This window comes from Dipteris shenzhenensis, chromosome 15, assembly GCF_047967505.1.
Source record: "Dipteris shenzhenensis isolate YYH24624 ecotype China chromosome 15, Dip_SZ_1.0, whole genome shotgun sequence".
NCBI lineage: Eukaryota > Viridiplantae > Streptophyta > Polypodiopsida > Gleicheniales > Dipteridaceae > Dipteris > Dipteris shenzhenensis.
The window spans coordinates 47,156,202-47,403,670 of NC_141610.1; the positions used below are offsets into that span (position 1 = coordinate 47,156,202).

Sequence of the window (247,469 nt, forward strand, 5' to 3'; positions counted from 1 at the left end):
CTATTTCTTGTTCCACCTATTCCAATTAGCTCTCTACGGCAGTGGATATGGTACTGCTTCATATTTAGATGAACACTTCTTTCGAGGCCTGGATGACATTGAGGGATATGTGTTTGGTCAGAAGAGCAGTCAGGGTCCTTTATGAAGGTGATGGACAGTGACGAGTGCCTGTAGTCATCTGGGTGCTTGGCTGGTGTTGATGATCAAGAGGGAGATTCTTCGACAAGATTTGAAGCTCAGGGTCAGATAGGGGCTGTGACTTAGAGGGGGATAACAATACATAACCACAGTTGGAGCTTGACGGTCCAAGTTAACTAGTTTTGTTCCTGACCTAGCCAGACAGAGGGTTGGTTGAAACAGACCCTGAAAGCTTGGTGCCTCTAGGACTTGAGGCTGCTGTTCACCTATCTTGAGGGGGACAGTTGGAGGATGTTGGTACCTGGAGAGCTCGAGTTTAGAGGCAAGTTCGTGACTGAAGGTGGTGGTACCATTAGGTGCTGCCAAATATGGACTGTGTACCGGTCTGGTATGCGAAAGTGGAACTGAACCTGGTGGAGCAGGAGCCACTGGTTGAAAAGCCATTAGAAGACTGACGATGCCAAATTGTTCCAGAGGGCTACAACATGGGAGCTATTGGAGACGTCTTGGTGTTGGGCCTAGATGGGTTGGTGAGAGGGGGTGTTGGAAATATAGAGGTCACTGCCTTGTTTGTAAGCCGCCATATGAGGAGAGCGTTGGGGGGGTGAACCTAGGGTTTGAGAGAATGCCAAGTGGGCAGAGTTATGGCTGCCATGTGGGCTCAATTCAAACAACAAGAGAGAGAATTGTGGGGCTGCCACATGGGTAGCAAACAGGCTACCATGTGGGCCTCAGAGCATACATGGCTGTGTAGAGCAACAGGACAACAAGAGATAATGGTGTTGAGATTCCGCATCTCCAGGCGTGGCCAGCCAACCAGCCCCCATGCAGCAAGGGGGGCCAGAGGGGGTAGGCTGGCCGACCAGCTGGTCGGCCCAGTTGGCCTCACCGACCAGGCTGGTCGGTCCAGCCAGACTGGCCGACTACCCCCCCCTGGCCTGCCCTATAAAAGGGCCTCCTTCCCTTCATTTCCTCCATCACTTCTTGCAGCTCCTCAAGGCTCCAGCATACAGCCTGCTCCTGACCATCCCCTCAGAGCCCCCTCTCAGCTGCTCAATTGGCTGCCCACACTCCCGCAGCAGATCTTGCCTCTTCAGGGCCCTTGCCTCCCCGCTCCAGGCCTCTGCCTCTTCGTTTCAAGCTTCTCCTGCCTCCGTGCTCTCAGGCTTCAGCTTTCTTGTGTTCCCCCCTTTTTCTCTGCTTCAGTTCAGCCTCACCAGCTGCTCCTGTTTTCTATCTTATTCAAGATATCTTGTATTTCAGTTGCTGCCCTGGTTTAAGGGCTGATTTACAGCAGATCAGTGGTGGTACATTTTGTTATCTCTAGTGTTCTCTGTGTGGCTCTATAATTTCAGTTTGTTTGCATCTTCCGCTGCCATTTTAATATGGTATCAGAGCACCAGGTTACTCTCTGATCTGGGAACTTCTATATTGATGAAGTTGAAGAAGTTTGTCCTCCACTGACTACAGAGCTTTCTTCTCCCCTCCCTAATATATATATTTTTAATTTTTTCTTCCCGTACCCCGGGCTATCTGTACCCCGGGCTATCAATAGCAGCCTACTGCTTCATCAAGAGCCTCTCCCCCCCTTCCTTCATCGCGCATCGGGTCGGCTCCCATCTTCACCCGTACGACTTTATTCAGGGGTTTTTGGCAGAACTTATTGGCTCTTGATCTTTGGGTTCGATTGTTGAGATTGGCCCTGTTCTAGACCTTGATCTTTTCACCAGCCCCGTTCTCTTCAGCCCCTTGTTGCTGTCCATTCCATGTTTTCAGTTATGGCTGATGAAACAAAGGATTCTACTCCGGATCTTCGCGTATCCCCTATGTCCAGTTTCTTTCAAGAGTCTGACAAGCCTGTACGTATTCCCACTCTTCCTACATTTCCAGATGCTCGGCAGTTAGATGGGACCAATTATTCTCTTTGGAAAATTCAGATGGCGTCTGTATTGGAATCTTATGATCTTGCTGAGTTTGTTGATCCCGGGATCCCTCGTCCGTCACCTGAGGAGGAGCCACATGCTTCTCTTATCTGGGATAAATTGAATGCTCGTGTATGCTCGTTCATCTTTCTCAATTGTCAACCAGGGGTTCTCAATCATATCAAGCATCTTACTTCTGCACGTGCTATTTGGGAATTTCTTGATGGCATGTATCTTCGCGTCACTCCCATGAAACGTATTTCCTTGGAAGTTCAGCTTCGTCGCCTCGATCCAACTACTTCTCCTTCCATACGGGACCACATCAACAAAATGCAGAGCATGCATCAGGACATCCTCCATGCAGGCAAGGCTATCTCCTCCGAAGATATGGCTATTACTCTCTTATCTCATGTTATTACTGACAGTCGATATGCAGCATTCTATTCTTCTCTTATTACCTCTGGCCGCCTCAGCACCATCACTTGGGAGGAACTTGTCCCCATGATGATGGATCAGGAAGAACAGTTCACTAAAACCTCTGATGGTTCTTCTGAGGCTCTTGTGGCCCATCGTCCCAAATCACGATCCAAGAATGCCCCGTCCTCTGCCAATAACTCATCTCCTTCAGATCCCTCCAGTGACCGTCCTGCTCCCAAAGGTAATTGCAATCACTGTGGCACTCCTGGCCATTATTGGCGCAATTGTCCATACCGCAAACACAAACGAGCTGACGCACCTCTGGCCGCTGCGGCTGATGCTTCCCTTACCCCTACTCCTGCATTTGTTCACCTTGAGCTCTTGAATTCGATCCCCCTTCCTGCAGCAGAGTCATTGGCTCTCCATAGCTCCGATGCTCGTGAATGGATTGTTGATAGTGGGGCCTCTCGGCATATGACCCCCTCCTCCTCACTGCTCCAGGATCTCACTCCTCATTCTGGTCGTGTCTGCATCGGCGATAAGCACTCTATTCCTATTCATTCAGAGGGCTCTATAAAAGGCCCAGCCCCCCCTCATTGTGGGACATCTCCTAGAGTGCTGTCTTCTCCTCTGTTTAGGTTTTCCCCTGCTGTATATACAGTTTCCATTGCGTCTCTCTTGTTTGTCCTCTCACAAGCTTGTCTGCTTCTCGAACAGGCTAGCCATCTTGCTGTCCTTTGTTGGAGATATGATAGCCAAAGAGTGTGTTGGTGTGAAGTACTAGGTGATCTAGTACTAGTTTATGTGTGTGAGTCTTGTGTGAGTGCCACGTGTCATCATGGGACTTATCCCTTATGCACTAGGTGCTAGTGTGTGAGTGAGTAGCCTATATAAGGCTTGTACTTCACTTATCTTGTCATACTTGATGAATGAATGAAAGCCTTCTTTATGTCTTCATTCCTGATGGCAAAGGGGGTAAACACTCTTCTCGTGTTCTTTATGTTCCGTCTCTCGGCTTTCATCTCCTTTCGGTTCATCAGATTTGTCAAAACAATATGAAAGTTGAGTTTGAAGCAGCCTCTGTCACCATCCGCGATCGTGCCACCGGACAGCCGGTTTGGACCGGCCATTCTACTAATGGTATCTACAAGCTTGTTGCCCTTCCCTCCCTTACAGGAACCTCTCTTGGCGACCTTTGGCATTATCGGTTTGGTCATTTACACATTGATGCTCTTCATCGTGCTTTCCGTGATCAGCTTGTCCTCGGCCTCCCTAACGTCGGCACTCGCCAAGGTCTCTGTCCCTCTTGCATATTGGGCAAACAACATCGCGAGCCGTTCGCTCATCATGCCTCTCGCCGTGCCACTGTTCCGCTTGGTCTTGTTCACCTCGACCTATGTGGCCCTATGCAGATTATGTCCCTTGGGGGAGCCTCGTACTACATGCTCCTTGTTGATGATTTCAGTCGCTACTCTTGGATCTATTTTCTTTCCCACAAGGATCTGGCTTTCAGTCGTTTCCAGACCTGGCTAGCCATGGTGGAAAAAGAATCCAATCACTCCCTCAAAATTCTTCGTGCTGATAAAGGTGGTGAATTCACCTCTCTCGAGTTTGATCGGTTCTTGAGTAGTCATGGTGTCAAACGGGAATTTGCCAACACAGGTATCCCTTCTGATAATGGTGTGGTTGAACGTAAACATCGTACCGGTGTTGAAATGGCTCGGACCATGCTCACTCACAGTCAACTCCCTCAGTCTCTTTGGGCCGAGGCCATGATGACCGCCATCCATACTCTTAACCGCTCTCCGACATCAGCAATCCCAGCTCTTGTTCGTAGGCTACAACTCCGTCTCCACTGGCTATCGCCTCTATGATCCTCGCCGCCGCATTATCTCCGTGAGCAGGGATGTTCTTTTCGACGAGCAGGTCCTTCCGACATCCTCCGACTCTCCTCCTATTCTTGGAGATCCGTCCGATGCCCCGGAGCCCTCTCTCCCTCCACCTGCCTCGTCGCGGTACATCACCTCCTATTCTCTCTCCTCCGCCTCCTTCTCCGGCTCCACCCTCGTCTGCTCCTCCTTTGGAACCCCGCTCGGTACGTGTTCCGCGATGGCTCATTGATACTCTCCGCTCCTCCGGTCTTGAGGATCCCTACTCCGAACCACCCCCTGATGATGGGCCTCGTCGCTCTCATCGCCATCTCCCGCCGTCCTCTTCTGATCCCCTTCATGTCAATTATGCCCTTATGTCTCGCATCCTCGCCACTCGTGAGCCCACTACCGTTCCTCAGGCTCTGGCCCAGCCTCATTGGAAACAGGCTATGGAAGCGGAAATTCATGCTCTTCTTCGGAACCACACCTGGGACCTTGTCCCTCGTCCCTCACATCGTTCCGTCATTGGTGTCCGGTGGATTTTCAAAACAAAATACGCCTCTGATGGTTCTGTCGACAAGTATAAAGCTCGGCTGGTGGCTAAAGGCTATGCCCAACGACCCGGCATCGACTATGGGGAGACCTTTGCACCTACCGCCCGGATGAGCACCATCCGCACGATCCTCGCTCTTGCCGCCCACCATCAGTGGCCCATCTTTCAAATGGACGTCAAATCTGCATTTTTGAATGGTGATCTTCATGAAGAGGTATATGTGGATCAGCCGCCCGGCTTCATTGATTCTCGTTCTCCTTTCATGGTCTGTCGCCTTCGCAAGGCTCTCTACGGTCTCAAGCAAGCTCCTCGGGCCTGGAATCAGCGTATTGATACCTTCTTCTGCCGCCAAGGACTTCTTCGCTCTCTGGTTGATCCCAATCTTTATCTTTTTCATGAAGGACAGCTTCATACCTTCATCATTCTTTATGTGGATGATTTAATCCTCACCGAGAGTCATACCAATCATATCCTTGCCATTAAAGTTGCTCTTCAAACTGAATTTGAGATGACGGATATGGGCCTTCTCCATTTTTTCTTGGGTCTTGAGATTTGGCAGACTAAGAGGGGGTATTTTGTCTCTCAGCAACGCTATGTTCAAGAGCTCCTCGAAACTTTCCACATGGCTGACTGTCGGCCCATCACCTCTCCCATGGATCCCAACGCTAAACTCTCTGCTTCTGGGTCCACTGCTTATCCTGATGCCTCCCTCTACCGCCAGCTTGTTGGATCTCTTCTTTGGCTACTTAACACTCGACTGGATCTCGGCTTCTCTGTCGGCACCCTCAGTACCTTCATGCAAACCCCTTCGCTTTCTCATTGGCAAGCTGCTCGACGTCTCCTCCGCTATCTTCAGGGGACCTCTACTTTCGGGCTCTTTTATGCTGCAGGTGGTTCCTCTCCTTCCCCGCTCACTCTCCGAGGTTGGAGTGACTCCGATTGGGCTGGCGACCCCGATTCTCGCCGCTCTACCACGGGCTATGTTTTCTCCTTTGGCTCTGCGGCTATCTCCTGGTCTAGTAAACGCCAACCCACGGTCGCCCTATCTTCCACCGAGGCTGAGTATCGGGCTATGTGTAGTGCCACCTGTGAGGCTGTGTGGCTTCGGCGCCTTCTTCTCGATTGTGGTTTTCAGCAATCCACTTCTACCACACTTTTTTGTGACAATCAAAGCTGTATTGCCCTTGCTCGCAATCCGGTTTTTCATGCTCGGACAAAACACATTGAAATTCAGTACCACTACACGCGAGAGAAGGTTCTTGACGGTACCATTGTGCTCCTCTTCAGCACCACTTCCGACAACGTCGCCGACATATTTACCAAATCTGTTTCTCCTTCCAACGTCATACCAGCTCTCTGGGTCTTGTGCCACACCCTGGAGCTGAGAGGGGTTGTTGAGATTCCGCATCTCCAGGCGTGGCCAGCCGACCAGCCCCCATGCAGCAAGGGGGGCCAGAGGGGGTAGGCTGGCCGACCAGCTGGTCGGCCCAGTTGGCCTGACCGACCAGGCTGGTCGGTCCAACCAGACTGGCCGACTACCCCCCCCTGGCCTGCCCTATAAAAGGGCCTCCTTCCCTTCATTTCCTCCATCACTTCTTGCAGCTCCTCAAGGCTCCAGCATACAGCCTGCTCCTGACCATCCCCTCAGAGCCCCCTCTCAACTGCTCAGTTGGCTGCCCACACTCCCACAGCAGATCTTGCCTCTTCAGGGCCCTTGCCTCCCCGCTCCAGGCCTCTGCCTCTTCGTTTCAGGCTTCTCCTGCCTCCGTGCTCTCAGGCTTTAGCTTTCTTGTGTTCCCCCCTTTTTCTCTGCTTCAGTTCAGCCTCACCAGCAGCTCCTGTTTTCTATCTTATTCAAGATATCTTGTATTTCAGTTGCTGCCCTGGTTTAAGGGCTGATTTACAGCAGATCAGTGGTGGTACATTTTGTTATCTCTAGTGTTCTCTGTGTGGCTCTATAATTTCAGTTTGTTTGCATCTTCCGCTGCCATTTTAATAAGTGGCACAATGCCATGTGGCAGATCTGCAGATTGTGGGCTAACATCAACAACGTACGAATGGCATCAGTAGCAATACGGGCAGTACGGATCCCAGGCGATGGCTATGGGCAGGGTAATGGCCTAGAAAGAGGCTCCTATATGGAGCTGGCGGAGGGACCCTGGCAGCAGCACAAGAGGGGCAGAGAGAGCAGCAAGGGGGGCCTCGCCCCTTGCCCTTATATAGGGCTGGTTGGGCTGAGCCAACCAAGTCTGTTGGGCCAGCCAACCAACTTGGCCAACAGGAGACAGAAAAGTCGGCCCCTAGGGTTGGCCATTTGCCCTAGGTGGCCCGTCATTTTGGGGGCAGGTTTGCCCTATAAAAGGAGGGCCTATTGGCCCATAAACACATCAGCTGGAGCAGCCACTCGAGCAGATTGGAGCAGCTAGTCAAGCAGCCTTTGGGCCTACTTCCAAGAGAACAAAGGCAGGTTGAGGAGCAGGAGACAGCTCTCACAAGAAGCTGCCCACCTAGGCTGAGGTTCCGGACAGTAAGGTGGAGAGATCCTTTGGGCGGAGAGTCTACATACGCTTAGTCGAGCACGGGGGCTTAGAGATCTAGAGGTGCCAAGCATATAGTAGGAGAATCTTTTGGTGAGTTTGGGAATGTACCTGGATTCATCTAGGTATATATCTTGTCCAGTTTGTGGACGGACGGAAATATAAAGTGTTACTTCTATATTTGTCTCTGAGCACAGTCTATTTACTAGTCTGCACATACACATGAATGTTGTGAAGTACACACACTTGATGAATCTTGATACACTTCCGCATGTAATTCCTGGCTATCTATGTGGGATACCCTCTGGTGGGATTTCAGTTTTCTAACATGTGAATACCAACAACTTGTATCTCCATCGGTTGCTAGCTGCATAGAGGAAGAGAGGGCTCTGCATGGTAGCCATTGTTTGCTCGTCTCAGTCTTGCCATAGCCTGGACCTTGTCCAAGAATGTGATGATCATGATCGAGAGGTCTGTATGCTGTGTGGATCAGCCATTTGGGTCTTACTGCTTAGGTGGCATACTTGGCGGTGGACTTTGCCAAAGTGGCGATGGGCAAAAACAGGCCTCCGGAGCATGGTGCTTGGAATACTCTAGGTTTCTCACTGGTTATGAGGGGTGCAGCTGGATGATGGTTGCCACAGAAGTGCTCAAGATCACTGGATGGTTCGTGACTGAAGATGGTGGTGCCATGGACCTGTGGCATTGTCAAGATTGTACCTGTGTACAAGGTGGTCCGCTTGCACAGAACCAGACCTGGAGGAGCAAGAGGTGCGGGTTGAAAGACCAATGAAGAAGAATGACTCCGACTTGTTACTGAGGGCTTCACCATGGGAGCCGATGAAGCTTCTACATCGCATGTGGGGATTGGCCTACGATGGGTCAGCATGATGGGGTGTTGGAGTTATATAGGTCACCTTCTCATTTGTGAGCCCCAAATTGAGAAGAGCATGGGGGAGGTGCACCAAATAGGTATCAGAGATGCCACATGGGCAAAACTAAGAGGGTTTGCAGGGCTGCCAACTGGGCAGCATGTAGGCTGCCATGTGGGCAGCATATGGGGTATAACCAAGCTTCAGCTGGACAAGCCTTGACCAATGGGCAGAAGGGCCCATCATGGCAAACCATATGTGACCACGACCAGCAGCAAGGTCTGCTCAGAGATGGGCGGGTTGGGACCTGCAATAGAGGCGGCAACCTACAGCAAAGTACTGCGCATCATCCAAGCAGTGATTGGAGCCGCGGGAGGTGGTCAAGGATGTGCACAGGTGTCCTGGCAATGAATGCAAGAAGGAGATGGCTGAGCAGCAGTCAGCTATAGAGGGTGACTGTTCCAGAGGCTGTTTTGAGCTGCAGTGGCTGATATGGACGAGCAGTACAGAACCAAGGCGCTTGGAGGAGATCTGCCACATGGCACTATTGCGCCTGCAATGGACCAGAATTAGGCTGCTCAACAGGGTCAGCCAGTCTGCAGGTTGGTCAGGGTATTTGCCACGTCTAAAGCCCTATAACATAGCCCCCAAAGGGGGCATTCACTATTCTATCAATCAGGGTTCCTGGTTCATCAGTTTGGGTTGTCACCACTGCAGCAAGGAGGTCCAGAAGAGCAGCATAAGGCCTTCATCATTTACTGCCTACACAGCAGCAAGGATGGACGGAACCTTGTGCCTCACCATTGGGCTGCCTACACAGCAGCAAGAAGGTCAAGGACAAACGCTGCCTTACAATAAGCTGTCCAAGGAAGATACAGGAAGGTGTGTTTGCAGGGTACCATTACGAAGCCCACACAAGCTCTAGGAGAGCAACACGAGGAGGTAGGAGAACAGATTTTTTTGGGTGTCAGTGGTCACAGGGGTGAGAGAGGGTGGCACACTGTGCCACTATTTTGTATATGATTTGGTCGACATTGGACACATATATATAATATATGTTGCTGTTTCTACATTTCTGTCTAACTGTCTGTCTCTACACTAGTGCACATTACGGAAAGACGTTGGATTTGAAATTGACATTAAGTGATTCCTGGCTCTATCTTGTTTTATCTATCTTCTGCTGTGAGGAGCGTTGGCTGTCCCTGCCCCCCCCCTGCCCCTTCATAGAATGCGAGTACCCATAGTGGGGTACACATGGCCGTCCGGCACTGAAATGAGGGATTGGTCTATAGACACTTGTGCAGTGTGTGCCTAGAGGGAACAATTGTATGCACACAGCTCCAAGTACACATTCAGTATACGATACAAATGGTTACCTAGCAGACAGTAGATGGACATACACAAGACAAAAGAGTGGTTTAACCATTCTTCTCTTGGTGGCATACTCACATCCAGAGCCGTTTGGTGTACTTCATCTGCAGCTGAGGAAGTCACAACTCTGCTCTGTCTCAAACTCCTCATGGCAGTGCACTTTCGTTGTGGAAGCAATCTTTGAGGTGTCATGGAGCCAAACTCCTTATGTCTTTGTGTGTTTACATGTCATATGTGGTGGTTCATACTTTGACTCGAGTTCTTGTAACATCTGTCATTTGTTGGGAAAAAACTTATCATGGATATATGGTTAATCTCAGTTTTGCATGACTGCATTTTTTTCTATCATAGCATTGATGCTAGGCTTACATATACATGTGAGATATGGATTACAATCGGGCTGTTTTTTTAATCATAATGTTTTGAATGCTGCTACCCTGCAAGGTTTGCAATGTTGCAATAAAGAGTGAATCACTATGGCCAGCTCACTTGGTGTCTCGGCAACATAAGGAAGTGAGATTCTTAGACTCATGAGTGTTCTGCTTAATCATCTCCTAGAATGGCCTCATAGTCACGACTTTTCATGATCAGGAAGCAAGTCTCTTTGTGTGTGCAGTTTTTCTCTAACAAGTCAAAGCCAACAAACTTTCGGCATTTTGGAATATTGTTCTCCTGGCATTTCTGTATTGTAGAACATTCCTTGTTTATTTCCTCACTTGCTTAACATGGCCGTTGGTCCAGGATATCAGGTGTGCTTCAAACAGCTCCAATGTAATATACGGTGTTTCATATTTGTATTCATTGAGTTTCAGAACTTAATTATTGTTGGACTATGATCTTGCTGCACATCGGTCATCTCTTTCATGTCTCACACACAGCTACATACAGCTCTGGGTTTTCTCCCACTTGTTACACATAGAGATGGGCTGGCATTCAGGGAGCACTGGATTTGCTGACGTTGCCACTGGCATACGGCCTCCTCTATTTGGCTATGTAGCAGTCTGTTAGAGGGCTGGAGGGGGTCGGCCCTCTTGGAGCAGCTCTGTCAGGTATATGGTAGGGGTTCAACCCCTATAGACTGCATGGCATCCCTCTTATAGGCAAGTCGGCCCACTTAGGGGCAGAGAGGTAGCCCTTTATAGGGTTGTGTTGCAGCCCTTGTAGGCTAGAGGGTGGGGTCGGCCCACCTTGCTGAGCTGGTTGGCCCCTAGAGTAGGGGGTCTGGCCCCCTTGTTGCAGCTGACTAGGGCAGGGGAGGCTGCCTATATACAGGCCCCCTTCCCACTAGTTTTCATCTCATTGTGGAGCATTGGTGCCTATCTATAGCAGAGGTTTTCCCCACCATTCTTGGGGGTTTTGTCCTGAGATCCCTTGTAGTCTTGTGTGCTTTCTCCTTTCCTTCTTAATTGTTTGTGTGAGAGGTTTGCTCTCTCTCTCTCTCTCTCTCTCTCTCTCTCTCTCTCTCTCTCTCTCTCGCGATCCGATCCAATCCGCTGCACTTCTCACATGGTATCAGCGCCACAGTTAACTAGAGACCCGAGGAGTGGAGGGAGTGTGGAGCCAGCACACTGAGAGGAGTGCAAGGCCTGCTATTCAAAGGTGTTTGTGAGGAGGAGTGAGCGGAGGTGTGGACTCAACGAAGGCATGATTTTAAAGGGTGTTTTTAGATTCGAAAGGAGTAGCTCTTGAGGACCGAGATAGCAAAGGTGTGAAGGTACTTAGGCTCTCAACCCCTTCATCATCTTCTTGAGCCCTCTCCTCTCCTTTCTTCCATCATTCCCGTTCTCTACCTTCTTTCGGCATCCACTCTCTCTTCCAGTTCGATTTCCTCTTCACCTAGGCATGTCTACTCTGCCAAGATGGCGGAGAGCAAGGCAAAATTTCCGGTTTTTCCTTGATCCTTGTGAACTATTAGATGCCCAATGTTATTGGAGCATTGTAGAGAGAGAGGGCCTTGCTTGTGGGTGTGCCCACCCCAAGAGAGGCTAGTGTAGGCTGAGTGAGGGCCTGTGTTGGGTTGTGGGTGTGCCCGCCCCTTATGAGGGTAGAGTAGGGTAGGGCAGATCTTCCACTATAGATCCATCTAGGCTTCGTGGGTGCCCCTGCTGTGGTGCACTTTGCTGAGCAGTGTTTAGGGCTTGTGGCTGCCCCTGGAGCTACAGACCTACCCTGTTAGTTGGCCCATAGGCAAGGGGTTCAGCCCCCAGCCACCCAGAAACAAAGAGCTAGCCTCCAGCCCTAGGAGCCGACTAATTTCCAGGGCTGCCTGCCCTATAAAAGCCACCCTTTATTTCACTCATCCAAAGCTTGCTGCAGCCTTCCACTACAGGCAGCGCACCCAGAAGGAGTGGTAGAGAGAGTTCTCAGACCAATCTATACCAAGGAATGTAGTGAAAGGGTTGTGGAAACTGCTTCCTCCTCTACAACACGGCTGGAGGTGTCATTGGTACTCATGGTGTCTGAGAAGTTCATGGCTGTCCAAAGGACTGAGTACAACTGCAATAAATGGAGAAAATAGTACTATATGAAAGATGGTGATCCTTCCTAATGGAGAAAAGGGCCGCTCTTATGCTTCCCTACGGCTGCTATCAGGTGCTGGACCTGGACCTGTCTGAAGACCTATAGGTACCACAGGAGGGAAGCTAATTTGCTGTTGCCATACCCCATCCTGATCCTGCAAGGAATGCTGCTGCAAGCTCAAGGATAATCACCCTAATCCATCTCCAAAACATGATCTGAAAGGAGCCTCTAGGAGCTGTCTTCATGGAGTTGGAAAACTCCAAACCAGGTCAGGTTCCATAGACAGCATGCCATCGGCTGTATTTGCCCTTGACATCTGCTTCCTTTGTGTTTATTAGATGTTCAACATTGTAGCAACATTGTAGCCTGGTCCTCCTCCTATCAATGCTACAAACAGCTTGCTCAATCAAGCTGCTTATGATCCTACTATTGTAGGTCTCCCTCTTCCTTATTTGTGCATCTCGTTTCTAGATTCGTGAGCTCTTTGCTACTCCATCCTTAGCTGTGTACAGGCTCTCTAGGTTTGCTCGTCTGTGTTGAGCTACATTCCCACTTCTACTATAACCCATGGGCCTCTATTCATTGACTACATACACTCCCTTCACATCCATAGGGATTGCATTCAAATCATCACAAGATGCTCCCAAAACTTTCTATGTTCAGCTCCTACAAACGGGAGAGCTCATTGGCAACCCTCTATGGCAAACCACGAACTAAAAGAGAAAAAAAATAGTGTGTATTGTTTCTAGAAGGATCTTGGCCAATTACATTATGTGGAAAAACAACAGGATAGCTTGAGGAGGGATTGTAGCCCCAAAGTGCATGAGAACAGCCCCCAATTTAATGTGTGCCCACTTCCATTGAGCTCTCTTGAGGTTTCCTCACACAGACACTTTATCTGTCTATGTGTCATAGTGCTTTCTTGCCATGTCCAAAATGATATGGATAGGCTTCCCATAATCTTTGCTTAAAGGCTTGAGCTTTATGCCTCCCATGGCTTGGTCTCTAGCTACGTAGGCTGGATCTACCCACAAGCCTTGTCTCAGCTTATAGCCACTCATAGACTTCCCTCTTTGTCTCCATTATGGTTGCTCCTAGAGCATATAACATCTCACAAGCTATTCCATGAGACTTGCCAAACCTTTTGAAGGTTATGCACTCTCTTGTTTAATGCCCACAAGCTTGAGCCATGAGCTTCAGTCTGCAAGGTTCTACATCTTGCCTTCCTTGCTGTCCATAGAAGTGTTTAATCTTGAGATCTAAATGCCTGGCATCCAGTGCTTAAGATAAAGAAAGAAATGTGGCTTAAAACATAGTTGCAAGCAAACGTTTGCCATGGTTCAAACATTTAAAAACGTTTGCATCAGAAGGGTGGTTGAAATAAACACAATATGTTCTCTAATGGAATACTTGTTATTTTCCTAACTACTGATATTCTCCTGTTGTTGAATTCTTCAGAAATAAATCAGAACTTTTTAGGGGTTTTGAACAAAAGCAACAAATTTGCAGGCTCTAGAAAATTGAAGGTTTGCAAACCCATTTTTTACAAACGTTTGCCTCAGCATGCAAACGAGTATGTTGGCAACATGTGAAGCATTCCCAATCACAAGATGTACAACGCTCTACAATATGTGAAGCATTCCTGATTCACAATATGTACAAAGCTCTTGGCAAAATGATACATTAAACTCTTGCAAATGGATCTGAACCCAGCTCGATGGCAGTAGTCAAGTGCTAGACAAAAATTTGTTTCTTCAATTGAAATGCAGAATCATAGCCCAAGGGGGTTCAGGAGAAAGAGGCCAATACCAGAGCTGCCATTCGTTGCAGGCAGGTTGTAGGGAAACCAACACATCCAAGCACATCTTCTCAACAAAATATATTATTGTACATCCGTCCAAGCGTAACTCATAATTTGAACACTTACGAAAAGAAATATTACGAAGAACAGTGACTTTCAAATTATCTGTATCTTGCCAAAAGAAACATGTGTGTCTCAGGGCTACCTGGGTGGACCGGCCTAAGAACCAACCTGTGAAGCGTGCGATGCCATCTTGCGAGGAATGAGTACTTTGGAAAACGTGGCACAAGCTAGACATCAACGATCAGGTTGGGACTTTGTTGCAATAGGACACAGCCATGGAGAATTGATCATCGACTAGAGTGAAGCATGAACCATCTGTAGGCGAGTGGACAGCTGGGCACACAGGAGAAACCGATGGCAGGAGATTGGAAGGAATCAAGAGTAGGGCTCGTATAGGTGGATTGCTAGCTGGGCCGAAGGAGCAGGGAGTCTTCCTTTGGCGGGGAAACTTCTAATTTTTCTCCTCAAAAAATGAATTTTCCCCTCCTGCCTTTCAAAATTGACCTACTAATGTTCTTATGGGTCTACTAATGTTTAAAATTCACGTTCTCCCAATCTACTCATCGATTTGACCTCGAATTTTTTACATTGACACTCTAATTTTGTAATCTAAATGTCTAACAACTTTAAATTTAAATTGAACTTCAATACAAGATGAAAATTTTTAAAATAGTTTCAAAAAAAAAGACTTCCATTTGATATACATTATCTCTTACATAAGGTCTTTCAAGATAGTGTCTACATAAGCCAAAAAGGCTCAAAATGACAGATATAATAACTACATATGCTCACAAGATATGGACTCCCCTGCGTGTAGCATCAACGAGAGGCAAAAGAGGCGGTGGCCTTGGAATAGTAGAACTTGTAGAAAGGCTTTCATCAGGCGTATTGACAGATTCCTTCCCTGGGCGATGCTTTGGAGTATGTGGAGAACTCTCCACAGTAATAGGATTAGTAACTTCATTAAGACCCTCTGGAGACACATTTTCTTTGTCCGAACAGAACTTCTGAGTTGATCCAAAACTCTTGATGCTTTTTTCGATGGAGCTTTTGCTACACAGCAAAAAATCACCATCAAGTGCCTGATTTTTGTTAATTGTGACATTGAAATACCTTGGTCTGGCATCAAACACACCTTTGATATGCGAATCAAGATTTGGTTGGTTGACTTTAGTATCACTGCAGAAGAAAATGTTGCTCACGTCACTAGGTGTGATCGCATACGGGGAGACCATGGCCTTCCACAGGCACTCAGCTATGCTGCAATCCATCCCCTTTCCTTGATAGGGGATAACCCACGATGCTGACGGATAGTAGGTCGCACTTTGTAGCATTTTTAGAAGGCACTTAATGAGTGTCACAGGGTATCCACAATGCATCTTAAATTTCCAAAACATGAATGCATGATCGAATATATTCACGCTTGTTGTCAGACAAACACGATTCTTCACATCATCAGCACCATACCTGACGTATTACTCGATTCCTGCTTTCATAACATCCCGAGCGACGGCTTTGCACACGCTCTTGAAATGTGGCTGCCCAAGGTCCTTCATGCAGTATCCGATCATACCTTGATTGGATACTGTGGGTGCTTTCATACCTACTCTCAGGTGGTCAAGCTTGATTTACAAACATGTGGGCTAAAGGTGGCAAGGTTTTTGCTTCTCAATACATGTTGTCGATGGCGTTCTCTTCTTTGCTTGATGTAGTTTGATGCATGATGCTTTGTTCTACCATGTGCCTTAATGCTTTATGTGTGGATGCCATGTTCTGTGCTATGGTCATCTCATGCACTTGTGCTTTTTGCATTCATACGTTGCTTTACCATTCGATGCAAAGGTCTTACCATGAGCTTCGTTTTGCTTCAATGGCAGTGTCTAATTGCATATAATGATTCTAACTTGACAAGCGCATAGAGCTCGAAAAGACGATCACTTTTCCTTTTTGTGGAGCATGTCCAAATTCTTCTTGGATCACGAGTTATGGCTTGTCGAAGTTTTGATCAAGAGGAGGGGCGATCGATGATGTGGCAGAGGCTGTTCACATGTAGCTTGCAGGACTATGCTTGGGTGGCACTATGTGCTAGCTTGCCATGTGTCACTTTGTAGACTAACCCAAGTGTAGTTGACTAATCCAACCTTATATGAGTTAACCTCCTATCTGCCATGTGTTAATTGTAGGAAACCTTACAGTTTGGATTTCTGAGGTAATGTATGGCGACGTCTCTTCTCGGCTGAGGCACGTAAGGTCTGAGGCTAAACCGCACATGAAGTCAGCTTCTATGTGTTGGGTTATGGGTGGAGAGCAATCGCTTGCTGCTGTTGGTGACCATGACTCGGCTAGGTTGAGCGGGTCATTGAAGGAGCCGGTGCCCGTGAGTACGTGGTGGTCGTCTTGCACTGTCGTAGGAGCTGTCATTGCTAAGCGCCACTGAGAGCTACACATGGAGTTTGTTGTAGCTGTGGGTCGTTGTAGGTCGATTGAAAGGTTGGAGAATCATAGATGGCGCACTGGGCATTTGGAGAGGAACTCATTGCCTTGCTTGTGAGGTAGATGGTGTTGCCTGGCTATAGGAAGCTTTGGTTGGCCGTTTGGAGGCATTGATGAAGCATGGCCGAGGCTCATTTTTGAAGGCCCTTGTTGGAGATGGCGCGGCAACAAAAGTTGATGCAGGAGCCATCAGCCTGTAGGATCATAGAGTTGCCTGTTGCTATAGCTTAGGAGTTGCTTGGGGCTTGTGGAGGTCAAGTGGGCTTTTGATGCTTAGGTAGTTGGATACTAGGAGCTGGTTGTAGCACTAAAACTCTGCCCATGTAGGTGTAGGAGAGCCACCTTAGTAGTCGAGGTAGAAGCTAAAGCGTTGCCTCGACTGGCTGTAGATAGATTTGTAGAAACTCTTTTTGTCTCACACACAAGAAGACTCGTAGTAGGGATTCTTTGTGAATCAGGCTCTCACCAAATATCTAAGGCATGAACAAAAATCTCTTCTTCCTCTCAACAAAAAACTCTCAAAGAATGCTCTCAAATCTAAATGAACACTCAACTCATGAATCTCTCATGAAATGGATGGACGGAAAATTTCTCTTTCAAGTGACGGAAATTTTCTCTCGCACAATAAAGCAGAAGTTCTCTCAACGGAAGAGTACAATCGATCTCTCGATATCTTAATCACTCTATCTCACTCTCTCATACGGATCGCAATGCCTCAGCAGAAGGCAAGGGAGCTCTGATACCATGACAAAATGTGCCACTCTATCTCACTCTCTCATACGTATGTCAATGCTCATGCATGATGCATCGTGAAAAACTATGAAAAATCCATTCCAAGCCATGCAAATGATATCCAATGGTCATGAAACTTTGATAGGCCTTAAAATTCCCTACTTTAAGTCTTGTGAAAAGTATCATGCCCATAAAATACCATTTTCATGGCTAGAAGCATACCGATGCATGTTTTTCAACGCTCATTCATGATGCATGGTGAAAAACTAGGAACTATCCATTCCAAGCAATGCAAATGACATCAAATGGCCATGATACTTTGTACAGGACTTCAAATCTCCTATTTTAAGACTTCTAAAAAGTATCATGCCCATATAATACCATTTGCATGGCTGGATACACACTAATATAATGCACACCGATGCATGTTTCTCAATGCTCATGCATGAGAAATATCCATGCTAAGACAAGCAAATAACACTTAATGGACATGATACTTTGCAAAGGCTTGAACTTGCTAGTTTAAGGCTTGTGCAAAGTGTCATGACCTTTGGATGCCATTTTCATGGCTAGAAGCTAACAAATGCATATTTTTGAATGGGCATGCATAATGCACGGTGGAAAACTAGGAAATATATGATCCAAGCCATGCAAACCATATCCGATAGCCATGATACTTTGAATAGGACTTAAAATACACCATTTTAAGCTAGTAGAAAGTATCATGTCTTTTGAATACCATTTTCATGGCTAGAAGCACACTGATGCATGTATTTCAATGCTCATGCTGATGCATGGTGAATAACTAGGAAATATCAATTCCAAGCCATGCCATTGACATTAGATGGGCATGATACTTTGCATAGGCATTGAAATTACCTTGTTTAAGGCTTGTGCAAAGTATCATTCCCAGAAAATACCGTTTTTATGGTTAAAAGCACACCGATGCATGTTTTTCAATGCTCATGCATGATGAATGGTAAAAAACTAAAACTAGGAAATATCCATTCCAAGCCATGAAAATGACATGAGATGGTCATGATACTTTGCACAGACCATGAAATCACCTATTTTAAGGCTTTTACAAAGTTTCATGTCCATAAAATACCATTTTCATGGCTAGAAGCACATTAATGCATGCTTTTCAACACTCATGCATGCTGCATGGTGAAAAACTAGGAAATATCCATTCCAAGCCATGCAAATGACATCAGATGGCTATGATACTTTGCGCACGAATTAAAATTACTGAGTTTAGGGCTTGATCAAAGCATTTTGTCCATAAAATACCATTTTCAAGGCTACAAGCACACCGATGCATGTTTTTGAATACTGATGCATGATGCATGGTGAAAAACTAGGAAATATCCATTCCATGCCATGAAAATGACACCAAATGGCCATGATACTTTGCACAAGCCTTGAACTCACCCATTTTACTCCTTGCACAAAGTATGATGCTTATCAAATGTCATTTGCATGTCTAGAAGTTGACAGATGCATGTTTTTCAATGACCATGCATGATGCATGGTGCGAAACTAGGAAATATTCAATCCAATCCATGAAAATGCCATTGAATGGCCATGATTCTTTGCATAGGACTTGAAATCACCTGTTTTGAGGCTTTTGAAAAATATCATGAACATCTAATACCATATGCATGGCTAGAAGTACAATGATGTATGTTTTAAAAGGTGCAAGGTGTGGTAAAAAAGGAGATATGATAAAAAAAAGTCAACACACCCTAAAATAGGGCCTCCCAGGCTACAAGATTTTGTAATCCAATACAAGTCATCATTTATTAAATCTAGTAAGAAACTAGAAGTGAGAGAAGTACTAAAAGTTTTAGGAAATGCAAAAACAAAGGAAAACTATGTTTTCGTCGATATAGGTGCCGGTATATACCGATGCGTATACCGACTCAGATAAACTTTCAAAAAGCAAATCCAAATGCCTCTTTTTTTGCCACGCCTCTCTTGTTTGAGATCTTGCCAACTTTTTGCCTCTTCCTCATGACCTTTCCATGATACCCTCCCTTGCCATCCCTACACAACCCACACCACTATTGGCCCACTCCCCTCCACTCCAAGCTTGAAGAAGAAGATTTCTATTTTGGGAACTAAAGAAGTGGATGATATTTTGAGTGGTTTGTCTTCAAATTTCTTCTTCTAGGTAAGCTTCCATCTGCATTAGAATAATCTTTGGAATCTGCATTGTGTGTTTACACATTTCTTATGTCTTTGTGATTGCACAAAAGAAAAAAATGAGATTTTTCTACGGCCCAGGAGAGATGCTACAAAAATTTTCCAATTACTTGCTTGCTTGATATTTTTATTTTGAAGTCTAGGTCAACATGACCTTGGGTTAGGTCTATGGTAGGTTTTTGGGGGCGTGTCAGAATTACATTTACCATGGTTAAGTTTCTTTAGGTTTGGTTAAGTCAATTTGCTACCATGTGGCAAAGTGCCACCTAAGCACATAGTACCTTGCTAAGCACTGGTTTGTAAGCCACATGTGAATCCATGTGCCACATCATCAATCGCCCCTCTTCTTCATAAAACTTTGACAAGCCATAACTTGCAATCCAAGAAGAATTTACACACGCTCCAAAAACGAAAAAGTGATCGTCTTTTTGAGCTCTACACGGCTGTCAAGTCAGAATCATTGTTAGCAATTAGAAACTAACATTGAAGCAAAACTAAGCTCATGGTAAGACCTTTTGCAACAAATGAAAAAGCAACGCATGAATGTTCAACGCATGCCAAAAGCACGAGTGCATGAGATGACCATAGCACAAAGCATGGCATCCACACATAAAGCATTAAGGAACAAAGCATAATGCATCAAGCATTGAGAAGCAACAACCTTGCCACCTTTAGCTCACATGTTTGTAAATTAAGCCTGACCACTTGAGAGTAGCTATGAAAGCACCCACCAGGGGAGGATTTGATCTTGTAATACCCACACTTGATCACCTTAAGTAGCAGGTATGCACTAAGGGGAGGTGATGGAATGTAAACTCACATTTGACCACCTTGAAGTAGCCAATGCATTGATCATGACACCAAGGGGAGGTGCTAAGTGATATGGTGCCATGAGCACATATGTAAGGGCAAAGGTATGAGTAAAGGGCAAGTTGCCACATGGCATGGAGGAGATATCCCACATGTGAGCAAGCATATGGATGTATTTTGTCACTCATATGAAAGGGAGGTTCATTGGAAGCAATATCAATCAAGCACTTTTTCACTATCTCAAGATTCTCTTTATGAGTCCAAGCTAATCTATCTTGGAACCTAATTGACTTGAGTTACATGTCATGAGCACTCTCTTCATCATGTTTGCACTTAGGTTGCATCCATCCTAGATTTGCGTTACATTAGGATGCCCTCACATCACTAGGAGAACTCAATCCTGTGATTTTAACACGTTCGCATTGGCATCCATCCCAAACACGCGGAGGTACTCAAATACAAATGCTTGCATGCAAGGAATGCCTTCCCCTCTGTCACTCGATCCATGAAATCCCGACAAGTACATGGTGGGTTCTTGGCAACGTTGACATTATAACTTTCCCCCATCGCTGTAGAGTTTTCAGTCTCTATCTTGAAAACTTCATGTTTCAAGGCTTTCAATACTATGTGGTCCAAGTTTACTCTTGCTTCTAGAGCAAGAGCGAAATTGATCCTTGTAGCTGTAGCTTGCAAGACTCCCGGTTGATATCTTAGTACAGATCCATTCGAATGATACTCTATCGATGCCTTGTGTAGAAAAAATTCCCCCATCTCTAGGGAGTTTATCTCATCCTCAGTGAGATTTGCTCCACAAGCTACTGGCCATACTTTGCGAAACTCTGGCCGGGGAATTTTTGATTGAGGAGCATATATTCCAGGTATGGTCTGCGTTGTCATTGCAAAACCACATGTATTGCCTTCACGAGCACACTTGATTTCTTGGTTGCCCTTGCAAGGTGGACCACTCAATCATCCCCTAAAATGATGGAGCTAGCACTCGTACTACTATGTTCTTGATATTTTTCTTGCACTTCCCCTGTTGTGCCCCTAGCCATCCTTGACATTGCACTTTGTTCCATGGCAAAATCCTTCTAATTGCTCATACGGTATTGTGAACTTCAATCTCCACCACCTTCTCTAGAGATGTATTGATTGTCGCGGGCTCCATTTTCACTTGTTTCACTGCGCTTTGAAAGTTGAGTTGTCCTGCTCCTTTCTTATGAGGTTGGTTTGTTGCCACAAATTCTAGCCTGTGAGTGACATTTTCCTCCTCTATTGTCACCTTATTGATGCTTTTACACTTACGAGCCATTGTTATGTTGTCACCCCCAAATTTTGGCTCTTGATGCATAGGAGTGTTGCTTATGATGCCCTCCACCATCCTTAACGTTGCTGGAAGTGTTGGTCTTATTCCTTGCTGATCTTGCCTCACAAGGTTCGGTGCACTAAGGTTGGCACCATGGTACTTCCCTCCAATGAATGCGCATCTCTTGGTGCTTGGCAACAACGCATTGGCCAAGTCATTGACACACGCATCGTATAAAGTCCCCTTGAAGCCTTTAGTGACCAGCCAACTTGCATGTACAAGTTGAGTAAGATTGGTCATGGGCACGTGTGATATGTCCTCATGTCCTATCAAGAATGAAGTACAGTGAGTGGTTCATTTGCAAAATTTACAGGGATGTTCGAATCAGAAGCCTTCCTTATGGCCCACCAAGCCTGGATGTACCTTTGATGTGTGATTGCATCCTCCTCTATTGATGCACATCTCTACAATCAGCACAGGCATTTGTGCTCACCTTGGAAGCTACTATGCATGTACTGGGAGATGTGCATCTGTAGGCTTTTCTACCAATGGAAAAGGCAAGACCTTTCCCAGCCATGCATCACGTTCTTTGGTCCATTATTGAGACTGTTCATACTACTCTCTAGCCTCGTCTGCCACCATGAAGCCTTTAAAGTTCGGAGTGGGGTGCCCACACTTCTCCATGACATCATTTAGCTTCAACCAGAAAAGGATATGAGCCTCCGTGTCCTCCTCTTTCATCTCGCACATGGCAACAATCATCAACTCTTGGACGTTGCATCATACAACTAAAGTTAGGCATAAGCATCATCCTTTCGGTGCTAGAGGGAATGTAAGAACACTAGCATTTGCCTTACCTCGGATCATATACATGAGCAGCCATGGTTGTCCACCCGCATACATGCTACACATGGTCAAAACAGATCCAACTATTTTGTAGATCTCCACCACCAATGTAGTGCATGCGTTTCACCAGATCTACACCCGAAGTAGGCCCTGTTGTCGACATCTTGAAGATAGCGCATATTCTTTTGTCATCGACGTCTTAACCAAGGAAGAGGCTCCCATAGAAAAATCTATAAGCACATCTTTGCTTCAGCTTCAGGATTCTAGCCTCCATGCCTTCATCACTTTCAACGTGAGCACCACGTACCATATGCTTGAACTTGAGCTAGGTTGTCCATTCGACTATGCGTTATGTTGCTTCTAAGAATGTTTAGAAAACACATTTGCATGTACTTACCATTGGATTGGCCCTGTATGGTTTACCTATGCCTTTGGACAAGAGGCTTAAACTCCTCAAGCATTGCCATCAACTCATTATCCATAAGGGAGACGCTCGGGTCACAGATGAGGGCACTTGAGACTTTTTTTTTTGCAACAAACATTTGTGGGTGTTTGGGACCTACTGCACTAAAGTACTTCACCATCTCTTCGACCGTGCACTAAAGTCTTTTACGTGGTCTCTATAGGTACCTCTTTGCACCCCATGATTGTGCATGCCCACGTGGAAAAAGAGTCTTGTCATTTCAGGCCTTGCCATCACGTAGTACGCCACACATTTGCATTGCCTCAAATGAATGGGGGACCTTTTGCAAAAGAAATAGGCCAAGGTTCCCAAGCCAGTAGCAGACATTCCAATAGCGAGAATGTTGTTGTTCATTTTTCCTACGCTAGATGAGAGAAGATTATAATGTGCAATCAAAGAGACATAGTCAATGTTCTTTAACTCAATTTCTCGGCAATGGGTGTGCTATGGACCGACCTATCCATGTAGTGCGGTTCGGCAATCCATTAATCGACCTGTCGGAGCAAAAGGGGTTTGTACACTCTAGTTCCCCCACACACCTACTACAACGAACTTTGCTAGGAAATGTCATTGTTGTCGACCTTGGTTTCGTCCATCAATGGCCATCATACTTTTGCTCCATGCCATCAAATGTGTCAATCTATCAGCTAGTGGAGGCAATAACAAGAAACATATAACAACATCACATAACCAAGATGATCTAGATCAGCTTTGCCAATCACACATCCGGTTGTGAAGACTTGTATTGAGAGGAACCGACCAGCAAAAGCAGGCCATCATCTGGATAAAACCCGGCTCTACTGACACCTATGTACATAGATAGATATGATATATATAAGAAGATCGAAGCGGGGGGAACCGACTGGCAAATGCGAGCCATCACCCAACTATTACACACATCAATCGAGGCAAGGCGAATCTGATCGGCCGAAGTGGATCATCTCCTGGCCTGACTGAGACATAAACATGCATCTCTCCCTCTCTCTCTTTTACTCTCCCTCGAGTCCATTTTCCTCTCTCTCTTTTCCTCTCCCTCTCTTTCCTCTCTCTTTTACTCTCCCTCCCTCTCTTTCCTCTCTCTCTCTCTCTCTCTCTCTCTCTCTCTCTCTCTCTCTCTCTCTCTCTCTCTCTCTTTCTCTCTCTCTTTCACTCCCTCTCTTTCTCTCTCTCAAACAGCCTACTTACAGTCAGCTAGGTGAGGTGAATCCAACCGCGACCGAGGCGGGTCATCACTTGGCCTGACTGACCGACACTAAAGACTATAGAATCTCACCAAAAGGCTTTGGAGACAGATTGCAGAAGAAAGTGACAGAAAGCATCAGGTTTTGGTAGGGCGGTAGTGGCGGGAGCGGGGTCCTGTTATAGGATTTCTCACAGATGCCAACATTTGGGATTGCGTATCCTTTCGAATTGGATGATCCAGGGTGTCACATGTGTCGATATGACATGTACCGTGCGGTATAGGCAGGTTACCAGTGGTGTCTCATGGCTCCCTAAAATAAACCGTGCGGTGTAGATGTTGGACCGTGTGAGGTAAATGATACCGCTTGGTGTGGATAGATATTGCGTGGTAGTCAGGTCATGATACTATGCGGTAAGAGTAGAAACCGTGTAGTATGCTCTCGGTCACGTTAGGTTACGTTCTTTAATCGAAAAGTATGTATTTTTATTTTTAAAGAACGTACTTTTTAAATCCCTGCATGTGAGAATGTCAAACCAAAACTATGTTCTATGTTCTCATGGTAAGTGCAATACATATTTTTCCTACATGTACACAGTCGCACATACAAAATTGCAAATTTCAAATTTTGGATCTCTTTGAAGATTGGCCTCTAGAATTTGTAAAGTCTTTTATGTTAGTTCTATAAGTCATGAATAAATATACCCTCTTTTTCACACAAAAAAGAGAGAAAAAGCAAAATGTAGTGGTGTTTGATAGAATTGAATCATATCAAAGTGAGAGTTTATCTCATCTACATTATGGATGCTTACTTAGACAATTACTTAAATGCTTACTTTAATGCTTACGTGGTATAAAATTTTGCATGAGAATTTTGACACTTTTGTCGATGCCTATCATTTTTGAGAGAAGACATCGATACAACGCATAAAAAAGGCCTCGTATTGTAGTAGTGTTGTTATGTAGTGTGTTGTTCAATTAGTACCATGCCTCTTAGTTGTCCAATATTGTAATAAGCGTAATTGAGAAATGGTTCTCCTATTTTTTATCACATGGTATAGTGCAATACTTCCCTCTCATTTAGTATGGAGAAAGGGCATTGAGAAATTATCTTCAAGGTTATTGGAGGTTCACATATTGGATAGGATTGTGGAGACTTGGTTGCCTATTTCATAGGCGGGGCAGAGTGGTCAACTCCTCAAACTACTACATGCTTGGCCCATTCCAACCGCTACACCAATCAAAGGTTGGTGACATAAATTAACAACCCCAATGATCCTCAGGGTCGAGTTCTATTTGCTCCTCCATGGGCAGGCTGATGGTGTGAACCCACAGTAAGTGAAGTGATGAAGTGATAATCAAGTGAATCGTCAACCGACTTCGTGCTGAGATCAATTACAGGACTTTCTTCGCTCCTTTATCCTTCTCTTCATGGTGCTGCATGAATCCCTCCATCGACCACTGAAAGTTTACAAGACACGGATCCTTTCTTTTCTTCAGAGACAGCGGCGATCACCCTCATCGTCAGCCACTGAAAACTTACAAGAAGACGGTTCCTTGCTGATCGGCTCCCACGCGGATTATCACGAACGTCCTTTCAATGGCAACAAAAGAGAAACCTTTAATCGGCGCAAATAATCGATCTGATGCTCTTCTTCCAGAAACACTGATTTCTTCGAGCAACTCTGGGAACTCTGAGCTGGCGACCACATCAAGCGTGATTGAGGGCGTGATTGAGGAGGTTCTCCCCGTTCAGTCGTCGTCCCATCCACGCCGCCATGACATGGCAGTTGACGGGCGTCAATGCCAATCCGACCCTAAAATGTGGACGAAGGTCGTCAAGCAAATGAGGCAGGATATTATCAAGGCTCGGGATGCCCATCGAGTGGATCTAACGCATACGAACCCTGAGAAGAGAGCGCATGAATCAGTAGACGTTAATGCACAGTGCAACGGATGCAATACAGCGCCTCCAGCCAAAGCGGTCGCCGTGACTGCTTGCAATCATTACCTATGTTGGCCTTGTCTGTGCGAATGGCACAAAAAGGAAAGTATTGCTAAGAGCAAAAAGGAATGCCTTTGTTGCAAGGAAATTCTTACGAAAAAGCAAGTCACCTTCATTGGCGAGCGATCGGAGAATTTGCAAATCTCCGAAAGACCATCACCAATTCTTACGAGCAGGATACAAAGAGAGCGGTTGGTTTCAGCAGCGGCATTGCGAGCGACTACAAGCCCAGTATCGGCGAAGCGCACACATACCGGGAATGTGGAGGCTGAAGCGTCAGCTGGGTTGGATTCTGAATTCCCGCCGCCTGGGCAGTCTGCGTCCGGTGCATCAGAGGGGAGCCCTATGTCGGGTTACGTTTCAAGCCTCCCCCCTATGTCGGGTTATGTTTCAAGCTCCGTTTCTCAGGGTGATCAGAGTTCGAAGCTTCATAGTAATAACATTTCTGTTGCTTCAGAAGCACAGGGCTTTATCCTTGCACGCCCAGACGGTTCTGTTTCATCGTTGGGCAAAGAGGTCATCGCTGAATTAGAAAGGCTCGAAGGAACTCTGCTCGGAGGATGTGATCCAGTTTCGGCTGCTAATCGAACAGCGATCACTGAATATTTTGATTGGCTGCTTGATCTTCCAGGAGACCAAACGCCAGGTGACTCTGAAGTATCACGACCAAAACTGTCCCAGGAGACTATGGGCATTCACTTGGGTGCTGCACTGGAGCCCAACTCATCGGTTTGGCAAAAGATCTTGCTGGCTATGGAACGGCAACCACTGCCGTCTATGGAGCATCTTTTAGCAATCTTAGACGAGCCCGTTAACGTTCGTCCGTCGTCAGCCAAAACAAGGGACGGGGACTAATTATCTCAAGAGAAAAATGTTTGGAGCAAATCCATACCATCGGAGAATGTGAATGGCAATAATACGACCGAATGTAGAGCATGCGTAATGGAGGTGTCTTCACCTGGTGTAGATGGGTGTAGTCGAATGCCAACTTCTTTTGAAAGGAATGGATTTTTGGTTGATGCCGTAGAATCGGTATGCCTAAAAGATCGCCCTTATCCTCTTCAGTTGCTGCGGCGCCAAGCAGGAAATGCAGGATGCATGCTTCTGCAGATGGTGAAGCAAAATGATGTAAGCGAGTCTGTCATCAGACAGACCGCCAAGGTAGTTCATTAGCCGTTTTTGTTCACCTAAATAGATGTAAAAATGCTAGAGGAAGCTTCGTGCAAGTTGGCGCTCAGTTTTTGGCGCTCTGGATCGTTGGCGCGTATGATTCCAAGCACAGTACGTGGATCCTATATATTGTATGGCATTCTAGAATAATAAACACGAAATCTTTTGTCTGCATTTGCTCTAGTGAATCGTAGAATCCTAGCTATCGCCAACAATTCTGAGAACGGAAACGCAGCTCACGTAGGTGTAGTAAAGGTGAGCGACAATGGTGTGAATGGAGTGCTCAAGCAGTGTTTTGAGCACCACCAAGAGTCACTAGAACGCAAGTATGTGAAGGCTTTCGATGGGATTTATTTCCAAATGTGGAAATGGCATATGGAGATGCATCTTAGGGAGTCATGTGGCCTCTGGGAGGTAGCTACCGGGGAAGAGAGTGAACCTCTCACGAAACTATCCTTGATAGAGATGGCAAGGCCATGTCTATGCTGTGTAGAGCGCTTGAGGATGGGCCTGCTCGACAGATAAGGTCTTGCAAGACAGCCCAGGAGATATGGAACAAGCTTGTGTCCATATATGAGCGAAGGTCTCCAATGAATAGGAGACAACTGAAGATGAAGTTGATGAGTGCGAGGATGAAACTTGAAGATTCAGCACTCAAACACATTGAGAAATGAGAGGATATCTTGATGAATTAGCCGCGGTAGGAGCACCCATTGAACAAGACGATCAAATATCTGCTCTGCTCAACAGCCTCCCGCCAGAATACTAGACTCTAGTAATCACCATAGACAACGCTACTGAGAATCTCACTTTTGATGAGGTAAGTATAGAATTGGCGCAATGAATTCGTTGTTTTTGATTGATGAATACATTGTGATATAGGATCGTGCATGACGGTTTGGAAGAGACATACCTTCTCGAATCCGTGTGTGTGTGAATTAAGACTTTATCTTACTTCCAATACTCCCCTTTAAGACATCTACTCTATTCATTAAGGAGAGGTTTCAACGTCGAGCCATTCAGAGCTTCGCGGGAGGTTCGGAGGGTAGGCGGAGGTTTGGAGCACACGTGATGATGACACATGGCGATCATGGTGCGCTCGATCTATCATTGCAAGCATGTGCTGCTGTGGCATGCTGCGCATCATGGATGCAGACGTGGCTGTGTCTCGGACTGTGGAGGTTGTCCATCACTCGCCCTCCACGTGTCTCAGATTGCTTGAATTGCAAGTTCGCCCGCCATGTGGCTCGCGCTACGGCGCGATTTGGAAGACTGTGCACTATTGGCGTGCTGACATGCGGAGTAAATACTATTGTTGACACGTGTAGTAAATGCGGAGAGAGAGAGAGAGGAAGGAGAGAGAGAGAGGGGGAGGAGAGAGAAAATAGAGAGAGAGAGAGAGGATAGAAAGGGAGACAGGAGGAGATAGAGAGACAGAGAGGGAGGAGGAAAGAGAAAGAGAGATAAGAAAGAGAGAGAGAGAGAGAGAGAGAGAGAGAGAGAGAGAGATAATATATATATTATAATATCACACACACACACACATATGGAGAGAGAGAGAGAGAGAGAGATGTTCTATGCTCTCCGTTAGCTACAAAACGAACACTCCTCACATCATAGGAAGCTTTGCTATTTCTCCTTTGGTAAATTCAAACATGAGGATCGAATAGGCTAAGAATGCAAATATGTGAAAGCTTGGGGAATAGAAGTAAAACCGTTTTAAGAATGCATATATGTGAAAGCTAATTAACTGGGCCCTCCTCTCTACTCTTTGAATTCTAGAAATGGCCTTGGTAGTGCAAGATGAAGTCCGTAGGCCTTGACAAGACGCTAAGGATGCCATTCCAATCCACTGTCAATCATTAGGCACTCGGTATATGCATGTCTTTAAATCATACTTTAAATCATGTGGAACATTTAATAAAAGTTGCTAGGTAAGTCTTGAGGTTTTCACTCGCATCTTATATTACTTATATCACTTACTGCTAATTCGCTTCGAGCCACCACTTGAGTGATGCTCTCTACCATCGATCTTTGCCATAAAATAATGCTCTTTGAAGTTGCTTAAAATTACATTGCTCTAACAATGCATCTTATACTTTCTCTTCTCTCTCATGATGCAACATGCTTCAGTGGTCTTGAAGTGATGAGTCCAAATTTTAATTTTGGTGCTCAAGCGATCTTGATGAATTTTATGAGAAAGAGACAGTTTTCTTGCTATGGTCTACTATGGTCACAATGGGATTGGACATTGCAATAACGATTAACATGACAGAAATAAGAGTCGCCCATGCATGTAAACACATGCACAATTGTGCACACGCATTCACACACACATATGCACATACATAAACATAGACATGCACATGCATAGCGACGCATGTGTAGCAACACCACATGCTCACATACATAGAGATGTACTCACTCCATATGTTCAAATAAACAACACATATATCTCACATATACATGTTAAATACATTTTCCATTTGTGATCGCTTATCCCCCTTCCCTATCGATTTTCTATTCTTGCTCCCATTGGATGATGGGTTTGCCCGACATGATGAATTTCTTGCATCCAATAGCATAGAAAAGTAAGCTTGAAACCCATGATTACTACTTGAGGCATTCAAAAGTCTACTAATAACACATTAGTCTTCCAAGCATTTGAGAGGAATAAAGGTTGCAATAAGTACTTCAAATTTTTGCTTCCTCTATTTACAACACTCACAATTGATAAACTGAAGAGATGGAGGGGTCTTGAATCTTGAAATTTTATTTTTTTAAAATTAAAATCCACCTTGAGACCCAACGGAGCGGGTCTCTACCTGTCGTAGACGAGTCATGCTACTCGTAAAGTCTTATGAGTATGAAGATGAACGTGTGTGATTCTCCAGTTTTCACTTGGAGGTGAGTCTCCAATTATTACAAATATGTTGTGTAATTTATCTATCCAAAATCAAGAGTAGCTTGACTGATAAGAAGCATTATCAATTTGGTTTTCAGTTTCTTTTTTAAAATTCTTGGATGATACATCTGGACCATCTTCATTTCTCGAGCTTGTTGACCACAATTTCTCCCCCTCAAGCTAGAGAAAGAGAAGAAAGTTTTAGCTTCATCTCCATCCAGCTCTTCTTGTACTTTGTCATAGACAAGATCTAGTTGCGCATATGCTTGATTCGAATCAGCGCGCTTTGCATCCACAGAAGGAGTCAGAACAGTTAGCCGAATGCATGATTGCTTCAGAATCGTCTTGAACGTTATCTCCATCTGGTCCGTTTGGGGAATCGTTCCTAGCATGATCGCCTTGGTCTCCGTCTTTAGGATTCGTATGATCGCTACTGTTGGGTGAATTGGGAGGAGATTCTTCATCGTGATCGTTGTCTCCACGATCTGTATCTAAGTCAAAATCAGCGCCAGGATCTTGATCATTTATTTCTTGCTCAAAGGCTTCTTCGTGTGATTTTTGTTGGCTGTCTTCATCAGCGTCATCTTGGAGAATCACGTGTTCCTCAGGATCAAAGGGAGCGTCGATTGTGATGCAAAGAAGGAGAAAATTCTTCTTCTTGACTTTCGAAAGGGGTCTAGGCATCGTATGCAGCGCCAGTCGTCGCAGGACATTAAAAAGATGAGCAAATCTCATCGATGGAGTTAAACCCGCATTACCAAAATTTGCTCTCTTTTACATGTTGCACAGAAGATCGTTCGTCATTTGTGTGGGATTGGGGCAGATGTGTTTCCGCCTGCAGATTTTTATTTGCATGTCCTTGACTTGGTAGGAGTGGGCCTGCTCCAGGGGCTTGCAGGTCTTTGTGTGATGCTACTCCTTGCATTGGTAGGAGTGCTCCTTCGCTTGGGGCTTTTTGCCCGCCTTCACGTCTTTGCGGCAGGAGGAGGCCTTCATTTGTTTGTTGTCCTTCGTGTGAGGACTGCAGATCATTGTCTGCATGGCTTTGGCCATCCCCATCTTTCATGGACTTTCATTTGCCCAGACTGTCGTCACAGTCTTGCCCTTTCGTTGAGCGCTAGAGCAAAGAATTTTCTGCCGTCGCTCCTCCTTCAAGGAGTATGAGGAGACCATGTTGTTTTGCATAGCGTGGTTGGGTTGGACCCATGATACCATATAGAATTTATAGAGTCGCATTGGCACAATGAATTTGTTGTTTTTGATATGGGGGGAGTCACTTAAAAACATGTAACATAGCACGTTAGTGCATGGAGGGGTATTTTCTTAATAGGGGGACTTACATGCCGTTTACATACACGAGGGGGATTTATAAAATACGGACTTAGTGAAATTCATATGTGTATATTTGTGGAGGGGTGTCTAAAATTTAAGATGGAAAAATCTATACATGCAAGAGGGGGTTAATCAATTACATGAAAAAATGTAAAAATTAAACAATAGGGGTATTTTTAATACATGCTTGCTCGCACGTGCTATATGGGTTTTATGAAGAGTGACCCCCCCGAGTTTTTAATTGATGAATACATTGTGATATAGAATAGTACATGCCGGTTATGAAGAGACATACCTTCTTGAATCCATGTGTGTGTGAATTAAGACTTTATCTATCTTACTTCCAATAGTAAGTACACGACTCCTCAAAGAAGAAATGTAAAAAGGCAAACAAAAAGACGAAGAAGAGTTTGCATATTTCATCAGAGGCAATCAACGACCCAACAAGAAGTTCAACATTGGTGAACGAAAAATGCATGATCTGAGCACTATCAAGTGCTACAGTTGTACATTCGGGCACTATGCACAGAATTGCAACGCGAAGCCTCCTAAAGTTGACAGAAATCATAAAGGCATGAAGTACGAGCCTAACGTTAACCTTCATCGCCTTCTTTTTGTAGTTTCTTCTCACGCCTTCATTCACGGACGGTTAGACCCTACGTAATTCTGGAGTTGTTGACCAAGCGATCATCTCCATTTTTTGATGGAAAAAAGGGGCGATCAAGGCCATGTAGCCCATCACCCTCACCCTGTTTGTGGGCCGATACTGGTGGACCTCCTCTCCAATGCTGGTGGACCTCCAACACTCTCCATTCCATCCACTCCAAGACTCTCCTAGCACCTCTGCTCCTAAACTATCCCTCCACGGCCTCTCTTGAACTATCCCTGCACCGCCTCTCATAAAAATCTCTCCGAGAAAGTATTGTGCGACAATTGAGCCATGCTTACACCTTAAGCAAACGGCATTGCTGAAAATGTCAACAAGACTCTGGGGCAAATGATTCATTGCATGTTGTTCGATGCCCGTCTCCTTGCTAATTTTTGGGGAGAGGCTGTAGTCGACATCCTCAATTGACTTCCTACATGACCTTACCCACATCAAACCGCTGAAGCATGTTGGTATGAAAACAAGCCAATTGTTTCTAGGTTCAAGGTTTTGGGTGCAAGGTACTTGTTCATGTTCCTGATGAATCGTAGAAATCGAAATCACGAATCTGTTGCTAATGGGTCTTCAATCTCAATCAAAAGGATATCGCTTATATTGTCCTATCACTGGCAAGATCATCTGCATTCATGATGTACGTTTCCTTGAGGACTCCTAGATGGTGTCTTGCCCTCAACCTCTCTTACCTTTGATGTAGTTCCTGACAATTCTCTTCCCAATTAGTTCACCATCTCTCTGTCTCCTACCCTCCTTCTCCCCTTGAGCCATTCCTTCCCTTTGAGCTAGTCTGCATCCTCTCGATTCCACCTCTGCTGATGAACCACTCATGCCTCCTATTGATCCTATTACTCCTGCTTCATGGCCCGTTCGTGGCTGTTGCCTTCCAGCAAAATTCCACAACCATGTCCTTCCTTCTCGGCCCATAGAAAACGGTGTTCTGGTTGATGACTTTGAGCCCTTAGCTGTTTGTGCTACTCTAGGATGTCTTGATTCCTCTCATTGGTTGGCCGCCATGCATGCTGAGATGGACTCCATCTTGGCAAATCAAACGTGGGCCCTCACCTCCTTGCCATTTGGCACCATGCAATTCCCACAAAGTGGGCATTTAAAATCAAGAAGCATGAAGATGGTTCCGTTGCCCGATACAAAGCCCGCCTTGTCCCCAAGGGATTCACACAGCATGTTGGTGTCGACTTCTTCGACACTTTTTCTCCCGTGGCTCACATTACATCCATTCGGCTTCTTCTGGCTCTTTATGTCATTAATGGTTGGAAGGTTTATCATATGGAGGTGACCAAATGGCTACGTTTTTTTAAACATTTACCTCCAACAACCGGAACACTTTATTGTCCTTGGTAAGTCCCATCTTGTCTGTAAGTTGCACAAAGCTATTTATGGTCTGAAACAGTCTTCCCATTCATGGTACCAAAAATAAGACCAATTCTTCACCAATCATGGGTTCCATCCTCTCAATGCCATCCCAGCATTAATATGCTCAACCTCCATGGTCTTCTTTGCTTCTTTGCCGTGTACGTTGATGATCTCATGCTTCTCTTTTTATGAGATAACATGATCCTTGAGGTCAAACAAGCTCTTCAATGTGCACTAGCATGAAACCCGTGCTCCACACAAGAATGTAATCTGTTGAGCAAGTATGTGAGCAACCAACTGAAGCCCAGAAGATCCTAAAGGCATGTTTGACGGGTCATTAATTAGACCAAATTTTGGTAAGACCACTGAAATTTGAAATTTACAAACATCCCACCAGATTGATTATCTTGCCTTCCCTCTGAAAAGTCCCATCCAAATGCTAACATCGAGTTGCAAGCGTTTTGAGAGTAGCCTTGGTTGTTGATATTGGATCTTTGTGGTGATGATGGACTGTGGGAAGGCGGCTATCTTATATCTTCATTCTCTGCAGAGGGGAAAGGTAGGAGCAAAGATGAAGTTGCAGATGTAGGTAAGGCTATAAAGAGCATGCATCCTAAGAGCTAGCGTAAAGAATTCTGCTTTTGCATGAGTTTTTTCATACACATCCTTGTCAAATTCCAAAGTCTTCTGTAGCAATTCAGCACCAAGCTTCTAAGACCTCCGCTTTTGTCATCTCTTCCATGGGCTTCAGTGTGCCAGAGCTTCCCAGGGGAGGTATAGCATGAGTAGGGGTTTTCTTTAGCCTTAGCATGCCTTAATCTGCTTCTTTTGAATAAGCGCATCCCTTATTTGTTCTTTCCACAAAGAAAAGTTTGTCCCATCAAAGTTTTTAATGCTAAAAAACTCCTTTTCAGACATGGAAGAGGATGCCATGATGCAAATAAAACAAAATCTCAAATGCTAGTACCTCTGCAAGAGAGAAATCACACTACTAGTTGCACCCAATATGTTTGCCTTAATGAAAGATAGTGTCACCAAAACTCAAGGCTCAAAGCATCAAAAATGCATGTGACTCATATGCATATACTATGAATCCATATGAGCAAATCTGGCCTAAAAGAAAATGTCAACCCACAATGACAAAACAATGGCAAACCCAATGCCAATAAGAGCCAAATGCCTCAAGTATAAACACTGTCCATGGGCATAAGCATCAATAATGTCTCATCCAAAAGGGCATAGCACTATGAGTGCATCAATTGCAATGTGTCGAAGCTTTTCCTCAGCATAAAATAGCATCTGTGTGCTAAATGTCCATCAATAAAGCATCCCACAAGGAAATCTAGGCCTATCAGCGCATCCAACAAGGATCACAATGCATCCAAGTGGCATGTAAAGCATCCACTGCAACCCAATGCAAACAAAAAATGAGTGCACACACGGCTCAGAGACTACAACTAGAGTGATCTGCATAAGGTATATCCAAGAAATGATGGCCCCATGACAATGACCAGTAGTGAAAATAGAACTTGGGATGTCTCAAAACATGGGCATCATTGCATAATCGAACTCAACAAGACAATCTGCAAATATCTCTCTTCTGCCACATCTCCAAAATCTCACCCAAGGATGGTGGAGTAAGAGCCAGTCAACCCTTGTATTTACTTGCAAAAATGAACCTTAGGAAACTTAACCTTAGCCAAAATCCCACATGCTGAAACAGGCCCCATGAGCATGGTACCAGTGGATTGATGCCTACTTTCTGCAAAATGGGTTCAGAAGGAGCCCATCTGATGCAAATTTATATATCTTCAGAGAAGGAGGCAGGTGTATGATCGTGGTCCTTTATGTGGACGACCTTGTCATAACAGGGAACCATGAAGAGAAGATCTTGCAGACAAAGCATTTGCTAGGAAGAGAGTTTGAAATGACAGACCTTGGATTGATGCATTTCTGTTTTGGGATTGAAGTTTGGCAAGAGCCAAAACAGATCTTCATTTCATAGTTGAAGTATGCTGGAGAGATACTGAAGGCATTTGGCATGGCTGATTGCAAGACAATTGGCACCCCTATGGAGGTTGACGTGAAGCTCTCAAATGAGGATTCATCACCACTGGTGGATGAAGCGAAGTACAGAAGGCTTGTGGGTAGCTTGATTTACTTGTGCAACACGTGGCCGGACATCAGCTTTACGACTGGTGTACTAAGCACGTTTTCCAATAAGCCCTAGGAGAACCATTAGAGGGCAGGGATGCGGGTGCTGAAATACATCAAAGGCACACTTGATTATGGCATCACCTATACTAAGGGAAACATCTTGACCGAATTCTGTGACTCGGATTGGGCAGGAGACGTGGATAGCAAGAGATCAGTGATAGGTTACTGTTTCTTACTTGGATCTGGAGCTGTGTCATGGGTCAGCAAAAAGCAACCTACAGTTGCTCTTTCTTCTACCGAGGCTGAGTACAAATCAGCATGTTTTGCTTCTTGTAAGGCAGTGTGGTTGAGGAGGATTTTAGGGGACATGGGTGCAGTGCAAAACCCTACGCAGTTATCATGTGACAATCAGAGTTGCATGGCGATTGCAAAGAACCCTGTGTTCCACGCTCGCACAAAACACATTGAGATTCAATATCACTTTGTACGTGAGCTCATCATGGATGGAGAGGTCGACTTGGTGTGCTGTCCGACTATAGAGAATGCTACGGACATCTTCACGAAGGCTCTTAGAAGAGACTTGCGGGAGAGGCATCTTCATTGACTTGGCATTGGGCCAAAAAAGTCAGTTCACTTGCGGGTGGACATTGAGGAGGGGTGTTAGATATCAATGCTCCACTCTCATGTAACTACGTAGGAACCAGCTAACTCTACTTGTAAGCCCCCCATATGAGAAGAAGGCATTTGAGTAGCTCGATTATCCAGTAGGTCCTGGTTTGGACACCAGATGGGGGCCATGTGTGGCCTGATGGCTGGACGGCTTCAGATATAGTTGGCACACTACCAACTAGGCTACATGCAAGTGTGAGAAGGCATCCCATGACTGACCGCACTGAGGGTAGACAGAGCATTTCTCGGGGCAGCCCAACTCTCGGGTTGTGGGGCCCGTTTGGAGCCCCAAATGATCCCGGATTGCTGTGGGTCTATCGTGTGGTCGGTGGCCTATTTTGCGACCTCCAATCGACTGGTTTGGGCAGAATGGGTCGGTCTCCCAATTGAGTCTAACCGACTATGACTGGTGGCTATATAAGAGCAAGCCCATGAAGCCCATTATTATTACTAGCTATAGCAACCCTGATTCCTTAGCATCCAACCTCCGTCCTCTACTGTTTCTAGCATGCCATCGAAGCTTCTCACACAGGAGCACACGGCTGGGAGGCAGCACCATCTATTGTATCAATTTTACAGTAATCAAAATTTTGATTCTCCATACTATCTACTTTTCTCTCTTACATACAAGATCCTGTTATCTGTTGAGCACAGATGTTGTATTGTTTTCTTACAGTGATTACTCCCTAGTGGTGGTGGCTCTCACTAGCCACGTCTATCATGGCTAAGATTCCATTGGGCTGGCAGTTAATTACCAGCCATCGTAGTGGTGTGCTCACCCACCACTGAGCATCAACTTTATGAGTACTTGCAGCCGATCTGGAGTGGCACCTAAGATTCCACCATGGTGGCATGCAACTAATATGGATGGAACCCCGAGCTCTAGCCACCACGGTGGCTCAAACTTTATAATATCTAAGATCTGTGGCATTTGGCATTTTACTACGTTGCTCTCATCTGCCCCTGCTTTGCTACTTTCCTCCACACGCTCTGTTACTTTGTTCCACACACCCTCCTCTAGCTCTTTTTTGCCCCTACTCTACTTTGCTCCATGCTCCCTCCTCTAACTCTCGTCACTCATCTGCTCCCCTACTCATCTACGCTATTCTCACTCACTCATCTTCACCATGCCTACTACCACCCCGCACTGTGATCCCAATGTTATTTGCCTTCTCATATAAGGTGATTGCGTTGCACTCACCTAGAGTAGAAAGCTGGCACTAGTGGACACCCTTCGTTCCCATGGTCGATTCCCCCCATATCTTCATGTCACTATCTTAGATGACATGCTCACCTTTGGCCTCTTTATGGGGCTATGCTATATGGGTTTCCCCTAGACGTCAACAAAGGCCTTAGGATTTTCACAGCAAAGTACTCTTGACTTGTTGGTTGTAATCTGAGTCCTGGCAATGTGCATGGTCTTCGGTCTCTCCATCACCGCCTCCATTGGCTCCCTAAAAAGTTTTAATGCAACAAGTTGGGCTGGCGGAAATACTCAGTTGTACAAATTTCCTCTTGCTCAAAGAGGCTCACTCAGCAATGGCTGGATGTAATCTTTTGGCCTCTAAAGCTCTGAGTGATCTTTTGGCTCACTAGATGTAATGTTTTGGTCTCTAAGGCTCTCAACAATTGCGGAGTTTTTGTTACATTTATGTAATCTCTTTTTGTTCAAGTTGTGGCTCTCAGTACGCACTATTGTTAACTTTTATATTTGAATGCTTATGGTCACTTAATGTAATCTTTTGGCCTTTAAGGCTCTCAGCAATTGCGAAGTTTTTATAAATGTAAGATCCTTTGTTCAATTTTTGCTCAGTATAAGTTGTTAATTTTTATAAAACCTGTTATTGGATGTAGATGTACATTGTAATCTCTTTTTCTCAATTTTCACTCGATGAATTGTAGTTGATTATGTGGATGGCACCACCGGGCCTCCAATCACCACGGTGGCTTGAAATACTTTTGCCCTCATTTATATTTACTACAACAAGGACTAAAATACCAGTAAAGTAAGACTATAATTTCCTTGGTTTAAGACCAAAATAGTGCTAAAATAGCTCCAATGACCCACCATTTTGGTTGCATGGAGATACATCTAGAAAAATACAATTAAACTTTCGAAAGTTATTGAAATTGACAATATGGCCCTTGAGGGGTCCCCTCTAGGGGAAAGGGCCATATCAACATGCATTCTACAATATATAGGACACCACTAGGTAGATATGGCATGTCGATATGGCCCTTTCCCCTAAAGAAGACACCTCAAGGGCCATATCTGAGAGTGCTCTCAACGGAAGCAAGAACGAAAGAGGGAGAGAGAGAAACAGAGAGCCACACAAGTTTTGGTGGGTGCAAAACCACCCTAATCTTCTTTTTCATTCATTTATATATGTGTTTGAGTATTGTCCATAACCGGGGTAAAGGCACAGTGACCTTTAACCCCCACAACCTCCCACTTAAAGGACAATGTGCCTTTAAGGGAGAACAACTAGTGAGCATACTATTAAATGCCCATCAATACACGACAATACTCAAATCGCTGACTAGGTAGACTCTTCGTCAGCATATCTACATGGTTATCATCTATATGAACCTTGACAAGCTCTATGCGCTTGTCCTCAAGTACCTCCCTGATGAAATGGTACCTGACCTCAATGTGTTTGGTCTTTGCATGAAAGATCGGATTCCGTGCTAGCTGAATAGCACTCATGGAATCACTATGCAATGTCAGTACACCTGTATGAATCCCCAAATCTCCCACTAACCGATCAAGCCATATAGCCTCCTTGCAACCCTCTGTGGCTGCAACATACTCAGCCTCTGTGGTAAACAAAGCAACACACTTTTGTGCACGAGACATCCACGACACTGCACCACCTGCAAAGGTAAACACATAACCAGAAGTGGATCTCCTACTATCCACATGCCCTGCATAGTCTGAATCTGTGTATCCAAGTACACACATGTCTCCTCTACCAAAGCAGATGCACATCTCCTTCGTACCCTGTACCTCATGATGCACTTAACTACCTCCCAATGCCTTTTTCCTAGATTAGCCATATACCGGCTAATAACTCCCACTGCAAATGCAATGTCTGGTCTAGTAGCTATCATAGCATACATAAGACTCCCAATTGCTGATGCATAAGGAACCTTGGCCATCATGGCCCTTTCCTCATCTGATTTGGGACTATCTGTATGACTCAGTTTCACATATGGAGGCAATGGAGTACTCACTGCCTTCCCTCCCTCCATATTGAAATGCTGCAATACTTTTGTAACATACTCCTTTTGTGAAAGCCAAAGGAGTTTCCTACTCCAATCACGCGTGATGCGCATACCAAGAATATGACCTGCAAGTCCCAAATCCTTCATATCAAAGGCCTCATGCAACTTGGCCTTTAATGCATCTAGCTCATAAGTATTCTTGCTAGCCAATAGCATATCATCCACATATAGTGCCAGTATTATCAGGCTATTATCCTTAGCCCTTTTAGTGTAGAGGCAGTGATCAATTTCACTCCTTCTAAAACCCTGGGACCGAATGTAAGCATCAAACTTTTGATACCATTCTCTAGGCGCTCGCTTAAAACCATAGAGACTCCTCTTCAGCTTACAAACTAAATGCTCTTTGCCCTTTTCTTCAAAGCCTTTCGCCTGCACCATGTAAATTTCCTCATGCAGATCCCCATCCAAGAAAGCTGTCTTGACATCCATCTGCATAAACTCCATATGCTCTGATGCCACTAGTCCAAGCATGCATCTAAGTGTGGTCATCTTCACAACTGGAGAGAATATCTCATCAAAGTCCACACCCTTCTCTCGCTTGAACCCATTAGCGACCAAACGGTGCTTGTACCTAGGCACATCATCACCTGTGACCTTCATTTTGTAGACCCATTTACATGGCAATGCTTTCTTTCCATGTGGCAAAGAAACCAAGTCCTAAGTCTTATTCTTCATAAGTGAACTCATCTCTGATTGCATAGCATACTCCCACTTGCGTTGATCCTCGCGCATCATAGCCTCTCTGTAGCAAGAAGGCTCCCCGCAATCAGTAAGCATCACATAGTCTACCCCTGGAACAAACCTATCAGGCAATCTAGACACTCTAGATGATCTTCTCAAGGGCATTTCAGCTTTTTGTCCCACCTGCATATCAGCCACATTTGGCTCATCATTTCCACCAATAGATGATCCATCATCTACCCTTGATTGTATACCTGTGGGAGTACTTGGTGGTACCATTTCTTGCACATTTGGTGCATGGACAGCTTGCTGTCTATCAACATATGCAGGTGGATTCACATCCTGGAAAGTGATTCTCCTCATTTCCACATCCCTCATGGGTGCCTTATGCATCTTCTTCTCATTGAAGACTACATTATGGCTGCGTATGATCTTCTTTGCTTCTGGATCCCAGAGACGATAGCCCATCTCTCCACTTTCACCATAACCCAGAAAGATGCATTTCCTAGACTTAGGATCTAGCTTCTTTTGAAGCTTTTTCAGCACATGTGCATATGCCTCACACCCAAATATACGCAAATGAGAGTAAGAGGGCTGCTTGCCACTCCATGCCTCTTCAGGAATACCACCATCCAAACTCTTACTAGGTGATCTATTGATCACATGCACTGTAGTCTTCATTGTCTTAGCCCAAAAACCACCAGAAAGACTTGCATTGGAAAGCATGCATTGCAACCTTTCTTGAATGGTACGGTTCATCTTTTCTACAACTGGATTTTGCTCTGGAGTACGAGGGGATGTGAGCTCCCTCTTGATCCCACATGTATCACAGAAATGCTGAAAGTCATGAGAGAGATACTCTCTACCATTGTCAGTCCGTAGGCATTTAAGCGTTCTACCCGACTGATTCTCAACCAAGGCCAGCCATTTCTGAAATACCTAGAACACATCACTCTTCCGAGCTATAGCATAAGCCCACACTTTCCTAGTTGCATCATCAATGAATGTCACATAGTATTCAGCCCTGCCTAATGACCGTGTAGGCATGGGACCACATACGTCTGAATGCACCAAATCAAGCTTTTCAAACTCTTTCTTTCCCCTTCTTTTATGGGCTCATTTAGTCTGCTTCCCATAGAGACAGTGCTCACAAAATTCAAAATTAGAGAAACTCAAATGCGGTACATAATCCAAACGGCATAAGAGTTTCATCCCATTGGTTATTGCAACAACATGATCAAATACCCCTGATACATGTAAGGGATACAAAGTCCCACACTTGGCACCCCTAGCCAAAAGCATAGAGCCCTTTTGAATTTTCCAACTCTGAAAGCCAAAAGTGGTGTGAAAACCAGCATCATCTAGCTGACCCACTGAAATAAGACTCTTGGTCAACTTGGGCACATGTCTCACATGTTTCAAAATAAATGTAGACCCATTTGCAAAAGAAAACTTTATGTCACCTGCTCTGACTATGTCACATGCATAGTCATTTCCAAGATGCACATGACTTGTCTTTTCACTGTCATAAGTGGAGAACCATTCCCTATGGGGAGTAACATGGAATGAAGCACCAGAATCCAAAATCCAATCCTAGGAATATGCATCATCTGAAGTGGTAAGCAACTCTGCAGATATACTAGACATGAAGAGAATGTCATTGTCACTATCATGTGTGATTGCATTAATCTCCTCAATCTTACTTTTCCTTTGTCCTCCCTTGGACTTTCTTCCTTTTGATTTGCACCCTTATTTGCATTCTTTTTCTTATCCTTTTGCTCTCTTTTTAGCTTTTAGCTTGTAGCAATCCTTTTTCATATGGCCCTTCTTGCCACAGTGGTAACACTCAATGTTCCATGCCCTGGATTTGCTACGAGGCTTCCCTCTTTCTTGGGACTTCCCCCTGAATTGTGATCTGCCCCTTTGCACATTTAAGGCTGCATCCTACTTGTTGCCGTCCATAGACTTGTGTCTAATCTCCTCGGCCAACAAGCTACCCACAACATCATCAAATTTCAGTACTCCACCAGGTGCAGAGTTACTGACAGCTGTACGGAAGGTATCCCATGAGGATGGCAATGAACATAAGATAAATATTGCCTTAGTCTCCGCATCAAAATTCATCTTCTGAGCCTAAAGCTGGCTGAAAATAATATTGAATTCATTCAAGTGAGAAGCAATGGAGACCCCTTCCTTCATCTGCAGCTCAAACAACCTCTTCATGAGGTAAACTTTATTAGAGGCAGTTTCCTTCTCATAAGTGGCACACAGTTTCTTCCACAAATCTTCCGTAGTCTGCTCATTTACAACTGTGAAATAAACTGACTCTGCAAGATGAAGTCTAATAGTAGACTTTGCTAATGCATCCAACTCATTCCAATCATCCTCGGACATATTTGCAGGCTTAGCTTCAATCCCTACCAAGGGTTTAATATGCTTCTTTTGAATAAGCACATCCCTTATCTGTTCTTTCCACAAAGAAAAGTTTGTCCCATTAAACTTTTTAATGCTAAAAAACTCCTTTTCAGACATGAAAGAGGATGCCATGATGCAAATGAAGCAAAAAAACCCAAATGCTAGTGCCTACAAGAGAGAATCACACCAAATACCAGGTGCACCTAAATGTGTATGCCACAATAGACTGAAATATCACCAAAACTCAAAGCTCAAAGCATTAAAAAAAAAAGCAACTGACTCGTGCATGTACTATGCATCCATATGAGAAAATCTGGCCCAAAAGAAAATGCCAACTGCAATGGCAATCCAAAATGCCAATAGGTGTCCAATGGCTCAAGCATAAACACCGTCCACTAGCATATGCATCAATAATATATCATCCAAGAGAGCATAGCACTATCAGTGCATCACATGCAATGTGTCAAATCTATCCCTCAGCATAAAATAGCATCCATGTGCAAAGCACCCATAAAAATAGCATCCCACAAGGCAATTTGGGCCTATCAGTGCATCCAATAAGGACCGCAATGCATCCAAATGGCCTATAAATCATCCACTACAACCCAATGTACACCACAAATGAGCGCACATTGCTCAAACTGCAACCAGAGTGATCTGCATAAGGTATGCTTAAGAAATCATGGTCCCACGGTAATGACTGCTATTGAAAATAGAACCTGAGATGCCTCAAAACATGGGCGCCATTGCATAATCGGACTTAGCAAGAAAATCTACAAATATCTCTCTTCTGTCGAAACTCCAAGATCCCAATCGATGAGTGAGAAATGGGAGTCAACACTTATCCACTGCCATGTGGCATAAATCTAAGGTTTCAAAACCTTAGAATGAAAAATGCATGAGATGAAATCAAATACACAGAGATCTATAACTCTGAAAATACTCCACCGAATCGCACAAGAACTGACAGGTAGGGGTTTTTGGGCATCCGAAACGCAATGGGACAGACGGTTTTGGAAACCATGGTCTCAATCACTGGGTCCAACACACGGACTAAAAAACGGTTTTGGAAATAGAGCTATTTATAAACTCCACCAGAGTGCAAATGATGAGCAACATAGAAGTTTTAGGACCTCCTAAGTCCACCGGAACTGACAGATCTGCAAATGGTTGCTCCAAACTTGAGTTCCAACACCCAGGCAGAAAAATGCAGAAACTGACACAGTGAGCCAGAAATCCAATGAAATGATCCTAGATTCAAGAATGAAGTTGTTTCCATGCTCTTGAAGTGAAGTGGATACCAAAAGCAAGCAATAGTTGCCTCTATAAGTCAATACGGAGTCTCTGTCATCGAACGAAATAAGGAAAAGCTCAAAAAACGACTTTTTCTTTGAAAACACTTAACAGGCTCTCAAAGCCACTTCGCAAAACCAAAGTGACTTTTCCAAAGGTTCCTCCAAGGTCTCTACACACTCAGATGCAAGTAAAGTCACCCACAAAGCTTCCCACAGAGCTTCTCCTTCCTCTCACAGAGCTGCTGAGCTTCAAGCATTCACGCATGCTCAGCTAGATCACCCGGGCTCTGATACCAGTTGAGAGTGCTCTCAATGGAAGCAAGAACGGAAGAGGGAGAGAGAGAAACAGAGAGCCACACAAGTTTTGGTGGGTGCAAAACCACCCTAATCTTCTTTTTCATTCATTTATATATGTGTTTGAGTATTGTACATAACCGGGGTAAAGGCACAGTGACCTTGAACCCCCACAATATCATCAATTGCATTTTCCTCGGTACACAAATACACCTCAAGGGCCATATCGTCAATTGCATTTTCCTTGGTACTCTAGGGGAAAGGGCCATATCGACATGCATTCTACAATATATAGGACACCACTAGACAAATATGGCATGTCAATATGGCCCTTTCCCCTAAAGAAGACACCTCAAGGGCCATATCATCAATTGCATTTTCCTTGTTACACAAATATTTAACTTCAAGAACCAGCGCGGTGGCTATCATAGATCTCCTATAATACATAAAAATGAAGCTATAACTCCAAGAACCAGTGCGATGGTCACTCTAAGATAACCTTAAATTTTGGGCAATGACAGGTTGTTAAGCCAGAGACTACGCTGAGAGCCTGAGGCAATGCTTAGAATGATAGATTGTGTCTCATTATTATGCCAAAAACTAGCACAGTGGTCTCTCCAAGACGACCTATGATCTGCATGGGGCGAAGGTGGCAAAGCTGCAGCAAAAGGCTACATGATGAAAAGTGGTCAGGCCAGAGACTGCACTGCGGTGGTGTTCATAATGATAGATTGCATCTCATTATTATGCCAAGAACCAATGCGGTGGTCTCTCCAAGCTAAACTTGAATTTTAATGATTTGTATGGCCGCATTGCCTAGTGATAGGTGGCAATGGTGCAGCAAAAAGCTATGCGATGATAGGTGGTTAGGCCAGAGACTGCGCTATGCAAAGCAATGTAGAGATGCACAATGTAGTGCAGAGCTACAGTGTGTCGAGCTATGTGGTGTTTAGAATGATTAGATTGCGTCTCACTATTACACCAGTGGAACATCATGAGACGTTGACAAATTTTTTGGCGAGAGTGCGGGTTTGCACAAAATTCAAATTTCACCCAAGACTACATCATGTCGCAACCCCAAAATGGCCCCAAAAATAGTTTTACAATTGGATACATCCAAGCAAATGCTGACCCATTTTGCATAGCTAGGACAAATTCCCAGCCAGAGCATGCACATGGGCCATCACATTTGACACTTGTGCACAATCTTATGCCACAAATGAGATTTTTTAACACACTGATATGCCGCACTTGTCACTTTGCCATCGTTGCATAGTTTCACAATGCTTCCCTTGCTCCTTTGATACCATGTTGGAAAATGTGGCAACAATCGCCACATGTTTCCTAGGGATGCGCCTGATGCACGGGTCCCAACCCCACCCATATCCATGTAGTGCATCCCCACCTCCCAATATGAGTTGATCAGTCAATACTCCTCATTTCTTTAAGGACAAAGGTACTCCTTTTTTCTTTAAGGTTGATGGAGTCCAATGGACCCTATTGTTCACATTGAGATCATGCAACACTTTTCCCATAATCCAACAAATTTCTCATGCAATAACATGTGCCTTAACATCACAATTCTATGAACCCATACAACATACCTTCAAGAGACTCTCAAGTTGTCATGAATGCTTTTGTAATATTACATGGAGCGTATATGCTTATTTATACAAAACATAGTGGAAAAACACCTGCATCTTCTTTGCACAGGCCACCCATGCAACTCATCTCTCATGCTCCTTTTGCATGAAGGCTCATCTTACAAACATGTTTATGCACCTAAACGATCCCAAAAATTCTCTTAATCAGGTTTCTCCTAATACTAGCCACTTGATCAAATCCTCATGGCTTATTTTAGTATCACTATCCTAATGCTATCTAACCATCCCTTTTATTCAGTATTGTGTTTGTGAACTATTAACCACTCTCTCTCTTTGTACCTTTGATTTCTCAATTATTCTTTCATTACATGCAATGTATTTTTTGACTTTGTCATAACAGGGGCGTCGGAGCAAACTCAAAGATGGAGATTGCACCAACATTGACCAAGCTTGTAACATGTACTGGCTATAATTTTGCATTGTTGGTAGTTGGGAAACTATCTCCACCTTATTGAGAAAGCGATTTGGTCTGTAGTGGTGTCAGAGAGAAAAATCCATCTGACAAAGATGAAAAGGATGCCAAAAATATCAATTCAAGAAATGAGAAGGTGCTTATATTCCTAGGTCAAGTACTTGAGCCTCTCAAAGGATGTGTGGAAATTGGATAGTTGTGGAAACCTTGTTTGGGTTCCATGAGAACAATTTAAAAGTGATGCTGAAGCAATAATTTTTTAGCCTAAAAATTTGTGAGGATGTGTTGGGTGAACATCTAAACAAGATGTGTGCAATCTTGAGGCAATATGTGAATTGTGGAGCTTGTGTAGATGACAATGACACCAAGGCAATTCTCCTAGCATATGATGATATGATGAAGATGTTGTGAGTCAATAGTTATGTTAGCCTCATTGAGATATCAAACCTCCTTGATGAGGAGCATCGTTGTGATGTTTATCCACATGAGTAGCAAGCATATGCTATAAAGGTAGTGATTGGCAAACGCCAACTCCTCAAGATTCAAGAGAATCAAGCTAATCTCAAGGATACTATGGTAAACCCACCCAAAAATGATAATACTACTACAAAAAGCATGATCAAAGAAAAATAACAAGGAAGATAAAAATGACAAGAATGTTTCTCACATGGTTATAGATGGATATTATGTAAGACAGTGCGTTGAGGATATCAAATAATAGGACTATGCATTCTAAAGTAGCTTTGATATTCGGCAATTCAGGTTTGATATTATTAGTTTCTTTGTCAAAATTTTAGTTCTCATGAATTTAGACTTTGTACTAGTGATTATTAAAAGCTATAGCCTTTGTTTGTAATGCCTTCTTTTGTCTTTATGAATGAAATTTCGTTTAAAGCTCATATTCATGCAAGTCTAGCTTTGTAAAGTGAGGCTTTTGTTTTTTAGATTTCAATAATTTGTGGGGTGTTTTCATTCATCATTCTTGAGTATTTAGCCCCTCCTTTAGTTTGAGGGGGGTATTGGAGAGAGCAAGATATCAGTACAGTCAATAATAATTTAGGGGTCATGGACAAGTTAGTAGTTATATGAGATGCCACTCCATGTAATGCATGGAGAGAATGTTGTTTGATAGATCTCTTTAGTTTGTGATCCACTATTTGTGACTACATTATCTTAGATTATTGGTCATGTTTGTTCTTGGTCACTGCTGCTAGTATCACACACCTATGAGCCTCATGGGTTCTTTATCTTTGTAGTTTATGGCTCGATGCCAGGTTTAGTTAGTTCAGTAAACACATAATCTTCCAACAAGCCTGGTAGGGATGCAAAGGATTAGCTATGGATCTTTTGTAGTTTCTTCTCATGTGATATAGATTAGTAGTGTGTTTATGAACTATCTTTTGTAGCTTCTTCTCATGCAATGTAGATTACTATGTTTTATGAACTATCGATATATAGATTAATAGTGTGATATATATTAGTAGTGTGTTTACAAACTAGCAACCACTCTCTCTCTTTATAGCCTTGAGTCTCTTTGTTATTATTTCATAGGATGTTGTGAAGTTGTTGTCTTTTTCTTAAACAAAGAAATGAAACATTACATGATTATAAACAAAGTGACTTCATATTCAACTATGTTAATGCCTTGTATACTCTCACTTGAGAGCACTGTTTGAGAGATCTTGCTTGCTATCCATGCTTTAAATGGAACGTAGCCTATTACAGAGCAAGAAATGTAGCTTCCATGTAGCAGATGGGTTTTTCCCTTGTCCTGTACTAGGGCCCTAAAAGAGAGTTATGCCCATCTCTCATTCTATCATTGGACTTGTAATATTTTAATCACTACCTTAAACCTTTTGTAGAGATCTCAAGGGCCCTAATCTACTGTGTAGTCTCTGACGATGACTCATATGTCATACTTGGATGCCCTACTCTAAGATACTCTTGCAGGAGCTATGCAAGTGCAAAAAATCCACATGTATCACCCAAGTGGCTCCCAGAGTTGTTGCAATGGTGAATTTACAAGAGAGGAACAAGGGAGAAGGGATGGGAAGGAGAGGGGAAGAGGGAAAGGGGAGGGAATCAAGAGACAAGACAAGGAGAAGGGGGGTGAGTGGCAACCCTATGCTCTCCTTCTCTTCCTAATCCATCCTCCTATTGTCCCTAGTTTTTAAAATCGTCTTGGGTTGATACGGCTCCAAGGCAATTCCTAACAACATCCATCCAAGGCATGCCCCCATTATTGATGTTGATCCATCCTTGGATCAAGTATGGTTGAGCCATCCTGTAGACTGGGCGACCTGAACAAAGGAGTGTCAGTGAGTAGCCGCTATTGTGAGATTGTGCGGCTCCCAATAATTTTGGTCATAAATGTCTTCAAAGGCCTAGATTTGATGTGCATGCAAATTGTGTACTTGGAGGTATGTGGATCATCTGATCGTATGTTGGACCAATGTTGGGATCAAAAACTAGTTCAATTCATATATTCATATGTTAGCATTCTTTGATGGTGGGGGCATCACTTAGGAATGTTGCAGAGCAAAATGATGAGGAGCCAGAGAAATGTATTGAGTCTACTCTGACAGGGTCTGGCACCTTGACATATGTCTTGATATAGTGCTCCATCTAATAGATAAGTACATACTAGGTAGTTACCTTCAAGAATTTGAAACGAGGCATATTGTACATACTATTGGGGTCACTTGCCTATACAAATGCCGAAAGAAGGTCCATTTCCAATGTCAAGGGAGGGGCATGCATGTGGGATGCACCTTGTCGACACTATAGTACATATTCCAAAATAGGCCGCTTAAAAAATGGGATACACCAAGCTAGTTGGATACTAGTATCTACATTGGTTGTGGGCACAACTTGGGGATTTGGGTCTCTATTAGCCTCTTTATGTCTCCTTTTTTTTGGAATCTTGTTGAGGTGAGAAGGTCTGGTTGATGAATGTTGTTAGGGCAAAAACCCACTGCCTTCGAGTCAAAGATTTGGAGTTTGCCCTTCTGTAGACTTAAAACCATAATGTCTTCAAATGGGTGGCACTTGTGTCAAACTCGATACCATTGGGGATCTAATAGAGGAATACCTTTTGTTCATTGATCATCCCACTTAGTGGGAATATGTCCTGGTTCATTCAGAGGTTGTTGCTATGGAAGAGGCTCCACCAAAAATAGTGTTGGGAGTAAAAAAATTTGGATTTGCTCATCATCTAGTCCTATGGTAGTATTTGTTAGTAACCCTCATGGAGGGATGTGAAGTGGAAGGCTATATGGAGTTAGAAGAAGTGGGCAGGGTAGAGTGAATCGATGGGGCAGGGAGATTGAGATAGGTTTTTAGTGGAGAAGTAAGAGGGTGTTTAATGTTGAAGAAGGGATGTGGCAGATGGGCAATGTCAGAATGTGTAGTAGAATTAAATATAGAGATAGTGATATAAGATCATTTAGGTGTGTGGGATGAGTCCTCCTAAACAATGAGCGAGATCTTTTGAGTGAATAAGAAACCAAGCATAACCCACCAAAATGACATTACTACATAGAGGACAACTAAAATTAGTATACAAAGGGCATCTGGTTTAGGAAAAAAAATTTACCATGCTCATCATCATCGTTATCATAAAAAACTTGCCATTTCGTTTAGTGAAATCAAGTTTAACGATAGCAATGGTATTTGTGTAGTCTTAATCACATACGTACACCTCTTTTGGAGTAGAAGGTTTATGTAGTAAAGTATTGATTGTGGTATTAATAGATCCTTTTGAACCATTTTCATAGCTTCTCATTAAAAGAGTGATGTTAATGATGATGTAGTTTTGGGCAAATTTTTTTGCATAAATAATGCCATGCTAATGCATCTGGAGTGGCCCAAAATCCCCAAACATTTTCATGCACAATTTGGAGATTTGAACATCACCAATGGGTTCTAAGTGCCCCAAAACCCCTAAAACAACTTTTGAATCACCCAAATCAGACTTTAGACGAGGGAGAAATGACATTTTTGGGATCTAGGCAAAAAAGTTGCCAAAAAATGTCATTTCTCCCTCATCTGAAGTCCAATTTTGGTGATTCAAAAATCCTTTGGGGGGTTTTGGGCACTCCGGATGCATTGGTGATGTCAAAATATCCAAATTTTGCATTAATCTTTTACCACTTATGTTAGGAAAAAAATCAATAATAAGTCATGCTAAAACAATATGTTTTGGCCTGCAAAAAAACTTTCCTAGAAATTCTATGACATGCTACATGTTTTGGTGATGTTTAGGAGAAATTGAATGTATTTGCTTATAAATGGTAATATGAGAAGGGAAAAGTCTCAAGGAAACATTATGATCGATGATGATAGATAGATTAGTCTTTTGATGACCATTATAATGATCATGTAAATTATTTACATTGCATTTATGGAAAATTTGAATGAAAAGGCATGAAACAAATGAATGAGAGAAATAAATGAAAAGGCATGAAATAAATTAATAGTTAAAGCATGAGAGAAATGCACAAACTAATTCTCATTCAAATGGCTAGTTTTCATGCTTTGGCCCTCTCTTGTGCACTAACCCCTTGTTGCATGCTTTAGCCCTTTGTTCAAGCCAAGCAATTTTGCATTTTTTTGCACCCAAATGAGGAGACGAGCCCCAATGATAGAGGACGATGCACATCTTAAAGAACACACCTAAAAAGTCAATAATTTGGTTGTTTATGCTTTTGAAATATGCTTGCTTGCCAGATAAAAAACATAAGGGTAAAGGCCAACAAGAAACAACAATGGAGTTGACTGCTGGGGTTGTGGTCAAGGACCCCATCCTAGTCCAAGTATGTCCATCATTTTATGTGTGCTTTTTAATGTCATGTGTCCTTAAGGAGTGTGGGGCCTCTATTAGATGTGGATGCAAAGAATTGTTAAAATATGCTTAAGAAAGTAATTTTGGATGTTGGAGTACTGTCCAACAGGCAATATCGCTTTCTTGGGCACAAATCTAAAATTTGTTCTTTCTTAAGAAAATGTTTACATTTTTTATCATATACATTTAATGCCCTCATAAGATCTCTAGTTGTTGTTTAAGTGTTCTAGTTTCTCTTCCAAGGACATATTTTGCTCAAGTTCTCCTCCTTTTTTGGTTGGTCATGCCATTGAAATACTTTTTCTTTATTTGTTCTAACAGACAAGGGTAAGAGCTTCCAGAAGGAGGCCAAGATAACAACTTCTGATTTTAGCATCAAGGACCATCCTATTCCAGGTAGAATTTTTTTTGAGCCAATTTATTGAAGTGATGCTTCGTAATGTGCTCAACATGTTAAAATACCACTTGAGAGAATTTCTAAGAAATGTGCTGAACCAAGCAATTTAGCTTATTGAGCAAGCCTCCAACGTGCCAAATCGCTTTCTTGAGCACATTCTAAGCATTTCTTTAAATGTGCTTAAGAAAGCGATTTGGCCTATTGGAGGCTTGCTCGAGAGGCTAAATCTCTTTGTTAAGAACATTTCTTAGGAATTCTCTCAAGTGATATTTTAACATGTTGAGCACATTATAAAGCATCACTTCAATAAATTGGCTCAAAATGATGCCTCATATCAAGTTGAATTTCTATTTGTCTTAAGCACAATGTGTAAGTTTTCTCTCCTTTAAAATATGTTTGCTTTATCAGAACCACCAGATTAGGGCAAGGTTTCCTATAAGAGAACTATGAACTTCACTTCTGATGTTACCCTCATGGAGAATCCTAAACGTGGTAGACTCTCATTTTATGTATTTGGATTTTCTTGTGTTGATGTCTAGACAAAATTAGATATTGATGAAGAGTTTTAATTGATGTATGGAAAAGGAAAAGCGGTTTAGAAAGAGTATCAAGTACCCCCAAGGAAAGGACATCATCACATGCCCCAGAAGGTTCCAAGTCAAGAGAAGAAATAAAATCATGTGATGAAATGCTTTTTGACTTCATAAATACAATGCCCAGCATGATTTCCACATTTTCTGTGAAATGTTCAATAAGGAGATGGATTATTCCCATCTGGTTGACCAGCACATTGAATTTTTGGATGAACAATGCAACATCTTTCAAAGGCTCACAGGGGAGGGTAGGGTCTGTATTGGAAATAAGTATCACATCCACATCAAGTATTTCTTGACAGATAATAAGTTCAGGGCTTCCATTTATAAGAGATATGACCTTTTGTGAAAGCAAGTTAAGGCAAAGTGCAACATGCACAATAAAAAGTGCAAACTTCTGGAGGAATTTTTGGGGTTTGTAGTGTACTTAAACTATCATCAAGTTGACACTAAGGAAGGCTTGGAGATGCAAGAGGATGAGGAAGAAGATGAGAGGCCCTAGGATCAAGAGGAACTCCAAGAGGAGGGGGAAGCATCATAGAAGGAGGACAAAGAGGAGGTGATAGATGTAGTCAAGGAGAGAGATGAAGCTGCTTCACTTGACCTTGTGGCACTAAGGTCAAACACACTTAATGAGACAGTAAGTATTGAAGGCCTTGACATTGAAAGTTGTAGCCTTATTGAGCCATTGGTTCCCACTTTCCAAATTGAAGATATGGAGTATATTCTTCTAATTGACATTCAAGAAATATTTGGCATGAGGGAAGATTATGCACTAGCATTGATTGCCCAAGCCTGCCATATGGATTCTAAGATCATTGTGGAGGATAACCCTTTCCATGGCATGGAAGACGACTTCAAATCACAAGAATGTATGTCCATGTTCTTTGAGGAAGCTCAAAAATGTATGGGAGACTATGACATCGATGATGGTGACATTCGTGAAGATTCAAAGAGACTTTAAATTTGACAAGATCAAAAAATGGGAGGAGCAAAAAAGAGTACCAAAAAATATATCATAGAGAGAAGCATATTCCTTTGGAAGGACAAGGATCTAGAGGCAGATGAGAATATGAAGGTGAGTAAGCTCGTCTTTTGGTAACTCTGCTCTCATTTTCATTTGAGTGATCCTCTCTTTTGATATCTTTGTTCTCATGTTGCCTTTGGTTTGTGCAATTGTATGTTCAAGATGATTCCTTCCTTGTGAGGTGGTTTAGAGAGCCAACTTTAATGCATGAAGCCATTCAATCTAAAGAAGACAATCCAATTCAATAGCAACAGAGGTAGCAGGTGGAAGATGAAAAGACAAAGGTGCAAGGTAGTCCTGTTGATGAGATTTCAAAAGATGTTAACAATTAAAGTTGCAAAGAGGGTCCTTCACTCTTAGCTAGAGAAAATTTAGTTCTATACAGTGCATAAATTAAGCATCATATAGTCACTGTTTTGACTACAGTGTTTGTACAAACATTGTACTGTTAGTAAGTTTTCAAACTCTTGCGAAATGTAGCAACTGCTTTTGAATCATATTGTATTAATGACAGTAGTTGATATTGTATTAATGATAGTAGTTGTATTGAATTTCAAACCTTGCATCATATAGACTTCTTTACTCTAGGAACTTAGGTGTAGATGTATTGAATTTGCAAATTTTACATAATATAGTCACTACTTTGCTCTACTGTACAGTACAGTTTGTTACAAAGTTCCTAAGCTCTATCTGTCAATGTATGGTTCACAAAAGTCTTTGATGGTCTCCATTCCACATGTCTTTATACAACAATTGAGTTATCCAAGCTTTGCCTTCTTCTTTCTTTTTGGGCCATCTTGAATGCTAGTTTGACTTCTAATGTTACCACTTTTTTCTTACATTGCAACTTGTGTAGCATACATCTATAGAACCGTTGGAAAACTTTTTTGAGGTTGTTTGCCTTCTGTGCTCCTCCAAAATGTTATGTATGTCAAAAAAATGCATTTTGTGTTGTGTAATGAGACTTCTCCATTCCTTGAGTGGACTGGACCAAATTGTAGGGCATCCATATTTTTTTACAAAATATGGAAGATGGTTGTAGATAATATGCTGCATTTACAATAAACAAGAAGTCACATTGTGTTGTTAAGAGATCACATAAGGAAATTCTAGGAAGCAAAGAATGAAATTTTTATTACTATGTAATGTGTTTCTTTCATTGATTTTCCAAAAGTTTTCAGTTCCTCCTCCAAATCACAGCGGTGATCATTCTTGGTCAAAGTCTGTTTGTCAAAAAGTATGAAAAGCTTTTCTAAGGATTTCCATACTTCCGTTTTAACAATTTGTGCAATTCCATTTGCTTCATGATCCTTAATTGCATTGTGTATGCTCCAAATGCCATACTACACTCTTGAAACATAACATGATTGTTTGCTTGGTTTTCTCTTGACTTGTGGCTGTGATAAAAACCCTCTAGCTTTCACTTCACCAATAGATGGCTTGATGGGCAATTTTGATCCATTTTTTATTTTTTTCAAATCTGTTGTGATATGAACATCTCATCCATGTAGACCAATGTCTGACAATACTTTCTCAATTGCTTGAAGTGCCTCCTTCCTATGTTTTTTTGGACAAAGCTTCTAGGCAAAACCAATGTACAAATACACCAACTTCTCAATGATTTGACATGAGCATGTAATGTGCATATATGTACATTACATAATGGGATATCAAGAACAGATTTGAAATTTGGATCAACCTTATGTCTATTAGGTGCCTTCCTCCACCATTTGGGATCCATGACATATGATAATTTTGATAAGAATTCCTTGCAATAAAAGAGGCATACAATATGCTACATAGAATATTCATTGTTCTATATAGCATATTCCATGTGCTATACAACATGGGGCCATAGAGGACATATAGTATGCTATATAGCACATAGAATGTGCTATATGCATATTGTACTACATTGAATGTTTACATGAAATGTGCTACATACAATGCCTATATATAGCACATATAATGTGATAGATTCGATGTGCCATATGCATAATGTACTATATTCAATGTACTACACGCAATGTGCTATATGCACAATGGCACTTAGAGTGAGCTATATAGCATAGACATGTGCTATATAGCATATGGAGTTTGCTACATGCTACGTGTAGCTTGTTCAGAGAACATATAGGAGCTATATAGCACATACACGACATTTGGACAGCATGAATATAGCATTACAAAGTGGTGCATAACACACTCCAAATTGTATAAAGCACACACCATCTTCTATATAGCAAATAATCCAATGAGTGTTTGTCTCTAATCCTATGCTCTTTGGGCTACTTCATCTCCAGATCTAGATGTGGCTGAGACATTCTGTTAAGGTGTTTTTGTTTTCTCTTTAGGACTAGCAAATCCCTCTAATTTGCGCATTGTTATTTGTTTCCTTTGGGGATTCCTTGGCATGTCAACACTCTTCGGGAGGGGCGAGAAATGTCTTCATTCCCCATTTTTAGAGTTGAGGGACTATTGCACAAAGACGCACATTTCTAGCATGTCACAGTTGATAGAGAATGCAAACACAGCTTACTCACTCATGTAGGGCAGAGACTCAAGCTTTGAAAGCCATTTTAAAGAGGAGTACAAGAAACCACAGCAGGATGGAATATGATAATTTGGCACTTCAAGGGAAGATGAAAGGCTTTTTACATTGGGATAGGTAGGTTCTTTATTTGTAGGTGTTTGAGGCATTCTCTATCTTCTTCTATAGTAGGTTATAAGGGTTTTTACTATTCTTGATAGGTGAGGGATTGATTGTTTCTCCTTGCTTGTGCACATTTTTAATTTTCTTTTCAGAGGTTTTGGGATAACTCTCCCACCTTTGTTGTAATCGCCTTTTGACTATTTTGAATGGAATATAGTACAAGGTTTATGGTAACAGAAGTGGTGAGCTCATACTAGAGTTATGGTAACAGAAGTGGCCCATGCTCTAGCACTCCGAGTGCTCAAACAAATCTCACAAGGATTTGAGGATCCAAACGGCCACCGGAGGCGTTCCTGCCACTCGCACCTCTCCTCAATTTAACTCGTGTGAACTGCACACGTGGCAAATTTAGCATTTAGGTGCTTGCATTTGGCCAAGCCCTCGGTAGCTCATTTGTATGGGGTTTTTTCAAGCATTAATAGAAAGTCCTTTCCTTTGCCAAAAAAAAAAATATTTAGTACTCCCTCTCTTGAAGGCCTCTGTCATGGAAATTGGAATTAGTATTACGGTCTTAGCACATGGGAGGAAATACCATGGCAATGAGAAAAGTGGTCCCGAAGTTTAGGTGTAGCGAGGCTTCCTTGAGTTTTTGAAAGATCTCCTCACATTGACTAGTCCATTAAACAATTGTACCCTTCTTTAATTGATCAATCATAGGTCTTGCAATTAAATTCCTGTAAAAACTTTCTAACCCTAGGAATCCCTTGGTGTCTCTCTTATTACTTAATGTTAGCCAATTTCTCAAGGCCTCAACTTTTTGCAAGTCCATCCTTAACCCCATCTTTGGACACCATAAGGCCCAAATATTTTTATGTTTTTAGTGTAAGAAGAGCACTTGCATGGAGTTTATTCTTGCTTAAGACATCAAGAACTTTCCTTAGATGTTCGTCATTACCCTTGTCATTCTTGGAATACACTAGATTATCATCAACAAATACCAAAACAAATCATCTACATATTCCCAAAGTAAATCTTGCATTAAGCAATTGAATGTGGATGGTAGATTTGAAAATCCAAATGTCATAACGACCTTGAATTCAATCTAGGAAAATATCTATGCTCTATCACATAAAAATAGATAGTACCACAGGGAGTTGTGCAGGCAAAGAAGGATAGTAGAAGAATAGTGGAGACAAAGGTTATTGAGATAAGGAGAGACAGAAAGAGAAATAGGAGAATGAAGAACATGTGCCCATGCAGTGTATGGATCATGGAGAAACCAATGTCTTCCCATGTCATGATTACATGTAATAGTAAATCTTGAAGTCATTGATTGTTTTTTTAAAACCCATTTTAATCTTTGTTGTTGTGATTTTATAGCGTATGTCTATGATACTACTATTTTGGACACCTTACCATACTTTCACCCTAAGAACAATTTTACAATACTTAGAATGAGTTGATAGCAATCAAGAAACAAGTAGAATATATCAACCAATTATGAAAAAGAACTTGTGAAATTGATTGTAGAGATATGGAAGAACACAATAAATGAATTTGGATATAAAATTGGCTCCGCAGCTATGACATGATTCTCCAATCTTTTTTTTTTCAAATCGCCCAAAGTTCGATGCCTTTTTTTCACTTTTTCCCTCACCTCCTCTATCATGTCTTTAAAGTGTAGCCAAACTTGCAATTTGCAACCAAATCTCTTCAAACCAACCCTCCCTTCTTTCTTCCATCTCCCATCTTTCCCCTTCTCTCTCCCTCACTTTTTGGTTCCCTTCCATGTCCATCTCTCTAGAATCCCACTTTAAACCTCTTCTCTATTTCATGTGGGAACCTTCTTTCTTTGTCCCTCCACAAGTTTGAATGGGATTTTGCATCATAATTTCTCAATTTTTCATCTTTTCAGCTACTAGTTCCCTCCCTCTCCATCTTCATTCTTTTAAAAATTTGGAATTTTTTGAGCAAGATGTGACATGCTTGCTTTCCTCGTGTATCGTCTTCACAATCCAACCATTTCATCTATGTTTCCCTCTCCATTTCAAAATATGAGTCAAGATTCACAAGATCTTTGAGGGTCTTCCTCTAAGTTTGTTACACAATCAAATGACAATAAGAAACAATGATTCAATGTGCATCTACCTTGGAGGAGACATTTCAATGAGATTTCTTGGAAAATTATGGAAAGAGGATCGATCTTCAAGCATGGGGCTTATTAGAGCATGAGTTTTACCCTCCTTTCATCCATCTTTGGCTTTCATGGATATTTGTGTTGCTTCCACAGTTCCTATCTTTAGTTTGGTATTAACATTTGGTTTCATTGAGTTTCAAACACATTTTCTAGATTTTGCCTACTACAATCTTGCTTCATGGAGAGTAAAGTACTATAGTCTTTTGACTAGTAACTGAATTGGCGCTGAACACTTTTTTTGGATTAAACCAAATGGCACTGCATTGTTTGGCAAATCTATCGACAATAAATCTATTGGGAGTAACACATGATATGGTACATTTCATGTGAATGTGGCAAGTTGAGCAGAAGGTGGTTTTTTGCTATTATTTTCATGGCCAAGTTAAATAAAGTACTAATAGACTATATGTCTTGTTGGCCCCTTGCTATCATATCATAAATGATTACTTGTAGGCACATCTCCCAAGGGTCACAATCATATGGAAATATGCACTTTATTAATTCAATAGTGATACACAAATTAGCTCCAACCAAATGGCACTACATTATTTTGCAAATTTATGTGACAAATTTAGTATCAAATGAATGTATCCTGCACAAGTATTGTTTCTGGGCCAAATGGACACCTTACATAGCAAACCTAACCGTGGATCAATCTTACTAGCTAAATGAAAATATGACTACAAGTTATTGTTACAATGCAATTGGAATATAGCGTAGGTTACAGAAAGTCCTTAAGAGATTGTTGGTACTGTATATAAATGTGAATAGTTGATTGTTATATTGTGTCTCAATGGTTCGAGTCAAGGATTTATCTGTCAAGGTATTTGATGATGGCATCTCAGAAGCTAGAAGACACTTGGGACATCCATAAGAATTAATGCAAGTTAATTTTGTTAATGACGAGTCCAAGGGCAACTGTGTAGGGGCAAGAATGTGGCTAATAAGCTAGATGAGACTACGATTAATACATGCATTTGGAGGGGGGAGGGGGGGGAGATTAGTACCTAACAAGTTGCTAGGAATAGAAAAAGAGTCTTCTAGGGAAATTGGGTTATGTCTTGATCCAACTGCAAAGTGGAATGTGAATAGTCACGATTGAATATAGTCAACCCAAGCTCTAGCTCTTGGAATTTGATGGGACTTAAAGAGAAATCTTAAGGTAGATTGGCAGAAGCACATCTACAAATTTGAATTGAATGTTGTGCTTTATACTCTTTGAGGTGAGCATGATCTTCCTCAAGGTCTTTTTTATCTCGACCATGGATGTTTGAAAGACTCCACCTGAGCTTTTGTTTCTTTGTTGTGCATTTATTGAGCCATGCATGGACACACCAATAGGTTCTTCAGCAACCCAACCGAGGGTGTATCGACTATTGGTTGAAAAATATTATTGCTAAGCATGGCTATCTGATGGCAAGAAATGATGGTTTGTTGGATGCATTGCATGGCTCTATAACCTTTGCAATATAGATTTGAAATGTGCTTATCATCAGATTAAAATTCATGCTCAGAGTGTGCACAAACTTTCTTTTGGTCAACATGAGTTTTTGGTATTGTCATTTGGGCTTACAAATGCTCCAGATACATTTGTCATGCTCATGAAGGATTTACTAGGGCCCTACATTGGGAAGTTTATAGTACATTTTATTTATGATATATTGGTTTACAAAAAAAGTCTTGCTAAGCATAGGGACCATTTGAGAAAAGTGTTTGGTACCCGGATACAAGCAAATCTCTATGTGAATAAGAAGAAAATTATGCTATGCACGGTTAAGCTTGAATATCTTGGTTTCATTGTACCTCCTGATGGGGCTGCAATGGATCCAAAGAATGTGGCTGCAATTTTAGTGTGGCTAGTGCCTAAGTGTCACAACTTTGCAATCATTCTTAAGGTATGTTTGGTATCAAATAGCATTTTAATGTTGTTTCTCCATTGACTGAGTTGACCTCAGATAAAGTACCTTACATTTGGAAAAAGAATCAACAAAAAATATTTGACACAATAAAGAGAGCAATAGCCCAAGGACCTTTGTTAAAAATTGTTGATCCCAGAATACCATTTTTCCTAGAAACCAAAGCAAGTGGCATTGTGGTAAGAGTAGTTTTATTGCAAGAAGGGGGGCCAATCACATTCGAAAGAAAGAAACTTTCACCTTCTTTGAAGAATTGGCTAACTCATGACCAAGAGTTGTATGTTGTGATCCACACATTTAAAGCATCTAGACATTATTTATATGGTGTAGAGCTTTAGGTCATCATGATACTCCACATATTTTAGTAAACAGCTTGATTTAAGTGGCTGCCAAGCTAGGGAGATAGAACTCATGCAAGAATTCCATATGGAGATTCGACACTAAAGAGGCAAGATAATAAAGTTGCATGGTATGCTTTACAGAAATGACAAGATTATAGTACCTAAACAGAATCATCTCCGGCAAAAGATAATCCATTAGTGCCATGAGAACCCATGTGCTGAACAACGAGGTGCCGAAAAGACATGCAAGCTTGTGCACCAAGATTTCTTTTGGCCAAAGATAAAAAATCATAGTCTTGAATGGTCACACGATGTTTCTGGTGTCAAGTAAAACAGAACAAGTGAAGTCACTTGGCCTTTTATAGCCATTGGATATACCATCAAGTAGATCGGAGAGCATTTCATAGACTTTATAGTTGATCTGCCAATAGACACAAGGAGGGTATGCTCCTATCCTTGTAGTGATTGACTGTCGTACCAAGACGGCTCACTTGATTCCGACTAGACCGTCAGTAAGTGCCCCACAAGCAACACATTAGTTTTTACGCAAAGTATTTCGTTCACATGGATTACATAGATATGAGATTTACCAAGCATTTTTGGACTGCTCTAGTTAGCCCACTTAGAAGTAAGTTGGGAGTAGCTAGTGGGGATCATCTAGAGTGAACCAAGAAATACTAAGAGCATATGTTTCAGTAAGGCAATATTCTGAAAATAAGTGGTTGCCATTATTGGAATTTACCTTTAATGACAAAAAGCATTCATCCAGATAGATGAGTCCTTTTGAGCTGAATTATGGATTTAGACCAACTAATCCAGCTAAATTGGAGTTCCACAAAAAGTACCAAGTGCTTAAAATTACGTAATCTAGATGTAGAGTATGCTAGAGCTTCCCAAGTTAATAACCTCCGCCAAACATGGCAAACTTCAAATGAGAAAGACACTTCTAGAAAATTTGAAGACGAGAGTTTTTCAAAAGATCCCCTTGAACAGAGTGTCCTTTGCTACAAGACAATGCGTTAATACATCACCTCAATACTGTGGATTGTACTCGTTTTAAAGAGAATAGGAAAGGTTACATATCGATTAGAAGTACCACAAAATGCATGGTGCATCCACAGTCTCATGTGTCTTTGTTGAAAACGACTTTTCCAACCAAGTCATTTGTGAATTGATGGAATTGTTATATTAGAAAAGCTAGAAGAAAATGCAATAGGCAAGCCCACATGATGGTTCGAGACCGAAAGACACCTACACTATTGATTACTTGACATGGTCTTCATCTACTTAAGGCTACCTAGAAAACTGTCTACCAATAAGGAGAGCATTCCCAAATTTCATCATCAAGGACATTATTGCATAAAGAAGGAAGGAATGTTATGTTCCAAATGGAAAGTCCCAAAACCTTAGATCATCAGTAATAGAAAGTACATAGAGAGGCCTTGGTAATGTATGTAAACATAAATAGTCAGTTATATTGTGTTTAAATGTTCCAAATGGAAAGTAACAGAACCTCAGATCATCGGTAATAGAGAGTACACCTTGGTGATGTATAGAAACATAAATAGCCGGTTATATTGTGTTTAAATTTTTCGTCATGTGTCTAGGGGCAAGAATGTAAGTTAAGACAAAAAGGGACTAAGGTTTATAAATGCATGGGGAGGGATTAGTACCTAGCAAGTAGCTAGGAATAGAAACAGTCTTCGAGGGAATTAGGGTATATCTTGATCCACGTTGCGAAGGGAAATATTAGATTGTCACCATTGAATGTAGTCGACAATTATGAAGGCTCTGAAAAAAGCGTGTATGTAGGGTGTAGTTAGCTGGGAGGTGATTTTTTTCTGACACCTGCAGGTTGTTGCAAGTACAATTGGTTTGGATCTTAACACGTATCGTTACAAAAATTCGTGCTCATTTAAAAATGTAAGCTAATTCAGAGCCTCAAACACAATTAGTACAAATAATCATGTTTAAAAGCCTCACACAGCAAAGCCGGCTCTCAAAACAAAACAAAAAAATCAAGAAACAAAACCCATCAGAGATGAGGATTGCTCATTCATCTTAAGAAATGTTATCCATATGAATAAATTTTGACTATAATTTGAGAATGAAGCACTGTTTACAATTGCTTGCCAGTGTTCTGATCATTTTGTCAGATAATTAAGAATTGGGTGTGGATAAATTGCACTACCCATACCCTCTAGATTACATGTGTGGGAACTTATCTGTACAGCAATGAGAGAAGCCCTCTCCATACAATTCTCACAATTGTAGTGAGTTGACAAGACCCAATAATACCTGTTCCACTCTCACAGGGACTTACCGCAGAACTGGTAAGCAAACCTGCCTTGGTCACCTATCAGTTTGTTCAATTCCTCCCTATTTTTACCTTTCCCTGGGGTCTGCAAGAGTGACTGCTTGTGTAGTGAGCAATCCAATGTCTTAAGTAGCAGTGAAATGTCGTAGCTAATAGCCGAGCATGGTGAGATTCATTTTATGGAACTACCAGAACCTCCTGTCGTGCCTCACCAGCTACGTCGTCATCTGCCTTCCCTTTTATGAAAGGTTCAGTTTGCACTTTTGGTTTCCCCATGATACGTGAGAATCCATACCCAAGCGATGTTCCACTCAACTCAGAGAGCTGCAAGAATGTCACAAAATGCGGTTATTTGAGATTGCACGATTATACTTCACCATAACATAATTTTTTCATCTGCAACTATCCAGGAGGCAAATACTTGCTAAAAGTAAGAGTTGGATGCAACTATGTGCATACATGCATGCATGTGTATGTGTATGAATACTTTGTTTTAAGCAAAAGCAGAAATGAAATTCTTTCAATCAGTAATGTTTATGTTCGGAAATATTTTGGGCTTCTTCATATTCCTGAATCAGTTCTATGTTCTTTCTTCCCCTACTAATGCTGGTTGCAAGAAAATCCAGATGTGAAGAAACCTCTGTGAGTTCAGACAGATGTCTGGACCGAAACTCATCAACCGTTGCTGCAATCTCCGATGCTGGGAGTTTAACCTACGCAAAATAAATTATGCAAAAAGAAAGCACCAAAAACGTCAATAAGCCTAAAAACACAATCCAATCTGATGAGTCTCTAAATTGCTTTTGGTATGTAGCATTGGAAACCTTACTACAAGCGAGGTTAATATAAAATTTCAAGCTCTGTTTCCATAAAACGCCCTGAGTTGTTCCACACCATAACCTGCAATGCAGTGGACTGTTTCTTCTCTACCCACCCCATCTAAGGAGCAGAATCCCTATGGTTTTGGAATGGTATCTACCTGGGCCAGAACTGCTGCTGCCAATTGCAAGCTAGGCTCCAATGTCTCTGGAACAACCTGGCCAAATTGAAAAGCCCCAGTGTGCAGAAAATGTCAGTGCAGCCAACAAACTCTTGAGTGTTTCAGCTGCAAGCAGCAAACAACCATCAGAGAAATTTTAATCCCCCCTTCTTAAAGCAGATAAAGGCAGCCCTTTCTCTTCTTAATAGAAACACGCACAGTTCACAGCCTAGTGCAAATTCATGCCTTGTAAAACAAAAACGAACACTCTAGCCACTACTACTGAGAATTACAACAGAGAGGTCAAGAATGGAAGCCCGTGGCCAAATTACAGAAGCAGAAATAGTAAACACACGAAGTGTCAAGGTACTATTTGACATGAATTCAGCAAAGTACTTCAGTAAATTAATTTTTCATTGAAAGATCTTCCTGCTCAACAAAAACCAGGGGCTACAACAACTCAAAATTGCTCCAAGTGAGCACAACTATGGATACTTGCCACGCACAGCCAACGACTACAAGAACTCTAAACTTATCACCGAGAACCATAACGACTATGAATGACTTAACTGAATTCATGGGGAACGAATGTAGACTCGATGACTCAAAAACCACGACAACTAACTATCAGTCACCATACAGGAACACTTCCCACATATGAATGAAGCTTCCAGAGTATGCACAAGTTCAACCTCAATTCTTTGTATAGGCATAGTGTAAACGTTTCACATATTGAATTCAATTCAGTTTGGGAGTTCAAAAGTAGAAGGACAAAACCCATGCATAAGCCCAAGAAAACATACAGCTGTAGCGCCTGCTTTCTCAAGGTTGATTCCATGGTCAACATCATGTGCCCGAACAAATGTTTTCACCTTGGGGAAATGTTTACTAAGAGCCCATACGGTACGGTAATTAGCACCTGGAGTATCCAATGTTATTACAGCACACGATGCCCTCTCTGCACCAACCTTGTGCAGCACCTGAATTAACAGAGACAGGTTACTAACTAAACAGACAAAACATATCAGAGATTTGAAAATGCAGTAAGGCACACCAACACACCTCTTTACTGCCTGCATCCCCAAAATAGACAGGTAGATCAAGAGCACGTCCAACACTGACACGCTCACTGAACATATGAAGGCTCCAAAAAGTAAGTCCACAGTAGCAGGCAAATGAGTGTGCCACATGCTTGGAGTCCAAAGGTTTAATTGCCCCTACAGTAGCTCCTCTAGGAACTGGAAAGTAAGCATTCAACACTTCTTAAATAGGCATACCTTACCTTCTTACATCCAGGGCTACAAAGGGTATCAATCTTTCCGACAAAAGCTGGGCAATAATCTGTAGACAAACCAAAGATGTGAGGTGCAGTGAAATACAAGCTGGAGAAGACTCCACTAATTAAATCCACAGTGAGGCTTGAAACTTTTAACTTTACAGTAGAAATATTAACGAAAAACAAATTCACACCTGTCCCACACGACCGAATCCGCAGATGATAATGTGATCTTGTAAATCATCAGTCTACAAGGATGAACAGGTGTCATGGTATGTTATCGTGTGAAACATGCAACTACCTTGACATTGAGTAAAACAGGGATGGATCAATTGTATTCAAAAGGTACAATGATCTTATCAATTACCTCACTTTCTGCTGGAAGCAAGCTGCGTACATCCTGCTGCTCAAAGCGAGATGCAATGAATTGGCCAAGAGCTCCTAGCCAAGGTGTAGAAGCCATTGACAAACCCACAACTAGAAATAATAATGAAGACATTTGTGGAGTCATGATCCGCTGCATGCAACAAAATAAAATGGGGTTAATGATATGATTGTATTAAAGTCCGCTAAAGCTGACAAATACAATTTACCACCATTTGTGATTTTAGTTCTACTTTCTGCAAACATTAAGAATACCTCATACCTAGTTGGGGCCATTGAAGGGTGCTACATTCTTGTTTACCATGAAATATAAGATCAAGAAGGCACTAAGATTTTTCAACCATTGCCATCCAATTTAATGGTCACTAGTTGTTGTATTGATAAACTACAAACCACCTGATTGGGAGGGGTTCTCTTGTTTGATGAGGAGCTTGATGAGGGTCTAGCGACAACTTTCAATGGGTCTCATCGGTGCCAACCCTCAGTGCAGGGAGGAATAGAGAACCAGCCTTACTTGGCACGCAGAGGAGAGGCATGTGATCGGGATAGTCTCACGCTTGGGCACTGGACACATGTCAGCTGGGCATTATGGGATACTGGACTCGCTAGGTCCATGGGCAAATGAACCGGATATCGCATCGGCAAGGCAAGCATTGGCACATATACAAGGAGCAGCTCACAAGATTGAGGAGATTGATGCAGCCATTCCAAAGGCTTGGCAGGAGGGAATTTAACATTGGAGCATGGTGATGTGGGAATGGCATGTTCATCCTGCTATCAGAATTTGTCAATATTTGGTTTGATACTATCTATACCTTGCCCGCTCTGGGAGCAAGGTATTGATGGTTTCAAGAAGACCACCAAGAGATGGGTATATTCACAATTCGAGGAATCGGTTGGTTACTGTATAGTCCAGCACCCTAGTTAGCACCTTCTTCTGGGGCACCCTAGGCAATGAGCTGAGACCCAAGGAGACAGGTCGCAGTGCAAATAATCCTTCACGACACCTTACGAGTAGCTCATTCTTTGTATAATTTTCAATTGCTTTCTTTTCTTTTTCTTCGTAAAACAAAATACTTGAAATGAGAGACCACAATTCGGTTTGTCAATAGTGAAGGTCAAACTGCTGCATGACAGTTTTTTATTCAAGCCACCACCTCTCGATTGAGACAAACTTTCCATGTGTTTTTTTAATCCCTCCCATCAATTACCTCCTAAGAAAAGACACCGGAAAAACATAAACAGATGTCACATTGTAAAACAAAATTTCACCAGATAAAATTTGCATCTTCCTTTGTATGGCAAGAAATATGTTCTCTGAGAACAGTCACGTCGAAAGGAAAAGTGTAAAACAATTTTTACTGTTTATCATTTTCGCCACAAGCGTACAAACGAGCAAGATGTTGATGCATAGGCAGGGCTCCCTATTCTGGTGAAGTCTTCATGAATGTCCGAAGGGGAAGGGGGGTATTATTGTTGGAAATATTGTAATGTTTAAGGTAGTGGCTTTTTAACCCTTGTGGGGTCAACCTACGGTTTAAGAATTTTTTCCTGATGACAACCCCTTGTACTCACGTTTTTGCTCTCTCCACCATCTACATCCCTCACATCTGGTATCACAACCTGCATGTGTGCTTGCCATTGCACTCCCCCTTTATTCCCAGCCTGAGGGAGGAGTTGTCGCGTTAAACCTCTTCATATACCCTCAATCGGCAGGTTTTCCTGTAGCCGCCTCATTTAACCTGATGTACGGAGCTGTGCGCCTGTTCAAGTGCAGCCCTGCGACTACTTCAGGTGCTGTTTTTTAGGTTTTGCTGCTGTTTTCGAGGACGGTCCTGCAGATTTGAGGTATGGTCATTTGACACCAATTCTGGCACTGAAATCACTGCAAAAGCTGCTCTCCAACCTCTATCCCAACTTTGACGATTTTTTGGAGCTGCTTGATGTGTTTTCACTAAATTTTCTGCATTTTTAGGTGTGCACACTGTGCAGAGCTGTTCATACAATCCCTCATAAGTGCAATTGTACTAGTGGGGTTGTTACTGCCAAAGCATAGACAAGGAAAAATGTGTCTATTGATGTGCATGATGGGGATCAAGCCTTGTTGGCTAAAGGCAGAAACAAGCCTCACTTTGATGGCTCTCAGTCCAAGACTACTTCAGCCCAGCCATCAAAGAAATCAAAAGAAATGCACACGTCATCCCAAAAAGAAGGATAAATGCCATTATTGCAAGAAGCTTGGACACAACATCAATGAGTGCAGGAAGAGGTTGACCGTTGGAGAAAGAAAGGAAAAAGAAGGACATGGGAAAGAGGCTTACAATTCCAATGCATCACATGAACGAGGGTACTGGTTCACCAAACTTTGTGACTAAAGATTTGTCCTTTTTGGTATGCAATTATGGTGGCAAGTGTGATGCCAATCATGAGATTGCCTCACTCACTATGAGACGCTTCAGCTACAAATTCTTACTTTGATAGTGGTGCTTTGAAGCACATTGCTGCTAGGAAGTATTTATTGGTAGGATTTACAGCCTGCTCCAGTTCGCAAAGGAGTGTCTTGTGCCAACAATTCTTCATACCTTGTAAAGGGAGTTGGAAAGATTCTCTTGTCATGAGTTGATGGGACTGATTATGCCTTCTAGATGTCCTGTATGTGCTAGGGATTAAGAAGAATGAGCTGTCAGGGTCCTCTTTTGGAAAAAGAGGCCTTGCTGTGATTTTTGAAGATGATAAGAGCATTGTCAAGGATAGAGTAAAGGACTATCAGAAATGTCACTACATGCACTTCAAATCAGGTTTTGTACAAAGATGGACAAACATGACAGCAGTATGTCTAATGCACATGTCTGTATATTGGGAAGATATATAGGAATGCCTTTCCTATGCATATTGGGAAAGATGCAGAAGAATGAATTTCTTATTCATAGGAAGGGTGCATATTGGGAAAGATGCAGAGGAATGCCTTTCCTAGAGATGGACCTATTAGAGCTGGAAGGAAATTGCAGCTCATACACACTGACGCATGTGGTCCATGAGGACACCATCTTGGAATAGCATCTGTATTTTGTTATCTTCATAGATGATTTTTCCAGATTCTCATGGGAAATCCCCTACAAGAAAAATCAGATGTCTTTTAGTGCTAAGCAGTTTCTTGCAATGGCGGAGAATCAGTCTAAGCGCACAGAACAGACTTTGAGAACGAACAGAGGCGGGGAGTATATATCAGATGCTTTCAAAGATTTCTTGAAGGAGAGAAGGATTGACCAGATGCATGATCAAAGGGTGAAGGTTGCTGCACAAATTTTGGATGGAGGCACTAATGTGTGTAACACACATTTTGAATAGATGCCCAACCAAGACTTTGAAAACTGTGACTCCATTTGAGGCTTGGTATAATAGGAAACCCAAGGTGTTTGGCTGCAAAGCTTAGGCACATATGCCTAGTCAGCTAAGAAGCAAGCTAGATGATAAGGCCATTAACCCCAAGTTTGTTAGCCACAGCAATGACAGCAAAGCTTACAGTACCTCCAAACCTCAAACAAGAAGGATTTTTGTCAGCCGACGTGATTTTCGCAGAAAACTCAGATCAGTCCATGACTGAGTTTGATAGACAGTTGCATCCAGGTTCTCAAAATGTGCTTGAAGGGTTGCTCCCCTGGCAGTTGAAGGCACCTTAGAGCAGACAACAGAAGACAGAATATTCAACCTGCACATACTAATCCACAATACCTTTGGATGCTCCAAATAAGGTCATGATCAACCTATCACACATGAGGATGTACAAGAGATTGTCATAGAGGAGAGAGCTGCTTCACAGCAAGCTAGAACAGTCCCTAGATGGCTGCTACCAACCCTGAAGGAGAGCTGACTTTAAGCCGGTCTCTCCAGTAGGAGCAGAGCTGGTTCAAGAGGAACAGGGGGAGCAAACTTTGCTGATTCAGCTTGGACGAGTTCAATGTATGATACAGATGAACCCAACAGTTGTGAAGATGCTCAAGGCAGTGAGCATTGGATGAGGGCCATGAAGTCAGAATTGGACTCTATCATGAAGAACAATACATGAGAACTCCCATAGCAAAGAAAGGTATTGGGACCAAGTGGGTGTACAAAATCAATGGAAAATCTGATGGTAGCATTGACAAGTATAAGCAAAATTGGATGCCAAGGGCTATTCTCAGCAAACGGGATAGGTTGGGATAGGTTGCTGAAACCTGTGCCCCTCTCCAGGATGACCACCATCAGATGTGTTGTTTCATTTGCTGCTCATTTTCGGTGGAATGTACATCAGTTGGATATCAAAACAGACTTCTTAAAGGGGACTGGCAGGAAGAAGTCTATTGGTTTTCAGAGGCTTGGTCAGGAAGACAAAGTAAGCAAGTTGCACAAGGCACTTTATGGCTGAAACACGCGGGCTTGGTAATTTGATCTACTATCCTACACATCAATTATAGATCTGTTCACCAAGGCTCTATTTAGAGAAAAGTTTGAAGCTTTCCGCAAAAGCTTTGGGCGTACTTCCTTTTGGTGATTGAGATCAGACCTTGTACAACAAGACTTGTCACTGCATAACCACAACTAGTGATTGAGTTTAGGTTTGTGTGAGTTTTAACCCTTGTGTGCATTAACATAAGGTTTTAGGGCTTTGTCAACACTGACAGCCTGTACTCTCATTCCTGCAACTTCACTTTTTCAACAGAGCTCCGCATTTTTGTTCTCTCCACCATCTCCATCTCTCACAATTAATGAATCATCAGCTCATGGGAACGCCTGCAATCAAGAAGTAGGCTAGTACAAGGTCTCCAATCTCTTCATCACACCTACAATTGTCTTTTATCATTCTTCTGAGCAAAGAGGCCCACAGCAGCTGAAAGAGCCTACACATCATTAAGACTATAGAGACGTCACCATTTCTGCTGGCCACAGCTTGAGGCGATTCCCACAAAAAAGAAGTGAGTTTCTTAGTCATATGAAATATTGTCGTTAGTTGAAATTATAAAAATGAACAAGAAGAAAGAGGTGCAGGTGCATTGAGGAATTATCAAAAACTTCAAACCTATCTGAGAAAGCAGACAAAAATTTCTATGATCTTAATCCCAGAAAATCCCATCAGATAAAAAGAATCTCTTTATATTTTATCAACAATACGGAACTGGCTTTGTATTCATACAAGACAGCATTTGTTTGCCATTATTCAATAGGGTACGAGAGTTTAAAACTAGGTTGAACCATTCCTTAAGGAGCCCTGAACAGTCATGCTTATAACAAATGGAGGTTCTGCGTATTAAACCTGCCTGATTCACAGCTTCGCCAAAGGCAACAAAAGCAAATTCGCCACCTGGAGCAAGCAGCAGTCCAGCTCGAACAGCAGCAATAGTAGAAAGCCCAAAAAGCCGGCCTACTGAAGCCACAAGGAAAGTCTTGCCTAAAAGTAAAAGACTTAATGCTCCAAGAATCACAGAAAACTTTGCAGTGAATAGTTTGGGGTCTATTGACATGCCTACCTGAAACACAACAACAGCACTGTTAGCATATAAAAAATCAAACATTACATTTGGTTTGCTTACCCTCTCTTTGTTTATTTTCTGCTTCACAAAAAGAGAGGGGATAGGGTCATCTGAAAGAATAGCATTCAGTAGAACTGGACAAATCTACAATCATTGCTTTGCTGGGATGGAAACACCCTAATCACCCAGTGGTTCTATATAGTCTGCAATATTTATCTGACAGTACAAAACAGACTGAATTCCTGAAGGAGGGGATCTTGCGGTGACCAACTATCCGCAGCATTACATGATGCTCATCAAACTACCATCATTCTTCCGTATGTCACTCTTGCAGATTAACGACTTTCCTGGTTTTATAACACACACATCGTCCAATGCCTCTAGACAGTCTAGTACATTTATCTGAAAATGAGCCCAAAACAGAAAAAAATATTGAAGAAGGGCATCTTGAGTGACCCCACTATCTCAGTTTCAAAAGGCTCTTCGCCATATGTTACTTTGGCAAATTCACCATCTTATTACCCTGACAGATTCACCATTTTACAGTTTCTAAGAAGGCTAGGCTAACATGCACATCCTCAGTAATGTCTTTGTCCCTGATTTAGTTCTCCCTCTGGGTGTGTACTTTCAGAATTTGCCCACACATCCCCCAATTATAAGGCTGAATTCTTCAATTGCAGCTTAAGTCTGTGTGACGTGTAATTCTGGGCCTGCAACATCCAATGATTGCTTAAGTCTGCACCAAATACTCACACTGCAAGTCGTTAGTTATTTGTGGTGAGTGATGTTCCCTCATCCCGAGACCATGATGACATTGGATCCAATTTGCAAATGAAGCCCCCCCCCCCCCCCCACAAAAACACTAAAGAACAGCGTCTTGAGATGACCACACCATCCTTCAAGAGGCTCATACAGCAATGATCCTTCCATATATTATTCTGGCAGATTCATTGTTCTATTACTCTGGAAGATTCACTGTTTTACGATCCAGTTGTCCCTCTGAGTGTGTATTTTCACGATTTGCCCATACATCCGCACGAACCACAAAGGGGAAAGAAAAAGGAAAATACAACTACAGCCTTGCAGCTCTAGAGTCTTGCCTTCTTCACATACAAACTAAAGGACACGGACGAGTTTTCCATGTAGCCTATGTTGGAGATATCATAGTCAAAGAGTGTGTTAGTGTGTAGTACTAGGTGATCTAGTACTAGTTTATGTGTGAGTCTTGTGTGAGTGCCACGTGTCATCATGGGACTTATCCCATATGCACTAGGTGCTAGAGTGTGTGTGAGTAGCCTATATAAGGCTTGTACTTCACTTGTCTTGTCACACTTGATGAATGAATGAGCACCTTTCATTATGTCTTCATTTGAGCATTATTTCCTCACACCCTCTCTCTCTCTCTCTCTCTCTCTCTCTCTCTCTCTCTCTCTCTCTCCATGTTTCTAACATGGTATCAGAGCCAGGTTAGCCCTGCCATAGCCATAGCTGCCACGTCATCCTAGACCTAACCCTAATTCGAAACCCTAAATCTGCTTCAGCCTTTTCTACAGCCTGCTGCCGCCTAGGGTTTCTGCACCACAGCTCTCCATTGTCTCTCCTCTTGCAGCCACCTCTGTTATCATATCTTTCTGCCTGTTTTTCACCCTGTTTCGACTCCATTCCCTGCTGTTTGCAGCTGTTTAAAGCCTGTCCATGAGCCACCTCTGCCTTTTCCTGCCTGCTCAGCTAACTCTATTCCGCCTCCTTTTTCAGCCATTTGCTTCTGTTTTTTCCTCCATAGCCTGCCGCTCCTATCCACACTGTCTAGGAGCTGTCCTCGAGTTGCTCTAGGCAGGTTTGGCACCCTGTAAGCTAGCTGGTCGGCACTTCCTGCAAGAGGCGCCTGTACGTGTGGTTCCCCAAGGACAGTTTGGAGCTCTCCATCACCGAAATCAGCGTCTCTGGGCTGCTGCTGCATATCCGCCTTTGACAGAGTCCTATTTCCAGCGCTCCAGCATACAAATACCAGCCAACTTTCAGCTTGGTGATCTGCTGCAGCAATTCGGGGTGCCTTGCTGAGCAACCTTACAGATTTCCACACCTACCTTCACATTTGGAGCATCTACAGCTACCGCTTTGTTTATTTCGGACCTCTTAACTGCCCCAAAACCCTAAAAGTCAATTTTTGCAATATCTGCTCAGATCTTCCAAAATTTTTAGGGCTTTTATGATTTGAGGGCTCCTGAGTGTTACAAGAACACTCTCCTGCAAGAAAATTTGAAAAGCCCCAAAATTTTCCAAACCCTAATTTTCTGCTAAACCCTATTTTTCAAATTTTAGGGCATTTCTGTTTTTTGCATCCCCTGAGCTGTATTGAAGTCCCCTGCATGTAGACATTTGGGGATTCCTCAAAATTCATGTAATTTCATTACTATCTTGTACATTCATTTGGGCATTTTGCCTCCTTTAGGCATAATTGCTCGAATTTGAAGATCTTCGTAATATTCGGTGACTCTCCGATCGGCACATTGAGAGTCATGACATGATGTCCCTTGGTAGCTGCTCCTATGGCCTTCATCGACACATCATTCGAGGGCATAGTTCTTCACTGACATACCTCTTCTCATCAGAATGTGCACACTCTTGTGCGGTAGCTACTTCGGGATCATGGGCTCTCTGTCCTTGCTATGCATAAAATGAATGAAAATATTTCTATGTTTGAGTTAAAGGTTCTCTTCCTTGAGTAGTCCCTCTAAAATGAATGTTTGAAGAGTCAATAAGAGGTCCTTTGCCCTGGGTTGTCTCCCAAAAATGATTGTATTGTGTTTTACTTTGGTTGATGGTATTGACCACCCAGTTCAAAGTAAGGGGGGATGACGAGTGATGGTTTGCCCTTGCCGGTTGCAAGCTGACAGAGAAGTCACTATCACACGAGAGGTGTTGGATAGTTGGACTTGCTCTTTGCAGTATTGCAGTGGAGGGGGGATCGGTCTACTCTTGCGTGTTGGGTCTCACACATCTTTGCTCTGAAGGGGGGTGTTGGAAATATCATAGTCAAAGAGTGTGTTAGTGTATAGTACTAGGTGATCTAGTACTAGTTTATGTGTGAGTCTTATGTGAGTGCCACGTGTCATCATGGGACTTATCCCATATGCACTAGGTGCTAGAGTGTGTGTGAGTAGCCTACATAAGGCTTGTACTTCACTTATCTTGTCACACTTGATGAATGAATGAGAGCCTTTCATTATGTCTTCATTTGAGCATTATTTCCTCACACCCTAACTCTCTCTCTCTCTCTCTCTCTCTCTCTCTCTCTCTTCACCATGTTTCTAACAGCCTATACAGTTCTTTGACTCTATTGAGGACTTTTCATACCCAATAACCTTCTCTTGGCTTCGCCACATTGCCTCCATAACTCCGTACCCGTGCTCTCTTCATCCAAATTACAACTTGTCAAAGAAACTTTTTCACTCATGTCTCTCACAAACAAGCCAGAAAACAAATAGCATAGTATAATTATCACAATATACGGCTCAATATGGACACTATTCTACTAATTAAAAATAGCCCTCTAAGGGCTCTCATTCCAATTTCAAAGGTTTTGTCTAGTTGCTTAAAAGCCGTCCATAACTTTGTGAGATGAAGTCCCTTAAAGTTAGTAGGACTCCATATAATCCTTACAGCTATAGCAATTCAATCAAGACAACATCTAATTGCAACAATTTGTAAAAATAACATAACCTAGTAACTAACAGCTTCATGTGAAGAGTCAGCCTCTGTGTTTCTTTTCTTGCATGCCCTTTCTGTAAATTATGTACATCTTACAAGGATAATGTAGTCCTAGAGTTTTGATGTGTATGATGTGTATTTTTGGGTTTCTTTGAGTAGTCTATGACTCCACATGTTGCCTAGATTTTTAAATGATGGCATTACCATGATGGAGGCTTGGAGCTGCATTCATCTGTAGCAATACCAAAGTTCATGGCGATTTAGAGCCATATCTTGCAAGTGAAAATAAGATTCAATCCCATGGAGACTGGGGGGCTCTTTTAGTCGTGATAGACAAGTAGACAAAATGCAAAGCGTACAAGTAAATGTGTGATATACTAATTAGGTAACAATCAGAATTACCACTGCAATCAATGGTAGAATTCGGGTACACATTCAAGGTAAGTTTTATTTTAGTCCCAAATATGATGCAAGTGAAGGACTTGTAAGCCACATCCATAGGTTGAGATCTTGTATGCATCAATTAGCTAGCCTTTATGCATATTCACACGATGAAGATGAAATGGCAATAGCTTACAAATAAGGAAGAAGATCGTCCATCTCTTGCATTCATCATGTGCATTGATTTAGCAAGAGGATGCACGGTAGAAGGCAATATATGCCGAGTCAACTTTCTGCACTAAGCATGCAAAAAGAAATGGTGAATGTGAAAGCCAAAATTTTCAAAACCAATACGGATGACAAACCAAGGCAAAGAATGATGTTTGGACATGCATATATTGTTTCAAGTATGGCATTTGGTGTTTCACAAAGTACAATGCAATCGGTAAAAGGCCAAAGCAGCGCTTGGATCGAAGATGATGAATAAATTAAATAGTCACAAGCAATATATTTTATTGGATGTTTGAAGAAGCTACAATCGGACCTCCACAAGGCAAAGACTATGTATTTTGAGTACATGGTCTCAGCGCTAGAGTCCGAGTTGAGAATGTATGCTATGTGCAAAAAGGAAAAGCAAGTCACGTGGGAAGTACGCTTTGATGACTGTAATATGCAGCTCATTTTCTTTAAATATGCTGGGCACAACCATAATGGCAGGTTGTAAGCAATGAAAGATGAATGCCCTATATAAGAACAATACATCAACATTGTGTGATTTGCCAACAAACAAGAAAGCAATAGCAAAAACATAGGGTTGCAAAGCAAAATACAAAACAAATGTCAACATTGAAAGATACATAAATGCCTATGCAGATTGTACACTCAACCACAAAGTTCAAGGGGAATACGTCACTATTGCACTTGTATATGTACATACTTTGATACTCACAATCAGCAATAAAATCTTCATCACAAAGCTATAAAAAACCCATTTGCAGAGTTTTATATGAAATATCTTGACCATTTCCTTAGAATAGAATTCTCGAGAGAAGTAGCATCAACTTTGATGAATCAACACGAGTATATTAATAATCTACTGAACAATTTTCATATGCAAGATTGCCGCAATTCCAACAAACAAAAATTTGAAGCTAACAGAAGAGCCTTAGTCCATGAAAGGTACCATAAGATAGCTAATTGGGTCGTTGATAAATCTGACAATCACTAGATGAGATATTTGTTATGCTGTCAGTACATTGCCATGTGTATGTCACCCCAAACAATCACACTAGAATACAGCCAAAAGAGTTTTGAGATCCATCAGAGACACAAGGCAACTTGTTATAAAATACAAAGGAAGTCAGACAAGATTACATGGCTACTATATTAAGAGGGTGATTATGATAGCAGAAGACCCACACAAAGGTATGCGTTTTTCTTGGACAAGGTGCCCTTTCATGGCATTGGCAGAACTAGAATATAGAGCTCTAACCATAGGAGCATGTGAAATAACATGGCTGTGAAGATTGATGTCACAGACAAATCAATCTGACGAGACAAAGCCAACAAAAATATATTGTGATAATCAGTGAACACAAGCACTAGCAAAGACTCAAATTTATCAATTCAAAGCAAAGCATATCTATGTCAAAAAGCATGTCATGAAAGAGAGTGGTACTTAATGACATCATCCTGCAGCATTGTGAAGTTGTGACAACGAAGAAAGATGTTGCAAACATCATTACCAAAACCGCTTGCAGAAAAGAGTTTTTGTTTTTTTTAATTGGCAAGACCTTGCTTTGACAAGAGGAAGGGCCTTCCCATTAAGGGGAGCATTGGAACTCTCTAACTATGTCCTCTCTCCTCCTTCACTCTCACCTTTTTATTAGGGACGTGATTGAGAAAATCACGAGTGCATAGAATGTGGTTGTTGATGCTCTCAACAAGAAGGGTCTGGTATCTGTAATCTCCTATGTCCAGAAGACCACACTCTCCGACATGACCAATCCATAATATGAAGCAAATTAGTTCTAATTCATGTTGCCATCCATTATGCCATTCATAGCCAATGATTGTTCGACAAAGATAGACATTCGGTACACTCTCATTTCCCACCATCATTCTTATATGCAGCACATGATTTCATACTTGGCATACCAAGGAAACGATTGGGTTCATTTAAGCACCGTCAAGAAAAGAGCAGATTGGGAAGGAGGTCTCAAAGCTCTTGCATTAGAGAATTTTGCTCCCTTCCAATAATCAAGTCATCAAAGTGCCTCAATGAAGCTTTCCCTACCTAGTGTTCCATTTGTCTTGCCTTAGGCCATATGGGGGACCTGCTTTAGCCGCCATACTACATGCAGAGAGCCCCAAGACTATCAATGAGGAGGAGATGGCTAAAGAGGGACAGCAAATGCCATTGAAAGTACACCATTGAGAAAAGCATCAGGACTCAGATGAGGCACCAAGGGTGGCAAATAATTTTTTTACAGACTATTTATGACTCCTTACACCTTATCAAGGAATAAAACCTTCTCTAGCCTTTTTAAGCTTCAGCAGCATCTATAGCCCCATGAGCATCTGTTAGGGCATCCACAAACGCAGCCAACAGAAGCAACAGGTGAATAGGACAGTGAGCAAGCAGTCCTAGTAGGACTGCCACACCAGCAAGGCCAGACAGCAGCAGTCGGCAAAAACTGCAGCCAGCTGTTCCAGATCAGGTCACCCACCAGGGGTTGGCCCCTAACAGACCATCCGGCTGCTCTCTTGTGGTCATTCTAGGAGAGGGGACCAGCCTATAAAAGTGTTCCCACCTTCTCAGTCTATTCATCAGGTCAGCAGCCTCTTCAGTCTTCACTTCATCGGCACAAAGGATCCTCCAAGCTCAGCAGGGAGTAGGGGAGGAGGAGGAGTCTGCCTTGCCCGCTCCATCTTCAAGAAGGCTCAGCCTTCACCATTTCTAGAAATAGCACTCACCCTTCTCAGTCCCACTCAGTTCATGCATTTGTCAGCTCTTATGGCTTCCCTCTGTATTTCATTAGTCCATGCTTTCCACACCCAGTAAGTGAGCACAAGCAGGCTTCTGACAGAAAATCATAGCTCACATGTCTCTTACAATAGGCTTAATTTCTTCAAGAAGTGTCACATAAGTTTCAGCTTCTTGTGCATCCTGGTTTATCTAGTTTCTTGAGGTTCCTAAAGGAATTTTATATTCTCCAAAGTTTAACATTCACATCTACAAGACCAGACGGATTGGGGGCACATGTGATAAAGCTCGACACTCTTCTGCTAACCCTTACTATAGTGCTGATGCCAAGCCTATCTTTCCTTCATACTCTTAAGTAATCGAAACTCGGATTCCACAAGTCTTCTTTCCATGCAAGGTAAAGTCTCAAGTGAATTCCTTCTGTTGTGCTTGCAAGCACAGCTTGCCCGATGGTTGCAGTCAGCCCCAATAAATTTTCTAATTAGTTAACTTCATAAGAGTTCTCACAGGTTGTGAAAGTTGTTATTAGTGAGACTCTTTTCTGATTCCAAGCTGAGCTCTTCCTATTGATTAAATTTGCATACATACATATACTGTGTTTTTTAAAGCATGTGTGTATTATTCGTAGCCCAATACCTTATACATACATAACATTGTTTGAAGACACTGAACAGATGAACTTACTACATTAATGTACTTAAAACAAAGCAGGGTAAATTTTTTATACTTTGAGGAGCAGTAGAGAATACTTCACAGTAAGAGCAAAACTTACAGTCATAAAAAATAGACCAAGGAGAAGGCCACGATATGGAGCAATATCAGACTCCACTTGCAAAGCAAATTCCGTCTCAGCAAGCAGCAATCCAGCCAAAAACGCTCCTAGAGCCATAGAGAGACCCGCCTATAGAAGTTGGATGTATCCAACCAAAAGTTCCAGCTGTCAGTGTGTATCACTACATTGCTGAAGTCAGCATCAATTATTCTTTTGATTCAACTTTCAAGGCTGAGAAACCTTGACTCAAATTCAAACACAATGAATGGGAAACCTCAACTTAAACATTGCTGGCCAGCAGTCTATTAGACATATCAATGCCAGCCATGCACAGGGTATCCAGAAACACACTGTAGATACTCTGCACTAAAATGAAAAGCAGATGCCTCAATAGAATGAGCAAACACAGCATATGTGATATGCAGAAACACATGTTTCCAGAAATGGTGTAAGCCTTATATGCCTTACCCTAGCAGTCAGCACACTTGTCCCAAGCACCACAAATAGAGTATTGGCAGCAAATATCTCTGCATTATGATTCTCGGCCATGCGCTTGTATATAGGACGAAGAAGCTGCACATATCACACAAGGTGGGCAAAAATCAATGCATGAAAATCTACACATAGATAAGAATAAGCACAGATATTCAAGAAAGGTTGTTGAAGTCTTACCAACCGCCCACCAGCAATTATACCAGCTATTGCTACAACACCCTTAACGGCAGCAATTCCAAGAGCTTCAGCAATGGCTTGGAAGCCAATCTGGAAGGCCACGAGAAATGAAAGGGTTGAGTAGCAATGCAAAGAGGTTAAACTGGTGGCAACTTGCTGTTCTCATGCACACAGATCAACCATAACACTGTTATTCTTACAGAAACTTTCTTGTCAACAACTCAGAGAGCAAATATGGTAGCTTCATGCAAGTAATATTACTATTGTGTTTTCTGCCTGGAGTTCACCAATAAAGGCAATCCCATTAAATCCCATGCATATACCCTGCTAAGCTGACATCAATGACCCAAAATATTCATACCATACACAGTAAGTGGCCAAACTGGGGGCACATACACAGTAAATGGCCAAACTACAGGCCAACATCACCAGGAATTCAATAATTTATTATTCAAATGATTAACCACTGATATAAAACCATGGGGCATGCACTTTCATAATATAAATCAATAAATATGATGAGTATTCCAATACACACATTTCCAAATCAGAAGCATCGGCTTCAGGGTCAATTAGGATACCAGCAATGATCTAACATGCAAGATAAAATAAAGCTCAGCTCTAACACACAACTAACAAAGAAGCTTGGAATAATCTTGCCCACAATGTTTCCCATGCTCGTTACCTTCATCAAACCAGGGAGCGTACAACTTCAAACCTACCTTTGATATTATCAAACTTTCAACTGATGCCTGAAAAACTAGAACTATTTGAAAAATGGCTAAATCATAATGCCTACTATAATGATGGAAGGTTTGAAGATCTCATCGTCTACTGTTAATTAACAAAGAATGTCAGGCTTGATTCCCTAAGACTTAACAAAAAATGAAGAATACCATCGGATGTTTCTTTCAATTGAATCAAGTCCAGGACAGGAAAAAAAAAAAGTAGACTGTACACACAGTGACAGGTGAATTATAGCATCCCCATACAAAGATCAGGGTTAAAGCCTCACTAATATTCATTATGTAATGGCAGCCTCAAAGAGCAGAACCCAAGATCGTTTCGTACAGTTGTTCAGCTTCCAAACCAGTTCAGATCAGACCTCAAGAGCAACCAGGACATAAGACAGGCTTCTAGAGTGTACTTTTAATCACTAAAGGCTTCCAATTCACTTAATTCTTACATTCCCATAAGGTTAAGTACATACTAAAATACATACCCCTCCTTTTGAAGAGTTAGGTGAAATAAGAGGAATCAATATAAGCAAAACCACAACAGCGATGTCCTGCCAAAAATACACGAACAAAGTGAGATTAATCACAGTATACACACGTCGCTGTTTTAGCCATATGATTCCCTAAACACAAACAATGTTTAAATCCTTCCGCTTCATGACAATTATGTACACTGTCACTCCAGATAGACTCCCCACGATGTTGCTGTAAGCAATAACATCAGAAAAACGTCACCTGGAAAAGCAAAACTGAAAATGTAGCACGCCCATGTCGAGAGGTACTCTCTCCACGCTCTTGGAGAACCTGAAATCAGACTTTCAGAAATAGTCAGTTTCAAGCCAAGTGAGAAAAAACACCATGGCAAACCCTCCATAGTGCAATCCATCAGACTAAAAGAAGGCATCTATAGCATAAAGCATGCAGCCACTTAAGGTAAGAAGAAGCATTCCATCACATGTGCTCAAAATCACAAGGCAGAGACAGCACATTATGAGTATTAGAAACTTATTCGTAGTCTCTTCATGCAAATAAATCAAGAAACCAAAAAGAACATTATAACTTGCATGCTGGATTTAGAAAGAGTCCTAGGAAGCTTTTAAAGCTCAACTAGAGAAACAGTGCATGAGTGCTATGACTTTCTGCAAAGCCAATAGCTCCAAGAAGATGCCTCAGTGATCCTAGCCCTAGGCTAGGCTAACAAAGAGTGAAAACATAATCCACCTAACAAATAATGAAAACATAATCCAGAAGAAGACACAGTAATGATGAATTGCAAAGGTGCCACAGAGAAGCATATCAGAAGAACTATATTATACCCCACAGCATATTTTGACACTAGCTACAAACATACAAATTAACAAGTCTGACTTGTAATAAGACATGGTATAAGGTCACCTTTTGCGACATGAACCCAGTCCTCACTGCCATTTGTCAGCTGTTTACGCCTTGATAAGTCCCTGTTTATAAGATTCAGCTAGTGTGCATGGCTGCCCAATCCATCCTACCATAAGCCTTTTTGGAATCCAACATGAAGAAGACGAGATTCATGACCACCTCTCGTGCCCAATCAACTGCCTCCCAGAAAGCGCAAATGTTATCCAAGATGCTGCTCTCCTGAACAAAAATTTCTTGTGTGTTGTGCATGACATCGAGGAGGTATGGATGGAGCCTCAAGCTCAAGAACTTGGCTAAGATATTGTAGGAAATGTCCAATAAAGTGACCGGGCACCACTGAGGGACGCCGGCTCGATCCCTCCCTTCAAGATCAGGCAAATCCATCTTGCAGCTAGCGACTAGGGTGCCAGCCCCAAGCCGAGATCTCCTAAAAAGCCCACAGCAGGGGAACGCGAAAGTGCTCCCCAAAGCATTAGGAGACATTGCAAACAAGCCATCCTCACTTGAGCATTTCTACACTAGGAGACCCTTGAGGGCTCCTCATCGGTGAGGGGATGTCATGCTTAGAGGGACCATAGAGGGGATGTGGGCCCAAACCTCCTCCCGACCTATGAATTGTTCTCCTTTTGCGAAAAGAAATGTCAAAAGGAGATAGTCCTCTCCACCATGTCCTATGTATATGGGTTCATTTGGTACGATGCGGAGTGCAAGGCTTATCGCCGACAGCTCTGACTTGAAACCGGACGTCACCTCCCGAACACACCAGACACGGTATGCAAGTACCGACGTCTTGTACATCGGAAGAAGCAGACATTTCTTCGTCGAAATGAGAAGGAGCTGCTGAACATCTTGTACAGCAGCAACTCTAAGGATTTTTCGCGGAGATTCCTTGAGCGTAGGTCTCCATCATCCCTCACCGACACGAGAGTCTGACACACATACGCACACCATCTTTATGATGTCCCACACCAGCCCACTCCAGATCTCATACACACACCTCGCCCCACCACTTGCACGTTGTTCACCAGAGGGGGAGTCAAGGACGCGACATTGAAACTGCACAATGGCCGAGCTAAGGATCACAAGGGGCTATGCACTGAGTTTATCGCATATGGGATCGACACGTTAGCCCCGATCCTAGCAAAGCTATTCAATGACGATGTTTGCCTTGGCTTCCCCCGCACTTGGACACTCAACACCATCACCCCCATCCACAAGGCAAGGGATCCCATGGACCCGAGTAACTACAGGACTATCATGATAGGACATGTGATGTCCAAGATCTATGCAGCTATATTAGCCTATTCGCAGAGATGAGAGGGCTCAAAGTAGAGGGTCAAACTGGTTTCAGGCGAGAACATGGGACTATGGATCACATACTCACACTCAGGAGTGTCATTGAGGAGGCCAGATCACGGAAGGAGAGGGTATATTGCTGCTTTGTGGATTTCTGCAAAGCCTTTGACACATAACCTCGAGCTCGTCTCATCACACGCCTACAGACACTGGGATTTGATCAGGAGATCATCTAGGCAGTTATGGCACTTAATGAGAGAGTCTCACGTCGAGTTCGGACAGGCGCAGGTTGGACAAATGAGATCTTAAGTACCATAGGGGTCAAACAGGGTTGTCCCTTATCGCCAACCCTGTTTGGCCTCTACCTTGATGAGCTTGAGACTTTCATGGGGGCGTTCGGAGGGACCGGTTGCTCACTTGCTGGGATCATCATCAAGATTCTTCTTTATGCAAATGACGTGGCACTCTTGTCGTCCACACCCGAGGGGCTCCAGGGAGACCTGGATGCACTACAGGTTTTTTGTTTATCCCATGATTTGGTAGTCAACCTTGGCAAGACCAAGGTCATGATCTTTAACACCTCTCGAGCAAACATGCAACGGAAGCAGTTTACTTTTACTTTCCGTGGGTCACCAGTTGAGATCATATCCTCATACACTTACTTGGGGGTCATCTTCTCCAGCCCGATTTTCACGATGAGACCAACGATGCAGGCCAAACTAAGTAGGGGATATCTCGGACCAAGGCTCTTCTCTTCGACTCCTTCGTCCGACCAACCGGTATGTATGGCAGCCCCTGTTGGAGGCCTGACATGTCAGAGATAGAGTGGACACGGGTGGAGCGCCTGCAGATCCTCATGCTCTCACGGATGATCCGGGGGAAACCGTCTATACCACATCACATCATTCACGCCGAGTTTGGTGCTTCTCCACTCTAGCTAGATGCAGCCTTTCAGACCATCACATTCTACACCGGGTTAGATCATATGGGGACTGCACATCAGGGAGACAGAGGTTGCCATGGTTGGCTCTCGATTCCTCCATGAGGTTGGCAGCAGAGGGAGATGGACAGCTTCGGGTATCATCACACCGCCTCCGCATAGAGAGCGGCAGAGCAGAGGGGATTCCTAGGGAGCATCGCTTATGCATATTGTGCGACTGTCAGGAGATTGAGTCGGAGGAGCATTTTATTTTCAAGTGCCCATTGTACTACGAGATCCAAGGTCGCTACCATTGCCTCTTCAAAGACGGCTTCGGGCTCCTTTCCAGATTCCTCGCCTACCCAGATCAGAGATGCCTCGCAGCCTTCATTCACGAGGGGGTCTGACACAGAGAGTACTTACTCAGGCGACAGGCCTTGGCTACATCATCAAACACCTTTCAAAGCAGGATCACAGAGTTCTTCCCATCGAGTGACATTGATCGTCCAGTCTCTAGCCACAGACGTGATAGAGACCCCGACCCGACGACTGCAGCACGACACACGAGACATCGAGGGGACACACAGATCACTCTAGGGGACCTCCCGTCATTGTTTAGACCCGGGATACGTCCCACGAGAGTCACGGTGACTCTGGTCTTACGTCGAGCCTCGTTCAGGAGACCAAGACACACAGCACCCCTTGACCAGCACCAACGTCCCATCACCGGGTATGCACAAGCCAGGGCGACATGACATACGGAGGATTCCGCTCTGCTTCAGTCTTTTTCTTTTCATTATTACACTCAGATGTATTTGATTATGTATGATCAAACTTAGGATTCAGCACGAGTGATGATGCTCGTTTCAGTAGCTCCACCCTTACTGTGATTTGTATCAGGTTTTCTTCCAGTCTCATAGACCCATCGGTCTTCCGAAGACTCTAATAAAATTTCTTTCTTTCTTTCTTTCTCCCGCTAAAGCCCAACCTAAAGCCCCTAATCTAAAACAACTGGCGTGTCAACCTGTCCCCTGCAACACCCACCTCGCTCAAGAGGAATCCATCACCTGCAGGTTGAGTCCAGCACTCCTTTAGTTGTTAGCTAGCCACTGAGAGATTGGCTCGTGCTCGCTAAAGCTCTATGTGCTACCATTCTGAATGGCATCACTCATTCAATTGGCCCATCCGTCTTGTGGGAGGGCAACCTCTGCTTGCCATGGCCAGCCCTACATTAGACATAGTTTTACATACTAAGGGGGACATGTGGAGATTGTATACACATACACTTACTTAGGGACAATGTTTACCGAGCCCATATTCACGATGCTTCATGCAACTAGGGCACAATTCACATAGAGTCAAGGAGCTCCAATACGGCTACCAAGACAATGCTCATTGCTTTAAGCCACATATCCAAGGGAAGTGATCTTCTATGTCTATGTGTAAACATAGCATGGCTAGGGTTATGAAGGCCAGGTTAGCCTATGGTCATGTGTCCTAACCATGGGACAATTAGGGCACATGATACCTTTGGTATATTCCTGGATACCTTTGGTATCCAGGAACATTCCCAAAGTCATCCTCTAAAAACGAACCATAGTGCAGTTTCAATGTCATGATAGTCACTCATAAGGTTGAAAACCATAAACTCCATCACGCATAGCAGGGACTAGCTACTATGACATTCCCCACTGACGTCATCAGCGTCCAACAATGGGTATAGACCATAGTATAAAAAATATGCTCTCACACATACAAATCCACACACCCACATATACTTGAGCATCCATATATATAAAGTCTATAGATGCTAAACGAAGAGAGAGAGAGAGAGTGTGCAGTACAGGACGAGTCGAAGAAGTCACGCCAACTTAGATTCATAGATAAGATTCCTAAACACAAGTACAAAGTACTTGTATCTAGGCCTGGGACTAAGTGTCCTAGGTGTCACATAGGACTAAGTGTCCTATGTGTCACAGAAGGCACTAACACAATAAGTGCCTACACTTATGCCTACAAGGCACATACCATGGCCTATAGGGCATCACTAGAACCACCAAAAAGATGGCCTACAAACCCCCCTCCATGGGATGGGCTGAAGTACTCTGGAAACGTCTCAGAATACCTGGTAGTTTCTGGTCATGGTGGCACATGTTCATCCAAAAGGATATAGCCACCTATGAATGTACAAGGAATGTCAGATCATGTAACAAAGGGAACCAAGTGTAAAGCCTGTCGGAAGACTTCGAACTTGGGACGAGGAAGTGCCTTTGTAAACATATCTGCGATGTTGTCCTCTGTGGGAAGATAGGACAACTCTCTGTCGCCTGCTGACAACCGCTCCCGAACATAATGATAGTGAACTTCAATATGCTTGGTACGCGCATGAAACACTGGGTTACGCGCAATGGCCAAAGCACTCTGGCTGTCAGTGTAGACAATAGTGGAGGATGTCTGGCAAATACCAAGATCTTTAAGTAACTATCGAAGCCAAACACACTCTACTGTAGCGGTGAAGGCTGCCATGTACTCAGCCTCACAACTAGACGTGGCAACTGTCGGTTGCTTCTTGCTGAGCCAAGAAATACATGAATTGCCAAGCAAAAAACAATTGCCAGTATGTGACACTCTGATGTCGGAACATCTTGCCCAGTCACTATCCGTGTAAGCATGCATGGTAAGTGAACCTTGATCACCATAGAAGAGGGCTAAATCCTGAGTGCCTCTGAGATATCTGAAGACTCTCTTCACTGCCTGCCAATGCTGCCTGCCAATGCTGTGAACTGGGCATGTGCATGAATCTGCTGAGCTGAGATACTGCATACTGCAAGTCAGGTCTGGTGTGACAAATAAATAAGGCATCCAACAGCCTGCTGATAAAGAGTGATATCACATGGTGGGCTCCCATCATGAGCTGAGAATTTGAAGCCAGGGTCCACTGGAGTAGAGATTGGCTTGCAATCCTCAAACTGAAAACGATCAAGGAGCTGTCCAATATACTTGGACTGAGACATCATGATACCCCCCTCAACATGAGCAAACTGAATGCCCAAATAATAATGGAGCTGTCCCATGTCTGACATGTCAAAAATCTGCTGCAAATCAGCCTTGAAAGCTGCAATTTGCTGAGTATCTGGGCCCGTGATAAGCATATCATCCACATATAAAATCAGCACTAAAAAATCAGATCCACTCCCACGGAAATAAAGAGTGGGTTCTGTGGGACTATTCTGAAAACCAAGGGATAGTAAGTGTGCATGAATTTTGGCATACCATGCCCTGGGTGCCTGCTTCAAACCATAAAGGGCTTTTCTAAGCCGGCATACCTTATTTTCAGAATTAACAACCTCAAAACCAGGAGGTTGTGTGACATAGACTTCTTCCTGCAGATCCCCATGAAGAAAGGCAGTCTTGATGTCAAGTTGGTGCACTTGCCAATGATGATGGGCTGCAATGGCAATGACACATCGAATGGTAGTAATCCTGGATGTGGGAGCAAATGTCTCCTCAAAGTCAATGCCTTGTTGTTGGGCATACCCTTTTGCAACAAGACGAGCTTTGTATCGATCTATGCTGCCATCAGATTTCCTTTTTAATTTGTAGACCCATCGCGTTCCAATGGCATGCTTGCCAGGTGGGAGATCTACTAATTCCCAAGTGTCATTTTTGGCAATAGATTGTAACTCAGCTTTCATTGCATCCATCCACTCTTTGCTGTCAAAAGCATCTTTATGGCACAAAGGCTCTTCATTGCAAGCTGTAGCAAGGAGTGCAAACTCAAGAAAGTGACCATGCTGTCTATTCCCTGATCTTGTTCTGGCAGCAAAAGGCTGATCTTGTTTGCTGTCCCTCAATGTATCAAGAAGCCATCTGGGAACTTGCCTTTGCTGTCTATTAACAGCTCTTTCTTCAATGACTGCATCATGAGTAATGGGATCATTTTGTGCCAGAAGAGAAACCTGCAAATCAGCATGAGGTTGAGGCTGATTATTGCTTTGTGGAGGAGCTGCAGGAGGCGCATGTTGCTGCTCAAAATCCTCTTCTGATGATGGTAGAGGTAACCAAGATTCAAAGGCATCAAACATGTCAATATCTGGCTTTGCTTTGCAGTCCACAAGAGGAGAAGCTGAATGTTCAGCAAAGATCACATCTCTACTGACAATAATCTTCCTAGTATTTGGTTGATATAACCGATACCCTCTGCTCTCCTGGCTGTAACCAATGAATATGCATTTGATTGCCTTGTCATCAAGCTTATGTCTCAGCTGAGATGATACATGAACATATGCAAGAGACCCAAAAACTTTCATGTATGAAAGTGAAGGCTTCCTGCCTTTCCATGCTTCATAAGATAGTCTTTAATGCCCGTGTAGGTGATCTATTCAGCACATAGTTGGCACACATTACTGCATCAAGCCAAAATTTATTGGGCAAAGACTTGCCTTAAGCATGCATCTGGCCATCTCCATTGTGGACCTGTTTTTCCTTTCAGAAACAAGATTCTGCTGAGGAGTGTAAGGAGTAGTGCATGAGTGAAAAATGCCCCGTGAGGATAGAAATGCATCAAACTCCTTTGACATATACTCACCCCCCCTATCTGTGTTGAGGGTGACAAGCTTGCATCCTGATTCATTCTCAACCATATTCAGCCATCTCTGAAAGCATAAGAAAACTTCAGATTTGGCCTTTAAAGGATATACCCAGCAATACCTTGTGAAATCATCAATAAGAGTCATGAAATACTTGTATCCTCCAATGGCATTTGTCCTCATTGGGCCACACACATCACTGTGTACTAGCTGAATTTCCTTTGTGAGAGTTTTGGACAATTCTTTTGAAAAGGAAATCGATGCATCTTACCCAAAAGACAACCCTCACACACATGTTTAGTAACTGTGTGAGTCTGAGATACATCATTTGCCATCTTCTGTGAATGTAGCTTTGCAAGAGCTCTATAATTGAGATGGCCCATTCTCTCATGCCAAAGATGAGTTTCAGCAAGCTGTGAATCTGAAATGGCCAATGCTTCAATAGAAAGTGCAGCTGAATGATGATCAAGGTGATAAAGCCCTTTTTGCAAAGTGCTAGTGAGAACTATGGCATTGTCATCACGGAGATCATATACTAGGCATCTGTAGCCATCAAAAATTACTCTGAAACCTGAGGTAGCAATTGCTGAAATGAAATCAAGTTGACTTCAATGCCAAGCACAAAAAGAACATTTGTCAGAGTGACAGGATGGCTGGAAATGGATGTGAGTTGCACATCTCCAACTCCTTTTACAGCATATGAAGCATTATTGGCACATGTAACAGTCCCCCCTCGAGGTGCATCAGTTAGAGAATGAAACAACTGTCTGCAAGATGTGACATGCTTGGAAGCACCACTATCAAAGTACCAGGACTGAGCATTATTAGCAGTAAAGAGTGCATCAGCTTTGGAGGGATCAAATGAGCAATGGACAGCCCATGCCCAATCATCCTGAAGAGCATGTGCATGTGAAGCATCTGCTGGCTCATGGGATTCAATGGCATGTGAGGCATTAACTGTCAATCCTGCTTTCTTTTTCTCCGAAGCAATGCGCTTCCTGCATTCTGAAATGTCATGTCCAGGCTTGCGACAATAGTTGCATCTTTTCTTCTTTCCCTTATCTGCTGTATTTTTAGATGCATGAGAGGAATTGCAGCTGCTATGCGTAGAGGAATTGCAGCTGCTGTGGCTTGCCCATAGGCTTGGAAGCCTTGCCTCTTCCTGTTTGCTGTGAAGCAAATGCATGATCAGGAATAATGGCTTGTCTGTTAGCTCTACTTTGCTCTTCCTGCAAAAGCAAAGTGACTAGCTGATGAAAAGAATAGTGGTCCGGATTACCCATGGCCACTAATCGAACGGTTGTAGCAAACCCTTGATATGTATCTAGTAGTCCATTCAATGTAGTACTGACAAGCTGTGAATTTGGCACCAACTCATCAATGTTGGCAAGCTGTTCCATGAGGTCCTTGACCTTTGTCAAATATGCATCCATTGACTCACCTTCATTCATACTCACTTCCTGTAATTGCCTTCTCAAATATGCAACACGAGCTTCATTGCGAATTTGATATAGAGAAGCCAATTTATCCCGCAAGAACGGATGTGTGGAATAATGATTCTCTTGCATGATAAAGCAATGCATGAATGTGCATTTGCATCTCTTGCATCCCATCTAGACTGTTCTTGAGTTGGAAGAGCAGCAGCAAGAGTGCTAGAGGAAGAGGCATCAGGAGAAGTACCACCTGCAGAAGGTGCAGCAGTAGAAACAACCACTGAAGGATTGGCTGGCCTCAGATCAGCCCCAGAAACAATATTCCACAAATGCTTTGCAACAAGAATATGTTTCATGAGATAAGACCACATCAGATAGTTGGTGCCATCCAACTTATCATCTTCACGAAGAACTCCAAATAAATCTTGATTGTTCCCAGCCATAGCAACTATGATAATTTGTAAAAGACCTGAAAACCCAAAAGCCTCAAGGCTATCACTGCAATAAGCTGGCTGTCCCAAAAATGACAGCAAATATCTGCAAATTTCTGACCCAAATCAAAGGGCAAATGCAGATCTGACCCAAATGTGACTGTGACAGGCAATGTTCACTGCAAAAACAGCAAATTTGGCAAAAGCCCCAAATTTATTGAGGGCAAATAGGCCAAAAAGAGGGCAAATTCAGAAAATCCCCAAATTTTGCTGAAATTTTGCAAATGTGACCCAATGTATGCAAATCTGACTCAATGTCCTACAAATGTAACTGAATGTCCTGCAATCTGACTTAATGTACTGCAATTTCGAAATTGTACAAAACACTCGGAGCAGGTACAAGCTGTACAGTTAGCTGTTCTCAAAGTACACGTGTACGGAATGCATGTACAAGTTGTACGACGGCTGATCTGCAGGTGAACGTACGGAGCAGATGATCGTACGGAGCAGATGAACCTGTACAAAGCAGGTACGGTACGAGTACACTTGTACGGAGAAGAGCGTACGGCTGTCGCAGATACTTATTCCGTACGGCGCGAGTATTAAATACAGGTACAGAAGGTAGTATGGCAAAGTACAGCAAAGTACTTAACGCTTGTATGAAAGTACGATGGCGCACTGCAGGTACGGCGTACGGCGAACTACCACTGAAGGTAAGTGATGATGCAAAGTACGGAATACGTACGAAAGGTACGACGAAGCAAGAATGCAGTACAGCGATGCAACGCGCAGGTACAGCGCAGGTACCACTGAAGGTACGACGGAGCAAATAGCGATGAAGGGCCTCGAACCAGATCTGGGAGTGTATCGACCAGCAGGGCAAAAAACTCTCCAATGAGCAATGGAGTACTGGGGGCTGAGGAGAGCTGGAAGGCTAGAGCAATACCTGCTCTGATACCACTGTAGATGCTAAACGAAGAGAGAGAGAGAGTGTGCAGTACAGGACGAGTCGAAGAAGAAGTCACGTCAACTTAGATTGATAGATAAGATTCCTAAACACAAGTACAAAGTACTTGTATCTAGGCCTAGGACTAAGTGTCCTAGGTGTCACATAGGACTAAGTGTCCTATGTGTCATAGAAGGCACTAACACAATAAGTGCCTACACTTATGCCTACAAGGCACATACCATGGCCTATAGGGCATCACTAGAACCACCAAAAAGATGGCCTACAAAGTCTTCGTACTAAGTTTCCGTCGGCACTCCAGAGGTGAAGGGCAGACTCAACCACGACAAAGGCTAGCACTAAAGGAGAAGGCTAATCAAAAAGTAGTCCACAATCTTTTCATTCAAGCTACCATTGCTTGTGAAGTCTAAACGATTTCATTTTAGCCTCTCCCAGACGAGCATCTAAATCTAGCTGATAAGGCAACGCACCATTTAAGATAGAAAGAATTATCGCAATACCAACAGGCCGCAACATGGCCGAAAACATGATACCTTTGTTATACTAAGAGGATTCTTAGGCTCACTACATCTATATAAGTGAGAGTCATTGGTCATTCTTGAGAGTGGGGCCTCTCGAGAAGACCTAGCTAGGTTGAGAGCCCATCCAAGTCTCACTAATGACATTTGTGCACAAGTGGGCTGCATGGCAAGGGACATGTAGCCTTACTTGGGATGGGCTATAGTTGGAGATTGCCTGATCTCTAGCTCGGGGATGATCCTGAGGGATCTGGGGTTCGGTAGTGACACACTAGCCAACACCATATGTGTCACTGTGTTTGTATATTGATGATGGGCTATGCTTGCAGGTTAGCACGGAGATAGAGGAGATCCTACAATCCCAGCTTGGGGGTTACTTCATTTGGTATTAGGGCTAACTCTATCTTCTTGATTCTAGAGCTTCGGATGAGTTGTTTAATTACTCATGTGTGATTATGTGCCAAAGAAAGGAGATGAGAATTCATGGTGCTTGAATTTAGAGGTATTGCTTGGAGATATGGCTGCAGAATAGAATCAGAACTGTTTTGGCATCGTGTTTTGGATTATTCTTACTGTGTTTGAAAGTTTGCACACTTTGCAAGGGTAGAAGAAGGTCAAGATAGGCGCAACGAGTGAATTTGCAACAAGAAGAGGAAGATTTGTCTGATGACACTTGCTGGGAAGGTAGACAAATTGCCAGAACAGTTGTGGTGCAAGCTGAGGGAAGGAGCGGCACCTGGCGTGGGATTTCCTGCTGATTGGAACTGTTTGCACATCGTATAGAAGCCTAGGATAGTCGCAACACCATTCCAGGGCTGGCTGAGTTGACATTGCGACCTTGTTCTAGGATAGTGTGTTGCTGAAAAGAGGGAGCAAGACAGCTCATTTGGTGGCCTGGTAGTTTCTAGGCTATTCCTGGGACTCTACAGGTTGCATGGTTGGTTGCTTGGTAAAGAAATAAAGTGGAAATGTAGACATGCAGTCCAGTCCTACCTTTTAGGTAAAGGGAGGTGTGTGTGTGTCATGAACCATAAAGAAACAGCAACCAACAGATAGACATTGAGAGACAGATCCGGCACGCACGCGGACCGCACCTACTTTTTCGGGTTGCATGCCTTGGAAAGTAACTTTGGCTCTCCTAATTCTTAGAAATCTCTACTTTTCACCATGTCAACAAAGTCTCATGCAAGCCCTGTGTGTGCACACTAAGTAATCATGTACGCTAAGTACGCTAAGTAATCCTTGTCACATTGCACATCTTGATGTCTTTTCTTCTCATCTAAATTATGACAAATGGCATTTCAATATCGATGTGTTTCGACCCATATTTTAATCCACATGATAGGTTATGTCAATGGGCGAGTATATTGGTAAGCTCCTAGAATGGTTCAGATGTCAACATTGCAAGCCCATCTCTACTCCTATGGAAGCGTGGCTTAAGCTGTCCGTTCACTATGCCAATGAAACTTTTCATGCCTCTATATACAGCTAGGCTGTGGGATGCCTGATTTATTTATGCAATACAAGTCATGACATTCAATATGCAATGTCCCAGCCAAGCACGTTTATGCGCAACCCAAAGACTTTACATTGGCAAGCTGTGAAGCATGTGTTCCTTATATGCAGGGTACCCGATCTCTTGGTTTGCTCTCCCCAAGGTGGGTGACAGCAACTCATATTGGGCTGGTGATTTTGATACAGCAAGCCACTAGTGGTAACTCTTTCTTTCTTGGACACTCATGCATTTCTTGGTTAAGCAAGAAACAGTGTACTGTGGCTATCTCATCATGTGAGGCTGAGTATAGGGCAATCGAGTGTACTGGGCTGAGGCTTTTGCTAGGTGATATTCATGCATCATTGGAGGAGCCTACTCAAATTCTCACTAACAGTCAAAGTGCCATTGCAGTGGCGCAAAATCCTATGTTTCATGCTCGTACAAAACATATTGAAGTTCATTCTCACTATGTCAGAGAGCGTCTGCATGCACAGGACATCAGCTTTGCCCTACACAGCAGAATGTGCTAGAACTCTTTACCAAAGCATTACCTTGTCCAAAGTTCGACGCTTTTCGTAACACTTTAATCTTATATCTGTTTACCTTGTACATTGTGACATTGTCGCTACAAGGGGGGTGTTAGAAATGCTTCCATTTCCTAAGGCAGTGACCAAAGTTATGTAGTAAGGGGCTAGGGGCACTTTTTCCCTTTATTATAATTTATGTTAGGGTCTTTTTCCCCTAAGCTCAGTGAAAGATTGAGTTTGTGGGTGGGTTAATCACCACACGTCTTTTGATCCCAGTTAGGGTCCATCCTAGGGTTTTGTATCTATGACTACCCTAGCTTTTTGGTTCATTTGTTGCTGTAATTTCAATCCAGCTTGTGTCGGTTCCATTTTCAACACCAAATCTTTCCAGCAGTCACTACTACATGGTTCATCTCACGCATGGAGCTAAAAAATCTTGGGAAGAGATGGTTCCAAATGTTCGCATGGAGATTCAGGACTACTAAGAGAGTTTTGTATTTTCATGTTATGAGATTGATGTGGTTCTTTGCTAAGAACCCCTCTGTAAATATTTACTAAAAGAATCATGTAATTCAATTTCAAGTTAATGAAAAGTTCTTTACTCTTCAAGGGGATCTTCATGAACCTATGGTGAAGATGGCCTCTCAGCTTGATTTAAATTTGCATGTGTCCAATATAATCACTATTTCTGTCCTGCTTTGGAAACTTATCAATTGTTGCAATCTTTAGGACTGATGTTTTTTGGTGTCTAGAAAGGCCTGAATTGTATTTTGAAAAAGATTGGAGTTCTTTTTTTGCAAAATACACCTACGAAGTATGTCTCTCTTGCGATAATGATAATAAGTTTGCTGTCCCGGACAATAGCAAACAGGGTAAGGATACAGCCAGTTGTTTTGCTCATATTAATCCTTCTGCCATGGAGTTGGCTGCCCACATTGATGAGTCAATGATGGGTGAGCGCCCACTGCTCGGTATATTTTACGACGTAAAGCAGTCCGCTGAATCTCATACTTTAGTTGCTGAGGTAGCCGAAGTGATTGGTTGGAGCTTTTGGAGTGAGGATTCACCCAAGGCTCAACTCATACGTGACATTGTGTATGAGTATTCAAAAGTGTCTCCAAAGGAGCTTCCCATGGTCTACCTCCTATGAGGAATGTTGACCATAAGATCAAACTCGTGTCAGGTGCGGTAACTTGTTTTCATACAGCCACACAAGACAAGCTCGAAAGAGGAGTATGAAATTGCACGGCAACTTCAGGAACAGCTCCGGCTAGATCAAGGCAGACCTAGCAAGTCACCTTGGGGTGCACCAGTGCTACTGGTAAAGAAGAAAGACTCTAGTATGCATCTATGCATAGACTACAAGGCCCTTAATCGCTTGATGATTAAGAACAAATATCCGTTACCTCAGATGAACAATCTCATGGATCAGCTCTATGCAGAAAAAGTTTTCACTAGATCAATTTGAGAAAGGGCTATTACTAGATATGGATATTTGAGAAAGATGTCTTCAAGACCATGTTTCGCACGAGATTCGGCCATTATGAGTTCCCGGTGTTACCATTTGGACTCACTAAAGCACCAGCAACCTTTCAGCAGATGATGAACGATTTATTTCACCCATATCTGGGAAAGTTTGTAGTGGTCTTTCTTGATGACACCTTGATCTATAGCAAGACTCTCTTTCACCATGGACGCCATATGTGGATAGTGCAGTTCATACTTAGAAAAGAGAAGCTCTATGCTAAGGAAAGAAAATGTGAGTTCTTGAAGCAAGAACTCACATATCTTGGACATGTCACTTCGGTTAATGGTGTCTGTATTGACTAGAGAAAGTTGGAAAGATATGTGAGTGGCCCGTTCTAAGAACGATTACTGAGGTCAAATCCTTTTTAAGATTTGTGTTCTTCCAAACTCACATCTAGAATTATGATAAGGTAGCATTACTCCTCTCAGATTTGTCAAAAAGGGGTCGAGAAGGATAAATACAAAAAGTATAGGCCCGTTGTGTGGATAGAGAAGCTTGATGCTTGTTTCAAGCAGTTAAAACATGTTGTTACAACAACACCTATATTACAGATAGTCGATCCTAGTAGACCCATACGTGGCTGAAACTAGATGCTAGTGACTATGTTGTTGGAGAAGCTTTCTTCCAAGTAGGTAGACCAGTGGCTTTTGAGAGTAAAAAGGTAGCTGCGCCACAGAACAAGTGGCCAACACATTTAAAAGAGTTATGCGTTGAAAAACAAGAGACACTATTTGTACGGCTCTACTTTTGTGGGCTATGTTGATAACTCTTCTCTGAAGTATTGTGCAATTGTTCTGCTCTAAGGGGCAAGAAAGCCCGAGGATCGAAAGTATGCAGGAGTTTGACTACAAGATCCGTTATGAATTGGTTCTACCAACAAGGTGGCTCATGCCCTGAGCAGAATTGATAGTTTGAATCAAACTTTGCTTCACAAAGCTCCAGTCAAACTTGTATGGCTCTCTCACAGGCCTTATCCCGGATATCAATTCTTCCAAAGTGTTTGGGATAAAGTACAAGCTAGGAATGCCCCTCTTGGTAATAAACTACCAGATTACTCCATTCGAAATGGTCTGACTTTCCAAAAGAGCAAGGTATGTGTACTTCGGGTGGGAGATACGAGGCGTCATTATAGCATACCTACACCTTTCTACACAAAATATTTGGATCGTTATTGGATATCCTATTTTCATTTCTTCTGATCACGTATACCTAGATGAGTCCAGGAACATGCCCAACGTGTGAGTTTTCTCCACGCAAGTGAGTTTTCCTTGTGTGAGTTATTGTGACAGTACATCACACTCCCGTCGGTTATCTTCTACAAATCCTACATTCACAATTCAGATCTCTTAACATCACTGATCACCATGTATGCTATCTTCAGTATAGCCTATGTCACCTTCAACGTGACCACATTATGCACAATGCTAGCACATGACATCTTCTATGTGTCCGTGATACCTTCAGTATGTCTAAGTCACCTCTAGCATGACTCTATCACCTTCAAAGTGATCTATCATCTTAAGTGTAATTTGGCATCTTCAATATGACCGTACCATTTTCAGTATGGTTTACTTTTGTTGTTTCAGTAGGGTCTTGATTACACCATATTCAATATGGTGATGGATGCATATAGTCACATCCAATGACAAAATGTTGGAAGCTAAAGCATGAGGTGGACTTCACATCGGTGAAGTTACGAATCGTTTGACTATTTTCTACCGGATCACCCTCCACCTCATATTAAGTTATCGGTTGGTTTTGGGATGAGCCTTGGTGTGTTGGGCAAAAATGCTTAGCTAATGAGGGCAGATCAAGATCACATAGTGTTTAACAATGAGGCGGATGTGATCTTCAGATTCCGTAATGTTTGAGTGTTAGGTTTAGCACCTTGATTACTCACAGGAACATTAGATAGAGCACGTCGAGGTCTAAAGGATGGATTCAATTTAGGTAAATTCTGAGTTGTCTAGGTAAGTTATGAGCGTTACAAACCTAGGATGTGCATTTGTTCTAGGCCTAATAATTTTGTGCACGGATCAAGGGGTCATGGGGCAAATTTTTTTAAGAAACCTAATTAAAGAATTAAAATAACTCCTAAAAACTATTTTAGCCTAGAATATCCAATCAAGTACTACAATTAGCAAATAAGAGATTAAAAATCATTTTTCCGGCTTTTCATTGCTTTTTCAGCCTGCTTTTTGTGCTTTCTCAGCTTTCTATAGTTTTCGGCTTTCATTCAAGGTCTATAAGAGTTTGGGATCAATTCTAAGCAGTCAAATTGCTCTCTCTTGCAAATTTGCACCCTCTACTTGTTGTTCTCTTTACAAATTCGACCTGTCCAGGCCATCTTCCTTGCTGTCCACTTGCCTCTGGCACCTTTGCTTCACTCTTCTACCACTCCATGATCTCCTCCTAATGTCCAACTTGATGAATTGCTAGAATTTCTGCTTCAGCCTACATTTCTTCCTTTCCAATGCCCAAGACGAGAAGTATTCTTTGTGCACTTCACTTCTATCAATCACTACACTTTCTTTTACGTGCTGGTTTTCTCAAATTCAGTTCCGTTTTTTGTCTTCCAGGCTACCAGAAGTGATTTTCCAGAGTTCGTTTTTCACTCATAGGGTTTTCTAAAACTGATTTTCTTTATATTAAACATGTTCCCTTCGATTTCCGAAGGTTCTAACCTTGTTTATGTTGTGCACTATCAGTTTCACAGTCTAAGAGATAGGTTGGTAGTAGAATAACCTTTCCGAAAAACTTTTGCAGAAATTAGCAAGTATTGAGTCTCTTTTCGCCTGGCTTCACCAAGGGCTGCCACTGGTTACTTTTTCTACAGTTTCCTACAACTTTAGGTATTGGGTTCTCCCATTTTTCATCATCGAGGAGATTATTATACATGTTTTGACTATTTATTCATGTCGTAGGATTTCTAGGTTACCCGGGTTCTGTCCGTCGATGGTATGCGTTACTATCATAATTGAAGCTCAGCATCATTGTAATAAAGAAATATACTTGGGATTAGCCTAGGTAGGGGGTGCACCTTATTCACCCCCCATCGGGTGCCGAACTCTTTTCCCTTCTTTTCCCGTTCCTTTGTGTGAAATCTAAATGATATGTGTGTGGATGTTCACCTCAGAATAATGAGTATTTGAATTTCTAATGCACAAAGGCTTTAGATGGCTCCCAAGTCCATCCTGGACATACATTGGCTAGCATTTGGACAGACACGGTACATAGTTTGATGGCATTTGGGAGAGTATGTAGGCATCTTCACGAGTAGCCTCTATTAGGAGGGATGTCTTCTTCAAAGAATGGAGCGGCTCGCCACTCTTCTGGGAATCCCCCACAGGGTTGAGATGGCATTTCCATCCTTATGGATCTTCTCTTCCCCTCTTATGGGAGTTTGATTTTACCCTTTTTGGGTTATGTTTTTTCATGTTAGCATGATGCATTTTTCCCGAGAGCTCACTCAAAGAGTTTCATTCATACTTCATAGAAGTCTCTTTTTTGAAATAAATAAATATATAAATAAATAAAAAGTGAAGCACTTGAGACAAGGTGGATTGTTCCATCCTTTGGAAATACCTGAGAATAAATGGCAAAGTATTTCCATGGATTTTGTGGGACACTTACCACGAACCTCTCGTGAGCATGACACAATATGGGTAATCGTAACCCGCCTCACCAAATTGGAGCCACTCAACTTGCTCAGTTATTTGTTGAGAAGCTATTTAGCATGTATGGCTTACTGCGGCAGACATAGTTGGTGATAGAGATGCTAACTTTACTGAGCATTTTTGGCGGGTTGTATCCAAAAAGTAGATACTCAGCTCAACATGAGTTCAACACAACATCCTGTCTCGGATCGAGTTGGTCAACCAAACTTTGAAAGATCTGCTGAGAGCTTATGTCTCCCTAGGCAAACTGATTGGGAAAATTACCTTGCTTTGCTTGAATTTGCTTACAATAGTGCTAAGCATTCAACAACCCGAAACAGTCCATTCATGCTGCTCTATGGATAGCAATCTAGAGCCCGTTGGTAGTTCAAGGACAAGCTCTGGCCAAGTGGCCCATCTATCTATAGCAAAGGCACTTCCCTGTTAGGCTTGAAACCTTGACCCTCTACCTAAAGACAGCTCTCATAAGGTCTCCAGAAGTGTCTTCTCTAGAAGACTATCTGGTTATCCATGATCAAGCGACCTATGCGACACCGTCGTCAAAGAGGTTTGAGGTGCTAAGGTCAAGATCTCAAGAATAGTGCTGAAACAGATCCCAACCATTTACGAAATAAATTTTTACTCCTTAGGGAGACTTGTAAAGCGGAACGTAATGGGGTATCTTGATGCATGATGATTCATTTCCATGTCATCCACTATGGATCTATGGTGCCAAGGAATGAAGAAAACCAAATGGGGTCCAAGATAGACTAGGCTCTGCTTACCCTAGGGAGCTAAGATGGAAAAGAAACGTCCCTCTTCCATAAATGGTGATGACATGGATGTGGTCACTGTATAGGGCTAAGCTCATGTGGACCAAATCTTGAACCTATCATCGCGTAGGGTTAAGGCCAATAATGTGTCCCATCACTTTTCAAGCCTGAAGAGAATTCTACACCTATTGCTTATCCTCTAGGGAGAGGGCTGTGGAAGTTGAAGGCGCTGCCATGTGAGCCCCTCTCTCCACTTGAAGTGTTCACCTTCTAGATCCAACCCCCATTGTCAAATAAACACCATCACCTACTAGCTTGGAGGGTTAAAGGAAAAAGGAGGGGATGAAGGGGGGATGGAAAAAGAGAAAGCAGCAAAATGGAGCGATGGTAGGAGGAAAAAAACGGGTTAGGGTAGGGACAGGCTGTAGAGGACAAAGGAACAGCCCAAAAACAGGCTGAGCAAAGTTTGAACACAAGCTTAGGGTGGCATCAAAAAGGCAGGCAGCAGAAGGCTTCCTATCCCAAAAACGGGCTAGGTACAGGTCAAGAAAGAGCTCAGGGGGGACGAAACTGAGGGAGAGATGGCAGAAAGACACCTGGGAGAAGCTCAAAAAAGGAGCTGCAGAAGCGCCCTAAACAGCTGGTGGGAGCAGAAATAGAAGAGAGCGAACAGGAAGACAGTGGAAGGGCGGAGAAAGAAGGGCAGAACAGGGCAAAATGAGCAGCAGGGAGGCGGGTTCAGGTGGAGGTGGCAAATTTTTCACGACGAATGATCAGCAGCAAGTGACAATCAATAGCAAGCAACGATCAACCATGGCAAACGATTATCTGCATGGCACCCAATGTCCACACCATTTCACCTGGCATGCGCTCCATTTCCACTAGGCTATTGCCTTCATGATTGAGTAAGGACCATGGAATTTATAGGGGAGAAGGCAAGCCATGGCACCTCAAGAAACAAGTCCTATTACAGAATGTTATCGCCCAGCCTGATAAAGGAGTGTGGAACCTAGCTTACTACTAGAGTCGGGTAAGACCAAGGGGAGGGGAACTAACCCCTCCATCGCTAAGGGTCACTAAAACTGTCTAAAGACTGAGCTAGTAAAGACCCATAACAATTCATGTAGCCCTTGCTCTACAATGGCATGTGAATTGGTAGCAGCCATGTACAATCCATGCACACTAACCCACTCATGAGATACAGTTAATATGATCCTAACAATCTGGTCACAATTATACCTTCGATAATGTAGTCGGTACCCTCATCACGCAGTATTTTGTGAATTGAAAATATCTTCATGCTTATATAGTGTACACAATGCTTAGCCCCTTTATTGTGCATCATATTGCCTCCACACTCCTATTATTCAAACCTTCTACAATAATTTGTCCTTTTTTCTCTCTACCATTCTTTAAACATTTCATAGGGGTCCCTTCTCCCATTATTTAGTCATGTAGAATCCATGCACACTAACCCACTCATGAGATACAGTTAATATGATCCTAACAATCTGGTCACAATTATACCTTCGATAATGTAGTCGGTACCCTCATCACGCAGTATTTTGTGAATTGAAAATATCTTTGTGCTCATATAATGTACACAATGCTAAGCCCCTTTATTGTGCATCATATTGCCTCCACACTCCTATTATTTAAACCTTCCACAATAATTTGTCCTTTTTTCTCTCTACCATTCTTTAAACATTTCATAGGGGTCCTTCTCCCATTATTTAGTCATGAAACCACAATGACTTTTGAAATTTATATTTGAACTAGACAGAAGCCAGGAGACACAGGTTCTATTTTGGTAAACAGTCCATGCAGTAAACACATGATAGAGCTATTGTAGTAAACAGTTCATGTCATATAAAAAGGCATAAGATCTAAAAAGCAAACCTGGAGAACAACAGCTGTCGATGAAAGTGCAAGCCCGTTGCCTACAACAAGGGCAGCCGGTCCAGAGAAACCAAATACATAATGGGAGAACAACCCCACAACAAGTGCTGTGCTGCAAACCTGCAACATTGAAGGACATACAATTGGATGAATACAAACCATAACAAAAAGGTTCTATAAATATCCCCCCCCCCCCCCCAAAAAAAAACAAAAAATTAGGAATAAAACTAGAATACCCGACCATAAAATAAAGCATGCTGGTACGTTCAAACATACATTTGTATACCGATGATGGCTTATGGTGCAGAGACTGCCATACCCATAAAACAGCTCTTGATAGTGCAGATTTACTTATTTTGTAAAGAAAAGTACCTTCTAATAAGACTTTGATAAAACTACCAGGGCCAACTATCCATGAGGTGCTGACCCAGAAGGCTAGCTGCTGTGCACCTTCTCGAGGTCCCAGATCACTGCCTGATGTACCGTGGAAGTAGATGACAACAACAAGTGTGGACGACTATACAACCATCAGATTCCTCAATCCGTGAAAAGTGTTACAAATGCATGCCGGTCAAGCCTTGTAGAAACACTTCCACCTCTCAATGGTGTTCCTCGAACACTTTGTGCCCTATTGCCAGATGGCACGCAGGGTGAAGATAATGTCATACCCAATGTTGACAAGGCTATCCGCAGGTTGAACCTGCTGCCCCCCAGATGCAACCCAGATGTTCCAAGCGGGGATACTAGACATAGTCTCTCAGACAATGTCCTCCGTCCAAACCTCCGGGTGCCGTCAGGAAGGAGGTAACGAATACTGAATATCCTGACTGATGATGCTCTTCCCATCCACCAAGTAGGCTGAGACATCATATCTTTTGAGAATGTGCATCACTTAGCTAGGCCACCATACCCTCCATATATTGGCAACAATCATAAGGGGGCAATGCCAAATCCCCTGAGCAGCAAGGCGGCTCCAAGAGCAGTAGGCAATCGCTCGTGGTCCTCTACCTTGCAACAATCGCAAGGCCCATGGACAAGTCCAAAATCCAGTGAGGACCTAGGACATTGTGGCACCTACTACTCCAACTAGTGTCCCTCACGCGAGGCGTTCCAACAGTAGTTGTCTACCAATGCAAGTGTGTAGGTGAAAAAGGATACCCTCTCTATCCTCTTCCGCAGGCCTATGCCGGATGGCTAGAACCACTACCCTTGATCCAACTACAACTCTCTCGTGGTCGGCCATGCCAACCAAATCCTACCTCCCTCCCTCTCTCATTGATCGCCTAGGAGGGAATGGGTCCTCGCTTGCTAATCTGATGATACAGATACTATTGTACGCAGATGACATAGTCCTCGTATCCTCTTCAACGACACGCCTACAAAGACACCTAGAGGCCCTAACAGTCAACCTTGGCAAGACCAAGGTTATGATATTCAACACCTTATGGACAGTACTTCATCGACAGCGCTTCACTTACCGAGGAAAGTCGATGGAGATCGTGAAGTCATAAACTTATCTAGGGGCAGTCTTCACAAGGCCAGTTTCATGATGACTCGTATAGCCAGGGCACGACTTACACGAGCGTAGGAAGCTCTCACTGAACTAGAGCGAATGGCACACTTCCAGGGCCCTCCGATGAAGGGATGACTACTTGATACACTTGTGAGGCCAATAGCCATGTGAGCAACACCCTTCTCGGGGAGTGACCTATTGGCAACCAATAGGCAGAAATTCGAGAGGCTACAAGTGATTATGGCATCTAGGATGATCCAGAGTAAACCCTCAGTTTCTCATCAGATCATATAGCTAGAGTTTGCCATGACACCATTCCAAATTATCTTCCATACGGTGACATATCTTCACAGGGTTGGGCTTTGCCTAGCTGGAGACGTCCAAGGTTGGCACTAGATTCATTCAAACAACTAGCCAAGAGGGGCTAGCACGGCTTGGTATGCATGCTATATCCAGATGGTTTGCTAGTCAAGTTATTCAAATGGACCGCCTCCCCCCTTCCAGTCCAACTTGGATCCCCCTCGATTCCATGAGATAAGATAAATCGCATCATATGGTTGGATATACTCCAGCTATATACATCACCGACTTAGGGGGGGACCAGGAGTTTCCCACCAAGATCTAGTTATACCATGACCACTTCCTAAGAGTATAAGAGGATGGAGTGATTATCAGACCCTAGTACCTAGAGGACAGATGGATCTCATATGCATTGAGGATTGCCATCAGAAAGATGCGGGTCTCGTCCCATTAGTTGAGGATCGAGGCAAGGAGCGCCATAGGCACCATTGTAAGCCCAAAACACATTTTCGGATAGCCCGAAACGTACGACACGTTTCAAAAACATTTTGATTCTGAAACGCACGTTTTGGGACCCCCAAAAAACCCCCAATGTTCAAGACCCCAATTTGCCCCAATTATGGAAAGTTTGGTGTCGCGTTGCATTTTTGCCACTCGTACGTCTCAAATCACCACCTTGTTGGAATATGGAAGCAAGAACTAGAACTAGAAACTGGAAATGAAATAACAAGATTGAAAGACAAGAAATACCTTAAGAAGAGTGTAGACAAGACACAAGCTAGACAGATTGATTGCAATGATGTGACCCATGAATATATGGGCCAAAGTACAAGACATAAAGCAAGTGTGCTTATGGGATAATTGTAGAAGTGCCACATGGCACACACTCAAGACATAAAGACTAGACTTAGACTTAGACAAATGTAGACTAGGAAATAGTACACTTAGTGTGCACTTATCTCCAACACCCTCCTTAAGTCGACACTAGGAGTAAGACAGAAAGACAAGACTAGAAGACAGACATAAAGACTGATAGACTGAGAGACAAGATAGAAAACATGACAGACAAAAGATCCTGAGACACCCCTCCTCAAGTGATATCCTCATATGGGTCCACAAGGGTAGGGACAAGATGGATCTAAAACACAGTCAAATTGATAGACAAATAGACAGACAGACAAGACTAGATAGACAGAAGACTGACTGTAGACAAATAGAAAGACCAAGACACTAGAACCCCTTCACCTACATCATCGGTGGTCAAGGTGGTAGACAAGACATAGAAGTAATCAGAAAGCCCACTTCTCATCATGTGAGGAAGGAACAGGAGGATCAGCTGATGGAGATGTTGCAGCAACATGGGCTGAGGTAGATGCAGGGGCTGATGTAGAGGTTTTGGAGTAGCAGTCCCTCTCCCCGTGATTATCACGGCCACAAATGGTGCATGGATGAGCTTTGAAACAGTCCTTCTCCATATGATTAGTTTTGCCACAATGGGTGCAAGGCTTTCTTACCTTAGAACTTCCTTTCTTTGCTAAAAATGCAGTGTCAGTTACCTTTCGTTGTTGAGTTCTTTCTTCCTCTTGGAGAGCATTGATGATACCCTCAAGAGAAGGATTATTATGATACTTGAAGGTAGTGACAAGAGTAGCATAGGTGTCAGGTAAGCTTTTGAGAAGCACAGCAATAGCAATTTCTTCGAAGATGGGAGACTTGACTGACGCAAGCTGAACCATAAGACTGCGAAGATAATTGACATGAGAGGCTATAGTAGCTCCTTCCTACATATGTAGATCAAAGAATGAGATCATAAGTGCAATCTTAGAGTTTTTAGATCGGGCTCCAAAAAGGGTATCCAAAGTGATCCATGTTTGAGGAGCAGACTGTATGTCAGAGATGTGATGAATGTAATCATCTCCAAGGCCGAGCAATATGATAGCATAGGCAGGGCCACAGCTTTGGGCCACTCTCTCGGCCCACTGAATATAGAGATCACGAAGACCATGCCACCCACCACAGCGAAAGACAACCCAACCGACACAAATACAACATATCTTTGCAGTTCACAGGAGAGTCACAATGGGATCTGGCTATGTGTTTTGATTACTACTTTTTTTGTACTAATTTTCAGTTTGAGTTTAGCACTTAGCACGGGCACAAACGAGCCCTTTGCCTCAAAGCACACTAGCTTGTATGAGTTACCCTTGGATTGTAAATTGTATTCCGAAGACATAAATCCCTCCCTCTCTCTCTCTCTCTCTCTCTCTCTCTCTCTCTCTCTCACATGCGAGCAGCCTGGATGACCGAGAGAGGGATGCAGAGACCACCTACAGCACGGAGACTGACAAGAGCACACTCTATTGAGTGTCCGTCCTATCACAGTTTTCCTCATAGGAGACCACTCGAGGCCTGGGGTTACTATGAACATAGCCCTGCGGGTTCAGAGACCAAGGAGACCATATCCCCCTCCGCCACCACAGCCCGACAGACGCAGATCCGAGACATTTTCACCGCTCACAAGCGACCCACCATGGTGCCGGGTTTTGCCTTCTGAGCCTAAGTCTCAGATCTCAACATGCTACAGCTCTCAAACAGTTGCTAATCTCCAAGTTATATCTGATTTTGCTCGAGCTATTGAGCTCTGTAAAGTTATCAGTTTAGCAGTCTTAGCACTCAGCAAGGGCCTTAGTGCACCCTTTCCTCCAGCCCACTGGGGCTTGTATGAGATCATCCTTTTGGTGTACTTTCTACCTTGTCCCATAGGCCCGCGAGGTCTTCCGCCGACGTTAATACATCTCTCTCTCTCTCTCTCTCTCTCTCTCTCTCTCTCTCTCTCTCGCATGCGGGCATCCTTGAAGGGGACCAAAATCTACTTGGATGATGACCTCACCCTTCTACTGCAGGAACATTAAAGGGAAAGCATGACACAAGTAATGGCAGCCAGGGAAGCAAGGAAATGGGCTGCCTACAGGGATGGCATAGTGATTATCCGAGAAAGAGCTGACAGAGGGGATAAGGGAGAAGGGGAGAAGGAAGAGGGGCAACTATGACGGTGTCAGAGCCGGGATGGGAGTGCACAAAATAAGCTGAGTATGGCTGTATGGAATTGTAATGGTACCCTTTAGTCCAACCCAAGTGGCTTCTCGGAGACATACACAGACAAAGACATCATCTTCTACAGTGAGACACATCAGAGCCCAGAGAAAGGGCTGCCCACAGTGACAGGGTACATTTGGGAGTCAACTCATAGGAGAGAACTGAGGAGAGATAGTGGAGTATGAGGCTCTGGAGGCATAGCTGTTCTTTTCAAGACACACCCACTCATATATGTGGTACGAAGAGAGGAACATGCACGTGATATGTGGATACGAGTACAGCTGGTAGATGCCCGACCGATCTTCATTGCAGTATGCTACTTCCCTCCATCATATGCTCATGATGTCAATACAGAGGGACACAGCCCTTATGATATCATAGAGTTCTCCAGACAAGGAGACACCCTCCTTCTGGGGGATTTCAATGCAAGGACAAGGGATAGGCAAGTGGGCTTACTTGACTTCACATAGGAGAGACCCCCACATGATGCCGGAGTTAGATGCAACAGAGCTTGGGATTCAGAGACATTCTGAAGATACCTCGCAAGTGACAGCATATGGGCGACACCTGCTTGAACTGGGAGCTGTTCACGATCACATTATCTACAATGGCCTTCAAAGATGGCCATCATTTGGGGGATTCACATGTTTCCCACATGGAGGCGAGACTAGCACAGTGGACTACCTACTAGGCCCATTGGCTTTTGTCTCACGGATACATGACTTCACTGTTACCCCCCCTCCCCACTCGGAGCCGACCACTCATATCTAACCTTCGGTGTTCTTGCTACTACACCAATCATAGGGAGAGTTCCTACCGCAGCCCGTACCCTGATCAACTTTGACCATGCCCTTGATCCAGTGTATGTGTGTCACTTAGCCAGAGAGCTTCTGGCCCTACTAGAGGGTGATTTAGACCTCGCCCACGCTTCAGCCACCCTTGTCACAGTGATACAAGATGCTGCCACCAGATCCTTTCCTACAACCCGATCTTCACGGGTATCAGATGGGAAGATGCCTCAAAACCCCTAGTTTGATAATGAGTGCAGAGAGATGCGAGCTCACCTCACACGAGAGCGAGCCTTGGGTCAGTTGACGTGACATGAGGCACAGCGGACCTTTCAACAGCTGACACGCCGCAAGAGACGAGCCTTCCTCACACACAAGATGGATGAGATCATCAGATCATTTCGAGGAGGAGACTTGACCACTGGATGGGGACTTCTTGTGGAGGGGAAGCCACCCATCCCCATCATTGATCCGAAAGTGTGGCACACTTATGCATGCTCGCTATATGGTGTCCCGAGGCCACCAGACATGTCCTCTATGCCCAGGCCCACTACCTACCATCTATTCACTACGCAGAATGTGCAGGCTGCACTTCGCCGGCTCCACAACCGGAAAGCAGAGGATCATGAGGGCCTCAAGACAAAGCATTTCGCACATGGGCAGGAGGTTCCAACCCCAATTCTTGCACATACGTTTAACCTTGTAGTTTGTCAAGGTTTCCCACCGGCATGGAGCACCACCACTATCATACCGATACACAAAGCCGGAGACCTCATGACACTCAGAACTATCGCGCCCTCATGATTGGCCACACATTGGCCACGATCTATGGATCCGTACTAGAGAGGGAGATCAACACATACAGAGCCACAGGGGCTCTCTTTGGACTCTACATCAATGAGATCACATCTTTCATAGATCGTCTAAGGGGCGAGGGTTCATTACTCGGTGATCTCCTCATATAGATATTCTTATACGCTGATGATATAGTCCTAATATCCTCTTCGTCGGAGGGGCTGCAGAGAGATCTAGGGGCATTAGAGGTGTTCTACAAAGAGAGAGAGACCTGATGGTCAACCTTCGGAAAACTAGGGTTATGATCTTCAATACCTCACGAGCAGTGATTCACCGACTTAGTTTCACTTATCGTGGCGAGCCATTGGAGATAGTGTAGTCGTACACATATTTGGGAGTAGTCTTAATAGGACCCATCTTCACGATGACCCATGCAGCCAAGGCACGGCTCACACGAGGGCATAGTGCTTTGGCTAGACTAGAGCGACAGTGCTTCCAGGCACAATTCCAAGATCCACCGACGAAGGGCTGGCTTTTTGACACACTGGTGTGACCGACTACCATGTATGCAGCACCCTTCTGGGGATGCGATCTTCCAAGCTCCTAAGTCGATCCCACGAGATGAGATCAACCGTATCATACGGTTAGACGACCTCTAGCTTCATACATCCCGGACTTGGGGGGAGGACCAACAGCTCCCCACCAAGACCTAGTTCTACCGCAACCACTTCTTGAGAGTATCAGAGGAGGAATTCATCATCAGACCCCAGTATCTCGAGGACAGAGGAGTCTCCCATGCACTGAGGATTGCCATTGGTCAGATGCGGGTTTCATCCCATCAGCTACGGATCGAGGCAAGGAGAGCAGCGGCTATACCCAAAGTAGCGGGTTTGCATGCTATGTACGCTAGGGACGGTTGAGACAGAGGAGCATTTTCTTTGTGCTTGCCCAACCTACTATGAGATCCGGGCGCGCTACCGCTATCTCTATCTGGAGGGGAGTCGCTTCGGCCCTTTATCACAACTCATCTATTCCATGACCAGGCCTGTATCGGGCTTTAACTGATGGAAATGCGTCGGCAGAGGGAGACACTATTGCAACAAATCAAAGAGCAGCAGGGGATGACCAGACCACCACAAAACATAGAGGATGACCAGGCACAAAGACGCGTCACAGACTTCTATACATTTGAGTTAGTCCTAGGACACAGTGGAGTGGAGGAGGAGCTAGCCAACATAAGAGCAGTCTGGATTAGCAACCAACACGGTACCACTGAGAAAGGGACGCAGAGACCACATACGTGCCAGAGAGTCCCTAGAGTACACTCTATTGAGGTCCGACTTATCACAGCTTTCCTCACGGGGGACCAACAGAGATGAGGGGTCACTCTGGACATAGCTCAGAGAGTTCAGAGAGCAAGGAGACCGCGTCCCCCATCGCAGCACGAGACGGCTGGACAGACACAGATACGAGACATCTTCGCACCCACCAGAGAGCTATCACTATACTAGGCTTTGGTTTCTGAGTCTGTCTGAGTCCCAACGTCGAGACTGACTTGCAGGCTTCGGTTTCTGATTTTGTCTGAATCCCAACACCGAGACTGACTTGTTTCTTAGTTTGTACCTGTGATACCAGATAGATTGATCTGGTCCACTATGCAGTTGCATTTGACTATTTCTCATGATTATGATTTTGTTAGCATAGATTAGTACTCAGCAAGAGCCCTAGCATGCCCTTTGCTTCAGCCCACTGAGTCTTGTATTAGTTCGCTTTTATGTGTACTTTGTCCCATAGGCGTGAGGCCTCCCGTGGACTAACGTTAATACATCTCTCTCTCTCTCTCTCTCTCTCTCTCTCTCTCCAGAGGAGGTAGATGAGGATGCCTTTCATCATGACCTGCTGAATGCACTACACAGGAAATGGCAAACAGCTGAAAACAGAGATAAGTTTGAGTACTACCGTACATTTATCAACCCCGAATATTGAGCTACTTATACAGGAAGAGAAACAGCCACGCAGAAGTACATTTGCACACCTATGCAATACATAAGCGAAGAGCTTTGGCCTCACTTCGCACCCGATCACACCAGCTGCAGATTGAAATAGGAGGATGAAAGATATGCCAAAAGAGAGCAGAATATGCCAATTATGTGACCAGGGAATGGCAGAAACTGAAGAACACATGGTAATGATGTGCCCTTACTATACTCACATCCGGAAAGCATTTAGCTCTCTTCTCGAGGGACATAACAGACTGGCTGATATGCTACATAACGGGTCACCCCCAGCTTTAGGAACGTTTGTCTATAAGCTTTTCAAGCACAGGAACTCACCTAAGACATAAAGGTAGTTTCTCTTAATACCCTCCCCTCCAAGGGAGGAGTCTTTGTGTACGAGGATTTTGTATTGCTCAGGTCCCATAGGCCGATTTTTGGTCTTCAGAGGACGATAATATATTCTTCTTCTTCTTCTTCTTCTTCTTCTTCTTCTTCTCTCTCTCTCTCTCTCTCTCTCTCTCTCTCTCTCTCTCACACACACACACACACACACACAGTCCAGAGATGCTTGGCCGCTTTCATTCATGAGACGACCCAATATAGGGAGCCTCTCTCTCTCTCTCTCTCTCTCTCTCTCTCTCACACACACATACTGAGACCAGAGATCCTTGGTAGCTTTCATTCACGAGACGGTCCGATATAGGGAGCGTCTCATCAGATCACGGACACTGGAGCGGGGGGCCTTACCTGGTCCATTCCAAAGTATCATCACAGAGTTCTTCGAGTCCGAGCATGTTACCCCGCCACCGTCCACATATAGTAGGAGAGGCAGGGACCCCAAGATCAAGATGCGACACATAGATCACTCACCAACTTTTCTTCCATTTTTTACCTAGGGTATGGCCGACAGGGGTTACCGTGGCGCTCGTCAAGCGTTAGACAGCTCACGAGAGGGCACGACGGACCTATCATCCATATAGCAGACAACGATCTATCATAGGCTTCTTGCCTACACTATCTAGTCCATCATGACTCCTCTACAGGTTGATGCCATCTTTCACACAGTGACATTCATCCACAAAGTCTAGGACTGAGACTAATGAGGCTAGCCCTCGAGTCATCCAGGCAACTAGCAGAGAGTGAAGCAGACACCTGGTATGCACAAATATCCACATGGTTTGCCAGACACGGTATTCAAATGGAAAGGCTCCCCCCTTTTCACTACAGATGGACGCATCCCTTAAGTCGATCCCGCGAAACGAGATTAACCATATCATACGGCTAAATCTCCTTCAGCTCCATACATCTCAGACTTGGGGGGGGGGGGGGGGGGGGGGGAGGGGGGGACCAAGAGCTTCCCACTAAGTCCCAGTTCTATCGCGACCACTTCCTGAGAGTATTAGAGGAGGGATTCATCATCAGACCCCAGTATCTCGAGGATAGAGGAGTCTTGCATGCACTGAGAATCGCCATTGGACAGATGCGTGTTTCATCCCATCAGTTGAGGATTGAGACGGGGAGAGCAACAAGCATACCCAGAGAGCACTGGATCTATATGCTATGCACACTAGGAGTGGTTGAGACAGAGGAGTATTTTCTATGTACCTGCCCAGCATATTAGAGATCAAGGGACGATAACATTGACTCTATCAGAAGGGGAGCGGCTTCGGCCCACTGTCACGACTTATCCACTTCCATGACCAGGTCTGCATAGGCCTATATCTACTTGAGATATAGGCCAAGAGCATGATCAAATTGGATCTAGACACAAGTGGACATAGGGTGGGTTCTCTCTCTGGATGACATTGTAGCAAAAATGCAAAAGGCTAGGTATGAGTGGTCAACGTCAAGGGGGGAGGAGGTACAATGAGGTCATGTATCCGTGAAGCAAAGGCTAAGGGACCCAGCGGATAGTCCACTGTACTTGTCATCAGATCAGATCTCTGGAGGCCATTATATATAATCAGATCATGGACAACCCCCCAACTCTAGTAGATGTCGCCCATACCCTGTGACATGTGGTGCATCTGCTAAGTGTCTCACTAATCCAAGCTCTGTTGCATCTAGCTCCAGTACTATGAGGGAATCAAATGGAAGTCTAGCAAGCCCACCTATGTATCTCCTATGAGTGCATTGAAGCCACCAAGGAGCGTATTTTCATGCATCATCTCATATGGGTTCTGTCCCTCTATAGTGACCTCACATGCATAGCATGATGTATCTAAGGAAAAATAGGACACCGCTATGAAGATTGGCCCTGCATCTAGTAGCTCGACTCGTATCCACATATGACGTGCATGCTCCTCTCTCCATATATGTTGTTGTGCTGGGCGAGACCCTAGTCGTAACACATGTAACACTGCTTCTCTTGCTACCATCAAGCGCACCATTCCCTCCCTCTAGTGCTTGTTCTGTAAGAGAGTGAGGCTGTCTTCCAAATATATTCTGGTCCCTTTCAGATTTGCCCTCATGCTCATGAGGGTAAACCTTATATTTCAAGTGTAAGAAGATCTGTTGAAGATATGTTATCCTAAACTTCTTGATCCTTATCTTACATCCCGATTCCCTCTAGATGTTACGGCATTTTTTAATTCAAAACTTCTCTGAAAAATATTGGTGTTACATCCAATTGTACTGAAAGATAGTACATTCAGGTCCTGTAAGCAATTTAAACTCATCAAAATCGAGTTGTCCAACTCATTCCTCGAGTCTTACTTTCAGCCTACTGACACAAGAGTTGACAGGATATAAGCACCTAGGATATGAATCATGCAAGTCCTTGTCTGATTGGTTACAAACCAATCAAAGTAAAGACTTCATGGAACCTTACTTTCCAATTGTATATGGGCATCTCCACAGTACATCTTTTCTTCAAACACAACAAACAGCCACTACTAAAAGCTTAAAAGTTTAAAAATCAATTCGGCCATGCCCACCCCAAAAAGAAAAGTATAGCTAATGGGAAAGTTGCCTCTTCACAAAATAGTCTCCTACCGTCATGGCAGTGTGCATGAAAAGGATTGCTGATTCAGTACTGATCAGAGAAAATAAGTCAGGCCTTCTGCTTATCTTTGTCATTTTGTTACACCACAGACAGCAAGCTGAAGCGACCCTCCCCAAATTGCTACTTGTTAAATGATGGCCAAGGCATCAAAATACTTGCAAGTTGTGTGACTTTCTACAACTAGTTTGAGCCATCTACACATGTTAGACGTACAAAAGTGCTATATATTGTGATATTTTCCACTCACCCCTTTCACATTCGTGTACTGATATGAAGCCTCAGTTCTCAGTTACAACACAATTTTTATCCCAATAAAGCACCTGCAGCCATCTTAGCCCCTTTATCATTTTTCGGATCCATTACTCCTCTCTTTGCTCTCTCCCCTGAAGAAATGTATTATGCTCCTTTTATACTTTCTCATTTTACACGAATATACATGAATGTTCAACGTGGCAAAGTCTCCACAAAGTTTGATCACCCTGAGAAGATAGTGAAAGATTTCCTTCGCATTAGATGCATTTCATGTGTAGGAAACCACGAGGCTATCTCAAAATCCCTATGATGAAGGAAAAAAATATGAATGCTCCACCCAAAAAGGCCTCCTTCCAAAAAAACAAAGTAAAAGCAGAAATATCCTTGACCAAAAAAACTGTTCTAGTTGGAAACATCTTGTTCAGAAAATGTGTACAAGAGTAGTAGCATCCAGAAAATAGATAGCAATCCCCTCTCATATCGGGAAGTGAAACACTTTTTCAAGTACTTAAAATGTCCAAAAAAGTTTTTAAAGAAGAGGTTCCTTGTGAGAAATTTCAACTGTGGTATGCTGAGTTTGTAGTCCATGTGATTCACATAGCTGAAAATTTACGCATCTATTCCATGTTGCTCAACCAAGAAATGCAAGCATGTCCTAGAAAGAAACAATTCCCACTGGTGGACTGCCTCGTATCATAGTCTCCAGCCCAATCTGAGTCACTGTAAGCATGCATCTGCAAGTCACCCCCCCTGGGAAACATCAAGCCAAAAGACTTTGTACCTTGCAAGTAATGGAAGATGCGTTTTACAACCTGCCAATGCATAATCTTCGGGCTGTGCATATACCTGCTCACCTGAGAAACTGAAAACTGAATATCAGGTCATGTATTGCAGAGATAAATGAGGCATCCAACAGCCTGGCTATAGAGTGTGACATCAATTGATTCACCTGCATCATGCATTGTAAGCTTCAGCCCCGGCTCCATGGGAGTGGACATAGGCTTGCAATCATGCATGTTGAATCTATCCAAGAGCTTTTGAACATACTTGAACTTAGACATAACAATGCCACGTTTCTCTTGAATAAACTGGATCCCCAAAAAGAAATGTAACAAGCCCAAGTCTGACATATCAAATGTAGCTTTCAATTGGACTTTGAAATCCGCACTCTGCATCGCAGCAGTGGGAGTGCTAACTGATAATGCAAGATGGGATCTTTTTTCATATAAATCAAGCTGAAAAAGACCCCAATACAAAGTGCCAGACAACCTTAAAGCATCGTCATTTTCTTTGTCTCTGACTGCACACTTGTCATCATCAAAAACAACCTGAAATCCTCCTCTATTCAGTGAGGACACTGAAAGCAAATTCTTCTTTATACCTGGCACTTAGAGTACATCTGAAATGATGAAGTCTGTGCCATCAGTGGATGTGAGAATAATGTCTCCCACTCCACACTCTGAATAAGAAGAATTATTTACACAAGTTACCTTCTTCTTGGTGGGTGAAGAATGCAGAGTTACAAACAAATTTTTCTTGGAAGTGATGTGCTTTGAAGCACCACTATCAAAATAACAAGTATGTAGAGCCTCATCAACACTGAAAGAGCATTCATCCTTTAAAGGATCGTAACTGCAAGTCAAAAAAGCATATGGGTCATCATCATTAGTGGTTGTAGTATCTGAACTGCCCACTAAAAAATCTGAAGTGCAAGACAAAAAGGCATAGTGCTCTTCAACCAAGTTGGCTGCAACATCTCCTCCATCATGGCAATGTGGACCCGATGCATCTGATACAACCATACCAAAATCCCTTTTCTTTTCTTTGGCTATGCACTTCTTGCACTCTCTAATATAATGACCTGGCTTTTTGCAATAATGACAGATGCCCTTCTTTTTCTGCTTGTTTGTATCACCCTGTGCCTTATAAGAAGGCTATCCAGAATCAGCTTTATGCTGATGTGTGGGTTGATGGGCATGTGGCTTTTGCTGCCCCTTACCCTTGGGCTTGAACTTAGAGAGCATAGCATGCTCGCCAGCCCAGGTTGCCATATTTCTGCGTGTTTGTTCCTCCTACGACAGAAGTCCTACCAACTCGTGAAAGGAGAGAGGATTGCTGCCTCCCCTCAATGACAAATTCAACGAGGTGTGGAAACCGAGATAGGACTCAAGAAGAGAGTTCAGAGTGGTGGAGATCATCTCTGAATCCGGAATGACTTCATCAATGTTCAACACTTGTTCCCTGAGATCCTGAAGCTTTGTGAGGTGAGAATTCATGGAATCTCCCTTCTCCATATGTGTATGGGAAAGTTCTCGCTTCGGAAAGGAAACTCTGGCATCGTTCCTTGCTGCAAACATACTCTCAAGTATTACCCAAGCTGCCATAAATGTCTTGCATGACCGAATATGAGGTATAATGAACCTCTTGACAGAAATAGAAATTACTGAAAGAGCTTGTGCATCTCTAAAGTCCCATCTTTTCTGCTCTGCTGTGGGAGCTCCTGGAGCGGCTACTCCAATCACCTGTGCTATATTTGTACCTCTACCCTTGCCTCTAGCTGTAGGAGTGACAGGTATAGGCGTTGTATCTGGTCTTTCTTCATCTCCATTGACATAATCCCAAAGATTTCTGCCAACCAAGATATTACGAACCATGAAACTCCACAAGGAGTAGTTGGTGCCATCCAACTTATCCTCTTGTGTGAGAACCCCGAACACCTCATTTGAGTTGTTCTGAGCCATTTTCACCAGATAATCTCAGAAAAAATACAGCAGACGGACCAAGTGAAATCCCTTCCTGGGATATAAAATGCACAAGTAAAATCTGCAAAGAATAATATGCCCACAGTGACAAATACTATCACAGCCTGTCAACGCTCAAAATGCAGCACACTGCTCTGCTCAATGCCCAAAAATCTGCAAATAGAATCTGCAAAAAGTGGCAAAAGTCTGTAAATTGACTCACACTGAGTCCAAAACTGTTTGCAAACTTCCAAAATGCTCTTTTACCTGCAAAATTGCAACCCAAATGCAAAAGCCCCAATTTCTTGTGGGAAATTGCATACAAAAGAGGGCAGATGATCTAAAAGCCCCAAATGTTGCACAAATTGAACTCTGCTTGCAAAAGCCCCAAATTTCATTGCAAAATTGCAGTGTAATTGCGAAAGCCCCAATTTCTTGCCAGAAGTTGCAACCAAAACAATGGCTCATTGCACAAATGCACCTGTGTGCATATGCAAACAAAAGAGCCCCAAAATGTACTTATAGTATGGAGCTGCAACCTCAAAGAAGCACCTTGAAGTCGGGAACAAAAGTATACAGACAACTGCACGAAAAGCTGTACGGTCAACAATGTACGGATGCCAGTGCACGGACGACTGTGTACGGATTCCTGTGTACGGACGAAATGTGCGGATTCCTGTGTACGAACGTATGGTCCTCCTTCCTGTACGGATAATCGACGCGGATCTGTACAGAACATGTAGTACGACGCATGTACAGTGGATGTACTGCTGTACGGCGAACATACGACTGTACCGAATAGTCCATACGACTTGTACGAACATCAGCGCAGGAGCAACGTACGGACGACGAGCTGCGGTACGGAAGTCCATATGTTGTACGACGCAGGATAGTACGGTTGTACGGACGGGATCTGCGAGCAAGGGGCTTGGAGCAAGGAGAGCTTGCGGGCAAGGAGCAGGGAGCAAGGCAGGGAACTAGGAGCAAGGTCTTGCTGCTCTGAAGACTGATACTAAATGTTAGAAAAAAGAGAGTGTGAGAGCAAGAGAGCTGAACGTAACATTGCAATAGATGAAGTGAGTAGTACAAGAAGTGGGATAGGTTTTGTCTAAGTGACAAAACCTTATCCTTCACTAACCGTAGTTAGTGAACTAACTGTGGTTAGGGGGAAAAACCTCAAATGAGACAAAAGTGCCCCTAACATGCTTATTACATTACATTGGTCACTGCTAGAATATAATAATAATTCTAACATTCCAATGGCTCACATTAAAATTTCCTAACACCTGATATTTACATCGCTCAAAAATCTCAAAGATGTGCACATAACTGGATTTGAGTCACATTGAGACGTCAGGGTATTTCTAATGATACCACCTTCTTTTCTTTTGAGCCTGGTTCAAGTCAAGAAAAGTAAGCAACAGCATATACCTGTGCTGTCCCAAGTCCGAAAACATATTTCTTCATGGAGCTCAATCTTTCAACGGAAAGCTGCAAGATGGAAAGCACACACAAAACTAAATGTGAGGAAAGCTACGAGTAGAATCTGCAAAACAAGCTATCGATTTTAATAAAAACTATGTAACCCTTGCTTCCTTGTGTCCACTTGTACTTCTTCTCTTTTTGCTGTATTTTTTATCATGATGTATAGTCTAATGAAACCAAAAAAGAGAGTTAAAAACATGGAGAGCTTTCACTGAATTCCATATGACTTGCCAGCAATTAATGCCAGGACGCCTGAAGGCCCTATCCTTACAGAAAAAAATAGAAGATAAGGTAGCAAAAAGACAATATTATCTCTACTCATCCTCTAAAAGCAGAAAAATACGTAAGATTCCAAACCTTATGACAATCACCCACATTGTTAAAACCCATGAAATCCGTCAGCCATAGCAGGGGCTAGCTGTGAAGTTGTAGACAATCTCATAAACATATGCTCTAAACCATACATATCCATGCACCCACACACATTTGAGCATCCATGTATACAAAGGTCATTACACTGGCTTGTCTGTCATCACTCCAAAAGGTGAAGGGCAGAGAGGCTAATTTAAAAAAAGTTAGTCCATACTCTCTTCATTGGAGCTATAATAGCTTGAGAAGACTAGAGTATTACATTTTAGTCTCTCCCGAAAAGAGCATTCTGAGCAAAAGATCTTAGAAAAAGAGAGCGACAGGCAATGCACCACTGAAAATAGGAATTCCCTTATTCACGAAATGTTAGACTGAATTAGGAAGTCCCCAACTGGTTCATCAAGGCTCAAGGCCAGCGAACAAAAAGGCTTGTCGCTGCCATTGACATAGAGCATAGAGGATCAAATAAGCTCAAACGGAGCAGTTCAAGACCAGATATGACGCTGAAGGGCAAAGAGAGGAAAAAGGGAAGACCAAAAGATTTCAGACTCCATCTTGCATTAAGAATCTGGTGAATTCTGGCAAGAATTGGAAAGCACATTCCCACTGATCTCACTAAGGCAAAGAAGTCCAAGTTCAACAGTACAAGTCGTAATGGATATGTTCAGGAACCCACCACATAGTCCACAAAGAGATGCGAAAGCAATGATAGGATAAAACTTCAAAAATACATGGGACTGGAGATTGTGAATCCTCGATCCCATGTGCAAATTTTTTTGCAAATAAAGGCAATATACTGTGTCAATGCAAAGAAAGAGGACTTAATGTACTTTCCCATCCAATTCGTTGACAAAGCCATTGAGTGGTTTGATCAATATCTAGATTATCACTTCACCACATCGGTGAATTGAAGGAAGCCTTCTTAAGGAGGTTTCAACAAGAGTTCAACAAAGAGATGTCATGCTGAAGCTCAACAAATCGAACAAAAGCTAGGTGAGCCGGTATACAACCTTGCGGCATGAATGAAGGTGCTGACTAACCAGCTAAACAACCTCGCAAGACAAAACATCATTGAGTTCGAGGTTGTTGAGCTGCCTCACCAACGGCATGGATATCACCTACCCGACAAAGCCCTATGATGAATTGCTTCACAACGCAACTGCGGTCAAAAAGGGTCATGAAAAAACCCAAAAGCAAGAAAAAAGTCATATTTCATAAGCTGGACAGCAAAGAAGAGGAAATCGATGATCTTGTGGTAAAAAAGGACACCAAGATCAAGAAAGAGCAACTAAGAATGCTTTTGAAAGAAATGGAAATACGAGGTGTTTCTAAAAAAGGAGAAGTATGGTGCCACAAGTACAAGGTGTCCGAACGGCCGTATTACAAATGAATGTCGATCACGTAAGTATTGCAACATTTGCACTTGCTACAGGCCACACGACTGAAGAGTGCCGGTTCATTAAGCACAAGAGGACTGCATAGGTCCACCAAGTGGAAAGCAAGCTAGAAGGCCCTATCAAGGGAATAGACCAAAGAATGCCAACAAAACATGTTACTTCAGAGCAAGGAAGGTCACCACAAAAGCGAATGAAAATTGTGGAAGAAGTAATTACAAATCCTACAAAAAGTATGCCGTCAAGCGCACTAACAGCAGGAGTGGCAATGGCAAAATTGGAAGCCAAAGTGGTCACAAGATCATATGAGAAGGACCATATGAGTCCAAAGAAGCCAAATGAGCCAAGGATTTCCTAAAAGAAGAGAAGAAGATGGCAAAGGAGATCAGCCATGCCCTAAACTACTAGAACTCACTCCCCATTGCATGAAGTTCTTTCGATATCCCTCAATCAAAGAACTGACCTACAGTAGAGCCATTGACCACAAGAGTGCAATTGGCCAAAAAGGCAATTTGGGACGAAGAAGTACCCATAATGGACATCAAATTTCAGAATCACATGGTAAAGGGAATTCTCATCAATGGAGGCCGTGGCGTAAACATCATTTTTAGCAAGTCCCAAAGCGGCTAAGTTGAAAACTTGATTCCATCTCCTTTCCAATTCGCATGGTAGATCAAAGGTTAGTGATGCCAAATGGTACGCATACCATGCCCGCATCAAGAGATGAAGCGAAAAAGATGCTAACAATGGTGGGTATGGATTATGATACCATCCATGCTTGCCGCAATGATTGTATTCTCTTTCGTCGTGACCATGAAGATTTGGTTTATTGTCCGGAGTGTGGGGAACAATGATATATAGATGACTTGTAGGGTGAGCAGATTCCGGTAAAGGTCTTGAGACACTTTCCCATCATTGCAAGAATACAGCACATGTCCTGATGCAAATCCATAGCGGAGTTAATGACATGGCATGCATCTCATCGGTCCACTGATGACACATTGAGGATTCCCATAGATTGTGTAGCTTGGAAGCACATAGACAATTAGTGGCCGAAACAGTTGGCTGTTTGTTTGACAACCATGATATAGCACCTTGACCAAGGAAAAATGCATATCCCTGTGTCAATCTCTTGGTCTCATGATCTCCGGCATAGTCATTGTCATAGTATCCATGCAACCATGGATGACTTCCTCTGTATTCTATCCCAAACTGTCTTGTACCTCTGATGTGTCTCAAGACTCTTTTGGCTGCATTCCAGTGAGACTGTTTTTGATTTGCCATAAACTGTGCTAGTGAGCTTACTGCATAACAAATATCTAGCCGTGTGATTGTCAGATATATAAGAGATCCAATGAGCTGCCTGTAGTATCTGTCATTGACTATAGGCTTTTTTGAATCTTTAGTAAGCCATTGGAATTTACTAGAATTCTATTCATGTTGTGCTATTATCATCCATCATAGCGTTAGTCTGAGGATGAATGCATAAACATCAATGGAGCATTCTACACAGTCACATTTATCGTGGTAAAGATGGAGCATGAGCAAGGATACCCCATGTTGTTGGAAGACCATGGCTGAAGGGAGCCAAAATGGTGCATGATTAGTGTGGTGATACGCTCATAATCGCGCACAGATGTGCGAATACCAATGGCAAAGAGCACCATCCTCAAGGACTGTAAGCCCAATGCTTGGAACTGGAAGAAGCCTATGTCTCGGAAGTAGAAGATAAGCTCCGCACAGTCAATATTGTGCCAATAGCCACTATTGATGCAATCTAGCTAGCGATGGAAATGCCAGTGGAAGACGGAGAAGCCGAAGATGAACTTCCCAAGGAGATTCATTGAAGACGAAGAGGAATAAAGGGCAGTCCAAAAAGACCTGACCTATCGGATAACGGGGCGGCCAAATCATCAAAGGCTAAGCCATCAAAGAAGTCATGTGGGTTCACAAGAGAACGTCAACAACAGACTTCCCAGTAAATTTCCCACATGCACCAAAAGCTCTTTATAGAGTTTTAAGGATGTATTTGCATGGAAATAATCAAAGACCCATTCCTACTCAACAAAGTAACGAGGCATGAAACGTATTCGCTTATGGATGGATACAGTCAGTACAACCAAATGACGCTCGCCAAAGATCGAGAAAAGACAACCTTCATTACCGAATTGAAAGCATACTCGACCAAGGTAATGCCATCTGTGCTAAAGAATGTACCGGCCAAGTTCTAGTGCTTCATGGTGGAAACATTACACGAATACATCCATCCAAGCCTAGGCAATATTTCTAGATGATTTTCCATCTATAGTACAAAGCATGCACACTTGGAATGCTTGCAAAAGGTGTTTCAGTAAAAATGTCAGGACACGTGAATCTCCTTGTATCCATACGAATTTGTATACTATGTGTTGCACAGTTTTGTTGGGGCACATAATTTCATGTGAAGGCATCATGACCGAGATCCAAGATAGATGGCATACAAAAGATGAAAGAAACAAGCAACATCAAGCAAGTTTAGTAGTTCGCGATGTTCCTTAGCTTCAATAGGCATTTCATCATAAGATTTGTTGGCATAGCCGAACCCCTACGTCAACTCACAAGGTAGGATACGAACTTCGAATGGAATGCAAACCGAGCCGAATTGTTCTAGATCTTGAAAGAGAAGGCAAAGAAGGCGTCCATACTTACAAAGCCGCACTAGAACAAGATCTTTTATGTGCAAGTGGATGCATCTGCAATGACAACTAGGTCCATTCTTGCTCACCCAAACGAGAACATTAATTTCTCCATCTTCCACATGAACCAAATGTTCTCAAGAGGACATGGATTTCCCCATCTTGCACATGAGCCGAATGTTTTCAACAACAAAGATGAATTATTCGACCATCGAAAGGACAACACTACATATCATGTATAGCATTCAATGTTAGAATTATTATCATATTCTAGGCAGTGGCCAATGTATTGTAATAATTAGGGGCACTTTTTCCTCGTTGAGGTTTTTCCACCTAACCACAGTCCAATCTCTAACTACGGTTAGTGGATAGGATAGGGTTTTGTCACTTATACAAAATCCCTCACTGTTTCTTTGTACCCACTTCATTCCACTCTACTATTTGGTACACTTACGTTTTTCTCACTCTCACTCTTGCTCTCCATTTTTTTCACATTTGGTATCAGAGCGGGTTCTCCCTGCTCTTGCTCTTGCTACGCAATTGCCTCCAGCTCCCGTCCTCCAGCTCTAGCCCATCCCGTACAATCTGTAGGACTGTATAGATTCCATACTCGTACCGTCGTACGGTTTTGCACGTCGCATTCTGCATCAGCGCCGCCATCCATTAGCTACCCATCCATACAACAGTACGGTCAGTCGTACTGTTCTGCTCAGTTGACAGGGCATTCCGTACCAGACTGCGCCGGTCGTCGGTCGTGTGGACGTCCGTACAATGCAACACTCCGTACATCTGTGTCTTCCATACAAGTTGAAGGTGTTTGCAGGGTCCATTTGCAGGCATTTGTGCATTGAGCCATTGTTTGGCTATGGACTCTAGCAAGCATTTCTTTGTAGCACGTGCAAATTTGGGGCTTTTGTAGGAGACTTGAAATTTGAGTGACATTTGCTCAATTTCACCCCAAAATTTGGGGCTTTTGGTTTTGAACTGCAATTTCATGCATTTTTGGGGGTTTCAGATAATTTGCCCTCTTTTGGATGCAATTTCCCTGAAGAGATTAAGACTTTTGGCATTCAGATGCAATTTGGCAGTTGAAAGACCATTTGGGAGATTTGCAAGCAGTTTTGGACCCAGTGTGAGTCAATTTGCAGACTTTTGTCACTTTTTGCAGATTTCCTTTGCAGTTTTTTGGGCATTTGTAGAGCATTGTGGTGCATTTCAAGTCTTTGATAGGCTATGACAGTAATTGTCACTGTGAACAGATTTTCTTTGGCAGACTCTGGTTGTGCATTTTACATCCCAAGTTACTTGTTCAGTTTGCTGTGTTTTTGAGTTTATCTGGCAAAAATGGCTCAGAACAACCCCAATGAGGTGTTTAAAGTCCTCACACAGGAGGATAAGTTGGATGGCACCAACTACTCCTTGTGGAGTTTTATGGTATGCAACATCTTGGTTGGCACACATCTTTGGGATTATGTCAATGGAGATGAGGCAAGGCCAGATTCTGTGGCTACACCTGTCACTCCTATAGCTAGAGGCAGGGCTAGAGGTCAAAACACAGCACAAGCAATTGGAGCAGCTGCTGCTCCAATGGCTCCCACAGCAGAGCATAAAAGATGGGATTCTAGTGATGCACAAGCTCTATTTGTGATTTCTCTTTTTGTCAAGAGATTCATTATTCCTCACATTCGGTCATGCAAGACCTCAAAGGCAGCTTGGGAGATTTTGGAGAGTATGTTTGCAGCAACAAATGATGCCAGAGTTTCCTTCCTAAAGAGAGAGCTATCTCATACGCATATGGATGAAGAAGATTCCATGAATGCTCACCTTACAAAGCTTCAGGATTTGAGGGAGCAATTGCTGAATATTGATAGAGTTTCCAAATTCAGAGATGATTACCACCACTCTGAATTCTCTTCCTGAGTCTTATCTTTGGTTTCCACACCTCGCTGAATTTGTCATTGAGGGGGGCAGCAATCCTCTCTCTTTTCACAAGTTAGTAGGACTTCTGTTGCAAGAAGAGCATACCAAAAGAAATATGGCAACACGGGCTGGCAAGCATGCCATGCTTTCTAAGTTTAAGCCCAAGGGAAAAGGGCAGCAAAAGCAACATGCCAATCAGCCCGTACATCAGCATAAAGCTGATTTAGGGCAGCCTTCTTATAAGGCTAAGGGTGATGCAGATAAGCCTAAAAAGAAGGGCATTTGTCACTACTGCAAGAAGCCATGACATTATATTGGTGAATACAAGAAGCGCATAGCTAAAGAAAAGAGAAGGGATTCATTTATGGTGTGTCAGATGCATCAGCTCCTAATGCACATGATGGGGTAGATGTTACAACCAACTTTGTGGAAAAGAACCATGCATTTTTGTCTTGCATTTCAGATTCTTCAGTGGGTAGTTCAGATACTACAGCCACTATTGATGATGATCCATATGCTTTGTTACGACCCTTCAAAGAATGCATGCTCTCTCAGTTTCAAAGAGACACTGAATACTTGGTATTTTGATAGTGGTACTTCTAAGCACATCACGTCTAAGAAAAGCCTTTTTGCATCTCTGCATCCTCCATCTACTAAAAAGAAGGTGACTTGTATTCAGTGTGTGGAGTGGGGGATATCATCCTCACATCCACTGATGGCACAGATTTCAGAATTTCAAAAGTTCTTTATGTGCCAGGTATAAAGAAGAATTTGCTTTCAATGTCATCTCTCAATAGAGAAGGACTTCATGTTATATTCGATGATGCTAAGTGTGCAGTGAGAGACAGAGAATGACTATGCTTTGATGTTGCCTAGTACTTTGTTTCAGGGTCTTTTTCAGCTTGATATATATGAGAAAAGATCTGATCTTGCACTTTCAGTGAGCACTCCCACTACTGCGATGCAGAATGCGGAGTTATGGCATGCCAGGTATGGGCACATGAGCTATGGCAACTTAATGACACTTTAAAAGCATGCTATGGTTGATGCATTGCCTCCTTTGGAATCACCTCCTCCTCATGCATGTGAGAAGAAGAAGAAGAAGAATATATTATCGTCCTCTGAAGACCAAAACCGGCCTATGGGACCTGAGCAATACAATATCACAAGTACATGAAAGCTCCTCCCGAAGATGGGAGGGTGGAAAGAGAAACCACCTTCTAGGATTCAGGTGGATTCCTATGCTTGAAGAGCTTATACACAAATGTTCCTAAAGCTGAAGGTGACCCTTTATGCAGCAAATCAGCCAGTTTGTTATGTCCCTCAAGGAGGTGATTGAACTCTTCCCTAATGTGTGCATAGTGAGGGCATATCATTACCATGTGTTCTTCTGTTTCAACCATACCTTGATCACATAGTTGGCATATTCTACTCTCCCTTGGCATCTTTTTCCATCCCCCTGTTTCTAAGATGCATAGATTTCCTTTTAAGGATGGTGCAGTAAGAGCTACTCGAAAATTACAGCTCATACACAGTGATGTATGCGGTCCCATGAGGACACCTGCTTTTGGTGGTTATCTCTATTATGTTACATTCATAGATGACTTCACCAATTATACTTGGATCTATGGTCTTAAGGCAAAATCAGAAGTGTTTATGCATTTCAAACACTTTGTGGTTATGGTTGAGAAAGAGACAACGCTCAAGGTGTAGACACTTCGCACAGATAGAGGGTGGGAGTATATGTCTCATGAGTTTGAGGCATTTTTTCAGGAGAAAGGCATCACGCATCAGCTTACAGTAGGCTTACACCTCAACAAAATGGCAAAGCTGAGCGCAAGAATCGCACTCTTATGGAGATGGATAGATGCATGCTTACCAGTAAAAAGTTGCCTCACAGGTTTTGGCTCGAAGGCCTCATGTGTGCAAATTATGTTTTGAATCGGGCTCCCACAAAGGCTTTGAAGACAATCACTCCCTGTGAGGCATGGCATGGGAGAAAGCCTTCAATGGATCACTTCAGAGTTTTTGGTTGTGTTGCCTATGCCCACGTGCCTGTGGAGTTTCGACATAAGTTGTCAGATAAGGCACTTCATGCATTTTTGTTGGGTATGGTGCACAAAGCAAAGGCTATCATCTCTACAATCCTACTTCACGCAAGATTTTTGTGAGTAAAGATGTTACATTTTCATAGAATTCAGCACATACACATGCTGAATTTACTATTCCAGCTTCTTCAAATGATGTTTTTGAGGGGATGCTTCCTATAGCATTTGATTCCCCAGCTGAGGCTCATGCTGAAAATCAGAATTTACAGCAACCTCCTCTTGATCCACATGCCCTAATTCAGCCACCTGTTGATTGTGTACCTCCACAGGGTGTGGATGAAGCTGTCAGGCAAGAGATTCAACAGATACACGTAGCCAAAACAGTCCCGAATTGGTTGGTACAAACTCTCAGAGAGAGTAGGCTTGAGGCCCCATTGCCTTGTAGGACTCGTAGTGCAGTAAGGCACGCAGGGGGGGCTCTTTCAATTGAGATAGCTTGTGCAGGCACTCTTCTTGATGAAGAAGAACCTCACTCTTTTGAATAAGCAAAGGATAATGTGCATTGGATGCATGCCATGCACAATGAATTGCAATCCATTGAGAAAAATCAGACTTGGGATGTTGTGGATTTGCCACCAGGTAAGCATGCCATAGGTACCAAGTGGGTTTTCAAAGTGAAACGGAAGCCGGATGGGTCCATTGATAGGTACCAAGCAAGGCTGGTTGCTAAAGGCTATGAACAGAAGAAGGGCATAGATTATGAGGAGACTTTTTCTCCTACATCCCGGATGACCACCATAAGGTCAGTTATTGCCATGGCTGCAGATTTTGTTTGGAACGTCCATCAGTTGGACATAAAAATAGCTTTCCTTAATGGGGACTTGCAAAAAGAGGTTTATGTCAAACAACCTCCTAGATTTGAACTTTCTAGCAATGCACTTCAAGTTTGCAAGCTGAACAAAGCTTTATATGGGCTGAAATGAGCCCCACCTGCATGGTATGCCAACATTGATGCATTCCTAGCAAGTAAGGGGTTACATAATAGTCCCACGGAAAGCACCCTCCACATCAAGAAGGATGGGGGGGGATATTTTGGTCATCATTCTTTATGTAGATGACATGCTGCTCATAGGGTCTAATGAGGAAAAAATTGCAGATTTCAAAGCTGAGTTGAAAGCTGAACTTAGCATGACAGATTTAGGCATGTTAATTTTTTATTTGGGAATCCAGTTTATACAAGACAAGCATGGCGTCGTTATGTCTCATTCCAAGTATGTGCAGAAGCTCTTGGAGAGGTTCAACATGCATGATTGTAAGCCTATAGCCACTCCCATGGAGCCGGGGCTGAAGCTTACTATGTACGATACAGTGAATCAGTGGATGTCACACTTTATAGCCAAGCTATTGGATGCCGCATCTGTTTGTGCAATACTAGGCCTGATATTCAATATGCAGTATCTCAGGTGAGCAGGTATATGCACAGCCCAAAGACAACACATTGGCAAGCTGTAAAACGCATCTTCTGTTATTTGCAAGACACAAAGTCTTATGGCTTGATGTTTCCCAGGGGGGTGACTTACAAATGCATGCTTACATTGATTCAGATTGGGCCGGAGACTATAATACCAGGCAGTCCATTAGTGGTAATTGTTTCTTTTTTGGCAAAGCTTGCATTTCTTGGCTGAGCAAGAAGCAATCTACAGTGGCTACTTTCTCATGTGAAAGTACATGGCAGCTTTCACAGCGACAGTTGAATGTGTTTGGCTGCAACATTTGTTCGCTGATCTTCGTCTCTTATTGGAGGGTCCTTCTCCAATTCTCACTGATAGTTAGAGTGCTATAGCAATGGCAAAGAATCCTATGTTTCATGCTGAGGTTCATTATCATTATGTCAGAGAGAAGTTACATGCACGGGAGTGTCAACACACGACAATGTTACAGACATCTTCACCAAAGCACTTTCACGTGAGAAGTTTGAGGCATTTCGCACTGCCCTAAACTTATCTCCTTTTGGTGATTGATCACTATCTTGTATACCACATTGGCACTCTAAGGGATGTTAGAATCATAATCATATTCTAGGCAGTGGCCAATGTATTGTAATAAGTAGGATAGGGACACTTTTCCCTCATTGAGGTTTTCCCCCCTAACCACAGTCCAATCTCTAACTACGGTTAGTGGATAGGATAGGGTTTTGTCACTTAGACAAAACCCCTCACTATTACCCCTCATTGTTTCTTTGTACTCACTCTTGCTCTCCATTTTTCTTCTGGGCAACCTATTTGTGTTCTATGTGGACTACAAGCATTAATCTATTTTATCAACGAAACAATTGTGAAGCCAAGGTTGATCAGGTGGGATGCTATTGCAGAAGTCAACTTCAAGATCATCCACAAACCTAGTTCAAGTCAATTACTTAGTCTCACCAACCATAAGAACTCCGAAGGACGGATACATTATGGTCTCCTTGATGTAGGATTCATTTTGTCGATGTACGAGACAGAAGCACAAAGGGATCATGCAATACTTCTCTAAAGCAATGTTCCCGAAAGATGCAACCACAAACGAGCAGTGAATATCACTCACATATTGGAAGCACATAATGATCATGGCCCACCTATACAAAAAACGGGGAAAATATGATCCTTCAACCATGCGTCTTTCCCCACGAAAGAGAAATTGTCAAGAACGAAGCCCATCCAAGGGTGGAGGGTGGTCATTTTTCCACCGTCACAATAAGAAAAGTTATAAGTGCAGTACTATGGTGCAATACCATATACACCAGATGTCGCAAGGCACGGCAAGAATGCCAACAGGTAGGCCGACTATCCAAGATGAAATGCCATTGAGGCTGACTTGTCCTTCCAAAAATGGGGATTTCAGCTGTCCATTCAAAATCCCAACACATCAAGGCGAAAAAAAAGTACATTGAGCTAGTGACCCATTATATCGCCAAATGGGACCAAGCAAAAGCCTTGTCTAACAACACCCACAAGCACAAGAAGATTTTTGTATGAAAATATCATCTGCAGGCTTGTATGCCCCATTGAAATCATGTCAGATCAAAGGATCATGGCAAAGGCATTTTTTTGATCCAGCAAAAAAATCAACATACCCAAGGGCGAATGGTCGAGCCAAAGCAACGAATAAGATGCTCAAAACGATTCTCCACAAAAGGTGAACAAGAGCACCAAAATGGTTGGGACCATACGCTTGTAAGAAATCACAACAGATGGTATACACAACGGAAGACTGATATAGTGCCCAAGCACTCACACAGGAGTGTTTGTACAATGTGGAATCCAAAACTTCTTTACTGATAGTAAATGAGCGCATACACAAGAGATATGTAGAACCAACAAAATTATATTTCCATCCAATGTGGACTTAATACAAAATGTATGCCCATTGTCTCACCCTCTCGTAGTAGAGTGCTACCTAGATGTGGATTCCCTTGTGCACAATGAATAGTTATTCTTCTACCTCCGTGGCACTCCCACAACACTCGCCCTGTGTTCTCCTTGTAGCTTAGGTGGGCCTAGTTGCCATGCCCTACAAACACGCCTCCAAGCTATCCTTCCCAGACAGGTAAATGTGAGGCAGTAAATGACCTTGAAGACTTGAGCTCCTTGCTGCCCTGATGTGCAGCCAATGGTGAGGCCCAAGCTTCTCCTAATGATCCAACCTTGCTGCCCTGAATGTCAACCTAGGTGTGCAGCCTCCTGTGAGCTCTTTGTCTGCAGGTACCAGTCCCCCAATGGAAGTCCTTCAGGCTGGCTTTGTGCTGTCCAATCTGCTCTCCAGCTGCTGCTCTAGTGGATAAGTTATGAGCCCCAGAAGGGCTCCTTATACAGGGTCCAGGAGCCCCCAAATAAACCGACCAGTAAGGTCCTTATTGGCTGACCAGCAGCCTCCATAATCCAACTGGGGCCCAGCCCCCTGGTCTGTGGTAACAGGCTTGCCAGGGCCCTTTTCTTGAGGCGTTGCAGGCCCTGCCTGGCCATGTCGCATCCAACCACTGGCTGGCAGATCTGCCCCTTCCCCGACCTGTTCCAGGTGTTGGAGATAAGTGCACACTAAGTGTACTATTTCCTAGTCTACATTTGTCTAAGTCTAAGTCTAGTCTTTATGTCTTGAGTGTGTGCCATGTGGCACTTCTACAATTATCCCATTAGCACTCTTGCTTTATGTCTTGTACTTTGGCCCATATATTCATGGGTCACATCATTGCAATCTATCTGTCTAGCTTGTGTCTTGTCTACACTCTTCTCAAGGTATTTCTTGTCTTTCAATGTTGTTATTTCATTTCTAGTTTCTAGTTCTTGCTTCCATATTCCAACATGGTATCAGAGCTAGGTTGATCCCTCTTCTCTCCCCTCAGTCTGCCTCTTCTCAGATATCTCCCCCGCTGCAGATCTGCCCCTCTTCTCATATTTCTCCCTCTTCTCATTTCTCCCTCTTTCTGCCCCGCCATTGCGCGCCAGATCTGTATATTTCCGCGCCAGATCTGAGCGCCAGATCTGCGCAGTCCTGCTGTCACTCCTGCACCCGCTCCTGCATCAACGTACCTGCTGTCCATACAGATCAGCGCCGTCCGTACTCCGTACTCCATACATTGTCGTCCGTACGCCGTCCATACTCCGTACTCCGCTGTCCGTACAGTCCGTACGACTGTACGGAATCCGTACCTGCACAGGCCGACTTCTCCAGCTACTGTTCGAGATCTGCTTTATCTTCACGAAGATCTGCACCATCTGTTCAACCTCCTGGACTGCGCCCCTTTTTTGCACCTCTACCTCTGCCTAGGATTAAGGTGCTCCTAATCGAACTGTTTGGAATTCTGTGTGCTTTGCCTCTTTCAGTTTGCTGAGCAGTCTCTCTTTTTTGCTGGTTCCTCCTGCTTCGATGGGCTATCATATGCTATGGCCTTTACAAAGTGGTGAGAGAACCGGCTTCTTGGATCTCTTCTTTCATTTATTTCTGCAATATTGTAAGGGAATAGACACTGCCCTTGCATCCTAGCAAGAGGTAAGACCTTCCCACATGGCATCTTCCTCTCATTCTCTCATATCTATCGACAAATTCAATGGGTCCAACTTTCATACTTGGCAAATCAAAATCAAGTGCCATCTTATGAAAGAAGGTCTTTGGGACATTGTTCACCGTGTTGCTCCCGAAGGTCCCTCTGAGCAAGTTGTCACTGCCAAGAACGACAAAGCCTCTGCTATCATATTGCTCGGCCTTGGAGATGATTACATTCATCACATCTCTGACATACAGTCTGCTCCTCAAACATGGATCACTTTGGATACCCTTTTTGGAGCCCGATCTAAAAACTCTAAGATTGCACTTATGATCTCATTCTTTGATCTACATATGCAGGAAGGAGCTACTATAGCCTCTCATGTCAATTATCTTCGCAGTCTTATGGTTCAGCTTGCGTCAGTCAAGTCTCCCATCTCTGAAGAAATTGCTATTGCTGTGCTTCTCAAAAGCTTACCTGACACCTATGCTACTCTTGTCACTACCTTCAAGTATCATAATAATCCTTCTCTTGAGGGTATCATCAATGCTCTCCAAGAGGAAGAAAGAACTCAACAACGAAAGGTAACTGACACTGCATTTTTAGCAAAGAAAGGAAGTTCTAAGGTAAAAAAGCCTTGCACCCATTGTGGCAAAACTAATCATATGGAGAAGGACTGTTTCAAAGCTCATCCATGCACCATTTGTGGCCGTGATAATCACGGGGAGAGGGACTGCTACTCCAAAACCTCTACATCAGCCCCTGCATCTACCTCAGCCCATGTTGCTGCAACATCTCCATCAGCTGATCCTGCTATTCCTTCCTCACATGATGAGAAGTGGGCTTTCTAATACTTCTATTTCTTGTCTACCACTTTGACCACCGATGATGTAGGTCAAGGGATTCTAGTGTCTTGGTCTTTTTGTTTGTCTACAGTCAGTCTTCTGTCTATCTAGTCTTGTCTGTCTATCTATTTGTCTATCAATCTGACTGTGTTTTGTTTTAGATCCATCTTGTCCCTACCCTTGTGGACCCATATGACGATATCACTTGAGGAGGGGTGTCTCAGGATCTTTTGTCTGTCATGTTTTCTATCTTGTCTCTCGGTCTATCAATCTTTATGTCTGTCTTCTAGTCTTGTGTTTCTGTCTTACTCCTAGTGTCCACTTAAGGAGGGTGTTGGAGATAAGTGCACACTAAGTGTACTATTTCCTAGTCTACATTTGTCTAAGTCTAAGTCTAGTCTTTATCTCTTGAGTGTGTGCCATGTGGCACTTCTACAATTATCCCATAAGCACTCTTGCTTTATGTCTTGTACTTTGGCCCATATATTCATGGGTCACATCATTGCAATCTATCTGTCTAGCTTGTGTCTTGTCTACACTCTTCTCAAGGTATTTCTTGTCTTTCAATCTTGTTATTTCATTTCTAGTTTCTAGTTCTTGCTTCCATATTCCAACACCAGGCCCTTTTGCTGGCCCATATGCTTCTCCAAACAGGCACATCCATGGCCCTGCTTCTTCGCCTCTGTCCAGGCCACCTCCAGCCCCTGGAAACCCCCGGCCATAGATCCGAACAGTCTACTCCACAGTTCCGTACAGGTTTGTACTGCTGCTGATGTCGCCTGCCATCTGCAGATTTTCTTCTAGAGGCTCCCACGTGGCATTGCGCCACTGGTTGGTAGAGCTCTATGGTGTCCTGCTGCTCCAACTGTGCTCCAAACACTTTCAAACAGCCAAGTACACTTTTCTTCTATGCTGCCCACATGGCAGCCCATGTGCTGCCCATGTGGCAACCCCTATGCTTGTGTTTGTTTGCTTGTATGCTGCCCACATGGCAGCCACCTGAGCCCTAAGTACACCTCCCCCATTACAGATGGGGAGGTCACATTTCCAACAAAGCTCCCCATGGTACTATGGGGCCACTAACAGCATTCAAGGTCACGAACAAGCACACTCGTTCCAGCTGGCATTCCATATAGAATGCAGTGGTACTAGTGGAATTCTTGTGCCGAGTCTAAGGGTTGCTAGTAAGCATAGGAATGGCCAAGAAGAAGCCCTTCCACAAACGGTTGGGCGCATTGCGGCTACAGGCACCCTAGTCCCAAAGCGTAATCCAACATAGGAAAAAGCCATGGCGGCTATAGGCAGCCTAGTCCCAAATCGTAATCCAACATAGGAAAAAGCCATGGCGGGACTGCCACATCAAGACAAGGGCATTCAAAGAAGGCATGTTCGTACTACTATTGTACACCATCCTGAGCATTGAAATAAAACTTCCATCGTGTAGGGGTCGGATCATACCTAATCAAGAATGCTTTGACAATGGAATTGTCACCTTCAAAGACCTGCCAAGGGGACGAAATGCCAAAACGAATCAACGTGATGAAAATCAAGTTGCTTTCACCACAAGCACGATTTGTCGGGGTAGGATTCGTCAAGGTAGCCACGATGAGCAACCAAATGAACAAGGAGCACTTAACGAACACACTTGGGAAGAAACCCTAAGTACTAAATGAGCCTTTCAAAAAAAATCAACCTCTTTTTCTCATTCAAGCACTCTTGAAGCCCAGAAGCTCTCTTGCCTCCAAACTGCCTGTGCTACCTACCACAGAAATCTCCCAACAAACCGCAACACAAGCAAACGAATGGTGAGTGTTCCTCCAAAGCGAAAGGGCGCAAAGAAGACCGACACATTGGCCACAAAGAAGCCAAAGGGGATAGAAATCCAACCTCTCTCGGAACGAAATTGGCCACTGGCAGCGATTAATTGGCTACATACCATGGCCTGCAAGATTTTCACGAGCTACTGGGAGCCTCTCTTTGACCAAGTAGTGGCAGAGAATTCTCTTTTTTTATGAATTCCTTCAAAAGATGAGGAGCTCTAGGAGGCCCTCAAAGCACTCCGCCTTAGAAGTGCCCTAGGGACAATGGCTTGATGATGTCCTTCTTTCCATGTTTCTACGAGCATGTCCTCACCCCCCTTCAACTAGCTTTTCAAGAGATCTTGATTGAGGCTCTCTTCCTTAGTCCTTGAGTCGAGGCTAGATTTGTTTGATCCAAAGGGGGGGGGCATTCCTCAGTGGAGACGGATCACCTTGCGGAAACAGCTTACAAGATCTTAGTCAAGGTTTGAGTTTGTGGTTGAGGCCTCACCTCGTTGATATCATCCACGACAAACAAACAAGTTTACAGCGTCATGGGCATGAGGGTAGTCTCAACCTATCGTGATCCTTCTTCTAGATTTTGAGAAGGCCTACAACAGGGTGGCGTGAGGATGAGCTTCTCTGAGAGGTGGATTCGAGGGGCTCAGCTATGTATGCACAGAGCGCCAATCAAATGCTCATTGGTGGCCATAGGGAAGAGGCTTTTGCTCTTTCTTGCTCAACTTGCCAAGGCTGCCTCCTTCCTCAACAAATCTTGGAGAGTGTGTGTTAACAAATTTCTCCTTTGCTTTAATCTGCAGTTCCTGACTAGTATTGAACCTGCGCACTAACTTATCACGTTCACGGGCGATGGCAATATTTCGATCCTCCCAGCCAACTCTCAAGGGCATGATACGTATTTCTTTATTCCTTCATCAACATCACTACGTATTTCCTTCATGTTTATCCTTGAGACCCACATCTCCCTAGATAGTTCCTGGCCACATGTCTACATTTTAGGCCCTTACTTAGATGCATCCTTTTTCACCCCTCTCTTGGAGTTCCTTTAAAACAAATTGCCCCTTGGCAATTTTCACATTTAGATGCACCTAGGCCCAAGCCCTATTAGAACTATCTAGTCAATGCCATTACGCCCTCACCTAGGACCTTGGCAGTTACTTCTCTTGACCATTTAATTACGCACATTAATTATTACAAAAGTTGGTCACCTTAGAGAAAATGCCCACCGATCTATCCGAGGTCATGCTATCTCGGCTAGAGCATAACATTCCTTCCCTCTTCAAGCATCAGCGTCCTCGATGATGAAATCTGGGAATGCTCTCCGCAACTGGTATACGGATTTCCAGGTAGCTTCCGATAGAGGCTGACCATGCCATGCAACCAACACCGTGGGTATCTTCCGATTTCGTATCTGCATTGTTCCTCGGTCCAGGATTCTTGTTGGTTTGCGCCTTGCAATATCCTCTATCTCCTGAAACAAAACCACACCTTCGATTAGTGAGTCACCTGTATGCAAAAATTTCTTTAAGCGCGAAACATGAAAAACCGGGTGCACCTTACACCCCTGTGGCAATTCTAATTTATAGGCTACACTGCCTATTCTTTTCAGAATTAACCACGGCCCACAGTATCGAGGTGATAACTTAGCACACTCTCCTGAAGTCAACGACTTCGAGTGCGAAGGAATTCTGAGAAAAACTTTTTCTCCTTCTTCAAATACTCTTATAGACCGATTTTCATCCGCATACACCTTGGCTCTATCCATAGCCTGGCGGATGTTAGCTCTCGCAAGTGCTAGCATCTCCCGCATCTGAACTACAAAGTTCGCGGCACTAGGCACTTTCTGAGGTACTCCAACTATAGTCGGATTGGCTGGTCTATAACCATAGTTCAGCTCAAACGGACTAAACCCGGTAGATGAATGTTTTCGATCATTGTAGGCAAACTCCAACAATGGCAACCACTTGTCCCATGTATGTTGCCTCAATGACACATATGCTCTCAGCATATCCTCTAAAGTCTGGTTGACTCTCTCCGTCTGACCATCCGTCTCAGGATGATCCCCACTACTCATTCCCAACTCAGTCCTTAGTGTCTCAAATACCGCTGTCCAAAAATGACCGGTAAACCTGACATCTCTGTCTGACACTATGGATCTAGGCAATCCATGCAGACGAAATATATGTCTAATAAACAAATCCGCTACTTGCGGGGCACTAATAGACTCTCTAGTCGAAATGAAGTGAGCCATCTTGGTTAGACGATCAACCACCACAAGGATAGAATTATACCCTCCTTGTGTTGCAGGTAACCCTACAATAAAATCCATGGAAATGCTCTCCCACTTACTTAGTGGTATTTCCAAGGGCTGTAAAAGTCCGGGTGGCTTCACCCGCTCGGCCTTACTTACCTGACACGAGAAACACCGTGTCACATATTCATGAATATGCTTTTTCATCTTTGGCCAAAAGAAATCTCGCTTCACGAGATCATAGGTCTTCTCGACACCTGGATGTCCCGCACACGGGCTATCATGGCACTGTCGAATGACTCTCTGCCTGAGATCATTCTGACCAGGTACTACAACCTTGCCATTTCTAACTAGCATACCATCCCTTATGGTATATCTTGCATAAATTTGACCTTTTCTGGATGCCAGGTCATCCTTTTCATTTTCCCCGGGTTTTAACACATGAGCCTTAGGCCATAAGCTCTGGACAAGCTCGTCCACCTTCTGAGTTTCTCTGATCTCGGTCATTAGAGCACTCTCTAATACCGTGAAACTCAGGTTGTGCATAATGCGAGACAACGCATCAGCTACCTTATTGTCTTTTCCTCTTCGGTACCGAATCGTTAGATTAAACTCCTGCATGAGCTCTGTCCACCTAGCTTGGCGGCCCCTCAAGTCAGGCTGTTTACAGAAATGTTTCAGAGTATCATGATCTACATCCACATAAAACTCTGAACCATACAGATAATGCCTCCATGTTTTCAAAGCATGGATAACAGCATACAACTCCAATTCATGAGTTGGCCAATTCGTTTGAGAGGGAGAAAGCTTCTTGCTTTCAAAGGCTACTGGCCTTCCCTCTTGAAGGAGAACTGCTCAATGCCACTTGCATCGGTTTCTAGGAACAACGGTTTCTGGGGATCAACTATTTTTAACACCGGTCCTGAGACCACAGCTTGTTTTATGGTGTTAAAACTTTCCTGTTGATTCTGTCCCCAAAATAAAAGGTACTTTATCTGAGGTCAGATCAGTCAATGGCGATACTATTTCGGAATATCCTTTGATATGCCTTCTATAAAACTGGACAAATCCCAAGAATGATCGCAACGCGGTCAGACTCTGAGGGATTGGCCAAGTTAGTATCGCAGCCACTTTCTTCGGATCCATTTCTACCCCCTGTGGAGTAATTATGAACCCCAAATACTCAAGCCTAACCATACACAGTATAGTTTTCTTTTTATTCACGTAAAGACTGGCTTTCCTCAAAGTACTGAACACTATCCTTAAGTGTTCACGATGCTCAGTAATACTTTTACTGAATATCAAGATATCGTCAATAAAATGTACTACGAACTTTCCGATATACGGACGTAGTAAATCGTTCATAAGCATGACGAAGGTCGCTGGAGCATTGGTAAGTCCGAAGGGCATTACCAAAAACTCATAATGACCAAACCTGCTTCTAAAAGCGGTTTTATGCACATCCTCGGCTCTAATCCGGCCGCACTTAAGATCTATCTTGCTGAAAATCACGGCTCCATGTAATGCATCTAGCAAATCATCAATCCGAGCCATCGGATACCTGTGCTTAACAGTGATATTATTCAATGCTCTGTAATCTATACAGAGGCGAAACGTATCATCCTTTTTCCTCTTTAATATCACTGGCGAAGCAAAAGGTGAGAAACTTGGTTGAATCTGCCCCAACTTGAGGTATTCTTCCAGTTGCCTACGCACCTCCGCTTCTTCAGTAAAACTCATTCTATAGGGAGGTCTATTTATAGGCTCTGCCCCCGGGATCAGTTCAATCTTATGCTGAACTTTCCGCTCTGGAGGTAACCCATAAGGTAGTTCATCCCTAAAGCATTCAGAGAACTCCTCTGTTATAAGATTAGCCAGCTTGGCCATCTCACCACTTGCGTAACATCAGTGCTAGTCGAAGAATCATCCACCGACTCTACCGATGCTGTGCAAAGGTATAAAAACTCTACTTGAGCCTTTCTGATTTCCATCACGGAAACCAACGGTCCCTGAGGTATATCTTTTTCACCTCGCAAGACATAAAGCACATCATTCATCTTGAATTGATATACGTGCTTTTTCCAATCAATGGCTGGATTCTTACTAGAATGCCACGCCATTCCCAGGGCTATATCTGCATGAGCAAGCTTGGTCATTTCAAAATCAAGCTTCTCAGCATAGTCCTGAATCCGAAGCTCCAACTGGGTAACCCTTTGGTCCCATACTTCAGTTGAACTTCCGTCTGCCATCCTGACTGTGTACGCATAGTCAGATGGACTTGTCTTTAATTTCAGCCTCTTCACGAGCTTGGAGTTAATCACATTGTGAGTTGACGCTGAGTCAAACAACACAATGACATCATGACTGGCCACTTGCCCTTTCATTTTAATTAACTCCGTATCATTGAAGGCTGTATATCCCGTTGCTGCGGGCTTAGATAGGATGTTATCAGGTGCACTCGTCACTAACTTAGCAACAGATACACATAACAAACAAGGTACTAACCTCTGAGAAGGTCCCGCCCATATGTTCCGCACTGGGACTCTCCTGCATTTCTACGTCGCATTCAGATATTATCATATTAGCCGTGCGACGATCTTTGTTCAGTGGACAATCCTTCCACTGATGTCGCTGAAGGCAGCCGAAGCACAATCCTTCTTTCCTAGCTTTCTCTTTTTGTTCAGGGGTCAATGAGGACTTTGACCAAGCCCGGGCTGCCATTGGAGTTATTTTCCTTTTCACCCCAACGGTGGTACTTGTTTTTGTTGGTCCCTCAACCGGCTTCACCTGCTTGGTTTGGCCACTTGGCTGCGAGACACTTGTCTTTGAAACCCATTTCCTCTGAAATCCCCCTTTTCTCGGGTGCTCATACTGAGTCCCTGCCTGCACAAATCCACCAGATCTGCCTCTGGCATCCTCATAGTTCAGGGCTACTGCTATAGATTCATCTAGTGTAGTCACATATTTAGCCCGAACTTCCATTTTTATTTTGTCGTTCAGTCCATAGATATAGTCTTTTAACTGAACCGAAATAGGGAGAGGGTCTGTTATTTTCATAACACATTCCCTAAATTTGTCAGTGTACTCTGCCACTGACAAGCTCCTCTGACGAAGATTTCTATAAGCATCCCAAGCTCGGGATTCTTCATCAGGTGGGAGAAAGTGTTTCTTGAATTCAGCTTTGAACCCTTCCCAGGTGGTTGGAGCAACTTGATCCTTCTGTTGCTTTATCCACCATCTGTCCGCTGCCTCAATAAACAGGTGTGTGGCCTCGCGGATTTTCTTTAGATCGGATCTAATCTCACAAATGGCGAAGGCTTCTTCCCACTTGTGCAACCAAACCTCGATCACATCAAAGCTGCGCTCGGTCATCCGACCAGCGTACTTCTCCGGTCTATAATTAGCGATATTAGGCACTTTGACCCTTGCGCGCTCTAAGGAATGTACACTGGGCTCTGGCTCTGCTGGAGCTTTGCCCTTGTCAATCCTAGACGGTCTAGCCGACAAGGCTTGCACCATCTCCCTAATCTCATTTTGACCAGCATTCACCTGAAGCTGCTGGTTCATAATCTGCTGTAAAGCATCCTCTAATATTGAAATCCTACCAATCAATGTAGGTGCTGCGTGATGTGACATCTGTTGTGTAGATTGAGCTCTAGACTCGCTAGGATTCACCCTTGAACTCTGCCCTTCTGCTTCCATTTCGTTGAAAGGGAAAAAAAAAAAATTTTTAATTTTTTTTTCTTTTATTCTTTTCTCACTCTTACTTTTCTGCTTTTTTTTAAATAATATAAACTGCAAACAAAAAACTGGAAAGCGATATAAAAACTGTGCTCCCTGGGATTCTTCGGACTCGATGTGCTCTCTCGAATTCCGCAACGGCTGTCTCCCCAATTCTGCAAGCAGCCTTTGATCTCTTGTAGACCAGCCCCACACGAGCTCAAACAAGAGAAGCCCAGGAAGAAGACAGCAGGCAGGTCGAAGAGGTATACTCGAACAGAAGTCACACCACCAATATAGCACAAGTGCAGGGGCAGCAACAGAACGGAGCACGCGGTAGGCCAAACGAAAACGGAAGGCGCACAGGCAGGGGAAAACAAGGTAGTCCGGGTCGCTGCTCACAGCCTGATGAAGATACAAGGCCACAATTGTACTTTCATACACCGGCTATCAAACTCTGTACTGAACGCATCAACACCCACTTTCGTTTTAAATCAGGATCAATCAACGATTTACTCCAACGAGTAACTGGTTCATTCGATGAACAGGCTGTAACTTCCTTCCCATACCGACCGTCAAACAGATTTATGCCCACACGACCCTCTGCTAACCGTCGTCAACTTTTATAAAACTCAATTTCTCCACAAAAACTAATCACTTGTCAGCGACGACCATGTACACGTATGATTCTTCTTTGACTGGCTTTGAACAATTATTATTCTTCAACTGATAATCGCCTTTCGCGACTAATTCCCAGCCCGTATATCTCAATCGACGCGTCTCGATCAGCCCACTGTCACGAACAAAAAAAACTATTCACCGCCTGTTCGTTATGTGACTTCCCCTTCACGCCTTACAGAAAGCCGCAGTTCATCCCCTTGAGCAACCAAAGGGTCACGGCATAATCTCAATTAACGACCTGGCCCATTTCATGCATATTGCCGACACCAGTAGAAATCACGTATGTGCGCAGCCTGCAAAGTTTTCCAAATCGCTTTATCCAGGACTGCCCCAAATCGCTCTGCCTTTCTGGCTCTGATACCAAGTGTTAACAAATTTCTCCTTTGCTTTAATCTGCAGTTCCTGACTAGTATTGAACCTGCGCACTAACTTATCACGTTCACGGGCGATGGCAATATTTCGATCCTCCCAGCCAACTCTCAAGGGCATGATACGTATTTCTTTATTCCTTCATCAACATCACTACGTATTTCCTTCATGTTTATCCTTGAGACCCACATCTCCCTAGATAGTTCCTGGCCACATGTCTACATTTTAGGCCCTTACTTAGATGCATCCTTTTTCACCCCTCTCTTGGAGTTCCTTTAAAACAAATTGCCCCTTGGCAATTTTCACATTTAGATGCACCTAGGCCCAAGCCCTATTAGAACTATCTAGTCAATGCCATTACGCCCTCACCTAGGACCTTGGCAGTTACTTCTCTTGACCATTTAATTACGCACATTAATTATTACAAAAGTTGGTCACCTTAGAGAAAATGCCCACCGATCTATCCGAGGTCATGCTATCTCGGCTAGAGCATAACAGTGTGGGGTGCAGGCTTCTATATTGGACCTCAATCAAACTCTCTCTAGCAAGCAAGGCCCTGGTGGTTAGTCGTGTTCTCTTGGCAACAGCGTGGTACACAGCATCATGCTGGAGCTTCCACAGGTGCTGCAAGGACAGCTCAGGCGCCTAGTGTGAAATTCCTTGTGGGTAGGATCAGATCGTATAAGGTACAGTAGCACCACGATTGCTTGGCAAACGATGATTAGACCACAGTCACAATGAGGGGGGGAAGCACACAAATAATGAAGATTGATGCAGTTACCCCTGAGGCTTGGTGGGAAGGATTGTGCAGCCCTTCGGCCCCCCATCACTGGTTCGGATAGTTCTTGAGGACCAGGGTGCCTCTCAGGATTCAATTTGTGTGGCAAGCCCTTGGTTTCTTCCGGTGCCGACTTTATAGAGCAAGGCTTGGGGACCTTCTCCAGCCAGACACTGTGAGACATTTGAAGGCGGATAGGATACTGGATTCGAATCAAGTGGCAAAGGATCACAGTGATAGACCAGCTACGCAAGAACTCGACAATTGAGCCAGTTTCAATTTTATATGGGCAAGAGGCCGCGATGTAGAACATTTGGTTATGGGACAGCTGGCCTCTTAGAAAGATTCAGTGGGATACAAGGGAGTAGTTTTGGCCAATTCGCATAGGGCATTCAAACATAGTTGAGGAGGTGCCCTTTTTATCTTACACCACTAGGATTGGGCAGCAACTACCATTGGAGGTGTCAGCGTTGTTCCCCTTAGTCGAGCAGCGCCATTGGTTGGAGGAGCAAGTTCCCTTGGAGGTGATCTCCCCATTTTTCATCATGACTATGGACCTGCCTCAAGCCCCATAAGAACTCTTACTGCTTCGAGATGGTGGCCCACAGAGGCTTGCCCATTGACCCGTGGGTAAAGCAGATGAGGGTGGATAGTAGATGCCTTCGTTGTGCAGACCGAGCCCTAGAGACGATTCCGCATTGTCTTTGGGGCTGCCCGTCAGCATAGAGGATATTGTTGGAAGCACTCTACATTGTGGCCAGCACACTAAGGATGCAATGCAACTTCACTTGAGGGATGGTTGCATGGCTATAAGAGGGAGGACACGCCTTCTCCATCGACCCAGCCTCCCCAACATACAGAATTCAGGACTAACAAGTTCTCATGATAGAGGCACTCAAGGCAACCCGTTCTCCTTTGCCAGAGGACAATTTTTGGAAGACTGTGTCCAGCATCATTGCTTGGAACATCTAGGGTGCCCGCTGCAGTTCTGTGATGGGTGGGCAATAGGTTCCCCAGCAGCCACCCTTGTCACCATCTGGCAGGATATCATTAACACCATGCACGCCATATGGGAGCACGTGACTCCAGGTTCTAGAGTGTCTGCTGAAAGCCGAGAGCGTTTCTGCAAGGCTTGGCCTGCATGTATCTTCTATATCATCACCGCGAGAAGTATTTGCTACTTGTATACACCTTCTACTTGGCTGCTAGCCTCTGTTCTAGAGATTCCGTAGGCAGTGAGCTGGGTTCTCCAAAAACGGGTTGGTTTTTCTAGCAGGTGGGTGTTTTTCTTCCTTTCCCCATGATCAGCGCCCTGTGGACTGCTGATTTGTATGGTTGATTCTCATGTTCTAATAGAAGTTCCTTTTCTCTTGGGAAAAAAAAAGAATTGGCAAGGCAGAGTGTAAATATCTGCTCAGAGACCCCATGAAGAAATAATCACAGAGAGGTAAAAAACATGGAGCTACACAGAAGCACTGAAACGTACGCCACAGTTCCTACGACTAGTAAGTAAGCAAATTGCTAGACCATGAATTAGAGGTTTCAGACATTTGGGATAAGCAGAACAATCACAACCATGCTCACCTCAAGACCAATATTGAAGAGAAGGAACACCACTCCAAACTCAGCAATTGATTTCGTTCCATGCACATGTCGTATAATTGATAAAGCATACGGTCCAATCAATACGCCAGCTGCCAGGTACCCTAGCACAGGACTACCTACATAGAGCCAGCACGCATTAGTAAAAAATGCCTGTAATCATGAACACAACTGTTGTCAATCTGTACATGCATTGAGATTACTTAAAGATGGCTTTAAATTCATTTACAAAAAGTAGAAAAAACAGAGCCGTTTGTACATTACCTTCTGAATGAGCCAAAATGCTTTAAAGACACACGACTTTACATTTTTAACAGGTATGCTGCAAGGACAGATGTGGGTGATCCCTAGTAAAGGTAGAGATCAACATGAAGCATCCTGTGAATAAACCTAATCAGCATGTATAAAGAAAGAAATGGAAATTGATAAGTGGAACAAAGTCTGTTCGGAAAAATGGTGACAAAACTAAACATGCAGCTCTAAGCCTCTCACGCAATCCGGGTTCTCTGGAAAGAGGCTGTTTTCTGACAGCCAGTTTTCTCCTTTGCCCTTTCAGCAACTTTCGGATTGCTGATTTCTATGGTTGGTTTCTCAAGCATTGATAGAGAGTTCTTTACTCGGGGGGGAGAGGGAAGCGGGGATTGTCAAACAATGAACCTTGACACATGAAATTAGTTGATTTCTCAGCTTGTAACACCAACTGAATACCAGCTGGAAATATCGGATAATAGAGAGACACCATAGTTAAATAGAGGAAAGTAAAAAGACCTTGCTGAAGCCCTTTCATAAGACTTGTCAGGCATGAAAATTCAGGATTTGATATAAGAGGTTAGAGTCAAGGTCTGATAAATCTCGAGGGCACACATCCAACCCCAGTTAAAACTACAGCAACAACTTTGAAAGATTGAAGTCAGCTAGAAATTACTAGAGCCACTATAGTCCGTCATCAACACAGGATCACAGAGTCACCAAGACTACTGGGCAGCCCGACAATCCCCCCCAATAATCCAGAATGGTTGTAGGAATCTAAAACTGGATACTTGAAGATTACATCATCATGCATCATGAATCACGCATTAAAGAAACAAGTTATCCTATTACCAAGGAGATCCTTGGACAAGAAAAATTATCCTTTGATGAATATGTCTGCTACATTGACCATGGTAGAACAATAGATCATCTAGACTTGCTCATTTTCCAGATCAAGTGACTCATGATATCAATGTGCTTAGTCCTATAATGATCGACATGATTCATGGCAAAAAGCAATGCATGATTGATTGACGCAACCAGTAGGGACTGCCTATTGTGCTATGCCACAATCATGACGTGAAGTTTGAGGCCCAATTGCTTCACATACTCTGCATTCATGGTTGATTCAAAGCTCACACTTATGGGAAGAAGCCATTCATAGTGTTCCGTGCCTTTTGGAACTCACCTAATCGTAAGGTGCTTCCATCAAGAACCAAAAACCCTACACACTTACCTGATGCCGCTGCAACTCCTTCCGCATGGTTTTCAATGTCTTCTTCTATGCCTCAAACCTCTCTCAGCCCTCTCACATCTCTTTTTACCACCTCACCTCCTCTCAACCCCATGGCCTCTTGAACATCTCTCAACCCCTTGCCCTCTTTAAGCCCTCTCTAACCTTGTGCCCTCTCTTATCCTTCTCTCAATTTCTCAGTCCCCCTTTTCATTTCCCTTTCAGTCCCTCCCTCCATTCTCAGCCTCCCGTTATTATAAGATTCTCTCATGATTTACGCTTCACCTGTTCTTTGACCAAGCTTCTTGGGTTACATGTTTTCCACTTCTTTAGTGGGACACCTACTACACACATCAGCAGCTGCAAATATTGTTTCTGCGCAAAACATGTTTGGCATTCCCATGCCTTTGAGTATAAACACCGCTTCCTCAACAAGGTGCATGTGCTTCCTCTCTACCACATCATTCAACTAAGGATAACCAAGCCATACACCTCCTGCCTTCAGATCTAGCACTAACACTCTTATCTCAGTTCTTTGGCTCTGGTACAATGTTAAAAATAATCAAAAAAGGACTTGCTCAATGCAGAACCTACACAGCAGAAGACCTGTAACTAGTAGAAAACTTAAGATATCCCACTAAAGGAAAACTTTTAATAATCAAAAAAGGACTTGCTCAATGCAGAACCTGCACAGCAGAAGACCTGTGACTAGTGGAAAACTTCTGATATCCCACTTCAAGTAACAGATATGCACATGTACATCTCACAAGAATACTCAAATCTAGATGTTCTACAGATCTCTTCCCAAAGAGTGGATGGTGCAGCCCGCACACACACACACACACACACACACACACACACACACACACAGATTTTATGAAAAGTATTTGGAAGACTAAAGGGTCTAGACTCTATGAGACTAAAAGAGACTGACACAATGAGCTGGGGGGTGGAGCCACTAAGAGTGCATCAACACCCATGAAGAATATAGAAGAAAAGCCATAATTATGATCATAACGGCATCAATACATAGGCAGAAAACTCTTCGAGCTCATGGAGAGGATGGAAGCTGGCGAGCCCGCTATGACCTCCTAGCTATAGCTCTTTGGTGGCTCGTCTAGGAGCAGTGAAAATGTCTCGGATCCACGTATGTCGGGCTGTCTTAGGCTGTGGTGGCAGAGGGGGACGTGGTCTCCTCGATCTTAATCACAGAAAGAGAGAGAGAGAGAGAGAGAGAGATTAACTCCCACGGGAGTCCTCACGGGCCTATGGGACAAAATACACAAAAGCGAACTCATACAAGCCTTAGTGGGCTGAAGCAAAGGGTACGCTAGGACCCTTGCTGAGTACTAATCTATGCTAACAAAATCATAATCATAGAAATAGTCAACTACAACTGCACAGTGGGCCAAATCAATCAAACAATCTATCCAAGCGCTAGGACTAAGAAACAGGATCAGAATTCAAAGCCTGGTACAATGATGGCTCTCTGGTGGGCTGCAAAGATGTCTCGTATATATGTCTGTCGAGCTGTCTCGCGCTGCAGTGGGGACGCGGTCTCCTCGCTCTCTAGACTCTCTGGGCTATGTCTAGAGTAACCCCTCGTCTCTGTCGGTCTCCCCTGAGGAAAGCTATGATAGATCGGACCTCAATAGAGTGTACGCCGGAGCTCTCTATCGCGCATGTGGTCTCTGCACCCCTCTTTCAGTGGTACTGTGCCGGCTGCTCATACATACTGCTCTCATATCAGCTAGCTCCTCCTCCTCCACTCCACTGTGTCCGAGGGCTGACTCAAATGTATAGAGGTCTGTGACGCGTCGTTGTGCCCGGTCATCCTCTATGTCCTGTGGTGTTCTAACCATCCCCTGCTGCTCTCTGATCTATCGCAGAAGCGTCTCCCTGTGTCGATGCATCTCCATCAAATAAAACCCGATACGAACCTAGTCATGGAAATGGATCAATTGTGACAAAGGACCGAAGCAGTAATCTGGGAGAGTTCTACCACAGAAGGTGCAACAAAAAGAGTCTGAGCCTGGTGCCCAATGGTACAGATTTGACAAGTTTTTATACTTGGATATGGTATCTGTATGAAACTGTTTGTGTACATCTGTGTTTATTCTCTCTTTCTCGAAAGTGTTCTCTCTATACATACAAGCACAGGGACTGAGTTGGCATTTGAAGTTTTTGTAGTGAGATCTCAAGACATCATTTTATTCGTCTGCGTAGCAGTCCCAAATATTCATGTTGGGTTTTGAAGAACTCACTTTTCTCAATGTTGATATAGAAAGAGTTGGCGGGGAGAACTTCAAAAACTTGGTGAAGATGTTTGTGCTCATTTAAGGATCTGTTGAAGACGAGGATGTCATCTAGGTAAACGATGACGAACTTGTCTAGGAAAGGCTTGAAGATATCGTTCATTAGTGTCATGCATGTGGTCGGGGCATTGTTTAACCCAAAAGGCATCACCAAACATTCATACTATCCATACTTTGTTCAAAAGGCTGTCTTGTACTCATCGCCTTCTCGAATGCGGATTTGATGATAACCCAAGCGAAAATCAATCGTTAAAAAGTGTGTTGCGTGCAAAAGTTGATCGAAGAGGTCATCGATTCAAGGCAATGGATAAGTGTTTTTATGGTGAGCTTGTTGAGGGCTTGGCAGTCAATGCAGAGGCACATGGACTTATTCTTCTTTTCCACAAGTAGTACAGAAGATCCGAAAGAACTACGACTATGACCTTTGTAAACCCAATAAGGAGGTTTCTAAGGTGCATTACTTCTTAAAATAAGTTGGATTGGATGATCCACTTGTTGTGGAGGTGGTAATTGCTTTGGCAATTCCCGTGGAAAAATATCCAAGTAAGGCTAAAAAAGCTTGGTTGAGGTAGCCAGGAGGATCCTTTGTCGAAGTCTCCTCAACTGCCGTAACCAGCAGAAGTGCAATCTTAACTTGACGTTTGTGGACCCACTTCTTAACTTGTAACGCAGAGGCAACTAGTGTTGAAGGAGCATCCCTGGAACCAATAACTTTTGCCACTGGATTGTATGGCTGTGAAGATTAATTGAAGGAACATATTCGTAGAGCCACTATTGTCCAAAAATGACATCGTACACTGATTATGATTTTGCTAACATAGATTAGTACTCAGCAAGGGCCCTAGCGGGCCCTTTGCTCCAGCCCACTGAGGCTTATATGAGTCTACTTTTTTGCACACTTTGTCCCATAGGCTCGTGGCTCTCGCCCGATTGGAGAGACAGTGTTCCAAGCACACTTTCACGATCCACCGACGAAGTGTTGGCTTTTCGATACGCTATTAAGACCGGCTGCAATGTATGCAGCACCCTTCTGGGGATGTGATCTACCGATAGCAGTGTGGAAGAGATTTGAGCGGCTACAGGTGACCATTTTATCTAGGATGATTTGGAGCAAGCCCACAATCCCGCATGAGATAGTAAAGGCAGAGTTCGCCATGACACCACTACAGATTGATGCCATCTTTCAGACAGTGACTTTCATCCATAGAGTTTGGGACTTACCTCATTGGAGACTACCAAGGCTGGCTCTGGAGTCATGCAGACGACTAGCTAAGGGTGGAAAGACACATGGTATGCACGTGTATCCACATGGTATGCAAGACACGGGGTTTAGATGGACATGCTCCCCCCCTTTCAATATAGTTTGGATGCACCCCCTGAGTCGATCGCACGAGATGAGATTAGCCGTATCATACGCGAGATCAGGAGCTCCCCACCAAGACACAATTTTATAGTGACCATTTCCTAAATGTCTCAGAGGAGGGATTCATCATCAGACCCATATATCTGGAGGATAGAAGAGTCAAACATGCACTGAGGATCGCCATTGGCATGCCATCAGCGGAGGATTGAGACAGGGAGAGCAACACATATACCTAGAGAGAAGCGGACCTGCACACTATGCACACTGGAAGTGGTTGAGACAAAGGAACACTTTCTTTGCACCTACCCAAACTACTACGAGATCCGAGGATGATACTACTGTCTCTATCAGGATGGGAGTGGCTTCAGCCCACTATCACGATTGATCCATTTCCATGACCAGGTCTGCATTGGGCTCTATCTGCTTGAGATGCGCCGACACAAGGAGACCCTACTACGACATATCAGAGAGCAGGAGGAGGCGATCACACCACAGGATGCAACTAACCACACACAGCAACAAGTCACAATTTTTTATGCATTCAAGTCGGCTCCAGAACACAGTGGGGTAGAGGAGGAGGAGCTAGTTGCTTTGCAGGTAGTCTAGATTACTGAGAGAGGATTGCAGAGGCCATTCACAACACGGAGAGCGCCCAGAGCACACTCGATTGAGGTTCGCCCTATCACAACTTTCCTCAGAGGGGACCGCTCGAGACGAGGGGTCACTCTGTACATAGCTCAACGGGTCCAAAGATGGAGGAGACCACGCCCCCCTCCAACACCACAAGCATGAGACAGCCAGACGGACTCAAATTCGAGACATTTTCACCGCTGATAGACGAGCCACCACAATACCAAGTTTCGGTTTCTAAGTTTCTAGTTCCAGTTCTAGTTCTTAGCCTGCTCCAGACAATAAATAGCACATGATATGATATGATATGATATATTTTTGTACTTGATTTTGCTTGAGCCATTGAACTCTTTTTATTTTAGCCATGGTTGCATCCGTACGTGTACTTTTCGACCGTATGTACGCACGTCCGTACGGCTTTCCGTACTTTTTTTGAGGAGGGGGGGGAGGTTGGTTGGTGGTGGTTGTTGCGGGGTTTTGTTTTTTGGGTGTGGTTTGGTTTTTTTGTTGTGTGCGTGCGGGGGGGGCCTGGGGGGGTTGTTTTGTTTGGGAGGGGGGATCGATTTTGTGCCTAGCCAAAACCTTGGAAAACACTTTTTTAGCACTATTCTAATCCATACGTTGCTAATCCGTACTCCGTACACTATTGGCCAACTTTGGCTGTGGTTGGCCTCAAGGATGGTCTCAAGGAGGAGAAGGATGAGGAGGAGGAGAATGGCACTGATGCAGATGATGATGAGGATGAGGATGAGCAAGAGAATGAGGATGAAAAATGAGGATGAAGATGCTGCAGCTTGAGGCTTGAGCCTCATCGTTAATCGTGATACATTTCAATTTTCCTACTTCCAAGTTTCTACTACCTACTACCTTTGATCATGATGTTTGGTGTTGTAAAGAACTATTTCTATTTCCCCTCTCTTGAAGATCATGGGAGTAGCACCATTAATCACCTCCCAGCCAAATCTCACTCAGGCTAACAAGCAGACAGAGATCTACGTTCAATTTTTTTTCACGTGAATCATCTTCTTCTCTTCTCTCACTAGCCTCAGCAAGCCCCAATTTCCTAGATAGATCTAGATGCCACATGTCATCACTATAGGGCCTTCCTAATGCAACATTTCACCCCTCTCTTGGGATACATTAAATTCCTTGCCCCTAGGCACATCTTTGCACTAGGCCCTTGGTCTTAGATCTACCTAGTTTGGTGCTATCAGCCCTCACCTAGGACCTTGACATTATATCCCTCCCGATCATTTACATGAAGCGCAAACACATATATTACAGAGATAGATCCTTTAAGGGAAATGTCGCTAGTCTGGTGCTATTAGCCCTCACCTAGGACCTTGACATTATATCCCTCCCGATCATTTACATGAAGCGCAAACACATATATTACAGAGATAGATCCTTTAAGGGAAATGTCGACTGATTCTTCCGAGGTCATGCTACCTCGGCTAGAGCGTAACATTCCTTCTCTCTTCACAGATCAGCGTCCTCGATGATAAAATCTGGGAACACTCTCCGCAACTGATATACGGATTCCCATGTAGCTTCGGATAGAGGCTGACCATGCCATGCAACCAACACCGTGGGTATCTTCCGATTTCGTATTTGCATTGTTCCTCAGTCCAAGACTCTTGTTGGTTTGCGCCTTGCAATATCCTCTATCTCCTGAAACAAAACCACACCTTCGATTAGTGAGTCACCTGTATGTAAAAATTTCTTTAAGCGTGAAACATGAAAAACCGGGTGCACCTTACACCCCTGTGGCAATTCTAATTTATAGGCTACACTGCCTATTCTCTTTAGAATTAACCACGGCCCACAGTATCGAGGTGATAACTTAGCACACTCTCCTAAAGTCAACGACTTCGAGTGCGAAGGAACCCTGAGAAAAACTTTTTCTCCTTCCTTAAATACTCTTATAGACCGGTTTTCATCCGCATACACCTTGGCTCTATCCATAGCCTGGCGAATATTAGCTCTCGCAAGTGCTAGCATCTCCCGCATCTGAACTACAAAGTTCGCGGCACTAGGCACTTTCTGAGGTACTCCAACTATAGTTGGATTGGCTGGTCTATAACCATAGTTCAGTTCAAACGGACTGAACCCGGTAGAGGAATGTTTCCTATCATTGTAGGCAAACTCCAACAATGGCAACCACTTGTCCCACGTATGTTGCCTCAATGACACATATGCTCTTAGCATATCCTCTAAAGTCTGGTTGACTCTCTCCGTCTGACCATCTGTCTCAGGATGATCCCCACTACTCATTCCCAACTCAGTCCTTAGTGTCTCAAATACCGCTGTCCAAAAATGACCGGTAAATCTGACATCTCTGTCTGACACTATGGATCTAGGCAATCCATGTAGACGAAATATATGTCTAATGAACAGATCCGCCACTTGCGGGGCACTAACAGACTCTCTAGTCGGAATGAAGTGAGCCATCTTGGTTAGACGATCAACCACCACAAGGATAGAATCATACCCACCTTGTGTTGTAGGCAGCCCTACAATAAAGTCCATGGAAATGCTCTCCCACTTACTTAGTGGTATTTCCAAGGGCTGTAAAAGTCCGGGTAGCTTCACCCGCTCGGCCTTGCTTACCTGACACGAGAAACACCGTGTCACATATTCATGAATATGCTTTTTCATCTTTGGCCAATAGAAATCTCGCTTCACGAGATCATATGTCTTCTCGACTCCTGGATGTCCCGTACATGGGCTATCATGGCACTGTCGAATGACTCTCTGCCTGAGATCATTCTGACTAGGTACTACAACCTTGCCATTTCTAACTAGCATACCATCCCTTATGGTATATCTTGCATAAGTTTGGCCTTTTCTGGATGCCAGGTCATCCTTTTCATTTTCCCCGGGTTTTAACACATGAGCTTTAGGCCACAAGCTCTGGACAAACTCGTCCACTCTTTGAGTTTCTCTTATCTCGGTCATTAGAGCACTCTCTAATACCGTGAAACTCAGGTTGTGCATAATGCGAGACAACGCATCAGCAACCTTATTGTCTTTTCCTCTTCGGTACCGAATCGTTAGATTAAACTCCTGCATGAGCTCTGCCCACCTAGCTTGGCGGCCCCTCAAGTCAGGCTATTTACAAAAATGTTTCAGAGTATCATGATCCACATCCACATAAAACTCTGAACCATACAAGTAATGCCTCCATGTTTTCAAAGCATGGATAACAGCATACAACTCCAATTCATGAGTTGGCCAATTCCTTTGAGAGGGAGAAAGCTTCTTGCTTTCAAAGGCTACTGGCCTTCCCTCTTGAAGGAGAACTGCTCCTACCGCAATGCCACTTGCATCGGTTTCTAGGAACAACGGTTTCTGGGGATCAACTATTTTTTAACACCGGTCCTATGACCACAGCTTGTTTTATGGTGTTAAAACTTTCTTGTTGATTCTGTCCCCAAATAAAAGGTACTTTATCTGAGGTCAGATCAGTCAATGGCGATACTATTCCGGAATATCCTTTGATATGCCTTCTATAAAACTGGACAAATCCCAAGAATGATCGCAACGCGGTCAGACTCTGAGGGATTGGCCAAGTTAGTATCGCAGCCACTTTGTTCGGATCCATTTCTACCCCCTGTGGAGTAATTATGAACCCTAAATATTCAAGCCTAACCATACATAGTATAGTTTTCTTCTTATTCACATAAAGACTGGCTTTCCTCAAATTACTAAACACTATTCTTAAGTGTTCACAATGCTCGGTAACACTTTTACTGAATATCAAGATATCGTCAATAAAATGTACTACGAAGTTTCCGATATACGGACGTAGTAAATCGTTCATAAGCATGACAAAGGTCGCTGGAGCATTGGTGAGTCCAAAGGGCATTACCAAAAACTCATAATGACCAAACCTGCTTCTGAAAGCGGTTTTATGCACATCCTCGGCTCTAATCCGGATCTGATTATAGCCATACTTAAGATCTATCTTGCTGAAAATCACGGCTCCATGTAATGCATCTAGCAAATCATCAATCCGAGCCATCGGATACCTGTGCTTAATAGTGATATTATTCAATGCTCTGTAATCTATACAGAGGCGAAACGTATCATCTTTTTTTCTTTAATATCACTGGCGAAGCAAAAGGTGAGAAACTTGGTTGAATCCACCCCAACTTGAGGTATTCTTCCAATTGTCTACGCACCTCCGCATCTTCAGTAAAACTCATTCTATAGCGAGGTCTATTTACAGGTTCTGCCCCCGAGATCAGTTCAATCTTATGTTGAACTTTCCGCTCTGGAGGTAACCCATAAGGTAGTTCATCCCTAAAACATTCAGAGAACTCCTCTGTTATAAGATTAGCCAGCTTGGCCATCTCACCACTTTGCGTAACATCAGTGCTAGCCGAAGAATCACCAACCGGCCTACCGATGCTGTGCAAAGGAATAAAAACTCTACTTGAGCTTTTCTGATTTTCCATCACGGAAACCAACGGTCCCTGAGGTATATCTTTTTCACCTCGTAAGACATGAAGCACATCATTCATCTTGAATTGATATACGTGCTTTTTCCAATCAATGGCTGGATTCTTCCTAGAATGCCATGCCATACCCAGGGCTATATCTGCATGAGCAAGCTTAGTCATTTCAAAATCCAACTTCTCAGCATAGTCCTGAATTCGAAGCTCCAACTGGGTAACCCTTTGGTCCCATACTTCAGTTCAACTTCCATCTGCCATTCTGACGGTATACGCATAGTCAGATGGACTTGTCTTTAATTTCAGCCTCTTCACGAGCTTGGAGTTAATCACATTGTGAGTTGACACCGAGTCAAACAACACAATGACATCATGACTGGCCACTTGCCCTTTCATTTTAATTAACTCCGTATCATTAAAGGCCGTATACCCCGTTGCTGCGGGCTTAAATAGGATGTTATCAGGTGCACTCGTCACTAACTTAGCAACAGATACACATAACAAACAAGGTACTAACCTCTGAGAAGGTCCCGCCAGTTGCATCTGCATATGTTCCGCATTGGGACTCTCCTGCATTTCCACTTCGCATTCAAATATTATCATATTAGCCGTGCGACGGTCTTTATTCAGTGGACAATCCTTCCACTGATGTCGCTGAAGGCAACCGAAGCACAATCCTTCTTTTCTAGCTTTCTCTTTTTGTTCAGGGGTCAACGAGGACTTTGACCAAGCCCGGGCTGCCATTAGAGTTATTTTCCTTTTCACCCCAACGGTGGTACTTGTTTTTACTAGTCCCTCAACCGGCTTCACCTGCTTCTATTCCAAAGTGTCTTGTACCTCTGATGTATCTCAAGACTCTTTTAGCTGCATTCCAGTGAGACTGTTTTAGATTTGCCATAAACTGTGCTAGTGAGCTTACTACATAACAAATATCTAGCTGCATGATAGTCAGATATATAAGAGATCCGATGAGCTGCCTGTAGTACCTATCATTGACTGTAGGCTTTTTTGAATCTTTAGTAAGTTTCAAACTCTATTCCATGGGAGTGCTACAATCTTGCAATTTGCCATATGAAACTTTCAGAATACTATCAACATACTTGAGCATGTGCTATCTGAATCTCTCCAGAACTCAATTCCAAGACAATAGTGCATAAGTCCAAGATCTTTCATGTCAAACTCTACAGGTAAGTCTTGTTTTAGTTTTTTTGGCCACTTGGCTGCGAGACACTTGTCTTTGAAATCAATTTCCTCTGAACTCCCCCTTTTTTCGAGTACTCATACTGAGTCTCTGCCTGCACAAATCCACCAGATCTGCCCCTAGCATCCTCATAGTTCAGGGCTACTGCAATAGATTCATCTAATGTAGTCACATATTTAGCCCGAACTTCCATTTTGATTTTGTCGTTCAATCCATAAATATAGTCTTTTAATTGAACCGACATAGGGAGAGGGTCTGTTATTTTCATGACACATTCCCTGAATTTGTCGGTGTACTCTGCCACCGACAGACTCCTCTGACGAAGATTTCTATAAGCATCCCAAGCTCGGGACTCTTCATCAGGTGGGAGAAAGTGTTTCTTAAATTCAGCTTTAAACCCTTCCCAGGTGGTTGGAGCAACTTGATCCTTCTGTCGCTATATCCACCATCTATCCGCTGCCTCAATAAACAGGTGTGTGGCCTCACGGATTTTCTTTAGATCGGATCTAATTTCACAAATGGCGAAGGCTTCTTCCCACTTGTGTAACCAAACCTCGATCACATCAGAGCTGCGCTCGATCATCCGACCAGCGTACTTCTCCGGTCCGGTCTATAATTAGCGATATTGGGCACTTTGACCCTTGCGCGCTCTAATGAATGTATACTGGGCTCTGGCTCTGCTGGAGCTTTACCCTTATCAATTCTCGACGGTCTAGCCGACAAGGCTTGTACCATCTCCCTTATCTCATTCTGACCAGCATTCACTTGAAGCTGCTGGTTCATAATCTGCTGTAAAGCATCTTCTAATATCGAAATTCTACCGATCAAAGTAGGTGCAGCATGATGTGACATTTGTTGTGTAGACCGTACTCTAGACTCACTAGGATTCACCCTAGAATTCTGCCCTTCTGCCTCCATAGGTTCACAATGGAAAATGGTTTTTTTTTTTTTAAGTCTTTTCTAAAACCCAAATAAAAGATATATATATACTCTTCTTTTCTGTTCTGCTTTCTTGGTTTGTTTTCTTCTTTCTCCTGCACACTAAACCCCCAAAATATACGATACTTTGAACGTTCCTTTTCGCAGTGTAGGAATAAGAGGACTATATATATAAAACTGTATCGAAAAAAGGTGCTTCCTGATTTCTCCTCGTTAAAGATACCAACGCCCGATGTAGCTCCGATGCAAACACAGCGCTAGCTAGCGGAATATCCTTCTCTTATTTCGTTGAGTATTTCGAACCACATGGTCTCCCGCCTTTGAACTGTTGCTGTCTGTCGTCACGGCAACCCTCTAGTTCCAACCGCAATTCAGAAGCCCCATCTAATTTTCTTTCCCGTCAACCGTCGAACCACCACGCTATCCCAAGCTCAACAGTTCGTTAATTTAAGTCCTTCGTAGACCACGGGTAGTCAACCTGCGTTGCGTCACCTCTGACACCGTGACGAATTCCCGCTCTATCATTCCAGCTACGCTCAAGGCTCATTATCAATCACATAATTAATCGAATGCCTCGCCTTACGGAAGCGCCATCGATCACGGCATCGTCAGCCACTTTGGATCTCCCTCGACGCTGGTCTGTAATTATGCAGCCTTTAGAGTCGTCTACCCTTTTCAAGGCCCTACGCTCCTCTTGGCGTAGGCCAATTATCCGTCAGCGCCTCACGGGCTTCCTGTCGATCTGGTCAACCACCAAGTACCGCTATCAAAGGATCACCCAGGAACCTTCCGCTCTACGACTTGCTGGTGTAGGCCCGCGTCAATCAGTTTGACGCTCACGTCCCTTGATCTCTCCACCTGCTGTCCGTCACAACCCAATGAGTTCTACCCTTACCTTACGCTCTGATACCAAAATGTAAAGCACTATTTCTATTTCCCCTCTCTTGAAGATCACGGGAGTAGCACCATTAATCACCTCCCAGCCAAATCTCACTCAGGCTAACAAGCAGACAGAGATCTACGTTCAATTTTTTTTCATGTGAATCATCTTCTTCTCTTCTCTCACTAGCCTCAGCAAGCCCCAATTCCCTAGATAGATCTAGATGCCACATGTCATCACTATGGGGCCTTCCTAATGCAACATTTCACCCCTCTCTTGGGATGCATTAAATTCCTTGCCCCTAGGCACATCTTTGCACTAGGCCCTTGGTCTTAGATCTACCTAGTCTGGTGCTATCAGCCCTCACCTAGGACCTTGACATTATATCCCTCCCGATCATTTACATGAAGCGCAAACACATATATTACAGAGATAGATCCTTTAAGGGAAATGTCGCTAGTCTGGTGCTATCAGCCCTCACCTAGGACCTTGACATTATATCCCTCCCGATCATTTACATGAAGCGCAAACACATATATTACAGAGATAGATCCTTTAAGGGAAATGTCGACTGATTCTTCCGAGGTCATGCTACCTCGGCTAGAGCGTAACAGGTGTAGTATTGATCTATCATTGACACTAGGTATCAGAATCCAAATTCCAAATGACTCTGGTCTCTGGAGAAAGTTTGTAGCTCTATGTCAATGTAATGTATACAATGTATATCTTTCTAAATGTTTTTGAGTAAAATTAGGGTCACGTATGTTTCAACCCTAGGGACTGAACCATACTCCAATCATACTTCCATACTCGTATGACGTATGCAAATGGTAACGTATGGAAAAAACTATGATTTCAGCACAATACTCAGCAAAGGGTCTTAGTGCACCCTTTGCCTCAGCCCTTTGTGGCTTGGATGAGTTTTTCCCTGTTGGTGTCACTTTGTACCATAGGCACCCGTGAGGCCTCTTGTGGACATTAATCTCTCTCTCTCTCTCTCTCTCCCCCCCCCAACGAACCCTAACCCTAACCCTAACCTCAGGTTTTTTTTCAAACAGCTAACCCTCACCCTAACCTCGAGTTTTTTTCAAACAACATGTAGCCCTAACCCTAACCTCGAGCTGGGCTAAACCCCCAACCCGAGGGTTAGGTTCAGCTAGCGGGTTCTACAGACAGCCAATTATGGACCAGCCTACCCTCTCCTCCAAGTCCCCCTCAACTCCTTCAACCTCCATCTAGACTCGGTACTCTACAATTGCAGCAATGACACCCTCTCCGTATGCACACAATTATCAACAAGAAAGCTCAAAACGACCCATCCTTGGGCAACAGCATCAGATTTTTTATCTACAGCAAGCAGTGAGAGAGCTACGATTGGAACTAGCAGAAGTAAAAGCTCGACTTCACATTCTGGAAGGGCCTGCTAAGCAAGCAATAATTAATGAGGCTGTAAAATCTTGTAAACACTCCTGCCCTACCCTGCAACTAGCCTCTACACTCAAAGATCTTGTTCACATTGAAGTACAAACTGCTAAGAAGGAAGTGATTATAATGCGCTGAAGATTAGAATAGGGGGATTTCCAGAAGATTAGTACAAAGAGGAGGACACTTATAGTGAAATATTGACAAAGATCAAAGCAGGCTTGCCCAACATTGAATGGACAGATGATGATGAGCAGGATGATGACGATTCTAGGCCCGCTTCTATTATGCACTACAAAGGTCAGGCAATCCTTACACTGAAGTCAAAAGATATGTGAATCAAGCTTCTTCGACAACCTTACAAGCTGAAGGGTACCAAAGCATGGATAGCTAAGGAGCTTACACAAGCTCAACTCAAGAATAAGGCAACTGAACTAGCTAAAGTCAGGGCTGCCAGAAAGGATGGAAAATGGACAGTTTACCGTGAAGGCGTAGCCCTAGTCAGAGAGTTTAAAACCAAAAGACTCAGTCTTAAACTGATGTATGGCTGATTACTCTTTCAGACTATTATGGCCCCCTACCACATCGTGAGACTGCCAGATAAATAGAGATACGAGACATCTTTGCAGCTCACAGGACAGCCACCATGGCACCTTAATATGTCTTCTGAGCCCTTATCTGAGACTGAGTCTAGCTATTGGTCACTAGTTATAGACTTGGAGTTTACATGTTTTGTATTTTGTATTTTCATACATTAATACATCTCTCTCTCTCTCTCTCTCTCTCTCTCTCTCTCTCTCTCTCTCTCTCTCTCTCTCTCTCTCTCTCTCTCTCTCTCTCTCGACTAGGTTGTATTGGGCTCTACCTAATGGAGATGCAACGACAAAGAGAGACATTACTACGACATATCAAAGAGCAACAAGATGGGACCACCACACCACAGGGCACTGAGGTAGACCGAGCAACGACACAGAGAGACTCTCTCTCTCTCTCTCCCAGGACTAGGTTTGTATTGGGCTCTACCTGATGGAGATGCGACGACATAGAGAGACGTTACTACGACATATCAGAGAGCAGCAGGATGGGACCACCGCACCACAGGGCACTGAGGTAGACCGAGTGCAGAGACAGGTCACGGATTTTGATGCATTTGACTCAGGTCCATGGCACTCTGGGGTAGAGGAGGAGGAGCTAGCCGACATGAGAGATGTATGGATCGATGGAGAGAGCCGACATAGCACTGCTAGACAAGGGACACAAAGACCGTGCACGACACGACAGGCGACCAGAGCACACACGATCGAGTTTCGACCTATTTCAGCTCTCTTGAGGGGAGATCGATCGAGGCGAGGCGTCACCCTTAACATAGCCCATCGGATCTAGAGATCGAGGAGACCACGCCCTCCACTACCACGAGAGACAGCCCGACAGATGCAGATACGTGAGCTCTTTAGGCAGAGAGCCACTGTCAAAAGATCGAGACAAATAGCGCCCACAAACAGTCGCCAACGCTCCACTGGCTACGCATTAGCACGGCCCATCCCCCCTTGACATTTATACACTACGAGGCCTCATTGTACCGGCACAACCTGGTGGCGTGGATTGATCGACATGTTGATGAGGATTGTGATTATGATGATGATGATGTAATTGCTGATCATATGACTATGTACTACTTAGAACTTAGCATTCAGCATGGATGATGGTCCTCGTTTAGTAGCCCCACCCTTTCTGCTTTCTTGTATCAAGTTTTCTACCGATCTCATAGACCCATTGCTCTTCCTTAGACTATAATAAAGTTTCTTTTTTCATTCTTTCTCCACTCAGCCCTTCGTTAGCCTTCCGCTTAGCTCGTCGCCTGCCCTGGCCATCGTTGCCCGTAGCTCATCCATTCAGTTCCAGCCGTTAGCTGTTAGCCGCCTAGCTCCAACTGTACAACCAAGATAGGAGTAGCCTATACAACCGTACAGTAGGCTTGCCATACAACAGGTTCGCGCAACCAAGGGGAATTCACGCCGTCAGGAGTTCCTTAGCAGAGCATATCTAGCTCCAGGGTTTGGGCTGAGCCCTTAACCCAACCCTGGAGGTTAGTCACAACGGTTTTAGGGGGGGGGGGGGGAGGAGCAAAATAAACATAGGCCACCATGGATGGGGATGCCAAGACACCCATGGCTTTCCCCAAGGTCAAGACTTTTACCTCGACTACGACCAAAGCCTCATACTCCTCCATTGCGGCCCTCCCTTCGTCCCCCCAGTGCATGTTTGCAACGACGCCTTCCTCGTATAATACAAAGAACTATCTACAGCATAAGAGTGGTGAGCATGATAGTCCCACAAGAGCATATCTATTATTTACAACAGGAAATCCCTGAGCTCAAGCTCAAACTTGTAGCTTTAGAAGGGAAAACAAATGCCTGTAGGAAATCATTCACGAAGTATTACAGTTACACAATACAACAGCACCCATGACACAAATGGTAACTACATCCAGGACCTGGTTACAACTCAGCTCAAGTCAATGAAACAGGAAATTACAGCAACACTGGACACTAAAATCAACACGTCGGATGTGTATGTAGAAGTAGAGGAATAGGAAAAAAGGGTGGAAAATACAAGAATCATACGCATAGGGGGGCTACCGGAGGGCTGGTTTGAAGGAAGTCACAAGGAAAAACTGGATAATATCATGAAAATAATCCCACAAATAGAGCGGGAAGCTGCAGATGTACTTCTTGTTGTCCAAAAGGGGAAAATGCAAGAATCATACGCATAGGGGGGCTACCGGAGGGCTGGTCTGAAGGAAGTCACAAGGAAATTTTGGATAATATCATGAAAAGAAACCCACAAATAGAGTGGGAAGCTGCAGATGTACTTGCTTTTATCTGTGGAGACTCTAACAACTCCCCTACCACTACTAATAATACCAATGATCGCTCCCATATGCTAAGACAGGAACAAGATGCATGGTCCTATATGGCTGATTCGTTGCATGCTTGTGATCTATGGCGACAACTTGTGCAAGAATGCTTTTATCTCTCGAGACTTTATCAACTCCCCTACCACTACTGATAGTACTACTCATTGTTCTCATATGTTGAGACGGGAACAAGATGCATGGTTCCATATGGCTGATTTGTTGCGCGCTTGTGATCTATGGCGACAACTTATGCTTGATAATGACTGGTACACATTTCATCATAATGCATTCACCCACTATTGGGCTTGCTTAGATCGGTGGTATATGCTTCATGCAAGGCAGTTTGATAATTTCACTTGTGATATGAGTGTGGATTATGCTTTGAGGTTATCATATCAATTTCCCGTCTTCATGACCTTGGGCTTTGGCTTGCCAGTGAATGATGTGCCGTTACCGTTCAAAAGAGTTTTATTGGTGAATAATTCCTATTTACAGCACTACTCCTTTTCAGTCATGGTTAAGGGTCTCATTACCAGGCCCTACACTCTTTCGTAGATGTGGATTTGGCTTGGAATCAATTTTCTTCAGGAATGCAGATTTTGATTAAAGAGTAAGGTAATTGTTATCTGGGTAATTTACGGAGTATAGTGACTGATGCAAAGGTTCAGATTCAACATTTTACTACAGCGGTGCAGCAGCGCAGATTGTCCTCCAGTGAGCAAGTTGATCTTCATACTGCTCTTAATTGTTTGGCTCAAAACGATCAAAGGAAATTAAGGAAATGGCAGCTCTGCTCCCACCAAAAAGCCATGCAGGATATTGACTCTTCATCTAAATACTTCTCGCATTGTGTATTGCGTCGAGATGGTTCTTGGATAATAAACAATCAGTAGCTTGATGAGGTGGTTCAACATTATTTCGCAGATTTGTTTGCTACCCCTCTGCCCTATTCATCTGCTTAGCTTGCAGATACCAATACCAACAACTATGCAATAGTCCCACTAGTTTGGATTCCAAATTTTCAATCCGTTTTGGTTTTCAACAAATCAAAAAAAAGTTATGGAGTGTGCCCTCAAATTGGTATGCATCACTTTAGCACAACATTGAAGGCCCATTAACCCATGCCTAATGTTCTCATTTAGGCGTGTCCTTGGGTTGAGGAGAAGCTTTGAAGAGTATTCATTGAGAGAGAGAGAGAGAGAGAGAGAGAGAGAGAGTGCACACATGGTTTACAATAGGCACTGGAGCTGCTGTTGGCTAAAGATCTGGCTTAAAGGAGTATAGACTTGCAGGATAGTGTTAATTAAAATGCCTGATGCAAGGATCTGTGGCTCAAATCTCATATTTATCTCTTTCAAGTGCATTTTGTGGCAGCATGCTTCCCTTACAATTGCTCTTGGTTATCAGAAAGAAAGCAGAGAAAAGAGCAAAAATAGAAAGAAGGGGCAAGGAAAGGGAGAGGAAGTGCAAGAAGGGATTTAATGGTCGGGCGACTGGCGGAAAAGAAAAAGAGAGGGGGGAGGGGGGCAGGCGAGCACAGAATCTTGACACTGAGATTAGACTCACCACCAGGAAGCTTCTGAAAAATAGGTACAAAAATGACACTTGCCAGAAGTAGCCACAAGACGTCAAAAAGAGATGCCTCCTCTTCGTTGACCTGCAAACAAACACCCGGTCGTTACAACAGTCCAAACTTAAGCATTTACAAACACTTAAATTGAAGCACCCACCACTCCCCCTCCACCCCCCCGCAAAAATAATAATAATAATAATAATAAGTGAAACTCACTAGAAGGAGAAGTAGAAATGCCATTACATGTGACATGGAGAGATTATTCCCTACCCAAATAGACTCCCATTGCTGAAATTGAATTGTCCACCACTTGCAAATACTTCTTACAATTAAAATAATGAGATCGATTCTCAAACAATTATTAAATTGGAACACAAAGCTGCAACTTGAAGTTAAGGCAAATACATAATATTGGCTCCATTGCCAAATAAACAAATATATTCTCCAAGGCCATCATGAGATTAGAGGTCATTGCGTAAGACTCAAATTTCCCCTTTGACTATTATGTGGCAACCTTAGCATCATACTCTGGCCTTTTTCACACTGTATCTGAAGGTTGTAGAGTGCATTCATCAGCTGAGATAACTCACCTCAGACACAAACAAATGCGTTGGATATGTTTCAGAGTCATCAGATCCAATGCATGAAAGAAAATAGCATCATCGGAGAGACTTTCAGACATATCCAACTTCCTTTGCACCACTTGACTCCAGACTCAGCTTGCTCCTCAAGAGACTGTTGGAAAGGTCACCTCCCCATCTGTAAGCCCCCATATGAGGAGAGCATGGGGGGGTGAATCTAGGGTTTGAGAGACTGACACATGAGCAGCAGCATGGCTGCCATGTGGGCAAGAATCAAAGAGAGGAAGGTATCCCAGACAGATGGCGCCTACATGGCATTCCAAGTGGAGAGGGTAGTGGGCAGGGTCATAGCCTGCAAACAAGCACGGGACATGGTGACACATGGCAGGTGGCATCAGTGAAGGTACGGCTGCAGTACGGCAGCATGACGGAGCTGTTGGAGCAGGTTCTGAGGGCTGGAACAGGCCTGAGCAAAGGCAGGACCAGCAGGACAGAAGAGACAGAGGTGGAGGCTATGGTGAGCCAGCAACTGGCCATAGATGTGCCCAAGGGTCGGGCCCCAGCAGGACAGAAGAGACAGAGGTGGAGGCTATGGTGAGCCAGCAACTGGCCATAGATGTGCCCAAGGGTCGGGCCCAATACGGGCTGCCCTTGGGGCCTGACAGCAGCCCAAAAGGGCCTGGCAGAGGCCCTTATATGGGGCTTGGAAAGCAGCCAACCAGTCGGTTGGTTAGGGCTGCAAGCCAACCAGCCAGTCAGCCCATTTAGGGATGGCTGGTCGGTCAAATTGACAAGGGGCTCAGTCCCTATAAAAGGAGGGCCTCCAGCCCCCATTCATTATCACTTGGAGCAGCCTTTGAGGAGCAGAAAGGAGTAGCACCAGCAGCAGCAGTTGGGCCTCATCCTGGAGGTGAACCTGGCTGGAGACCTGGAGACTTAGCTCACTCAAAGGGCTGCCCACTATGACGATAAGCGAACGTATTATCAGAAACCCATCAGAAACCCATCAACCTATGTCTATTACTCATCACGGGTGCAGGCACAGAATAATTCCACCAAGCCGATTCATGGTAGCAAGCTCTCTCAAACATCATTCGCAAGTGAAAGCTCCTACATGCTAATCCACAAAGCCCCAATTCCCTAGATGGATCTAGTCTGCCACATGACTTCATTCTAGGGTACCTCTTAAATGCACCTTTTCTACCCCTCTTGGGATATCAATTAATTCACTTGCCCCTAGGCGCTTTCACCCACTTAATGCATTTAAGACCCATAGCCTTAGATCCATCTAGTCAGTGCCTTGTCACCCTCATCAAGGACCTTGGCATTAACCCTTTGACCATTTACATGAAGCCAAAATAAATATAATACAAACATTGATCCTTTAAAGGAAAATGTCCGCTCACCCTTCCGAGGTCATGTTACCTCAACTTGAGCGTAACATTCATGTTGGCTATGGCAAGCAATGGAAGCTCAAAAAATGGAGGCAAAAAGGAGAAAAACGGGATGCTGTGATAGATTGCTGCAAAACTGAGAGTGGAGGCTCAAGGGAGAGCCAACATAACAAAACCCTAAGGCTAACTATCCTAACTGGACTAAGTGTCCTAACTGACCTAGGTGGTACATGTACTAATTGTACCAATAGTCCTAACTGACTATAACTAGGCCTACAAGACACATACCAAGGAATAAGTGGCACCTATGGATAGCCCATAGAATGGCCTACAAACTGCCTCCATGGTATGGGCTGAAGTATCCTAGACATGGCTCAAGATACCTAAATATCTAATGTCATGGTTGCACATGTTCGTCCTTTAGGGATATGTTGGTAAACTGAAAGGAAAGCATGGAGTGAACACAAACTGAGAATTCTTGCTTATGGAATGAAGAAAGGTGAGGTCCTTAAGTAGGCACCACTTACATGATCATTGACATCACTGATGACCTCTGAGCTCCACAATCATCTCCTCAATCTGCTCCTAGATTCTCTCAATCATCCTATGTGGCTTCTACCACCACCTAATAGTGCTTATGGGCACCTAACTGTGCCTCTAGCACACACACATAGAAACCAAGATGTGCCTGGGGCATACACCTTGAGATATCCCATCATACCCCCCTCAAGGGAATGCCTCAGGCTATGTCAAGGATACATCTAGTCTCATAGTTTCTCATGCCATCTCATGGTCGTCAAGGATAAATCTATGGCTAGGTTCTCATGCTAGCAAAGGGTTCCCAAGGGAGTGAAGTAAACAAAAGGGATACAAAAGACCTTCCAATGGTTATCTCCCCTGCATGTACATGCACACAATGTCTACAGGAGGTACCATGGAGCAAAAACACATACACATGGCCTACATCATATGGTGACCAAAGGTGTTTACAAAACACACAATAGTTTATTTCATTCATTTTGGAGGACTATCCAGGCTGAGTACCTTGACTCAAAAAAAAGAGAGATCTGGAGCATACATGAAGATGATTTAAAAAGCATAATCTTCATAGGATGCCTCATCTTGTGGAGGCACATCAACTGAAAGTAGATTGGCAGTTTCTGACTTTGAAGTTGCTTCCTTTTATGCTCTACAAAACTTTTCATGATGATTGTTTTTGCCACAATGTTTGCATGGATTGATCTTGAAGCAGTCTCTTGAGAGGTGATTAGTCTTCCCATAATGATTGCAAGGTGAAAACTTGTCCTTCTAAATTTTTATGGCATAGGCTATGTCATTGCCTTTCCGGAGTTCCATATGCCTTTCTTCTTCTTGAAGAGCAGAGATAAGACCTTCAAGATTAGGATTAGGAAGATTTTTTAAAGTGGTAACAACATGATCATAATCTTCAGGCATACTCTTGAGCAACACTGCCATTGCATCATCTGTAGTGATAGGAGAGTTGATAGAAGCAAGTTGAGTCATGAGACTCCACATGTAATTGACATGGGTAGCCAAAGGAGTGCCACTAACCATCTTCAATTCAAAGAAAGCAATCTTAAGTGACAATTTTGAGATGTGAGAGCTAGCACCAAAAATAATGTCAAGCTTCTGCCAAGCTTCTAAAGGAGACTCTAAGTCAGAGATGTGATGGATATAGTCATCTCCTAAGGCAAGAGCAATGATGCCATAGGCTTTCTCCTCTCTAGCAGGATCTCTTGCCAGGTGTGTCGGAGCTGAGGATTCTCCAGCATTGGAGGCTGTTGAAGAAGAAATTGAAGCCGGTTTGACAAGCCCCCCGAGGTTTTCCCTCATCAATGCAAATTCAACCTTCATCTGCCATGTGAGAAAGCCCTTACCATTGAACTTATCCATATTCAAGATGGTAGCCATGAGAGGGTCTAACCCAGAATGGGCAGTGTCTACTCTCTTACAAGGCTAGAAAGAGTTGAAGAGCTTCAAAATACAAGCATTTAGAGTAGCAAAGGCTTGCAACCAAAATCCATACTACAAATCAATGATGTTTTCACTTGCATGCTTCATAGAGGTGACTAAATGAAAGTATTCCAAGCAAATCCAAGTATAGCAACTTAAAAGAAAGTTGTAGCCACAGTTGTACTGATGCTTTTCAAAACTTTAAAACCTCAGAAATGCTAAAGTAGCATCTAATGTAGCATCACGCTCACAACCTTGTCAAAACTGTCCAAAACAGAGGCCTGAACTTGGAGGGCTTGTATCTCACTCTTCCAAGCAAAGAAAAGAGGGCTTTCTGAAGCAAAAGAAAGCTCATATACCAGAGAAGACCCAGCACAGAGGTTGGGCGAAATGGCGCGCGGTATTGCCCGGGGGAGTTGCTGCAGGCTGAACCTATGTTTTGACATTTTCTCCTTCGTTACTGAACCAAATGGGCTGCAAAGTGACTCAAAATGTTCATCTTGAGGTCGCCCATCTACTACTAAGAGGGCTCGAGCAATGGTGCAGCAGGCAAGGAGTATTTTGCAACAGAAGAATGACAAAAAAATGCGCTGTTTGGAGAATGGCAGCCAGCAGAGACATTTTTTTTTCAATTGCTTGCAGGTGGAAGTTCGCCCAAACGAGGGGTATCTCCAGCAAGAAGGGCTTGGAGAATGGCGGAGAACTGAGGGAGAACAAGCTTTAGCAAGATTTGGGAAGAAATGGTGAAGATGGAGAAGAAGAAGATGGAGAAGAAGAAGATGATGTGGCACAAGTGGGCTCAAGGAGGATCAAAGTGCTCTGATACCATGTTGGTAAACTGAAAGGAAAGCATGGAGTGAACACAAACTGAGAATTCTTGCTTATGGAATGAAGAAAGGTGAGGTCCTTAAGTAGGCACCTCTTACATGATCATTGACATCACTGATGACCTCTAAGCTCCACAATCATCTCCTCAATCTGCTCCTAGATTCTCTCAGTCATCCTATGTGGCTTCTACCACCACCTAACACTGCTTATGGGCACCTAACTGTGCCTCTAGCACACACACATAGAAACCAAGGTGTGCCTGAGGCATACACCTTGAGATATCCCATCAGGATATAGCAACCTATGACTGTACAGAGTACAACAGATCAAGTTACAAAAGATACTATGTTTAAAGCTTGCCGAAAAGCCTCAAACTTAGGTCGAGTTAGAGCCTTCGTAAAAAGATCTGCCAAGTTGTCTTCAGTGGGAACATAAGACAACTCATTATCACCTACTGATAATCTCTCTCTGACATAGTGATAGTAGTCAACCTCAATATGCTTTGTGTGAGCATGAAAACTGGATTCCGTGCAACAGTCAAAGCACTCTGACTATCAGTTAAGATGGTAGGAGCAATCTGACATGCACAAAGATCTACAAGTAGCTTCCGAAGCCAAACACACTCCACTTTAGCTGTAAAAGCTGCTCTGTACTCAGCTTCACAGCTAGAAGTAGCAACTGTACTTTGCTTCTTGCTGAACCAAGAAACACATGAAGTACCAAGCATAAAACAGTTGCCACTATGTGACACACGAGTGTCTGAACAACCAGCCCAATCACTATCACTAAATCCATGCATGGTAAGTGAAGTATCAGCCCCATAAAAAATACCTAAATGATGAGTGCCGTTGGGATATCTGAAAACACGCTTCATGGCATGCCAATAGTGCATAGATGGGCTGTGCATATATCTGCTCAATTGTGAGACAGCATACTATAGATCAGGTCTCGTATTCCATAGGTAAATCAAACAACCAACTGCCTGCTGATAAAGAAGGACATCACATGTACCGCTGCCATCCTCAGAAGAGAAGTGAAAACCAGGCTCTAATGGTGTGGATACTGGCTTGCAATCCTCAAACTGAAAACGCTGCAAAAGCTGTCCAATGTACTTCAATTGTGACATCAAAATTCCGCCCTCACTACTAGCAAATTGGATGCCCAGAGAGTAGTGCAAAAGACAAAGATTAGGCATAGCAAATGTCTGCTGCAAATCAAGTTTAAAATCTGCAATTTGCTAAGAATGTGTCCCAGGCACAAGGATATCATCCACATAAAGGACTAAAATCAGCAAATCTGTCCCACGCTTGCAAAATGTTAAGGGTAGCCTCCGTAGGGCTATTCTGAAAGCCACGTGTGAGCAAATGAGTATGAATCCTTGAATTCCAAGCCCGAGGACTCTGCTTCACGGCATGCCAATGGTGCATAGATGGGCTGAGCATATATCTGCTCAACTGTGAGACAGCATATTGTAGATCACGTCTCGTATGCCATAGGTAAATCAAATAACCAATTGCCTGCTGGTAGAGAGTGACATCACATGTACTGCTGCCATCCTCAAAAGAGAAGTGAAAACCAGGCTCTAATGGTGTGGATACTTGCTTGCAATCCTCAAATTGAAAACGCTCCAAAAGCTGTCCAATGTACTTGATTGTGACATCAAAATTCCCCCCTCACTACTAGCAAATTGGATGCCTAGAGAGTAGTGCAAAAGACAAAGATCAGACATAGCTATCGTACCCATCTTTCGATCGATTGGTTTACGATTTTTATGAAGGCATTTTACCAACAACTGAAGAAAGCGGCCAAAGGCTGTCGACGAACTCGTCCACCTTTTGAGTGTCGCTAATCTCGGTCATTAGAGCACTCTCTAATACCGTGAAACTCATATTATGCATAATGCGTGACAATGCATCAGCAATTTTATTATCCTTCTTCGGTACCGAATCGTCAAGTTAGCCCACCTAGCTTGGCGACCTCTCAAGTCAGGTTGTTTACAAAAATGTTTCAGAGTATCATGATCAACATCAACATAAAACTCTGATCCATATAAATAATGTCTCCATGTTTTCAAAGCATGGACAAGAGCATACAACTGTAATTCATGAGTTGGCTAATTTCGTTGAGAGGGAGAAAGTTTCTTGCTTTCATAGGCTATTGGCCTTCCCTCATAGAGGAGAACTTCAATAAAAACCAGTGTCTGGGGATCAACTATTTTTAACACCGATCTTGAGACCACAGCTTGTTTTATGGTGTTGAAACTTTCATGTTGATTCTGTCCCCATATAAAAGGTACTTTATTTAAGGTCATATCAGTCAACGGCGATACTATTTCGGAATATCCTTTGATATGCCTTCGATAAAATTAGACAAATCCCAAGAATGATCGCAAAGTAGTCAAACTCTAAGGGATAGGCTAAGTCAGTATCGCAGCCACTTTCTTTGGATCCATTTCTACCCCATCAAGAGTAACAATAAATATTAAAAATAAGACCATACACAGTACAGTTTTCTTTTTATTTACATAGAGACTGGCTTTCCTCAAAGTATTGAACACTATTATTAAGTGTTCGTGATGCTCAGCAATACTTTTACTGAAAACAAGAATGTCGTCAATAAAATGTACTACAAACTTTTCCATATACATGCATAGTAAATCGTTCATAAGCATGACGAATGTAGCAGGAGCATTAGTAAGTCCAAACGGCATTATCAAAAACTCATAATGTCCAAACATGTTTCTAAAAGCGGTTTTATGCACATCCTTGGCTCTAATACAGATCTAAGGGTAGCCACGCTTAAGATCTATCTTGCTGAAAATTATGGCCCCATGCAATGCATCTAGCAAATCATCGATCCGAGCCATCGGATACCTGTGCTTAACAGTGATATTATTCAATGCTTTGTGATCTATACAAAGGTAAACATCGAAGCAAAGGGTGACAAACTGGATTGAATTTGCCTCAGGCTAAGTCTTCCAGTTGTCTTCGCACCACTGCTTCTTCAATAAAACTTAACCTATAGGGAGGTCTATTTACACGTTCTGTCCCCGGGATTAGTTCAATCTTATGCTAAACATTCCGCTCTTGAGGTAACTCATCCCTAAAACAATCAAAGAACTCCTATGCTATTTAATCAGCCAACTTGGCCATCTCCCCATCTTGGGTAACATCAGTGCTAGCCGAAGGACCATCATCGGCTCTACCGATGCTATACAAAGAAACAAAAACTCTTCTTGACCATTTCGAACTTCCATTACGGAAACCAATGGTCCTTGAGATATATCTTTTTGACCTCGTAAGACATATAGCACATCATTCATCTTGAACTGATAAATGTGCTTTTTCCTATCTATGGCTGAATTCTTCCTAGAATGCCAAGCCTTACCCAAGGCTATATCTGCGTGAGCAAGTTTTGTCATTTTAAAATCAAGCTTCTCTGCATAGTCCTCAATTCGAAGTTCTAACTGGGTAACCCTTTGGTCCCATACTTCAGTTAAACTTTTGTCTGCCATTCTGACTATACATGCATAGTCAGATGGGCTAGTCTTTCTTTAATTTCAACCTCTTTACAAGCTTAAAGTTAATTACATTGTGCATTGACGCTGAGTCAAAAACACAATGACGTCATGATTAACAACTTGCCCCTTCATCTTAATTAACTCGGTATCGTAAAAGGTTGAATATCCCATTGATGTGGGCTTTGATAAGATATTATCAAGTGCATTGTTTACTAGCTTAGCAACATATACACATAACAAAACAGGTACTGATTTTTAAGAAGATCCCGCCAGCTGAATCTGCATCTGCTCTACTCTAGGACTTACCTCCATTACCAAGTCGCATTCTGAGATCACCATCTCAGCTATCCAACGATTCTGTTTCGTGGACAATCTTTCCATTGATGAGGCTAAAGGCATCCAAAACATAAGCCTTCTCTCCCTTTTTCTCTTTGCTCTGGGTTCAAAGAAGACTTCGACCAAGCCCGGGCTGCCATTGGTGTTACTTTTCTTTTCACTCTAATGGTGGTACTTGGTTTAGAAGGAGTCTCAACTGGCTTCGCCTGCTTGGTTTGGCCACTAGGATGTGAGGCACTTCCTTTGCTAATCCACTTCTTCTTAACACTAGTTTGGTAGCATAACATGACATAAAAGTGTCATTTTAAGGTTTTGGCAAAAAAATCACAACTTGTCGTAGATGTATTTTTTGGTGATTTCCTCTCTTGAGCTTAAGGTAGACTCATAGGACTATTATCTAAAAATATAAAGAGCACAAAACACTATTACATGTGATTACAAAACGCTAAAAAATGTATGGTAACACACTCTTTCACCCAGACAGTACTCAGATTTGAAACTTTATCTAGCATGCCCGAAAATAAAATTGATTTCAAGGAGCTAGCATTTTTTACAAAGTGTTTCTAAGTATGCCAAACAACTAAGAAATGACAAAAATTTATTTTAAAAGCATTTTGGCAAGATTAATTTATCAATTAACAAGAGTGGTTAGCCTAGCAGGTTACATTATAAGTTGCATTTCATAAAGAAACATCTTTATATACTACACATAATAGCCACAAAGAGTCAAAAGGGAAAGTCACCACATCACAATAAAGGCTAAAACTAAAAGAGATTAGGTGCTCCTAATGTCAACTACCAAAACAAGTTTCGCATTAAATCTCACTTTTGTAGTTTTGAATTATCACGTATATAAGTATTCTGCATATAACTTTTTTATATTGGTATCACTCATTCATGATTAGAGACACTCTATAAGTATAATTTAAATGTATGAAGGTTCTTATGATATCCTTTAACCCTTGTATCTTGAATTTAGCGTGAATTATAGCATAAGGAACAATCAATATACGATTTGAATTTGGTGTTCTACATGACAATAGGTCCCCTAAGAACTCAAGCTACTCCATAGTATCCTATTGAAGACATATACAAAGTATGGTTGATTTTGGAACTTGTTAGACATGTCAAATAATTTGTAGAAGATCAATTTTTGCCTCACCATCAACATTCACTAAAATTACATTTAAGGCCATAGACCATAATGAATATAATTATCTAGCCTTAAGGAAATACAAACATATGTATTACAGCTATTTTTAGACTCTAGGATTTACAAACTCTAAGCAAACTCATTTTAAGTAGCAAGTATGGCCATTTTATCGAAAACCTAAGAAAACAGCTTGAAATGTCGGTGTTAGGTCGACCTTAAAACTTTAGGTAGAACTCAAAGTAATAGGTGCAAGTTTCGATCCATAATAATTCCAAGTTTTTTCAGCATATTTGCTATTATGCCAAATAATCAAAACCCCAAAATACCTTATCGATGCTTTTGAATAATTCTAGAAAGTTGCTAAATTGATAGGACATAAAAGTGTCACAAGACATTTTTATGTCCTTCTAGTCCTTCTACCAAACTAGTGCTAAACCCAGTTTTCTTCGGATACTTGTACCAAGTCCCAACCTGCACAAACCCACTTGGTCTATTTCCTTTGGCATCCTCATAGTTCAAGGCTATGGCAATTGCTTCATCTAGCGTTTTCGCATACTTAGCCCGAACTTCCATCTTGATCCAATCATTTAAATCTTTTACCTACATCGACTGAGGTAGAGGTTCATAAATTTTCATTACACTTTTTCTGAACTTATCAGTGTATTCAACCATTGATAAATTTCTCTAACGAAGGTTTCGACCGATCCCAAGCTCGGGATGCTTTGTCAGGAGGTAAGCAGTGTTTTCTAAATTCTTTTTTAAACCCCTCCCAAGTAGTGGATGCCACTCCATTTTTCTATTGTTTTATCCACCATCTATCCGCTGCCTCATTAAACATGTGGATGGCCTTGCGGATTTTTTTCACATCATTTCTGATTTCACAAATGGCGAAGGCCTCATCCCATTTGTGTAACCAGGTCTCTATGATATCGGAACTTTAGTCAAACATTCCACCAGAATACTTATCTGGCCTATAATTGGCAATATTAGGTACCTTAGCCCTCCTAGGCTTGACCGTATGAACACTGGTTTCAGGCTCCATTGGAGCTTTATCTTTCTCTTCATGAGATGGTCTAGTAGACATACTATGAACTATTTTTTTAAGCTTGGATTGCCCTACATTTGCTTGCAATTGTTGAGCTAAGATCTGTTGCAACGCATCCTCCAATAATGCAATTCTACCAGACAGTGTATGGCTTGCTGGACGCAACACCTGCGGGATCGACCGGACTCCCGATTCTACGGGGTCCACCCTAGAAGCTTCTTCTTCAACTACCATTTAAGTCGACAAGTACGCAATCGGAAGATACCCACGGTGTTGGTTGCATGGCATGGTTTTGGGAAGTGTTCCCATACTTTATCATTGAGGACGTTGATGCCTGAAGAGGGAAGGAATTATAGGCCATTCTATGGGCTTTCCATAGGTGCCACTTATTCCTTGGTATGTGCCTTGTAGGCCTAGTTATAGTCAGTTAGGACTATTGGTATAGTTAGTACATGTACCACCTAGGTCAACTAGGACACTTAGTCCAGTTAGGATAGTTAGTCCTAGGTTTTTGTTATGTTGGCTCTCCCTTGAGCCTCCACTCTCAGTTTTAGCAATCTATTACAGCATCTCGTTTTTCTCCTTCTTGCCTCCATTTTTGAGCTTCCATTGCTTGCCATAGCCAACACTGGTATCAGAGCAAGTCGGGAATCCATTCTCTCAGCAATTGACAGCTTTCCCAAGCTGTTTGGCAGCGTATTGAGCCCTCATTCCTGCTGGTCTTGCTGGTTTCTACACACCCGAGAGTGTTTGAGGCCTCTCCAAGCACTTCTGTCACAAAAACCTTCTTTTCGACGCACGAAGATCCCACTTTGGAGCAACCACCGCGAAGGGAGCTGCGTTTCGGAGCATCTTCCAGCCTGCTGCAGCAAATTTGTTCACAAGTGTGAGATTATTGTTGCAGTACGGAATCCGTACAAGTGTACGGCCTGAAGTACGTAATCCGTACACATGTACGGACACATTCAAGCTAGGCGCAGTGCTGTACGGAGCATTTGTAGACTGTACGAACCTGTTGCACTCACTAGTGTGACCTGTACGGTTGATTTTGAGACTGTATGGATCATTTAATGCTGTCGCCTTGCTGTACAGTCTGCCTCGGGGTGCGTGCCATCCAACTTGAAGCTTTTCTAGCACTTTGGAACGGTCTCGAGCTGCATGCCGGCTGTTGGAGCCTTTTGGAGCTTGTTGAAGTGATATGGAGTCCACTCCTTGAGCCCATTCTTCCTCCTTTGGCATCCCTTTGCCTCGGGCTGTGAGTTCCCCTCCATTGGATCTCTTTCTCTCCATTTCTAAGTGCTCTCCTCCTCGTGGGAGCACTTTCTTTTGCTGTAATTTTCATTTCCAGACCTCATTTTCTCACATTCAAAGCCTTTCGCTGCTGTCCTTTTGGGCTACATCATTGGGTAAGCTGTTGTTGCATTGGTTCTTTCCAATTTCTGCTTCATTTGCATTTTGGAAAGGCCCCGTGTTGCCTTGGAAGGCCTCGTGTTGCCTTTTGGGGATTTTTCTTGCAACAGGTACACCTTGGGACAGCAGAGTCTCTTGCAGGCATAAGCTTTGAAGCTTGGGCATAATTTTGTTACTTGATTCTGAGAGGTTACCTTTCTCTCATTTGCTTTGACAGTTGGTGCATTTGTCGTGAATTTCAGCACCATGTCTAGCGGCAAAGATGATTTGTTTGGGATGCTTGGGGCTGATGACAAGCTCGATGGCACCAATTATCCCATGTGGTCATACATGATGGACATGTTTTGGTTGCCAAGAATCTATGGCATATTGTTTCAGGTTCTGAGGCCAGGCCTACATGTACTGCCACTTCTGGTGCTGCACCTAGTGCCTTGGGTTCTTCTTCAAGTGATGGTTCTAATGCTACTTCCAGAACACCTACAGCTCCTACTATAGGTACTTTTGCCTCCTACACAAGAACAGATTCAGTGGGATGGTCGTGATGCCAAACCACATGCCTTGATTGCTCTTTCAGTGAAACGGGTTATTTGTTAGAAATGACCCAATAGAGGGTACGCACAGCGGAAGACTGATAGTATTGCCCAGGAGCTCACACAGTGTGGTGTGGGGTGTGGAATCACAAACTTCTTAACTTAATGTGCATAGATGTGCAAGACAATAATAGACAATGCTTAGAGACAAATATAGAAGCAACACTTTATATTTCCGTCCGTCCACAAAGTAGGACAGGATACAATACCAAAAGGTTCTCCTACTAGAAGCACTTCTACATCTCTGAGGCCACGTGCTCCACCTCGAGCGTATGTAGACTCTCTGTCCAGAATGTTCTTCTCCACCTTACTGCCTGTGAATCAGCCTAGGTGGGCAGCACCTTGCTGAGCTAGGTCTGCAACTGTCCAGCCTCTATGTCCTCCTGGATGTAGGCTCATAGGCTGCTGGTCTACTGCTCCTGCCCCTCCCTGAAGTGCTGCTCCAGAAGATGTAAAGTGAGGGCTGAATGCCCTCCTTATATAGGCCTAAGGCCTAGCAGACCCAAATTGGCTGACTGCTGGTCGGTTCATTACTCCCCCCCCCCCACCGACTTGGGTCCTCCAAAAACGGGGCACAAAGGCCCTTTATTATGTGCAGGGTCCAGCCCCTTTGTGCAGCCCATAGCAGACCTGGTTGGCTGGCTCTAACCAGCCCAACCAGGCCCCAATGATGCCGACCAAACTGCTGCTGGTTGCCCCTCCTTGCTGTGCCACGTGCAGGGTCTGTTGCAGGTCCACAATCTGCCCACAAGCCTCGCCATAAGGTCCGCCAACCAGGTGCCTGTTTCCAAGCCTTTTTTCCAGGCCCATGGCCTCCTCCATGGTCACGTAATGCAGGCGCCTACACCCTCTGCTCATCCCGCTTCTGTCCTGGTCGTTTCCAGCCCTGAGGACCTGTGTCCTGGTTCCGTACAGCCACCAGAAGGCAGCCGTACACCTCCTTACAGATGCTGATGTCAGCGTGATCTGTCCCGCACTGTTCCATGCTGTTTTCCTCAGCAGATCTGGTCCTGTCAGTTGCTGGGAGCCACATGGCTGTCTTGTACCACTGCTTCACTTCATACATGCCCCAAACCTCCAGGTATGTTTCCTTATGCTGCACACATGACAGCTCATGTGCTGCCCATGTGACAGCCCCATTCTCTGCCCATGTGGCAGTCTATACATCCCTAGGTCCACCCCCCCCCATGCTCTCCTCATTTGGGGGCTTATAGATGGGGAGGTGACCTTTCCAACATTATTATCCCTCATATCCGGTCTTGCAAGACAGCTAAGCAAGCATGGGATCATCTTGCATCTTTGTATCAGGTGCGGAATGAGGCGAGGGTTTTGCCTATCTCCGCAAGCAGTTGAAAGATTTGAAGCTTGAAGAGGGTGGTAACATGGATGCCTATCTCACTAATGTGAAGGATTTGAAAGAGCAGCTGGCCAACATTGATGAGATTATACCTGATTCTCAGCTTGTTTCTAATACCCTTGATGGGTTGCTTGATGCATATCAAGGCTTTGCTACTACATTGGGGTTGGTTGTGGAGGTAATGCCAATCATTTCTCATTTAACCAACTGGTTGCTCTTCTTCTTCAGGAGGAGCAAAGTCGTGCAAATCGCAATGCTTCTATGGCTAGTGATCAAGCATTTGCTGCCCATCACAAACACAAAGGTAAAGGCAAGGTTTCAGCTGGAAAACCCTCTCATTCCCATGCTGATCATTCACATGGTGCCTCTTCTTCAAGGGATAATAACAAGAAGAAGAGATGTAATTATTGCAAGAAACCTGGGCATGATATTTCTGAATGAAGGAAGCGCATTGCATGTGAAAAGAAGAAGAAAGAGTCTGGTCTTGCAGTATCTGGTTCTTCTAGTGCAGAAGATCGACATGAATCCGCTAATTTCGCACAAGACCAGCATTGGGCTTTCTTGGTTACATGTCAGTATAATCTTGACATTCATGATGCTTGTATGGCAGTTTTTCGATAGTTTTTTACTACATTTCTTGTTCTGCTGTTGCAATACGGACCGCCGCACATTGCTGAACTAAACAGTTTTGAAATGGGTTATTATCCCTCATATCCGGTCTTGCAATACAGCCAAGCAAGCATGGGATCGGCTTGCATCTTTGTATCAGGTGCCGAATGAGGCGAGGGTTGCCTATCTCCGCAAGCAGTTGAAAGACTTAAAGCTTGAAGAGGGTGGAAACATGGATGCCTATCCCACTAATGTGAAGGATTTGAAAGAGCAATTGGCCAACATTGATGAGATGGGTTGCCTTGTTCTTAGCTTGCTTCTAATACCCTTGATGGGTTGCCTTATTCTTATCAAGGCTTTGCTACTACCTTGAGGTTGGTTGCAGGTGGTGATGCCAATCATTTCTCATTTGACCAACTCATTGCTCTTCTTCTTCAGGAGGAGCAAAGTCGTGCGAATCGCAAAGCTTCTATGGCTAGTGATCAAGCTTTTGCTGCCCATCACAAACATAAAGGTAAAGGCAAGGTTTTAGCTAGAAAACCCTCTCATTTCCATGCTGACCATTCACATGGTGCCTCTTCTTCAAGGGATAACAAAAAGAAGAAGAGATGTAATTATTGCAAGAAACGTAGGCATGATATTTCTGAATGTAGGAAGCACATTGCATGTGAAAAGAAGAAGAAAGAGTCTGGTCTTGCAATATCTAGTTCTTTTAGTACAAAAGATCGACATGAGTCTGCTAATTTCGCACAAGACCAGCATTGGGCTTTATTGGTTACATGTCACTATAATCCTGATGTTCATGATGCTTGTATGACAGTTTCAGATATTCATGATGCCGGGTTCTTTGATAGTGGTGCTAGCAAGCACATCACTTCCTGCCAAAAGTTATTCATCTCATTAGAGCATACATCTCAAGGGACAGTGTCACCTGTGCTAATAATGCATCATATAACGTGAAACGTATTGGGCAAGTTGCTCTTACTTCTATGTCTGGCGGTATTGTTACTCTAGAGCATATCTTTATGTTCCAGGCATTTGTAAAAACCCCATTTCTATTTCAGCCATTGCTACATGTGGCTTTCAGGTTCTTCTTGATGGCGCTAGGTGTGCAATATATGATGTGACACATGTCTTTACCATGGTCTTGACTGGCACATTGACTAGAGGTCTTTATAGACTTGATGCTTATGACCTATGTTTGGATGATGAGGCTGCACTTACACATGCACATGCCTTTGCTCTTGATTCTACCATGGCAGATACCCATTTGTGGCATGAGAGGTTTGGACACCTCAATTTTGTAGCCTTGGTGAAGCTATATAAGGAGGGTATGGTTGTTGATCTTCCCAAAATGCATATGCCTACAAAGCACGTTTGTGAACCATGCTTGCTTGGTAAGATGCACCCTGTTGTGTTTCCCAAGGATGGGAGAGTTGGTGCTTCACGCAAGCTTTATCTGGTTCATAGTGATGTTTGTGGACCCATGAGGATTGCAACTCTTGGGGGGTTCTACTTTTATTCATGATTTCACCAGGGATTTTCGCATTGAAATCCAAATCTAAAGTTTCTTCATGCTTCAAGCACTTGATTGCCTTGGCTGAGAATGAGAGTGGGCTGCACATTGCTCGCCTTAATATAGACAGGGGGGGTGAATACATGTCGAAGGAGTTTGTTGTTTTTTTGGCTTCCCATGGCATCAATCATCGATGCATGGTGCCTTATACTCAATAGAATCCCGTGGCTGAGCGGCAAACATTTGCCTAATAAGTTGTGGTTGGATGCGACCATGTGTGCAAATTACATCTTGAATAGATGTCCTACAAAGGCATTGCAGACTATCACACCTTATGAGGCTTGGACGGGTCGTAAGCCTCGCATTTCCCACGTGAGGACTTTTGGATGCTTAGCTTATGCTCATGTGCCTTCACAAAAACGCACTAAGTTGGATGATATGCCTTTGCTGGACTGTCAAAAACAGCACGTTGTTGATGCCCCAGACATGTTTGACAGCTTGATGCCTTTGTTTCCATCCGATGCTCGGGATGATGTTCCATCTGAGGATGTACCTCGTCCATCTATTGGTCATTTGCAGCCACATGTGCAGCCAGAAATTCAGCCTGATATGCCTCTCATTGATCAGGTTCATTTGCACATGGCTCTTGACCAGGAAAGAGCTAAAATCCAGGAGCCCAAAAAGGTATCCGTTAGCTTCTTGACACACTAAAAGACAGCAAAGAAGATACTCCTCTACCAGCCCGTACTAGAGCAACTGTTCGGAAAGAGTATGCTAGTTTTGTTGCTTATGCTTTGGTTGCTACAGCATGCAATGAAGAGCCATTATGTCATCAAGATGCCTTTCAGAATGATTGTTGGATGAAGGCCATGCAAGCTGAATTGGATTTTATCCATCAAAATAACACTTGGGAGTTGTGTGATTTGCCTCCTGACAAGAATGCCATTGGAACTAAGTGGGTTTCTAAAATCTAACGGAAAACCGATGGTTTTGTGGCCGTTACAAAGCTCATCTTGTTGCTAAGGGCTATGCTCATTAGCATGGCATTGACTTTGAGGAGACTTTTGCTCCCACTTCCAGGATCACTACTATTCGCATTGTTATTGCCTTTCCTGCCCACTTTCATTGGGAGATACATCAGCTTGATATCGAGACAGCTTTCCTTCATGGGCATTTGCGGGAAGAGGTCTATGTTTCCCAACCTCCAGGCTTTGAGCTTGAAGGTTTTGAAAGCAAGGTATGCCGCTTGAGAAAAGCCCTCTATGAATTGAAGCAGAGCAAGCTTGGTATTCAAGGATTCATACTCATTTGCTCACACGTGGCTTTCAGAATAGCCCTACGGAGGCTACCCTTTACATCCGCAAGCGTGGGACAGATTTGCTGATTTTAGTCCTTTATGTGGATGACATGCTTGTGCCTAGGACACATTCTCAGCAAATTGCAGATTTTAAACTTGATTTGCAGTAGACATTTGCTATGTCTGATCTTTGTCTTTTGCACTACTATCTGGGCATCCAATTTGCTAGTAGTGAGGGGGGAATTTTGATGTCACAATCCAAGTACATTGGACAGCTTTTGCAGTGTTTTTAGTTTGAGGATTGCAAGCCAGTATCCACACCATTAGAGCCTAGTTTTCACTTCTCTTCTAAGGATGGCAGCGGTACATGTGAAGTCACTCTCTATTAGCAGGCAGTTGGTTGTTTGATTTACCTATGGCATACGAGACCTGATCTACAGTATGCTGTCTCACAGTTGAGCAGATATATGCACAGCCCATCTATGCACCATTGGCATGCCATGAAGCAAAGTCCTCGGGCTTGGTATTTGAGGATTCATACTCATTTGCTAACACGTGGCTTTCAGAATAGCCCTACGGAGGCTATCCTTTACATCCGCAAGCGTGGGATAGATTTGCTGATTTTAGTCCTTTATGTGGATGACATGCTTGTGCCTGGGACACATTCTCAGCAAATTGCAGATTTTAAACTTGATTTGCAGCAGACATTTAGGGTACAACAGCAAGTTAAACAAAATTTCAGATAATATTCTCCGCACTCTTCTTTAGGCGGATGAACTCAGATAGAAAACGAAAGAAAGGGTTAACCTACGGATCAACAAACTTATTGATGGTATTGCCCTAAAAGGTTGCATTGGCTCAAAGTAAGAATCACATCCAAAGCAGGTGCAGTAATGGACCAACCGGAAGCAAAAAAACAATTGCATAGCGCTCCTAAGTGAGAGGAATGCAACATCCATCAAAGAACCGTGTTGTCGTCGATCATGTAGGTCCCCATGATTTCTTGAGTGGCATCCGCATTCCATACTTCTATCCGGGGCAAAGAAGCAAATCGTGAGATATGATTACGACAGAGCCATGAACGCAAAGGCTTCTACATAGCTTCAATAGGATGTGGGGCTTGGAAGCGTGGACAAACACGGTGAGAAGCGGAAGCGGAAGTGGCAAGGACAATAGTTGAAGCAGCAACAAAGGGGTTTGGATGGAACCATTCATACTGGGAGGACTCTAAGGAGGTAGGATGTATGCCATGGGATGGAAGTGCAAAGTAAGCCAGTAAAGAAGACAGCAAGAAGGCTACGAGACAGATTGCAAATGGAGAAACATCTGAAAGACAAGAATACAGTTTATGGAGAGTGATGCATTGTCATGTGCTCGGATTGGTATCTGACGTGTACTGGGGTACACAAGACTAGCTCAAATACCCTGGGGAGGCTTAGGGCTAGGCAAGCTTGATTCTAGCGTTGAGTGACAAGGGTACGAACCAGATTTAGGTCTTTGCTATTTTTGGTGCATTGGGCTCGAGTCTATAAAAGGGGCCCAGAGGTTCAGTTCTCAAGAGAGCCGATGGGAGCAAGTCTAGTTCCCTAGTGCTAGGTCTGATCCTGGATTGAGTCGCGGACGCGCGCTTGCATCTTAGCGTAGCCCAAGGTCCAGCAGCAGATCCCAGGCCTCTAGGCGCCACCTGGTGGTATGGGACACCAGGCTAGTTAGGATGTGTATATACCTTTGTAAGACTAGAATAAGTCCAATCATACAAATTTAGATTTTTTGTTGTTCTAAAGGTCAAAAATCTACACAGAAAATAAAAGAGAAAATAAAAGAGAATATGAAAGAGAAGAAAAAAGAGGTAAACAAAAACTTTTAAGAAAAACAAAAGGAAGACATACTTAGCAAGCAAAGCAACACTTATGTCGTCATCAGTGCCCAAGCATAAGTAGCTATACTAGGTTTCTAAAGACCTGCGGAGTCTCTTGGGCCAGTAGCTCAGCTCGTGGCTCGAAGGGGACATCTCTTGATTCAAGATCGCATCTCGTAGATGTCATGGTTAGGTGGTGAGCAGCATACTCTGATTCCTCACATTTGATGTGTTCTTGTGTTTGCTTGCAGTTCAGAGGTTTCACGAGTGCTGGGGTCGTGTCATGCACCGACTCGCTTAGCCAAAACTTGCTAACTGTACACAAGTTGTGGGGCTAAGATAGAGGCCCCCCCTTATCCAGGGTCACTTTATTTCTTGAAAAAGAGATATAAGACCAAGGTGCAATGCACCTCCCAAACTTTGAACTCCGTTGATGACTATGACCTAGACGGAAGACTTAGGAACACTGTAGAAAGTAATAAACAGTAGAAAGAATATATACCTAGATGAATCCAAGAGCATTCCCAAACTCATCCTCTAAAAACACAACATAGTGCAGTTTCAATCTCACGAGAGTCACTCATAAGATTGAAAACCATAAACTCCATCACGCATAGCAGGGACTAGCAAGGACATTAGAAAGAATGACTCCATGGCTGAGACTGGAACGGATTCAGCTCCTATACATCCCAATCCTCAAGGAAGAAGCCTACAACAATCACCACTTCCATCCAACATTAGTTGCAAGACTAGTTATCTAGAAAGAGAGCAATACCAACATAAAAATGTGCTACAAATGAGACAAACTTCAAATTACAGACTCCCCTCATGACTTGACTCCTTTGGAGATGGAGTCTTTGATGCTTTTGCAACCCCCTTGGATGGGAAGAGTGAGAACATGAGGCTAGAGTGACAACAACTCAGAAAAGAGGCCTGTAGACTAGGGAGAGAAAATCTGAAAGGAATGTTTTTAGAAAGAGAGTGTCATGGCTGCTCCCAGGCTAGCAGATGGGAAAGAGATGATATTGCTGTCTCAAAAGTGCAGAGAAGAGGCCGATTTCTGCAGAGGGAAAGAGCCTAAATTGTAGATGTTGGGTGTAGGAAGCAATGGAAGCTCAAAAATGAAAGCAAGAAAGAGAAAAACGAGATGCTACAAAACTGAAGTGTGGAAGCTCAAGGGAGAGCCAACATAACAAAACCTTAGGGCTAACTGCCCTAACTGGACTAAGTGTCCTAACTGACCTAGATGGTACATAAACTACCTGTAACAATAGTCCTAACTGACTATAACTAGGCCTACAACGCACATACCAAGGTATAAGTGGCATCTATGGATAGCCCATGAGATGGCCTAAAAACCCCCCTCCATGGTATGGGCTGAAGTATCCTGGACATGACTCAGGATACCTAAATATCTAGTGTCATGGTTACACATGTTTGTCCCGTAGGGATATACCAACCTATGACTGTACAGAGTACAACAGATCAAGGTACAAAAGGTACTAAGTTTAAAGCTTGCCAAAAAGCCTCAAACCTAGGTCGAGGTAGAGCCTTCGTAAAAAGATCTGCCAAGTTGTCTTCAGTGGGAACATAAGACAACTCAATATCACCTACTGATAATCGCTCTCTGACATAGTGATAGTTAACCTCGATGTGCTTTGTGCGAGCATGGAAAACTGGATTCACTGCAACAGCCAAAGCACTCTGACTATCAATGAAGATGACTATAGGAGCAATCTATCATGCACAAAGATCTGCAAGTAGCTTCCAAAGCCAAACACACTCCACTGTAGCTGTAAAAGCTGCTCTGTACTCAACTTCACAGCTAGAAGTAGCAACTGTACTCTACTTCTTGCTGAACCAAGAAACACACGAAGTACCAAGCATAAAACAGTTGCCACTATGTGACAAACGAGTGTCAGAACAACCAGCCCAATCACTATCAATGAATCCATGCATGACAAGTGAAGTATCAGCCCCATAAAGAAGGCCTAAATGATGAGTGCCTTTAAGATATCTGAAAACACGCTTCACAAACTTCATGGCATGCCAATGGTGCATAGATGGGCTGTGCATATATTTGCTCAACTGTGAGACAGCATACTGTAGATCAGGTCTCGTATGGCAACAACCAACTGCCTGCTGATAGAGAGTGACATCACATAAACCGCTGCCATACTCAGAAGAGAAGTGAAAGCCAGTCTCTAATGGTGTGGATACTGGCTTGCAATCCTCAAACTGAAAACACTGCAAAAGCTGTCCAATGTACTTGGATTGTGACATCAAAATTGCCCCCTCACTACTAGCAAATTGGAAGCCCAGATAGTAGTGCAAAAGACTAAAATCAGCAAATCTATCCCACGCTTGCGGATGTAAAGGGTAGCCTATGTAGAGCTGTTCTGAAAGTCAAGTGTGAGCAAATGAGTATGAATTCTTGAATACCAAGCCCGAGGTGCCTGCTTCAATCCATAGAGGGCCTTTTTCAAGCAGCATACCTTGCTTTCAGAAGCTTCAACCTCAACGCCAAGAGGTTGGGAAACATGGACCTCTTCCTGCAAATGCCCATGAAGGAAAGCTATCTTAATATCAAGCTGATGTATCTGCCAATGAAAGTGGCCAGCAAAGGAAATAACAATGCAAATAATGTTAGAATTATTATTATAATTCAGCAGTGACCAATGTAATGTAATAAGTAGGTTAGGGGCACTTTTCTCTCATTTAGAGGTTTTTTCCCCTAACCACAGTTAGTTCACTAACTACGGTTAGTGAAGGATAAGGTTTTGTCAAAACCTATCCCACTTCTTGTATTACTCACTTCTTCTATTGCAAGCACTACGTTCAGCTCTCTTGCTTCCTGCTCTCTCACTATCTCTCGTTTCTAACATTTGGTATCAAAGCAAGGGTTCTGCTCTTTTGCTTCCTAGCCCGCAAGCTTCTTGCTCCTAACTTCCTGCCTAGCTCCCTGCTCAACAGCCCCTTACAGCCGTACAGCCCACGCTTCAATTCACGAAGCTCACACTCCTGCTGTCCGTACTGTACCTAAGCAAGCCCGTACATCTGCGCCACTATTCTGTACAACGCCCATACTGCTAGTATTGCAAGCAGCACGTCCGTAGGTAGGTAAAGTGCTGCAGGTACTTAGCATGTACATTGTCCGTACCATCGATTCACGCGCCATCCTTGTGCAGCCGTCCCACTATCAGTCAACTATACGAAACCTGTATAGTAGCTCATCGTCCGTACGCTGCTCCTGCGCTGCTGTCCGTACAAGTCGCACGGACTGTTCCGTACAGCTGTACATTCGTCGTACAGCCGTACATTCGCAGCTAGTCTGCACATCCGTCGTACATGTGTCTTACTACTTGTTCCGTACAGATCTGCGCCGATTGTCCGTACAGGAAGCAGGACCATACGTCCGTACAGGTTGCTACAAATCTGTACACAGTACGGATATCCGTACATTTTGCAAGCTCTTGTACTTTTCGTTGGCATCCGCACTTCTGTGCAAGTTATATTCTAGCAGGTACTCTAGCAGTTGGTTTTTTGGCAGGCATTGTTTGCAGATAGCCATTGTTTGGCTTAGATCTTGCAGAGAATTTGGGGCATTCTGTATTTGTGGGCACACATTGCATTTGGGTTGCAGGTTGTCCAAATTTGGGGCTTTTGCAATCACATTGCAATTTTGCAGTGAAATTTGGGGCTTTTGCAGGCACAATGCAATTTGTGCAACATTTGGGGCTTTTAGACCATTTGCCCCCTTTTGTACGCAATTTCCCACAAGAAATTGGGGCTTTTGCATTTGGGTTGCCCGTAGCTCAAGGTCTGCCTGAAAGCCTTACCTCAATAAATGACTCCCTGCTCGGTACACCTGATCAACATGTCCAGCTGCCATAAGCAAACAAGCAATCCTCCATCTAAAGCCGAGAAGCCTGCTGTCAGCTCCTACCAAGTGCTACTAAAAGGCTGGAGTAATCGTGGTCGCAACAGTCACACTATTGGCTACTCGGTTACTAGACCCCTCTGCATTCCTTTGGGGACACAGACACCAATAATGACCTTTCTAGCCACATCGGTTACACGTACGGGATGCCTTGGGAGCTTCTCGTTCCTCAGCTATCAACTGCTTTCTTCCTTTTTGATTAGTTGTCAAAGCCTCAAGCCGACTGTCATAGGTACGATCGACGAAGCGCTCCTCCTGATCAAGCACCATGGGGACCAATTCCTCCCAGGTCAACTTATTCACCCTACCACTGGTGATTAGGGATGAATAGAAGGCCCCGTACTAAGAGGATAACTAGAGCAGGAGAGTTATGGCCATGTCCTCTAATGAAATCTGCTTCCCTGCCTGGAGGATCTCCTGCTAAAGTTCCTGTAACTTGTTTATTGGTCCCGCATCGATGAAGACTTCTTAGGATCCAACAACCTTATGTGGACTTCCAATGAAACCCTCTTCATGGAAGCGGTTCGGTTATACATGGACGCCAAATGCTCCCATATACTTTTGGCCAATGTCATGTGCTTCACTTGATTAATCACCTGAGAAGTACAGTTAAGAAAGATGAATGATCTTACCTTGGCATTAACAAGATCCTACAGCTCGGACAAAGTCTCGGCCTCCTTTCGAGCTAGGATGCCAACCAAGGGATCTGGTCGGGCGCGACACCAATCAAGATGAAATCTGCCATGTCGTATGATTGTAACACAAATTCCATCATCACCCGCCAAACACCATAATTGAGTATCCAACTGCCAGTCAACCGAGAACATGGTCAACACTGGAATTCTAGTATTGTTCTCTGCCATCTCAAACAAAGTCACCATGTAGGAGTGGAGAGGCTGATGAACTAAAGGAGAAGATGGATGGGATAGAAGGGAACTGAGGGTTGAAGAAAGGAGAAGGCGAAAGAAGAGGATGAGGGGCTGACAGTCCAATGTACCTTCACACCTCGCTTTCCATCCCTTGGAAAAACCTCCTCTTTGATCTGAAAACACCCTTCAAAGTCACCCCTTTCAAGGCCCATCACCTGAAGAAGTAGAGGCTGTAGGTGTAGCACCAGAAGTAACAGTGCGTGTAGGCCTGGCCTCGGAACCTGAAACAATATGCCATAGATTCTTGGCAACCAAAACATGTCCCATCATGTATGACCACATGGGATAATTGGTGCCATCAAGCTTGTCATCAGCCCAAACAAATCATCTTTGCCACCAGACATGGTGCTGAAATACAAGACAAATGCACCAACTGGCAAAGCAAATGAGAGTAAGGCAACCTCTCAAAATTAAATAATAAAAATCTGCCCAAGCTTCAAAGCTTATGCCTACAAGAGACTCTGCTGTCCCAATGCAAGAAAAATCCCCAAAGGCAACACGAGGCCTTCCAAGGCAACACGAGAAATTGGAAAGAGCCAATGCAACAACGGCATACCCAATGATGTAGCCCGAAAGGACAGCAATGAAAGGCTCTGAATGCAAGCAAATGAGGGTTGGAAATGAGAATTACAGCAAAAGAAAGTGCTCCCACGACGAGAAGAACACTTAGAACTGGAGAGAAAGAGATCCAATGGAGGAGAACTCGCAGCTTGAGGCAAAGGGATGCCAAATGAGGAAGAATGGGCTCAAGGAGTGGACTCCATATCACTTTAACACGCTCCAAATGTTTCAACAGCCGGCACGCAGTTAGAGGCAGCTCCAAAATACTGGCACGCAGCACGAACAGCTCCAAAATGGTGGCTCGCAGCCTGAAACAGCTTCAAAATGCTGGTACGCACCCCAAGGCAGTCCGTACAGCCCTGAATGTGAATGCTGCAGGTCCATACAGCACTTACTATCTGTCAGCAGGTCTGTGCAGCACCCCCTACAGCATTAAATGCTGTCGCAGCAGTTCCGTACAGCAGTAAAGAGCATGTACAACAGCCATACTGCAGTAAATGAGGGCCTGTCACATCCGTACAGCTCTGCCTCAGCCCTCAATGAGTACGGCCGTACAAGGCCATACAGATGTACGGAATCGGTACAGGTGTATGGAATCCGTACAGATGGTGCTGTCCACACGTGTGAGTCCGTACAGGGTGAGAGCTCAATGAAGGTGAGAATCGCCTCGAAAATCAGCTCCCTTTGCAATGGTTGCTCCAAAGTGTGGTCTTCCCACATCAAAATGAGATCTTTCGCGACAGAAGTGCTTGGAAAGGTCTCAAACACTCGTGGGAGTGTGAAAACCAGTAAGACCAGCAGGATTGAGGGCTCCAAAGGCTGCCAAACAGCTTGAGAAAGCTGTCAACGGCTGAGGGAATGGATTCCTGACCTGCTCTGATTCCGCTGTTGGGTGTAGGAAGCAATGGAAGCTCAAAAATGAAAGCAAGAAAGAGAAAAACGAGATGCTGTAATAGATTGCTGCAAAACTGAAGTGTGGAGGCTCAAGGGAGAGCCAACGTAACAAAACCCTAGGGTTAACTGTCCTAAGTGGACTAAGTGTCCTAACTGACCTAGATGGTACATAAACTAACTGTACCAATAGTCCTAACTAACTATAACTAGGCCTACAAGGCACATACCAAGGTATAAGTGGCATCTATGGATAGCCCATGAGATGGCCTACAGTAGAGAGAGAATTTCTGCACAAAAGAGAGAGAGAGCCTGCAGCAAGAGAGACAAAGGCCTGGAGAGGAGTTTGGATGGTCCCAAAGGGTGGAGGAGGGACAACTGCATCAGGGGAGAGAGGCTAAAAACGAGTTTTTCTATGCAAGAATGGGAGGGGGAAGGCCCTCTTTTATAGGCTGAGCCCCCCCCTCAGCCAAGGATAGAAGGAGGGACACTTGGCAGCAGATTTTGGTGGGCTGCAGTGACAAGTGGTGCCATGGTCCATGCATGGCTCTCCCCTTGTCCCACACACTACCATGTGTCCCATGTGCTGACATGTGGCTATGCCACATGTCAAGGCTGCCACGTCACCCAAAACCCGTAAAAATACAAAGTGGTCAGAATTCAATTCTGATTTCACGATCGGGTACCTAACTATCGAATGACGTACTCTAAAGTCACAAAAGAGCCATAACTGAGCTCATTAGTCGGGTACCTAACAACTTGTACTATCGAATGACGTACTCTAAAGTCACAAAAGAGCCATAACTGACCTCATTAGTTTGTCGTCTTATCTTGTATCTCCATGTCTCTTTGGCATGCTTCCAGGCTCACACCCAAAGCCTGGAGACATTCTCCTAAATGGTTGCTAGGTCGGTATACCATCTGTGCATTTGATTGGTCCCATAAATCGAGTACTCAGGTGGAGTGTGATTTCCAATGTCCCTCCTAAAGGAGGTCATAACTCTATGGGACACTAATGCCCGTAACCCCACCAAAGGGGGTCCACCTTCAAATGCTAGACCTTGCCCCCATGTACCTAACTGAACAGTAGGAAAAACATTTTTATTCTTTTGCAAAACATATCAAATCTAAATCTAAAAGAAAAATTACCAAGCAAGTGGATACATGTTGTTGAAGCAGAGTGACAAGGAATCATTGCTCTATGTAAGTTTATGTGGATGAAGGTCTTCCACCGTTCACATAGTCTTAGGTTGGTAGTCCCCATCAAACCATACATGCAACACACACATGCACACTAGATATTCAGCTTGCCTGTCTCTATTGGGAAAGTAGCATCAACTCCCTGTTGACAGGGCAAACTCAAGGGAGGTTTGGCTAAGGTGTCGATGCATTGAGGAGTTGGTAGAAGGCAAGGCACTAGTCTGCATGCATGGCTGGCTATGTCACGATCTGTGACGTATTCCTTTCTCTATTTCTATACTTATGGATGGTTTGATGAATGGACACTTGTGGAAGGGTATGCCCTTTCGACGGGACACTTCCTAAGAGGCACAACTCTTGCCCTTTCGACGGGACACTTCCTAATGAGGCATAACCCTTCACAAGAGACATTCTAATGAAGAGACATTCCTATTGTAATGTACCCTCTCATCAAGGGTCACACCCTTCACAAGGGGTACACACCTCTTCATGCACACCCCCTTTGGAGTACACACCTTTTCATGTGTGACTCTTCACTCTCTATATAAGAGAGGCCCAATTGTATGGATGACACACAACATCCACCCTACAGACATTCAAGCAATACAATTATTCCTTGTTCTCTGCTATCTCAGTCTCTTTTATGTTCCTTAGCACATTTCTAAATATAGTAAATCTAGGATTTCTTACAGTGGTATCAGAGCAAAATTCGCTCCTGCCTGTAGGAAATACCCCCCTCCTTCTAGCACTGATCTGATACATCTTTTCCGCTAGAAGGACATCTTTTCCGCTAGAAGGACATCCGTGCACATTGTGCATGGAAGAGATGGAGAGGATGAGCGTAAAATTTTTAAACGCCTACCCGGCCTAAAGTCATCTATGGCCTCTCCATCTCCCTCACATCACAAGTTGATGTGAATGGACACGACAAAAATCGTGTCTTTTCAGGTGCTTGGGCTGTCCCAAAACCAAGGGACGCACCTTTTCCACTATGGGACACACCTTTTGGTGACGAGTCTCGACTCCTCACTCATGGGACATACCCCATCGTGGACAAAAGGACATACCTATTCATGCAAGGTCACACCCCTTTTGACAATAGGGACATACCCCTTCATGAAAAGGTGCACCTATTCCAAGGGTCATACCCCTTCGAATAGGCACACCTTTTAGGCCCCAAGTACCTACAAAAAGGTACCTAGAGGGGTAAAAAAGGGAAAAAAATAAACCCATCCCCTACCCCTAGGATTACCCTAGCTACCTAGGGTTAACTAAACCCCCCATTTAATTTTTGGGGCAACTAACCCATTAGGCAGCCCCCAACGAAAAGTCGCCTCTTCTCCAACAAAAAACTGCACGTACGGATTTCCGTACCACCTGCGTCAGCCCGTACAGCCAGCCATCACCTCGCCGTACAGCCCTGCGCAGCCTGGCCATACAGCCTGCACAAGCCCTCGCCATTCTGCCTTCCAGCCTGCGCCGTACCATCCGCCAGTCTGCCGTACAGCCTGCGCAAGCCTGCCGTACAGCCTGCGCCAGCCCTGCAGCCAGCCGTTGCCTCTGCCGTACAAGCCTGCGCAGGTCCTGCAGCCTGCCACAGCCCTGCACCATTCTGTACGACCAGCCCTGCACACAAATCCTTGGCCTCGCCAGCCCCCCCCCTCCTGCGCAGTCCTTGACCAGCCAGGCTTTTTCGCTCCTGCCTTTCCTGCATAGTCCAGCCCTGGGAAATGCTAGAGCCTCGCCATTGACAGCCTGCAGCCCTTTGTTTCGCCATTTATCGGGTCCTGCCAAATCAAGCACCAGCTGCAGCTCCTCGCGCGATGAAGACAGCCTGTTGACAGCCGGACCAGACACGTATCGATCGATCCTCGCAAACCATTGCACCATGGATCTCCGGACACCAATTTGCAGCCTCCTTCTACGCAACAACTTGGCAGATTAAATTATTGCCAGGTGGAGTCTTTCCAATCTGCTTTTAAGGATTCTCTTTAACAAATTACAGCAAATGAAAGAATCCACATTAAAGCATGGAAACCCCTGGTAATTCACCCGGCATTTCAAGGACACCTCAGGCATCAGCTACCACACAATATCGTGTTCAAATTGCACAGCCAGCCCATTTCGGAGCCTTTGCATCTTGGGTCTTCTGTGTCACGTGCCCTCCTAGTGACTTGGACCACATCCTCTACCTTCTGCGTGAGGCACCTCGGTTACATTATTTCCTCAGCACAGTACAGGTTGTGTTCCACGAGACACGAAGATATCCGAAACACGATATTCCTCAAGAGTTTGCTGTTCATTTTTGGAGAGAATTTTACCCTTCACCTTCGGCATCTCCAGGGTACTCTCCACCTCCTTCAGCTCCCAGATATCCTCCTCTACAGGTTGTACCTTCTCCAAGTCAGTATTTACACTCTGAAGGCACTCCCTCTCCTGGATATCCTCCACTTCTGACAGCAGCTCCTTATCCCTTTTCAGATCCGTGGACTCTGCTACCTACCCCTGTCCTATCACGAGCAGTAACACCACTTTCAGTATCACCAGTGTTACCTTAGACATGACCTCCCTTACCAGATTTCCACGGGTGGTTCCATCCTGCCTCACCGGCCCCCTCCAACATGAGCAACCTCAGGGAGCAGCCCGAACCCTCTTCCAAGAATGGTACAAACTAGAGCGCAAGTTCGCGCTTTTCTCACAGGGATCTCCGATATGTCGCACCGCTCGCGTGAAGCCTCTCCAGAGATCAAAGAATCAAGTCCAAAAAAGACACATGAAGTCAACGTACAAGGCGAATCACTATTGCAACTTCAAATATCCCAGCTTCAGGACAGCATCTCCGACTTGGTTCAGAAAGTTCAACAACTTCAAGATTCTCGAAGTACCGCACATACAGAGGATGACGTGACGCAACCCGACGACTATGCGGACTCATTCCCACCAGAGGTAGAAAACACTGAACTACGTGCCCTCTACCGTTTACTTCAAGCTTCCAAAACTAAAAGACTTGACGTCAAACTTCCGGAAGCCTACACTGGTCAACGCAATCGCCGAACAGTTGACCAATGGCTCGCAAAAATGCACATGTATTTTGATACTATCGACCTCACTGAAGGCAAAAAGATCGCCTTGGCAGCCTCCCTCCTAAAGGATACAGCATTTCTATGGTGGCAAAGACGCTTAAAGGACGGAAAAAGTGTGTTAACATGGGAACGTTTTGAACACGTGCTCCGTAAGCAGTTTATACCTGCCAATGCGGACTTCCAAGCACGTTCAAAACTCCGACAGTTGGAGCAAACGGGTTCTCCCTATCTTCGTACATCTCTCAGTTCACCACATTGGTGCTGGAGATTGATGGTTTAACTGAGGATGATCGCCTTCATGCTTTCATCTCAGGCCTAAATCCCTCGTTACGCATTGATGTTCTTAAAGCAAACATCACCACCACAGATGGCGCTATTGCTTACGCAGAGCGCATTACAAATTTCCTAAACACAGGGAAGCAGAGTGCTAATCGCACACAGAACTCTACTATGGCCAAAGGTGCTCGCCCTCAAGATAACACCAGGTTTCGAAAAAACTTCGGTAATCAAGGTCAGCGACAGTCTCAAGATCCCCAGAAGCCTCAAAAATCATTTGCTGGATTCCAACAGAAGCACTCCCCCAAGGATCGTGCTTCTTCTTCTTTACAAAGTCATTACCGACATCCCCAACATAAAGGTGCGGCCACTGACAAGAAGAACAGCTCAGCACAAAAGGACTTTGTACCATCTGTGCAGGCGACCATAGATGGTTCGATTGTCCCAAGCGACCAAAGCAAAATTCTAATATGGAACCTAGCACTTCCCAAAAAGAAGATGCTACCTCAGCACAAGACAAGAAAGGCAAAGCTGTTCGAATGGCGAATACCATCCACCTGAGCCTTGCCAGCAACCCCAAACCTTCCCTGGCCACTCAAGTACTTTGTGTTCAAGGATCGATTCGTGGAACAACGGTCACCATCCTCATCGACAGTGGCTGTTCTCATAATTTCCTAGCCAGTTCTATGGTCGATAAACTTCAGTTGACCACCAGTCCTAGTCCCATGGACTATCAGATTGAACTCGCAAATGGAACAACTTTCTTGTGCAACACCAGGATTAAAAACTTGTCGTTTCGCATCCAACATTATACGGACAAGTTGAACTTCGACATCATGCCTCTTTCTCGGTACGATGTCATACTCGGACAACAGTGGCTCTACGACTATGATCCATCAATCAATTTTCACAGCCATACTATCCAGTTTGTCCACCAGGGAAAACTTATTGAGCTAACTGGTTCTAGGGACTCTCCTTCAACCCCAGTTGCCTCTGCCCTACAAGTAAAGAAGTGGGTTCGTAAACGTCAAGTAAAGACTTCACTTCGGTTGGTTACGGCAGTAGAGGAGACACCAACAAAGGATCGTCCTGAATACCTCAACCAACCTTTTTTCCAGCCTTACCTGGATATTTTTCCACAGGAATTGCCAAAGCAGTTACCACCTCGACGACCAGTGGATCACCCAATTGAACTTATTCCCGGCAGTCATCCACCGTCGAAACCGCCTTATCGGGTTTCTTACACTCAAATTGAACAAATCCAAAGACAGGTCACCGAGCTACTCGACAAAGGTCACATTCAGCCCAGTCGCAGCCCTTTCGGATCTCCTGTACTACTTGTGGAAAAAAAGAACAAGTCTATGCGCCTCTGCATCAACTACCGAGCCCTCAACAAGCTCACTATCAAAAACAAGTATCCATTGCCTCGCATCGATGACCTCTTCGATCAACTTCTACATGCAACACAATTCTCAAAGATTGATCTTCATTCAGGTTATCATCAAATTCGCATACGAGAAGGTGATGAATACAAGACAGCTTTTCGAACAAAGTATGGACACTATGAATGTTTGGTCATGCCCTTTGGGTTAAACAATGCCCCGGCCACATTCATGACATTAATGAACGACATCTTTAGGCCTTTCCTCGATAAGTTCGTCATCGTTTACCTCGATGACATCCTCGTTTTCAGTAGATCCTTACATGAGCACAAACAACATCTTCACCAAGTTTTTGAAGTTCTCTGCGCAAATTCTCTCTACATCAACATTGAGAAGAGTGAGTTCTTCAAGACCCAACTCGAATATTTGGGACATGTTATTTCCGCTCAAGGCATCTCTGTGGATCCCAAGAAGGTCGAGGTAATCCGAAACTGGCCTACTCCTAAGAATGTTCATGATGTCCGCTCTTTTCTCGGATTGGCAAACTTCTACCATACAAAGGTCTATCAGTTTTTCGAAATCGCAGCTCCTATGTCCGAATTATTGAAAAGCACAACAATTTTTCAGTGGCTTCCCGAAACAGAGTATAGTTTCCAACAACTCAAGCAAGCACTCACTACCACACCAGTTATGGCTATTGCTGACCCAAACCTTCCATTTGAGGTCATGACCGACGCTTCCGACATCGCTACAGGAGCATGAAGGGTTATGAAGTGGGAAGAAGAGCAAGAGGGATAGAGTGTGAGAAAGAGAGAGACTCAAATGTGCGGGTGTGAAGTGATGAGCCACACCACAAACTCATTAGTTTTATTAGGATTAGGTTTTACCCTATGACTATCTTAAGACAGTCATAGGTGTCCTATCTTTAATAAAGGGGTGGCAATGTGCCTTTACCCCAACAACCTCCCACCTAAAGGCCAATGTGCCTAAAGGGGAGAAAAGAATAAAAATTACAGCAATGTACAGTTACTGTATACAAGACCATAAAATAAGAATGGTCTCATCCTAATCCCATGATGTGGCGACAATGTGCAAACCGCTCTGTAGGCAAGCTCTTAGTGAGCAAATCTGCAGGATTATCATCAGTGTGCACTTTCATAAGCTCGAGTCGCTTGTCTTCCAGTACCTCCCTGATGAAATGATATTTCACATCAATGTGCTTGGTCTTTTGATGAAAGACCGGATTCTTTGCCAACATGATAGCACTCTGACTATCACAATGCAAAACTGGCATATCTCCTGTAATGCCCAAATCTCCCACCAGCCGAGTAAGCCATATTGCTTCCTTGCAAGCCTCAGTGGCTGCAACATATTCAGCTTCAGTGGTTGACAGTGCAATGCATTTCTGCAACCGAGACACCCATGATATAGCACCTCCTGCAAATGTGAAAATATAACCGGTAGTAGACTTCCGGTTATCTGCATTCCCTGCATAGTCTGAATCTGTAAAACCATGCACCAATGCATCTTGCCTACCATAGCATATGCACAAGTCTTTGGTACCCTTGAGATACCTCAAGACACCTTTCACTGCTTCCCAGTGCCTCTTGCCTGGATTTGCCATATACCTGCTGATGACTCCCACCGCAAAAGCAATATCCGGACGAGTGGCAACCATGGCATACATCAAAGAACCAACTGCAGATGCATACGGAACCTTGGCCATTTCAGCCTTATCATCATCTGATCTGGGGCTGTCCTTACTACTGAGTTTTAAATGTGGAGGCAAGGGGGTACTAATAGACTTCCCCCCCTCCATTTTAAACCGCTGCAGTACTTTGTCAATGTACTCCTTCTGTGACAAAAACAAAAGTCCCTTGGACCTGTCACGAGTAATCCGCATGCCAAGAATATGATTTGCATCACCCAAGTCTTTCATGTCAAAAGACTTATGCAGTTGTTTCTTCAAAGCACTAATCTCATGCTGAGATTTACTGGCAATAAGCATGTCATCCACATATAGAATGAGTAGCATCAAACTGCCATCCTTTGCCCGTTTGGTGTACAAGCAATGATCGGTCTCACACCTATGATACCCTTGGGACTGCATGAAGGCATCAAACTTCTTGTACCATTCTCTTGGCGCCTGTTTGAGTCCATACAAGCTCCTCTTGAGCTTACACACAAGCTGCTCTTTCCCTTTAACAGCATATCCCTCTGGCTGACTCATATAGATCTCATCATGGAGATCTCCGTGAAGAAAAGCTGTCTTCACATCCATCTGACATAAATCCATGTCGTCATGAGCAACAAGAGCTAACACTGCTCTCAAAGTAGTCATCTTGACTACAGGGGAAAAGATCTCATCAAAGTCAATGCCCTTCTCCTGCTTAAATCCCTTGGCAACCAATCTGGCCTTATACCTCGGTAAAGCATTTGAATCCACTTTGACTTTGTAAACCCACTTGCATGGCAAAACCTTTCTGCCTGCAGGTAGCTGCACCAAGTCCCATGTATCATTTTGAAGTAGGGAGTCCATTTCTGACTGCATGGCTTTCTCCCACTTCTTTTTCTCTGTTCTTCCCATAGCTTCCTTGAAGCTGGAAGGCTCACCACAATCTGTCAGCATGATAAAATCAGCCACATTATTGGCTCCTGGAACAAACCTGGCAGGAGGCCGTTGTACACGGGTGCTCCTCCTAACAAAATGTTCCGGATTAGGCTGCCGTCCAGCCTGTTCGTCATGCATGACGGGTGGCTGTACCACCATATCTAGCTGTTCTACAGCCCCATCTGCTGGCATATCCAGTGGTGCATCATTGGCAAAATTATCTGGCTGATTTTCAGCCTGTATACCCTCTTGAACAGGGTTATCTGCAGCAGCCTGCTGCTGCATATAAATGGGCATTCTTTGCTGTCCAACATCATCATAAATAACCCTCCTGTATTCCACAGGTTGCACGGGTTCCTTGTGTACACTATCCTCTTTAAAGATGACATCATTGCTGCGTATAATCTTCCGTTTAGCGGGATCCCATAATCTATACCCCATTTCACCTTCGTCACCATAACCCATAAAGATGCATCTGTTAGACTTTGGATCCAGTTTGGTGCGCAGTTCTTTGCGTACATGAGCAAAGCACTCGCAGCCAAATACACGTAAGTGCTTATATGAAGGTGGCTTGCCAGACCACACCTCCTCTGGCACTTTCAACTCCAAAGCTTTGTTTGGCGACCTGTTAATAATGTGAACTGCTGTTTGCACGGCTTCTGCCCAAAAGCCATGGGGTAATGCAGCATAAGACAACATACATCGAACCTTCTCTTGAATAGTTCGATTCATCCGCTCACTTGCACCATTTTGAGATGCATTATGAGGGGCTGTGAGTTCCTCTTTGATGCCCTTAGCTTCGCAAAACTACACAAAAGCATGTGACACATACTCACCCCCTTGTTTGGCGACCTGTTAATAATGTGAACTGCTGTTTGCACGGCTTCTGCCCAAAAGCCATGGGGTAATGCAGCATAAGACAACATACATCGAACCTTCTCTTGAATAGTTCGATTCATCCGCTCACTTGCACCATTTTGAGATGCATTATGAGGGGCTGTGAGTTCCTGTTTGATGCCCTTAGCTTTGCAAAACTGCACAAAAGCATGTGACACATACTCACCCCCATTATCGGATCTGAGGCATTTCAGCCTACGACCTGTCCGATTCTCCACCTGAGCGACAAACTTCTTGAAAGCATCTAAGGCATCGCCCTTATGCTTCAAGAAATAGACCCACACTTTGCGTGTGGCATCATCAATGAAAGTAATAAAATATTTTGCACCCCCTAGTGATAACTGTGGCATCTCACACAAATCAGTGTGCACTAGATCAAGCGGTGCTCTATTCTGGGGAGTTCTCCTCTTATGAGGAGTCACAGAATGCTTGCCAAATATGCAATGATCACAAGTAGGCAAATCTGAAAAAGAAAGAGACGGCAGATAACCCAAACGTGACAGTTCTTGCATTCCTTTAACAGACATGTGTCCCAACCGGCTATGCCACAATGAAACCTTTGGCAGCTCGGTTATGGCAACAACATGATTACCCACACTGGAAACATAAAGAGGGTACAAGGTATCACTCTTATAACCCTCAGCCACTACAACCTGGCCATCAGTAATCACCCATTTGGAATCCCCAAATGTGGTGTGGTAACCACTGTCATCCAACAAGCCAGTGCTAATCAGATTTTTCTTGATTTGCGGCACATGGCGGACACCATCAAGCATAAATATGCGTCCATCAGGGAATACTATCTGTATACTGCCAATCCCTGCAATCTGACATGCATAGTTGTTCCCAAGATGAACAACTCCATAAGTACCTGTGTAGGAAGTAAACCACTCCCTATGAGGAGTAACATGAAAAGAAGCACCTGAGTCCAAGAGCCAGGTGTGCATGTCATGGCCATCAATAACCAAAGTATGTTGTATGTCACTGTCACTGTCCTCTGCTGCAACATTCACTGCATCCAAGTCATCTGCCTTGGCCTTGCCTTTGCCTTTGCTTCCATTGCCTGCATCCTTTGTTTCAGCCTTCTTGGCTTTCTGATCCCGTATGAACTTGAAGCACTTAGACTTCACATGTCCCTTCTTGCCACAGTAAAAGCATTCAATATCCTTTTTACCATGGGACTGACTGCAGGATTTGGACTTACCAGCAGATCTGCCCTTCTGCTGAGTCCTGCCTCTATCCTGTACCTGCAAGGCATTTGAAGACTTGCTGCTCGCATTATTCTTCCTGCTCATCTCCTCCATAAGGAGAGAGCTCTATACATCAGCATACATAAGAGTGACATTCGAATTTGACAGGGTGGTCTTGAAAGTGTCCCAACTCTCAAGGAGGGTACACAACAAGAAAGTAGCCTTGAACTCCTCATCAAGGTTCAATCCCTGTGCAATAAGCTGTGTAAAGATGGCATTGAACTCACTCAAGTGTGAGGTCATAGCTGTACCTTCCTTCATGCGAAGATCAACCAGCTTCTTCAACCAATAAACCTTACTGGCTGAGCTCTTTTGGGCATACAACTCTTCTAGCCTCTGCCATAGGCCATAAGAGGTCTTTTCAGCCTGAACATTGAACACAAGAGTATCAGAAATAGTGAGCATGATAGCTGCCCTTGCGGACAAATCAAGCTCTTCCCAGTCATCATTTGTCATGTCAGATGGCTTGACACCCTTCACCCTTATGGGCTTAGAAATCTTCTTTAACAGAAGTACATTCAAACACTGTTCTGCCCATAATGCATAATTGTGTGCCCCTTCCAACTTCTTTATGTTAAGAATTGATGATTCACTTCCCCCTGATGCCATATCAGATAAGGAAAGTGCCTGATTCCCTGGAAGTAAAAGAAACTGAATAAAATTCTGATTTCTCAGAAAAAACCTGCTCTATCAAGAGCCAAAAGCACTCACAATAGTGCTGTTTTTACTGTCAAAAGAATCTGCAGCAAAACAGTAAATTTCCTCCAGTTACTGTACCGTGCTCAAACAGGCATAAAATTCTGATTTCTCAAAAAAAAAATTTCAGAATGCTGCAGTTGCTCCACAAGTGCTTTAACAGTGCATCATCAGCTGACAAAGCACAAAACACTGCTGTACTGATCACTTCTCCCACCTCAGATGAGGTATTGCACTAATTCAATATGCATAAACCAATTGGCATACACTGTTTTGTTCACCAAAAAAAAATCAGACACTTCAGCCTGTCACAAACCTGTAACAGAAAATGGGAGATGATCCTGAATGAAGAGCAGAGTGCTCTTTCTCCTTCTCTTTCTTCCCCAAAAAAAAAGATGTACCTGCTGTACTTTTGTACCTGTGTACCTGTGCAGGATACAAATGTACCTACTGTGCTTTTGAAGAAAATCGGAATTTTCTTCTTCTTCCTCGAATGCCACCTAGGCCTACGTGCCTAGATGCCTAACGCTGCTTCCTGCAGACAAAAGGGAGCACCTCCCTGTCGCAGTTACCAAGAGACAGTACGGCGACGTCTGTACTGTACGGACGCCTGTACGGAGTCCGTACGGACGACCGTACGGCCGTACACCTGCACGCACCTGCGCACCGCCTGGACGAAGCCCGAAGGCTGTAGCAGCTAGCAGCTGCTGGCGCGGCTCGGCGCCGCCCTGCTGCAACTTGCCCTGCGTTCCTGCCCGCGCCCTACGGTCCTGACCGTGCTATCCCGCTGGCCCGCGATGCGCCGCCTTGCTGCTGCTGCCGCTGCTTTGCTCGCTGCTGAGGGTGCTGAGGGCACCCTCAGCACCCTCCCGAGGGGCTAGGGAGCAGAGAAGGAGGATAGGAGAGGCTCTGATACCAGTTGAAGGGTTAGGAAGGGGGAAGAAGAGCAAGAGGGATAGAGTGTGAGAAAGAGAGAGACTCAAATGTGCGGGTGTGAAGTGATGAGCCACACCACAAACTCATTAGTTTTATTAGGATTAGGTTTTACCCTATGACTGTCTTAAGACAGTCATAGGTGTCCTATCTTTAATAAAGGGGTGGCAATGTGCCTTTACCCCAACAGAGCAGTCTTGATGCAAGAAGGCAGAGTTATTGCTTTTGACAGCCATAAACATTCTGATATCCAAACCCGATATCCGGTCTATGATAAGGAGTTTCTTGCTGTTGTACATGCTTATCGCTCTTGGAAACATTATCTCATGGGTGCCGACTCTGTGGTCAAAACAGACCATCACTCTTTAAAGTACATCTTTACTCAGCTAGTCATGAACGCTCGACAAGCACGCTAGGTTGAGTTTCTGGCCAACTTTCACATGACCATTGAGTACATACCAGGACTACGCAATGTAGTTGCAGATGCTCTCAGCAGGTTACCTCTAGCATCAGCCATGGTAATCTCTACCTTATCTGTGGATGTACCGAATTCATTCAAAGGAAAGTATTTCAATGATCAAGACTTCGGCACAGCAGTACAGGTTCTTTCAAAAGATCAACCTTCGACTTCCGAACAGAAGATTTTCTCATCCTATTCTTATACAGACGACCTTCTGTACTATCAAGATCGCGTCTGTGTACCACATGACAAGGATGTTCGACATCTTTTGTTAAAAGAGCATCATGTAGTTCCTTATGCTGCCCATCCAGGCATCAATAAGACTTATCAGTTACTTAGTGCAACATAGTACTGGCCTCAGATGAAAAGCGACGTCATCAAAATGGTTACATCTTGCTTATCTTGTCAACAAATGAAAGCAAGCCGACGACTTCCAACAAGACTTCTTCAGCCTCTTCCAGTTCCAACTGAAAGGTGGGAAAGTATTTCCATGGATTTCATTACAACACTACCACGATCCTCCCGAGGTAACACTCAGATTATGGTAATTGTTGATCGATTGTTCAAAATGGCACACTTTGTTGCTTGCAAAAGCAGTGCACAGGCTCCGGACATAGCCAAACTCTTCATACAACACATCTTCCGACACCATGGATTACCCAAGAATATCATATCCGACAGAGATCCTAAGTTTACCAGTCACTTTTGGATTTCACTGTTCGAATCTTTGGGTACAACTCTACTGTTCAGTTCAGCCTACCACCCAAAATCAGATGGCCAGACTGAAAGAGTCAACCAAGTTCTGGAAGAAATGCTTCGACATTATGTTCAGTTACGCCTAGCAGCTTGGGAAGAGTATCTACCACTCCTTGAGTTTGCTTATAATAACTCTTTCCATAGTGCCATCAGCATGACTCCATTCCAAGCAGCTTATGGACACACTCCGATTGTACCAACGAATTTGTACTTCAACATCGGGTGGCCCTAGCTGATCAACTGGTTCAAGAAATACAAGACATTCTACTGCAAGTCAGGGATCATATGCGAAAAGCGCAAGAGCGGTATCAACGGTCTGCCAACAAACATAGACGTCACCTAGAATTTGACACTGGTGACATGGTGCTATTATTTGTAGCCCCACATCGCTATAAGACGGTTAAGTCTGTGTTTCCTAAGTTGCGACCAAGATACTATGGACCTTTCTGGATCGTCAAGAAAAATTCACTTTTAAGTTACAAATTGGAATTACCACCATCATGGGGTAAAATCCATCCAACATTTCATATTTCTTGACTAAAGACGTACATTCCAGGCGATGAAGCAGTTCCTCCTGCAGGTGATTATGTCCCAGAAATCGAAGACGATTATGTTCTACTTATTCCTGAGTGTATTCTGGACCATCGACAGCGAGAGACTCGACATCGACTTATCATAGAATTCCTTGTTCTTTGGCGAGATCTGGACGACTCCGATGCTACTTGGCAGTCTGATGAAGACTTACAGCAGTACCCTGACATTTTACAGCAGTATTTTCAGAATCTACCATGATATTTTCTACATCAGTTCATCATCTCCACCAGGGTCTTCTTTTGAGTGGGAAGGGATGTCACGATCTGTGACGTATTCCTTTCTCTATTTCTATACTTATGGATGGTTTGATGAATGGACACTTGTGGAAGGGTATGCCCTTTCGACGGGACACTTCCTAAGAGGCACAACTCTTGCCCTTTCGACGGGACACTTCCTAATGAGGCATAACCCTTCACAAGAGACATTCTAATGAAGAGACATTCCTATTGTAATGTACCCTCTCATCAAGGGTCACACCCTTCACAAGGGATACACACCTCTTCATGCACACACCCTTTGGAGTACACACCTTTTCATGTGTGACTCTTCACTCTCTATATAAGAGAGGCCCAATTGTATGGATGACACACAACATCCACCCTACAGACATTCAAGCAATACAATTATTCCTTGTTCTCTGCTATCTCAGTCTCTTTTCTGTTCCTTAGCACATTTCTAAATATAGTAAATCTAGGATTTCTTACAGGCTACATGTAATTCTAGTCACCCATGACCTTGCTGTGGTCACGGCTTACTCCTTGGTGCATTCTTTGGCCGATCGTGGTTTATGATAAAATTACCTTCACTGTCATCTCATCTTCTCGCATATCAGAGTTTTATTTCTCAGTTCTATGTTAGTATCAAGCAGTTATTTCATGCAGTCTTCCTCGCGGTTGCATTGTAGTAACTTATTTGTCATTGCATGAATGATATAAAAATCGTTCACACCCCCCATGTAAGCCCTCAAATGAGAGTGCAAACCTTAAGGGTAGTGCTTAACAGCATAGTTCAATGAAACGTTTCAGAACGTTGAAACGTGAAACGTTTTGAAACGTTTCAAAACGTTTCAAAATAATAGGTGAAGTTTCAAAAAACCAAATTGTATTTTTTCAATTTTGGGTCCAAAAAATATAAATTTTATGCATGCATACATTTGGTATGCCAAAACTGTGCAAAACTAGCTAAAAACATAGAAAAAGAGTCAAGACTCGACAGAAAGCCTATAATGGCCAATGGTAGAATAGATTATAGACTCCAGATTAGAAAGCTCAATCAAGCCTTCAACTTTATCAACAAGCCTATAATGGCCAATGCTAGAAATTAGAATAGAGTGTAGATTACAAAGCTCAATTAAGCCTTTAAATTTTAGAAATTAGATTTCAGTTGAGTAGATACTAGAATCTAGATAGATTACAAAAAATCAGATTTCAGATTACAATTTACAAGTTCAAGGCTTAAACTTTATCATATTTCAGTTTTCACAAGTTCAGGAATCACAACCATGGAGTCTGGACATAAATCAAGTTCTCAGTTTCACTCTTGTAAATAGTCTGCTAGTCTATAGAACCTAGATTACATAACTCAAGAGTCAAGAGTGAAGGCATCAACTTTAAATTTCAAACAAAACTAAAGTTCAAACTCTACTGAAATCTGAAAGAAAGTAGCAAGTTAATCAGCAAGAATCAAGATCTGTAGGTGCTTGGGCTGCGGGCATCTTCTCCCTGGCCCTCAGCCCCCTCCTCCTCCTCCTCCCCATCATCACTATCAGAATCTGCAGAAGTGGATGAATCCTCTTCTGATGATGAGGAGGTCTCCTGTTCTTCTGGAGCGGCTGCTATTAAAGTTGGTTCTGTTCTCCCTGCTCGTCTGCCTGCCTGAGATCGTGTGGCACGTGCCAACGATGCCCGCTCCTCAGCAATGAATGCATATGCATCATCATCCTCATGCATAGGATGAAGCATTTCATCCTCAGGGACTTGCACACGTATCTTATCAGGATCCACCTCCTGTGGACCTTCAATGGTCTTCATTCTTCGAATAAGTCGTAGATTGGCATGGACATATACAAGCCTACCATACACCAAATGAATTAACAGTAAATACATGTAGGTTGTAGCATAACTATAATTCAAATGCTAATAATGAGCTGTGTGCTGAGTGCATATAAAAGAAAATAGATATGCCGAGGCCGGAGTGCTCACACACAAAATTATGAATTACCTGTCAAGTTGTCCAGTGCCTAGTCTATTCCTTTTTTTAGTGTGTATAAGTGAGAACACACTCCAATTCTTTTCACAGGCGCTAGATGAGCAATCTTGTGAAAGGACTCGGAGGGCAATGCGCTTCAACTCCGACGTGCCCCGACCATACTTCTCCCAACAGGTAACAGGCCTCAACTGACCATCACGGAGACATGCACGAGCTGATCCAAACTCCCCAAAGGAGTTCCTAAATGAGAGGAGTTGGTCCTCCAAAGCATCTTGCAATATTGCATCTTGATATGCACGTTCAAGGAAACCTGTCCACCCTGCAGTCAACTCAGCATCATCCGATTGGTCCTCCCTCCTCCATAGAGGATGCAAAATGTGTGCTACTGCATGAATAGGCCTATGGAACCATGTCCATCTTTTTTCCCACAAGGCCATAATCTCTTGCTCTCTGTAGGGTGCAAATGAAATATATTTAGGTTGCTGCAAACCTAGAATCTAGATTCTAGATTCTAAATACAAATGTAACATCATACATGCAATTCCTTAAAGCTGCAAATAAGAAAATTAATTGCGGCCAACAGTGAATTGAAAAGTCAAGATTCCTGATTTGCATTTACCTTGTTGCATCAAGCCATGTGCACCCTTTCAATGCCTCTCCAACCTTCTCCATGAACTCATACACGAGTCCAATTGTGCATCCTTCTCTATCAACAAGTCGAAGGGTACTGAAAAGGGGCTGCACAATCCCCACAATCTCCTCAGCTGCATGCCAAAAATCACCATCAAACACAATGTCCTCAAAGGCACGTGCCTTTGGTTTGCTGGACTTATCCCAGCTCAACCATTCCTCACTGACTACCATGCGCCTTAAGTTAGGCTTCACCTTTACCAAGCGTGACAAGACTATAAAGAGATAGGCAAAGCGGGTCTTTGAGGGCTTCAGAATCTCATGGGAGCTATGTTGCCGAAAAATTGCAAGGGCTCTATGCTTCCTTGTCAAGAAAGTCACCATGCTCCGTGCCTTGTCAACCACCGAGGAAATCCAAGGAAGCTTCCCTATGTCCTCTATAAGAAGATCCAAACTGTGTGCAGCACAGGGAGTCCAAAAGATATGCGGATAGTCACTCTCAAGTAGCGCACGCATGCGCTCACAGTTACTTGCATTATCTGTAACCACCTGTACTACATTCTGAGGCCCCACATCCTCTACTGCCTTCTTAATGTGGCTATAAATGTACTCACCTGTATGAGATTCATTTGATGCATCTATGGATCTCAAAAACATAGTACCCACGCAAGATGATACAAGAATGTTAATGAGCGGGCGCCTCCTGGTATCTGACCACCCATCACACAAAATGGAGCACCCGTATCTAGCCCATGATGCCTTAATAGGCTGCAGCTCCTTCTCAACTTGCAAGACCTCTGCTTTCAGCTCCCGAGTGCGTAAAGTCTCTGAAGATGGAGCCCTAAATGAAGGGCCAGCGTCGGCCACTGCCTGAACGAACTCCTGAAAAGCTGGAGTACGAGCAAGTTTAAAGGAAAGGTCACACTCATAAAAGAGCTTGCGAGTTGCCCGACGAGCAGATGCAAGCAAAGTTGTGACCCAACTGGCTCGTAAAGTCCCTGGCCTGGGTGGTAACCTGGTTGAATTTGGAAACCTTGGAGGCTTCACAACTCGCACTGATGCCCGTCTAGTGGAAGCACTACCAATAGAAAAAGAAGCCCCTTGTGTAGGTGGTGAAAGTGGTCCAGATGTCACAGATAGAACGGGACTCCTGGGAGGAGATCCAGGACGTACTAGTGTTGATGAGGCCTCAACTCGTGCCCTCTTTGACGGGCCACTTGGTGTGCCTCCCAAGGAAAGAATTACATCATCTGGAACTTCTCCTACACATGGATTGACACCCTTTCCAGTGATACCAAGAAGATGTGCCCTTACACGAGGTGCACTACCACAAAATGAGCCACCACAATGCTTACACTTCCATTGTTTCGAACCCGAAGCACCATACTGTTGCTCCACATGCACTTGCTCCCAAACAATGTCCTTTGCTCGCCCCATCTCTAAGCTATACTATCCTAAGTCCTTGGAAGTTGGAACTGGTTACAGGTTACTCTGTAGCCCTCTGACACTTCGAGTCTTTGACCTGTGAGACAACCAATAATCCCTTTGATTATTTGTTGCTTCAAGCTTGCAAGACAAATTACAAAAAATTTTGTATTGTGAATCGTGAATGTAGTAGTTAGTAATACGTATTACGTATAGTATATACTAATGAACATGACCAGCCAACTGCTTCCAATGCTCATTGCTCACAGCAGCTAGCTAATAGCTAGCTAGCTGGCAATTAGCAGCATCATGCATGCAGCAATCTACTTGCCACGCTCCAACGCAACGAACAAAAGGGGCTACAGCCTACTATCGTCATGCATGTACAGCTAACGAACCTGCGTCCACAATGCACTTGGGCGCTCCTGTTCGTCATTCAAAGGCGTTGGAGTAGATATCGATTGCTGCTCGTGGACCGTGGTACTTGCTTGCTAGCTTGCAGTGTGCACGTATTGCGTAGGGGCCAGGGCGCTTGAGCCTTGCAAGTTAGCGGCGCAGGGGCCAGGGCGCTTGAGCCTTGCGTAGGGGCCAAGGTGCTTGGAGATAGCAGCTAGCTAGCCGCTAGCGGCGCAGCCTGCAGGTGTCGTCAAAAAGCCCCTAGACCCTGCATGGCTAGTTGTTGACAGTTGTGCGCAAGGGATGGCCTAGTCGAGGGCTGAGGCTCGTGGGCTTGGATTTGCAGGTAATCGAACGACGAAGAGCAAGGCTGTCACTTGCACATGCACGCCGCGTCGCCGCCGTACGGGAGATTTTCGCCTTGCAAACTTTTATCTAAGCTTAGGATTACAGTACCCTAGCCACGTTTCATTGAACATGAAACGTTTCGAAACGTGCTGCACGTTTCGAAGCAGCACGTTTCGAAACGTTTCAAATTCAATGAAACGCGTTTCATTGTGACTATGCTTAACAGTGACTGAGGGATTTGGGATATCATTCATGCAATGAATGATATAAAAAGCTCACTCCCTCCATGTAAACCCTCAAATGAGAGTGCAAACCTTAAGGGTAGTGCTTGAGCTTTCTTGCTATTTAATGTCATGTATGGAATGACAGAGATCAGTATAAAAGTTTGTGGAGTCAATAAATGGTCAGTTACAACTTACTGACCACATTATTACTCATAATCATGGTGAGTGAACCCTGAAGTGGCACAAGCAAAAAGACATACACTAGTTCAATTTCAAAGTAAAGTTTGCACCCTTATCACTAGTTTTAAATTTCTAGTTGTGCATAATATGAACTATTACATCAGAATCTGCCCAGGAAAAAATGTAGTAACAAAGGTGAAATGTGAATTGTGTTTGATAAGCCAAGTGGCAAGATGCGGGAAAATTACAGAAAACTACCTCCTGATGTGGAATCTTTTCAAGAACCCTCTGCACCCTATTTGGGAGATTCCGCAATTCCCTTATGAGTGGCTTGGCACTTGTTGTGACCTCCTCAATACTAGTAACAAATTCTGTGCGTTGACCCAGCTGTGCTTGTCTTTCAATCATGTTCTTGAAACCTAAACTCCTGAAAGATAAAACTCATATGATCACTAGCTGATGATGCAGTTGTAATTCACATACAAAAGACCAAGGACATTACAGTCTCGCAACAAAAAAAAAGACCAACTCCCTCTTTTAGAATGAAACAAGATCCTGTAAATAGGAAGAAGAGCTTTCTATGCAGTTGCTGGGGAAGAGGATGTGATGGAAAGCATTTAGCCCCACTTCTTCACATCAGAGTTTTGACATTTACTTACAAATTCAGTAAGCCTGCCTCGAAGCCACAAATGAGATACAAGTAATGAACACATTACCTTAAGAATTTCTAAGAAAATGGTATGTGTTAATCTTTTTCAATACTTTATGTTCGGCATACATATAGATCAAAACTCATCTTGTAAAATGCGAAACAAATAATGCTAAGATATAGTCACATAAACTTCATTACACACAGCTACTGCAGCCACCCCACTGAGATTGTCCCCTCCCAGCATGGATGCAGACCACTGTAGAACATTATGCTTTCACACAATTGACACTGCTTAGTAACAGCAGATTTGAGAGAGTAGAAGCAGCAATGTTTTTGAATATCTAGGCTGTTTAATGTCTGATTGACTGAAATTCCAAACGCTCACAAGCTTTGCACTCATTGTACTGAGACAGCTGGTTATTTGTAGTTGAAAAACTAGTCGGAAACCAAGTAATACTCTAGAGGGAGAATCCATAAATTTGAACTTTGATTCAGCAAGCTTACCCTCCACACAGCAGCAACAGGCCCACCGCCACCTTCAGGAAATGCTGTTTCACACCACTAACTAGTCCTTGAAACACAGTTGTAGGAGTAAATTCTGCTCCATCGTCCTCGAATGAGAAATACGAAGCAGAAAAGAAACGTGAAGATCTCTTTGTTGATGACTTGGGAATGCCAGCAGGAGGAGCATCTTTCACAGGCTCTAATTTCTTCTGCTGGTGTGCAACCTTAGGCTTCTCAAGCTCTGTCTCTTGCAAAATATCTACCTCTACTCTTAAAGTTTCAGAGGGCAGTTCCTTTCCTTTCTTGTCAAAGCCATCACTGGCTTCTCCAGCTCCACAAGAAGGAGAGATGACTGGTTTCTGTTCCAACTCTAGTCCTTGCTCAAATTCAGACACAGCCTTGTCACGACTATCCAAACTTCCCACCATCTCCAAACCAGAGTCCCTGGTAGCCATCTGAGAAGCAGACGTCTTTCCTGGATCTTGCTCTACCTCCTCTTCCCCATACGTAGCGGTTTCAAGTGATTCTGTCACTACAAGGGTTGCGGGGGCTTGAGCAGCCTCAACTGCAAGTCTTTCTGCTTTCTGAAGGGCTATCTCTGCATCACTTACCCTCTGTGCGGCCTCAAGTTCTAAAGCAACAGCCTGCTCTGCTATAGACATTATATTAGCAACATCGTCATCTGCTGCTGCTGCAACTGCTCTAGCCTGTCTTGCAGCTTCTGCCAGTTGAAGAGCCTCATTCTGGAGCTCTAACTTCACACTTTGGATGCGAAGAAGGTCAGCCTCACATTGTGAAAGGGCAAGCCCACGACCCCTCAGCTCTGCCTCAGCTGCATTCAAATCCTGTTCTTCTTTCAGCAAAAAAGAAATATTCTCTGGGGGTTTGTTCTCAACATCCGCAGCTTTAACCAATGCACCTTCACCTGCGCTATCCTTACATTTATCTGCACTGAGAGGCCCCAACTCCTCCCTTTTAAGAAGCTCTGACTCCGTATCTTTACCCTTCGATCTTTCTCGTGCCTCCATCAATGCCTCTTCAGCTTGTTTCACTTGCCCCTCTGCTTCTCCCAATAGACCTCTCGCCTTCATCAGAAGTTCTTCCGCTCCAGACTCTTCATGCGTAATCTTTTCCACCATGGCTACAGCGTTGTCAGCCTTCATTTGAGCATCTGTAACATCATCCCGCAAAGCAATAGCTCTTTCTGCAATCACCTGAGCCTCCTCTTCAACCTTGGCACTCTTGATTCTAGCCATTTCCAAATCTTCCAATGCAGTTTCAAGTAGCACCCTCAAATGCTCCGGGGATGAAGTGACCTGCTTTTCAGTCATATTTTCGCAGTCCTTTTCACTTCTTTTTGACCATGCAGAGCTGGCTCTGTCAGCCCCTTTGCTAATATCAGCCGATGGACCATCTGCAACGCCAGCAGTTGACCCGCCGTGGCCGTTATTTCCACCCAGATTCTCCATTACGAACTCAAAAGTCTCCTTCTCGAGGCCATCGTCAGCTTGACAGGCAACTACTGTAAGAGTACCACGCTTCATTGTACGTCCGTAAAGAGAGACTGGTTTGATAGAATCTCCAAATCTTACACTAGAGAATAAACTTGGCTGGTTTTCAGAATAGGGCATGTCAGAGGAGAAGAACTGTAAATGCTGGCCATGCCAAGTTTGGGAATGCGTTCTGCCCAAAATTTGCCTCCGGAGAAACCTTCGGCCAACCCGAGACAATAAAGGAGTTCTTTTGTGGCGAGAAGCCGCTTTGTTTCCATTCTTCAAGAAGAATCCTGGTGTATGAAAACCCTGAGTTGGTTTAAAAACAAGAGGCAGCGCCGGTTGGCCGAGTGCAATGGCAACCGATGGAGTTGAAGAGGAGGAGCATCCGCGTGGGGAAGAGGAGATACTGACGACAGCAGCTGGTCGGGAGCAAAAGTCGAAAGGAGGAGGCCACTCTTTCTGGAGGGGGGGGAAGGAGAGGGAGGCGGGAGGGAGGAGGGGATTGAAACCCGCCATGGGGGTGGGGAGGCTAAGGGGAGAGATGAGAAAGGAGGCTAAGGCTGGCCATGGCGATGGAAAGAGGAGGAGGAGGAGGGGAGGAGGATATGGCGATGGGAGAAGCAAGAATCATGAGGAGGAGGATATGGCGATGGAGGAAGAAGAAGAAGATGAAGATGAAGATGAAGGTGGTGGTTGTTGCTGGCCTATGATATGCAATGAAGCATATGCTGTGGTTTTGTATGTAATTGACTTTGAAGAAGAAGAGGAAAGAGCAATACGAAACTAACATTGGAGTATCTGAGTCACAGCAGCGACCAGAATCCTTCGAAAGTGATGCGCTTCTCCCACCAACCTCATACATAATATTGATAACACATCCCTCTCTCTCCCCCCCTCTCGCGTCCCTCCTAGACTAGTCGACTATCTCACCGTCGGCTCGCCTAGACCAGTCATCCACCATCCCATCAGTCTTCTTCCGTAATCCTTGCCTCCGCCGCCGGCTACTTACAACACCCCAGTCGGCCAAGATGCAATAACAGCCATCAGATCAAGCCACATTCAGAAAGGGAATGTGACCGGCCCATTTGTGCCCCCCCTCGGCCCTCCAACTGGGAGAATGAGCCTCCCCAACTGCTCGACCAATGGCCCACGGCTCGTGAGCTGTTGACCGGACATTTTCCTTCCGGGAAAGACCTCCCCCGGCCCATTCCCCTATACTTTAAAGCACTTCCCCACGCTGTGATAACTACAAAAATCTTAGCCGTCCTCTACCCATCCAACGTTTGGAAAACTCGCAGCCCCGTGAATGTTTACCTATCTTTCCAACATATCATGTAATGACACGCAATGCAAGTTTTGCAAGCTGCCACGCCCAATCCCATCGCAGTCAAATTGTTTAGGCCAATGAGCATGTTTGGGCATTGCAAGGCTAGGTTGGAATCCTAAGATTTCAAAATGCTTGGCTAAAGCTGCAATGCTAGCCCAGCATGCTCGACCAACCCCAGCCCTGCATAGGGATGTGAGATTTGCCTACTAGTGCGGCTATTCTAGCCCCACTAGCATACACAAGGAAGCTCTCTTACAAGAATTGTAACACCCAATCAAGGTTCACCAACAAGTCATAATGACAATCGCCGCACACAACACAAGTGACAAACTCTAGTGCCAAAGCACTGGCAAACATGACTTTTGATCAAGCTTACACCATTAGATCCAATTTAGATACTACCCTTCCACCGTTGTTTGATTCCAACAGCTCACAAACAGTGCTACTCGCATGCCATAGGATCAATTTTAGATCATGTGATTACAAACATCCACGTTCCACGCCATTCAATGGTTTCCTAATCCACAAGATGCCACTATGTGTCACACCTCCTTGAGCCATTGATGATTGGAAAATCGTACTTAGCGGCCATCCCTAATCGAAACTCGGCAAAATTGGCTCCCAGCTTAATGGTCGATCGCCAGCAGGGTTAATGCCAATTTCCTCATGGTAACATCTACCTAGCACCAATTTCCTACTCCATCAAAGTCGCTCACCAAGGTATTTCTCAACCCTCCTCCTTCCGTCTAAGTCACTCAAGCTAGGAGATCAGATTTCCAACCCCTTAGGTTGAGAGCCAGCTTTGTCGGCCTTCAACCGATAATGGCCACCCAGCACCAATTCCCTATTCTGTCAAAGTTCTTCCATCAATTTGGCATTTCATTGACGAAGATGGGTAAGATTGGGGTTCTCTCCGGGACACGGGGCCAGATCCGGAAGCAATGCTGGGTTAGGAACTCGGGCAACGCAGATTTTGCCTTCAATCCGGTGTCACTTGACTTCATGGATCACTGATGGATCCGAAGGTCGCTAGTTCTTTAATGTCCTTGCAGTCCCCAACCCTCCTCCTTCCCTCAAAGTCACTCAAGGTCGAAGATCAGATCTCCATCGTTCGATCCAGCAACTCTGAATCCAAGTAATTGTGTTGGCAACTTCACCATCCGCCCATCATATCATAATAAATAACTTTTGTTAAACATTGACATGTCGAAAACTTTCACAATGGCACGTCACATCGAGGTAAGATTTATCAAAATTTGCCATCCTCGAACATCAACTTTGATAGTTGGTAGAGCCAATGAGTCGGCCTTACCTTGAGTAAAGGTGACTCATAGCTTTGTCGCTTGCCACTTTTACTTAAGGTAAATGCCTCCCCATGGCATCTATTGACTTTTGTTCTCAACCTTCACCTGCAAATGCCCCCAATCATCTTCTCAAACCTTTGCAACTTGCTCCTCAACCTTTACGATCAAGAACAACTAGTCATAGCTCATCAACAAACTAGCTTTTGGCATCTTGTCAGTCACAACAAGCCCTTCCTCAGAGAGGATACCTTCACCATTGTTCCCTACATCTTCCTATGCCCTCGACAATCTCCTTGGCACCTCGAGCAATTACAACACCTCCCCGCCTCTTGCCAATACAACTAGGGAGCATCCAACGCCACTAGGATGAGATGATGGTTGGGCATCCTCAGGTAATGTCCCACATTTCAAGTAAATAGAGGTGAGCTCTGCAATGTTCAACCAACCTCCCCCACCTAGCATTACAATATCCCGTTGCCATAAAAAGCAATCCCTTCACTTCTTTAAACACCAAAAACTAATGAGATTTCAGTCTTGGTCATACAGTAACTTCACTTTCCTACTAGCAATTGATTAACTCACTAATAGAAGCCAAACCCACCATGGCTTTCTCCCATTTTTCTTTTCCCGTGGCTTGCTCAAAAGAAGTGGGTTCAGGTTCCTATATCAGTTTGACCATATAAGCATAGTGAATGGCTGTAAATCCATCATATTTCAGCCTATCCACAGGATACCTAGCTCTGGTAGCTCACTTCCAGGTGCTCTCAAAACATCCCTAGTCTTCCTTACTCCAGGTGTAACAACAGCCCAAGAATAAAAGTCCATAATTGATGAGTTGATTAGTGTCATCTACTTTCTAGAAAATAGTCAAGTCATCGAGATGGTAAACCAAAGAAGACTCAAAGTTGGAGGAGAAACTAAAGGTATTAAGAGCTAATGTAAGACAAGTCTTGGTGGCAAAGTAGTTGGTGGAAGATTATAGGTGATCTACAAAGGCAATTAGAAGAGAAATCCAATGAACTCTCATTGGCAGCACTGGTAAGATTAGATATGTGGACCCCAATGTGACTAACAAAATGTCAGACATTGAGGATCTATCAAAAGAGGAGTGAGGATCCCTTATGAATGTGATGGTCAGTGATGATGAGTGTATGGAATCATCTGGGTGCTTGGCTAGTGTTGCTGAAGTAGAGGGGGATCATTTTACAGGACTTGAAGACTCAATGTCAGACGATGTCTGTGAATTAGAGGGTAACAACGATACAAAACCACAGTTGGGACCTTGAGAGTCCAAGTAATTTGAATTTTTGCCTAGGATATGATGTCTCGGGTATGTTGTTTGGCTACAAACCCAGTCAGATGGAGGATGGGTTGAAATAGACCCTGAGAGCTTGGTGCGTAGAGGACTTTAGGATGTTTACCCATCATGAGGGGGATAGTTGGAGAATACTGGTACTTGGAGAGCTTGAGTTCAGTGGTGGTTTTGTGAATGAAGAGGTGGTGGCATCAGGTGCTGCCAAAGTGGACCTGTATACCAGACTTCCAGCCATGAGGGTCATGGAAGGGAATGGCAATGACAATTGCCTTTGCCTCTTCCTACGAGGTAGCATCAGACAGACCCATTAAAAATTCATGGCTTCTCTAATGTGTGTGTGTGGGTCTTATACCTCATACTCATCTTGTGTGGATGGTCATGGGGATGATGCCATTATTGCGAGAATGTACTTAAAGACCTAATAGAAAAGATTTAATACAAGTTTATAACATCAACCACACATTCATTGAAAAATTCATCGTCACATGATCGTAAAATATCCTCTCACAAATTTATTGTCATACAAACAATGATTGAAATATATCTACAATTGTGATAGAAAATGAAACATTCATTAATATTTTGACCGATATAAAAAATAGTGCGTGTTAAATACAACACTGTTTGAAATGTGTACAACTTGGAGAGTTTATAGAATATGCATCTCTTTGTAAATACAAAACTATTAAAAACATGTACATTAGCACATGATGTGGTGTCCAAATGAACAATTTATAAGCATGTCTTCATCTCAGCTATATTGGTTGCATTGTGACCAATGATGTAGTGTACAAATGAAAATTTTATAAGCATGTCTTCACTTCAGGTATTGGTTGCATTGAGCTTGTAGTGCAATAGTTTCATCATCATGGTGCACATGTAATTTGTCAAGACAGTGTCCATTGTCATCCATTTGTCAGGTTAAGCCTTGCATAGATCCTTTTTTCAACCCACCAAGAGCTTGAGCACATTCCCTTGCATGAATTGGTTGTCTTACAATGCCTCTATGTAGTGCATGAGGAAGTGTGCCACTTAATAGATGTTGTCAATACGTCAATCATGAACGAGCCTAGACATTTGTAAGAAGGGCCTGCCTAGGATGGCTTCATATCCCGGTTGCTGGCTAAAGTCCATCACTACAAACCTGATGGGGTACATGAAATCGAATACCTTAATGTTAATACTAGTGAGGACTCCCATGGGTTCTGCAGCTCTGCCAACAGCTAACTTCACCACCAGATGGGTTTGTTCGAGAGCAAGTTTCCCCCACCTCACCTAGCATTCCTTGGTACAAACACTCACTCCTGCTCCCCCATCCAGGATGGCATCAACCTTTTGGTGCTAGTAGGTTATGGGGATAGCCACATTAGTGTCATCACCTTCGAAGTATTGCCCTAACTTATTGATGGGAACCTTGGGTAAGTTCTATCCCTCCTCTTGCGATTGATCGGCCTTAGGGCTAGCAGGTCCTGGGGGTAGGAATCGTCCGTTCATCTAGTTCGATAGGTCCCACCAAAGGGTGGGATTCCATCTTAACAAGGAGGCGATTGGCATGTTTACCTCAGTCGAGAGGAAGGCCACCAGTCGGGCGCTATCGCAAGGTTCCTATGAGGTCTCCCTTCCTACTGACAACAAATCCTCAAAACTGTAAAGGTCTCCTTCTTCCTATAGGTTTTGAAATGCTGGGTCCTCTTGGAACATTCACTCCATCAAATTTGGAGTCTTTGACTTACTGAAGCTAGAACGTTCCTCTTCTTCTACCCTTTCTGGCACCCTGAGCGCCTTTGCCCCTCGGTGAATAGTCAGGGGGGTTGGGTGGATGGTATCCGACCTTGTGCTTGCCTTGAGTCTATGCTCGAACATTTCCTGGAAATCCCATACCAAGCTCTAAGCCTCTATTACATATTGTTTTTCTAGGGTTGGGTACAGATAGGTTTCCTTATACAGAGGTGGGGGTGTGAGGCCTTGGGCCTGCACTGGCTTGTTTACATCCGAGTATGGAGGTACACCCGGGTCACCCTGGGTGGAAGTTTGTTCGGAGGTAGTTGTCCAGAGGTAGAGAAGTTGATGAGGGTGGCTGTCTCCTCATTGGAACCATCTTGAATGAGCACCTAGTGGGCATCCTTCCCTACCCATATGGCCTTCTTAGACCGGGTTTCAGAGGGTTGAGACACCTCGAGGTTTTGCGGTAGGGGCTCTTTATCCTTCCTTGCCTATTTCTTCATTGCCCTGCCTATGGCTTTGGCCTGCATCCTTGTGATGACCTTCAAGGGTATCGCTACCATCTGGCCCTGTTCAATACTTGAGCAAGTTGAGGCTAGTGCTCTTAGGCGGGGTGACTGGAGTTGCTGGTCTTCTCAAGGGACAATCCTTAAATAAATATTCTATTCCACACCCCGAACACAAGGGTCTAGGGTCTATCATGGGTGGAGCAAACGGGGTAATATCCTTGTAAGGGCATCCCTTTAAGAAATTCGGCCCTTGGCACTTGAAGCATGACATCGGAGGGTTTGAGGTACCCTTGTAGGGGCACTCACTTACCCTGTGTGCGACCTCACAGGCATAACATTGGATTGGGGTCCTTCTAGCAATAGAGTTCATGTCTCTTGCCCTTGCGGTCAAGGGGGCGGTCTCGAACACTAGGACTTGTTGATCCTCTTGTAGGAGGTAGTGACTTAGGGTGCCACTTCCTTCCTCATAAGGGTAGTAGGCGAGGTGTCCGTGGTCCGGATCCATTTCCTCCCAATCATTGGGCACTTCCTCTACTTGATTGACAGGAGTTATACGGGGTGGGGGAGATTGGGGATCTAGTATGGGCGGTGCTAGAGGATCCTATTGTGCTCTGTACTACCTTCGACTAGCTAAAGGGGCACCTTGTGCTTTCCAACAAAAAATGATAGTTTTCCTCTCTTTTCCATCCAAACTCACAATCCCTTCCTCATTCCTCTCCTAAAACTCCACTAACAAAGCTCCAAGTTAAGCTTGAAGCAATGTACAATGGGTAGATTACAAAAGAAAGCAAATGCAATGCAAAATCATACCTTGAACTCCCTGGAAGCAGCTCTAAAGATGTGTACTCTCAATGGTGACTCACGTGTCGTGGGGATCTTGAAGGAATGCTAATGGAGCCTCCACTCCAAGCTACTCCTTGTGAGAGCAATGCAAGGCACAAGCCATCCACATGTGTCACTCAAGCGGCTCCCGGATTGTTGCAATGTGTTTCCACGAGAGAAAAAGAGAAGGGGGAGAAGGGAGAAGAGGGAGGGAGAAGGAGAAGGGAAGAGAAGAGTGAAGGGGGATGGAGTGGCAAACACAAAGGCACCACAAGGGAAACAAGAGAACACCCAAAGAGACTCTTGGAAGAGAAGAGGGAGCTTGTATTCCAAACTTGTGCATACAACAATGAAGACCAAAGTCAACCATTTGGCATTTTATACAAGTCACCTTTTGAAGGGAGGGCCAACCCTTTTCTTTTTTGCACTCTCCCTTTCTTTACATTCATAAGGCTCTTGGGCCCATAGGGTTCCAACGCATCTTTACTATCCTTTCCATCTCTCCTTTATTGTTTCACTCTTGTGTGTCAAAAATAGCACTTGTGTTAACCATATAAGAGCACCAAATAGAGCTTGTGTTAGCCTCGTGCCTCTGAGTACTAAGCCATCAGAGGCTTGAAACCTGTATATAAAGACTCAAAACCTGGAAAACCGAGGCCGATCTTAAGCTATTGGTAGCTCAAACCCCGTGAGGCCTGTAACCACTTGGGTTATTTGTGGATCAAACCCTCTGAAGCCTCCACTATGCTCTCTCCATGGCTGCAACTATTGAAGTAAATCATGAAACCTAATCACTCATTACCCTGCATTACCCTGCACTCATCATGAAGCCTAATCACTCATTACCCTTGTGTTGATCCTGCAGAGTGATGGACACTTGGTTGTATCCAAAGAATCTTTTTAGGAAGCTATAGGCTTCCTTTCTACCTACCCTTTCCAAGACATGTTTCGCGAATGGCAAGGGGTAGTGGTTGCGCTTGGTGGCAGCGTTAACTTTTTCAAGTCTACACATACTCAAATCTTTCCATTCTTATTCCGGACAATCACAATGGGTGACACCTAGTCAATATGCTCGATCTCATAGATGAATCCTGCATCTATGAGTAATTGGATTTCCTCCCTCACTATGAGTGCGTACTTGGGATTCATAGGGTAGGGACATCGACGTACTAGTCGTCAAGCATGGGTATCGTGTGCTATGTATATCTAGGCCATACAGTCCTTGTATTCTTGAAGGAGAGCTATTAGAGCATTCTCCTCATTGGGGGAGACATCATCCACAATGAATACCAGTTGGGGGTCCTGACCCAGGTTTACCCCTTTGACCGGAGTTGGGCCGTCATATCCTTGTGAGCACGCGTCTTCCCAAGATCTCTTGGCCTGTTGGTATAAGATCTTGTGAATTCGAGCATATAGGCCTTGTAGTGGGCTGGTACGTGTCATAGATCCTCCTTCTCCCCACCTTCCTCTTCTATTTCGTCATGGGGAGTGGTCCTCTTGGCCTTAGTCGAGCTTTTGGATAATGGGAGTTTTGGACCTGAAGGGGACTCTTTCATGGCTCTTCTAGAGCCAACTGGGGAGGTTACCTTGCGTACCTTGTCTCCCCAATTGGAAGAGAACTCATGATGGGCGGTAGTGGCACCAATATATGCTAGCCAGTGGAGGTCTGATTTGACCCTTATTGCCCCCTTGCTGACCTCGCAAAGTTTAAGCATGTTAAGCATCCTAAGGGGAACGACTAGGGTCAACCCCTCAAGTTCGAGTGTTATAACTTGGAACCTATTCTCTCTGGAACATCAATGTTGGCCAAGATGTGCATCCAATTCTGAGAGAATTCTGGCTCTGGGAGAGGTGCAATATCAAAATTCATCGCACTCTTTCTCATCCTCTTCCCTATTATAGGATTGAAACAGCTTCAGAGATGCTGTCTGGATATTTGTGTTAGATTCCGCGAGACGAAGAGTTGTCCTGACAATGGGTGGGCCTTGTAGTTGCCCAAGTCCACTCGCATGATTTGCTCCTCATGCCGCAAATAGATGTTGTCAGTACGTCAATCATGTACGAGCCTAGACATTTGCAAGTAGGGCCTACCTAGGATGGCTTCATATCCCGGTTGCTGGGGTAAAGTCCATCACTACAAACCTGACGGGGTACGTGAAACCGAATACCTTAATGTTAATACTGGTGAGGACTCCCAAGGGTTCTATAGCTCTGCCATCAGCTAACTTCACGACTAGATGGGTTTGCTCGAGAGCAAGTTTCCCCCACTTCACCTAGCATTCCTTGGTACAAACACTCACTCTCGCTCCCCCATCCAGGATGGCATCAATGTTTTGGTGCTAATAGGTTATGGGGATAGCCACATTAGTGTCATCACCTTCAAAGTATTGGCCTAACTTATTGATGGGAACCTTGGGTAAGTTCTATCCCTCCTCTAGCGATTGATCGGTCTTAGGGCTAGCAGGTCCTGGGGGCAGGAATCGCCCATTCATCTAGTTCGATAGGTCCCACCAAAGGGTGGGATTCCCTCTTAACAAGGAGGTGATTGGCATGTTTACCTCAGTCGAGAGGAAGGCCGCCAACCGAGCACTATCGCAGGGTTCCTGAGAGGACTCTTTTCCTACTGACAACAGATCCTCAAAACCGTAAAGGTCTCCTTCTTCCTATAGGTTTTGCAACGCTGGGCTCTCTTGGAACATTCACTGCATCAATTTTGGAGTCTCTAACTTACTGAAGCTAGAACGTTCCTCTTCTTCTACCCTTTTTGGCACCGTGAGTGCCTTTGCCTCTCGATGAATAGTCAAGGGGGCTGGGTAGATGGTATCTGAACTTGTGCTTGCCTTGAGTCTATGCTCAAACTTTTCCTAGAAATTCCATACCAAGCTCTGAGCCTCTATTACATATTGTTTTTCTAGGGTTTGGTACAGATAGGTTTCCTTATACAGAGGTGGGGGTGTGAGGCCTTGGGCTTGCACTGGCTTGTTTACATCTGAGTATGGAGGTACACACGGGTCACCCTAGGTGGAAGTTTGTTCGGAGGCAGTTGTCCAGAGGCAGAGAAGTTGATGAGGGTGGTTGTCTCCTCATCGGAACCATCTTGAATGAGCACCTAGTGGGCATCCTTGCCTACCCGTATGGCCTTCTTAGACCGGGTTTGCGAGGGTTGAGACACCTTGAGGTTTTGCGGTAGGGGCTCTTTATCCTTCCTTGCCTATTTCTTCATTGCCCTGCCTATGGCTTTGGCATGTATCCTTGTGATGACCTTCAAGGGTATCGCTACCACTTGACCCTGTTCAATACTTGAGCAAGTTGAGGCTAGTGCTCTTGCGTGCGCGCAAGCATGTGTATGTATGATAATGTATCTAAGTTCAAGATACATTATCATATGCTCATCATATGTGTGTGTGCATGCATGCGCACGTTGTGTGTCACACACACATTCATTTCACTATGTTATATGTAAGATCTCTCTCTCTCTCTCTCTCTCTCTCTCTCTCTCTCTCTCTCTCTCTCTCTCTCTCTCTCTCTCATATAAGCGTTTTGCTTTAAATTTTTTGGAAAATACACATCTTTAAAATGACAACTCCAGAAAGAGATGGTGACCGGAGTTGTTGGTCTTCTCAAGGGACATTCCTTGAATGAATATTCTATTCAACACCCCGAACACAAGGGTCTAGGGTCTGTCGTGGGTGGAGCAACTGGGGTAAGATCCTTGTAAGGGCATCCCTTTAAGAAATGCGGCCCTTGGCACTTGAAGCATGACATCGGAGGGTTTGAGGTACCCTTGTAGGGGCACTCACTTGCCTTGTGTGGGACCTGACATGTATAACATTGGATCGGGGGCCTTCGAGCAACAGAGTTCATGTCTCTTGCCCTTGCGATCAAGGGGGCGGTCTAGAACACTGGGACTTGCTTATCCTCTTGTAGGAGGTAGTGACTTAGGGTGCCACTTCATTCCTCATAAGGGTAGTAGTGGAGGTGTCCGTGGTCCAGATCCATTTCCTCCCAATCATTGGGCACTTCCTCTACCAATACTTGATTGAGAGGAGTTATACATGGTGAGGGAGGTTGGGGATCTAGTATGGGCAGTGGTAGAGGATCCTATTGTGCTCTGTACTACCCTGGACTAGCCAAAGAGGCACCTTGTGCAGTTATAGGGTTAGGCGAGGCTGTCAGGGCTAGTGGGGGTCTCGCTTGAGACATAGGTTGGGGCAAGGCCCTCAGAAATTGGCATTGGAGGTATCATGGTTCCCCCATCTATGATAGTGTGCACAGTAGAGGGCTGGCCTTGCCCTAAGGTGGGGACACTCATTGGAGGGATGGTTGCCATTACATGTCCCGCACCACACATTCTCTCCGTGGAAACAAGTGGGGATTACTTGGCACCTCCTCGGAGGTCCCTAACCTCCACTATTGGCCCAGCTGATTTAGCAAATTCAAGCCAGCTCACTCATATCCAAGCCCCTTGGGCATGTTGTTCTCCTTCTTGGTCGGCTCCACACTACAAGACCTGACCATTGATGATACTTCTGATGGTGTAAGGGTTTTGTCCGAGCTAACCTTGTCCATTGTATTATCGCTTATACGAATAGCCACCTTGCTGCATAGTTCGAAGGAGGTAGGATTCATAACCATCACGTGGTCATGCAGCTTCGGGTCTGCTAATCCAATGAGGAAGCGGGGCAAGAATCGTTCATCCGCTCATATGGTTTGCAACGGGAATTGAGGTGCTTGATTCTAGCTATGTAATCCCAAAGGAATTCCTTGTCATTCTACTTCCCCTCATATAACTTATTAATTGGGATCCCTTTATGTCCACTGGGGGTGAACCCTATAATGAAGGCTTTCCTCAACGTCTCCCAGTTGACTTTTTCTTCCAAGGTGAGAGTCCTATACCATTGGCCTGCCTTGCCATCCAAACTGAGACCAAATGCATTAGCCATTTCTAGATCTTTGAGAGCTCCAAAGGCTTCACATATCTGCTCAAATCGTTCCACGTGGGAGAGTGGATCTCCTTCTCGAAGGAATTTGGTGATCAACTTGGAGATGGCTATGGGGCGACTCCTTGAGGGATTTGTGATTTCTGTTGGAAACACTGGTGCAGGCGGGGGTGGTGTGGCCCCCCTTCCTATTGCATTCACCAAGATGCGCATCGCCTCATCTCATAGCACTGTTTGGGAAGCTGGTGGAGGTGGCGCCATTGTGGACCTAACGGGACATAGGGGTGGCTCAATGGTGGTAAAATCAATTGAGTTGCTGGTACCGACATTGGTGTAGATGCGCCAAGCCCTCCATTCATTGGAGCAACAGATGAGGGTGGGAACAGTTGGACTCTTGGAGGGGGTGGGTCACAAGGCATTTGTGTGGAGGTTCCTTGCATTGGGCAGTGGGGTGGAGCTTGTGGTGCCACATAGCCGGCGGCGAAGGTCGGGGCAACCTGGAAGGTTGGAAGTTCATAAGAAGAAGCCTCTCGCATCTCCCCGACTAGGGTCTTGTCCCATGAAGTCCCTCATCCATGGGTCTTCATCCTCCATGTGTTTTGCCATGTGAAAGCTGTGGGCCCCAAGTCCACAAAGGTGGTTTCAGCCCCTGTATGTGGTTCAGGAGCTAGTTGTTGCTAACCTTCCCTTCCCATAGACATACTGGTGAAGGGGTTCTCCCCATGTCTGTCAAATCCGTTCGGCCTAAACGTCCAAACATGTTGATGATTGTACCTCTTGACCTGGATGCTACAGAAGGAGTAGGAGAGTTGGGGGGAGCCAAACTAGTGAAGGAGACTTCGAAATCCCTCAAACCCGTGGGGTCTTGCATCTCCTCGTTCAAGCTCTCCATCTTGTCAGATCTAGATGGATCTTCGTGTCAGGGTCCTATTACTAAGTGAATGCTAGGAGCCGAGCTTTCGGTTTGGATCGATCCCCAACTAGGGCAAAAGGTAGGTTGAGCATAGCTCAAAGCACTATCCTCAGGCACAGGTTCCTTGGACAAAATTCATCCATATCTCAAGTGCATGTATAAGACCTTTAAAAGGGTATTTTTTGGACTACCCCGGAGATATCCGGATGGGCGTGGGGATAGGACTATGGTGAGAGTGGTAGGGATGAAGCTAAGGCGATTGTCGTAGGGATGTGAATTGACACATGTTAGTGGGATAGGATGCAGGTGGTATCCCCACAATTGTGGAGTTGAAGCTAAGGCTATGGGCGGAGGGATGATAAGGTCGGCCGGATAATGGTATGGTGACGGGTGCAGGGTTGATAGTATGACCATGGTCATGGGGTTGACAGTATGACAACCATCGTGGGGATTAGCTTTAGGCTACAGTTAGCGGGTTACTAGATCGGTTGTATGCGAGTATGGTAATAGGCGCAGGGTAGACAGTAAGGCAACGATCGTGGACATGAGCTCAAGGCCACGGGTCAATGACTGTCAGACCGACGAGATCCTTGATTTTGACACGTATTAATTGGGGCGGCAGGTTAGACTGACGAGATCCCTGATTCTGACATGTATTAATTAGGGACGCGGGCTAGACAACAGTCAGAAGCTAGGTCATGGGGATAAGGACTAAGGCCATGAGCCAACACAAGTCTGGCTGGTAGGATAGCTTGAAGGCGACGACCCGAGGGGATAGGAATGCGTAGTGTCGCGATTGGTTTTTGACGATTCTTGACAATTTTGGAGTTTCTGTTCAAGGGCTTTTTTTTTTCAAGAAAGAGACTTCTATTAAGTAAGAGAAAAAACCCACGAGAGCAAGCTCAAAGCAGAATACATCATGAAATCATGATGATAAATAAACCCCCTCAAAGGAGGTGGAAAACAACCAGGCTGAAAGGGCCACCTCAACCCTATAGGAGTTTCAGAAAAGAAAGGAGAATCTTTCCATTCCCTGAAGAAAGAAGCCCTCCTAGCTAAGGCTACACAGGAGTCTCCCTACATACTCATCCATACGGCCATTAAAGTATGTACAGTGTCTATCCAGATACCAGCCAAAGTGTGCGAGGGATGAACCTGAGTACCCTCCAAAGCCTCTATGCATCTGGCTCTCCAGATATGCCAGGTTGCTATGCTCACTAGAATCTCCCAAGAAGTATCCACAGATGCATGTACAACTGTAAAGGGAAGGTGTGGTACCACATCCAACGAATAGGACTCAATCTGATGACGTCGAACCAAAATGGCCCGAGAGGAGTCAAGTCTCTCATAGAATATCTGAGGCCTTGTAAGAGAAAGCCAAGCCACTGAACCCCATGTCATAAAGAATGGGGAGTGGGCAAAGTGACTGAATATCCTACCCCCATCCAAATCATCCTCGCCTATCTGCAATCCCATAAACAATGCTAAATAGTCTCTGAAGTAGAGAGGCAACGAGGGCAAGTAGGGTCGGCTCCCCGAACCTGGATCTCCAAAGCTTCACTGCAATCCCACCATGGATAGAGAGCCAAAAAAATCTCTTAAGAAGTATCCACAGATGCATGTACAGTTGTTAAAGGAAGATGTGGTACCACATCCAACGAACAGGACTCAATCTGATGACATCGAACCAAAATGGCCTGAGAGGAGTCAAGTCTCTCATAGAATACCTGAGGCCTTGTAAGAGAAAGCCAAGCCACTGAACCCAATGTCATAAAGAATGGGGAGTGGGCAAAGTGACTGAAAATCCTGGCTACCCCCATCCAAATCATCCTCGCCTATCTGCAATCCCATAAACAATGCTAAATACTCTCCGAAGCAGAGAGGCAACGAGGGCAAGTAGGGTTTGCTCCCCAAACCTGAATCTCCAAAGGTTCACTGCAATCCCACCATGGATAGAGAGCCAAAAGAAGAGAGTGATCTTTCTATTCCTGTGGGATTTCCAGAGTCTCCTCCAGAAGCACCTCTGCAGATCCGCAATGATATCAAATGTCTCCCAATGAGGAACTTTGGAAGGTCTCCAACCTCTACTACTGAGTTGAAAACTCTTGGCATTATTGACCGTGTAACGAAAGAAGGGGATACTCTTCTCTTGATGCCATGCATCAATCCAGCCCCACTCTCCAGGGTCCCACTGCAAATATCTAATGGGAACTCCCCCGTAGAGCCAAAGCCTCCAAGACCCGGTAGAGAGTAGCCGGGGGTCTGGGTCGAGGAACGACTCTCAATCTGATCCCTGCACCAAAAGACCTACAACCCTGATAGGTTGAAAAGCAAACTTTAGCAAGATGTCCTATGTGGACCTACTCAATGCAAAAAACAAGAAAGAAAAACAACATTTGAATGCAAAATTATAGATTTTTTAAAGAGGTGACTATCAACACTCAAAACCACTTCAATTTTAGCATGATTCATCATTCTTGGTTGTTTTTTGTGAGTTTTGACACCATACACTCCGTATCAATCTTAGAAACTACCTTCCTATCGTTTTAAAACACTAACAAACATATAAAACAAGCTTCCCATACTAAAAAATTCTTTCCAACAAAAAATGATAGTTTTCCTCTCTTTTCCATCCAAACTCATAATCCCTTCCTCAATCCTCTCCTAAAACTCCACTAACAAAGCTCCAAGTTAAGCTTGAAACAATGTACAGTGGGTAGATTACAAAAGAAAGAAAATGCAATGCAAAATCATACCTTGAACTCCCCGGAAGCAGCTCTAAAGATGTGTACTCTCAACGGCAACTCACGTGTCGTGGGGATCTTGAAGGAATGCTAATGGAGCCTCCACTCCAAGCTACTCCTTGTGAAAGCAATGCAAGGCACGAGCCATCCACATGTGTCACTCAAGCAGCTCCCGGATTGTTGCAATGTGTTTTCACGAGAGAAAGAGAGAAGGGGGAGAAGGGAGAAGAGGGACAGAGAAGGAGAAGGGAAGAGAAGAGTGAAGGGGGATGGAGTGGCAAACACAAAGGCACTACAAGTGAAACAAGAGAATACCCAAAGAGACTCTTGGAAGAGAAGAGGGAGCTTGTATTCCAAACTTGTGCATACAACAATGAAGACCAAAGTCAACCATTTGGCATTTTATACAAGTCACCTTTTGAAGGGAGGGCCAACCCTTTTCCTTTTTGCACTCTCCCTTTCTTTACATTCATAAGGCTCTTGGGCCCATAGGGTGCCAAGGCATCTTTACTATCCTTTCCATCTCTCCTTTATTGTTTCACTCTTGTGTGTCAGAAATAGCACTTGTGTTAACCATATAAGAGTACCAAATAGAGCTTGTGTTAGCCTCGTGCCTCTGAGTACTAAGCCATCAGAGGCTTGAAACCTATATACAAGACTCAAAACCTGGAATGGTGAGGCCGATCTTGAGCTATTGGTAGCTCAAACCCCGTGAGGCCTGTAACTACTTGGGTTATTTGTGGCTCAAACCCTCTGAAGCCTGCACTATGCTCTCTCCATGGCTGCAACTATTGAAGTAAATCATGAAGCCTAATCACTTATTACCCTGCATTACCTTGCACTCATCATGAAGCCTAATCACTCATTACCCTGCATTTTGCAACTGTACTCTATGGATGTTAACATGAGCACTCCATTGGGTTCTGATGAGATCCACATGACATGTGAGTCTCTTGGAGGTAAGCCCATTGAATCACATCACAATTCTTAATATGCTTCACATATCTCAATATTGTCTCCATAGGGGCATCCAAAAGTGATTCAAAAGAAATTATTCATACTTGTAAAATCAAGAGCTAGGGAGAGAATGACTAAAACTAGAGAGAGATAGTGGAGTCTTGTCATGAGGTGTTGTATGCCCCCTATTTGTGTTGTAGGTCTATGTACTCATATAGCACCATATCAATCGTGTGACTGATCTATTGTTCAATACATTGAAATCAAGGCAGTTTAAGATTTCTAATTATTGCTTGACATTGAGGTGTTTTGTCACAATCTTTATTACTTTGAATTTGAAGTTACTACTTTAGTTTAACTTTCTAATATTTGGGCAATCATGTTGCCGAATGACATTCTCAATCAAGAAGTTCTGCCACCTATGATGTTGAAATCAATGGAGGAGCCCAAGCGATGGTCCAATGAGCTACATAATTAGTGAGAATGTCTATACTGAATTTCTAGATTCGAAAACATGGAATGGATGTGTTGCATTGTAAGTGATCAATTGGAATGGTTCAAATGCTAGGATTGGTTGAAGGGTACCTACTAGTTTTTTTGAAAGGGATTTGTGGACTTAACCCTATGGGCAATACTATAAGTATCGATCAAGCACAACTTGGTCCAATAGAATTTGACTGTTAGTTTAGTTAGGACTTTGAGAAATCATATACTTGATACATTGTTCTAATAGGCCTTGACGTATAAGTCTTGACCTGATGATGAGACATAGAGACATGGTTGATATGGGGGCTTATGATCATAAATTAGGTTGTCCTAGAATTTGTAATAGATAGAGATTTAGGGCTAGAACTTCATTAATGAACGTGGATTGCACTAGGGTCTTAGGACTAGAGAATCTAAGTGAGGAGGAGGTGCACGGATATGTAAAGAAGTTCACTTGCTATTAGAGGGTTACTCGAAGAAGAAGCTTTACATAAATGAGTGTTAATTGAATAAGTGCTTGGGATAAGGCATTGCCTACAACATTGTACTTGCTTGGTTGGATAGGAGAGAACAAAGCCATAATCCTATAGCATAAGGCTCCAACAAGCCAATCATCTAGGGATCGTCCATTTAAGTATTTTATTATCATTAATATTTTAAAAACATTATGGTTAGATTGGATAAGATAACGGATGCCATGAATGTATGTGTTGAATTTGATAAATTCTTGAATAGTCCAACATTCTATCTCTATAGCTTATTTAGTGATTTGCTGATATAAGGATTAGGTCTCTGTTGAAAGATTTCCATCTTGCTATAAAAGGATTACTTCTAGGCCTTTGTTTGATACATTAGTCTTGACCATCAATGCCTTTTAAGAAGTTAAGGTGTTGAAGAAGAGCATCCTCAATAATATTTGCTTATTTTTTTCAAAGGCCTTTTGATATTCTTTAGTCCAACTGAATTTTAACTCTTTTTTCAAATGATTTGTAGAAGGATGCAAAGATAATAGCCAACTTTGGCATGAATTGTGACCTAAATTCAATCATGCCTAAGAATTTATACATTTTTTTTGGAATTGGTGGGGACTAGAAACTCCAAATTAGCATTTGTACCTCATTTGGGCTTGTATATATTTCAATTTCTGTGGGATATAACGTACTCATGTCATGTACACTCCTCTCTCCCCTACTTTCTCAACATGGAATCAGACAAAAAAAAAGCTCCTTTAGTTGATCCCAAAGCCTCCCTAACTATAGTTCATGCTTCTCTTGTTGACCAATGCAATCTTCCAGTCCATTTATCTCATCCAATTCCATTCCCTTTGGCAATCCACATACCATTGTAGAATCATCAGGCTTTGCATTTCACACTATGTCCTCATCTTCCAATTTAAAAGTTAATGCAAACAATATGGTCCTAATAAAATTTTCCTTAGGCCCCTTGGATCGTATTGGCTTCTTCAAAATTAAGCATTGATTGAGTACCAACATAGACACTTATGGTGAACTAGCTCTAAACATATCCCTTAGATTCTTTCATGAGTCACTTGACACAAATTTGTTGCAACTTTTCCAATCAAACATGAAAATAAAAACAAGTTTGAACATCTACTATCACAAGTTCCAAATGCACTCCCTAACAAGCATCCATCTATAACTACGCCTAATATTTTCAAGAGAAGTACTAATATAGGAAAAGTCTCTACTCTAATATACCCATCCATTCAAGAAACAAGGCAATGGCCCCTCACAAATGAGAAGGGTGTACAACACTTCACTGGGTATACATGCTATTATAGAAGATTTATTTATAACTATGCCGAGATTGCTCACCCCATATATAAGATTTTGATTGTATTTGATTGGATGGAGGCATGCCAAACCTTCTTTGAAACCCTTAAACTTATCCTAGCTTCTGCTCCTATTTTGCGAGCAGCAAATTGGGATCTAATATTTCACATGCATATCGATGCTTCAAAGTTTGCAATAGAGTCTGTGTTGGCAGAGCAAGGAGAGTATAATCTAAATTACCCCATATATTTTGCGAGTTGCCAACTGAATGATGTAGAGACTAACTATACAACCACAAAGATGGAGGGCCTCACAATGGTCTCTGCCATTAAGAAAATTTCCCACTATTTGTTGGCAAACTTGTTTGCATTTTTTGTAGACCATCAGGCACTTCTCTATCTAGTGAACATGCCTTGTATGATAGGATGCATCACTTGGTGGATGCTTATACTGCTTGAATTTGATTTTAGCATGGCAAGTTGCATTTTATGGTAGAACACATGTCCCAAATTTCCCAAAAATGAGCCAGCAAAAAGCATTGACGATGATTTCCTAGATGCCCCACTATTCCTTGTTGACCTAATACCAGAACGGGCTGAAGAGGTTGGCCATTTTTTAAGGCCAATGGATTTCCATAGGACAAGGCCCTTAACAAATACAAGGCTAATGGGTTTTCATAAGACAAGGCCCTTAACAAAGATAGGGCCCAAAAACTCATTAAGGATGCAACACCCTATCAACTAATAGCCTGCCAATTATATCAAATGGGTAAGGATGGCATAATGCACTGTTGTGTCCGTGAAAATGAGTTTTTTGAGGTGTTAGAAGAGTCCCATTTTGTACCAAATCTTATGGCTTGCAAGGTATCACAAGACACATTATGGTGGCCTACTTTGTTTGTAGAGGCAATTGAATTTGCATAATGAGTTTAGCATTTCAACTCGCCCTCTAGAATGACTCATGCTTTGAACTACGGTGTTAGCATAGCCAACACTTTGATTGAAGGGCTAAGCATTGTGACCCCTAACAAAGAGATTCCATACCCCAAAAGAAGGATTATATGCCCCTATAGTCTCACCTCATCATCCAAAGGCACTACCATTCTTAATGTGTTTTTTATCAAGGGGTGGCAGTAACCTTTTTTCTCATTACCAAACTATTCATCATGAGCAAAATATTCATCATAAGAAGTATTTATGCAAGCTTAGCAGATACTTGGATTTTTCATAAACTTCGTTTTTAAAATTTAGCCCAAAAATACATCACTAGTGTATTCATATTTTTTGGGATTTTTTAAAGTCCATTTTTGAATTTGGACTTTATAGAAGTCTAATTTTTTAAAATAGTGTGTAACTAGTTAATGTTGTAACATAATCCCGAGCCTTTATTGATTTCATACTCATTTTATGGAGTCGTGGTTTTGCTGGCAAGGCTATAAGAGAAACATTATCAAATTGGAATGAGTGATCTATTTATCTTTCTATGTTTATGTCTATAACATAAAATTTAGGAGTCAAGACAAATAGCAATATTTGGTTTTATTTCTAGTAACTACACATCTAGAAAGTAGATGTGGCAAAACGAATTTGTGTATTATATGTAAGCTTGCTAGATATCGAGAGAGAAATCATCCACTTGTCATTCCCCCTCTTGATGTGATTCGATGATTTTGAATGTGGTAATATATCTATTAAAATAGGCGTGGGATGGCAAACTGACCCTTTGCCCATGTCCCTCTCTCTCTTTCTCTCTCTCTCTCATAAGCATCTATATGACTTAAGTAAAATTGACTAGACTAGACTCAGTTCATTATGGCAATTGCCCTTTCAAACTTAGACCTGGGAACTTGCAATAACAATTCAAGGAATTTTATCGATGGCATGGCTACTGTTGTCTCTTCTTGGATGCTGACAATCATACCACTCAGCTTTGGATATGTGGGGTTGCTCGGACCATATTTGGGTTAAATGGGTAACTCAAGACCAACATTCTACATAAGCTTCATTGGAATTATGTCTAGATGATTCCAAAACTACATGAATCAATTGTTGTTTGAAACTTGGGGGCTAGATGGTGGGCTTTTAATGAGGAGACTTAGAATTCGTTTTGCACCACTTGGGATTTAGGTGCTTATGCTATAAGGATAATGCATATCGAGTAAGTGATGCCATTGGTGGTCTTTGTTATTACAAACCCCATTAGCTTTTTGATCAATTATAGTAGCTCTAACTAGTACACTAGTAATGTGTCGATTATAGTAGCTTGAACTAGTACACTAGCAGTGTGTCCATTATAGCAGCTTTTAGCTCAAACTAGTACACTACCGGTGTGTCCATTATGGTTGTAATCGGACTCTATCGATGATAGAATTGTGCTTGGCCCTAAATGTTAGGTGTTGGTACTGGGCCTTATCCTTCATTGCTTGATCAAAATTCTAGTAGGCCTTGTCATAGATGGAGACTTTGGCATGTAAATCACCCACAGGTTCTACCTCATGACATGGTTGATCGGCGCATGGAGGAGACTATCTAGACCCTTTGTCTTGGGCTAGGGACAACTAAACTTGTTGTAAGTGATGGGAAAATGACTTTTTTTAGGCACAAAGAAGAGTATGCCATATTGGGGGCTCTATGCTAGTATGACACCTTGAGTAAAAGGAAGTGGCTTTACAAAAGGACGTTGCTCCAAGGAGATATGCACTACTACCTCAATCAAGTGTTTGTGTGTCTATCTCTATGCATGAACCTAGATACAAAGAACTATCAATCTTGAATGGATGATAGCAAGGCTCTAGGTCTACTAATAACAAGTTCTAGGCCATCGTCTTTTTATACGAGTCCATTGCTTGTATCTTGGTGGGTGCTTGATTTACCTAAGCCACCATGGTCTATGAACTAGTGGTTTTAGCTAAGATGGATGATGTGCTAGGCTTAGTGAGGAGCTATGAGGCTATTCAAGGACCACCCTACCTAGAGCATCATCCTTCTCATTGTTTCCTAGTTTTCAACATCAGACTAGTTTGGTGTCATTTGGAGCATTCAATCTTTGTATAAGGGCTTCAATTTCCTCCAAAGTAGCCACCTCATCTCAAAGTGTGGCATTCTCTTGGTGCAATTGCCAAATATTAACAATAATAGCAATTGTTTAAATGAGAGACTCTAGTTTTTTTTTAAAATTTACCATGACAAATAGTGTGTATGTGTGAGAGTGCCTTGTGCCTACTATAATATTGGGTGTGGGTCTCTTAAAGTTGATGAGTTACTATGGCTTGTTCTTCTTGCAGCTTGGTAGGAGACTCTTGTAGACTATTGAACTCTACCTCTATAGCTTCTTGCACTCAAAGTTCATGAAATCAAGCTCATCTCCTAAAAGGCTTCCATTTTCTTTTCATAAGCCACAGTTCTCTTTTGTTGTAGATGTGAGCCTAGGAAGCAACAGAGTTTCCAGCTACATACCTAAGGTATGAGCAATGCCTAGGGTACCTTCATGGAGAGCAAGATCATTGTCAAAGTAGAATAGTTGATTTATGCATCTCCTACAACAGCTTGGTACACTACAACACAAAGTATGAGTCATCTTCCTCATTCTCCCTAGAGTCAGTGACAATTGCAAAGTTATCCCCCTCATCCAAAATGGTCAGCCTAGGTTATCAAAAGACTCCCCAAACTATGGTGAGTCATTGTTTATCTCTCTGTGTAGACAAAAAACTTGAACGGTCTTCCATCTCTTCACAATTTTAATGTCCTTACAATTGTCATGATCCTAGGTGATGCACACACTACAAAAACAAGAAATTTTTCATGTTCACTAAGCTGAGGGAGCTTGTAGAGCACTTGGTTCATTAATCCCTCCCAAAATACTTGCTTCATAGTTTCATGACCTGTTGGCAATATAAGCAGTTTAGGAAATGCCTTGCCAATTCTCCCCACGACACTATTGTCTAGATTTTGCAAATATTTGATCCTTCAACATTAACATGTTCAAATATCCTCCATTTTAGAGTAGCAGGGTTGTCTTCCCTCATTTCATTTGGGCAAATTTGCTATTGCGTCTTCTTCATATTACAATCCATGCATGTGCCATGAATGCATTCAATGCAGTGCCACTTAGAGTCTCCCTTTGGCCTAGATGACTGGCTCCCATAGAGACCTTAGCCTACAAAACTTGGTCTCCCTCACAACACATGATGAGGATCCGGATGGCCTATAGACTGCACATTCATCTGCAAGACATGGGCATCTATCTCCATGGAGCAATGCTCTAACACGACCAAATCCCAAGTCATTCAAAGCTTGTTGGGCCAGGTCAAAGTCTATTTGTATTTTACAATAGCCACTACTACACATGGGCCTTATTCCAACGGTTAAGCACCGATGTTTAGCGCACGCTGGGCGCTAATCATCGGTATGCAAAGCAGGCTTAAATAGTGTCGCTATATAGTGACACTTTTATAAATGTCGCTATATAGTGACACTTTTATAAACGTCGCTACATAGCGACGTTTATAAACATGTTGCTATATAGCGACACTTGCTAGACTTGTATAATGTCGTTATATAGCGACGTTTTACAGAGAGTGTTTTTCCCCATACCGACCTTTAAAGATAGTTTTACCCAATGACAAAAAAATTTTCTTTTCATACACGTTTGATCCTTTGAAAGAATAAAAGTACAAGAGCATGTACATCAACTTTTAAGCTCATATGTTCATGTCCACGTTTGAGACTTGGCTTCACATCTTGAGCCAAGTCTAGTGCACCAAACAAGTCTATCTCCAACTCTATATCGAGTTGATCTCCTATATCATCATCGTACTTTGGCATCATATGTTCATCATAGACTTGATCATCTTCTTCAATAAAGTCAGGTGATTCTTGATGATCGTCATCTTCTTCCTCAATATCGTGATCTCCATCTTCCTCCCGTATGATGTCATTATGCACATATTCCTCTTGGCTCATATTATGATCTTCATCTTCTTCTCTAAATCCATCTAGATCAATTGGATCCGGCATTGGTAGTGGCATCTCCATATCCACATCTCTATCTTCAAAAATTTGCTTACTTCGTGGTGCAACTTGGATCATGTACCACCATCTTGGATCAGAATGATCCTGATGAAAAACCACCTGTATTAACGATGAGTGCTAAATGCCATCAATTATATGAAACTATGCTTAAGTACATGTACCAATTAATATTTAAAAACAAAAGATTCAATTAATTAAATCATTAGTATGCACCTGCTCGCTCGGGAAGAACAAAGACCGCAGTCGTAAATAGTTCTAAACCATTTTACATTAAGAATGAAAATACTAAATCGTATGAAATCAATTTTATAGATTTTATGTATGGTCCCACAATAATTCAACTACGAGGAGAGAAGATTGGTATCTGAAGCACTTGCTCGACTATCTTGTGTGAAGTTAGCCATGACTCCACAATCATACGTGACTCTCTTTCAATCGATGTGTTCCACACAAAAACGTCATTGGTATGTCTAGGAGCTCTAGAAATATCAAAGACCCACACTCCTGTCCATAAGATTTGTAACTCCTCTATCAAAGGTACCATGTACACGGCCTCAGACTCGGACATCACGTGCATTGCCCCTAAAAATAGAATCCATCATGTCCACCCTCATCATCTGGCACATTCGGTAGACTATACTCCTTCTCAAAGTGTAAAGGTATACGCACACCACCCTACTCATCCTGTCTCAAGGTTTCGTGTAAATATAAGATCTCAAGATTTCATGTCGTGTACACATGCAATATTAATCATGAACTCAAATAACATCGACTTTTTGATGATCCATCACCACATGCACCACCAACAGTGGGTACTAGTTTGGGCTCCTCCCTATATATCCTCAAGTGGCACATGATAATATGGCGTTGATGTCATACTTCTCGCTTGCAATGAGTGCAATGACAATACAACCTCTCTGTAAGCCACTCTGCGCTCCCGAGCATTCGCGCATCATCTGACAAGCTTCCACTCCCTTCCATCTACACACCTCCAAAATCACAACACAAAATGCAAGGAAATCCATTAAGATCCAAAAAATAGCCACCCATGATCTCCTTCCCTCTCTTATTAGATCAAGTGCCCTGAATCGTCGCTATATAGCGACGCTTTGCCTTATTTTATGTAAAGTTAGCCATGACTCCACAATCATATGTGACTCTCTTTCAATCGATGTGTTCCACATAGAAATGTCATTGGTATGTCTAGGAGCTCTAAAAATATCAAAGACCCGCACTCCTGTCCATAAGATCTGTAACTCCTCTATCAAAGGTACCATCATGTACACGGCCTTAGACTCGAACATCACATGCATTGACCCTAAATATAAAATCCATCATGTCCACCATACCATCCTCATCATCTGGCACATCTAGGAGACTATACTCCTTCTCAAAGTGTGAAGGTATATGCACACCATCCTCACCACCATCCTCATCCTCTCTCAAGGTATAAGATCTTGTCTCAAGATTTTATGTCGTGTATGCAGGCAATAATAATCACGAACTCAAATAGCATTGACTTTCTGACCCTACTTGCCCTCGTTGCCTCTCTGCTTCAAAGACTATTTAGCATTGTTTATGGGATTGCAGACACGCGAGGATGATTTGGATGGGGGTGGGATTTTCAGTCACTTTGCCCACTCCTCATTCTTTATGACATCGGGTTCAGTGGCTTGGCTTTCTCTTACAAGGCCTAAGGTATTCTATGAGAGACTTGACTCGTCTCGGGCCATTTTGGTTCGACGTCATCAGATTGAGTCCTGTTTGTTGGATGTGGTACCACACCTTCTTTTTACAGCTGTACATGCATCTGTGGATACTTCTTGGGAGATTCTAGTGAGCATAGCAACCTGGCATATCTGGAGAGCCAGATGCATAGAGGCTTTGGAGGGTACTCAGGTTCATCCCTCACACACTTTGGCTAGTATCTGGATAGACACTATACATACTTTGATGGCCGTATGGATGAGTACATAGGGAGACTCCTGTGTAGCCTAAGCTAGGAGGGATTCTTTCTTCAGGGAATGGAAAGACTCTCCTTTCTTCTCTGAGACTCCTATAGGGTTGAGGTGGCACTTTCAGCCTGGTTGTTTTCCACCTCACTTTGAGGGGGTTTATTTATCGTCATGATTTCATGATGTATTCCACTTTGAGCTTGCTCTCGTGGGTTTTTTCTTTTACTTAATAGAAGTCTCTTTCTTGAAAAAAAAAAAACCTTGAACAGAAACTCCAAAATTGTCAAGAATCATCAAAAGCCAATCACGACACAACGCATTCCTATCCCCTCGGGTCGTCACCTTCGCACTATCCTACCAGCCAAACTTGTGTTGACTCGTGGCCTTAGTCCTTATCCCCATGACCTAGCTTCTGACTGTTGTCTAACCCGCCTCCCTAATTAATACAGGTTAGAATCAGGGATCTCGTTAGTCTAACATGCCGCCCTAATTAATACGTGTCAGAATCAAGGATCCTGTCGGTCTGACAGTCATTGACCCGTGGCCTTGAGCTCATGTCCATGATCATTGCCTTACTGTCTACCCTGCACCTGTTACCATACTCGCATACAACCGATCCAGTAACCCGCTAACTGTCGCCTAAAGCTCATCCCCGTGATTGCTGTCATACTGTCAACCCCATGACCATGGTCATACTATCAACCCTGCACCTGTCACCATACCATTATCCCACCGACCTTATCATCCCTTCGCCCATAGCCTTAGCTTCAACTACACGACCGTGGGGATACCACGTACATCCTATCCCACTGATGTGTGTCAATTCACATCCCTACGACAATTGCCTTAGCTTAGTCCCTACCACTCTCACCATAGTCCTATCCCCACGCCCATCCGGATATCTTTGAGGTAGTTCAAAAAATACCCTTTTAGAGGTCTTATACATGCACTTGAGATATGGATGAATTTTGTCCAAGAAACCTGTGCCTGAGGATAGTGCTTTGAGCTACACTCAACCCACCTTTTGCCCTAGTTGGGGATCGATCCAAACCGAAAGCTCGGTTCCTAGCATTCACTTAGTAATAGGACCCTGACAGGAAGATCCATCTAGATCTGACAAGATGGAGAGCTTGAACGAGGAGATGCAAGACCCCATGGGTTCGAGGGATTTCGAAGTCTCCTTCACTAGTTTGGCTCCCCCCAACTCTCCTATTCCTTTTGTAGCATCCAGGTCAAGAGGTACAATCACCAACATGTTTGGATGTTTAGGCTGAACGGATTTGGCAGACATGGGGAGAACCCCTTCACCAGTATGTCTGTGGGAAGGGAAGGTTAGAAAATACCAGCTCCTGAACCACATACAGGGGCTGAAACCACCTTTGTGGACTTGGGGCCCACAGCTTTCACATGGCAAAACACATGGAGGATGAAGACCCATGGATGAGGGACTTCATGGGACGAGACCCTAGTCGGGGAGATGCGAGAGGCTCCTTCTTATGAACTTCCAACCTTCGAGGTTGCCCCGACCTTTGCCGCCGGCTATGTGGCACCACAAGCTCCACCCCACCGCCCAATGCAAGGAACCTCCACACAAATGCCTTGTGACCCACCCCCTCTAAGAGTCCAACTGTTCCCACCCTCATCTGTTGCTCCAATGAATGGAGGGCTTGGCGCATCTACACCAATGTCGGTACCAGCAACTCAATTGATTTTCCCACCAGAGGGCCAAGATTGAGCGGCACCTATGTCCCGTTAGGTCCACAATGGCGCCACCTCCACCAGCTTCCCAAACAGTGCTATGAGATGAGGCGATGCGCATCTTGGTGAATGCACTAGGAAAGGGGCCACACCACCCCCGCCTGCACCAGTGTTTCCAACAGAGATCACAAATCCCTCAAGGAGTCCCCCCATAGCCATCTCCAAGTTGATGACCAAATTCCTTCGAGAAGGAGATCCGGTCTCCCATGTGCAATGATTTGAGCAGATATGTGAAGCCTTTGGAGCTCTCGAAGATCTAGAAACGGCTAATGCATCTTGAACTTAGATACATTATCATACATACACATGCTTGCGCGCATGCAAGAGCACTAGCCTCAACTTGCTCAAGTATTGAACAGGGCCAGATGGTAGCGATACCCTTGAAGGTCATCACAAGGATACATGCCAAAGCCATAGGCAGGGCAATGAAGAAATAGGCAAGGAAGGATAAAGAGCCCCTACCACAAAACCTCGAGGTGTCTCAACCCTCGCAAACCCAATCTAGGAAGGCCATACGGGTAGGCAAGGACGCCCACTAGGTGCTCATTCAAGATGGTTCCGATGAGGAGACAGCCACCCTCATCAACTTCTCTGCCTTTGGACAATTGCCTCTGAACAAACTTCCACCCAGGGTGACCCGTGTGTACCTCCATACTCGGATGTAAACAAGCCAGTGCAGGCCCAAGGCCTCACACCCCCACCTCCGTATAAGGAAACCTATCCGTACCCAACCCTAGAAAAACAATATGTAATAGAGGCTCAGAGCTTGGTATGGGATTTCTAGGAAAAGTTTGAGCATAGACTCAAGGCAAGCACAAGTTCGGATACCATCCACCCAGCCCCCTTGACTATTCGCCGAGAGGCAAAGGCGCTCAAGGTGCCAAAAAGGGTAGAAGAAGAGGAACGTTCTAGCTTCAGTAAGTTAGAGACTTCAAATTTGATGCAGTGAATGTTCCAAGAGGACCCAGCATTGCAAAACCTATAAGAAGAAGGAGACCTTTACGGTTTTGAGGATCTGTTGTCAGTAGGAAAAGAGACCTCACAGGAACCCTGTGATAGCGCCTGGTTGGCGGCCTTCCTCTCGACTGAGGTAAACATGCCAATCACCTCCTTGTTAAGAGGGAATCCCACCCTTTGGTGGGACCTATCGAACTAGATGAATGGATGATTCCTGCCCCCAGGACCTGCTAGCCCTAAGACCGCCGATCAATTGCCAGAGGAGGGACAGAACTTACCCAAGGTTCCCATCAATAAGTTAGGCCAATACTTTGAAGGTGATGAAACTAATGTGGCTATCCCCATAACCTATGAGCACCAAAAGGTTGATGCCATCTTGGATGGGGGAGCGAGAGTGAGTGTTTGTACCAAGGAATGCTAGGTGAAATGGGGGAAACTTGCTCTCGAGCAAAACCATCTAGTGGTGAAGTTAGCTGATGGTAGAGCTATAGAACCCTTGGAAGTCCTCGCCAGTATTAACATTAAGGTATTCGGTTTCACGTACCCCGTCAGGTTCGTAGTGATGGACTTTACCCAGCAACCGGGATATGAAGCCATCCTAGGCAGGCCCTTCTTGCAAATGTCTAGGCTCGTACATGATTGACGTATTGACAACATCTATTTGCGGCATGAGGAGAAAATCATGCGAGTGGACTTGCGCAACTACAAGGCCCACCCATTGTCAGGACAACTCTTCGTCTCACGGAATCTAACACAAATATCCAGACAGCATCTCTGAAGCTGTTCCAATCCTATAACAGGGAAGAGGATGAGAAAGAGTGCGATGAATTTTGATATTGCACCTCTCCTCGAGCGAAAAGTCTCTCAGAATTGGATGCACATCTTGGCCAACATTGATGTTCCAGAGAGAATAGGTTCCAAGTTATAACACCCGAACTTGAGGGGTTGACCCTAGTGGTTCCCCTTAGGATGTTTAACATGCTCAAACTTTGCAAGGTGAGCAAGGGGGCAGTAAGGGTCAAATCAGACCTCCACTGGCTAGCATATATTGGTGCCACTACCGCCCATCATGAGTTCTCTTCCAATTGGGGAGACAAGGTAAGCAAGGTAACCTCCCCAGTTGGCTCTAGAAGAGCCATGAAAGAGTCCCCTTCAGGTCCAAAACTCCCATTATCCAAAAGCTCGACAAAGGCAAAGAGGACCACTCCCCATGAAGAAATAGAAGAGGAAGGTGGTGAGAAGGAGGATCTATGACACGTACCAGCCCACTACAAGGCCTATATGCTCGAATTCACAAGATCTTATACCAACAGGCCAAGAGATCTCGAGAAGATGCGTGCTCACAAGGATATGACGGCCCACCAACTCCGGTCAAAGGGGTAAACCTGGGTCAGGACCCCCAACTGGTATTCATTGTCGATGATCTCTCCCCCAATGAGGAGAATGCTCTAATAGCTCTCCTTCAAGAATACAAGGACTGTATGGCCTAGAAATACATAGCACACGATACCCATGCTTGACGACCAGTACGTCGATGTCCATACCCTATGAATCCCAAGTACGCACTCATAGTGAGGGAGGAAATCCAAAAACTCATAGATGCAGGATTCATCTATGAGATCGAGCATATTGACTGGGTGTCACCCATTGTGATTGTCCGGAATAAGAATGGAAAGATTTGAGTATGTGTAGACTTGAAAATGTTAACGCTGCCACCAAGCGCAACCACTACCCCTTGCCATTCGCGAAACATGTCTTGGAAAGGGTAGCTAGAAAGGAAGCCTATAGCTTCCTAAACAGATTCTTTGGATACAACCAAGTGTCCATCACTCTGCAGGATCAACATAAGGGTAATGAGTGATTAGGCTTCATGATGAGTGCAGGGTAATGAGTGATTAGGTTTCATGATTTACTTCAATAGTTGCAGCCATGGAGAGAGCATAGTACAGGCTTTAATTGTGAAACCAGCCTTCAGAAAAACTAAACGGCGATAAATAAATATTAACTAGCAAGTGCCAATATTTCAGCCATTTAGAAAATAACTTCAGCATTAAAAAGAAAACATAGAATCCACAATGGGGAGCTAGATTGCTCTTGCTCAGAAATCGAATTGGCCCCAAACTTGGTGCCCCTTTTCTTTATTAATTTATTGACACGGCCACTCTCACTCCTGGTAATCTGGACCTGGTTGAGCCACAAATAACCCAAGTGGTTACAGGCCTCACGGGGTTTGAGCTACCAATAGCTCAAGATCGGCCTCGCCATTCCAGGTTTTTGAGTCTTGTATACAGGTTTCAAGCCTCTGATGGCTTAGTACTCAGAGGCACGAGGCTAACACAAGCTCTATTTGGTGCTCTTATATGGTTAACACAAGTGCTATTTCTGACACACAAGAGTGAAACAATAAAGGAGAGATGAAAAGGATAGTAAAGATGCCTTGGCACCCTATGGGCCCAAGAGCCTTATGAATGTAAAGAAAGGGAGAGTGCAAAAAGGAAAAGGGTTGGCCCTCCCTTCAAAAGGTGACTTGTATAAAATGCCAAATGGTTGACTTTGGTCTTCATTGTTGTATGCACAAGTTTGGAATCAAGCTCCCTCTTCTCTTCCAAGAGTCTCTTTGGGTGTTCTCTTGTTTTCCTTGTAGTGCCTTTATGTTTGCCACTCCATCCCCCTTCACTCTTCTCTTCCCTTCTCCTTCTCCCTCCCTCTTCTCCCTTCTGCCCCTTCTCTCTTTCTCTCGTGGAAACACATTGCAACAATCCGGAAGCCGCTTGAGTGACACATGTGGATGGCTTGTGCCTTGCATTGCTCTCACAAGGAGTAGCTTGGAGTGGAGGCTCCATTAGCATTCCTTCAAGATCCCCATGACATGTGAGTCGCCGTTGAGAGTACACATCTTTAGAGCCGCTTCCGGGGAGTTCAAGGTATGATTTTGCATTGCATTTGCCTTCTTTTGTAATCTACCCATTGTACATTGCTTCAAGCTTAACTTGGAGCTTTGTTAGTGGAGTTTTAGGAGAGGAATGAGGAAGGGATTGTAGTTTGGATGGAAAAGAGAGGAAAACTATCATTTTTTGTTGGAAAGCATTTTTTAGTATGGGAAGCTTGTTTTATATGTTTGTTAGTGTTTTGAAACGATAGGAAGGTAGTTTCTAAGATTGATACGGAGTGTATGGTGTCAAAACTCACAAAAAACAACCAAGAATGATGAATCATGCTGAAAATTGAAGTGGTTTTGAGTATTGATAGTCACCTCTTTAAGAAATCTATAATTTTGCATTCAAATGTTGTCTTTCTTTCTTGTTTTTTGCATTGAGTAGGTCCACATAGGACATCTTGCTAGAGTTTGCTTTTCAACCTATCAGGGTTGTAGGTCTTTTGGTGCAGGGATCAGATTGAGAGTGGTTCCTCGACCCAAACCCTCGGCTACTCTCCACCGGGTCTTGGAGGCTTTGGCTCTACAGGGGAGTTCCCATTAGGTATTTGCAGTGGGACCCTAGAGAGTGGGAGTGGATTGACGCATGGCATTAAGAGAAGAGTATCCCCTTCTTTCGTTACACGGTCAATAATGCCAAGAGCTTTCAACTCAGTAGTAGAGGTTGGAGACCTTCCAGAGTTCCTCATTGGGAGACATTTGATATCACTGCGGATCTGCAGAGGTGCTTCTAGAGGAGACTATGGAAATCCCACAGGAATAGAAAGATCACTCTCTTCTTTTGGCTCTCTATCCATGGTGGGATTGTAGTGAACCTTTGGAGATCCAGGTTTGGGGAGCTGACCCTACTTGCCCTCGTTGCCTCTCTGCTTCAGAGACTATTTAGCATTGTTTATGGGATTGTAGATAGGCGAGGATGATTTGGATGGGGGTAGCTAGGATTTTCAGTCACTTTGCCCACTCCCCATTCTTTATGACATTGGGTTCAGTGGCTTGGCTTTCTCTTACAGGGCCTCAGGTATTCTATGAGAGACTTGACTTCTCTCAGGCCATTTTGGTTTGATGTCATCACATTGAGTCCTATTCGTTGGATGTGGTACCACACCTTCCTTTTACAGCTGTACATGCATCTGTGGATACTTCTAGAGATATTTTTTTGGCTCTCTATCCATGGTGGGATTGCAGTGAAGCTTTGGAGATCCAGGTTCAGGGAGCCGACCCTACTTGCCCTCGTTGCCTCTCTGCTTCAGAGACTATTTAGCATTGTTTATGGGATTGCAGACATGCGAGGATGATTTGGATGGGGGTAGGATTTTCAGTCACTTTGCCCACTCCCCATTCTTTATGACATGGGGTCTAGTGGCTTGGCTTTCTCTTACAAGGCCTCAGGTATTCTATGAGAGACTTGACTCCTCTCGGGCCATTTTGGTTCGACATCATCAGATTGAGTCCTGTTCGTTGGATGTGGTACCACACCTTCCTTTTACAGCTGTACATGCATCTGTGGATACTTCTTGGGAGATTCTAGCGAGCATAGCAACCTGGCATACCTGGAGAGCTAGATGCATAGAGGCTTTGGAGGGTACTTAGGTTCATCCCTCGCACACTTTGGCTAGTATCTGGATAGACACTGTACATACTTTGATGGCCGTATGGATGAGTATGCCAGACTCCTGTGTAGCCTCAGCTAGGAGGGCTTCTTTCTTCAGGGAATGGAAAGATTCTCCTTTCTTCTCTGAGACTCCTATAGGGTTGAGGTGGCACTTTCAGCCTATTTGTTTTCCACCTCACTTTGAGGGGGTTTATTTATCGTCATGATTTCATGATGTATTCCGCTTTGAGCTTGCTCTCGTGGGTTTTTTCTCTTACTTAATAGAAGTCTCTTTCTTGAAAAGAAAAACCTTGAACAAAAACTCCAAAATTGTCAAGAATCGTCAAAAACCAATCGCGACACAACGCATTCCTATCCGCTCGGGTCGTCGCCTTCGCGCTATCCTACCAGCCAAACTTGTGTTGATTCGTGGCCTTATTCCTTATCCCCATGACCTAGCTTTTGACTGTTGTCTAACCCGCCTCCCTAATTAATACATGTCAGAATCAGGGATCTCGTCAGTCTAACCTGCCGCCCTAATTAATACGTGTCAGAATCAAGGATCCCGTCGGTCTGATAGTCATTGACCCATGGCCTTGAGCTCATGTCCACGATCGTTGACTTACTGTCTACCCTGTGCGTGTAACCATACTCGCATACAATGGATCCAGTAACGTGCTAACTGTAGCCTAAAGCTCATCCCCGCGATCGTTGTCACACTGTCAACCCCATGACCATGGTCATACTATCAACCTTGCACCTGTCACCATACCATTATCCTGCCGACCTTATCATCCCTCTGCCCATAGCCTTAGCTTCAACTCCATGACCGTGGGGATACCACCTGCATCCTATCCCACTGACATGTGTCAATTTACATCCCTATGACAATCGCCTTAACGTCATCCCTACCACTCTCACCATAGTCCTATCCCCACGCCCATCCAAATATCTCTGGGGTAGTCCAAAAAATACCCTTTTAGAGGTCTTATACATGCACTTGAGATATGGATGAATTTTGTCCAAGGAACCTGTGCCTGAGGATAGTGCTTTGAGGTACGCTCAACCCACCTTTTGCCCTAGTTGGGGATCGATCCAAACCGAAAGCTCGGTTCCTAGCATTCACTTAGTAATAGGACTCTGACAGGAGGATCCATCTAGATCTGACAAGATGGAGAGCTTGAACGAGGAGATGCAAGACCCCACGGGTCCGAGGGATTTCAAAGTCTCCTTCACTAGTTTGGCTCCCCCCAAGTCTCCTACTCCTTCTGTAGCATCCAGGTCAAGAGGTACAATCACCAACATGTTTGGACGTTTAGGCCGAACGGATTTGGCAGACATGGGGAGAACCCCTTCACCAGTATGTCTGTGGGAAGGGAAGGTCAGCAACAACCAGCTCCTAAACCACATACAGGGGCTGAAACCACCTTTGTGGACTTGGGGCCCATAGCTTTCGCATGGCAAAACACATGGAGGATGAAGACCCATGGATGAGGGACTTCATGGGACAAGAGGATTACCAAAAAGTGAGCGGAGAAAAGCGAGCATCCCCAAATAAGCGAGCAAGATTAAATAGGTTTCAAGCGAGCGAGAACCTCATCCAGCATCTTATTCCCCTCAATATCATTGGAACAATTGATGTGATCATAAGCAAATTAAACATATTCCAACTATGAAGGCATGCCTGAAACTCACAATTAACTTCTCTTTCATCCCCATACTATCAATTTGAGTCATTGTGGAGAGGTAGAGACATAACAATACATAAAATTTGCGATAAAAAAAGCAAACACTACTCAGATTGAACATCCACACAGCAAGATAATGATAGATCACAAGGTAGAATATATGACTGAAAATATGTAAACATGATCATGTGCTACATATACATATCATGTCTTTTATGCTTGCAGAAGATCATCCATACATTCGATCCAAAAACATGGAAACAGAACTAACTATGTCAAAAAAGAAAAAACACATTTTCATCATAAGGATTAATTTTGCTTAGTGAAAATACCTACGTAATCTGGACAATACCATGCTTTAAAAAACTTAGGGAGCCAAAAAAGGATTTTAGCCCTCCATACTTCTATTATGACCAATGTCTGAATGATAGTTCTATCGGAACTAGAAATGAATGCATCTAGCCACTATGTTGAGTATCCTGTAGACTATTATGTTAAACTCAATACGTGACCACAAACTCAAGCATAAGAGGAGCATGATTCAAGTGAAATAATTGGCCGACACTCTGTAACTAGTATCCTGCTGCATCTAACGAAAAATATGCACTAGGCGTTAACAAGCTTCTATTTCCACCCCTATAAGCAAACTTGTATCCTGTAGTATGAAAAACTTTAAGGAAAACATTGCACTTAATGCATCAATTAAGCCAGTGGCTACTCATGATGCACAATCGAACAATCATCAAGGAAAGTCTAGTCAAGCAAGTTGAAGCAAAAAACCAAATATCTATTTGGATCTATGCCGTGGTGTATCCGCCAACCATGAGTAGCAAAAAAACCTATGAAAAAAGAAAAATAGGAATTATGCCACTCTACCATGATCACTTCCATGCTACAAATAAGGGAATACATAGTCGTTTTAGGGTACTTTTAGGGTTCATTCCCAACCACTAAAAAGAGAGCCAATGCTATCTATTTGTATTCATAAAATCTTTATGAACATTATCATGTTCAATATAAGGATAGGAGCCAGCTCAATGGGTAGTCTTAAACAAATATAAATACTATTCGAATTTTAACCTTATGCAAATGCTTTTTTTTAAACACAAAGTAAAACTTGATTATACATATAGATGGGAATCAGGTCACCATTGTAAGTATGTATTTAGTAATTAAGTTGAATATATTCCCTTAGAAAAATAGCTCAATCAACATAGTACCCATATTATATCTCCAAAATTTATAAGATCTCATTCATACCATTAGATTTTTTTCATCACTTGTCATGAGTACTAACCTCAATTGGCATTATGTATTTGGGTCAAAATAGTTTTTAGTATAGGATATAATGGAGCAATACATTTATGTAATATCTAGTGATCATAGTTTCTAATATAAGATAAAATGGAGCATAGAGTAATCTTGTCATTCAAAAATGATAATATACCTTCCTTGACATATACAAGTATCATGCATTCATAAAAAAAGTTAGTCATAAACTGCAATATAATGTGCCCATAATGCATGTACATTAAATCTTCACATGTTAGAATGTGAGAAAGGGAATAATTTAACTATGAAATCATGGATCAATGTAGGAAGTGGTCTTCTATGCACACATATATGCTAAGGGTCCATCTAATACAATATTGGAAATTGATGTGAGTATAAGTGTATGCATCCATCGGTGATGTATATGAGTGTATGCATCCATTTGTGATGTATATTGTTGTACTAATCCATGGTGCTTTACCGCTTGAGTTGTTTGTAGTGCAATTAATCACAACAATGTTGTATTTTTTAAAAGAAAAATGCCATAAAAATTTCATGCTGCAAAACACAAACAAAAAAATGGCATTTGTAGCATTAATCCAAGCATTTCCTACAAGCAATCTCCATCCCTCCCTTTCCTGCTTACTCTTTCGGCCACCTCCACCCTCTTGTTGCCCTTCAAGACTACCTCTTGCCTCCTTGCCTCCTTGCTTCCTCACCTCCTCACCTCCTTGCTTCTTTGCCTTCTCACCTCCTTGCATCATGCTTGTTGCTGGCAATTCCAAGGCTGTCCCTCCCCTCATTGGCCAGCTCCTCTACTCCTCACGTCATCCTTCTCCTCATTTTGGTGTCTCCAATGAATAGCTTGGGGGTCTTGGTTTTGGAGGGGGGAAGCATAAGAATGGCAACACCTTAATGCACTGTCATTTTTCATGCTTTTGCCACCCAAAAACAAGACCTGCAAATCCCTTGCTTAAGCTTGAATGAGCCTCTTGATTTTGGGCGTGTTAAGCCATTTTTGACCATTATACCCCCAAAATCAAGAGGCTCATTCAAGCTTAAGCAAGGGCTTTGCAAGCATTGCAAGTCCAGTAAATGAGATAAATCAGATTAGGAATTGGCAAACTCAATTTGGGAATGGTCAGAAATACTTTGTCTTTGAATAATGCCTTGGATCATGGGATGGGGTCCCATGAACTTGCTGCCTATGATGACGAATGGTTCTGCCCTCGACTAAAGGTGACGTGTGTAGTAGTAAAAGGATAGCCCTCATGGAATCTC

The 247,469-nt window shown here is 43.8% G+C and overlaps 2 protein-coding genes across 2 annotated transcripts; both read right to left on the bottom strand.

Moving 5' to 3' along the window:
• Positions 1 to 62,410: 62,410 nt before the first annotated feature.
• On the bottom strand, positions 62,411 to 210,886 carry LOC147893906 (K(+) efflux antiporter 2, chloroplastic-like). Its single transcript, XM_087385467.1, has 20 exons — positions 208,675 to 210,886; positions 207,777 to 207,945; positions 162,174 to 162,264; positions 142,983 to 143,119; positions 117,452 to 117,511; positions 101,535 to 101,654; positions 80,844 to 80,912; positions 80,594 to 80,659; positions 79,372 to 79,461; positions 79,168 to 79,272; positions 78,700 to 78,828; positions 70,637 to 70,846; positions 65,326 to 65,475; positions 65,153 to 65,206; positions 64,965 to 65,023; positions 64,745 to 64,811; positions 64,486 to 64,662; positions 63,683 to 63,739; positions 63,342 to 63,416; positions 62,411 to 63,027 (listed from the first exon to the last, which is right to left on the bottom strand). Exons 1-20 carry the CDS (start codon positions 210,684 to 210,686, stop codon positions 62,881 to 62,883), a joined length of 4,044 nt encoding a protein of 1,347 aa, XP_087241593.1. The 5' UTR covers positions 210,687 to 210,886; the 3' UTR covers positions 62,411 to 62,880.
• LOC147893907 (uncharacterized) lies at positions 203,790 to 206,382 on the bottom strand. The gene is made up of 3 exons (XM_087385639.1): positions 204,935 to 206,382; positions 204,328 to 204,765; positions 203,790 to 204,177 (listed from the first exon to the last, which is right to left on the bottom strand). The coding sequence occupies exons 1-3, from the start codon at positions 206,380 to 206,382 to the stop codon at positions 203,790 to 203,792; spliced, it is 2,274 nt and encodes a 757-aa protein (XP_087241765.1).
• Positions 210,887 to 247,469: the final 36,583 nt, after the last annotated feature.

What these genes read in the sequence shown, in the direction of transcription:
- LOC147893907 (XM_087385639.1), bottom strand. Translation starts at nt 206,382, where the DNA reads ATGGGGCGAGCAAAGGACATTGTTTGGGAGCAAGTGCATGTGGAGCAA. An exon ending in ACATGGCTTGATGCAACAAG is followed by an intron (nt 204,766 to 204,934) that starts GTAAATGCAAAT and finishes TGCACCCTACAG; the next exon opens with AGAGCAAGAGATTATGGCCT. An exon ending in GGCACTGGACAACTTGACAG is followed by an intron (nt 204,178 to 204,327) that starts GTAATTCATAAT and finishes GGTGTATGGTAG; the next exon opens with GCTTGTATATGTCCATGCCA.
- LOC147893906 (XM_087385467.1), bottom strand. Translation starts at nt 210,686, where the DNA reads ATGGCGGGTTTCAATCCCCTCCTCCCTCCCGCCTCCCTCTCCTTCCCC. An exon ending in AGAAAGCAGGCGCTACAGCT is followed by an intron (nt 63,740 to 64,485) that starts GTATGTTTTCTT and finishes CAATTTGGCCAG; the next exon opens with GTTGTTCCAGAGACATTGGA. An exon ending in ATCTGTCTGAACTCACAGAG is followed by an intron (nt 63,028 to 63,341) that starts GTTTCTTCACAT and finishes ACATTCTTGCAG; the next exon opens with CTCTCTGAGTTGAGTGGAAC.